Source organism: Perissodus microlepis, chromosome 7 (genome assembly GCF_051167445.1).
Source record: "Perissodus microlepis isolate ML-2025 ecotype Zambia chromosome 7, ASM5116744v1, whole genome shotgun sequence".
Classification (NCBI taxonomy): Eukaryota; Metazoa; Chordata; class Actinopteri; order Cichliformes; family Cichlidae; genus Perissodus; species Perissodus microlepis.
The window spans coordinates 7,097,418-7,336,580 of NC_140467.1; the positions used below are offsets into that span (position 1 = coordinate 7,097,418).

Consider the following 239,163-nt stretch of genomic DNA (forward strand, 5'->3'; position numbering starts at 1 on the left):
GGAGAGATGAGATTGTCTGGAAAGGGAATGTGTGTTTAGAGAGGAGGAGAGGAGTGACAGGCAGAGAGCAGGCATGTATCTTTCCCTTCTTTCTCAGCAGCTCTGTGTTCACCTGCAGAGACAGTGGGTCTGCTGGCATCTGCAAGTGCCAGCTTCTGCTCTTTGTCTACGTCATCCACAGGCAGGCGTCCCTTAGGATGTTCAGCGATGAGTGAAGATCATATTTGGATCAAAAATTTCTAAACCCTGTGTGTTAATGACAAATGCAGATGTAAATCTGTCTCACATTCACTCTACTCCAAAAGGTCACAGGTAAGAAACATCTCAGTCCTTTGAATTGGTTTCTGTTACGCATGAACAGAGAAAAAATATTTTTATAGATGAAATTGTGGGGATTCTGGGTGGATGTATCACTGTGTTGGACCAGAGTCAGGAGCATGGCTGCTGTTATATGCATCATAAAACAGCACGGGCTGCTAAATGTCAGTTTTTATTGGTTGAAGGTCTAAAAATTGAAGCTTTAGTCATTATTTAAACAGACAATATAAAAAGAGAAGTTGCTAATAAGAGCTGTTTGACATGCTTGCAGTAGGTATTATCCGCAATATATCGTAATATAAAAGAAAGGGATCCACATACACTCACTGCCGTTTTATAAGTTGCAGGTTTCTAGTGCTGGGTTTTATTCCCCTTTTACCTTCAGGACGGTCTTAATTCTTTGTTGCACATATTTAACAAGGTGGTGAATAAATGGTCATAAATGGATGAACATGATCAGCAATAATATTTAGGTACATTGTGGTGCTTAAACAGTGCTTAGATGGTACTAAAACATCCAAAGCCTGCTAACCACTACACTATTACACCACCAGCAGCAGCCTGAGCCACTGAGGATAGATCCATACTTTCATGTTTTTACACCAACTTCTAAATACCACATCTGAATGTTACGGCAGAAATTAAGACTCATCAGACCAGGCTATATTTTTTTTTTAAATCTTCTGTTGTTTAATTTTGTGTGGGAAAATTTCAGTAGTCAGCAATTTCTGGAATGCTCCGACCAGACCATCTGACACCAAACACCATGAGATGGTCAACATCACTTTTTTCATTTTTTAAAATCTCCACTCTGTTGCTTAGCTTGAACTTAAGCAGATCATCTCGCTCATGTCTACAAGCATAAATGCATTGTTCTGTTGCATTCGTTTAGAATATGTAAACAGTATACAGAAAGTAATTTAGAAACAAATACACAAAAATAAAGCAAAAATACACAACAATATAGCTTCACATTTGCTGCTTTAGTTTACATATACAAAGTGGGAAGAAGTGCAAACTTATCAGTTATTATTTATCCAGCTTTCTTATTGATATAAACCTCAATAACAACAACATAAATATTTATTAGTGCAAAGAATTTAGACACTATGTGAAATACAAAATACAGTTGTGTATAGTTTTTACAATTCCATAATTTTACATCCATACATCAAAGACAAATACCTCCAATTTTGGAATGCTGATTGCAAAATCTGAGCAAACACAGAATAACAACTAAATAAACCTTGTGAAGTGACAGCAATGCTAACCAACTATATAGTCACCCTATATCTCCTCAAGGCACCCTCTGACTTCTACATTGTGTCTGTTCCTCATGTGTATCATATATGATCAGTCCTACATGCTATTTTACTATTTCACTCTCTCGAGACCCCCTATGATCATTCAAAGACCAGTATGTAGAGTTTGAGACACCAGAACTTCCAAAAGTCTGACTTCTGTCAGCACGTACAGTTTCACACTTTCAAGATTGCACAAAACCACAATTTTCCTTGATTTAAGTAACCCACACAGGTGCGTCTAAAATTAATATTAATGGGTCACTCAAGAACAATCAATCAAATTTCAGGCACCAGACTGACATTTTTGATGTTGTCAAAAGCCAAAAAGAGTCAAATCTGACCAGAACAGTTTGTAAGGGTTAAAATGGCCACGAGAAGTTCAGGTGCCGTTGGTAAATCACAGAGAGAGAGCGAAAAGAAAAGAAAAAAGCCCGCAAGGATTAAGAACCATGTAAAGATTGTTCAGTTTCAAAGACTGGATGGTATTTTATTGAGACAGCATAGGGAACTCCCTGAATCGTGAAAAATAGTCAAACCTTTGAGGAGAAGTGGGTGCCGCAGAGTCCAGCCGAAGCTGCCTGAATGGGAGGTCCTCCTTTAGTTTGGGGACCAGATGTGTGAGAGAGGAGGGGTACAGAGGCAACCAGACAACAGCTACAAAATACTTCCTAGTTTCTCTAAACAAACTGCATAAGTTGGCAGCTCAGACCTTCGGCTGAACGCACGCATCTGATATCAGCTTCAGAGGTAAGTTAGATAATTCCACGGCCGTTTGTATTGATTACTGAAATGCGCTTTACGTCGTTGCCCTGAAGGTGAACCGAGGACGTGATGACGTGAGGGGGTAACTGCTTTTGACAGACCCAGGGTGTATGATGTCTGAGCTGCTTTTCTGCTGTTCTCTTTATGGTAGTTGCTTCTACTTGACCGCCTACATTCATTTAAAAGCAGTAATTCCAAAAACGAGCGCAAATGTTGTGGCGCGTCATAGCACTTTGGCACAGTGTGCAGTCATCAGATACTGTTAACGTCTAGGAGTGCGCAGCAGGTGCGCCATGTCACCTAAAAATAGACAAACAAAGCTGTAATGAGCTTTAACAGCAGTGATTTAAAAGCGTTAAAGTGGAGGCAGTTTCGTTGTACTGTCAGTAATCAACTACATATACACAACTGACAAGTTGGTTTTTTTTTTTTTTAAGTTTTATAAAAAAAAAAATACTCGCATAAAAGAGATCACATTTAATGTGATATTAGCATTGTTTTATGTGTGTTTTTGTGCTGTTAGTATGGGTGAGCTGGTTGCAAGAAATCATCAGAGTTGACTCAGAAGCTTTGCCTGTTTTATGAGCTACAGTGCCATAACCATCAAACCTTTCTTGCATATATTAAACGTCTCAGCCGGATTAATTTATTCTGTAAGGTCTGTGGTTCGTTTGAGCAAGTTACTTTAACATTTTTATTAGCACTGAATGCCATCATAGTAAAATTTCATTATGTTAGTTATGGAGGGCCTACTGTTTAACTTAAGCTGCAGGGAACTTAATAAGATCAACATTGCCTCATTCCACGTAACAAGATTTATGGAAAGACTTTCATTCAGCAAACTATTTTTTATGGATTAATATGAATAGCCTAGGCTGTTCTATTATATTTGCATCCAGTACAGTGAAAAATCTGGAATGTTGAATCTAATGCTGTGACTCTGGCACTCTTGTGGATCAGGATAAGAAAATTTACACTTTGTGAGTTTTAACATGCCAGAATAATCATCTGTTTCCAGAGACATTAGGGACTGAGAGAGGTTGTCTAGTTTGGAAAAAGCCCAACTCTAATCCCATGGGAGAACGACTGCTTGTTTGTTAACACCAGAAAGCCCTCTCATGTGATGAAAGGGAAAACTGAATGTACGCTTTTCATTTAACACAAATGTAAGTACTCGTTTGATTTCCCTTCTCTTATCTTTGTTATGGTTACAAATATGATTATGCCAGAGATGGCATGCAGTACATGGAATTGGCTGATGTCTCAGAGCATGATTTTCTTGGGTTCGACTGATTCAAAAGGTCAGGCCAGGAAAACATGGACTCAGAGGTTTCGGGCACAGTTGAACACCCATCTCTGATCCTTCATCCCACCATCTCTGGTTAAAATCACCCATCAACCCACCACGAGTCCTATAATGTCACTCTGTATGTGTGAGTGTATGTGGCTGGCTCGCATGAATTTCCAGTGTGTTAGTGTGTATCCAGGGGTGAGAGTGTTTATGAGGCTTAATAAATTGAGCTAGTTGCCTCCTATCCGAGCATTAATGTCGACCAGAAACGTTCCTTTTGTTATTCTGGGGATGTGCTACAAGCTTCGATCCCAAGGCCGAGTCATTTGTTAGCTTACTTGATCCCAGTTTGCACAAAACAGCTTGCCACCAAAGTCACTAAAAGTTGAGATAAAGGAAAGCCTTGTTCAGTATTTGAACATATTCCAGGCTAGAATGAGCATAGAGATTTCACATTCAAAGATAATGCAGAAACGGAGCGATCAACAGAATCTGCATGTGCAATTCAGCATGTGTTACTTAAGTGTGAGGGGGAGACGAGACAGAGAGGATCTTGGGATAAAAGATTAAGACAGATATGAGTTTTGGGAAAGAGACAGGGAAAAGGAAGAGAACAGCTACACTACAGCATGTTTTCTATATAAGAAAAATAGTACAATAAGACATCTTACCATAACAAAGCCTACATGTTTACAAGTAATGGCAGATGTTTTCAAAACAGCTGGCAGATGTTTAGTATCGAAATCATCTTGTAATAACTAATGAGCATTACAATTTACAAAGTTCTTACAAGAAGTTATGGTCAGCTACTTAATAGGGGGAGAAAGGGGGAGTAAGAGTTTTAACTTAGACGTAATTATATTTTTCAGATTGGGCTCACCGTAAAAATGTGTCTGTGTTTTAGGGTGGAAATAGAGTGTCTGTGTGGGTTCTCGAGACCATCCAGGTCACGTTAGTCTAGAGCTTGAAGAGAGGACAACTGGATTTATTTAGGAGATTATTTGAGAGTGTTCTAGGGAGTGGGATATTTATTAACGGAGAGAGGCCTGGCCCTCATTTTACAAGTGATCGTGTTTCTTTAAAAGGCTGTTGCATCATGGGCTGTTACTGCATCATGTGTCCATGATGTAAGTGACCCAACAGGCACAATACCAGGGCCCTTGAATTACTTCACTTAGGTGGAATGCATGTTATTATTAACAAGACACTAAATTTAATGAAAAATAAATATTTTTGACAATATCTAGTTAATATACCATTACAGCTGTGGACAATATTCAAAAATATTCAGTATTCAAAATATTCTGTCTTGGCAAGAAAAACTTTGAAGTTTGGTTAATTTCCATGAGAATTATATTAGCTATCCTACTATTATAAAGTAGCCAAATGTTGTGTATTCACTGACAGAGACTTGGGAGTTCTGCGGTATCTTAACTGTTCCTAGGACTGCACTCTTTGCGACATAGACCTCAGATGTTATTTCTGGAATCTGCTGGAGCCATTCTCTCAACTCTTATTATCACTGGGAACAGTCTAGACTTCACTTTTCACATATTTTCCAGTTGTTCTTTCATCCTCTTGTACTTGTCAGTCATCTTGTGCTGCTTCTTTTTGATGGTACTATGAGGTACAATTGTCATATATTCTGCTTCTTGCCAACCACCACTATATTTAGATGGCTAGCCAACAGCTGTTTTTTTCCACAGGCTCTTAGCTCTGCTGCTCTTGGTCACTTCTGCATGGGTTTGTTTCCCAGTGGGACTTTGAAGATCCTTATCCATTCATGGCAAGGATGTTTCTGTACTCTATCTGTTATGGTCCGTCTAAGGGTGGCCAGACCACAACATGATCCATCCTCGTCAGACCTCAAGCAGCCACATCACACAACTGGTACGATTCTACAATGATTTATTTACAATATGTTATTTCGTTAGCTGGTTATAACTTCAGGGTGCCAAAACAACAAACAAAATGAGCCTATCTCAAGGATTTACCAAACTTACCTAATCAAAATACACAAACAAAAGAAAGCTATAATGAAAATAAAAAGCAGTCCACCAATACAAATTCTTTGTTGGGATGAGCCGAGGATGAATGAATGGCAGTCCATGGCAGCTTCAACATATGTCATCTCCAGCTAGATAACCAATCCATTTTCTGGATCCACCAATCACGGAGAGGCACCTGCACACTGAGATTTACATGCTAAACAACAACCCTATGACATCAGTCGTGGCACCTTCTTTCACAAGAATTAACATTCCTCTAAATGTTTAATTCAAAGAGCAAGTTCCAAAGATCTAGACGAGGCATCAGCCAACACATTATCCTTACTATTTTTGTAGTTGAGATGAGATGAGATAGCCTTTATTTGTCAGTTGCAGGTCTTTTGCCCAGTTGATCTGCAAGTCATCCCCTATCCACAGCCCAAATGACTAATTGCCTGACTTTAACCTAAACCTAACTTTACTCCAAGTTTGTCTACCATAATTTAATGATTATTGGGACTAGCTAGACTCTCATGAGAAAAACACAATTGCACATTCTCACAGGTTATGTGTTTTTTTCCCCCCTGACCTTTCTAACTTCCAGTAAGGGTTCATCTAAGATAATTAGTCATCAATATGTAGGTCCTCTAAGCTAATCTTCATATGCTAAACCAGTATTAAAATCACACAGCAATAAAGACCAGTGCCTAAGTCTTTGGTTTGAGTTGCGCATTTGGAAAAGAAACACTATTGGATTCTGATCGGTAAATGCTCGTACAGGCAGCACACTCAATCCAACGTAAACTTCAAAGTTCTGTGAAGCAAATAACAAGGCAAGAGCCTTGTGATCTATACCTTGTTTATTTTCTTGCAAGAGAACAGCTCCTGCACCAAACGAACTGGCATCAACTTCCAGTTCAAAGAGGCGCTAAACGTTTCTCACGGAGAGGCACCTGCACACTGAAATTTGCATACTGAACAATAACCCTACAACTTCAGTCATAACACAGGCATACTCATGCATCTCAGAATGTTTTCTCACATTACTTTGGTCCATATCCCTTGATAAGTTTGTAAACTTGTAGCTTTTCACAAAGTATGATTTGTTTACCACCAAAGATCTAAAACGCATCCCTAGAAATCATGTGAGAATGTTCAGTTTGCCTATTGGCCAAAGTTTTATGTTCTGGATTAGTGGACAACACTGGAGAATTTACTTCCAATATTCGTATTTATCTGGGCAATTTTGTTCTTTTTATGTCTAATTGCTACAGTTTGTGTACTCCTCCTGTAATCCTGCACGCCAAAGCATACCTGGCTTGCAAACTTGCAAACCTCTTTCGATTGGAGCTGGATTGAGACTGCCTTCTCCAAAGGGTTCCAAAGGGTGTTTTTACAGTGTTTTACATCTCTATAAATGAACTGCATCAAGTGGGAAATTGAAGCAGAGTTTAATTTAAATGTACTAAACAACTCAGGTGTGAAAACACCCTCAGTGTTCATGGCTTTGGTTGGTCTACAGTTGGGAACCTTTTCACACCAAGTGACTGTTCCTCAGAAAGACCTACTAAATTTGATGTTTTTTCAGCTTTTATTTATTTTTTCTCAAGATTTATTCGTATAACATTGTTTATTGGGAACATTTTTTAACTCTAAGTCATTCCCCAAATCTGGTTTTCTTCACTTATTGGTCATGATTAGTACACACTGTTCATCTCTAATCATCCTCTGCTCTGCTTCCTGTCACATCACGTTGCTCTATTAATTTTCCCTAACAACCCCCAGAAGGTGTGTGGCAAAATTGAAAAGAAAACTAGAAACAGATCCTCATTAAATCACTCACAGTCAATAATAATAATAATAATAATGGATTGGATTTATATAGCGCTTTTCAAGGCACCCAAAGTGCTTTACAATGCCACTATTCATTCACTCTCACATTCACACACTGGTGGAGGCAGCTACGGTTGTAGCCACAGCTGCCCTGGGGCAGACTGACAGAAGCGAGGCTGCCATATCGCACCATCGGCCCCTCTGGCCATCACCTGTAGGCGGAAGGGTAAAGTGTCTTGCCCAAGGACACAACGACCAGGACAGAGAGCCCGGGGATCGAACGGGCGACCTTCCGGTTACAGATGTGCTTCCCAACCCCCTGAGCCACGGTCGCCCCAAAGTCAAGTATATCACATGCTTGGTTTTATTTAGGAACAGAGGAAAGCGGATGTGATGTGAACTTCTTTGCTCAGACTGTTTATTGGCTAAAGTGCTGGTGTTCAGGTCCAATCGGGGGTTTTGTGCATTCTTGATGATTATGATGGAAGTGGAGGGGCAGGGCGGAGGGGGGTAACTTTCCAACTCTGACAGTTATGTATGCAATCAGTGCTGAACAAGAACCTTTTCATTTTAGGGATGCGCCCTGCCTGAATAGCTCAGCACAGCCGAAGAGAATTAGGTGAATGCTGTTGCACCCAGCTGTGCCTTGGATCAGCAATAGTTTAGTGCAATTACAAAGTAAGAGACAAGATCAGGAAACACCCAAAGGCTGTGCTGTCACTGCTGAGCAACGTGATGAAGTGAGTGTGGATGGTAGTGGACCCCAGAAGACCGAGGGATGAATCAAATGTTAACAAGGAGGAATAAAAAAAATGAAAACCAAAAACTTCTGATCTTGCTTTAAAGAACACTTCACATGACATCAGTCATTTCTTGCAAGGAAAAAAGGTGGCAAGAGGTCATTGCACAATGACATGCATAATAATGTTTAATCGTCACTCATAATGTTATGATTATCAAATATTAATGTAGTAACAGTAACATTTTGCAGTGTATGATACAATTAGCACTGAAGTTGTTGGTTTGTGTGTTGGATGGTCATTTGTTATGAAAGTGATTCTCCAGCATCTGGTTCAGCTCTTCATGATCATGTGATCTGTGGGTAAAATAGTTTGGTGCAAGCACACGCACCGACACATCTGTTTTATTCATGTTGCGGGACATTACATTGACTTATATTCATTTCCTGGCATCTTCCCCTATCCACAGCCCAAATGACTAGTTGCCTGACTTAAAACCTAAACCTAATTTTACTCCAAGTTTGTCTACCATAATTTAATGATTATTGGGACTAGCTAGACTCTCATGAGAAAAACACAATTGCACATTCTCACAGGTTATGTGTTCCCCCCCCCTAACCTTTCTAACTTCCAGTAAGGGTTCATCTAAGATAATCAGTCATCAATATGTAGGTCCTCTAAGCTAATCTTCATATGCTAAACCAGTATTAAATTAACCAAATTGAATGCACCACATAGAGCCTAGTGTATTTGTCGATCCTTATCCTGCCTTCTTCATCTCTACTTCCCAATAATGCTTTGCACACATGCACAAAAACCTCAGTGATTAACAGCTTGCTGTTAAAGTTATGATAGATACACCCTGCAGTGAAGTCAGGAGGGGATTAATTACACTTTCAGGATGTAATTGCTGAAATCATTCATTACAATTAGGTCACAAAGCGGTTATTGATGTTGTGTTGAGATCAATTTGCCGTCAGAGATAGCAGATGTGAATTAGAGGAATGAATGAGAAGTGAGCGTTAGTGAACTGGCTCTCTCTTTGTCTTTGAAACATTCCTAGCGACAATGCAGCGAGTGCGACCTGAAGAAATATTGACAGAAACATGACAGTGGATTCCTGAGAATGTGTGCTAGCTGTACTGTCTGTGTATGAGTGCCTGACAGGGGTGCCAGTTTATATTACTCTCCTGTGTCTTTTTACATTATGTTTATATTTTAATATAAAATTATGGCATTATTTGTGAGCTATGTCTTTTGGCTTTCTGTTAGTCAAGTGTGGGATATTGATCTTGGCGGGAGGGAGTTGTTAATCAGTTTCAGCTGCTTTGGTGTTATTGAAATTAACAAAAGGTACACTTCAGGGACAACAATGAGACAATTGTCAGTGCAGGCTTTCAGTTTCAACGAAACTGTTGAAATAAATATTTTGGAATTACAGTTATTTTTCTGCACAACCTCCCAATGTTAGAGGCTCAAAAGTAATAATATAATATAATATAATTTAAAATAAATAAACCTGAAGCCTAAAAAACCACCTGCATTTGAGGATTATGCTTTTCTAGCGCTTTACTGCATTCAACTTCAGTTGCTGCTCATTTGTGGATCTCTTTGTCTTCAGTTCTGTCTTCAGTACCTGAAAAGCTCTGTTCTTCTGAGATGAGGTGACTGACTTGGGCATTGAAGAACATCTAGTTTCTTTCACTTGAGAAGCTAGTATGCTTTAGGTCATTATTCATTTGCATTCTTTTAACAGCATTTGTTTAAATCTGACTAAAGAGTATAGCCTGATCTTGATGCTTCTATTAGCAGTCACATCATCAAAGGACATTACTGCCCAATCCCCACTGGTATCCCTGCGCCCACCATGTTTGACAGAAAATGTGATATGCGTTGGATCATGAGCTCTTTCTTTCCTTCTCTGTACATTCTACATACAAGTTAATTTTCAGTCCAAATACATTTGGTTTGTTTTGCACATTTTTGTAAATCCTCTGTGTTTGTATTCATGAATGCTTCTCTTAGTTGTACAATTTGACAGTGATATGCCTACCTTCTTAAATGTCTTCTTGGCTTAGTTAGATTGTGATGTTAATTTTCTTAACCAAGGAAAGAATTCAGTGGCTTCTGTGGAGTCCCAGGCATTTTGGTGTTGCTGAGCTGGCCAGTGCAGTCCTTCATTTTCAATATCTCTATGGACCACATATTGAGATTTCCAGAGAACAGCTACCGGATACAAGTTAAGTGCCTGAATCAAATCCAAATCTTTTCCGTGGTGAATTTCTCCTGAAATGCCTTGAAACTGACAGTTCATTGTCCAGTTAATTTTGAGCCTCTTGAAAATTTGATACTATGTAAAATAATTTCTGTAATGAAAACATTTGCCCTTGAATCAAAGGTGAAAATCTGCACTTCCACCACTTCTTTATTATTGATTATTGAAACACCCAAAACACATCTGTTTTTTTGTACAGAGGAAAATTTGAAAACTTTGTGTCATTGCTCAGCAAATTATGGACCTAGCTGTAATTATGTAATATGAATGAAGTAAATTGAACGGAGACTCAGTGACTGTTTTTCTAAACTCTTTCACTGTGTCCTGCACCCAAATTTAATATGCTGTTTTGCATACTCGCTTCTAAAACTGTGGGCTTAAGAATTTCTGATGATTGTTTCTATTTTATTGTTTATTATCTAAAGTTGGCAGGTTTGGTTTGGTTGGTTTGGAAACACATGCATTATGTATTTTATTAGACATTTTGCAGTTTTGCGGAAAATGCAGTAACCGACAGTAATATCAAACAGATTATAGTGCAAACAATGGTGTCATTCTAAAACGAAATCAAAAAATGGGTCTGCTGGATTCTTCATATAAACTCAGAGCAGTCCATGTGATCGTAATGGTTTATTAGATTCTAAAAAGCAGCATTTTATCTTTGTTCGTCTTATTCATTGATCTATGTTTTGTTTATAAATTAGCCACATTACATCATTGTAGAACTAAATTACTGTGTAAACAGTAGTTCTGGATTATATTTAATATTACCGTACAACAGAGGTATTTACATTTATATGTTATGATGAGACATCTGATCTAGGTCATTATTGACTAGGACCTCCACTCTGGGGCTTAAAACCAGAAGTCACTGCTTGTGCTGAGTGATTGCATTTTGATTAGACAGATCTCGGGCATTATGGTTTCAGTTCTGACAGAACTATTGCTGCGTGTATGTGTGTGTGTGTGTGTGTGTATTAGTTCAATATATCAATTCTGCTCTCTCTGCTATGCATGCTTTCACATTTTAGGCCCACACAGGGCTATAGCATCTGCTGTTGTGTTAGGGGCTCAGATGTCTCGAGGAGCTTAAATGGCCTTAGAGTTCCCTGGAATCAGATGAAGATGATGAGGAAGATGATGAGGGGGTTGGGACTGTGAAGGGGGAATAGAGGAACATGCTGGGCAGATTTAGGAGATTTTCGGAGACACATCCATGGGCTTGTTCAGTACTGCTGACAGAAATTTGGACCATGTATGTATAGATCTACTGTAAAAACTGAAACTGAACAAAGAAAAAAAAAAACATACATGAAAAGCCAACCAGCTGCAGAGGATTTTTTAAACTAAGGGATGTTTTGTGTCAACTTAGGTTAGCAACATTAAGTTTGTCCAATTTGGTACTCAGATCTGCTCATGTTCTCATACGAGTGAGTTTGGATCTGGTGATCCCAGGGTGCATAACTGACCATCATTACTACATGTAAGGACAGTGGATCCATATTTTAACACACAAATGCAAAATATTACTTTTTAAAATTAGTGCAGTGCAATGGCTGACCATCGTTTCTGACATAAAATAGGTGAATTTTACACTTGCCATGAGTATAAGTGAGCAAATACATTTAGTTCCCTCACTAAAATGTGATTTGTTCCTAATTACTCCAAGCACCATGGTGCAGGGCCATGTCAGCTTACATTCTTTACACCGAATTGTTTCTTTAATTTCTTGGATCATTTCATCAACATCTTGGCAAGACTGGTGCACTTGGCAGTTCTCAGAGTTGGAATGATTACTTCCAATCCTTGAGAACTAACACCTACGCATACACAGTGGCCTTAGTTACCTTGGATAATTTAAGGATGGTTATCTGAAGTGTTTTCAACTTAAAAGTTTTGGTTGATTGCACTACATTTTCATAAATGTTGTTTGGAAATATTTCAAATGTAAAACGACTGTTAGAATAACATGTTTGATGTTATGGCGCTTCCAGCCAAAGTACATACATCTCTATGCACGCATTTCCTATGTTCTCTGAAGGCATTGCAGGTCTCTACTTTCTTCTGCATTTCTGTTTAGCTTCTGGGAAGAATGGATTATTCATTGGTTAGGATCTATTTAATGGCAAGAAGCTCAGGGTCAATTCAGAATAGCGATTCATTGATAATTCTTTAAGACAGGACGTGCTTCATATCCATAATAAACACGAGAGGTTTGGCTGTTCCCAACCAAACTCCCAGGTGGAATGTACATCTGCCTAAATGATCTGTGTCAGGAAAAGCACAGAAGAAGTGGCAAAAACAGCTGTGGGTGTTCTCGAACACACGAAAACCACAATTTTCCACTGAAAAAGGGGTTGCAGTGTGATACAGTTTATTTAGCTCATCTTTCTGGCTAGCTCTCGTGATGATGGTGGGAAGCCAGAGGCATCAGCGGTGAAGGAAATCCGTAACTTTAGAGAGAAAAAGGAAGATGAGACCTCAGCCTGCCTAAGCCAACTGGGCATTTGACTTTATCTTTTCGTAGTTATTTCTTCTCTGAGTGATAGTAAACAACAAAAAAAGTTAGTATTTTGGCAGGTTAAATAGTTAATCCTGGGAAAATCCTACGTTTCTGACTGGGATCTTGAAGGAGCTGCTGAGCGAATGACTCCATTCCCAGATAACAATGCTTAGCAACCATCTAGCCAGCTAAAATGAGCATGTGAACACTATCACCAAAGTATGAAGCCAATATCTGATTTCTAGAGCGTGAAACAAACACGCTAGAGCGCTGTCTTTCTGCCTCTATGATTCATTGTAACCTGAGAGACATGTTTGCAATGATTTGATAAGAACAGATTACATCCTCATGTGCAGCCAGTGTTTGTGACAGTCATTTCTGTCTGTTACTGATACATCTCAGTGTTTGGCCTAGAAAAGGTACACTGTGTACTTCGTGGTCCTTGAAAAAAAACTGGGCTTATAGTTAACAGCTTTCCAATATTACACACTAAGCACAGTCAGCCCACCTTGATTCAATTATTGTGCATAAAACAGGATAATCCTCCCCCCCCCCAGTGTAATATCAAAACTATACTGTGGCAGTACAGTTGTCTTGTCATTTCTGTCTGTCACACACTATTCCCAGTAAATTTTATTAGCAGCCATTGTTCTTTGGTATTGGTTGTAAGGTCAGTAAACTGCTAAAACAACAAACACTCTGTTTAGCATGCCTTTGTTGTTTCCTCTTCATCACCTGTTAGTGATCTGCTTTATGTATCTCACGTGTCTCTGAGGCTAATCAGCCCTGGCTATTAGCCCAGAGAACCATATGGTGCTCTAACCCATGTTTGCTAGCCTGCATACAAACCCCTTGTACATTAGACCTAGATGCACACTTTGGCTTTTTTCTGTGTACATATTGCATAGTTTGTATAAGTGTCTCAACTACTGTACTCTAATTGCTCTCAATGACTTCCACATGCGGCTGTGCTCTACAAGTCTAACTTTCGCCACAGGGTTGAGAAACGGATATACCCGTGACTTCTGTCATGAAAAAGAGAATCACAACTGGGTAGTGTTGTTTTTACTTAGTGCCTAGTCCACAGAGAGGATCGATCTCCATAACTAGCACGTGATATTGCTTAGGAGGAAATTATATAGACTTCTAGCTTTATCCTTGACTTTTCAACCATAAAATTTGTCATATTTATTTCTGAAAAAAAGTGCAGGTCATGCTCGTGTTGCACTTTAACAAAACAGTGCTTAATATAGTTTAAGTCCCTCTCGAAAGTGGGGTACAGTAATCATAGTTCCAGTCTGGCAACAAGCTTTGAAAATCAAGTTTTGAAAGTAAAAGTTTTTGGGGTGTTTTTTTTCTCGTTCTTGTTTTGCATCTTTTTTCAAACACCACCAGATATAAATTACAGATTGTCATTATCCAGCTGGGCTGAGTTCAGCTGGAAATAGGACCGCGTGCCAAGCTGTTCTCTAAAATGACTCATTGTCAGCATTTCCACTTTGTGCCGGAGGCTACCAGGAAAACATACTTTCAATGTTCCTCAACCCTAAGCTGATTTTAAAGGACCTAGCATGTTCTCACAAGCAACTGTCTGTGCTGTTCTGGCAGGCCTCTATATCTCAGACTCGTGTTTTATTTAGTTAAGTTTTGCCGAATATTTATTTATTTATTTATTTTATTTAAAGCAAGCTGTAAAATGCTGACATCCATTGTCATACATATTTTTATTGCTCTGCTGGGTATGTTATTGTCCTGAAGTAAATTTGTGAATAAATGAAAACAGTAATTGGAGACGTTTATAAAAACACATGTTCCTGTGGGCACAGACTCGGGATAAACAGTAAAGCCGTTGTGTTTTCACTGAGTATCATTGTTACCATTGTTTTATGCGCCATTCCAAAATCATTCCTATCTTTTGCTTTTATGTTGCTGTTGAACCTGGAGAAATCATATTCCATTAGCTGTTGCTGTGCATGCAGCACACATGAACCTCTTTTGTGTCTTACCAAAAAATATGTGATCCCAGTGTTTGACATTCCGTTTTTACCGCTGCAGTGTTTGGGCTGGGCCGCTCTGTTGTCATTCTTCTGATTGATTAGTATTGTTTGCACTGTTTAGTTTGCCAGGGCTGTTTTTTTCCTTTTCAACAGCTGAAGCAATCCTACTGTTTCATTGTTGGCTTTCTGAGAGAGTTGGAAAACAATGCTGTGACTCTGAAGAGTCACTTTTATTTGGCTCCAGTAAGCATGAGGCTGGCAGGTCAAACATATGGCCCGTGGACAAAAGCTGGCCTGCCAAGTGTCCAATTAGGGCTGCTGGATAGCTTTGAAATCTTTTCTTGTATTTTGAATTGAAAGACATTGTGTTGCAAATTAAGAATGGATCGCAACATGAGAATGGTTGTTCAGATTGGTAACTTCAACTTTGCCAGAGGTTTGAATCATTGTCGGTTTTATAGCGGTGTTACTGACTAAGACATTAGCCATGGCCCGTCTTAGCAAACTCAAGGAAGGTGGCTATGCCAACAGGCTATGCCAACACATTTCTTTGATTTATGACTGCTGTATTTCTTTGTAATGTCAGTCGACTGATTGAATGTGGAAAAAGTGAGACACATTGTTGAAAACGCACTAATTCCTCTTCAGCATATGTTCTGTAAATGTTTGGCTCATCAAAAGCGAATGTCTTAAACATTTACTTTTACTTTTGTATGTTGAAAGACAGAGTGGGAAATTTGCAGGTGTTTTTTTATTTGTTTGCTTGTTTGTTTGTTTCTTAATTGCTTTTTTTAATGGCTTTTCTTATGTAGCCCACATGTGCTCGGAGAGTTTACATGTACTAAAAGGAGCCTGACTTCTGTGCACTAAGCATTTATTTTTCCTGATTTTGTTGGCAACATCCTGTTGTGCGTATTTGTCTTTCATCAAGATCGATGTGTGCCTTTGCTCTTCTGCATGTTCTTTGTGATATATCAGACTTTTTTGGTTCTGATCTGAATCTTATTTTACATAACTCTGTGTAGGTAACACACTGTTCCTCTGGTCTCTCACAGGAGGGTGGGACCAAGCAACAGAGAGCTCAAAGAGGTACATCTCCAACAGGAACTCAAACAGTTAAGTGAGAAATTACTTTAGCTGCTGCACGGTGGAACGGTGGTTAGCACTGTTACTACACAGCAAAAATTAGTTTAATTCCCCATCAGGCAGGGGCCTTTCTGTGTGGAGTTTGCATGTTCTCCCCGTGTTTGCGTGGATTCTACCCGGGTACTCCGGCTTCCTCCCACAGTCCAAAGACATGCAGTTAGTGAGGATAGGTTAATTGATCAGTCTAAATTGGCCATAGGTGTGAATGTGAGCGTGAATGGTTGTCTGTCTCTGTGTGTTAGCCCTGCGACAGACTGGCGACCTGTCCAGGGTGTACCCCGCCTCTCGCCCTATGGCAGCTGGGATAGGCTCCAGCAACCCTGAAAAGGATAAGCGGAAGTGAATGGATGGATGAATTAATAGCCAATTATTGTTTTGTAATGCATGTATACCAACTGTATGTGATTGTATGTATCTTTAGTGCCAAATGCCATGTATGTGACCTTCTAATGTTACACAGTATAACATACAGATTCAATTAATGTAAGTATTGTATAATGTATTCAATTTGTCTGTCTTTCATGACCATCTGTGGTAAAAAACAAACAAACAAACAAACACATTAACATCCTTCTGTAAAGGTAAACATTTAATTGCAAAATGTTTTAGGCCTTTTACCAGAAATACAAGGTCACAATTTTCAGTGTAGTAGATTTATTTTATAAATGCGGGAAAAAAGCATTCACATAGCACAATATTAAAGGGTGACAAATTTTGCAAATGTTTGTTCTACTTTGTGGAAGATTGTGGCTGTCTTTGACTTGTATTAACAGTAACCCCACTGGATTCCTTCATTGTCAGGCTAAAAATGCCTGATCAAAACTGCTGGATGTACTGTAAGAACTGTCAGTGCTAGCAACACAGTGTTGACAACTGCATGAAACAGGATTATTTTTAAAGCTTAGTTTTGCATAACACGACCCAGAACGTTCCAGCTGCTTCAAAATGCAACATACATCTACAATGGGAAGGTGTTAAGACTATTATCAGCACTTTCCCTGAAGTGTCAGTGAGTTCAAACATTGTATATCTTAAGGTTCAGTAGTTAAAAGTCCAGATTTAAGCTACAGTTGTGCTATATATAAGTTCTTTGAGTTGAGGGGTATTAGAAGAGTTAGTACATGCTAAAAAATACTGTGTTCTGCATTTTTTGGTTGCGCTCTTGTCTTGAATGCAAGTCTACTTTTCCAGTGTCACTGGAAAATTATTCGGTTTTGTCAGCAGGAAGCTTCACACAGTGTCAGCGCACATGTTCTCCAGCTCTCCTGAGCACTCTGTGGAGCAGAGAGTGGTAAAATGTGGAACCACTGGAGCAGAGCATTCCTGGTCATGCAATGGCCTGTGAATCCAGCTCCAGCCACTAGGAGGCAGTGATATAATAGTGATGATTGCTGAAGTTGTTTATATATATATTGTCATGTAAATTTCTAGGTTCTTAGCTCTCAAATATCATGACATACTGATGGTATATTGCTTATTTTGGTAAGTATCTGAAATGTGGGCATGGGTGACTGATCTTTTGTTGAACTTACCTTTGAATATGATTACCCCAATCAGTCTAATCACCCCAAGCAATCTGATTCTATACTGTAAATTTCTAGTAAGGAGCAGTTGGGTAATCCAGAGGATGTACCACTGAATGCATAACCGATCTAATTAAAATGGAAGAAATCCAACAAAGAGGAACATTTGGTGTGAGATGTGCTTTGACATTAACCACCTCTGGGCCTCAACACAGTTTATAGAACACATTATTAACAACAGTCCCCAGCTCAGTATAAAGCATCTTTAGAAAATATTTTCCTCACAAGTTATCAAGATTTAGAAAAAAAGATGTGTGTGCAAAAGCATGAACTGTTCTTCCCTGAAGCGAATTAAGGAATTGCTTAATGTCTGTAATTCAGTGCAGAAATCTTTTTAACAGTGATGCAAAAACACAGAAAATACCTTCCATTATGTATTGTACTTTCCCCCCAGTCAACAGGGCAGCTTTTTAAGACAAGAAAAACCCCACAGATGCTTATTTGAATAACTCAACCATACCTTCAATAAAAAAAAAGACTTTATTCCTCTCTTAAAAATTAAAGGGAATGGTGATAAATAGGAGCAGTCTGAAGGTGTTTTAATAAATACACAATTTTTTTAAATGTAATTTATTTTGCTGTGTTCATCACGTGTCTGTGTTCCAAGCTTTTTGCAGTACCTTTGTAGCCCCGAGCCAACAGAATTGCATCTAATTTAGGGCATTACTCTATAAAACATAGTGAATCATAAAAAGCTGCAGGTTGGGTGCAGGATGAAGTTCAGCTGCATTCAGAAAACCCCACAATATGGCACTAAAACACTACTCATGTGAAACAATAAGAAAGTAACGTTTCACTTTTTTGACTTGTGTCTTTGCTTTTTGCTAATGCACACCCTGACCCATTTACTCTACCTCACCTGATCACAACTGCTCACAAAGCCTCTGATGTTACAACTTTTGTCCAGTAAATTTTTACTTTGATTCTGTGTGATGAGGTTTGGTTAAAGCTGTGCACATTGCTAAGCATGTTAGTGACAGCATTATCAGCCAGGAGATGGACCTTTTAAAGGCTGCAGGGTGGCATCTGAAGGGACTTTGGAGGTGAGTTTCACCTCTTTTTCAGTGGATCAAAATCATGATTTAAACACCATATTACAAATGGAGCACTTGACATCCACTGACTGATTGTCTCTATTTGTCTGAGTGTACGTGTAATTTTTGTGTGTTAGGTGAGCATGACAGAGCTGTTGCAAAGGTTTGTTAAAGCCGACATGAGCATATCTTTTTGAGTCTGTCTGAAGGTGGCTGTTTGACCTGCACCCTGCCAGGTCTCAGGCTTCTTTCCTGGTAAGAGGATACAGTAATGTTTCACTCTGCTGGGTGCTGATGAAATGTATTTAAACAGATTGATGTGACCTCTAAATCCAAACAGGTTCAAATGTTCATCAGAAGAAAAGCACACCGCGCACACGTTACCTTACGTTAGGCTGTTAGTGGACCTAATTTGAGATCCACTGTGCGAAAAGAAAATAACTAACCAACGGATGAGTAAAGCCCTGCTTGGCATAACACCTTGGTATTTTCTCGGATTTGTCGTGCTAATGCGTTCAGCATCGTGTCTTTTGTGTGGAGATTAGCTCTCTCCTGCTTATTTTGGGCGAGGCTGAACATGTTGATTGGACAGGTCTGCGTTGTACTTTAGCCACGATGAACCTCTGCCAGTATCAGCTCTCATTCACTGACAGACTGTGGAAACTATATTACGCTGTGACTGATGCATATCTCGTTCCATGTGCGCGTCTGTGCATTTGTTTATAGCTTTATTGTTAAGTTCAAATACTGTTTGGAATATTATGATTCATCACTGGATGAGCTTGTCTGTGCAGATGTGTTATTGGAAACAGTTTGCATTAGTTACACAGAAAAATATCCTTCCAGAGATTAAATACCATCTGTGGTGAATGCACTGCATGCCCTTGTAGGTCAGTGGAACGGTGCACAGAAATGGCAGGTGTTTGGAGAGCTTGTATCAAAATATTTCCCCATAGCTGTGTTTGCGTGTGCCTGCTGTCTGTTGTCTTTCTCTGGTTGTCTCTTTGTGCGTGTGTGGACCACCCAAAGCCTTTGAGGTCATAACAATAACAGGTCCACTTCCTTTCAATGATATTGCGGGGCTCGTACAAGGGCTAGACACTATCAGTTCACATCGCAGCACCAGCAGCCCGACTGTTTGGTGGTCTTGTCAAAGCTGTGCATAAGTTATTCCCACTCTCAGTGTTTTTTTATCTACATTTGCAGATTCCTAAATATACAGTCACAGACTTGTATTTAGTTCGAGGAAGTCTGGGGATCTTGAAAAGCACCAACATAGCTCAGTGTGCTAATTGCCTCAGTGTGAGATGTGTCAGCCTGATGTTGCAATTAGCTTCTTTTAAAAAAAAAGCCTCTTCTGCAAGTCTTCTCTTACTGTTTACGAATGTTTCTCTACTTTTCTTTTTTTGCCAGTTGACTTCCGTGTAAACAAATTCCTCTGGTTAGACAGCACTTTCATTTTTGCGATTCTTCATTCTGTCATTCTTTCACTTCCCGGTGAGCGAAAATACGCTGTGGTAATTAATATGATAATGTGAGCAGCGGTTTAATTTTTTCCAGCCATCACTGCAAGCCATGTTAAATTGAGGGCTATGTGAGGTTTCAGCTGGAAACACTGAGGAGAGGCCTAGTACAGTATGTCTCTGTCAGTCTTTGGCCAGTTAAAGAGGGGAAATAATATTTGTTTTTTGGCAAGAAGAAAACTTTGCCCAGGGTCCCAGCTATTCTTATTTGCCCAGATAACTGTGTGAAATTTTAGACTTGCACACCTCAGTGCGGTGTTGCTTACTGTGCATGCATTTCAAACAGTGTTTCAGTTCAGTCTCAAAGACAATTGTGCTTTGTCTCACTTTTTCCCACCGAGCTGCAAAATCAACCCAGACACGTGCGGTGCACATTGTTTTGGAACCTCAGAATCTATATGGTAGCTTTACTGTGATTTATTATACCGCTGTGTTTAGTGTCATAATCAAGTCTGCTAATGTGTTTAATCAAAAGGAAATTCCTTCACTGAGCTTTTAAAAGTATAAAACACTTATAGGCTGTTTATATGCAAGAAGTTGATTTATGGTGTTAAATGACAGTGGAGCAATCATTGTGGTTAAACAAGGGTGCAGCGTACTGCTCAGATGCCCAGGGCTGCCAGTCCCCCAGTCTGTCTAGACGGTTTAAACACTAGGCTTTATAGACCTGCTGCCTGGCAATCACTGATGATTCTTTTTGTGGGATATGAGAGACTGGGTCAGTTAAAATGATTGACAGCTAGTGGCTTTCTTTGTGTGTATTTGATGGGAGAATGCTGTGCATGATCTGAAGCAGTGGCTTCATCATTTGGTGGGTGTCATAAAGCCTTTAAGGAGAATAGGAGGGCTCCACCTGCACGAGCTGTTATGAAATGATCAACACAAATACTCCTCATAAATGTCATGTGGATGCCATTTATCCCTGCTGAGAAGAAGTACCTTTCCCACAGCCAACAATAATATCCATAATACAGCTGGGGAGTCACGTTGGTTTCAAGGCAGATGGCAAATGCCCTGCCACTCTCTCTGTGCTGTAAACTGTGGATGGTGATGGTAATTATTCTTGTTGTTATCAATGCATTTGGAGTCGCTGTAACCTCAGATTGGGGCCAGTTTCCCTAGAGTGTATTAAAACCCCTTCACAACACTGGCGCTGGATGACATGTATCTATATTATTACACAGCCTGAATTACTCACACAAATGCTGATTTCACTATCAGTGTTAATTTCCCTCAAAGGTTCTGAACAAACCTGTAGTTTGTGAATACAGTTGTATTGTACTTGGAATCTCGTTTTTATGTGGCTCAAGTTGATATTAATTATCGTTAAAATGATCTTTTATCCCACGCAAGATCATATTTTCTGTGTGCTTGTGCATTTTTTGACTGTTGTACATTGGCTTGTTGCATACGGGGAAGATAATCATTGACAAAAAATTGCTTTAGACAGACTTAGGAAGTGAAATACAAAAAGAGTTTGCCCAGTTTGTGATGAATGGCACTATTTGTATCTGTCTTGAGAGAGGGTTTTAATTGCCAGTGAATGGAATCTGTCTGTGTCTGATTAAAGCAAGATGCTGAAGCACAAGATGGCTGTTTGCAATGTGGTGTCTATTTTGAATTATCTTTATGCACAGCTACTTCTGTTGAATACTCAAACTGCTCTTTGTCCCAGCTGTTGTTATATGCCAAGAAAATTCTTTGATTAATCGACAGCACAAAGCCAAGACTGTGCCATATCGAATGACTGTCTGAGCAATAGTTCTGAGATCAGTGCCAGAGATTAGCCATGCTGCCAGAAGGCACCCAAAACAGTTCTGCAACTGCTGGGATGTAAACTACCTATGTCTCTCTGCAGTCGTGCCTCCAAGAAACCGAGTCATTCACCGTCTGTGCGGAAAGACCTATCAGAGTTCAGGATCAGTTTCAGAAAAATCTCCTTTCCTGTATCCTTTTCCCGGGTGCTTTGAGTGCCAACCTCACTCTCACTAGACAGATGGGAAGAGGAAGTGAGAGCTGAATGAGCAATGCAGTGTGTGTAAAGAGGATGTGGGCCATTGCTATATTTTGGTTTATTAGTGTAAAGCTGGAACAGATGAGACAATAGTGTGATTTTTCATCAGCTTGCAGGTTAATTGCACACTGCTTTGCTTTCATTAAAAGCCTGTAGGGCTCAGAGTTGGCAGCCTCTACAGGTTTTCGACGTTGCTTGGCATAAATAGTAAAACCACATGTTTGTCTCCAGTTAATGGAGATTAACCTGACAGTTGTATTCACAAGGACAGTGAGCACTTGAGGATTCACATACCTCCACAATAACAGCTGTGCTAATCCAACTGCACCCAGTCTGCCAGTTTTTATTTGTGTGGGGTTTTAATATATTTTTTCTTATGTTAGATTGTCCTGCATGAAACTCGAAGAAAAAAAAGACTGAGTAATATGTCTTGCGTCCACAAGGGGGTAGACATTCGGCACACATGGTGTTTTCTTCCGTGCCACAGACTTGCTTGGATCAATTTTAACCAAGTGACCGGGGACACACAAAATCTTATCTGAGGGTAATTTAGCTGGCTCTTGTTGTGTTCTGCTTTCATTCCCGCCTCAGCTCTGACAGAAAAGCAAGATTCACACACAAAATGTACCCATTTTCATTCCTAAACTGCACTTCATCTTAACACAGTGTGAAAGAAAAGACTTAAAACTCATGAGGATCCAGCAGTTAACTGTGAGGACCTTGTTATTACCTCATCACCGCCAAGTTGTTGTTTGTTATTTCCTCAGTAGCTTCACTTCTAAGCTGTTATGTTATGGACAGACAGGCTGTGATTCATATATTTGGAAAAAGGAAAGAGAGTGACAAATGTGCCAGAATAACATTGGAAAATTAAATTCCAGTGAAAAAAGGTCAAGCTTGCAGCACCACAATCAACAGAAGAAAGTGCAGTTAGGATTATGCTGGAATTTCACAATGTCATACATCAAGAGTTGTGACTTTTTTTTCCTTGATCTAATTACTTTTGTCTGTGCATGCAGCAGCCATCATGGCCATCATCAAGAACTTTAATGTCTTTTTTGTTCATTTAAACCCATAAATTGTGTTCTGCTTCGGCTGGTTACCGCATTATATGAGCACAAACTGTGGAGTGATTTGGTGATACTGATAAATAATGTGAAGTAAACATCCTAAGCTGATGAATGAGCTTTAATAGCGGGAGATATTTATGTAATTTTGCAATAAGATTTATGCTTGTATACTGCCAGGATGCATTTTCTAATCAGTTTGTGTTTAATATCCCACTTAATGGAAACACGTGCACACAGATGCATGCACACAAAAGCAGAAAAGATTTAATGGGCCCATTTATAAACTGTTGCAAAAGCTGAGAACAGATGTTAGAAAATCTTGGATTATCTTGTCTGACTCGCTGTTTTCACATTAGCATGGTGGTGCATTTTCCAAGAAATTAGCAAAACAAACTGTGGTTCACACACCTTCACGTGTTATATTTAATGTCACATATCATCTGCTTTGCTCAAGGCAGCATTGTGTCAAACACCATTTAGTTAAAGGTATTTGGTAGTTCTGATTGGTGACAAAATATACTGAAAAGTCACCATATTTGTAGTCAGGAGCCCTTTTTTCCCCCTGGAATGCCGTTAAGGGGGTGTCAGCTGTTGCTAAATTTAGTGACAGTGTTGCTAAGTTAATAACAATGAGGTGAAGTGAAAGAGGAATGGCCTATAAAAATACTTAAGGCTGGGATTTTGACTCCATCTCAGGCCACACTATTCACGTAAACCACCAGACTGCCAATTTTGTAACCGTATTTGTTAGTATGTGGCAGACTAGTTATAAATTTGGCCCCTGTGTTCATCTGGAAGGGAAGTTATCCAGATCCTGATCCCTTACTTGTGTCTCTTGGGTTTTTCGCAACATTTAGCAAAGGGCATTTAAATTTTTCATTCTTTCCCACACTCCACCTTTCCTTTATTTTCAGAACATTAATTTTTCTGAATGATGAATAGAGAAGATTGCTGTGGACACCAAAGAAATACACACATAGGTATGGGAGATTGGACATGGGAATCAGATTACTACTCTGAGCAGGAAAGATGTTGAGAGTCTGAGTTGAGATTTAAGCATTTGAAAAGAACAATATTAAAATAATTGAATATTCAGGTTCAGCTCTGATCAGTGCAATCAAACATTCATATATCCTATTAATTTCTCTCCTGCCAACCAGTGTCACTCAAAAAAGAGGTGATCTTCTTTGACCTGTTCCTCATGACATCATTAGGGTTTAGGTTTCAAATGAATCAGGTGCTCACTTTTAAATACAGACTGTGGACTTTTTGGCACCAGACCCCTAGATTTGGTGATTTCATATTCTCAAGGAAAATGTTGTAGCTGTTGAAAGATACATACCAGTGCATCATACTTGCCTGAGTTTGCATTATCACAGAAAAGACATGCTGGTATGTTTGTAATAGGCCCAATCCATCTTCATCTGTGTTTGAACTTGCTGAACTCCATTTTCAGATTCAAGCTCCACTGATTCACACGTCAGAAACCCTGGACGTGTGCCATTTCTAATTCAGTCAGGTTTTCCATTCATGGTCCCCATTATAGGCTGCTTTTATAACGAGATCTCAGTTAGGTAGAAAAACAATCATTTTTCGTGTTCTTCCTTGGACCTCCTACGACCTGTTAAAAACCAGGAGTCGTGGGATGTATATTTTTAGAGATTGAGGCTGTGACGCACTCATTTGTCCATCACTATCTTTTGTTTCTCTGTCTGTCCCAGATAAACACAAATTATTTGACATGTTGATTTCTATGCATAAGCGTGTATATATATATAAACAATGTGTATATGTATTTGTTTTTCAGCGATAGCTGAGCACATTTGCAACAGCTGCGAAGGTTACCAGTGAATGGTGGGTGTTGGTTGACCTTGACCGGGTGTGTAAAACTCTGATGTTATTTGAGAGCCAAAGGCAAGCAGAGATATGAGGGAGTGGAGTTTAAAAGAAGACAGAAAGAGGCTGACAGGGCAGACGAAAGAAAAAATAAGAGTAGGGAAAAAGTAAACCTGCTGGCTTTGTTGAGAATAATTAAATAGAGTGACCATTGGTGATCACTGACCATCTGCAGACAAAATCTTGCAGAGAATGCAAGTTACCTACTGTGTTTGATTTGGAGTGGTAAAGGAACAATCACTTCTCTATTCTCCTACAGATGGAATTTGGAGTCAGGCTGGTGGCTCAGGAAGATCCAGTCATTCCATTGTTATCTAGAAGAAGGTTGGTGATTTAGTTGTCCTTGAAGACACAAGGGGGACTGAGTGCACCTGGACAAAAGTGAGTGAGTCCTTAGCTACAGTAGTTCAGTGGCCGGCTGCCTTTTTCAAATATTCCTGGACCGATATGACAGTGAGTTACGTAAGAGGTAGAGTTAGCCACAAGGGATCAATATCTACCAATGTGAAAATATTCATGCCATAATGCTGAGGCTGGTTGGGTGAGTGAGTGCAGTATGTTTGTCATCTGTCAGAATTTGGAATAATAATCGACTTCACTGGAGCAAATATGTGGAGCACTTTCATGCCAAAAGGGCTTTTTTTTTTTACATTGAGCAGAGTTAGGAGAGTGGAAAGAAGGGGATGGGGACCAAAACAGATGGAGGACATTCACGTGTTTTCGTGTGTAACCGTTTAGAATTAGGAGTGGAGTTTAAAGGAGTGGAGTCTAAAGACTTGGGCAGCCTCTCCTGTCTCTGCTGCAGTCCCGTTGAGTGAGTTCGGGGTAAATATCTCCGCGCACGGGTGTAAAGTAATGAAGCAATGGAAAATGTCATTTAACTCGGCATCGCTTGCCTTCATTGTCCAGCTGGCGTAAATGCTGATGCATATAAATGTCCGTGTATGCAATTAAACTGAAATGCCATTTCACTTTGATTTATCCGTTTTGTCCTTTCCTTTAGTCTGGGGCACGACTTGTGCTCAGACTGACTGTCAGTTTGACTGCAGTGCGACAGGGTTGGTAAGGAAAGTGTGTTTTGGGGAAAACAGAGGAGGGGAGTGATGAGGGAAACGTCTAAAATGGAAGTGGGTCCCTTATTCTGTCACAGATGTGGGTTTGGATAGACAGTGAAATCTAGTCTTACACTCTGACATCATCTGTTCAGGAAAATAAATGACAACAACCACAGAATGTCTTTTTATTCTAATTGAATCAGATACACAGACCATCAATAATTTTGACTTACTCTCTATTGATCACAGTGTTGTGTCAGTAATGTCATTATTCCCCCACCCCCTTTTTTTGTACATGGATGAGGAGATTTAACATATGTGTACATTAGTGGGGTAATATGTAATGTCCACCTGTAAGAGGAAGTAGTGAACACAACTCAAGAACTCCACTGAGAAACCTTTATATATATGTGACTGAGCCAATGTGATCTGGATTACTGTCAGCATAGGCTTTGTCATTGTGGTCTGGTGAAATTCAGGCTTCTTGGCTATTTCAAGTGTGAATAAATCATACTGAACAGAGGGGTGTTCTTAGGGCCCATTCACTGAGAAAGCAGTGATTTTTGTTAAAGCCCACATACAAGTACATATTTATAGTTGTTTTCTTGCCCTCTTGAAGTGATTGTGACCAGTGATCCAAAGTTGCAAGCCCGAGCTAGTTCAATTTCATCTAATTTCTCATTGGTGAATCTTTTTCTCTCTATATTTACACAGCTGCTACCCCATGGATACAATTACTGTATCCATATGTTCATGAAAGTCTGCTTTATCTCTGGTATCCATAGTTGGTTAAGCTGACATCTACTACACTAACAGCCTGTGGCAAAATCATTGGTTGAGTGGAAAATAAGGACTTGTAGTATCAAAGTAATGGTGTGTTTTCATTTATTTTGGATGCTTTTCAATTCCATCTGTCACAAATTAAACACGTATCTGTTAGAGAGCTGCTGCATCCATTCCAGCTTTTATTAAGAAGTAGTGTTTTGACACAGAGGGAAGAAAATCAGTCCAAAATTCAAATAGGGATGATATTAGTAATGTGGTAATAGAAAAAAGAGATTAATTAATTAGTTATTTTGCACAACTGTGCAAAATCTTGAATTGGTCTCATTTCTTTATATTTTGCTTGGTAAATAGGGAATAGGTGTAGTGATTTATTGAAACATGTGCAATGGAAATGGGTTTTGGGGGAGTTTTGTTTTGCCTTATATACTGATATAAGGCAAAACAAAACTCCCCCAAAACCCCAGAGCTCAAACAGTTCTAACACGCTTGATATTCCACATTTAGTATGACCACCGTATTCTTCAACGCAGCCTGAACTCTCTCGGGCAGTTTTCTTGTAATTCCTTAAAGTAGTCTTCATAATGCTGATGTCCGAGCTTTGGGGAGGCCAATCCATGACTGATAGTGCTCCACTTGTGTGTTTTTCTTTCCAGGCAGGCTTAAATGGCATTGGTTGTGGGCTTGGGATCATTGTTGCACCAAAAATGAAGCCGTTGTCAGTCAGATGCTTTCCTGATAGTGGATTGATATCTTTTTCTGTGTTCATAAATCATCCATTTTGATAAGACCCCCTCCCCTAACACCATTGGCTGAAATGTGCCCCAAACCATGACAGAGCCTCTGCCATGTTTTACAGATGGCTGTAGACTTGCAGTGTTGTGCTGCTCCTCTGATCTCCTAACATCTTAATGACAACTTGAACTGAAAATCATTTCACTCCATAAGACATAGTTTGCATGACACATCGAGTTCACTGCAGCGAGCGTGGAAAGAACGTCGCACCGTATCACGTATAATTTGATTCACATATACGTTTTTGTGAACTCCATTGTACACGAAGCGATCTTCACGGGTGGGGGGCAAAACGATCTGGTCGATATACCCCCGAAGGCCGTTAAGGCGCTACCGGCAGAGGATGACAGCTATGTCAGTGTTAGCACGCTGAACGCTATGCTGGAACAGCAATGGGAGTTTTACAAAGATCTGATTCACCAACAGCAAGATAACTTTAAGACATTTGTCCAATTAATCATGGATGGAACTAACAAAAGGTTGGACAGCATTCTAAGGGATGTACAGGATGTTAAATCCAGCCTGCAATTCACGGATGGGGTTGTCACCGAGCTGCAAACTGAAGAGAGGTGCATTAAAAGCAAACTAAAAGAGTTTGAATCGGCGGTCAGCAGCATACGCGAGGAACACAGAGAATTAACAACCAAGATGGATTATTTAGAAAATCAACCGAGAAGGAACAACATTGTGGTGGATGGATTAATAGATGAAAAAGCAGAAACGTGGGAAGGATCAGAGAAGAAAGTCCGACACATGCTGAAGAACAAGCTGGGCCTGGATAGTGACAGCATTCAAATTGAACGCGCTCACAGAGTCGGTCCATACAAGGAAAATGGACGAGCCAGGCAGATTGTTGTCAGACTACAAAGATTTAAAGATAAACAATTAATTTTCTCATCTGCCAAAAAACTGAAAGGTACCAATCTTTACATCAATGAGGATTTTGAGTCCATCAGGAAGAGGCGGAAAGAACTGTTACCACAGCTGAGAGCGGCCAGAGACAGAGGTGATATTGCCGTCCTGAAATATGACAAATTAATTGTTAAACCCGAGGTCACAGAACTCCGGAATTAATATTTAGACTTCAGCAATGTCGTCATCTGTAGCTGTTGAGATCGATCGGTCTGCAAATGTCTGACCATATACTTATTCCTGGATTCTCCGGTAAAGATTTTTCAGTAGCTCATGTCAATATTTGTAGCCTTAAATATAAGATTCAGGAAATTCAGTCACTGTTGTCAACAAATACGATAAGTGTGCTGGCTATTTCCGAGACTCATTTAGACGATGCCTTTAAGAATAATGCATTTGAAATAAAAGGTTATAAATTGTATAGGAAGGACAGAAACAGATTTGGAGGGGGCCCTATACATTAATGATAATATGGCAAGCAAACTACGTATGGACTTAACGCTTGACGATCTGGAAATTGTGTGGGTTCAGTTACACCCGCTCTATGGCAGGCCTGTATTAGTAGGTTGCTGCTATAGACCCCCAAGTAGTAATATGTAGAACGAATCTGTGAAATGCTGGAAAGAGTAACTGAGGAAAACAAAGACATGTTCTTATTAGGAGACTTTAATATCAATTGGTCAGCTCCTTCTTGTCCTTTAAGGAAAAAGATAAGTTCATCAGTGTCGGCTTGTTGCCTGTCTCAGATGATCACCATTCCCACCCGGGTCACGGTCAACGCAGAAGGTCATAGGTCATCATCATGTATTGATCACATATATACAAATGTTCCTGAGCATTGCTCTAATATTGTTTCTATTCCAGTTGGTTATAGTGACCATAATCTTGTAGGTTTGACCAAGAAAATGAAACCACTGAAAACTGCACAAAAGATTATTTTTCATTGATCATACAAAAATTTCAATGCAGACAAGTATATTAATGACGTAAAAGAAATTCATTGGATTGACATCTGCCTCGAGCGTGACCCTGATATGGCATTATCTATGTTTATTGAAAACTTTTGCTACCTAGCTGACAAACATGCCCCCTTAAAACGATTTACTGTTAAAAAGAACTACGCACCTTGGCTAGATAATGAACTTAAGGCTGCAATGTCAGAAAGGGATATAGCAAAAGCAAAAGCACATAAGTCTGTCAGTCCACAAGAGTGGGCAAGATATTGTGAGTTAAGAAATCAAGTAACTAAATTGAATAGACGCAAGAAGAAAGAATATTGTCTGGACTTCTTTAAGTTGCTTGAAGACATTTCACATCTCATCCGAGAAGCTTCTTCAGTTCTAAGGTCAAATGGTGGGGAGTCCCAGATTTAAACCTAGTGGGAGTATCCCCCCACAGAGGGACAAAAGGACCCCCTGATGATCCTCTAATCGCCTGAGCCAAGGTGTGAAACTGAAAACTCCAAAACACAGACTTAACAATGTGGTGTATGCTGTACAGTGCAGCGAGGAATGCCCAGACCTCTACATTGGAGAGACCAAACAGCCACTTCACAAGCGCATGGCACAACATAGAAGAGCCACCTCCACAGGACAAGACTCAGCAGTCCATCTGCATCTTAAGGATAAAGGACACTCTTTCGAGGATGCCAATGTTCACATTTTGGACAGAGAGGACAGATGGTTTGAAAGAGGAGTGAAAGAAGCCATCTATGTCCACTGTGAGCGACCATCTTTGAACAGAGGCGGTGGTTTACGACACCAACTGACCCACACCCAGTTTCACACCTTGGCTCAGGCGATTAGAGGATCATCAGGGGGTCCTTTTGTCCCTCTGTGGGGGGATACTCCCACTAGGTTTAAATCTGGGACTCCCTACCATTTGACCTTAGAACTGAAGAAGCTTCTTGGATGAGAGGTGAAACGTCTTCAAGCAGCTTAAAGAAGTCCAGACACTTTTCTTTGCAAGCTACTTTGACTACGATGACCTGGATGACTGAGAACCTTCACAGACAAGAAAGAATATTATCAACTCAAGCTCAAGGAGGCCAATAAGGACAGCAAGAAGGTGTGGAAAGTTTTAAATAATATAATGGGTAGAGATCTTGCTCCGGTGGTGTCTCACATGGACACGGGTGGTACGTTTATAAGTAAAGCTAAGGACATAGCCAATTATTTTGTGAATTACTACAGCAATAAAATAACAAATTTAAAATCTAATATGAGCAGAGGCGATCCCACCTTATCACATCGTCTTATACAGGATGTTATCATGAATAATAAGCAATGCCAATTTAAGTTTGAGGCAGTGAGTGTTGAGATGGTAGAGCGCTTATTGATCACTTCCTGACGATACATCCTCCGGCTCTGATAACATAGACAGTAAACTGCTCAAAGTTGCAGCCAAGTTTGTGTCCCTTCCTATATGTCACATATTTAATAGATCTTTGGCATGCAGCTTATTTCCATTGCAGTGGAAAGAATCGAAAATAATTCCCATTCCTAAAAACAAGAATGACGTTTTTAATGGTGTCAATAGCAGACCTATTAGTCTACTCCCCGTTCTAAGTAAAATTATGGAGAGGATTGTCTATGAACAAATTCAAATTTACCTAACAGAAAATCAGTTACTCACTCAGTTTCAACATGCTTACAAACCTGGTTATTCCACCAGTTCAGCTCTCATTCACATGACAGATAACTGGTATAAATATCTAGATAATGGGAATTTGGCCGGGGTGGTATTTTTGGATTTTAGTGCTGCATTTGATTTGATAAATCATGATCTTTTGATAGATAAACTAAATTGTTATGGATTTTCACCAGCTGCTTTGTGCTGGATGGAAAGTTATTTATCTGGAAGAAGGCAAAAGGTTTATTATAATGGTTATTTCTCAGAGGGCTGTGAAATGAACTGTGCTCTACCCCAAGGCAGCTGCCTCGTCCACTTCTCTATTCAGTCTTCACAAATGATTTGCCGTACGTCCTGGATAAATCTCATCTTGTAATGTATGCTGATGATTCCACCATGTTTTATTCAGCCAGTAGCTACTCTGAATTGACAAGCGTATTACAACTAGGTTTGCTGAACGTGTTTGACTGGATAAGTAAAAACAACATGATTTTAAACGTGTCTAAATCCAAAGCCATGTTAATAGGAAGTAGAGGGCGCTTAGTCAACAGCCCACAGCTAAATCTTTCCATAGCTGGATCAGTATTAGAACAGGTCACCCAGATTAAATTACTTGGTGTTACCATAAACCACCACCTTTCATGGTCTCAGCACATCAACTCTGTTATTAAGAAAATGGGACAGGGCATAGCTATAGCTATTATGAAAGATGTCATTAATGCACTAGTATTATCTCATCTAGACTACTGCTCAATCATTTGGTCAGCAGCTAATAAGACAGACCTGAACAGACTTCAGTTAGTCCAAAATAGGGCGGCCAGATTAGTGTTAAGGTGTTCATATTATACAAATATTGATAAAATGCACAATAAACTTTCTTGGCTTTCTGTACAAGCTAAATTATACTATGGCTTACTTGTATTTTTAAAGAAAGCAATACTGGTAAACACACCACACTTTTTTTTATGCTCAGTTGCAGTATCCAGATGAAATACATAATCATGCTACACGATTCTCAACTAACCACAATTTAGTAACTCCTCGAGTTAAAAGTAACTTTTTGAAAAACTCTGTTATATTTAGAGCATCTTTTCAGTGGAATACGTTGCCTTATGCAATTAGAGAATTGGCTTCTATTCATAATTTTAAAAATCACCTAAAAGCCTATTTAGGCAGTTTTTAATTTATTTGTAAAAATTGTAAGAGGGTAATCTCACTTGTAATGGAAATTGTGTATTTTGTTTGAGTGTTTTTTATATATTTTTTTTATATTTACATGCTTATATTTTCAGAATTGTAAAACCCTATTGTGGATGTAAGAGCCAAATTATGTGGATATTTTGCATCCACTTCATTGTGTAACATTTTATTCGATGGTATTTGAGGGTTTGGGCCCCAGGAAGACTAGCAACCACTGTTGTGGAAGCTAATGGGGTTCCTTATAAATAAACAAATAAACAAATAAACATATGTCCAGTTCTTGAGTAATCTGGTGTATATCAGCCTTTTCTCTCCATTTCCCTTTGTCTTAAAAGTGGCTCCTTGACCTTCCACTGAGACCATTTCTGCTGAGGCTTCAACTGAATTTAAAGGATCAAGGGCCAAATGCGTCTCTCAGGTCCTGTGTCAGGTCTTTGCTAGACTTTTTCCCCCTCTATTTCTTAAGGACACAACTTTCCCATACTGTTTATCTGCTGTAAAGAGTTCTTAGGCCTGACACTTCTTTTGTCCACTGCACATCATGCCAAGATATGTTTCCAGCTAATGACTCTGGGAATCATCTTGTTGATTCAGAAATACCTTTTTATGCAAGTAAAGAAAAGTCTCTTTGGCTTTTTGTGTATTGATCTCAATAACTGGGATCAAATTTTGTGTCTATATGGCAGACATAAAGATACAATTTATTATTGATTCTGTTTGTTAAATGCAAGTGAAAAAAACATTCTCCTGAAAATGGTCAGATACAAGAACTGGATCAGAAACGGGTGGAAAAATATGCCCAAAGAAAAAAGTTGAAAAATCTTTAGAAAAGTTGGGGACCTAGTCAACAAGAGCAGTTTAAAAAATTACAAGAAAGTCTAGATTAGACAGTGTTGGGAAGGTTACTTTTAAAATGTATTCCATTACAGAATACAGAATACATGCCCCAAAATGTATTCTGTAACGTATTCCGTTACGTTACTCAATGACAGTAACGTATTCTGAATACTTTGGAATACTTAATATATTATCATGCTTTTTACAACAACGTGAATGTACTATTGCTGTGTGATTTATTACTATTACTGAAGGTCCGCGACTCCGAACTGTAGTAAAGGGACCTCTGACTAATACGGCGGGGTCCCTGTCGGCTCGTAGCCGAAAAATAGCTTTACTTTGTTGTGTGGGTCAACTTTTCTTGCGAGAGACAGAGAGAGGCATTGAAAGACTGCTGCAACGGAACTTATTGTTTTCGGAGGAAAACACGAACACAGTGTACAGTCGAGTCTTAATAGCTTACTTACAGCTGGGCTCGTCAGGCTCTCTTCTTGGCTACAGTGGTTATTATTATATTTACATGCTTCCAGCTCCCGTTTTTGCTCGATGAGAACTCGTACCTTTCCACTCCCCTTTTTCTCCCTCCTCGCGCTCACAGACCCATAACGTGTATGGCAGTCCATTCTCCCTGCAACACAGACTACACTGCCCATGATGCTACATTCTTTAGAGCTATGCTTGTAGCATTCTGCCTGTTAGCTTAGCACAACAACAACAACAACGAAAAGGCGCTCTCTCACCCAGGAAACACACAGTCGCAGAGAGAGAGAGAGAGCGTCGCCCTGTAACCATGGCAACCGTAACGCTGCCGCCTGGAACAACAGAACGTAGCTGTCAAACAAAACCCAAACAGTCCTGACCCGCGACAAAATGAAACAGGAAAGTACCGCAGTGTAATCCATTTATTTCAACAAAGTAACTGTATTCTGAATACCACCTTTTTAAACGGTAACTGTAACGGAATACAGTTACTCATATTTTGTATTTTAAATACGTAACGGCGGTACATGTATTCCGTTACTCCCCAACACTGAGATTAGATTAGATTAGATGAAACTGGCTCTGGCTCCCAGGAAGAAAAATATAAAGAAATGAGCGGCTCGAGACGTTTGCATAGTGTTTTATTTTTACTGAAGTTATTTGATTCTGCAAATCTGCAAAAAGACACATTATAGTTGGACAGAACAGTAGCCTGTTAATGCCATAAGCAACACTCTTAGAAAGGTTTGAAGTGTCTCCTCCTTTTGTTTGAAATGGTCACTGAAACTGTTTCTGTAACCTGTCTCTAATCCTCTGGATCAAATGCAGTGTATTGATGTGTATTGGATATACTTTATCATACATGCTGGTAAAATGTTTTCATAGCTTCATATATACTATACATCCTCTTTGGAGTGTATTACTCATAAGTGTGTGAGACATATGTGCTTATGTGTATGTAGTTAGGTGTCTGCACACGAGAGTGATGATGGGCTTTCGCTGACATATCTAACCAGGCCTTACATTATGGCCTCAGCTGTCATCAGAGGTACATCTTTCAGTCAAACTGAAGTGTCATTCTTTGAAGACTATGACAAGCAGTGCAGTAACGTAGATCTTTTTCCGTGTTGTTATTACAGTTTTGTTTGGAGTATAGGGGCTCAGCACATGGAAGCTATTACCCTGAGGGCTTAGGAGTGCTTTTCCATAGAGAAAAGCGGGGGGATGGAGACCATCTATGCATTATGCCCAGGGCTCATTTTTCCCCGAAGCCCCCCATCTTCTCCATAGCAGAGGGGAAGGCCTAGTTTCCTTTCGAGACTTACCATAATCAGTGTCAAACCTGCCCACAAGAAATTCTCTTAAAAGAAAATGACACTATAGGATCTATGACAAGCTGTGGTGTAGCATTATTTTACAAATGCCGTGTATCAGAAGGGAGTCCGTTGTATTATTACCACTAAAGTAATTTCATTCCTAAGAGTGAAGTCAGTTGGTGTCTGTCACTTCCTGTTCACACCACCTTTCCATCCCTTGAAGGACATAGCAGTTAAATCAATTTCCAGCTTTGCCATGATAAAACATCAGCCATCTCTTGCCTCCCAATTAAGAACCAGCTGTCCTGCTGGAATTGCTGGTCCAGAATGAGCAAGACTGTGAAGGAGCGGCGAGTAATAGGAAGCCCATCTGGACTCCATCAGCACTAGGTAAACAGAGCCAGATCCAACATGGAGCAATAGAGCCAGGCCTTGGCTCCCACCCACTATCACAAAAGACTCGAGCAATGCCTCAAGATACAAATGATACACACATTGTCATTAACTCAAACCGTGTGCAAAAATGCAGATGTGTTCAAAACTGATTGCACACACTCTTGGACTTGTGACATGTTGGTGTTGGTCCTTTACTTCTGTGGTGGAGAGCAGAGACTTCATAAATCTTTTCCAAGGCTGCGTCTAGCGTTCTTTTGTGTTCCATTAAAATACCTTTGCTACCCCCCATACGGTAGCAGGTGCATTTTCTAGTCTACCCAAGTCCAAAAAAAGTCGTTTTAAGTACTTAAAACAGGAGAAATAGACACAAATTGAAGGATAGAGCTTATATTTCATTCAAAGTTTATTTTCATAAACTTACTAAAGTTTATAAAAAAAAATTATAAGGCTTAAGTAAGGAAGGGATTTATTATTTGGATTTTTTAAACTCTGGGCTATCATAAAAGAGAAGGATTCTCTCACATGAACTCTGAATACCCTGTGCATACGTACATTTTGACAGGTGATTTAATGCCGCTATCTTGGAATTTCTGTGTTGGGTGTCTCCACCTGGAACTGTATGCAGCTTGCATTAAGCTGCCCGCTTATGTAAAAAAGGACGCTGCAGAAGAATGAAGTAAAACAGCAAGTTTCCACATGTGTTTGGATCTTAGCTCTCTTTTTCTTCAAGACTGTCGTCACAAAAACAACAGTGTTTTAACTCCAGTACTCCTCACTCATCTCCCAGCAGCCAGTAAGCACTCTGTATTTTTATTTCTGCATGTATATATTAAGAGTCATCCAGGGTTACTTCATGCTCCAGCATCAACATTATGACTGTTGTGGGCCTAACCTGGCCTTGTTGTCACACACTGTTAGTGCAGATTGTTCCACTTGCAGTCTGTGAACTCTACACTTCAGTCCTTTACTATTTTATGGACTTGAGATGTGTTTCTGTCTTTCAAATAGAGAGATTAACTGTCCCGTCCTTGCGCTTGCTGCACATTTGATCTTTAGTTTCTATGTGTTGATCAGCCTTGGAAAGAGGATTTGTGGCCATAAAGAAACGAACTGCTCTGTGTCCTTTTTTCTGGAGAGATTTATTGTAATAATCAGATTGTATGCGGTCATGGCCGGGGCAGCTACATATGGAAGTGCACAATGGTAATAATGATAATAGGCCTCCTTTATAAACACTGACATTTGGCATGGTCTCCCATCAAAATGAATAGGAACCCCAGTGGCCCATATTGCAGACATCATCAGCACCCCACAGTTGGAGAAGGAGGATGGTTTTTGAGATGTAGACTTTTTTTGGGGGGGGGGGTTTCCATTGAGAGTCTACTTCAGCAATTGGAAACAGTTTGTTCTTAGTGGCAGCCTGAAGCCTGGCTGCCCTCTGTTTGTTCTTCTGCTATATATAAACCTTGGTTAGCCTGTTACTCCTTCATATTAATATGTACCTACATAGCTCAACACCAGCTTTATACTGCTTGGCTGTATTGTACTGCACAACTGTCTTTGTGTTTGTTTCTGTCTGGGTTCGGTGTTTACACTACACAATTCTGCTAAACTCCAGCTAATGTTCAGTGACAACTGTTTGTGTTTTCTCATTTTTGTTTGTTTTGTTTTTTGTTTGTTTTTTACATACAACTTGGTTTTAAGACTTATTCTCTGACCTACACCCTTTCACCCTTTCTCCCCACTATGTAAAGGGTTCACACTGTTGTATAAGTGATTTATAAGATTTGTAGGGTTGCTGATTGTCCCTGCTTGTTTTGTCTTAACCACAGAAGGAGAGATGGACAGTGTGCTAAGTAAAAACTATATTCCAGACTTCTTTAATTTGAATACAGGTTTTCAGATTATGGATGGAATTCCAAAAGCTGACAATTTAGATTAGGACAAGATGAAAGGTGAAAAGTGGAACAGACAAGGAAACGGAGACGATGAGTGTGAGAGAGATGCTCTTTATATGTGTATGTGTGCATTTATCCTTTGGTGTGTTTTTAATTTTTCACCGCTGAGAGGATTTCATTACATTTTAGCAGGGAGAGCATTATGTCCCTTATGAACACCATGTGTCTGTCTTCCCTGTGTACATGGGAAACTTTTATTAGATCTTGCCTGTAGAAAACGAAGACTACATAACACGTAGACCTAGCTTTGCTTGAAATTGACCTGAACAGACTTCACCGCTATAACTGCTCACAAGCATGTGAAATGTCTCTCCTGCGGTGGGCCAGTCTATAGAAGCCTATACCTGCTGCAAACTATACATGGACTGCTTGATGTTTTTGGTTTGGTGGGGTTGATTATTGTTTTTTATTAAGAGCAGATGCATTGGCTGAGATTTGGTTTGGCTGAGCTTAAAGGGAGCTTCAGAAGGAAGCATTTTGGACACAGCCCAGTATGTTTCACATGAGGTTTGCACCTTCATTTAACCCTACCTTAAAATGAGTAATTTTATGCTCCTTTAGTCCAACAGTACCTAAAAGATGTCAGAGCAAAAAAACACACGGAAAAAGGATAATGTTTTGCTGATGATTTCACCAGTTTTAAAAGAATTAATCTTAGAAGCAGGTTCCTCCTTGTGTATGTGTAATGCGATAAGCATTTGAATCCCAGCCCATAATTTGAGCATGTTAGTAATCTTAAATGCCACACAAGTCTCCGTCCCTCACCACATTCCTGTGCCACCCAGACTCCAAATTACTGTAAACTAAACCAGAGCCACACCATGGCAACAGAAGGGTGTCAATTTGGACAGGAAAGAATTTATTTTAACGTGACTAGAGTTTCTCTGGCTCGGCTTCCTGGTGGGGATGTGGAGAGGGTCTGTCTCTGGTTACTCTGTCCCTTGACATAAATGCCACATGCTCCCTAAACAATAGTCAATTCATCCATCTCACTGTCTGTCTGTGAATACAGCCAGACCACGCTGCCAGGAATGAAAAACACCTCAACTCTCCCCTAAGTGAGAATAATTTTGGATAATCATAGTTGTCTTGTCATGACAAATACTTTATAAAATATACTGACGTCCAGTAAGTTGCATGCATAAACCAAAAACAGTGGTACTGGATTGCTAATAAGTATTGGTTAATATCCCGAGTTGAGGTACTGGAACTGAGGTGAAAAAAAAAGTTCTGTTTCTGTGTACGCGGTGTGACCTTGGTGGACTGATTCTTATCAGTCTCACGTTTCTGTGTAGCAGAAATATCTATGAAGCCAAGCAATGGAGCTCTGGCGCGAAATGTCATGGCCTTCAAACGGGAAAAGAAGCGATGTTTGCTGTTTCTTTTCCACAGTCCACCAGCATGAAACACGTAAGCAGACTGTGAAGTTGTTTTTTTCTTTGGTAGTATAGAGAAGTAATTGATTCACAGCATCTTGCTTGCACACATACTGTAGGACCTGTAGATTCTGGGGCAGCTGGCTCAGGTCACACTCTAGAATAATAAACCTACAGTGGTTTGATGTGCGTGTGCGTGTGGACCCTACTGGACAGTTACCCTTTTTCTCCGTTCTTGCCTCCCCCACTTTCTTCTACTTAGCACAGGCCAAAGAGTGGAGGTGATGATGGGCCCCCAAGTTACTCAGTAGGCCTCTCTTATTGGTCCCACTCTCAATGCGTGTCTGTTCCCTGACATCTTCATCTTTCATCACCACCCCATCAATCCTGTGCCTATGTGACCATCCCCGCAGAGACAGGGCTACACTTTGTCCCAAAATCCACCCCATTTCCCCTCTAGTCCCCCTGCCCCATAGCCCCTCCTGCTGTGCATGGGGCGTGACAGCTACCTGACAGTAGAGGCCCCTAAATGACAGAAATTGCAGTCACAGCCCCCTTCTATACCCCAGTGCATCAAAACAGCAGTGCTAGAAACATCAGCATGCCGATATACCCAAATACCACATGTGTGTCCAAGAGTGAGAGACCAGCCCCCACTCTGTGTATTCATAAAGGAGTCCTTCTGTCTTGCTTTTATCCACATGTTAATGTTCCCCTGAGCCAGTAAACGCCTACAGGATCAAGGCTCCCTCAGGGAATAGAGGTGGATGTTATCATAGCATTCCAGCCCATGTGAAAGTATGCCAATTAGCAGAGCTGGAGAATGTTATTCTGCTAACCTATTGCAGTATCCCCCTTTCCAAACAGCAGGTGGGGCCTAAATAAGTTCCTATCTATCACTGAAATTGCCCACTGATGCTGAAAATTGATATTTTATGTTTCAGTTTCTCCTAGATTTATGAGACACTAAGAAAAAGCACAAGTTCTTCAGTAGGTGGCCTGTAACCAATCCTGTTGGAGTCGTATAACAAGTATAACTCAACAACATTTCCAGTCCTGCCGTAACTTTTGCCAGTGTTCCTCAGTGATGTTGGTTCTTGCAATGAAATGATGCCAGTCAGCAGATACTATGCTCTGATATAGTTATATAGTATGTAGTATATAGATATAGTTAGAATAGTTAATTTCTCTAGTCAGCAACGCTGCTCTCATTTTCAGCCTATAGTGTATGCGTGCTAACTTTATCTATTGTCCAGCACTCTCACGTACATTGCAACACATTTCTTTGGCGTTTGCACCAAAGAGTAAACTCTTCTATGATAACAGCACATTCATAAGTCTTAAATACTTGAAGGCAGCTCCGATGAGAGGTTAAACGAGAACTTAAAACAAATAATCTTGAAAAAAAAAATCGTACTTGCTAAAGAAACCCATTTGTCTTCAGCGGAAGTGATTAAGACGAGATCTGGATGGCTGAGAATCTGCACATCCCTAGTAACTTTCACCAAATGGCCTAAAAGGCTGACAATCATCCAGGAAAATACAGTAAAACAAATGCTACATCAGCGCTAGTTGATTTTTATATTTTCCATACTATTTCATGCAATCATATCGATATTTTATACCCACATATCCTTTTCCGGTGGTCAGGATTCTCTGAAGCATATGCTAGTTAACTTGAGTTGATTGGTGAGGTTCTGAAGTTAACCCTTACATGCATGTCTACATCTTTGGTGTGTGCATGAGAGGAAATCATGATAGACATGGTAAAAACACACAAGTGCACATCATCACCAGAAGACACAAGGTAAAGCCCATTCAATGCTTGTCTTCAAAAAAACTATGTGTTTTTTTTTCCTCCACAGACAGTTCAGTTCAGTATGTGCTCTGGACCAATCCTCAACCACATGTCCTAACCTCAAACACTGTGCTGTAACTCAAAAGCATTGTTTGAGACACCAGGCACACTCTTAAGATTGGCTCGTGATCCAGCCTGACCACTACACCGAGTGCCTTAAACTCCCTCGGAGATACAGAACACGAATCTGTCCAATTCCAGCACACACTCTTGCTACAGTAAATAACCACTTGAGTACTTTTGCAGTGTACTTTGACTCTTACCGGAGCTATTCCCCTCCTCCAGTTTCCATTGAAAACTCCTACTGTAGGCAGAATAAAAACATGCACCCTCTCATAGGGTTTTAATGTGTTATTGTGGACAAACCTTCTAATAAATTTAACTTCTTGGCAGAACCAATTGCATCTAAAAATGAACCTCCACTTTTAGTGTGCTTGTTTTTCATTTTTTAGTGCCTGACAAACAGTCCTGACTTGGTGGGGGTTAGTCATTATGTCCAGTAGCCATGGGAAGGCTGGAAAGTGTTAGAGGTAGATGATGGGTGCTTGCACCTTTGGGTTTAAGTAGTGATCAGTGATGATAGAAAGTGCTGTTGACAAACATGAATATGATGCTGCTTTGCTCTAGCAGTTTGGACTGCAAAAGGACTCATTTTGTGAGATCAAATATTAATTATTTTAATAATGATTAAATATTAGAATGATCTCATACACTTTTATGTCTACAACTTAGTCAAAACACATCCAGTAGTACTGATTTTACATATGTGTGCTTCAGTCTTATGTAGGCAAACAGTAGTGTTAGACGTGTCTGGTTTTTCATTCATTCTGCCCCCAGATCCTATGGGACCCGTGGTTTAGTGTAGGTTCCTGGACGTGCTAGTTCTGCTAGTGGAGGGATATATGATAGGATGGGTTGTGGTGTCGCTGTTGATGGTGTTTGTGTTTCCAAGCTGACTGCTGTGATGTTTTTGTTCCTGCATAAGTGTGACTTGACCTCAGGCTGTCAAGGCTAGTGGTTTCAAGTGGCATGTCGGTTTGGATTATAGTACGGTTTTGATTTAAGACATTGATGTATCCTGCACGTTCACTGTAAACATAAACAGTACAACATCAAACTGGATTTCACTACCCTTGCACCCTGTAGGAGTGAAGCTGCTATTTATTAACTGTAGATTAGATTAGTAATTTGTTCTGACTCACGTCTTTGACTTATCATCTGGATTGCAGTTGAATGATGGAAGCTTGAATAATTGAATCTAGAAGCATGCTGTTGGAAAAACACAGTTAAAAACATGTCAGAAACTTACTTGTTGCTTGTATCCTTATGTGAACTTCATGGCATAAATCCACAGTCATGATCATCATCCAGAGACAGATGCTGATCTCATTTTCCCATAAACCTTCTGTCAAGATTGTAGTCTGTAGAGAGATTGTTTAATGAGCTATGTCAAAGGCAAAATAACATTTGTAAAAAAAAACTTCTTTTAGCCTGAGAGTGAATAATAAGCTCTTTATCGTGATTAACATGAATTACTTGGTGAAACAACTAAAATGTGGTCTTTCTACAAAACACGTAGTTTTTATAAAGGTTTTCTTATCTACCAGAAACTTTTTTTCAATGTGTTTGCAATTATATTTCTATGCTTTAAAGAAATACTTGAACTTGAAGCAGTGTTAAACATTTGCGGGTCACCACTAGGTCTTGGAACGGTGTTTTTAATGCAGGTGGAACTGCAGGATCTGATGAATAATAACAATAAAAAGCTGGAGTCTAACCTAATTAGAAACAGGAATAACAGTAATTCATACTGGTTTAGTCATTATTGCAGCAAGTTGCAGAACTGGAATTATCCAGTTGTATTTTTTTTTCCGACTTAGAGCTAACTTAAAGAGCATGTGGTTGTTACCTTGGCTTTTTTCCCCTTCAGGCTGATACGCATTACAGGTATTTGTGACAATGATCTAAAAGGGACAATATTTATGCCGTGAGCTATAAAGTCTTGGTAATATTTCAGGCTATGCGCACATAGTAATACCTTAAGTAAAACCTTAGCTTATTGAGTTAACATTGATGGCATTACTCCTGCTTTTGTTGTTACTTTTGTAACACAAAGTCCTAAAACTGTTGCTAGGATGACACTTGTTCTGGGCTTTGAGTGTAAAGACTGTGTTTGTGTGCTTTTGTGTGTACATGAGAGAATAGATGGATAGCATTAAAAGCAAAGAGCATCTGGGTGTGCCAGAAAAAAATGTGGAGTTAATTAAAAAACTTTCTCAGTGAACTACAGTCTGCTTTTCATTTTCAGTTTAAATCCACTATCTGTCACCTTACTGTCTTGATATAAACCTGTGAGTAAAACCAACTGTCACAGTTGTGCCCTGGAAGTACAGACAGCTACCACTCATTACCTTTGGATCCTAAGCAAGAACCATTTGCTTCTCTCCATAAAAGCTGGTAAACACCGCCATCATTTCCTTCCCTGTAAATATTAATTCTCTACATGTGTGGTCTAAGGCTGGGAAACACATCAATAATCTTTTGTTTGCAGCTATGTCTAAGTAGCAGAAGGCTCGTGTCACGTGACTCGCGGCTGCAAAGACAGTTGATAAGAAAATGAACATGATGTGAGATCTGCTAACTTGTTGATATGAATTTTTGTGAAAATGCATTTGTCTCCGTTCTGCAGCTTAGAGACAGAAATTCTCTCATTGTTTAGAAAAGTCATCAACCAACTCTTGTGTTTCTGCTCTGTAGTCGTATAGAGAGCACAGACATCTGAAAAGATCCTTGATACTGAGATTTTCACCACATGCAGAAATGTGGTATACTCATTCAACGCCAGAAGAGTTGGAATTTGAGATAGACTGGAAACCTCCTTCCATATAAACAGCACATGGCTCCACTAGATGTGTGAAAACATTCAATTGACCATCCAAGGCAGTATTTGATCTATAAAAAGCCTGGCAATAACTACAGACAAATGAGAGAAGAAAGGCAGTGATTGAGTAGAAAGATTGCAAAAGGGTCTGAAAATACCAGAATTAGAATTTACAAAGAAGCACGCAGCCAAGAAACCAAGAACTACTATTACCTTCTCAACACTCGTGAGTTCGGGTCTCATGTCAGCACTGCAAAATTGGTCTACACCAACAACCAAATCGAAGAAATGCGCCTTGGTGTTTGTGGTTCTCAGTGTTTGTAATGGAAAATGACATCACAGAAAATGTAACCTTATGTAACCTTGATTCTTGTTTTTTGTTAACCCCGGTCCCCACTTGAAACATTTTCTGCCATTATCGTTCTGGTAAAGATTAACATTAACCAAGATAGTGAATCTATGTTGACTGAAATAACATTAATGCAGCTTTTGTTGGCATATTACATACTTTTGACAGAGAACTGAATGACAAGATGTAAAAAGATGCCATGTGTGTATTTCAGTTACGATATTACAGTCCATGTACACATAACATTAATATTACTTGTCTTTGCACTTCTTAGTCAATGTTTCTGTGTGATGTGATTACCCTGATATTGACTCATATGCACCCACAATTTTCATCTTCAGTCTGACATTGTGCCAACTCTATTTCCACTAAGGAGCGGATTCACTTTTTCTTATGAATCACTGAAGACCAGACTGCATTACATTCATGTAAACATACTGATTGTGCTGGGGTTTTAAAAGTACAGCAGAGTGAAGGGAAACCAGCCCAGCATTTAGTGAATCTTCAGTGAATCAAAAACAAACAAGCACCTTGGACTGTTTTGAGGCCTCAGCATTAGTGTTTTGGCCACCACAGTGTTGGTGTCTTTGGAGCCAGAGGTCACCATATTTAGATGGGAGGTATAAAAGCAAGTAGGAGTGTCGTGAGCCAAAGTTGGTGAGTAAGGTTTTGGACTCTAAAGCACAATCCAACAGCTGACAGTGTACCTTTCAACCTATCCACAGTAGTCTCAAAGTAAGCACCAATGGCTGGGGAAATAACTAGAATTTTTCTAGGCTCAGTTCAAGAAGCTATTTTGTTGGGAGCGTAGAGGTCAGTAGAAACCAGAGCTATTGTGAGGTTGCATGGCAGGAGGGGAATTGACTGAGCAGGCTTCCCCGGAGAGATCGGACTGGTGGAGGGTTTTACAGCAGATAAAAGCTTCCTCATATTCCTTCACAGAGAGTGTAGAACAGTTTGGAATCCTGGGGAAGACTTTCATAGGAGGCAGGTAGGATTCCAGTTTAGAAGAAACTTCAAAGACAGAAAAGAAGAAGTATTATGCATATTTATTAGCATAAATAGTTAAACACACTGTGAGCTGATTACCACACTCAGTGAAGACAATCTGGCATAGAGTTGTGGCTCATCATGGTCCTGGGAAGGCTCCACTACCAGGCAGAGCTGCCCAAACCAGTTGGAAGGCAACAGTTATCAGCCAAGTTATCAGCCATGAAAGGCAACTTTGGTTAACATATACTATACATTTGCTAACTATGTAGAACTATGTTATTAGTATAAAATACTAGAATTTCTCTCACCAAAACTGAAGCACAGATGACTTGGCTGGTCAGAAAATCCCACGGCAGTTTTAATGGGAGTCTGTGGGGTGTGAATTGGAGCCAGAAGCATGTGGATGATGCACTTTCTGGCAGTGGCCACATGATTCACCACTCATTTTCATCCCTTCGAGGCTGTTTCTGTTTGTCGGAAACGAAATGTTAGTATATGGTGTGTGTTTTAAATCTTCTCACATTATGACGCCTCTGAAACTGTCTAGGGAATTTCATGATCATACTATACATGCCATGTAAGTTAGAGGGAAGTTTTCTCCTTCATGTTACATCAGGCCCACACAAATGAAGATTGTATTGGAAAATTATTATTTGTTTCACAAAAACTAAGCCACAGTGCAAAAGCAGTCTGTGAAAAAGTCAATCCTTACTGTTTCCATAGGAATCAAGAACATAAACTGATAATCAAGCGTACTTGATTAACTGATCATCAGCACATTTGACCACCTCTATAAAAGCACACGTTTTGCAATTCAGGTGCCTGTTAACTCAATGCCAAGGACGAAAGACATTGTCAGTGAACATAAAAAAGCAGTTGTCTTCTCCTCATCTGTTTGGGAAAGGGTTTAAGGTCATTTCCAAACAATTTGATATCCATCATCATGCAGAGAGAAAGATTATTCACAAGTGGAATATATTCAAGTCAACCATGAACTCCAAAATATTTTAGAGTCCAATGTAAGGCCATCTGTCTGACAGCTAAAGCTTGGCTGAAACTGGGTCATAAAACAGGATAATGATCACAGCAGCAAATCTGCAACGGAATTGCTGAAAGAAAAGAATCTAAAGGTGATTCTGCGAGCTAATGGGACCGAGGTGTGCTTAGTTTTTAATAGGACTACTTTTTGTTAAAGAAATAATGGTGCTCAGTAATATGTCATGTATTTGTCAGTGATCCTCTTTGGTTTCATTTACATAATTTTAAGACTAGATCATTCTTACCCCGTCAGCCATAAAAGGCTGATTTTGACATTTTGGTCACCCCACTGTGGGGGTGGGTGGGCAGGTGGCGTGGATACCCAAGTTTGTGAACTTGATAAGTCAAGAAAGATATCGCCTATGATTTTCAAACTAATACCATAAGTATATCAATTAAAAATCTCAGAGTTTGAATTTCAGTGACCTTAACCTCAAGGTAAAGGTCAGAGGTCAAGTTTTATGAAAATTTTATGACTTAGAAGAATTCAAGAAGGAAGTTACATAGGATTTTCACATTTATATGATAGGTGCATCTACTAGGAGGCTGAGGGGTAGCACTGGTTGCCCCCAGTATTTTTTAATCACATCCTAAAAACATGAGAATTAACAGAGGGTGTCCTTTATTTTTACCATAATATAGGCCATTATTTTGGTTCCTTTCAGAGATCTTTAAAACCTTCCCAGAGTGCCAGTGAAATGAGAAATGTGCTGTTGATGGTGGCAGCCAGTTGCATGTAGAGCTAAAAGCTTGTTGACACATATGGTTTATTTCTCTGTGGCGATGGATTGTAAATCAATTTGCCCGTGTCATGCTTGTGTGGTATGCTCATTATCATTTATTTTTGTTTGGATCCAACTGCTGCACATATCATGGGGATTCTCATCAGTGTGACACTGACTCATTCCTCTTAGCAACCTGTGGTTTATGTTAGTGAGAATGGCAGCACTGGTGTCAGGGTGTGGGTTGAGAAGCCAAGCAGAGAAGACTGGCTTGTGTGTGGATGTATGGTTGTGATAAAATTCTGAAACCAGGAGCACAACACTTGTCCATTTTGGCAGGAGAAATGTGACACTGGAGAGGGAGAGTAGCAACAGCAGCGCAACAGCCAACCATTCTGCCAATCCCGATGTCTCACTCACTCCTGGAAACAAGTCTTTTCCATTCTTTATTAGATTTGATTTATACTTTTTGCAACGTATTGAACAACACAGGTTCATGATATTGTGCATGCTTTGGCACCGGGAGGAAAGAGACAGAGCACTTAAGGGGGCTAACCAAATAAAAGTGCTGCAAACAGAATGAAGGCAGCAAAAAGGCTGTACCGACCTCATGCTTTTATTACTGTGCCAGAAAACTGTCTCGATCCAACGAGAGACCATTTCTCATTCAATTACGTGTTCCATGTGTGCGTTCCAAAGCTTCATCCACAGCGGGCTGTGAGCAAGCCCAGTCTTTCACACACATCCTCATCTCCAACACTCAGTCCTGTTGCCTGTCAAAACAGGATTGCAAAGGGTTTGTCCGGCACGTGTGTGCATCCATGTTCTGCTGCATCTGTACAATGTACATGTGATCAGTGTATTGAAAGTGTGTTTCTCAAAACATACAGTTAAGCATGTGCCCGTTCTTTGGCCTCTCTACATCTGACTGCTCTGACTATTAACTACAGATTTCCCGACGCCGTAAATCAGTGGAATGTGTGCAGGTGTTTGTGGCACATATCCCAATGCAATTGTAAAAAGTATAAAGTTTGTCTGGAATAAGCAAAAATCAAGCACAGAAGTTCATTAACAGCTAGCTTTAAAGTTCAGAATCATAGTAAATCTGGAATAAAAGGGTTTCACAGGTTTTGTGGCTCTAATTTACTTTATTTTTCTTAAGGGTATATGTAAGTGCAGGTAAACACATGTACCGTTGTGATCTGGAAAGCCAATTTGATTGTCATGGCATGCCTGCACCAAACAGCAATGTGTTTAGATACAGATGTCTGCCTGTAGACAGATTTACTATTGCAGTGGTGGAAATATATTCAGCCTTCTTTAGGCAATTTAATAACTAAGAATCGTGGTAGTATCAAACACAACTGTGAGGTTATAACACTTCTGACATTTGTTTTCCAAATAGTAAAAATCAGCTCAAGTCCATTTAGGTCTGTAGCACACACCCAGGATCATCCAAGATAAGAGTCCTGGAGCAGAGGGACATCTCTGACATCTATATTACACAATCATTCTTGGATTAAATAAAGAGTAAACAGTAACTGAGACAGCCTGAATTCACAGGAGAACTGTAGCAAGTTCTCCAGGATGGTTGGAATGACCTACTTGCTAACGATACTGTGCAAGTGCACTTAGGGAAACTAGTGATGATGCAAAGCAGTCGCATCAAATATTACTTTAATTTTGCATTGTTTTTTTTCTGTTCACTACAATTTGTTAGCCATTAATCGCTAAATCAGAGCTAAAATTGTTTTCGACTGCATCACTTTACTAACGGGCCATAAATCTCTTGCACTGGAGGAGTCAAAACTTGCTCTGAGGTGTCTGAAATTGTCGATGCTGCTGATTTACTTGTTTGTTTACATCGTGTCTACGGCTACTGACTGTAAAGTAGATTGGCTCAAAGGAGCAAAAGAGATTTACCCCGCTGATGCTTTTATTGCCAGACATCTGCAGAATCTCTAAAATTTACACATTAATATTGCACTTGGAAAATAAAACATATGAATCTTTGTTGCAAAGTACTTTCTATGCACTTTGCACAGGTTAACACCTTTTGTCCGCATGCACATGAAACTCTTTTTGAGATAAGAGATATGACATAGTTTGATCTGGGCAGGAAAATGAGCCCAGGAGGACTGAAGCTTTTTCACTCTTATTAAAAGGAAAAAAATGATACCACTGATTTTAACAATCTTGTGTGTAGACTAGTATTCACAGTATTCTTCACAGTAAATCTCAGCTCATTGTGCATGTGTATCAGTAATGGATGAGGTTAATCGCACTTTATAGCTGCTGAAATCACTGCAGAGTTCTGTGAATGGCCCGAGGTTGACCTACTGTATTTTATTGGTAGTCGATGTCTACATCTGCTTAACATATTTTCTTTTTGTGTTCCCCAGGTTGCAGTTTTGATCTTTGCTGAAGACTCAAGACCACACAGGTAAATGAAATAAAGCAGATATAGGCTTATACATCTATATTCAACCTCTGTCGTGATGTAGTTATCATTTCTTCAATCTCCTCCTGTCCACTAACACAATGTGTTCATTCAAACCTGTGATTTCAAGCTCTTATTTATTATTTACTTACATACATGCAAGGTGGCTTCACTTTGTTAGCTCTGACACGTTTTGCTTTCAAGAGCTAGCACTATATATTTATGCATGGATATAAGCTTTTCTTGTCTGTGTGGTGCACAAATGATAAGTGAGCAGTCAGTGGTCTGGTTTTAGTGCAGCTCAATCAGGCCTGTAAACAGAGCAGGGCGTGCTGCAGTAGGCTAATAAAACAGAGACTGTCCCACTTTCTGCCACTTTGATCCACATTGCAGGCCCTGCTGGACTTCAGCTTGCTTCAGTGTCTCAGACGTCTTCACTGACCGCACCTATCCACTTCACCCTCAAAGATAATTATGGTTATGCTCTATAAACTTTATTCCTGTTTTCTGCAAGACAGAGCGAGACATTAACCAGAATTGATGTTATTGATGTTTAATCTACTACTCATGGCTTGTGTGTTTTGATATGTGGCTGTTTGTGAGCATGCATACACAGTGTGACTCAGGGCAGGCGTGCTTGCCTAAGCGAGCGTGTATAGTGAAAGGGTCTTGTTTAGAAAAGTGAGTGAGCCCTGGAGGCTTGTCAGTTCCCATGTCTTTGTATTAGAGCAGTTCATAAGGCCTTTCTGCCTTCCTAGAAAACGGGCATGTGTGCAGGCAGGCCAGGTGAGGTGAGGTGCAGGCAGCTGGTACTTCTGGACCTCTCTGTCTTGTAATGAGTCAGAATCTGCAGAATAGGATAAATCAAAATGAGAAGTTGTTTTTGGTTTGGTCTCCACTTTAACTGTGTGCAGTGTGATATCTTCTCAAAGACAAATTACATCTAGCAGAGAATATCAGGCGCAGCCATGGTATAATGTAATGATGGGAAGTAGAGAAGGAGAAACGGAGAAAAGAGGAAGAGACAACAGAACAGACAGATAGAGAGAGGCTTAAGCACCTACTGATATGGAAGTTGCACTAAATCTGGCATGAAAGTTTTTGGCATTTGGACTGAGCCTGAGGAGAAGGATGTGAGGAGGGAGGGTAGGTGTGGGAGCAAGAGAGATGAGAAAGAGGTGTGGAGACAAGTCTGGGTCTGAGTGGAAACTTGAATGGAGGGGAAACTGGGCTGGAGGCCACTCAGCAGATCCACCTGAATCCTGCCAGAGCAATCAGCTATCAGAAGTTTAGAGAGGGAACCATTTACCCCCTTAAGTAAATTCACTAGGGGTTTGTAGGGATTTGGCTTGCTTTTTGGGCTCTAATGCAGGGATATTTTGGTAAGTGAAGTCCTCTTGTTTTGAAGAGATGGTTCCAGAGCCTGTCTGCTTTTTAACGGGATCACAGCAGACACTCCAGGAACCACCGCCAGGTGAAGCGGTTCTGCTATCTACTTCCAGCTGTGTAAACACACACACACAAACATACACACAGACAGACACACACGCAAACTCTCCCACCCAGGCACAGTCAGAGACATGTCCTGTCAGTTCTAATAAAATGCTTGCTGGCTCCCATAGAGGGAAACGCTCATAATCCCATTTTCTTTCAATGAAAAACAAAGCAGATTCTTTTGCTTTTGAGAAAGTGTTTGGCCTTGTTAAAAACAATGAGTTGCTTGAAAGATGCAAACAAATTTAACAAGAGCTAGTGGTGTCTGTTCTCAAGCTGCGAATGTTCAAGGGAGCGTGACATTGTCCTTCCCCTCTCTCTTTTTCTCTCTTTCTTCGATATTTAATGTTATTTAGTGTTTCCTGCAAACGTTAATTTGTTTTCTGGGCTGTTTTCCTTCCCTCTAGGCTTTCAACCTTGTTTGCGGTTGATGAGGTGATGTAGAAAACTCGCATCTTTCTTGTTTTTTTTTTTTCTTTCTTGAAATAATGGCACCAATGTGTATCCCTGGGAAGTGCATGCATCTGTTTGGGATGTTCGCTCTCGGTGATTGTAGGATTCTGTTTTACTTGGTCAGTATGACCTTTTGCACAGGTTAGTGCAATGAGGGAATGAGGAAGCAGTGGCCAGGCAGTAGCTTTGCTGTTAAAGGCATTTAGACTTTGGAGCTCCATTGTTTATGTAACTAAGAGAAAGTCAAGACTCCCTTATGGCCCTTTTGAAAAGCAGATGCCGGAGATTTTTGCTGCTACATTTTATGGCTTATTTGCTACCAAGGAGATTCTGAGATATCTTAGGGGAGCACGTCTTTTCTCACATTTCTTCTGTCAGGCAAGAGTTGTGGAAGTCCTGAGTCTAAGGAGGGGTTTTAGCTGTTAGTCTGGCAATACTTATGCACACTTTATTTTGTTATATTCTTTTAATATCTTATTCTGTCCAACAACTCCACCTTTTGTGAAATGTTTTTACCCTTTATCACCCTCACCTCTAAGATGGCTGATGCATAAAGGCCCTTTCGTCCGATTCAAACCTCCAACCGATTAAACACTAAAACATTCTCCAAACAGATTTTCCAGGACTGATGGTGATTGCTTCAATAAGTCATTTAGTTTCCTATTCAGCCTTGAGGATTTATTTTTCATTAAACAAGGAAAATATTCTTCTTGGTTGAGATAGTTCCATGGGCTAGAACCAATCACCACTCTAATATTAGTGGTACACCTACAAACATACACACACGCACAATCCATCACTGACAGCACTCTTGGTCTCTAAGCTGCCATGTTGATCCTCTGGAGCACAGCAGAAATGGTCATAAGCTCAGAGGAGCCATTGTATTGACAGAACTTTCATAACCACATAGTGTTACATAAGGCCCATGTCACAGATCTTGCACAGTGTGTGAGCATATTTTGTGTGTTATGTGCTCAGCCATGTGTTACATTTTAGCTGGAAGGTGCGATGTTTTAAATTATGACTAATCCACCATGCCTTGGAGCTACAAAAAGAAGGTCCAACTGAAGATGTCTGTCTAACAGAATCCTATGCCAGAAAAGGCAAACTAGTCTGAATAAGACCACAGTTATCCACTTGTGTGTTTTTCCTGATGTGTGCCTAAAGTGTGACTAACCCTGTGGTGTTAAGGTTTGTTTTCTGCAGCCTGGGTAAGCTTTCATTAATAAGGAGACAGACATTTTTGCATTTGTGGAGAATTTATTCCTAAGAGAAACTGGTTTGCACAATGGCATAATCTTTGGAAAACAAAGCAATTTTCTTGAATACCATCACGTCTAAATGCACAAACAATTACAAACGCTCTGCACTGGAGAGGTCACGGGAACACATTTGTCTCCTCAACATGGTCTAAAAGAATTTGATTTAGTTTTCCCTCTAGATGCTGTGTAGAAAACTTCATCGCTATTCAGTGTTGATGAATTCTGACTTCAGTGTTATTGTGGTACCCACAATCCTTTGTCAGGAGTGTGCATTTTGGACTGCAAAAGTCCACGTGTTTGCTGAGAGCCCAGCGTTATTGAAACTCCTGCCTCATCTGTTTGCTCAGCTGGATGACTCAGAGGTCTGCTGGGGTTCAGTCAGCTGCTGCCCCTCTGGATGTGCCACCAAGCTTTCAAACTTTCACTACTGTTGTGGCGTCTGCTCAGTCCACATATGTGAATCACTGTTGAGGTTTGTGTGAATATAAACGGGTTACGTCATACATAGATCACTTTCATCTGTTTTATGTATGGCAGCAGAGAGACCTAATATGCTGCACAGCACATGATATAGCTTAGTGTTAATGTGGTGTTGATACGTATGTGCATATTTATAGACTAGTGTTCTGACTTGTAGGGTTTTATGTTGGGCAGGGTACGTATTGGTGTTGAGCCAAATGTTTCTGTAACACTACTGAAAGCTGGCATTTGTCCGATGTTTTCCTTGTATAGTTTGAGTCTGTGCTCCAGATTTATATAAAAAGTTTGAGAGTATTCTGTTGGATTCAACATTCAATCAAAGTCAAATATTAAAATAAACAGCTGATGCTGATACGTTACAAAAGTAGTTCAACAAATCAAATGGCTGACAGATACATGATTTGTTAACCAGACTTAATGAGAATAAATAATTTCTTCAAATCCCTTCAAAGACTAACTGTTAATTCCAAATATTCTGGGAAATGTCAAAGAATACTAATCCATAGTTTTATGAACTTAGTTGTGCACTGTATGCATAAGGCACAGGTGTTTCTGTTTAAATATGCAGCACACACAATGTATGCACATGATTTTAAAAGTGAACAAGTTACGTGTGATTTTTCCCTATTGTCATCCAAAAGTCTGTTTGATCTGACTGCTTACACCTCCTCCGGTGGCATTCAGGACTTCCGCAGTGATCGATTGGCTAAGTGGCCCACTAGCTTAGCATTGTGAGAGGCAGCTGAGTGATATATTGTGTGTATAAAAGTAAAGGGCATTAAGTGGAACACAAGCCAACAGCAGTAAAGGCCGCAGTATATCTGGCAAGACGTGTCTTTTCTGCAGCATATCCATCCTTAGTCTAAGTTGAAGTATGTGTGTGTTTGCATGAGTGTGCATAGTCCCAATTCCCCAAGCGGGGTCTTACCTTACAGGGTAACCCCATGACCTGATTTATGTTTAGATTTTATTCCTTCTGTTATGCTGGATGCTTTTAACAGGAACTGTAAACCATTAAATCACCCAGTGAAATGCATGTCATATGAAACTTTCATTATAGGTCATACATTGAAAGCTATACATTATTGGCTATTCAAAGTCCCCATACTTTGAATGGCTTAAGGAGTGATTCTCAAAGAGAGAACCAAGCATGAACCGATGCATGTGCATATTTATTTAAGTTTGTTTGTTTTAGAGCACACATATCCAACTATAAGAGTGTGAAAGAGGGAAAAAGTGGTAGCTTAATTTGGAGAGATAATCTGTTGCCTCGGTAATAGAGACTAATGTGGAATTAGGCAAGCATGCATTCATCTGGAATGCTTCAGCAGCAGCAATCAGCATGGAAAACACAATGATATGGAATTTCCCTGTCAAGCTTTCATTCATGTTCTTTTACACTGATTCTAATGTGGAAAAATGTGGAAGGGAAGCTTACTTGGGGAATATGAGGATTTAGACCTGGAAAATTATCTAACTTATCAAATATGAATGTTCTATAATGAGTTCACATTAACCTTAATATCCTCAGCAGTTTTAGGGCATGCTAAATGCTTTCCATTGAAAGTTCACGAAAAGAAACCTTGTTATGGCATTCACTTCCTCTAGTTCAGTGGTTCTCAAAGTAGGATCCAGGTACACCTATGGATTTCTCAGTTCTTGCTTGTAGTTCTTGTGTTCCTTAACCTGCACAGCTACTGCAGCTTTCTTTAGCATTAAGATATAAAACTGTAGCCAGAGTTCCCTAAACGCAACCATAGCCTCAGTCATGATGGCCTGCTGCTAGCTAAACTGGAAATCAAATCACACACGAACAAAAGTTAAGTACTAAGACAACATAAGACTATAAAATTAACACTTTATACTTTAATATGAAGAGCCCCATGAGGCTTTGCTCTTGCCGCCCCCTGCTTTTTTTGCTACATTATCTCTGTGACATGAATTGTGGCACAATAATCGTTTCATGTTGAGTTTCCAGTATTGACTAGAGCCAAACTTTTTGTTGGAAAATAAAATTTGATTAATTGACCAGCCCTGTGCTGTTTAGTCAAATGAGTATGTGTACAAGATGGGGATTGCCTCTGCTTTCACTTAAACAGCAGTCACTGATCATTTCCTTGGCTAAGTGAGTGAAGGCTGAAGCATTGGGAGAAGAAGAAAAATGAAAGGTCTATTCGTGTTTTTCTAAGAATCAGAGTTCTGGAGGGAACTTGTACACGTCCATTTACCCCTCCTGGACTGACCCTTCTGACTCTGAACTGTACCCCCCTTCATTGGGGCACTTTCACTGGTCAGCCACTATGTGGCCCCATGCTGGAACTTACTGGACGGCTTTATAAATGGACATCTCTTCTCCAGCTTTCCATAACTTTCATGATTTTCATATCTGCTTCCTCTTCTTACTACCCATTGCTTCATCACCCTCTTCTCCACCCTCTGCCTCTTTGTGGGAAATACTCATACAGGATTGGGCCATCTGTCAAACAGGCCATTAAAAAGAAATACAGAGACAGAGTGCACCTCTAACAGTAAAGCAATGCATCACTTAGTTTCTCATTACCGTGGATTATTGTCAATAGAACTGTGGAAAAAGAAAATGTTATATGGACAACAGTCCAATGCTGTGAACGATCTCTTTATGCATACATTATTAAAGCAGCTCATAAATGCCTATGTGTTTTATTACTTTATTTTCCTAGGGTGTTTTCAATTTAGTTTGATCAAACTGCAACATGTCTGATTGATATTTGGATGTAGATTATACTTTTAGACAGCAAAAATGCACATGCAGTAAAACATTTAACATGTAAATCATACACCTTGAGCAATAAAAAAGGCCCATGTACTATAGTAAAAATTACCATTATATTATTTGGTTTTACACAACTTACATAAAACAGCTACACCACCCAAAAGCCTTTGACAGCTGAGCAGAACTCAGGCACAAGCCATTTATAAATCTATAGTGATGAATCTTTGATTGATAAATTTGGGAAACACCTTTGCCACAGCTATATTATTATTATTATTGTTATTATTATTATTATTATTAGTAGTAGTAGTAGTAGTAGTATTATTAATATTATTATTATTATTATTATTATTAGTAGTAGTAGTAGTAGTAGTAGTAGTACTACAGAAGACCACAGGTTCGAATTCCCTATCTGGCCACCTTTAGAGTTTGCATGTTCTCTCCAGGTACTCCAGTTTTCCCCGAATGGATGTTTAAATTAGCAACCTGTCCAGTGTGTACCCTGCTTCTTGGCTCATGACAGCTCGAGATGGATAACAGTTTGTTCAATGACCTCTCCACCACAGCTTCAGATGTGTCCACTTTGCAGCCAATCAGAGACCCAGAGTTCCTGATAAATGTATTCATTCTGTTGGTGTCATCAGCTATGCTGCTTTCCCAGGAGACCACAACAAAGGTCACTGCACTTGCACAACAGAGTGATAAAACAGATCTCCAAAACACAAAACACAGCCTGCTCAACTCCATGTGTTCCAATTCAGCCTATTGTTGATGGGGATGCCCAGGTACTTGCATTCCTCCATCATATCAACATACCCTGTCCCAAGAAAGACTTAGTCCATGCAGCTATCCTCAGTGGACATCAACCATCTCACTGCTCTTATTCATATACAGAAGCAGATGATTTTTCCCAGACCACTGCACAAATCATCCAATAAGACAGAGTCGTAGCAAATCTCACATACTCTGGACAGACAGACAGACTGATAAAAACAGAATATAAAACACAATAAACAGTAGGCAATCAAAAGAAAAAGGGGCAAACAAAACAAGATCCATTCACAGTGCAAGAGTTGTTACTACTATTGACTAAACTGAAATAAGCTGTTAATAAAAACTAGGTTAAGGAGAAGAAAGTAAATGTAGATGTGCATGTGCATTGAGCTAATAAAGACTGTATCAAGAGTCTTGATTGTGGTTTGCAGAGAGTTATGCTTAAAACTCAGTGTCTCTCCTGCTTTCTGTGATGCATTGAAGGGCCTTATAGCCTAGGGTACAATAGAGTTCCTCAGTCAGTGGTCCAGGACAATGACAGTAGTCTGTTGCTAAACATGCTCTTCTGCCTCAGGAATACTTTGTGCAGAGGGTTCCTGTTGTTATCCATGATTGAAAGCATTTTATTGAGGGTTCTTTTCTCTGCCACTGATGTAAGGGGCTCCAGCTCCATGCCAACAACAGAGCATGCTCTCTTAACCAGTCAGTCCATCCCTATTCTTAATGCTGCCTCACCAGCAAACCACTGTGTAGAAGAGAACACTGGCAGCTACTGACTGGTAGAACATCAGCAGGCATTTACTGCAGATTTAAATGAACTCTTGTGAAGTACATCCTGCTCTGTCTCTTCCTATAAAGTACACCTGTATTAGCTGACCGGTCCAGTTTGTTTTTCCCGACATTTCTCCTTCAACAGCAGTGGCTGAATTACCTTAAACACACTAAAGAAATCAAAGAAGGTGCACATCACCATGCAGCCTACTGTCTACATGGGAATAGACAGATATAATCATCTACATGCTGTCTGCAGCATGTAGATGATTATATCACCTGCTCCCAGTTTTTGTTGATATGTGGATTCCAGGAGTTCAAGATATTTTTTTTTAACCTACGGCCTCTGATGGGCCAAGATTCAGTTCTTTAGCAACCTTATCATAAGTAATATGAAGGCAACTAGTCATTAGCTGTTAAGCTCTGATGGTGTCAACTTCTTTGATACAGGAAACCGACAGGATGTTTTCCTCAATGCCGGTATCTCCTCAACGCCAAGTTGTAGATGTGACACAAGCATAGACACAGACAGTCTGTGTCTAGCACAATTTCCATACAGCAGGCCAAGACAATTAGAATACTGTTCAAAAGGTGGTAATGTTCTGTAAAATCACCAGTCATAACCTTAAAAGCACTAAAATGTTGGATTAGCAGGCAGGCTACAGTGGACTGCGTGATGTCACGCAGTCCCTCTGCATCAGCTGATGGTCGAATGCAAACAGTAACAACAATAACAGAGCAGAATTCTACAACGTACTTTCCCATTGAAGTGTACATTTCAGTGTTTTTTCTGTAATGCAACCGTTCTCTGACTTGTATCCCCATGTGATGTCTGTGTTGTGTGTGTAAGGTCGGGGGGCGGGTTCATTCCACTGCAGGGCAACCTGCCACTGCATGTGGCGAATAAAATTTGAACTCGAACTCGAACTTGAACTTGAACTCAGTGCTCTAAGCCTGTACATCATAATGTTCTAAAATCTTGTGTTCTACGTCCTGGTAGCTGGAATGGACAGTTTATATTTCCTCCTTTTAGCTCTTTCCCTCGCTCCAGCTCTGCAGCTCCATCAGCTCCATAGGTTTAGCAGCATCAGTTGGTCCTGTGCGTAAACAGTGCCTTGGCAAAAAGAAAAGGGTGTATAAAGTAAAAAAGTTATTAGTGATTTACAATTTTTGAGTATTGTAAGTGATGAGGACAGGAGTAAAAAACAATAAATCACTGCCAGTTTTATCCCTATCCATTTCCTGCACTAGATCTTGCTTATGACATTGATATGACTTGAACTGTTATGCCAATATAATAATACACCAAAAGAGATTTATTTTTGAAGCTATTTTCTACCTTCCTTTCACTTTTTACTCATCTCTTCTGCCATGTTGACTGAAATTGAATAGCAATGGAAAACAAACAGTGCTGGTGCAGGTGGGAATCTGTTTTTGGGGATTAAAGTGTTACATTTTTGCTCCAAGTGTCACTACACTGACTGCTTCAGTGCATAATGCCTTTATTTATTTCATTTCATTAAATTTTTTATGTATCCTATATTTAAAGTGACAATAATTTCTTTATAACCCCATACTGGACTCATAACTGTTTGCACCCATACTCATCTGTGTCATAACTGAATGCACATGGTTTTAAGATTTGTAGCTTGGACTTCCCAATATAATTATCTCTGATGTTCCTTACAAAAACCTTTCTGAATTTGATTAGAAATAATAGAAAAAGAAACACGGTCCACTGGTGTTTGCTTACATTTCCATGGGTACATTTCTAATTTGGAATTATTTCAGACAAATAGAAGTTTAAACAAACAGGGCTTGAATTTTTGCCACAGCTAACTAACATCATACTTTTATACTCAGAATTACAGAAAGTTGAAAAAAACAAAACAAAAGAAAGAATAATTTCTGCAACAAGTGCAATCACCTTTAACCATTCCTGACATTTTAGCTAGTCTCATATGCTTGTGCTTTACTTGAAACTGGGTGACCTGCAGCACTGCTCCGCTTGTGGATCACTGTAGATTATGCTTTTTGCTTCGAGATGTAAACACAAGCCCCAGCCAATCAAATGGAATTTACACAACTGTTCCACGGCAGTTACTAGCCAATCAGATTGCATGAAAACTGCTGTGATCCTAACTAGTGAAATTGGTTAGCCGTTGGTTAGTGTTGCTATGGCGATAACCCCTATGAATGATGAAATGAATGAACTTCCTCAGAATATCAATCAGTCAATATTAGTGATGTTTGTCGCCACGTGTTTGATATCACATCACATGATTTGTGCTTTATGCTTTAACTGTAAATATTACATACATACTTTTCTGGGTGCCACCACTGGAAGTTGTGTAGCGCTTTGTTTTTGTTCTCACTAATGTTTGGATTCACAGACCTAATGAATGAAGTGCAAGTTTTTTTTACATGATATTTAATTGTATCAAGCTACTAGAAATTGTGGCTACTACCGTGTTTGCCAAGGTTAGAGCAATAAGGATTATGACATTATGTCTGATGTTGTTCTTAATGTAATGACGTCATTACTCAGTGGTCACAAGGGATCTGTCTTCTTGGAATACTAAGGTGGGTGGAACACTTTGTAAATAGTACATCACTGCCCTGTTTCATTGCAGTACTGTTTGGGGAAAGTCCAACTATTGAGCTGATAAGAAGTGGTCAATGTTCCCTCTAATTTTTCATGTGTCTGAGCGAACACACAAACTCCCTGAGCGGTCCCTTGGACCACTGTGAGCAACAGCAGACGTGTGCACTGTGGTCACGCCAGCATCGAATCCATCCAAGTTACATGGTTTATTAAAATAATCAAATTACAGCATTTACATTTATGATAGACTACTTGTAATTAACTGCTTTAGCCCACTTACAATGAAAATTTAAAAAAATCTTGTTCATGGCCTGTGTAGTATGTTAACACTATTGGAAGCAAAAATAACTTGAACTCCAATTTTGAAAACACAACTTTCTTTTCTTTTTTTTTTTACAAGCTCTGACTTGTATTATGAGTCTGTGGTCTGGGAGAGAGTCCTGTAACTCTCTGTCTGCAAAATACAGTATATAATGACCAATGTTGGGCAATTAATTATATAGTTACTTCTTCAAAAAAGTAACTGAATTATGCAAACAGCAAAGTTCTTTGCAGCTGTTTACCTAAAAATGCAGCCAAGGCATTTTTTTAAATAAATATTTCAAACTATTTACAGAACAATCAGCTGTTCTGCATCAAATCTGATGCCGCACAAATTATTTGTGCCACTCCAAAAAAGAATTTCTGTCCACTACGAGATAAAGGAGAACAACAGCCTGATACCTGCAGGCCTGACAACAGGAGCTGTATCACTCCTGTAACACCTGTAACATTCAGCAGTCGCCTCATTGTTCTGACACACACAACAAAACTATTGACTACATTACACACTAACTACACAAGATTTGCGCTAAACGTCGCAAATCTCTCACATCTCAAAACACTGCCGTTACTCGTAAAACTTCCCCCTTTCCTGAACAACTAAATGCCATGTTGCCATACCATTTTTTGATTGGTCGACATGGTACTTTTTTCAACGAATAGGAAAGGGTGGGTTTTTTTGGTTTTGTTTTTGCTCACAGGCGGAGAGTGCTTTCGAGCGTTTTCCTTATAAAATGCAGTTTTTACCGTTTCTTCCTGCAGTAAATATAGAATAGAATAGAATAGAATAGAATAATCCTTTAATTGTCCCACAAGGGGGAAATTTGGTTGTAACAGCAGCCAAAAAGACACATATACAAACAAACAGTACACAGGACACGGAACAGAAACATACACAATTTTTCTTACATATTTACATTAAGGACAGTGGTTACTATATACAGAGAGTACTGTACAGTTATTAAATTAAATAAAAATAACTACAGATAAGAGGCAAACCAGGTTGTAGTGCAGTTACAGCGCAGATGTAAACATCTATGTTTGTTGGGAGCAGTTCTGATTGTACAGTCTGACAGCTGCAGGGAGGAAGGACCTGCGGAAACGCTCCTTCATGCATCTAGGCAGTAGCAGTCTGTCACTGAAGGAGTTCTACCAATGTTAGAGTTAGAGTTCTAACAACGATAGTATTCAGGAAGAAAACCAAACATTGCATATATTTTTATCATAACTCTGGTTTTACGTGGCCTATCAACACAATTTAAAGACTGGTATAAAGTCCACACTTTTCCCGTCAATTGTTCCGTCTGTCCTGCTCACATCTCCAATGGTTGTATGCGTTGTCATTAACGTGGCTTCACTCCACATCAGCCACGCCGCTTTGCTAGCTAAAACACCGGTGTCGGTACATAAGGACGCTGTCATAGCCTGTCAACGTTGATTAGCTGCGTATATACGAATGTGAATCGCATTATTGGCTGGACTATGGGATAAAGTGGCATCGTTCTAATCCCATATGGGAGCAGCCAGTCACTTACTGACTAACACTGCAAAACAGAATCAGAGCTTAATAGAATTAAAGTTTTAATTTTAATTTTAATTCAGGTTGGATTTTTTTTGTGCGCAACACAGATTTTCTGTGCGCAGAGACCGTGCCAGCAGTGTGCAATTGCGCACGTGCGTAGCTTAGAGGGGACATTGGAAGTGGTATATCTTTGATTGTATTATCTTGTTTGGGCTCTTGCGTGGGACCTGAAGTCTTCGTTAACTTGAGCTGTTTTTAAGTTTCCACTTCCATGCTTTGTTGGCCAGTTATTCTTTTGCATGCGCATTGTCAAAAACAGACGTCTAGATGTTTATGTCACATTTTGTCTGGATCCCATTGGCACATTTCAGCGTTTTCGATTTCTCTGCCACAGCAAATCCACCCAGTGGCCTTCGACAGCTCTTCCTCTACTGTAGGTATGGAAGGACTGATGTTAGTAATTTAATTGCTGGATCCTGTCCTATAAGCACATATGGTTTCACTGAGATGGATGATGACTATTAATCGTGCTCTGTTGCCTGTGAAAAATGAATGTGAAACTATTGTGTTACAACAGGGTCTGCTGGGCAAAATGTCTTAAACACTTTGTTTGAATGACAGTGTCAACAGGTGATATTCTGGATGTTTTTGTGGAGAAATACTAACAGAATTTCTTCACAGTCCTAGCAAAGCAAAGCTTGAATTGCACTTGTTTTACTTGCAAACAGCCAAATTAACAGATGAATTAACTATTTAAAGTAAGCGTGGTCACCATTTTAATCGCAACTAACATCATCTGTGCCTGATTCCAGTATGCCTCTCAGCATTTCTGTGAACAAAACTGGAATTCTGTTATAGATCCTTGGTTCTGGCGCTATGGTATTTCATTGGCTTAGATGACCCATTTGCTTTACTGTGATTGGTCCACAGTCTGAGAAGCATGACTTAAAGCTTCCTAAGAGCCATTAACCGTTCCTCTGCTTGGTTGTCAGGGCCCTGTGCATGTTCTGTGTGACTGTATTAGTTTAAAGACATGCCATCAACCTCACCCCTTTCCTTCACATGTGAATTTTGTTACTGCTTCTGCTTCCTGACTAAAAGCATTGGCTTTTGGCACTTTTGGGAACAACTGGCAAATCAGTTTCAGGATTTAAGTCGCCCATTTGAGACTATCTCATCTATTTCGTGACCAAAGAAGTTTGTAATAAGCCAAAGTAAAGCCACATCAGTGATGTCTTGTTACCTCATTTCTCCTCAACAGCTCTTTACGTCCAACCTTATTGTGGGGTTGACCTGATACATTTTCCTCCCAACATTGTGTGTTTAGATAACTTGACAGTTTTTTTTGTGCTTCTCTTTAGTAGTTTCACAGGACAAACACGTGATTAAAAACAGTAAGTACATAATCGAAGGCTTAATCACTCACCCGTACAGACTACCTGTTTTCCTTTCAATGCTCACAAGTGTTTCACTTTTAACACTTTTTCTGCTCATCGTTTGCATCCTGCAGACGTTCTTATTGCAGGGCTTGCTGACTACTGTATAGAGGTTGGAAAGGTCTTTAAAGTCTCTTTCCCCTGAGGTCATGCTTTTAGGTTGTGAGAAGTAGCAGTCCCTCTTCCCAGCAGAGCCGTAGTACACGCTAACTGTAGTGAGGTCACCACAGTAAAACAACACAGAAAGTTTCCTAAGGTCATAAAGGCTGGCTGCTGAGTGTTTGGAGCTGTAGGGGAATACGTCCTGGATAATTGGTGGGATAATTTCCATAGCGGCAGCTGAGGTCAGGCATGGGCCTCCTTCCCCGCTGTCCACAAAGCGCACATACAGTCAGAGCCCCTCATTTGTCCTTCCTCCCATCACCATAAAATTCTCTTTAATATAGTTTTTTCTTTGCTTTCTCGGTTTGCCTCAACTTTTGGCCATACGTACTGTCCTCTGTCCCCTTGTCCTAAAAAGACTCTTAACCATAACCTAATGACCGCTATATACACAGAAGGTAAACATACCAATGCAGAAAGCAATTTCAATTTTCTAAATGCAGGAAGCCTGGAAGACAGATGCAGAGATGATGTGATAATGTACTATAAATCATTGTTGTACCTTTAAGTATGCCTAAACACTGATCAGAAAGAATAGCCAATGATTGGATAGTCAAAATTTGCAAAAGAAGCTTTGATGTTATCATGTGGTTACACAACTAATGGCGTTATGCTTTTCTCTGAGGCTGCACAATGCACTTTCCAGGATGACAAGTTTCTTTAAGTAGAGAAGAAGAGTCATTTGTGCTGAGTAACAGTAATCATCGCTATTGTTCTTAATATCAGTCGGGTAAAGGGAATCAGTGATTGTTTTCTCAGTTAGAAATAACTGATGTAATCACACTAGGCTTAATATTCACTTGATTTTTTGTTTCTTTTTTCTTTTTCCATCAGTGTCTGAGGGAAATACTTGGCGCTCTGTTGTTTTTGTCATTTATCTTTATTTCCTCTTAATAGAAACTTTTCCCTGGCATTTTCCTGTCTTCTTCACCTTCCTTTGTTCTTAAATCAGCAGCCCCGATCTCTGCTGTCCACCTGTGTTATGCACTGCAGAGTGGGTCTCTGTTATCATCATTTCTTTTTATTTATCACCTTTCTAGTTGTGCTAGTCATTCAGTGTGCGCTCCAACTTTCTCCGTCTGGGCCAGCCAGCACAGCGTGTTGGAGACTTGCTCAGTGGGTGGGAGGCAGTTGCATGCGAGGCACACTCTGGGCCGCGTGCTGTGGGCTTTGCCCCCCTTTAAACCTCTGTAGCGTCTCTCTTCACTCACTCCATTTTTCTTTTTTCCTCCCTTTTTCTCCGAGTTCCTGCAGTGAGGGAAAATCTTACGGTGTGGTTTATTTATTCTGGTTTGGTGTTGGTTCTCACATGTCCTTGGCAGGATTTCATACCTCCATGACAGTAGCCTGGATTGTGAGAGATTATCATGTGCACATGGGTGTCCCTCTAGCTGTTTGCATTAATGCCTCTGCAATAGTACTTGCCTAGAGGATAGAAAACTTATGGGTATTCATTTATGTGTGCAATACAACCTTTCATTGTTAATGTTGGAGCCAAGTGTTTGACTGCCAGTGCATTTCCTTGCCACGGTGCTTTGGTCTCCAGCATCTAGAGACTCATCTTTCCTCCCTCTCCCTCATGTGTCTGTCTGTCTTGTTTATGTTCCTCCTCACAGAGAAACCACGATGACCTTGTAGGAACGAGTGCAAGGTCTACAATTCAACTGGTTATTTGAGGGAATGAATGAGGGGGTTTAAAATAAGGGGAGGGCTTGGGGAAAGGAGGTGGTTAAGTGAAAGGCGGATTGGGAGCTAAGCTCTTTCCATTTGACTCTTTCCACTAATCCCAAATTGCAGCCACTGGAAGATGGTGACCTCTTCCTAACATATGTTTACAATTAATCTAGCTGTGGTGAGAGCCTGTTTTCACCAGGAGAGAATGATAAGACTAAGGAGCAACTGGTCCTTATTTGCGTAACCAATTAGCTGGAAACGCATCATCTGATTTTTCAATCACGCTTTTTTTCTGGTGAGCAACACATCATTTGAGACTATTATTTAATATAGAATATTTATTGTCGTGATTGTAGATGTACTGGAGGCCTCTGAGGACAAACCAAGATGAAGAACAGTTTTCAGTTGAGATAAACTTAAATGTATTACTGCTAAATAGAAGTGGTTGAGTCTTTACTCTTCTTTCCAGCCACAGCTGCAGATTAGATATCCAATTTCATGTCCACAAATATGCACTGTTTTTAATTAAAGGCCAAGCAATTTGTTGCTAGGGTCAGCAAAAGCTTTGGCATGTTGGGCCCGTTCTGAAGCTGATGACGTTATCGTTGCCCTTTGCTCCTATTGTTGCTAACAAGGAATAAATCTGAGGATTTCTGTTTCTGCTTCTTTGCTGCCTCTTTGAGCTCTGTGACTTTTGCTGCGAGCAGGAGAAAGTTGCAGGGGACCCAGGGCGCGTTGACATCCAGCTTCCATTGTGATGTATGAGATGGATAGAGAAGGGGAGAGAGATGCGAACTCCCTTCCAGTGTTTGGGAGGCACATAAAACATACTACAGAAGGGCCATAAAAAGAGCCAACATTAGTGTCCAAATTTAAAACATGTCCCAGGTCTCAGCTGTCGCTCGCAATAGGATTTCTTGCCCCCCCTACCCAACACCCCTTCTCTTCTCCAGAGCTTTGGCAGGGACAAAGAATAGCACAACAAAGGAGAGGGGAACTGGCAGGCTGCATGTTCCCAACATACAGACTTTATTAGTGTGAAACATCAGCGTTGTTTTTTTCCCCACGACGGTTAAAGATTGAACAGCATAATGAATAAGTGCAGAGAATATAAGATTCAGGGGGGTGACAGACAATGAAAAAGCAAAGAGGGGAATGTGATTACTTTATTACATAAATCTGGTATCTTATAAAGGGTTGGCTTTTGCAAATTACAAATACACAAATGCTGCATTGAAACTCAGCTCAGCTATTATGTATTCATGCTGATGTTTTTGGTTAAACCAATTGGGTTTTTGAGGCATCTATCTCTGAGATTTCAGCTGCCCCCAAGCACCACTGAATTTGAATTTCATTTGTGGTTCTCAGACTTTTAAAAAATGACTTTGAAAACTTAAACAGCAACTCTCATTTCACTTCTCTTCTTTCTGAAACAAAACCACATTTGTTTTTATCTAATTTAGCGTGATCGATCGCAGATGTTCTAAACGGCGGACAAAGATCAACATTATTCGTTCGTCTTTTAATTTGACTTTCGACATGGTAAACCTGCATTAGGTGTTCCCCGGGACACACAGGCATGAAGATTAGTGAAAGTAGGCCTCTGTACACCTAGAGGCCTATATTATCCATTAAAGGTAAAGCTATGTTAATAATTGACAAGTCTTATCAAAAATAGTCTTTTACAATGTGTATGATTGTCGCAGATTAAAAAAAACACTTGCTAGCTTTAGTGTATATGGCCAGAGACTGGGTGAACTGGCCTTTTATTGGCCAGTTCACCCATGGCTAAAACTATACTGTAGGCATGACACAAGTAAGGTGACACTCTTATTTTCACATGCTTTTAATCTGTGGTGGTTTCCTGCATGCCCAGGTATATATATGTTGTGTGTTCCTGTAAATGAAAGCACGTGTTAATAGAGGACCTTTGTAGCATTGCCACCATTAACATTAATGATGCATAATGATGTTGAGAACATATTAAAGCTATATTTTCACAAGCTCAACATTCAACACCTCAAGCGTGGTACATTTAAATCGCATTCCTGATCATCAAACCCCACATTCAGTCTTGCTCTATGCTGTGAAAGAGCCATATAGACACTCAAAGGCCAGCAGTGCAGGGAGCTTCAAGTAGCAATCCAAATACACAGTAGTATTCTCAAACACCAAGGGACTGCCAAATACAACACTCGTATTTATTTATGTATTTATCTGGATTTCCTGTATACTTGTGGAGATGCTGGACGTAGTGGGATTTGCTATCTGAAGCCCATTTGACAAACTTTGGCAAACACTGGCCAGGCTCTGCCATGTTGCATAATAGCACTGGGTTATTTTTCCTTGGGCCTCATATAATGATGCTGCTGTCCCCGTCCCTGAGACATCTATATCCTTACACTTCTACAAGGTTGCTATGTCTGACAGGTTCCCTCTGCTGCTTCCACCAGAAATGTTGGATAAAATGTGTGAATATATACTTACAACTGTCTAGTAACCCTACATGTATTCTAATTCTTGCTTCATAACTTTTGCACTGTCCACTTCCTGCTGTGACAAAACAAATTTCCCACGTGTGGGACTAATAAAGGTTATCTTATCTTATCTTATCTTATCTTATCTTATCTTATCTTATCTTATCTTATCTTATCTTATCTTATGGTGTGGAGTGGTTAGTTTTCCTTCATGGTATTCCTCTTCACAGAGGAAATATAATTGGGTAATCAATTTGTTTACTGTAGTTCATCAAACCGAGAACTTTAAAGACACAGTTCTTGACTGGAGGACAAAACAATATTAGCAGTGTAATGATGTAAAACTGCAACACAGATTTTGATTATAATTAAAAAAAACTTAGGCGCCACGTTCTTGGCAAGGCTCCGGTTCAGCATTTTCTGTGTCTGAGTTCTTCTATCACAAGTACTCCAGTACTCAGTAATCTTAACAACTGTTGCATGTGTGCCATAGTCACTACAGATTTGATTGAAGTAGCATGAGAATTATTAAGAAGATGAATGAAATTTAAAATAGTCATGTCAGTGATTGATGCTTGCTTTCAGGATCCTCTGCCAGAAAGGTTCCTTTTATATATATTTTTTTCAGTTTTCGTTTGTACTCGTTTGGTCAGGGTTAGGCAACAGATTTAGGAAAATATCATGGATTGTCTGGCATAAAGCCTTGCAGCCAGACTTCTCCCATGTCCTTCGGTGAACTCTAGGTGAACTCTAATCTCATTGGTGATCGAAAGTAATAGGATAACTCATCTTTTTAAACTTGCTTTTGGTTGATTTTTGTTTTTATGTTTTTAGCTTCTGTGAAACACTGTGATTTTATCTTGAAAGGTGCTATATAAATAAAATTTTACTTTTAATTTTTAGCATTTCTTTGAGGTCTGTTTGGCTGATTAGGAAATCTTTGCAATGCACATATATAAGATGCGCATTGTAGATATTGTAACTGCAAAATTTTCATTTTCAGCATATTAGTTTGCTAAAGTTACCGTTTATGTCAAAGCACTATTGCACCAAAGTACAGTATCGCAATGTTAGCACTCGCTGGCTTTGCTGTATCCGTGGATACAACGCAGCAAACTTTCTGAGTAATCACAACTGTGAAACCAAACACATTAATGATTCCTCCATCTAGTACCGGTAAGCTATGCCAAATAACAAAGCACAATAATACAGCCCTGAAACTGGCACAGCTGAATAGACAGACTCCCAGTACAAATATTATTCTCACCTGTGCTTTTTCTGCGATGAGATGTAAAAATGTTTCCTGTCAGAAAAACCTCAAAATAAACACGGAGCAGCGATACTAATATGCAAATTCTTCTTGACAGACTTAATATTTATTGGGATCTACTGCAGATTTAAACTGGGATGTCTAAATGAAGAAGGTCTGGTGACTGTCATCTAGCATAGGAAGCCAAAAGTATTTGTTAGTAGTACTATGTTAATATGTTTTCTTTCCTTGTGTGCATTGAAGATGATGAGAATAGAGTACAATTTCACTTAAATTAGCTATATTTGTAACATTCAGACCTTTAAATACTGTTATTCTGACAGTGCTTTCTCAGTGACCTTGCGACAGCTTTTGTCAGTACAGACCCATGCTGTCTTTCTGGATCTTTGTCTTGCATATCTCATCCAAATATTGTCTCACTGATGCTGGCAGAATGCTCTGGGGTGTTGGACAGATGCTTGGAGGGTAAAAAAATACCATTTTATTTTCATAGAAATGAAAATCGGATTTTTATAACATTAACAAAAGTCAGATTTTGTCAAAAAGCTCTTTCAAACCAGCATTTTTCAAAACTGGAAAGTAAACACTGACCAACTAAAAAGCTGGAACTGGAAGTGCATTTGCCCATGGTTGCAGCTTCTGTGCCAGGTGTGTTTTACTACAGCAAATATGCTGCTGGAGTAATTTTGACATCATTAGCTGAGTAACCTTCTGCACAGCCAAAACAGACAGCAAGATGGAATGCACAAGGCAACAGTGTGGTAGCAAAACCTTGTGCCGAGAATCCTCCTAAGCCTGCAGTTGCTTTCAGGTATTTAACACAGCTGAGTCTAAATATCTAAATAAACATTTTGACACATCCAAGATTCTGCTGTGGCTTAAATAGAGTCATTATTATAGATTCATAAAGTCCTTATGCCAAAAATCCACTTCATACCATGCTGCTTTTTTGTTTTCAGTTCATCCAGTTGAGGATTCTGGGAGAGCAAGAAGCTATCCCAGCTGTGAGTCCCTTGCTAAGAGACAGGTTACTGGTTTGATTCTAGCCGAAAACGCAAATCCCCTTCGGGGTTCGATGAGCAAGAGCATCCAGTGTAATACTCAAGCAAATCGAACATGCACAGTTACGTGCTGTGACAACTCCTTATGAAAAGGGAGCAGCTGAAAGTAGCTTTCACTAGTACTGTAACTCAAAGTGTGAATCCTGTGTGAACAGATTTAGAAACATTACAAACTGCACAGTATATTTAGCCTTCAGCAGCTTTCTTGGAATTTTTTATTTTTCCTGTTAATTAAATCTGATTCTGCAACTGGACAAACTGTAGGCTCCTTACTCAAACAGTTTCTGAGACACTGCTCCTTGGCAAAATTTAGTCTGCATTTAATGTAACTACACAATCATTCTCACTCTTCATACACTATTTGTCAGTAGCAAACATAACTAACTGTAACTCTTTCTCCACTCACAATTAATGATCGGTCACGGCTCGGTTTATTTTTTTTCCTCTGGATGGTGCCTTCATGCAGTGATTTGTGTTGTTTTTACACAGCTTTAGCTGAAACACTGTTTAGGACGTTTATACACTACTACCACATCATAGCAATGCATCTAATAAATAGCACAAAATTTGAATTGAATTTGGACCGCTGCCTCTTCGCTCTTCTGGGGACTCTTGATGTGATTCGAGCATGCGTCAAGTTTCTAAAATGTTCATTTTCAGGTCTTTGCTGTGAAGAAACTGCTTTTTCTTTTTCAGTTGGTGTCTGTGTATCTCTTTAAAGTTGATGTAAAATGTTACTGTTTTTGTTTTGTTAGCTTTATCGGTTATTCTGATAAAATTTGCCCAAACTACTCTTTGTAAGCCTTGTATATCTACATTGTACAGTAACATTTAGCCAAACTGCCTATTGCTTTCAATGGCTTTACAGCACAATCGTTTGGCATTACTTATGCCAGCAAGTAGAAAGAAATAAAGAGGTTTTAAATGTTGGAAATCCTCTGATCCACTGCTTATATAGACATAAGCATTACATATTTACAGTGTTACCTTTTTTTCTCTTTGTTCACAGGACATTTCCCCTCCACATTTCTTTGTACTCTAAGAATCTGGCCAGTGTGCTTCACGTGTGCACACATGGCTGAACAGTAGCTTGTTTGTGTTGCTGAATAATCCTTAATCAACAATCCAAACCAAACCATAGTCTCTCATTATCCCAGGGAGCATGCCAGCTTGGCATACTGTGAGCCCTGCTTGTCTGTTTTTAACAGGAACCTAGTGAGACAGTAGAGGCCCTGACGGCAACTGTACAGTACATGTGTGTGTGTGCCTATACTGACACAAACATGCAGTGTGCACATGGACAAACACAAAGATAAATCTGCATGAACAGGATGCACGTGGGTTGAACTACACAACAGCGCAGGCCAGAACATGTGCATGTGCTTGTGCTGTCATAGCAAGTAAAAGTCTTCAAGAGCAAACAAATACTACAGTGCACATGGACATACATATGTACGTGTATGCATATGTACGCATACACACATGCGTACATATGCACTCCATGGACCATTTGAATATAATAGTGGGGTATTGTGACAGAGATGAATAATGTACAGAGGGATTATTAGCCGCAGACTTAATACTGCAAAAAGCCATCTTTCTTTCATTAGGCAGTAAAGGAGCTGCAACATGGCCCCTAAAGGCATTAATTAGACTGAAAGCAGGGTCTGTGTGGGCCCTACAGTAGGCACCACACATGGCATTGAGTACCACACGGCTGCATGTCCTCATTATCGGGGCTTTCCTCTTCAGAGCTTTCATCACTCCCCATCATTCAATCTAAAGACGTAATCATCAGCTTGGTTAAGCCACTAACCAATAAAAATTTGTTTTTATAAAGTAGTCTCAGTTAAAGATGTCTCAGTTTTTCTGTGGGTCTTTTCTCATGTCTCTCCTTGTCATTCTTGCTGCGATGCCCTGGACATTTTCTTCTATTATACACACACACACACACACAAACACCCACCACCCACACAGACAAATTACTTGAGTGACACGCTTCACAGCTCTGACTTCCTGCCACCCAGTGGGAGGAGCTGTCCATTACTGTGACAGACTTGACTTTTTAAAAATATTATTTCATATCAGGCCAGAGAGGTTAGAGAGAGACAGATGCTGTCAGGGAGTGATGGATGAGCCTCTTTTAAAAGGCCATCAGGGAAATAATAGACAACCCAGTGAGCCTTGAAAGCAGCGAGCTAAGCCAGAACAATCTACACTCCCCCTCTCATCTCTGCAACTGTCAGATTGAAAAATGTCAGCAATTAGAAAGTATGGTAATGTAAAGGTAGTTTCACGTTAGATCTGCTGCATACTGAAGTAGCTGTGGCAGTTGAAGTGGTCAGAGAGAGCAGCAGCAGGAGGAAGAAGGTTAGAATATGGACAGATGGCCTCAGGGTTGAGTCCAAATGGGAGAAGACGGATTATGTAAACTGCCTTCCCCGTGTCACGGAAAGGTTAAGCAAGCTGTTAGCTTTTGTTTATATCCTTAATATTAATATATCTCTTTGTCGAGTATTGGGAAAGTAAGAATTCTGCCAGTATTGTTTTTACAGCCGGCACGAAGACGATTGTTGATAACAGATTAAGAGTGTCTGCTTCCAATGCAATATTTATAATTTGTGTTTTTCTCTCTGGCATCTTCCCAAAGGAAGAGGGAACGGCTTTGGATGGGTAATACGATGTCATGGTTCAGTCCATGATGTCATTATGGATATATCTCCTGATTGTGTGTTTGTGCACTCTAATTGACTCTATGCTTCTTCATTTGGTTTTTCATAAACAATGAATTTAACACACATGCTCTTTTCTTATTTATACAAAACTGAGATAATGCCCCCCCCCCCACCGTAAGATTAAAACCATGTATGCATAAACATAACAATACTGTGCACAACCCACATTGTTAAAGACTTGTATTCCAGTGGTTAACTTTCCAGTGGAGGCAACCATGGTGAAAGTCCAACAGAATAGGAGACCACGGAGACTAAGAGGCAGGACTTTAAATTACTTATTTGATTAAGGAACTTTGACTTGGTGTTTCGTCTGACGCCAGACCTGGGACTTGTAATGGAGAATGAGTCAGAGCTGAAGAGAAAGAACACGAAGAAGAAATGGATGGAGTGAGACTGAGGGAGAGATCACGGGTTTCTTAGTCAACACAAACCCTGTCAGACAGGCAGGCCATATAGTTCTGCTTTTTATGTACTCATAGTTCATAGTTTTAGGTCTGAGGCTGTAATTTCTTTTAGTTCATTTTCATGAATAAAAATGGCTGAGTGTGCATGTGTCTGGTTGAGGTTAGTGTTTCTCAACACAAACACTGTGACAGAAAAACCATAGACCAACCATACATCTCTGGTTTGTATTTACTCATTACCCACAATCGAAGTTCTGGCCCACAAGTTAATTTCGATAAATGGCCTGTTGATTGTGTAGAAAGCAGAAGGCCAGCGAGGAACAGCAAGTACGATCTGTCCTCATTTTTGGTTTTGATGAGATGATTCAAGCACTTAAGGAAAGTCCAGAATTCAGCACAACCATTGCTATTAAACAGTGACATCAGTGTGGTAAAACCATAACTCAATGGTTTCGAAAACATCGAGCTGAATCTGCGGGTGCTTTTCTAGTGGTTATAAAAAAGAGACAAATAGCAGAGCTCCGTCATCCACACACTCTCAGAGGAAAGCACCATTACAGAGGTTCGGTAGCACTCGATGTTTATTTTCAATCTTTCTGAAAGTTGCTCCAAAGTGGAAACTGTGCTGCTCAAACAGCGTACAGAAAATATACTGCACTAGTAAAGATGCAGAAATGCCAGAGGACACAGATCCTTGTCTGTAAAGATAATCATTAATGGATCTGCATTAACTGTGTACGCGGGGACGGGGTATAATTTAGCATGTGCTCTCTTGCCAAGGATGTGTCGCAGACTGTGTTAGTGGTTGGGATTGTGTCTGTTTGTGGGCGTAAGAGTGTTTTTTTAACAGCAGTGTGATCTTTGATCTAAATGCTGGCAGATTTGATTTAAAGTGCCCATAAGCCACACTTTTCTCACTTCTAAAGGTTTTCAACACTCTAACTTAAAACCTCGTTATCATAGGTTTTGGGGCAGCATAGTAGGCAAATTTGTGATGACGTTTAAACATAAATTGCTGTAAAAGCAGTTCTATTTCTCACCGTGGGCATTTATGGCATATATAGCTCAAGGGATAGCAGTGTTTATGTCCACTGGCAGCAGTAGAAAGTAATCAGATCTCTTCTCTGGGTTTAGAAGGAGAAACAGAAGGAAAGGTTTCAGATGGATGCTGTGGTGTCTCGTGCCTTGCCAGTTGCCTCGACCACTGGCATGTCTGTCTTTGTCCCTTTGCCCGGAACAACCATGTTAGTTTTATTCATCTCTCCAAATGAACAGTTGGCACCACTGATTCGGGGGAATTAGAAGGGGAAAACATAGGGGCGCCTGGTGTGGGGTGCTGGGTTTTTTCCCCTTCATCTTAATTTTCCTCCAGGACCACAGCTGATTGCACTCTCCCTGATGATGGTTAGTAAGAGGGAAAGAACTATATCCTCTAGAGCCTGTTGGCCAGGTTGGATTCCTTCCCTGTGGCATCAAGACTCACTGAGCTCTGTCCTTTAGCATCCCATATTCATCTTACATCCTTTCTTGGGTCCTAATCCATGTCTCCACAAGGAAAAGACTTCAGTACTTTTTATTGATCTGCAATTGTGTTTTCAACTGTCCACAAAGCCAGTAGTTGACAGTTAAGGAATGCAACTAATATTCTTTTGGAAAGATTTATAGAGGCTCTTTTGTTACGTATGCGAATGAGCCAAATCAGTTGTTTTCTTTTTTCTATCCCCAAATCCCTCCTCTTCCCCCAAGGCTGTCTTTTTATTCTTGCTTGTCTCATCTCCTTGTATAATATGAACTGCTTGATATCGACTTTCAGCAATAACTTTGACTCGTCTTCCAAGTTTCTCAACTGTGTGCGTCTGTGTTTTATAAGAGCACCAACATCAAACTTTTGTCTCCTGCAATTTAATCCAGAAATTAGAACCTGTTCAATTTTGGTACTGGGGTCCAGCTTCACAATGGAACTAATTTTAAAAGTGTGCAGTAAACCAAACCAGATTCAGCATTGCCCTTTTTTTTATCCCCTTTATGCTTATACTTGTCTGGCTTTTTTTCCTCTCACGAAAACTACTTTTGGTATATGTAAACTCTGTGACAACAGTACAACGCTCACTCGACAGTTTCACACAACTGAAACAGCCACGTGGAAGTCTAAACATGGCCACAAGTGGCTGGCCTACATCTGTATTTGCGTTCATATTTTATTCTGTTCTAACACACATGGCCTCTCGATGTGTTTTGTCCCCAGCCTCCTACAGTTGCACATCAAGAGCTGTAATAAACGTGACTGTTTCATATAGAAAGAAAATTCAGGACTTGCCCACTGAGGGTTTCTGCTTGCCACTTTGAGGTGTTGTACTTGTGTATGCAGATATATACCATTCTGCTGTGTGGCATTTATGAGAAAGTTTACTACAATAACAATCAAGGAATGTTGTTAGCACCCAATTAGTTTGGTAAAAGCACTTGGACCTGCTCTTTTTCCTCTCAGCACTTCCAAAGATCTTTTTATGAAAGAAGGAAGGGCTTTTATTGCCTTTTTTCAAATAAACTTTCATCATACACAAGCACATGGAATAATTTCTTATACCGTTGTGGTAAAAAGAAAGTACAACCTATTTAAATTAAGGTTTTCTGTATCAGCAAGTAATAAAAGTAACCTGGTCCTCAGCAGGCCTTAAAATGAGGTCTATAGAGCCTGACATGAACAATACCTGCAAGGACCAGATTATTTTTATTATGTCTGGATATGTAAAACCTTAGAAATTAAGGACGTTGTGCTTTCTTTTTGTCGTAATTGTATGCAATGTAGTGCTGCAGTAATCGATAACTTGCCAGGTGGATTTATATTTTTGCAAGAATATTTAGTGCCTAACACATTTTTATAGACCACGTGACAAGAAAACAGAAATATTTTAGAAATCTGTTAAGAACTTGTGGCAAAAACAAACTAAATTCCTGTTTTTACAAAGTGGATTTCTCTGAGAAGTCAGAAATGAATTAAGCATAGCATTCAACCAGTAAAACTAGTTTTTTATTCAGGAATGCAAGTAAACAACTGTTGGCATCTTAATCAGAAAATACTAATGTGCTTTATTATTTTTTCTGCTTCTGATTCATGCACTGTCAATCAATAAATATTATATGTTAATATTAAAAATATCATTTTATGCATACTAGAGGATTACCCTTGACCAATACAAACCTTGTAACCTTGTACTAGTTATATATGTAAACGTATATATAGTGGAATATTTTAGTAACCCTTTGACCATGTCTGTCAGAGATGCCAAACGTCTGCTAAAAACTGCTTTTCCTGTCGGAAATGAAAACACAGGAAAATGTTTATGGGTCTCGGTTGAAGAACAGAATAATGGATTTTGGCTCGAGAGCACCATACTGCCAGCGACCGCGCTCTCCCAGCCTACGCGTTCGCGTCTCTTTAGTCATAGTTCACTTATATTAAAAACAATCGTGGCGATGAGTAGTGTAAAGAGAATAGTGATGAAATCAGTCAATGTATTATAAACATAAATGTTTGCCAGGACTTGATGTAATACAGAGTGCTTGTTTGAAGAGGAGAATTTCAAGTTTAATCGGGAGAGCTACCATAAATCTAGCCAACCCTGAAGTAATATATCTATGTCTGTGAAGGTTCTCAGTCATCCAGGTCATCGTAGTCAAAGGAGCTTGCAAAGAAAAGCGTCTGGACTTCTTTAAGTTGCTTGAAGACGTTTCACCTCTCATCCGAGAAGCTTCTTCAGTTCTAAGGTCAAATGGTGGGGAGTCCCAGATTTAAACCTAGTGGGAGTATCCCCCCACAGAGGGACAAAAGGACCCCCTGATGATCCTCTAATCGCCTGAGCCAAGGTGTGAAACTGGGTGTGGGTCCCAATCAGCCGGGGTTTCGGGTGAGCTCATTGTGAAACCTGGCCCCACCTTATCTATCTTATCTATCACCTTATCACCTTATCTAAGGTGGGGCCAGGTTTCACAATGAGCTCACCCGAAACCCTGGCTAATATATCTATGATAAACCAGCTTGGCTTACAATATATTTTGTCGCGGTTATGAATGTAAAGCTTCTCCTAAGTTTCTGGGAGGTCATCCAGCTCATGCTGAGAAGCTGTAGCACTAAACAGGGCACTGTGGTGGAGGCTGTAAAGTATAATAGAGGGTGGCTCGCTACTTCAGCTGCTACATTTGTTCTCTTTAACCAGAGAACCGAAGTAATGGACAATATTTATCTTTGCTCTTGGCCTCATAGTCAGAGTTATTATTAAAAGTGAGGAACTCCGGTTACTAGTTCTTCTGGGACATTGAAGGAAGGAAATTATGATGAAAGTGGTCCAGAGCTGGCCGCAGATTGTACACTTTAATAAGTGGACAAGTCCAGTGGATGTATCAAAATGAATTGCTGTAAGGAGGTATTTCCTTGAAACGGACAGACTGGTTAGCATGAGTGATGTGGGGGCTTTAAAGGGCCCAACAAGCTTCTCCACTCTGCTGTATCTTAGGATTGTTAAATCCTGCAGTTATCTTGCTTTTTTTCCATGTACTCAACAGGCTCAGTTGGCTGCAAGTTGAAACCACAGCTGTACAGTCCTCATTAAGAAGCAGGGGTTTATTCCCACATTAATATTTTGAAATCCCCTCTAGCTCTTTCCTGTTTTCTCTTTCAGCTCTTTTACGAAAAGGCTGAAAATAGAGATTATTATCAAATTCAGCAAAACTGTTACTTAAACTATGCCAAAAATAGGCAACAGAGCTCTGCAGTTTTCTTCTTGTGTTCATATAGACGGATAAATAATATATGACCTTAACAATAAACACTAAGCTGTCTTTTACTTTGTCCTCCTCCATTTCCTCCTTTTTCTTTTTCTTTTTTTTGCTAAGTATGTATTGCTGCCAGTCTGTCTGTCCTCAAACCTCTTCTTCTTCAAGCCTTGGTAGAAAGTGATTAGACAGCGTCAGGCATCACTGGTTATTTTTGTCTCTAAGGCTCCTTATTTCTCAGCAGATGACTGTGCATGCCACTCTAGAGCCTGCAGCACAAAGGAAAAGCTTTATCACTGTTTTTGTTTAAACCCATTTGGCTTGACTGATTAAAGCATGTTGCCTCACAGATGTGTGCACGGGTTCGTGTGCGTGTGTATGTCTGTGCGTGTATGAGAAAAAAAGGTGGGTAAGGGTGATATAGAGAATGGCTGAATCTACAGTGCTTCTAAATGAGTATTTGTGCCCTTGAGTATATACATATGTCTCAGTGGATGCTTGTGTGTGTAGCTGTATCCGCATACTGGCCCCTGGGCAGCCTGAGTGCGGACATGATTGATGACTTGTGCGCTGTAGTGAAAGTCTTTTCAATGAAAGCAAAATGGGGTTTGGACTTTATGACTTCATCAGATCTGCTCAGTTCAATGTGAGGTTAATGAAATGTGGCAAGCTCTTCTCTTACAGCTTAGACCATGCATTTTATTCCACAATGAGGCCTCTGCTCAACCGTGTCAGTGCACTTAGCTGCCATCATTGTGACTGAACAGACACTGGGTGATCTGCTGTAAATCAGCTCATTGTAGTGACATTAGGAGTGTGTGCTCATGAATGATGTACATGCAGAACATTTTGGAGCTGTCAGCTTTGTGTTAGATCTGTTTGCACTGAATACCACAGTGCTTCCAGATAGTGATGGAATAGGTATGTAGTAATTTTACTATTAAATGAGTCATTGGGAGTTTTAAAAATATTTTTTTGAAAGAAACTTTTTAAAACTTTTTAAAGTTTGTCTGCAGTGAAACTGTATCTCTTGGACACACCTTCTCATTTGATGTTTTTTCTTTATTTTTACTACTTTCTACATTGCAGATACATACTGAAGACATCAAATATATGAAGCAAGATATATGGAATTATGTAGAAAGAAAAAATGATAAATAACTCTAAATATGTTTAATATTTTAGCTGCTCTTTGCTTTGTTGAGAGTGCTGCAAACCCTTGGCCTTATCTCAATGATTTTCATGATGTAGTCACCTAAAATGGTTTTCACTTCACAGGTGTGCCTTGTCAGGGCTCATTTGTGGAATTTCTTGCCTTCTTAATGGAGTTAATGTCCATTCCTTGGAAAACCAAGGAATGGACATTAGACCAGTGGAAATCTGTGCTTTGGTCTGATGGGTCCAAATTTGAGATCTTTGTGCGACACAGAAAAGGTGAACGGATGGTCTCTACATGCATGGTTCCCGCCGTTAGGCATGGAGGAGGAGGTGTGGGGGTGATTTGCTGGTGACACCGTTGGAGATTCATTCAAAATTGAAGGCACACTGAAACAGCATGGCTACCACAGCATCCTGCAGTGACACGCCATCCCATCAAATACACCTCTAGGGTGTGCAAGGGCCAAGAAGGAGAGTGATGGAATGCTGAGCCAGATAGCCTGGCTGCCACAGTCACCTGACGTAAACCCAGCAGGGAGGAAGGACCCAAAATGCAGGATTCGGTGAGGCAAAGTTGAACTCAAAGTAAACAGCTTTATTTACAGGTTGCAGATTGAACAGGGGACAAACTATACTGGGAAAATATAAACTGGCAGGCAGATAATCAGGGACCAAAACACAGAGTATAGGCTGAGGGTGAGTAGACATTAACGACACGACACTGACACAAGGACACACTGGACTTAAATACACTGAGGGAGTCATCAAGGAATGAGAAACAGGAGGGAGACACAGCTGAGAGGGTTTGGGCTAACGAGACACAGGGAGCAAAGCTAGACACACTGACACGAGGCACAACCTTTCACAATAAAACAGGAAACAAGAAACAGACACAGACTTGACACTGAAGTGAACCTATACTAAACACGACACACAACCCAGGAACTAACCCCTCACAAAGAACATAGAATAATACTAATAAACAAAGCATAACAAAAGGATCAGAATACTAAACCATAATACAAAGGAATGTAAGAACTGAAAATGCTGGGTCAAAATGACCCAGGACCGTGACACGCAGATTGAAGGCAAAAGGGCCAACAAGTGCTCAGCATCTGTGGGAACCATTTCAGGTGACTACCTCATGAAGCTCAGTGAGAAAATACCAGGAGTGTGCAAAGCAGTAATCAAAGCAAGGGGTGGCTGTTTTGAAGAATCTAAAATATAAAACATGTTTTGTGTGTTTTTTCACACGTTTTTGTTTACTACACAATTCCATATGTGTTCATTTATAGTTTTGATCCCTTCCCTACAATGTAAACAGTCATGAAGAGAGAGAGAGAGAGAGAGAGAGTGTGTGTGTGTGTGTGTGTGTGTGTGTGTGTGTGTGCATCAGCGCAGCGTAAATGTGTTGTTTAACTTTAGTAGCATTGGCTTTCTTTATACAAAAAATGTAAGTAAATCCTCACATTTGGTAAACATGCTGCATTTCATTATTTTTCCATTAAAATAACTACAACCCCAATTCCAAAAAATGTTGGGATGTGTATAAAATGTGGGTAAAAACAAAGTGCAATAATTTGCTCATGATCTCATAAGCCCTTATTCACAACAAAAAACATATCAAGTGCGTAAAATGAGACATTTGTGTATTTCATGAAAAATTCTAGCTCATTTTGAATTTGAGGAAATTAAAAAAAAAATGGGATGGGGCAACAAAAGCCTGGAAAAGTAAGTGGTATTAAAAAGAATTTTTCAATTCAATTTTATTTATATAGCGCCAAATCACAACAAACGTCGCCTCAAGGCGCTTTAATATTGTACAGTAGATCGCACAATAATAGATACAGAGAAAACCCAACAATCATATGACCCCCTATGAGCAAGCACCTTTGCGACAGTGGGAAAGAAAAACTCCCTTTTAACAGGACGAAACCTCCGGCAGAACCAGGCTCAGGGAGGGGCGGGGCCATCTGCTGCGACCGGTTGGGGTGAGAGAAGGAAGACAGGATAAAGACATGCTGTGGAAGAGAGACAGAGATTAATAACAGATATGATTCGATGCACATAGTGAGTGAGAAAGGTGACTGGAAAGGAAAAACTCAATGCATCATGGGAATCCCCGGCAGCCTACGTCTATTGCAGCAAAACTAAGGGAGGATTCAGGGTCACCTGGTCCAGCCCTAACTATATGCTTTAGCAAAAAGGAAAGTTTGAAGCCTAATCTTAAAAGTAGAGATAGTGTCTGTCTCCCGAATCCAAACTGGAAGCTGGTTCCACAGAAGAGGGGCCTGAAAACTGAAGGCTCTGCCTCCCATTCTACTTTTAAATACTCTAGGAACAACAAGTAGGCCTGCAGAGCGAGAGCAAAGTGCTCTAATAGGGTGATATGGTACTACAAGGTCATTAAGATAAGATGGGGCCTGATTATTTAAGACCTTGTATGTGAGGAGCAGGATTTTGAATTCAATTCTGGATTTAACAGGAAGCCAATGAAGGGAAGCCAAAACAGGAGAAATATGCTCTCTCCTTCTAGTCCCTGTCAGGACTCTTGCTGCAGCATTTTGGATTAGCTGAAGACTTTTCAGCGAGTTTTTAGGACATCCTGATAATAATGAATTACAGTAGTCCAGCCTGGAAGTAATGAATGCATGAACTCGTTTTTCAGCATCATTCTGAGACAGGATATTTCTAATTTTAGAGATGTTGCGCAAATGGAAGAAAGCAGTCTTACATATTTGTTTAATATGTGCGTTGAAGAAACAACCGGAGGAACATTTAGCAGCTAATTAGATAACATGATTTGGCACAGTTCATGGTGTTTTGAAAAACATGGACATTGGATCCCCCACACTGAAGAGGAGCGGGAACCTTTGGCTTGCTATCAGCTTTTTGATCAGAAGCCTGAATCTCTGATGGTATGGGGTAAGTGCCTATGGAATTAGCAGCATGCACATCTGTCCAATTGTTTCTGTTATCGAGACTTGATGGATAGGGCTTGCTCTGGGGCATCCTGTGGATAAATGGTAAATGGCCTGCGCTTTACTTAGTCCCTAAGGACCCCAAAGCGCTTTACACTTAGTCATTCACACACACATTCACACACTGGTGATGGCAAGCTACATTGTAGCCGCAGCTGCTCTGGGGCGCACTGACAGAGGCGAGGCTGCCGGACACTGGCACCACCGGGCCCTCTGACCACCACCAGTAGGCAAACATGGGGTTAGTATCTTGCCCAGGGATATTTGGCATGCAGCCAGGAGGCAGCCTGGGATCGAACTGCTCTGCCACCTGAGCTACAGCCACCCCAATGGAGCAGATTTGGATTTGGGAAGCTTAGATGACTTTGTGCCTTATTTATTATGTTTACTGAGTCATTTCTGAGCATGATCTGTAGTGTGCCAATGTGCATTGCTTGTTCGAGGCCATAGGCAAGTACTTGGTCAACAGCATTGTTTAGGCAGGTGGTAAATGTTAAAGTAACAGCCTCACATCAGTAAGGTTTCTCTACAGAACAGTGCACTCCAATGAAATGGTCAGTGTTATTTACTCTTAATGATTTTAATGTTGTGACCAAATTACGTAAGCCAAATATTGTTTCTTTTGATTTTAGTAATAGCATCTGTATCGAGCACTGACATTTTTAACTTAGTTTGAAAACCCTGCAAAGCTATAACAGAGACATGTGTTTCTCAGTGTTTCTTGGAGAGAAACACAAGGGCACACTGCTGTCTTGTTATTCTATCAGCTTGTTGGTTCTAGTCATTGTCAGTACTGCCACATGTAAATTAAATCCTTATTTGTTATACGTCAGAATAGGAGCTGGCGTAGTATGTCCTGAGGACAACCTGGAAACCAAACCTTCACTGGTCTGTAACCTCCAGTATTTCTCTGCTCTAACTTTTTCTTGCATATAATTAATCAGCCAATCATGTGCTACCTTTTAGCTTTTTATCTAATACAATTCTTTCCAGCATTTTTTCTACCATTCATGTGTATAAACTTTGTTCTCACATGGCAACTAACACTTTCCCATCCGTTTTTTCTCATGTAAAAAAGGTTAATAATAACCTGTTTGTCTCCTTTTATCTTGTAATTTTATGTGATGGAAACAATTATTATCACACGTTAACAGAACCTTTTTAATCTTTAGATGTTGGTTACCAGCTATTAAACACTATATTTTCATAAATTGTGTTTACAGTGAGGTTTCAGTTGTGTGCATTCATAAAATGTTAGCATGCATGCACATTTGCATGCTCTCTCAGGTGTCTTAATATGTGGTAATGCTTTGTTCACCTACAGTGGATCTTGATTTTTTCACTTGATTTTTTTTCACTTAATACAAGATATTTTTGCTTGAAATAAGAGGAAAAATCTGCCAATGGAACAGTGAAATTTTTCTTGTTTCAAGATCCACGGTCTAAAAACAAGTTAATATATCTTACTGGGATGTTACTCTTTAGTTCATTTTGTCTTGTTTTAAGTGTGATAAGATTATTTTGACTAGAAACAAGACAAATATACTTGCTAGGATTCTGAGTTTTTGCAGTGTATCAGGATAAGAGTAAAAAAAAGCCAGTCAGGTGTGAATAACATCACCCTCCCACCTGCTCTAAACCTGTTGGGACATGGGCTGGTGGAACGCACAGGAAGCCAGGTGAACCCCAGGGGTCTTCATTGCATATTTAGATCTTCCTGAATGCTCAGGTGAGCACAGTGCTCTGTTTGATCACTGTTGGCCTCATCTCAAACGGTTTCAGTTACTGAGCTTTTGGATTAGCACGATGTTGTATTTGCATTTTTGGGCAAGTCAGTGTACTTAATCAAATGCTAATGCTGGAAGAGTGAAGAAAAGGAAGCTTAATATTCTTAGACGGAGTCCAAGAAAAAAAGAAATTGGCAGGTAGCAGCTTCTCGCTTCACTGTTGAATGTACATAGTGGTATTGTGAAACTGTGGTTTTGAACGGTGTCTGTGTATTACACAGCATACATCTGTGTATGTGTGATACTAGAGCCTGGGCTTGACAGGGGATGTAGACGAAGGCTGGTCTGTGTTATTCCAAGAATTATCAATGGCTGCCGCTGTGCCAGCCTGTGCTATTCATCACAGCTGTAAGAAACATACAGCCTCAAAATGTTTGAGATGGATGTAGCCACCGCAGTGTCACTCATTGCTTTGTGGACTATGTGTTAAAACCTTCAGCGGTGCATTGCGGCCATTGCCAGTTTGTGTGGATTTTTTTTAAAGGTGCATGCTTGTTATTTATTGAAATTAAAAATTAATTGGTTTCTGGTCAGCAGTGCCCTAAAGCACCACACAGTATAGCTAAGAAGACACTGAACATGTTTAGATGTGAGAGTAAAGCTTGGAAGTTATCAGCTAACACCAGAGATGGGCAGATAAGTTTGTTACCAAGGTGCACCTGCAGTTCACTGTGATATTAAGTCTGATGTTATTTTTGGCTACAACAGCTAAAACAGGCTTAGTGGACAAACATTTGACTCTTTTGTATGAACATTGACAAAAGAGGTGCAGTTGCTTTGAAGGGGGAAATTAGCTGTAGAGACCAAAACAGTTTTTTGAACACATGTTTATGTCTGCTGTAAACTTGGACAGTTTAACAAGGGAGTCTGTGGAGTCAATCCATTCAGGGAACTGTAGTTTCTGGCACTTTGCTCTAAAACAGTACATCACCATATTTCATATGCTTATGTGTTGCAGTATGTGGGTGTTTGCACTTGCCCAAAGATCTTTTAGGCTCACAAAGAGAAATAAAAAGTCAGGAATGACTCCAGTGATGGAGAAGAGGGATTACAAGCTGATCTAAAACAGAGCAAAGAAGAATTCAAGATAAGTCCCTCCAGGAGACTGAGAGAAAATCACAGCCAGGCCAGCAGGCGTATCCTCTGTCACTGTCTGCAGTGGGTGACCGTGCTTCATTTACGTTTAACTGTATGTGCGTTGGCCCCAAAATAGGTTCTTGATTGACCACAATGAGGAAGACTGTATGTGTCTAAAGGGTGTGAAAACATTCCTGTTATCACTATGGAAAACTCTCCCTGCTGTCATCAGATGGGGGAAATATTATGAGTCTGTCTGCTGGCGAGCGTGTGTTACTCTGGGACAATCCTGTTATGTTTATTTTCTGAAACAGTAGACGTTTAGCTTCCACATCACACAGCCCCAGGATCCCTTAGCCATAGCATCGGCCTCACTACTGTTTCCGCGTGTGGATTATTTTGGGGAAAGTGAAGGGCGTGTGTGTGTGTTTTTTAAGGGTGTGTATGACACGCAGGAGAAGGACTTTCAAGATCAAGTGACGATCAGAAAATTATGAATATATTTAAAATAACATGGAAACCACAATGTTAAAATTGACAAGTTTGACGCTATTTGTTTAGTCTTAACCAAGCAACGAATCTATCACTATAAAGACTTTATACTCTTTTCTTTGCAGGAGCCACATTAATTTTATAAAGAAGTCGTTAGTAAGTCAGCTGTGTTTATCTTTTACAGCTTATAATAGACAGACAACTTTTCATTTTCCAGTATGTACCTCTAGACTTTTAGCCAAAATTTCCTTTTCAGAAAACTAGGTTTTAAACTAAGCAATCAACAAGCAATTCCATAGCATACATATGGGGGATCTTTACACATGATGTTGTAATACTGATCTGGAAACATAGTGTACTGATTTTAAAGATTAGGTCTTTGATTTTAGGTAATTTATTTGCTTATCTGCTGCCTCAAAATATACCTTCCTTCAGTTAGGCTCAATTTGCAAGATCAAAGCAACAGTTTTTGGAGTTTGTCCAGCCTCCAGTATTTAGAAGATTAATCGTAGACAGAAGGGGAATATACTTTGCAAGCATTTTCCTGAAAAAAAGGAAAGATAGTGGAAAATCAAATGTCAAAAACACAACTTCTTTTGGTTACTGTCCCTGCTTTGTTGATGTTGGGCTTTGTGGGAAGGGATGGCGTCATCACCAGGCAGTTGTGCTGCTCTCTGGTCCTAACATATGGGTGATCTATCTGGTCCCATCAAAACAAAATGACAGTTGCCTTTCCTGTGCACACATGGAAAACATTGGGTCACACTCAAAGGCAACATGCACACACTTGCAGGAACGTGCACGTAGAACAGAGAGAAAAAGGTAAACGGAGCTTCCAGATGACTATCCACCTCGGGCTCTCAGGTTACAGCACAGGAACAAATTTTCCAAAGCAGTATTTTCATCTTAGTCTTTCCTCTTTATGACTTCTTTGCTATTTGGCGAAATATCACGTGTTTCCATTAGGCTACAGAGTTACTATAGGTCAGTTTTCTTTTCTAAGAAGAGAGGCTTTCAAACTTTGAGTGGAGCTTTTGCGCCTCAGATATTACTGAGACCTTTAAAAGGCCTTAAGCACATATACCCAACCCCTTTAGACTCTAGGTTTACCATAGTGTACAACACGTTTTTTTTATAAGCATGCATCACAGTTCATATATGGAAATTAAAATAGTTTCACACTTGATACTTTTCTGTACTTTGAGAAAAATGCAGATGGATATGAAAGTCCAATGTCGTACCTCACAAGATTCTTAGGAGACATGAGCTTTATTAAACAGTCACATTTACCCTAAAAGTACTTTCTATTTCTCTCTCTGTCATGTGGGCTCTGATGCAGACTTTGCAGTGTGCACAGCTATTGTAAGCAAAGTCAAAACAACTAATGATTTGAGAATTTATCAACATGTTTCTGAATATTTAGTTAAATTTAAGAAAAAAACAGGTCAGAGAGGGTTACGTTTGATTGGATGTGGAGACCTTTGTCTTTCGTGGTGTTGGTGCTGTAGATCCTGAACCTTTATGACTGTGCTGAAAGGTCTGCTGGTGAGAGGGTGTGCAGATGGATGGTGGTCAACAGAGGCTACTGGGCAGATGACAGCAGGCCCTCCTGTGGGAAGCAAAGACTAATAATAAGCGCTACAGATCAGAAGGCCTTTGAAGAGATGGGGCATGACCCAGCTATGTAAGCTGTTGGCAGTGGGTGACAAATCCCACGAGAAGCACTATAGGCAGTGGTGGTAATGGAGAACAGTATATATGCTCATATTTAATTTAAATTCCATTTTCCTTCTATTATACAGCATATTTAAGGGATTTTTTTTTTGTCTTGGTATGGTCGAACTTTGCTTCCACTTGCAGACATTCTGTTCATCTGAGCTTTTCTTTCCTGCTATGACTTGCTGTATGAAGCTATGTGTGTGTGTAGCACTCATAATTTCTCAAGCATGCACTCACCATAACCCCGACAAATAAACACACATATCATCCCTGTTACCTCAAGCCTCAAGCCATGGTTTCATCACACTCAAATTCACCTGGACTGTCCTTTGAAGCAGAAACTTTTGCTTTTTCTGCTCTTAATGTGACACCCTGGGGACAAAGAATTGAATCACTGTCTTGATAAATTTCTGGAAGGTGCAGGTAGCCAAAGAGTGGGTGTGGTAGGTTATTATTTCAGTCCAAACTCCAGTTGTCATTTCTCTTCGCCCTTTGTTAAGCTTTCTGTTCTTTATTTTATTTAAATATAAGTCTTGCAAAACACCTGATTGCAAAGAAATTCAGAATTTTAGTAGCCAGGAGTCTGGCAATGCATCCAACCCCATCTGCATGTAATTGTTCCACTATCCAGAGTTGGTTCAGTTGCCTGTCTCCAAACCTCCAAGCACCCATCCATGCGATCACAGCCAGCGTCTTAACAGTAGCCATGTGTCCTTAAGTGCACTCTGTGGTTGTCCAATTGCACTCAAACTGTATATGCACACTCTATGAGTCATTATTCTAGATTCATCAGAAGTCGTTAACAAGCTGGCCATTGGCCATAAAAATGCTAAGGGTGCTCAAGAGGACCACTTGTATTAAAATACATTTGCAGTGCAACCTTTTTGCCTTGTTTACACTGGTGCAACAAATCCATAATGGATTTATATCAACTTTTAATATTTCTCTTTTATTATCAGGGAGGTTTTACTCCTAAGATGATCTTTTTGTTATTTTGCTTATTATTGTGTAGTTGCCTTACAGCAGTAGTAGGACATAAAGAATGTTATCTTTGTGAAAATGTTTCAGTCTTACAATCTAGTTGATGCACGGATCTCTCAATTGAAGGTTTTTTTGATACTGGGGTCCACAAAAAAGGAAGACTTTAGTTCTAATTGTCTCTGGCAGTCGTTATGTACAGATGTAACAGATTAGAAGGTTGACACCAGATGATCATTTCCCTGACTTTTAACAGCCTCCTTTACATGCCTGCCTTAAGAAATTGTTTGTTTATCTATTGTAATTGGCTTTAACATTTGCTGCCAAATGTGAGAAAAGACTCTGTAAGTTGGAAACTTATAGCTTCGTCTGTCAAACTGCGACTCGTGCTTTAGAGTTTTCTGGATGTTTTGCCTGTGGCTGAACTATTTAAAAGGTCCAGTTCCTTTTAGAGGGGAAACAATGAAGCTATAAAATTCTGCAAACGCAAAGTATTGAAAAAAACCCTCCCCAGCAAAAATAAACCTTGAGGTGGAATGAATATTAAAGCAAATATGCTTTTCACCAAATGCTTTTGCTTTATTTTTTTCAGAATCATTGTAATCATTTGAAGCGATTTCCATATCTAATTTGTGTTTGAAAACAAAATTCCAAGTGTTCCTGAAACAAGAGTTAAGAAATTTTAAATAAAAGTGTAAATAGGCTGGGAAAATGATAATAATAATAATAAGGTTAAAGGTACCAGAATCTGAAAGCCATCTTTCTCTAAGATGGGAAAACTGCCCATGCCACCAGCTCACAAAGCGTGCTTCATTTCTGCTAAATGGTTCCTGACTTTTTGCCTTGCACTCTGAGGTAAACGTCCTCTCTTTAACACCAAACAACCTACTGAGTACCCAAGCCTTTTCTCTGTTTAAAAATGCTCTATGAATCTGACCTGTGATTGGCCAAAGCCTCTCGTCACAGGGCCCAGATAAGGTGTAGGAGCCTCGTTTTCTCCCACACAAAAAAGCAGATTTGCACAAAGCAACCTTTAGATATGTAAGATATATTTATTTTTCCAACTGATCCCTGTTCAAGAACCTTCACATTCTTCTTTTTCATACTGTGCATGTACTATGTAGTGTGCTATACTCTCTCTGTACATGCACGCACGCACACACACTTTCTGCTGTGTAGATATTCATGTTCATTCCCGTAAATTCACATGTTATTTATGCTTTCTCTTTCCATTAATTTCACTTCAAGTTCTGGCAATTAGCACCTTGTAATGTCAATGTGATTTTATCACCTAGTAGAAAATATCCAGGGCTCAGAATTCAGAACCATATAGGAGCCCAACCAATTGGAAAATAACCATGCCAAAAAAGAAAAGAAAAGAAAGAAAGCACTGGATATCAAATGGAAATACAGACTGTCTTGTTTTCCCTTTTCGTGGCTCTCTTTTCTTGTATTTCTCTTTTACTCCATTGGTTTTAAGCTATTTCATTTTTGAACATGCTTCTGGCAGTGGCTTGCTTTCTGTCTGGAACAGATGTTGGGCTTGGATTGGAGAGACATTGCGGCAGTATGAATATTTTCACTGGTTGTACCTCAGCTGACTCTTCATCCAGTGGTTTCCCATTATGTGATATGGGCTAAAAGGACAAAAGTGTTTTTAAGTGTTTTGGATAGAACTGTGTGTAAATCCGGTCTAAATCACAGTGCATAGTATGGTCAGAAGGCAATGGTCAGTTGATTCCAGATAATCATTGCATTATTTGGAGAGCAGATGTTCCTTTTCTAACAAGTAACTCTCATCTGTTCCCTTAAAACAACACATATGCAAAATATAAAAAACTCTTAAACTAGCAATTACATAAATTTGTTCAAAATCACTGCACAATCAAGAAATGACAATTTGAACTCTTCCTTAACTGGTAAGAGTTTGAGTTTTTGCACACAGCCAAAAATTAGTCTAGGGAGGTTTCGTACATGTTATAACTTAACAAGTCCTTTAAATATTTTTGTTTATGTATGGATTATGGAATGAACACATCTATAAGCTGCACATGGGCACAGCTTTATGCCAGTTTATCTCTGCAGCACTATTTTTTTGAAAATCCATTTAACTCTACACTGGCAACAGTTAAATCAGTCAGACAACTTGCATGAAACACACGACATGGAAGCTCCTTTGCATTATGCCCTAATGAGACTGTTACCCATAACACCCATCTCTGAAAATGTCTGTGAAGGCATCTCCACGCTTTCAGACAATAAACATGTGAATTTACTTGAAGAGCAACATTGTTTCCTTATAATAAAACAGGCTAAAGAATATACATAACATATATCATATAGTTAAAACTTGTGGATGCTGACATGTGATTTATTGAGCTCCATCAATCTTCTGAACTAATGCCAAGCATATTAAACGCTCTCTAAAACTATAACAGTAAAATGACTGTAGACTATATGATCGACCGTTCTCTATTTTTGTCTTTGTAATTTTTCTATACACACTATACCGTTTTGTATAAATTATCAAGCAGCATCCACCACATTTTGACTGCACTCAGAAAGACCACAGACTATACAGTGTACTATATGTGGTTTACAGAGTTTTGATTGTTGCCTTTTTACTGTAAACTGCAGACTGAAAATCAAAACTTCTGAGGCCCCTCTTGACAAGATGAGCATTAGAGAGCACGCTAATCAGCTTTGATCTTAATGAAAAATACCAGTCTTCGTAGGAGAAAACTGGGTAGTCTGGGTTGCTGGGGGAGTGGTTAATGTGCTGAGTGATGGATAGATGGTTAGGCACTGAATTTAGTCTAGCTATAAGAGCCTTGAACTTCCTTTTGGAGATTAATAAGCACCAGATAAGGCTGATAGTCATCTGCAGCCACGCTCACATCACTTAGCCAGGCAGGCCTGATCAGCTGCCAAAGCATACAGAGTGATACATTCCTTAATCTGAATGCAGATTAAGGAAAGAATGAGAGCAAGAGAGAGAGAAAGAGACATTTGCAGGGGACACATTATTGTTTTGCTTTTTTTTGAACAACAACTCTTTTCTTCCTCCTCCACATCCCTTTTTTTTTTAGACTAAAAGGTTTAAAAGTAGAGACATATACTGTTATATATTGACTGTGTGTTTGTTTTTTTCCACATACAGATAAATAAACCAAATAATTATCCCGGAAACCTGAAACGTGTGTGGGAGGAAAGATTGGATTTTAATCACAGGTATTAGTGGGGCTATTAATGAAACTGAATTGATCAAAGTTACGCTCTGAGATCACAAGCATGCCGTACATTCTGCACTAATCAATAATCCAATTATGTGACAAGTAAACACCTGTCAGTATGTGTACACACTCTGCACAACTTACATTCGTTTTATTGCTCCAAGCCTAACTGCTACCAGTTGCACAGCCTTGACCTGTACTATTTAAACTAAACCAGACCTTACCTCACCCTCATCAAACAAAAATTCTTCACCATATCACCGTGAAGAGATTTAGGTCCCCACAATATGAGAAATTCTTGTACCTCACACACAGACACACAATGCTGAAATAGTTAGGGATGGTCTGTGGTGCTGCCCGTGATGTGGCTCGCAGTGAGTCTGCTCTCTGCTGGACAGATCTGCTATGAAGGTAGTGGCTCTCTCTGCTGTCTCCCTCTTTTTTTTCCTGTCTAAGAGACTGGAAAAAGTCAAATAAAGAAACAGTCGAGGCTTTTCCTTCCAAGTTTCACTGGGGATCTCTGAGTCCAAAGCACTTTTTGTTCATGGAGAACATGTGATGTGGGGTGCTGTTGATATCAAACAGCAGAATGAACTTTTTGCCTCGGTACATTTTATTCTGAACGCAGAGTGTATATTTACATTTTTTCCAACATCTGTGTTGCATGTTGTCTTATCAGTTCTAAAAATTACATTGCAGTTAATTTCATGTGTTATTAAGTCGTACAGCAGCTACAAGAACTCATTGTGTACTTAATCCCCTCTATCTTGGATGTCTTTTTTTGCTGACAGTTGAAGCAGTATATGTAACTTAATACTGGAATAGGTCACTATGCCTCGGACTATTTTTTATGCCGAACTGATCTTCCTTATTTTGATGCATGCTCAATCATCCAGGTAAATAAATCCGAAAAGGTTGATCCCGTTCATCTGAACGTAGCGTTTTCAGTGGGAAAACGTTTCGTCGCTCATCCAAGTGACTTCTTCAGTCTCCAATCTAAATGATCTTCCTTGTTCCAGCTTTGGATTAAGTACTTATTTTAAAAATGCTCACCTAAGCTGTATTTTTAGGGCAGGCAAGCACACATGGTAATGAGAATATTGCACTTTACGTAGCTGGCTTTTGCAAACCTACAAATAAAGTATAAATAAGTAGTTGGTTTATAAACTGTGTTTCAATTTTATTGCTTTTGACCTACATCTGCTAACTCTGTCTTCAACTTTAACTCCTCACAGGGCCATGACCACACAAAGTGTCTGTCTGTCTAAAGTGTGTCTCAAAGACTTAAACAACAAGGAGAATGGTGGGAAAGTGGATTATCACTGATTGGAATAAACCGCCACTTTCATCTGTCGTTCTTTCAGTCTGGGCCATAATAAAGTTTCCAACCACACAAGTTTTTGATGCTTTGTTCACGGTGAACTTGGAAGCTGGGGACCATATAAGCTTAACATTGGGTATTAGATTCACATAAAACAATACACGTTGGAACCCTAGAAGCTTTTTTTTCTCTCTAGTGGATACGGTTGGCAGGGGGACAGTACACAGCCAGGAGGGCTTTAAAAGCGTGCGTTTAACAATACAGCCTTAGACACTCTCCAGAAAGGTTTTCATTAGTCTGCTTTGGAAAAATGTGGCAAATCGTTTTCAGCAAATTTGCTGGGGAAGAATGTCAGTGATTATGTTAAGTGCATTGGAAACTATCACATTATTACAGTCATAGATGTGCTACTATCTGTTTTTCTTTAAAATATATTTCATGGTTTTGGAAACTGGAAAGGGAAAATCAAGGAACATTGCAGGTCTTTGTTACTATACCACCGTTGCTTTTCTTTGTGTTGCTAAATTTAGCAAAAATTACCAGTGTCATCTTAGAGATTTAAATCCTGCATCTGCAAGTAGTTTAAGTAAAATAAACACAATGGTTCCTGCTTGATGAGCAACCAATAAACATACAGCACATTTACATTAGAGTACTTTTCTCCTGGAGTGTAAAAATAATGGCAAAGTGTCTCAATCTCACACAGCAGGGGACTGAGTTTACAAGGGCAAATTGGCCTTGCTAATGGCCACATTGTATATTTTACTATTAATGTTGAGGATGTGGGCTTCTCAGGCAGAGATAAGACCACCTCAGAGGATGACACTGCTATGAATTTCTGTGAGAGAAATTTCATTCTAAGCATGCTGAATGAATGAACTTATTGCTGTAGATTACAAGCTCCAGTTTGGGTATCTTTATGCACTAAAGAGTTTTGAGACATTCAGAGCAGATAAGACTGCAATAAAGTTCTTATATGTGACCAAATCTGACCAAAAGAATGAGGAAATTGATTAAAACTGATGACAAACTTTGATTAATCTTTTTTGTCTCACTTCCAAAGTCATTTCAAGACACTATTGCAAAACTCAGGTTTATGATGCAAGTTAACGAGCAACAACAACGAGTGTTGTTGCTCGTTAACTCAAATAATGGTGTGGAGAAGCCTTGCTTGGGTGTAGGCGCAAAAACGGTGAAAGTGAAAGGGTTGTGTCTGGAACCCTGGATTTCAAAAACTGTAACACGTTCTACTTCGTTACCTATTCGCTGTTAAAACTGCAGTAACATGGGCAGCTGTAAAAACAAAGAAGAATTTAAGTAGGTATAGCAGGGAGGGTAGATTTTTCCCAGTTTAAACTTTACCTTCTGATGATTCATTTAAATGTTTTCCTCTTCTGGCATGGCTGCTTCCTTGGTACTAACATGGAGGAAAAGCCTGTGTGGCTACAGATTAAGCACATTTCCTATAGGCACACATCTTTCCATGCAATAAGGAATATCCCAGTGAGGAGTAAAAAAGACTTACACAGGAATAATGATATACTTCAAGACTCCTTAAAGTCTGAAAAGTCTGATCTAGTGTGTTCTCTACACTCACCATCCATTTCATTAGGTACACCCGTTCAACTGCCTGTTAGCTCTGCACTCACGTGACAGCAACCCAGTGCATTTAGACATAGTTAAGATGATCTGCAGAAGTTCAAACTGAGAATCAGAACGGGGAAGAAAGGTAATTCAAGTTACTTTGAACATGGCTGGTCTGGGTATTTCAGAAATTGTGTCTTTATCTCTCTGATGCATTCATCAGAGTGTGGATATGTGAAGCAATCAAGCATTGAAAAGCGAATGGGTGAATGACCCATGTTGTATGTAGTGTGCTATATAAGGATCAGGCCTTTTACCATCTACTACCAGTCCAGACTGCTTCAAGCTGACAGGAAGGTATCAGTAACTCAAATAACCACTTATTGCAACCAAGGTATGCATCTCTGAATGCACATGTCAACAGATGGGCTACAGCAGAAGAAGAAGACCGCACCAAGTGTTTACTACGGGCAGTTAAGCTTTAGAAACTGAGGCTGAAGAAAAAACTAGGTTCAATCCAGTATTTGCAAGGTGTACCTAATAAACTGTCTACTGAGTGTATGCAAAAAGAAATTTGAAATTAGATTCACCTTGCAGGATATTTGATTAACAATCCCAGTCTGATTGAAACATTGACGAGAACCTCTAACTGTCTAACAAATCAACAACATAATCTATTCTGAGCATTTGTAATGTATTTAATAATGTCATTTCTTCTGTTTGTGAACTTCTGCCATTGTTCTTTTATTCTTAATAATAAACAGATGTTTAACAAACAAAAACTGATAAGGAAAACTACAAAGGAGATAGCTGCTGTTTAATCTTTGATGAGAAAAACATTAAATATAAAACTGCATAGGACAGAAATGCATACAAGCTGCACTTTTATGGGGAAATATGGGGAAGCTCCTTTGTATCATACTCAGGAAGACTTTGAACCATTAATGTCACATTCACATCATTCATCATTTATGTCTGTGGTGCTGTGTACATTCTTCATGTAACACAGGCTGGGATCCAGACATGTGGGGGGCTCAGTGGGTTCAGTGATGGGTTGGGAACAGACAAAAGATAATGAGTTTGCATCACAGTAGCAAACTATAACTTTGTTTTGGCTTGTAGATACCTCAGAAAGAATCCCCCACATTTTATTTATTATCATTATGATATCTTAAAGAAAGGAATTTTGTGTACTGGGACTGGGATAACTGGGAAAGGAGTGTTTGGAGAAAAAAGGAACAAGACTTAATAAGATAAGGCAGGAAAAACAGGGCCTAAAACTTCATGGAAAAAAGAGAGAGTGAAAGAGAGAAAACAAAGAAAAAAAAATGTTAATTAAAGTCAATATCCACATAATGAGACACTTAATGTAGACATTCAGCAGGAGTTGTAGAAAAAAAATGGCTAAAACCTCAATTATAATGACGCACGCACGGACAGCTGCAGCACCACAAACACACAGTTCTGCTTATTATCCGTTTGGAGTCTGCTTGGAGAACACGTTCCATACATGCGCAGTGTCTCAGAAAGAGCAGAGTGCAAGTAACAAAAGTCCTCTTCAGATTCATTTACAGATTAACCTTTCTTTGGATGGGTGAGAATCCTTTACATTACCAATGCAGACTAGTTGATTTGCACATTTATGTGACTTGGAAGCTGCTTCCCTTGTTGAGTAAATGGCATGGTAAATGGCCTGCATTTGTATAGCGCTTTTCTAGTCCATAGGACCCCAAAGCGCTTTACACCACATTCAGTCATTCACCCACACATTCACGATAGCAAGCTACATTGTAGCCACAGCCACCCTGGGGCGCACTGACAGAGGCGAGGCTGCCGGAGGCAAATGCTAACTAACTACTAACTACTAACCCCATGTTTGCCTAGGGCAAACATGGGGTTAGTATCTTGCCCAAGGATATTTGGCATGCAGCCAGGAGGCAGCCTGGGATCGAACCACCGACCTTCTGATTAGTGGCTGACCTGCTCTGCCACCTGAGCTACAGCCACCAACGAGAGCCTGTGATTCATGTGAGGGTGGGCTGGAAGTGATTTAGCTAGAAAATAAATGAGTGTATATGCCTAAAACAAACAAACAAGGGATTAATGAAGCACACCAGAGCTCAGTGACCCTCAGTGATTAGTGAGTGAATGACTTGGTGAATAAGGAATTCAGATAGGCTAGTTTAGCTTAGAGAAAAGGATTGTGTGACCCACTGGCCATGACATGACTGAAACCGCCATGTCTGAAGGACATCATTGGCTGTCCTGGGAGGTTTCATGAAAGATCATTTCAGTCTTGCAAACATATTTTCTCCGCTAAGGTTTGTGCATGTGTAAGAATGTGGAGGCATTAGTATCGAGTGGAACAGAGTGGGCAGAAGCTTGGGAGGGGCAGAGAGGAATTCAGGACTGCAGGACAGAGCTTAGGTGCTCCACTTTGTAGACAGGTGGACAGGTGGAAACAGAGCCCTTATTGTTTATGGCTTAATCAGGCATGCAGGTGTACTGCCCAGCGTTCGGCTCACCACAGCAGCACAGCTGCTTCTTGACTTCTTGCCTTCTTTCCCAGCCATCTTTCCCCTCATGCAGCCTTATTTCTGCAGTTTAGAGTGCCTGCAGTCATGGCTAGCAATATTAAGTGTACTTTAATATTGGTGGATTACAAAATAAAAGTCAGTGTTATTGGAAAATATGCTCCAGCATGAGGTATCAATTGAGTATGAGGTGTAGCATTGACTCATACTGTCATGGAAATTAATGGACTGGTGCTGAGTGCATAACCGTTCTCAATTTTGCACATGTTAATATGTAGTGAACTTTTTTGCATTGAAATAGAACAGTCACAAAGAGAAGGAAATGAGCACAGTCTACTTTGCTTCAAAAAGGTAAAACGTCTGGGAGAAATAAGTTTAAAAAACACTAAACCAAAGCAGTTAATGCAGAGAGAAGGCCAAGATGAGGGTGTCGTGTGCGAGTTAGATGTAGTTGTAGATATGTTTCAGTTTATGCAGCCTGGCAAGTCAGGTCCAGGTTGATAAATCTGTCAGCAGTGCGGTCTGGTTGCACAGATCCAGGTTACTGTAGGACTTGACTCTGCTGCTCTACAGCTGTCTTGGATTTAATCCAGAACCTCATACTATATCCTGGATAAGCTCCAAGCCTCTGGTCCCCCATTATCCAGCCACAGCGCACACCCCTGCCACCAGCCGGACATCCTTTTGGCACTGAGCCTCCCAGCTATAGTCTCACTCTGTGGATAGTTTGGCTTCAACGCAGTCCAGTAATCCTCCTGTCTTTGCCATTTGATGATGTTAAAGTAACATTTCCATAGAATTCAAAGTAATAATAATAAAGTTCACTGAGCTTCAGGAGCTATATCCCCCCTATTAGAAAATTTTACTAAACCTAAACCTGCTTCTGCACAATAGAGATTTTAATAAGGATGACCAAAGGAAGCCCCGTGAGTGTGAGTAGAAAAGACAATGTAATTGTAATATAATTCATCTCCCCTTCTTTTGTGGTTTTCTCAAAAACATTTTGCTGTAGTCTTTTCCATGGCCTTGACACCATCTTTAGAGCCAAGGCAAGATCGTGTCTTGGGGACTTTGGCTCTGAGTTTTGGGATCTGTCTGTTAGAGTCTGATCACATTCTTATTTAACCTGTGGTGAGATTCTGGACCTATTACTATCCAAATGGCCACGAGGTCACTCTGTGGTCCAATTCATTGTGTTTTGGTGGTTTGCCGACCTTGGTCCTCGCGTGGAGATTTGAAGGCAGTGCTGTTGTTTGTCTGGCTTTTGCTCCGTGCTTGCTTTCAATCTGTAGACTGTGTTTTGGAACAGTTAATGCTTTGTGGCAATTTGCATTTTATTTTGTTCCTGAGCCCAAACAACTGTGATGCAATGGAGGTTTAATGCTCACAGCCCATCAGTTTTGAGCTGTGTCTAAGTAGATGTTAGAGAGACAGGCCATGGCTCATTAACAGTGTAAAAAAGACCTCGTGTTTAGAGTATTATCTCAGCGTAGAGACAGCTCTGTAAGAGGGTGTGAAACGTAGGGCGACAGGGAATGCTTAACATGTTCAACCTAATTTAACACCAACCATTCCATCTCTCTCAACCCTGCTACACCTCACTTATTAAAGCTTTCACTGAACGTCAAACAGTATTCTCAGAATTGTTTATAATAATTCATTGTCCTCTGTTTCTTTACTAATACAGTTCTAAACAGTATTATATCCTCAGTCTCCTCTTCAGTCTCAAACAGTTGATGGTATTTGTCTTTACCAGCAGTTTTGTTTTTAAATGTGATGTAAAATATTACATAAATAAAATCTGTTACCTGACTAGCAAGCAAACCTACTTTGTCTACCTCAAATGCTGAAAGGAGGATATCCAGATTTAATTAACTGTATGAATTATGTTGGCATATTTCATATTTGTTTAGCATTATATGTTGTGCATTTGTAATGAGATGACATGTTTTTATATGTAGTCCAGTTGCTTTCTTGTAATCTGCGACCAAAGGTTTATTTGTATGACTGATATTGTGGTTAAAAAGTATCCAGTGACACAACTTACAATAACTGTGTTTTCCTTTTTATTTTTTCTCTTCAATCACTACCTGATCATGTGTTTTCTCTCAGCCTTTGTATTTAGTTTCACAAAAATCTTTGTTAAGTGATTAAGAGATGCAGAATTCTTGGTAGTTAGTGTAGTGTTGTCAGCTACTCTGTATATATATGTGCGTGTGTGTCTGTGTATGAGTGACAGGCCAGACAGAATTATAGTGTTGTAAAATCGGTGGATTGCTTAGTCAGAACAAATCTTGTCAGAAACATCTAATCCTCTCGGTAACACCAGTTCTGTCATATGAAAGAAACCACTGTAATAAATCTTTGAAAATCAAACACACTGTTGACGTACGCATAAGACATATGAAGCCACACAGGGAATATTATCTGAGCACGCTTTTCTTGGAATATCATTTGCTGTGGACAAATTGTTTGTTATTTTAAGGATTAGCCTGCCTCAATCACAAAAACGCCATCGCCAGTAGAATAACACTTAAACATCCCACATCCCTAATTAGTAAATATAAACTAATACTCTGGGATTATCTCTGAACTCTTTCACAAACCAATACCTACGGGGCTTTTCAGAGAGACTTGTTGGGTCACACTGGAATTGAATGAAATCAGTAAATAAACCTTTCTAAGGCACATTGCTTGTTTATTTATTTCTGTAAAGTATTAAGTTGTCAGCATGAGATGCAGGGCAGCGGTGTAGTATTGTAGAATGTGCCTAATCATTTGTGAACGGCTGTTTGTATTAATTCACTGATTGTGAGCAATATTTAAATAACACCGCTATGCTGCCTTTAACTTGTTTTGTACATTAACTACTCTTCCAGTGCCATTAACTTCAAAACAGCGGTGGCTAAGGCGAAGAGTGATGAGAGGCAGTAATTCAACGGGCGACTGAAAATGGGTTAGGAAAAGACAGAGCTGGTGAGCAAGAGAAACAAAGGCACTGGTGAGGGAAAGTAAGTGAATGTCAGCACAACCAAATCAGATGCTGGGCCCTCACCCATGACCTTGGCACAGTTAGAGTCACAGTTCTGAAAACAGTAGTGGAGAAATGAGAGATGGTCTGTCCTAAAACCACCACAATGATATGAGTATGATTTACCTTGTTTCTCTTTCTATTCTGCGTAAATATTCCAGAAACTGTTTAACACCCTGTTAACTGTCCTCCAGTTTAATCGGGACATAACACAAATGCACACTTTACACTTTTGTTTATCTTGCAGAAAATCAGTTTTATGTATATTTAAATGGGTAAAGCTACATGTAGCATATTTTAACACTAGCCTTTTTCTGTTAAGTAACAGTACTTATTTTGGCTCTGTACTCACCCTGAGTTGGGTTATTTTTATGTGTGAGCTTTGTTGTTGCTCCCTATTTATCTCCCCTGTGGTTTGGGTTGAAGTATTTATTGATGTGGTGTGTTTTCAGATTTAAACCTGTCAGACAGTAATATGTTTCTGTTGATATTTCTAGAAAGCCTTTGTTGTTCTTTATGCGTAGCTATCCAACTTGGTAAGCTTTTGTGACCATTTTAAATGTCCACCTTGTGGCTGTCAACTTGTCAACAGTGAAATATACATGTCTCCTAATTTTATATTCTAATGTCATTATGTTCTCAAATTTTGTAGGTGAGTCACTACAGTAGCAGATTTTGCTGACAAGCATTGTTCAAAGCAGCAGAACCTTTTCCTCACTTGTGTACATTAGGAACAAGTTACACTCAGGCCAATTACATGACAAGTCAAAGAATTTAGGCATGTAGGCATGGTCAAGATGACCTGCAGAAGATCAAATAGCAGAATAGGGAAGAAAGGGGATTTAAGTGACTTTAAACATGGTATGGTGGTGGGTGCCAGCACAATCCTGCACAAACATCTCTTGGATTTATAGAGAATGGCTTGAAGCAAATAAAATATCCTCAGAGGAGAAGTAGTTCAGTTGTTCTCTCAGTGAAGATGCCTCGTTGTCATGAGCAGTCAGACTGTTGAGATGATAGGAAGGTATCGATAACTCAAATAACTGTTGTTGCAACCAAGATATGCAGAAGAGCATCTCTAAATGCTCAACACATTGATACTTGAAGCTGGTGAGCTACACCAGGAGAAGCGAGAAGCTCTCACCAGCTGCCACTCCTGTCAGCTAAGAACAGGAAACCAAGGCTGCAATTTTCACAGGTCACCAACATTGTACTATAGAACACTGGAAAAACGTTGTCTGGTCTGGTGAGTCTTGATTTTTGCCGAAACAGCCAGATAGTAGAGTCAGAATTGGTTGTCAACGGCATGAAAGTTTGGACACATCCTGATAATACTCAACAGTGCAGGCTGCTGCTGCTGCTGCTGGTGTCATGGTGTTGGGGGATATTTTCTTCCCATATTTAAGCATCATTTAAACACCAAAGTCTGCCTGACTATGTCCATCTCTTCATATCCACAGTCTACCCATCTTTTGATGGCTGCTTCAAGTATGATAATTTGTCACTTTGCAAGGCTCATTTTTCTTTGAATATGACAATGAATTCACTGTGTACTCAGATGTCATCCAAATCAAGCTCCCGTCTTAATGCTCTTTAAAACTAGACCGTTTATTCTTACAATCCACTACAAGAGCAGCTATAGTTTAAAAATACTAACAGTAAAATGTCTTGTGTAAATCTCTTGGATGCCAGTTAAAAACTGTATCATAAGATTTCACGATATTTCTTGCAACAGCCAACAGACAGTGTTGCCAGTGGTGGCGATGTTGGGCATTAAAAATCTAGACAGTGCCAGATTTTTGGCACCTTCATGCTTGAAATCAGCATCTGTATAAAATAGGTATTTATTTTTAACCCTAACCCTTTGTGCTGAGCTAAACAGATATGACTTTGCTATAATATTTCTCAGTCTCAACTATTACTTTAAGTCCATGTTGAGTTCTGACTGCTGTCATTGATGCTGCTTACAGCTGAAAAAGATCCTCATGCCGTCTGTTATACGTTTGTCTCCTCAGTTACTTTAAATTCTAAATGGAAATAGCTTAATTTCAGCCTCTGGGACTTTGTGGCAATTCTTCCAATTGTTCAAGCAATAACCATCTGTGCATCAATGCTTGAATGCATTTCCACCTGGATTTTAATGCTGTTACATGCTGTCTGATTCTATTCCGTCAAACAATGTGACAGTACCAATTGCAAATTGTGTAAACATCTATTTTATGCATACAGTAAATATTGTAAATAACAGTAAATTGTTCAGATTAACAATTTTTTTCTCCAGATTTTAATCGTAAAGGCCATTTTGCATCTTTCTAAATGTTTTGATGCTCTCCCACGTAATGTTTAAGTAAATAAAGGAATTGTTTTCACAGTGATTATTGTGATGGTATCATTCACACTAATGCAAGAAATTCATTAACAGACAAGGAGTCCTTTGAGAAACTTTGAAATGGCTTTTTTTGGTACTGCAAAGCTGAAATAAACAGTTAAATTAAAGCACCCATACTTATTTGTTGCTTTGTCTACTTCCAAGTGCATCTCTAAAACAGAACTTTCAAAAGTCTGTTTTTAGTTGAAACTTATCACTTGTTTTCAATATTACGTACTTGAAGAAGGGTCTAGTGTTTCTAAAAATTGCTATTTTCCTTTATGCGCCACACAGAGTTCTTGATTGGAACCCTGGGGTCCAGAAACTCTTTTGAGGCTCGGGGGCAATTTTACTTGTAAATGTGCTGTTTTGGCATATTGAATGGACAGAAAAACATATTTTCCCAAAAAAGACGCTAAAACGTTTACAGGCATAACCCTGTAGCGCTGTGCATTTTTTCAGGAGATTTAGGGCTCAATAGTATTGTGGCTGTAATAAAAAGTACAATTCCATGCGGGGAAAAACAATGGGGGAAAATATTTTTGGTATCCATGACACTTCCCACTTACAATTATTTCAAAGCAAGGTTAATAAAATAAGATTGTCGCTGCAAAATTAGTTGAGATTGCTTAATTACAGATTCTTTCAGCCATGACATTATATTTCTTTTTTCTTTTGTTGTTGTTGTTGTTAATATAACAGATAAGTTATGCTGCCGTTATAGATTTATTTTTCGCTTGAAAATATAGTACTATTAAATTATAGATGTGTGTCGAGCTTTAAAGGTTCTTAAAATTGCTTTCAGATGTTTTACATCTGCATATCATCTCCAGCCTTCATAAAGCTTTTACTTGCATGCTTGCTATAATCTATTTCTCAGCTCTTTGGACACTAAAGGTCATCTGTCACTCCTGGTCTTCCACACTCACTGAGCAAAAACTTCCAATTTATGGCTTGAATTTTAACTCCTTATTGGAGCCCTTGGAGAGGTATATTCTAAGTTGTGTGTAAAGGTCAGGTTACAGGCTTTATTGCCTAGGTAAAGAAAACACACTGAAGAATGTTTTAGTCCTGAATGATTGTCAGCTCTTACAGCACAGTGAAGACAAAACAGGAAGGCCCCTGGTGGCTTTTTATTAGCAGGAATCACTAACAGTGCTAGAAACCATCTCTTATAAAACATACTGCATAACCCTGTTTGAGCCTCTGTTCTGATTGGCTGGCGTCTTGTCATCACCATTGTGGTTTAACACTCTTATGAATAGGGCCCCATGCTTCTGTTAATCACATGGCAGCAAGATAGCTTCTGATTATCAGGGTTGTGAGAGTCTGAGGTGATCTACTGTATGCTGTTATCCATTTTCTATGCAAAGCATTGCAGTGCATCAGTTGTGGCATCACTTCATGGTGTGTTGCAGTTGTTTGTTTTGGCAGAGATTTTGGCAGGTTAATTCCTCTGTGCAGGATCCGGCCTGTTTCTGATTGTTTGGCATTAAAATCCATTCAGGCAAAAAAAAAAAGCCAGTAAGCCTTGTTTCTGGGTGCATATGACACATGAAAATCCTAAACAAGGCAGAATGTGGGCAGCTGTCCCATACCACTGTTGTATAGACGTGATCTATGGCACATCTTGCCACTGATGAGGAGGTAATGACAACATTACCACATACTCAGACTCAACAATGGGATATTAGCAGATGGTTGTGTTCAAGTTGCCACTATGTCTTTGCTTTTTCTCCATGTCATCATGGTTGAGACATCCAACCATTTATTTTCTTAACTTCTCATCCAACTCTGGGTTCTGGGGGGTTGTTACTGAGTGAGACGCATGGGGCACACTGGTGCACGCTGGACAGTTTGTAAGTCTATCGTGGCCCATGGTCAAGACAATTGAGGCAAAGATAATTATTAGACTAGAAGCAATGTTTAAATGATTCTCTGCTGCGACTTCAGCTACGTTTTCATTAACTTGTGTTAATAAGTATGGTAACATCTGTTGAACACTGGTAGACCTTGTTAAATGGAAACATGGAATTAATTATGAAATATCAATCACATGATATATTTTTGTATTAATTACTGTCAGATGTTTAAATTCGTCAGTGAGCTATAGCGCTTTTACTGCTCAGCTGAGCAGTGACATGAAGATCATCATATCTGAATAGAGAGAGATTTAAATGGCATTAGCTGCATTTAATCTAATTTGCAGTTATTTGTTGAAGTTAAACTCTGGGTATGTGGAAAGAAAATATTTGAAGTGATAACAGGTAGCCTGCTGTCTCTGCTCATTTTTCATCTCGATTTCACTGCAGGTAGAGCCAAGACACACACATGAGCCCATGTGACAAACTGAATAATAAATCCACCCAGAGCTGAGTGCACCACCAGAGTTCTTGCACTCCTGGAAAACTATGAAAAATAACCAAATTCATTTCCATTCTGTTTGGATGCAATTTTGAACAAACTTTTTTTTTAAAAAAAAATAGTCCACGCCTCTAAGATGAAAGTATTGTTTGCAGGTTTTTTTTTTTTTATCTTGATTTCTTGTAAACAGCGGTAAAATATCACATACAACCAACACATCATCAAGGCCCTCCTACTAATGCAAACTTGCCAGAGGGCCATGCGTAGGTGGTGAAACTCCGTGTCACGATGGAAGAGGTCGTGCTTGTTATTTTTGAGAGCAGTGGCCACAGTGGGACTGAGACTGATGTCTTTTGTAAAGACAGGGTCTTTCTACGTTTACAATCCCAAACACCAAGAGTGCAGTTGTCAGCTCAAATTTTCCTGAGCTGAAGCTCTCTGAGGCTTTGCGAGGAAGGCCTCACAAGCTGCACAAGTTTAAAATGAGGGGATGGTTTGCTTATTCAGAAAATTACAATTATTTATCTCTCTGCATGAGGTTGTGGTGCAGGTATAATTGTGTGCAGATGCACTATTAAACAAAGAGCTCTTGTAAAAAAAACAAAAACAAACCCTCCCTCCCCCCCCCAAAAAAAATCAAAGTCAGACAAATAGACAAAAGTGGAAGCAATCTAAAATCATTAACATAATGATAAAGTACAAAGCATCACAACCTCTCTGCAGGAGAAGGTGGTGTTTGTCTCCGTTTGAGTAGAGTTGCAATTGATTCCTTAGGCAATGCTCGAATGCAGAAAATCTTTTAACTGTGTGCAGAGATGCACTTTTTCATATTTTAGGAAACTCTGTATGTCATTACAGAGCAACAAAGTCGTGCGTCTTGCAAGTCAGTCAGCTGTTTAACTGCTGAGTGTCATATGATTTGGAGATAAAGAAATGTAAATCTTCCATCCATCACCCAACCACAGGGCGAGAGGCAAGTTACATCTTAGATGGGTTGCCAGTTTATCAAAGGGCTTGCACAGAGAGACAGACAACCATCCATGCTGAGCTTCATAGCTACGGCCAATTAATGACAACCAATATTTGCAATATGTATGTCTTTGAAGGCATAGTGCCCAGGAAATTTCACACAGGGAGACTACAGCTGACAAGTAACATTCAAAATGTGAAGAAACTGTGATACAGTGTTACCACTGCATCTAAATTAAAATTTTAAATGTTTTTTTTTTGTTTTGTTTTATAGGGTTTTATTTGTATGTAACCATTATCACACCAACATACTGACTTGCTGTTGATTAAAAAGCAAAAATGTTATTAGTAGTTACCATTCACTTTTTCCTATGTGAAGGTTTAAGCCATGAAAGTGTTATAGCCTATTTGTGATTGTTTGGCATTAAAATCCATTCACTTGCTTGACAGGCCAAAAGAAAAGCCAGTAAGCCTTGTTTCTGTGTGCACATGTCACATGAAAATCCTAAACAAGGCAGAATGTGGGCAGCTGTCCAACACCACTGTTGTACAGACACGATCCATAGCACAGCTTGTCACTGATGTGGAGGTAATGGCAACATTACCATGCACTCAGCGTCAACAGTGGGATGTTAGCACATGAAACCATGTGTTATAGTGTTATAGTGAATCATCATGCACAGTAATAGGACCTGAAGCCCTGAAGTAGATAAATGTCAAAAATGACCTTGATACAGCAACCATTACAACCTACTTCTATCCTACTTCTGGTGTTTTTGCAGCAGAAAATTACATCTTGCACAAAGTATTTTGCAGCTGCAGAAATCAAATTGATAGGGCACGTCTCATCTAGTACTATCATAAAAATGTCTAAAGGTGTGACAGCTAGCAACTTGAATTGCAGATTATGTTACATTAATGTTGCACTTTGTTTTTGTTTTTTTATCAGTGGTGAAATGTAAAACCTCAATCTATTGAATCAAAAGAAGCAGGTGCTTTACTGAAACAGTCAGACAAAGTAAGTAAAGCTGTAACGCTTTTTACTTTCAGTTGCAGGAGGAAATTTGAGTCTATCATTGTTAGTTAGTTTCCACATTACAGCCAATCAACTGTCAAGCTGTCTTCTTAAGTTTGATGTACATTGTACATTGATGACAATGGTCCAATCGCTTATAACAACAGTTAAGATACCACGGGAAATTAATCTCACCAGATTCACTATCAAAAAGACTGGCTTATCTTGTCACATGCTGGCACGGTGCTCAGTGAGAATGAATGTATTTAACAACCTATAAATCATCTTAATTATGACTTGGCATGATGCACAGTAGCAGTACACCATAAACAGCATAAAGTCTGCCCTTATTTGCTTAAACACACTGATTGATGAGCTGATTCAATGATCTTTGAGTATTTTCTTGATCTGTTTCCTTTCTTGATTTCTTACCACACATACTTACATCAGTGCTTCAAATTTGGCAGACCCTAACAACACAGATATGATCGTGTAGCTTCTGCCACAGCTCCTAAGGGAGCTTGATAGTGTAACCAGAGGCAGTGATGCTATCAGGTGCTGCGGTTAAAAAGACTCTATGCTATGCTTTGGCAGAGGTTGACAGGATATGTGGTGCGCCTTCATGTAGCATGTCCGGTATCTCTTTTACACTCACACCTGCTCATGATCTATTTTAACACTCTTGGTTTGATAAATGAACAGACGCACCTGCGTATGCACTCTCAGCCTTATCTGAACACACACACACACACACTCAATAATTCCCAGAGACCTGGTTGATTACAGTGCGCTGAATGTGGCAGAGATAGTAGTTGTTGGTCTATGTCCTGCTTTGAGGTAGCAGCTTCACTGGAATTGTGGGTGGGCTTGCAAGATTGTCATGCTTGGCAGATGGTAATTTTGGGTTGAGTCTGCGGTTAGTATTGGGGTAAGGATATAAGTTATGGCTGGTGCTGGTTTGACTAGGCGGAGTCAGCAGCAGGGAACAGTAGCTTTGTCCCTCTCTCTGACTGTAATGCCGATAAGCTTTGCCATTTCCTCCACTTGTCTTTCTTTCTGTCTCCATGTTTTAGTTTGTCTTCTGATTTTCTGTGGAGGAAAAGGGGAAATGAGGAGGAAGTAGAGAAAAAAAAAAAAGAAGAATATACTAAAAACAGAGAGTGAGACAGGGGGATAGACAGGAGGAAACAGGACAGGGCAGGAAAGAGGGAGGCACTGTTTGAAGTCAAACAAAAATCGTCCGTATCCTCAGGAAGTCACTGCTGCCAAAGACGGATAAACACGGGACTGTTTCTTGTGGTTATGATTACATGTGTATTGTGTGTGTGTGCGTGTGTGTGTGTTCACATACTGTCTTTCTCTTTGATAATGCCACTATTTCTTGAAACAAAGCCCATATTTTAGCATGCAGCCGTGGTTCAATTTGGCTTCTCCTTCTTTTCAAAGTCACATCGTGCCCTCTGCTTAGCCCTTCCCTTAACCCCCGGGGTAATGAATTAAGCTGTCTAAAGGTCTGCATTCACTGCTTGTCTGCTCAAGGCCCAGAGGGATGTTTTTTTCCCCTTTTCCCTGGGTCCTATGAGGACTTGATTGAGTGCTAACAAGGAACACTTTTATGGATTTCAGATAACATCACAGTGCCTTACTAATAGTGGTTCGCGGTTTCCGGGGTCATATTAGCTTGAATCATTTGAGATGTGGTCTGAGGTCTTTGTGAATGTGACGGTGAGACTAGGTTAGAATAAAGGTAGTATTAATTTAAGGCCAAGGGTAAATGCCAGGTGTATAGTTTCAGGTTAGGATTTAGAGCTACAGAGTGTGAAGAGTGTCCTCAAAAGTATAGAAATGTGTGTTGTGTGCGCTAAATGGTAAAATGGGATCAGAAAGTTCAAATCTTTCCTGTTCTGTGCATCGTAACAAGACAGATGAGCTTAAATGAAAATGAATGCTTGTGGTTTGAGATGTGATTGCATCTGTGTATATATAAATTCTTTTGGTGGGACACCGAGGGCATGCAAAGTGGTATTAGCTCTGCTGTAATGACACAGAGTGATGGAAATACCACAGCCACCTTGACAAAACTCGCCCGGCATAACGGCTCGGGGCACAGTGCGCTCAGAGATTACACATTAGTGCGAGTGTGGTTGCGGGGTGTGTATGTACTCCCACCTTAGTCTACAATCGTCTAGACTCTCTAACAGCCCTGTTGTGGAACAGCTAATCAACGCAGCTGATGAAGCAGTGCGAGTAAGAGAGAGCAGTGAGGATAAAGATCACACGGCATATTTAAAAGAGACAAAAAGAAAATTACTGAAAGAGAGAGACGTAGAATAGTTCTTGAAATGATCTTCAACTTTCGTGCAGATATTCAAATAGGGGTTTGTGTGGTTTGGGTTTGATGTTAGTGGTGAGACCAGCAGGATGGCTGGCCAACAGGATGTGACTTTTAAACAACCAGCAAAAATATTTTCCAACTTAATTAAAGGGCTCTGGCCCTCTCAGAAGATAGCAAAATGATTATGCCCCATAGGCCAACTGCCACTCAATAGAGACTCTCCTCCCTCTTGTTCTGAAAAGTCCTTTGTTTTCTGGGAGCTGTCACTCGTACTTTATGCAGGTTTCTGAGGGATTTCCAACCTTGGACCTCATGCCTGAGAGGCTTAATAAGAGAAAAATAATTTCTGAAACCACATCTGATATATGAAAGCACATCTGTTTAATAGCACAAGTACGGATACTATATCTTTAATTTTATTTTATTTATTTGTCTCTCTGTGTCTCTGTTTGGACTATAAAAGCTATCAGTGGCTCGACCTTTCCCTGCACATACCGTTCCAGCACTGCCCATTGTGACTCAAACCCTTGGAGTGGACGGCCGATCGTGTCCTGTGTTTTGTAATTATGCAGTCCAGCCAAATGCTCATTCATAGAAAAGGACCTTTTGTGACCCACTTGTTGGTTAGCATTTTTTAAACTTCTATTTATGGGCAGACATTTTCTTTGGCACTGGAGGGCGATAATGTTTTTGGTGTGTATATTTTTTTCTCAGGAAAGAGGTTTTCATTCTCAAGTGCCCTTTGAGATCCATCTGTTTTGTTAGTCGTCTGACAGACAGAAGATCTCTGCCTGATTCTCAGCTTAGGATAGTTCAGCTGTATTGGAGTCTGAAGCAGTCACACACATCTGTTTAGATACATGGATGTCTGCTTTTGTCTTGGGGAATGGTTAGTACAGAGATAGATGGTTAATAACATCGAGGGACTGACCAGTGAAGAAAAGACAAGATTAGTATTTCTGTTCTGGTCTGTGCCTGGCTGGAGTTGCTGTGCAGTCTGGCTTTTACTCTCTGTTTATGATTTTGGCTGTGTGGGTTGTGTGTTTGTGTCTGGATAACAGCAGGACCCAGAGGCTTGAGCGTGATAGAGAGGTTAACCAAAGTATAGCCAGAGGGATAGAGTCTGGGTTTGTGGAGAAAAGTGTTATGATGGTTTGTGTTATCTGGACTGACAACCCAAAAGCTCATGAGATGCAACCAGTGCCCTTGGGGGGCTGAGAGATGTGTGTGCCGAGAGGCCTGTTTGCCTTATGTATATGACATGGGGAAGTGTCAGGGACAGTTAAAAGGTGTTGGGGGAACATGAAAACACAGCAAACCTTAGTCAAGCACCCTCCTGGAACTTCTTAGACCCCCATCTGTTTTTGTTCTGCACACCAGCAAACAGAAACAGACATGCAGTGGCGTAAAAATGCGTAAAAGGCAACTGCATTAAATTGTCTGTGAGATGAAGCTTTCCAGAGAGAGTAATGAAAGAAATTGAAAATGGCACCAATAGCCCATGCAAATGATTCTAGCGGTCTATAGTGGGTGCTAATGCAACCTACAGGTCATCATTAGGCCGCTGTGATGGTAAACCTGAAGACAATTAAAAGTCTACAGTTCTCCAGACAGTGGTGAGTCACTGGTGATTGAGTTGAAGCTTAACAGTAACCAGTCCTTGTGACTCAAACAAATTTGGCTTCGAGTGAGATTTTGTTAATAATGTGATAGGGTTGTTTGGAAGGTCTGCACAGTTTGTGGTACTTTCTTCCTTTTGATACGTCCCTTTGTGGCATTTTTTGTGATTCAGCATTGCTCACGGTGATGACAAGTGGACATTTGTTTTTTATGCTGATTTGACTGGGAAAGGCACTGACTACACTGGGTTTGCTTTCTGCTCACAATAACGAACCAAGCTGGCATGGTAAATATGAAGCAGGGACATCTGTTGTGGTTGTTTATTTACATTGCAAGGAAGTGACAAACTACTTTATCCTTTCCTCTGTTGACTTTACTAGTTTATTTTGTTCAATCAATACTTTTATACCATCCCTGCTTCTTTGAACCACTATTAGCTTTTTATTTTTTCCACTCTCATTTGCCATTTTATTGCCAGATGGAACTTGAATGCTGAGCATATACTATATGGAAACAGTGCAGAGTCAGACCGTCTGTCGAGAGATTACAACAGCTGTATCACGCTATTAATAAAAATAGCATAAGGTTTAATGAATCAGTTCTCATCAGAGATGAGTCAAACGCCTGATATCTTTTAATTAGATGAAAGCCATGTAATGTCTGAATCAGCAGCAGGTTGACTGTACAAGACTGAGGTGAAGGTGTTTGAAGGTGTAGTGTTCACATTGGGTGGTGTGTCTGTCTGCATCCTTTATGACTCTTATTCATTACCAAATCATAACAGAAAGTGAGTGAAGATTTTCCACAGGCAGTCATTACTGTGGGTACCATTATATGTTTGAGTTAAAATCTACTGGAAAATACACATCACCTTTCTTTATAAGTTATATTAGCACACTGATACTCATGAGTACACCGTGCTAGTACTTGGTTGGACCCTGTTTTGTTTTCAGGACAAAACAGACGAGTTCTTCATTTCATAGATTCAACAAAGTGTTGGATATACTTTTGCACATTTGCACATCCATCATGCAAGCTAAATCCCTAAGGAGCTCAATTTGATTGAGATCTGGTGTCTGTGGAGGCCATTTGACTACTGAGAAATTACTTCATATTCAAGAAATCTGTTTGAGATGATTTAAGCTTTGTGACATGCAACAAATGCGCTTTTGCAAAAGAGGTTTGGACATAGTAAGCAAGAATATTCAAGCAGGCTATGGCATTTTAAAAAGCTCAGTTGCTACAAAGCAGCCTAAATTGTGCCTAGAAATGATACCCCACACCTGGCAGATGTCCTGTTGGTCACGGCAGATGGCGCCCCTCCCTGAGCCTGATTCTGCGGTAGTTTTCTTCCTGTTAAAAAGGAGTTTTTCCTTCCCTCTGTCACCAAAGTGCTTGCTCATAAGGGATTGTATGATTGTTGGGTTTTTCTCTGTATGTATTATTGTAGGATCTACCTCTGAAATGTTCTCAGTTTTTGTTTAACAGTAATGCAAGAAATATGGTTCCCGTCAGCTTGGCTTTATGGGCCTTTGGGCTGCCTGAACTGCAGTTGTAGTCATATGAAAAGGTATTTCTTTCCTTCATCTGAGGGCCGCACCTGTGCTTCCCTGACTTGGGTGGCATTGTTTGGTGTTGGGAGAAAATCTGTTACGGCCTCTCTCTTTCTCCTTTCCTTCTCTTTCCCTTGGGGTAACCTTTTGCTCTGTCCTGGGATGGTGAGGGGACAGGTCTACGGCGTTATTTTTGCGCCACTATTCTGAGCGCACGTAAAAAAAAAAATTGCAGGTGCAAGTGTTGCATTTTGAGAAGAAATTTATTTTGAGCGAAGAAAAGCTAAATTTGAGTGAACAAAATTCATTGCTGCGTTCAAAAAATGTATTTCAGTGTTTGCTATTATCCATACACACACACAATAGGGCTTTGGAGTTGACGTCACGCCGCAATGTATTGTGGGAGCGCGGCGCCATTTTCCGAGTCCATAAATCAAAACAAACACACTGTGTTGGAACGACAACGACAAGAAACATGCTTAAAAGCAGCTCAAAAGAAAACGGATGGTATAGAGACCAATTGTGTCCAGAGGCGAAGCAGCGGTACTTGAAAAAAATAGAGTGCATCGCAAATGTGGACCCATATGAAATACGGCAGTGGAGTAAAGACCCCGACGACTTACCGCCACTGTCCTACCCCGATATCTTCACATATCTTGTTTGTGGAGTAAGCGCTTACACTGCAAACCAGTTTCGTAATTACAAGTCACTGGAGGCGCACATCCAATTTACAAACGGCTGGGTGCAAGATTTGGCTATTTTCAAGCCGCCAAACTGTGAGTACGTCGTCATTCAAACCAAGGTAAGTCAGCTGGAGTGCATCGAGTGTAATAGCCATGGTTCATCCCCTACCACAGTTGATGTTATACATTTATCAATGAACTGCTAAAATCTCGTTGTCATATTATGTGCCCATAATTGTAAAGTTGATGCAAACTACCACATTGATAATCGGGCAAGATACATTTCATAGGCAGGCTTCCCTACAGTTGTGCAAAAGAATTAGCGAATCGTTACATAGCACGTATGTCTGCAAAGTCACTCCATTCGATGTTTGTTCGCAATTTCTATAACCTCCGAGACCACCAACGATAATATTATTAAGCTATAAAGAGTGATATGAACATATATAGAACTTACCGGAATGAAAATGTCCGGTAAGTTAAGTGATATCTGGAGATGGAAGCGAACTGGATATCAGCTCGTCTCACAGCTGCTATTCAGGCTAGACGCCTTCGTTTGGTAAGGTCCGCCATATGAGCTCCCTCATGTTGCTTCCAGGTTGGGAAAGAATAAAAAGACAAACCTTTTTTAAGCTTGTTCCTGTGCTGGTTGTGCGATCGAACATTGCAGCTGACCACACAGCAAGTATGAACCATGGCTGTTGTGTGTGCTTTCGCTCCTTTGTCGCTTGCGCTTTGTTTGGACCCGGAAAATGGCGCATCAGGCCAAAATCCTTTCCACGCCCACCCCCGTGACATCACGCTCCAAAGCCCTATAGCAGCCCCTCTCGCTCAGTTTTTGCATTTGCGCTTGCTTGCAATGTGTTGCTTGCGCTCTCAACTGTGCCACAAAACCAGCCAATCACAGACTTGGATGCAAAAAAAATCTGATTGGCTGTTTTGGTCTCCAATCAGCTTGAAATGACGAAATGCAACATCCCAGAATGCATTTCGTTCAAAGCTCAAACGAGGCAGTGGCGGGGGAACGCAGAGTGGTGATTTATTTATCGCCCACTTTGCGCCAGAAAGAACATCAGCTGATATTAAATAAATTCTAACAACAGCTGATCAAGCTTAAACGTGCTGCTGCTGTTGTTTAGCGCAACATCCGCTGGTTTCTTCTTTCTGGCGCAAAGTGGGTGATAAACAAACAAGAGAGACGATCAGCTGATCATTGATCAGTTTCATGATTGAAGTGGCAACAGGAGAGGGAGGGGGACAGAATGAGAGAAGAACAGGCAGACACAGAATAAATCCAGCTTTGTGTCTTTTTTTCATTCTAGCTGAAGTACAGGACGAATCGCGTTCCTTTTCCCCTCAATACGGATGTATTGTAATTGGTCCAGCCCAGAATTGATCGTGACCAAGTGGCTAATCCACCACCTTTCATTGTTTATACCGTTACAAAAACAAACAAACATAAAAATGAAAAATCACCATCGGCTCACCGGGTAAATGACCGGTATGCCCAATGGCCAGTCCAGCTATGCGGTCAGCTGCTGGGTAACAAGCATCTCCGAAAACGTTAGAGCACTTTTGCAAATATGTGAAGTCTTGATGAATCGAGCAGACATTTGAAATTTATACAGCATCATTCTTGCCTGAAAATATCTTTAAAAGTTTATTTTGTGACCCAGAGGGAGTAATATTTCAAACTCCACCACTCTGCGTTCCTCCGCCACTGCCTCGTTTGAGTTTTGGACGAAATGCATTCTGGGATATTGCATTTCGTCATTTCGAGTTGATTGGAGACCAAAACAGCCAATCAGATTTTTTTTGCGTCCAAGTCTGTGATTGGCTGGTTTTGTGGCACAAATATAACGGTGTACAGAAAGAGTTTAACGCAGAAAAGTTGAGAGCGCAAGCAACATATTGCGAGCAAGCGCAAATGCAAAAACTGAGCGAGAGGGGCTGCTATTGTGTGTGTGTATGGGTAATAGCAAACACTGAAATACATTTTTTGCACGCAGCAATGATTTTTGTTCACTCAAATTTAGCTTTTCTTCGCTCAAAATAAATTTCTTCTCAAAATGCAACACTTGCACCTGCAAATTATTTTTACGTGCGCTCAGAATAGTGGCACAAAAATAACACCATACAGGTCTGGGTGATCTTGTGCCACTGAGCGTGTGTCCCAGCACCCTGGTTATGCTGGCTAGTGTCCTTCCTGTGCTTTGGATCTGTTTCTTGGCTTGTGCAGTGCTGTGGCCTCCTCTTGTTGGGTGTCTGTGCTGCCTGGATACGACTGGGATGTGCTGTCTGTGTCTTTGGTTCTGGTGCAGACCTTCCTACTTGAAAAAAATGACAAACGAAATATAAGAAATATGTGGATTATTCAATTCAATTCAATTCAATTTTATTTATATAGCGCCAAATCACAACAAAAGTCGCCTCAAGGCGCTTCATATTATTATTATATATATGGATTCCTTAATTTTATTTTTAGTTACCTTAAACAGTTGTTCTTACCCTGGATGTTAGAAGTCCTAAAGAAATAGAAAAAGAAAACCTGGGGAATGAAGGATTAAAGCAAACATCAATCACAGACATGCAGTATGGTGTCACAAGTTCATAAGGAGGTCATAAACCAGTAAGGTTAGCACTCCAGTTTTTAAAGACCCTGATACACTCAGAAACAGTCATGGATGTGGACACACATGCGGTTCTGTTTATGCTACATTGTGTGCCTCCGCAGTGCACTTGTGCAGTCATAAATCGTTGGCTGCACATGGACATCTGTGCCTAACTAACATGAACATGAAATTTAGTATAATTTTACATTTACCCTGGCCCTCTTATTACAGTTGCTTTACCTACTGTAAGCAAAGCTTGCTTCCAAACCTCAGATTTTCTGCCCACATACCACATATTTTCAGAAAATTCACATTACTTGATTTGACCCCGGCTAGAAAATCAGTCAACCAGTCGGTGCTTGGTTTGTGAGCATTATTGTCATTCATAACAAATACCAACAAGGAAATGGGAACAAGCCAGAGTGTGACTGGGATATATATTTGGGATATAGCCTACGTGACAAATTATGGTATGTGCAGATAATTTTGAGTTATCACAGAGGAGAAAAACATGGGTGGACAAATAACACAATGGATCCATTCTGGTGTCTCAGTTATTTATGATAGTTTGCTGGCTTACAGAGATTCAGAATCCTGACACTCCTAAATCAAGTGTGGCCATTATTAATATATTTTCTACACCTGTACTTTTCTTGCTGTGACATGCCAGAATGTCTGATGCATTAAGTCACATAATCCTGTTGTGGCGGAAAAACATGTTTGCATAGTGTCTCTCTAAAACTTTATGTTTGAGTTTCATATATCATGCTCTTTTATGATGTGATTGTGTTTCCTCACAGAGTAAAAGGCAAATAGTGTGTTTCAACTCTACTTGAGAACTTAAAGTGCTTTATACAGCATGTCTCATTCACACAAGCACGTTCTACAGCAAAGTGCTTTTTATCTAACAATCACACTAGACGCGTGGATATATGCAAATTATCTTTGTGTGATATAAACTAGGTCAAAATGAAATATGTGCAGTTGTTAAAAATACAGATTTGTTTTTTAACATCTCTTTTTTTAAACCATGGCCTCTAAGTCCCCTGACTCTCACATTGACTGTTTGGATTGAATATAGCAGTATTTGGCCTTCATAATACAGCAACACTCCAGTAGAGCTTCCCCCTCCTGAATTCACTGGTAAATGTTTACCTTCACACTCCAACATGCTGGGGTGGTCCCAGAGCGCAAGGTTAATGGGCATAAATTGCAAGCGCCCAGCTGTGTGTATATTCAGATGTAAACACAAAAACACAGAAGTGCAGGGATGTGGTAGCACATTCATATGTCCAGCACTGGTAATGTACAGAAAACAATAATGACAATAGTAATGTGGCAGAAATCCAAAATTATATTTAAAATAGCTGAGTGCTGTGTTACCTTCTACAGTGAAGATCGTCATAATTCAAATAGAACTGCTGTTTTGTGATGCAGTATGTGGCACAGATGTTCATGAACTCCCACTAGACGTGTTCAAATCCATTTATTATGGCTCACTGTGTATGAATGTTTGGATAGTATTTCTGAGAATGTGCCTGAGCCTAATTCTCAGAATAAATCTTTTTTTTTTTATTCACTCTTTTATTGTACTTGTAAATTTATTTATTTTTACAAACTGCTCTCTTTTTTATATGATATAGTCAAGCACTTGGAAAAAGGGGTACCTTTTAAGTTTGATCACTCACTACAAGCCTTTTTAGGGCCTGCTTGGGTCGTCTTACCCAAAGACAGTTAACTGGGTCACACCTTCAATTAGTCTATGATCCTTAGTCTATATGTGGTATTTATCTAATTCAAAAAACAGCATTAATAAACTTCTGAATGTTATTACAACAGAAGAGAAACTCTAGCCTCAAATATTCCACATTGTGATCTTGCTAAGCATGCATTTTTGACACGTTTTAATAGGCAATTGATTATGAGGATCATTTCATATGTACTTTAAGCTCATCTTGCATTTATTGAATGACCAGCGAGAGCTGGTTGACCTGTTTAATTTTCAACATAAAGTAAAGGTAATTAAGTAAGTAAAATTTTATTTATAAAATATGCTAGCCACTGTTGCAAAACCTTTAGTCTCCTTTCGTTCTTTTCTTGTATGCTAAGGACCCTTGACAAGGTAATATGCAACTGAATTAGCAACAGTGTTGCAGTCACGATTAAAAGTTTAAGACCACTTGAAAAATGGCAAAAAAAACCCAGCTTTAACGTGCAACAAGAAAAAATGGGAGTGAGACAAAACATTTTTTTGAGCATGCAATTTATTGAAAACAACAGGCTGCTTTACAGCTTATCAAAAGTTCAGGACCACACCTCCAAAAAAACCTGTTCCATGAACTCAGTAATGAGTAGCTCCACTGTTATTGTTCATCACTTCAAAAATTCGTTGTGGCATGCTTTTTTTTTTTTTTTTTGCCTGTCCCATTTGGTTCTTTAGCCGTCAGAATTGTTGTCAAGGATACCCAATGGATTTACTTTGCCAAATGGATCATCACGGCCTTGCCGTATTGGTCCATTTGATCGACCTTTGTTGTTATTATTTATTTTATTTTATTTTCAGTTGTTACAGACGGGACAGACATGACTGAGGGATAGGAAAGGGAGAAAGAAAGATGAAGGAAAAGAAAAACAGAAGGGAAGAGGGACAGTGAGAAAGGGCACTTAAAAAGAGAAAGAAGAGGAAAAAAAATCTCCTGAATCACCTGTTGAGAGAAAAAGAAGAGAAAACAAGCAAGAAAAACTGAGCAACATACTAAGCACAACACCATCACGTTAATGTAGCTAAGTGTAAACAGCAGTAAATACTAAATATTGAATGTTGTTGTGTAGCAAGCAGGACCGACAGCGCACAATGTGCTTGGAAATAGCAGCCAATAGAGGTGTAGTTTATGTCTATGAACAGTGAACACCCATGTGCACACCTGTGTGGATCAGCGCGCTTGTATTCAAAAGGTTTCCCCATGTAATGGTCTGCTAGAGGATGTAGAGAGCCATAGCCCTTTCCCCCAGGGCATGAAGCAGGCATGGAGGAGATCCAGGCCCCAGACATCCAGAGGCCCCAGAGTGCGAGAGCCCAAGGAGGACCATCGGAGGGGCATCCGTGCCACCCTCCTGGGAAGAGCTGAGAAGAGCCCCAGATGTGGCATGCTTGATGCAAGTGTTTCCATGAGATAAGGGGAAATGTTTCTCCAAATGGTGAACAGGGCCACACGAAGGGCAACTTCCCTTGTTATCCATCCCCAAAGGTTCTCAATTGGATTTAGATCAGGGGAACATACAGGATGGTCCAAGAGAGTGATGCTATTCTCCTGGAAGAAGTCCCTTGTCCTTGTGTATTGTGCATTGTATTGTCCTGTTGAAAAACCTAGTCATTACCACACAGACGGGCCCCTCAGTCATGATGGATGCTCTCTGCAACACCTGGACATAGCCAGCGACCGTTTGATGCACCTGCACCTCCTGGAGCTCCATTGTTCCACTGAAGGAAAAAGCCCCCCAGACCATTATGGCGCCCCCCTCCACTGTAGAGCATTGAAAACATCTCAGGTGGGATATTCTTGTCATCCCAGTAACATTGGAAACCATCAGGACCATCAAGGTTACAATTTTTTTTTCATCAGAGAATGAAACTTTCTTCTACCTTTCAAATTCCTGTGTTTGGTGCTCTCTTGCAAAATCCAAACAGTCAGTTCTGTGTCAGATGAGGCCTTTGAAGACGTTTTTTGTTTTTAAAGCCCTTTAGGCTCAGATGCTGTCTGATGGTTATGCAGGTGGCACCAGTTACGACCTTAATTTGAGTTGAGGATCGCCCAGTGTCTTGACAGACAGCCAATTGGATCATCTGGCTCAGTGCTGGTGAATTTTTTGGGGATCTTCCACTTGACTGTTTTGTTCCGTAACCCTGAAGATCATTTAAGAAATTCCAAATGACTGTCTTACTGCGTCCCACCTCAGCAGCGATAGCACTGCAAGAGTCCCCGCTTATGCAATAACCCGACCACGTTCAAAAACGGAAAGTTTTTTTGCCTTTGCCATCAGAACATCATGACAGTCTGGCTACCTGACAGAAAATGACAATGAATTCACATTTTTGTACAGATTTGGCCTTTTAAAGACATGTGGTCCTAAACTTTTGATCAGCTGTAAAACAGCCTGTTTCAGTTTAAGCGTTGTTTTCAGTAAATTGCATGCTAAAAAAAAATGTTTTGTCTCACTCCCATTTCTTTTTGTTGCATCTTGAAGCTCTACTTGGAACCTTCGTAAGATCCAACCATGAAAAATGGTTGAAAAATGGTTGAATAATGCATGAAAAATAAGATTTTTTGGCCATTTTACAAGTGGTCTTAAACTTTTGATTTGGACTGTATGTGACTACTTAGAAGACTTAATCAGGAGCCATACAGCAGCATTCTGAACAACCTGTAGAGGTCCAGCATAATCTTTGGTAAGATGAGTAAATAATGGTAAATGGCCTGTATTTGTATAGCGCTTTTCTAGTCCCTAAGGACCCCAAAGCGCTTTACACATCCAGTCATCCACCCATTCACACACTGGTGATGGCAAGCTACATTGTAGCCACAGCCACCCTGGGGCGCACTGACAGTAATGATTTAAATTTATCCAGGTGTTATGAAATAAAGGCATGAATAATAATTTCCATTTAACAGTGTGGAACTCAACTTGCAATAAAGTGATAAAAGCAAGAGCGAAGCAGAGCGCAGTTGCAGAAGAGCAAAGTGGGAGTTGAGTAAAAAATTACTTCAAGGTTAATAGAATCTACATACCTATACAAGGACTTAGAAACATCTTGGGGCTTAAAAAAGATATACAATTTAATGTCATCTGCATAGCAGTGATAACAAATGTCTTTAAACTGTCTCAAAATGTGCTGAACATGGAGAAAATGTACCAGAAACAGAAATGGCAGACAGACTGAAAGACATTTTTCAATAAAGATGCAGGTAACATGTCAAGAAGGCATGTGGATACGTTCATTGAGTCAACTAATTTGATCAGTTCATGTAAAGAAACAGGTTTAACTCCCCTTTAGTATGCTTGCTGGGCAACTTGGATGAGGTCACTGCAGAAATAAACACAGCCCACGTTGTTTTTACGGCCCTATGCATTGCCAAGAAAATGGTCCTCATTAACTGGAAAAATAAAAATAATCTTAATTCTAACCAATATAAAAACCATCTAATAGATCACATTAGTCTTGATACAACCTCTGCCATCACATTTGATCAATCCCTTTGGGCTCCTTTGATCGGCTTCATCACCTAGTGGGGGTGGGGGGTCATGGTTTGGTCCTGCCTTCGCTATTGTGGTTGATGTGGGGGTAGGGACGGCCTTAGGGCGTCTGGGGAGTCCCTAGGGACGTTTCCCTGGAGGGCCTAACCTGGGGGCTGTGGCCATGACCTGGTTAGAAGCTCTGGGGCTCTTGGATGGTGTTTTCCTTGTGGCTGCGTACAGCGGAGATGGGGGAGGGTCTGTGCTGGCGGACGTTGGTTACTGGCCTGGTAGCCTGGCTGCCCCTGGGAGGGTCCGGGACGGGCGTGGAGGCTTGGGGGTCTGGGGGTGCTCCGCCCCCCGGTCTGGGGTGCTGGCCGGGCCTTGGGGGCTTGGGTCCTGGCTGTTGTGTCGCCGGAGCAGTGGGCGGGTGGGTGCAGGGGGGCTCAGCCCCAGTGCAGGGGACCTCTGGTGCATCGGCCCAACTAGGGGGCTCTCTAACTGGTGGGGAGGTTGTTACATCTTTGCAGGTGGTCTCCTCACTACAGGAGCTCACTCTGCAGGTGGGGGGAGAGATATAGGAGAGGGGGAGAATGAACTCAACCTGGGTGTCTATTGTCTTGTGTAGTTTGGGAGATGATTGGATGATGGGGTGGGTGCAGTTTTCTCTGGGGTGGAGTCGGGTGGGCTGCCCCGGACTCTGTGGGGCTGGGCAGTGCTGCTGCTGCGGGCCCCGGTCCGGATAGGCCTGGGCCTCCTTGCCCTGGTGGGTTCCAGAGCGTGGGGGTGCCTACTGGGGTCAGCAGGGGAGCTGGCCCCAGGGAGGGGCCGCTTGCCCCTCCCTTTCTTCCCTCCCCATCCTCAGCTGCCTCCCTATTCCCACTCTACCACACCCACCCACATACGCAGGGCTTGGGGTGCAGGTATGTCACCAGGGTGCAGGGGAGGCACTCCCCCTCTGTCCCCTTCTGGCCGCCTGTGCCTCAATTTTATTCTGCAACCTAGACATCCACATTACTCACACTCTCACATAACACATACATATAGGGCCTTGGGGGTGGGCACGTTTTACAGCATCCAGAGGATGGTCGTTGTACTCCAACCCACCTCTGGCGCTGGTGCCCTACCCTCAATTTTAAATGCATTTAGACACTGAGGGTTTTCGGGAGGAGCCGTGCTGCTCTCTGAGAGGAAGCTAGTACCATGCTCTCCTGAGTTTTAAATGCACTTTAGAACAGCACACAACAACATTACATATGAGCGGGCGTAGGGAGGTTTGAGGTCTTCACTCACCCCGGTTCTGTTAGCCGCCAGGGCTGGGGGGCTGGGAGGAGGTGCTGGCCGTCAGACTGGGGTCTGGGATGCGGGGCCTCCCTGCTACTGCAGATAAGGAGGTGGTCCGCTTGCCTCCACCCCAGAGAGAAGGGTTACATCTCCTGGGTCTAGGTGCGGCTTGCCCCTCTGGGGGTGGGGGTACCTGGACCTGGGATATAGAGTATGTTTGGGGAGTGCGACTGTCTGTGCAGTGTCTATTTGTGTCTGTCTACACGTTGGGTGAGTGCCGAGTATTTGGTTGTGCATATGGGGGTGGGAATGCACGTCTGTGTCCGCGTGTGCCTGTTTGTCTGTGTCTATATGTCAGGTTGGGTCTTAGACTCAACCTCTCTGGGTACATCTCAGGCCCTCTAAAGTACGGAGGCCTATCTCCCCTCACCACACTCCCTGCCGGTGGCTGATGCCCTTAGACGTTGGTGTGTTGGTGGTCCTTGTCATCTGGGGCTGGGCGCTCATGCATGTACCGGCTCACTCCTGGTGGCCGATTGGCGGGGCCGGGCGCCTGTGGCCCGGCTGGGCTCCTTCCGGGGGGTGGGATGCCCTCAGGCCTCTGGCCTCTGGGCCTGAAGCTCGGTCCTCTCTGGCACAGCTGGCTGCCGGCGGAGCCCGCGGGCACGCCACTGCAACCCCCTCTGGCGTCTGCTCCGTAGCTGCGGGGTGACCTCTCGTTTGGGGCTCTACTCAGCTCTTCCCAGGAGGGTGGCACGGTTCCCCCCCCCCTTTGGTGGTCCTCCTCGGGTCCTTGTACTCTGGGGCCTCTGGATATCTGGGGCCTGGATCTCCTCCATACCTGCTTCATACCCTGGTGGACGGGGCTATGGCTCCCCACACTCCCTAGCAGATCGTTACATGGAGAAACCTTTGGAATACAAGCATGCTGATCCACACAGGTATGCACACAGGTGTACACACGGGTGTTCACAGACGTGGACTACACCTTTCTTGGCTGCTGCCTCAAAGCACATTGTACGCTGTCTATCTTGCGTGCTGCACAATATCGTTTATTATTTAGTATCTACTGTTATCTACTGCTAGCTAGTTTATTGTGATGGTGCTGTTTTTATTATGTTGCTCTTTGTTGTTTGCTTTCTCTTCTGTTTTTTTTCTCCATACAGGTGATCCAGGCGTTTTGTTTGTTTGTTTGTTTTTTCCTTTCTTCCCCCCTTCTCACCGTCTCTTCTCCCCTTTGGTTTTCTTTCTCTCCCTCTCTTTCTTTCATCCTTTCTCCCCGTCCTATCCCCCAGTCACGTCTGTCCCGTTTGTATCAACCGAAAATAAAATAAATACATAATTATAATAAAGGTCAATCAAATGGACCAATATGGCAAGGCCATGATGATCCACTTGGTAAAATAAATCCGCTTGGCATCTTTCTTGGCCTTAAGACAACAATTCTGATGGCTAAAGATCCAAACGGGACACAAAAAAAAAAAAGAAAAAAAAAAAAAAGAAACAGGTTTAAAAAAAAAGAAGAAGAATTACCTTTTAAAATAACAGGCTAACTGAAGGACACTTTTTTTCTACACAGGAAATTTGCAACATTTTCTGAATCTTCTTTTGAAAAAAAAATGGCACAGCAGGTGAATGGTGTTAAATTACACCTTAGGATTATCTGTGCTCTTTGAAACCAGTTTTGAAAAATAGTTACTCATCTCATCTTTGGCTGAAATGGTAAAAGAAACTAAAAGGTCCTTTAAATGAAGGAGACAAACGTGTAAACGTGTTGAGCTCCACGCACACTGAACAAAATGCTTTAAACAACCAACACTTTTTATTTATCTAAGGGAAGGAATGTTTATGTGTCATCATATTCATGTCTGCTTTTTCTCAATATGTGAGCGCCTGCTCTTTGAATGTTTGGTCTTAGTAAGCACCCTGCATTGTTGGATGATCAACTCTGTGTTTCATGGGGTGGGGGATACAGCTTTGTGAGTCATCTTTACAAAAAAAAAGCATGGTTTCCCAAACTTAGTCAGCAATCACAGACAAGAAAAAGAACATATTATTCTCTGTGGGGTTGCTGAGAGAACCCACACCCACCAATGAAATGTGAATTATATTATCTGTATAAATAGACACATACGCGCACACATAGCTGGGAAAAACAGACGTGAGTACATTACTCACAGTTGTCTCTTTGTTCTTTGAGTCTTTTTCTTTTATTCTTGTCAGGTTGATGCCACATGTGGCGTAGCTTTGAACCTGTGTAGGATTAAGCGTGTCTGTCTGGCTGGAGTCATCTGAAAGCAGGGCATAGCACTGCTGGGGCATCTGACTTTTTCTGCTTTTCAGTCAGAACACGGTTTTTCCATATATTAATGTAATGAACACAGTATTATCAGCTTTTCAGTAACATTTCCACATCATGAACATTTTTGTGTAAATATGTGATAACTGGTAAAGAAAATTCAAAAATTCAACTGTGGAGTTGAGTAGATTATTGCCTATGAAGTAACCATTATTGTTAAAATATTTAGTATGCTGGATATGGATGAAAAAGGTATTTCGGTTTCATTCAGGCTTCTATATCTTATAATCTTATAAAAATATAGCTCCCTCTAAGCATCTTTGTTTAATTCTTTCCAGAAGGTGAAAGAAGGCCTTTCTTGGTAAATCTTTCATGATTTTAGAAGAAATAAACAGTAAACACTGTGAAGAAGTAAACAAAACTGTAATAAAAGTGCTGTAGAGGAAGCTTTAATTAAGCACTGGTTGTTATTTTTTTTATTTCCAAATGAAAGCGGAAAGCTGCTCTGATATCAAAGGCAATCACAATGGAAAACAAAAAAATGAATAAAAATAGAAATACCCTCATTCTTTTCCAAGACCACAGATTGGCATTTTATGAACTGTATTTACACTCGACTCTCTCTTTTGTTTATAGGTAGTGGTGTCTCTTGAAGCCTGACAGCATATGATGCCAGTAAGTGCTACCACATACCTTGTTTGATGACTCAAGAAGAAAATGTGTGCTCTGGATATGCTCAGTGGTAGTAGTGTGACACAAACCCCATTTTTTTTCACGAGATTCTGCAGCGTTTGATATAAAAATTTCTCCCATGGGTAAATTTTGACTTTTCGTCTTTTCGTCTACCTCTCCCACATGTTAACGCCCATCTTTGACCACAGCCAATAGGGGATAATGCATGGTTGATGCTTTGCCCCTCCCTGCGAGATGTAAATCTTGTTTTTCTCTGCTGACCACCACGATCCCAGGAAAAGACAACAGTCTTCCAAATGACACGGTTGTAGACTTCCGATTACAGCCCTGGCACTTACTCTACCAATGTGTAAACACATGATGGAGAGACACAGAGCGAAAGAGACAGAGAGAGGGACACAGGGAGACAGAAAAGAGATGTGCTGCTGCACGTGGACTGCTTTTTGTTTGAATGTAGATGGTTAGAAGAGCTGGATGCCTTTACTTAAGCTGTCTCACTGCACGAGACTGGTTTCTCAGAGCTTGAGTGGATTATTAAACAATAGGCATAGCTCATTCATTTTAGCCAGATGCCATCAAATTTTCTTTTCATTTGTCCCCTTGGTAAAAGCAGGAACACTTCAGTCTGCACATTTTCATCCATGCAACGTTAGTTTTATGTGATAGATATATATTTCTGAATCATATCCATACAAATTTTTATTACAGTAGTTTCAGCCACAAATCGTCTTTGTGATCCTGTGGCCTGTGAGAAGACAGTCCTAGCTTTGGCTTCATCTTGGCCTTCTGACCAAAAGTGTGATAATTTTAGACTCTAGTCTCTCACATGGTCTGGAGCAAGGACGGCATTTTGGAAATAAACTTGGAATTTAGCTTAATTGCAGTTTACAGATTTAGGAGGGGCAGCGTTCTCTTCTTTATTTTCTTGCATAAATAGAGAGTGACTGCAGGCCAAAGACATGAGGTTTCAAAGCCACAAAAAGAGGTTAAAGAACGTCAGAGGCAGTGAGGACAGCCTGGCTTCCAAACGCTCCCTATAGCCATGCTCTCCTTGTAATGTGAGATCCTTCTCACCAGTCACCAAATGCATCAGATTTAATATTCCACCCAGGCTATTATGTCCCTCTAGTAAAACTCAAATGTTAGTTTTAAAGCTCTTCATGGACAGCCAAGTTACAGTGTTTGCTTTTTTCAGATGTTAATTTTTATTGTAGGAGGTTTTAGAAGGTAGAGCAGGGACCCATTTTTGCTCCATTTCATTTCCATACAGCAAATGACTCATCCGCTGAGCTCCTCAAACTTTGACAGCTTCTCTGCAAATACTGTTTGCACGTAGAGGTCTATATGTTTATCAAAGCCTCGTTACTCACATATGATATCGCTCATTATGAATTGAGTTGTTTCTTAAGTCTCTTTTTTATCTGCTTCTTTCCATTTCGCAATATTAACTCCCTTTACCAAGACATATATTTTTTGTGTTTGGTCATGTCTGTGTAATGCAGTAAAAATAAACATAATTAAACCTTTAACCCTATGCTGAATAGCATTACAGCGTGCTAGAAGTTGTAAATTAAAACATAATTTATTTATTTTTTCATATTACCTGAAAAAACAGTATCAGTCTGGTATGAGTCTATTGTGCTTTGGCTTGTTTATATGAAAAGTACTAGATACACATTAATCTAACACTAAAAATGCACAGTGCAGTTATAGGTGTTTACAACATTGCATCATTGCAGAGCAATAGCAGTCAGTTCAGAGAGATGCTAGATCACCCTCAAGAACACAGAAACTGACATGGGAGATGCGTCAGTGGAGAAAAGTGGGTGTAGATGGACATGTGGATAATGAAGAGGCTCACTGGGAAGAGTTTGTCAGAATCAACTTCTTGAAATAGGATAAGTGTGAACTTTTGAATACTCCCTAAAGTATATACTCGTGACGGTATCTGATTTTGAGGCTGAGTAATTCAGGCAGTGAGTGTGGGCTAACAAAGGAAAATGTGTTTAGTTTAGAGGAGCTGTAGAAAAGGGTGGAAGGCTGGAAGCAGCCATTCAATAGGAATGAAAAATTATATTTCAGTATAGTCTTAGGAGCTTGGAAAGAAAAGCGTCCGGACTTCTTTAATTTTCTTGAAGATGTTTCACCTCTCATCCGAGAAGCTTCTTCAGTTCTAAGAGCAACTGGTGAAGAGTCTCAGATTTTAAGCCCTACCTAATCATACGAGCCAAGGTGTGAAAATGGGTGTGGGTCATGTATAGGAATTTCTTTCATTTATGTATTAATCACATTTTTTTGTATAATGCCTTGGTGCCACTGGATTTTAACATGTCTGACACCGATACTGAAGACAAATGGTGGGGGTGTAGTAAGGAAGTTGGGGGAAGCAGACCAGAGTCTTTTGTCTCTTCGAGGACTCTGGGAGTGTGAACCTTACGGTGTGAAACAGCTGTGTACTGCCTTTTGTTCCTGGAGAAGGTATTTAACTGAGAGCCATGCTAGGCTCAGTGAGACTCTGCTGACCCTGCCCCGTGGTTATGTAGGCGCTCCATCAAGCTTGGTTGTCTGTTGTCTTTGTGTGTTTGGATTAAAGAATGTTAGCTACCGCTCACCGCTCGTCTGCAGGCTTTATTTAAATAGAAAACTTCCACAACAAAATGGCGACCCAGATGGGACGGTCCGTGTGGTCGCTGAACAACGGTTCCGTGGACGGGCTGATCACCCCTGAAGGAAAAGGTACCTTTGTCCTACCGGCTGTTGAAGCAAAGGAAATGGAGGAGTCACGGAGCCGTGTGTTTCAGTCACCACCGAGACCATTTTGAGGGGACCCCTGCAGATGGGTGAGTTGTAGCTAACTTTGTATACAGTTATGAGGAGTTTTTTGTCTGGCCGAGCGGTGAAGTGCTTGCTGCTCCGGAGTTCGAGTCTCCGGAAGGAAAATCCTGGGGTTCGAGTCCCCAGGCTTGTGTTCGGTTCCGGTGTTGTGCAAAAGAAAAGCAGTCGTCTGCCAGAGTAATTGCAAAAACACCGGTCCATCACAGGGAACGGTGGTTCGAGTCCACCGTTGATAATCACGTCTGCACAATACAGTGTGTGGAGTGACGGTATTTTAGCACTTTTCTGCCAGTAAGGGAAGAAGGCCATTGCAGGGGATGCTCTGAATGTAAATATGGGATCTAGATCCAGTAGCAGCGCTCCACCGGGCAGCCAGAGACAAAACTCAATGCGTGACTGTATGGTAAGAATTGAGTAAATGTGTGGTGTGTAAGATTGCAGAGAATGGTTGTGTGGGAAAAGTTGATGTGTGTGTAAAAACAGTGAGAAATGGGGTTACAAAACTTTGAAAATGGGGAACAAAAACAAAAAAAAAAGGGAGGAGTGTAGAAATGTGTGTAAAAGTTGTTTCCAACTAGAGGGAGAAGGTGGTACTGCAGGCCACCAGCTCCTCTAGGGTGGACACATGAAAAATTTCTTTTTAGCAGAATTGTTTATAAAAATAAGCAATAAAAATAGGAAGAGGGTTTGGTGTTTTTCAATGTAGAACAACTAAAATCTCTCTGGGATTTTAAGAAAGGGGAGTTCAGAACCAGAGAGGGGAGATGTGTTGTTTCAAGCAGTGAGAAGAATGATCAAAATGTCTCAGTGTGTCACTTGCAGGTGAAGAGCAGACCCGGATCAATTTTCCACGTGCAGCAGTCGGAAGAAAATTATAGGTTAACATGATTAGAAACACTCAAGCCAAGTTTTGGCTGAATTATTTTACAGCTTAACTTCCATGTGTTTGTCACCCTGAGAACACAAGCTCCAAGAATCTCTCCCTGAAGACAAGAAATGCAGTTCCAGACCAACGAGATGGATCTCAAGAGCTCACAGCAGTGAAGAAAAGGTCCAGCAGCAGCAGCTGTGCAAGACAGCGACAGCAAGGAGAAAAATGGCATCATCATGACTGGATGGATGGATGTGCATTTCCAACGAGCTGCACGTTCACTGTGTGTGAATGGACCTTTGAAAAGACTGCTTGAGTTGGACATTTGCCACTTTCGGTGCAAAAATGGCAAGATGAGAGTGTTAAAGACACAGGACAAAGCTGAAAGACAACTGACTCTCACTGGACTGCTGCAAGGGGGGGAGATGAGATGAGACCACAGTGGAAAGAGCAGGGGAGAACATGGAGGAAGGCTGGTTTTAGTGTGGGAATGAAATTTGGGTTTAGGAAACTGGGAGTAAAAACGACTGCCTTGCATGGAGAATTGAAAAGTGTCTGGAGCACCGCAAAGAGGAGAGGTACACAAAAATTACACAAACAGAAAAATGCATTAATCCTACTAACACAAACACACATGCAATGAAGCTCATGAAGACCAAATAGCATTTTAAGCATGCATTTCCGTTACCATCATCTTGTCTGGTTCACTTAGTAGGTTAAGAAGTGATACATAGACTAGTGAACTAGTATTATTTTTGGGGAGGGATGATTGAATCATTGCAGGGGTGAACAGAATGCTGCAGGGGGGTCAGATGAGTGGAGACCAAATAGATTGAGTTTCTTGTTTCTGATGTGTGAGGGAGGTCTTATCATGACACACATCTGGGTACATGGGGGAAAACAAACACTCATTATCTAATAGAATATTGCTGTTGTGTGAGGTGTGACTGGTGGATGAAAGTTTTGGAGATTTACTGATGCATTTTCCTTTGGTACCACTTTGAACCTGCCAGTTTTGATCTATTATTCTAAAAGAGTATGCTTAGACAACTTCTAAAAAGAGGCCTTCATATTTTTTGATTTTAACAGTGCACTGAGATTTTTTGTTTGGCAATTTTCTCTTTTTCAAGCAGGCCTGCAAGATCGGAATCGAAAGCGCTACACAACATGTTGAACAATCGCAAGTGAGCTTCTCCAAAATTAAAATGGGCTCGGGAGAAAGCCACTTATTTGGGACAATCAGAAAACAAGTCCCCGCCAAACGGATTCAGCGAGATAATCCAGTCTAAATTCTTTTTTCTTTTTTTTGAAATGACGTCATTGCTGGCAGTAGAAACTTAATGCGTCACGAGAGGTTCTACTGTCAGCAAATAAAAAATGGGGACTGACTGTTGACTGACTGGACACCAGTATGCAAGATTGCACCTCCACCTAGACAGTGACAAAAGGGTGGATGTATGTATGTTTCTTTTTACAGGAGCAGAAAGGTGACAGCAACAGGTTGCATGAGCTTTTGGGCCATGCTGATTTAACCTTTTAATTGCCACTTTCTGTGTCTGTGAATTTACCAGCGGTGTGTTATTCATGACCTTGTATGGTTTACAGTGCAGAGGTCACTGTGAGAAAGTGTGCATACAGATGCGCTGCGCTAACATCTACATCACTTTTTCCACAGCAAAGGGTTAATCGTGGGATCTGGCTAATGTTTTTTCTTACAACAGGGCCTGGAGTGAAACTACTCCAGGGGAGAAGCCCTGGGAATTTTTAAGAGACAATGCACAACTTCATTGTGCATGTCCAATTGTGATAAGCTGACAGAGGGCAAAAGAGGGTTTTCCGGGGAAGTTTTCATTTTAAAATTGCAGAGACCGTGACATGAGAGATATGGAAAGATTGACTGAGGTGCAGATGCAGACCATGACCATGAGAGAAGGCTTCAAGAGGACCATTGAGAAGCAGGAACCATCTGCAGGACAGCAGACAAACGACAGTGGCCAAGGTTTCGGGTGAACCCACTGTGAAACCGCCCCTCCCCTTGGGCAGCACTCCCATAGGCCTTAAACGACATGTCAGCTGATTATGGTGTCTCGTTGTCAAAGTTCATTGGACTTGTGATTTGAGCTTAAATTAGGGACTCTGAAGTCATATTGCAAAAGTGCATTTCTAAATTAGTTCTTTCAGCTGTGCTGGAAGTACAGTACAATTTCTTACTTGTTGATGTTGGCATTTAAAAGTATCTTCAGTTTGTCTTTGTCCTCTAGTTATTTTATGGATGATCTATAACTAACAAAAAAACAGAGATACATGGCATCATGGTGCAATGGTTAACACTTTCACATAACAGTAAGAGGGTCCTTGTTTGAATCTCCTGCTCTCCGGGCCTGTCGCTGTGCAGTTTGCATGTTTTCCCTGTGCTTATATAGGTTTTTCCTGGGCACTTTGGCTTCTTCCTGTAATGCACATTGTATAGTAAAGTGCTTTTGAAAGTACAGTAAAATTAAGAAATCATAAATAGCACTCAGTTCCATTTATTCTGAAGTGAATAAACTGACTTTATTCCAAAACTCAAAGAGAAACAATAGACTTAACAGAAAGAAATGTGCAAATACTACATCAACACTTTGTTCCGCCATGTAATCGGAAGATAACACAACCACTTGTGGTTAGAAATATATTTACATTAAGGTAAATTACTGATGTTATAATTTGTGTCAGTGCATGTATTTTGAGTAATGAAGGATGGTGGAATAGAAATCAGTTTTAGCGTGGAAGCAGAGATTCACTTCCTCTCTAATATCTCAAGTAGATTTTAAACAAAGCGTTGATGAAATGGTCGAAATTTGAGCATAGTAAACTTCTGTAAGCTAAATCAGTGCCTAATTACAACAATAAAAAGTGTTAACCCAGTGAGGTCGTATTTTGCAAGTGTAATTCAGCCTTTACATATGCTATTGCTCTCACAATGGCAGTGGAAACAGGCTGATGTTTTCCAGGTCCTAAATGAGCCTGTTAGTGTTCCAGCATTTGTCAATTGGCACTAAATACAAAGTAGAGCTGAAGTTGATGTCTTTTGTTATGTGGGTGTTTGGTCAAAGAATGCTTGTACATGACAGTTCATTTAGTAGCTATTTGTTGGTAGCAGGCCAGTGGAGAGACATTGCCTTCCTGACAGTTTTACAGCTATTGTGGCTAAAAATAATGTCATTAATTGACAAGGATATATGTTATAGTGTTAAAGGTGTTAACAGGGACCATTGCTGGCTCATTTAATTTGGACATTTTTCGATTGCACTCAGTGTAAATATTTTGTCAGTCTTGTGTTAAAAGTAGCTCTTAATTAAGCAGCAATCCATTCAGATTCATGTGTTTGGATCACTGAAATCTACCACGACGAAAATCATTTGCTTCTCTCAATTATTATGCCTTTGTGCCACAATTTGCTTGCAAACTAATCCTCAGCTCTTCTTATTTCTGACATATGTACCTAAACTCTTAGCATGAGAAGCTGTCAATCAACTGTTTCACCTACAGTAGTGCCATGCAGAGGGAGGCTTTTCGTGATTGGAGAACACTTTGCAGGGATTGATGTAAGCAGGTTTTGATATCTGGTCTCTTTAATCTCTAACCCTCCCCTTCTTTAAACCATGTTTGATGATTGGCAGATGAGAGGGATTTGTGGGGTCACCTGGCGTACAGACCTGAGGCATAAAACCCAGTCTCATGTGCAGGCATGTGTGCTGATTCTCCAATCTAGTGTTCGCTGGTGACAGACAAGCGGTTTGTTAATGTAGAAAGGGTGAGGTTTTTGACTCTGGAGAACGTAAGAATTCATCAGTAATCAATGGGTTTTCCCTCAACCATGGCACCGATATGAATAATATGAATACTTAATAAAACCCTTAATCTTAGGCGTTTTTAAAGACTTATTTCTTTGTTTTGTTTAGTTTAGTTTAAAAGAAGATTTCTGCTTTAAACCCTTGAAATTCAACACAGACCGATCACAAAGACCTAACTAAGTACTGACTTCACTTTGCTAACTCTGAATGTAGTGGTTTATGGTCTTGGAAATGGTGGATGAATGTAGGTCTTTCTTAAAGGTGTCTGCTATCTAAATATTATAAACCTGACACACATGTTCCACTCCACAAATATATTACTTTGCATTTTTAAGATTTGACAATCCGCTGACAAATGCAGGTTTCAACAGAGCAGAAGTGTGTTATGCATCCCAGCTGATCTTCTTTAAGCCCTGCTTAGGTGGATAACAGACAAAAAATGTTACTTCTACTTTTGCTGAGATGCAGCCTAAATGCAAACATGCAAGCTCATTACTGAGGTTTTCTGGGTGAAAAAAAACAAAGCAAAAAGCAAAAACCTTTTAAAAAGCATCAAAAATAAACTCTCTGAATGTAAATATTTTAAAATCTCAAAAAGCAAAACTAATAAATCAGTTTTTGTAATTGTGTTTAAACCCAGCTATAGGCCTGCTGAAGAATTTTTATGCCTCTCCAAACCAAAGTGTTTGAAATGTTTCCACTGCATTTCTCAAGTTAACTCATGCATAGTCTTACACGAAGCGCTTAACCTTTAGCTGTAAATTTAAATATGAAAATTATGTCTGCAAAATTACAACCTTTATGCAGCTTTGATTTTATGAACTGCAAGATGACCACGGTGAGTAGTGCAACAATGAGAGTTCTCATGAGCTGAATGTAGCTTTGAATTCAAAGTCTAGTATATTTGGAAAGGGGACATAATGACTACCTAGAAAAATGCGGCATTTTGTATAAATATTTGAGTCAAAGTCACACATCCTATGCTATATAAAGTTCTCAAGATGAAAGACCTGCTTAAAGTCACTATACATTGGAAACCGACTGTAGCTTTCTAACTATGCTCAAAGGAATTGTCACTGTAGTGAGTTTGTACAAAAATTAAATTTTGGTTTTTTTTGTTGTTTCCACCATACAAAGCATATTAGCTCCACAATGAAAGTAAATAACTTGATTAGTTGAAATGCCTAGATAAACACTTTTTTCTGATCCCTGTAAAAAGTGACATGTGAGTTTGACCTAGTGTAACAGTGTTCATTCAAAGATGAAACCAACACATTGCTGAAGTTTAAAGGTCAGCATTTCAAAACATCATGAGTCCCTATACATATATTACTTGGGAGACTACACCAGGCTTGGCTGCATTGAGTTTCAGCTCCAACGAGGTTCCCAGAGTTCATCGAACTAAAAAAAACATAAAATCTTAGTCTTGTAACTTACTTTTCTTAAAATTTACTGTGTAAATTGACCTGAAACGCATTTTCAAATAATCACCAGCTGACTATTTCAACTGAGGCAACAGGTCACAACAACACAAGTCACTGTCCTAATGAGAACGCACATGCAATCTTTCATTTAGTTTTTACATATGAACACAAAAGTGACAAAACAAAGCAAAAATGAAAACCTGATGGGAGAGACTTCAAACTGATCACCACAATGATTCTACTGTAGAAACATGTACAGGTAGGGCTATAATGCTTCAAGCCTGACAGTTTACTTTTCTACTTACTGCTTTGCTTTTGTTACTCATTGAAGTTCAGAGTATGGCTGCAGGCCTGGAGTCTGCATGCACTCAACATTCTTTGTTAGCTTTGTTTTACTATATGTTTCTGTCCTGGACACGGTTTGGCATTTTACCACTGGGTTCATGTCAGTTTGTGCATTAAAAATATAATTAATGTCCATATCCACTCCTCAAAAGCTGTAGACCACTACACTGTTCTCCTCCTCACAGCACAAGAATAGATATCAGCTGACTGCTGGATGAAGCACACAGGAAAAAAAACATGTTTACTATTTCTATCTGTGCAGAGAGATGAAGAATTTTGTAGCCCAAGTAACGACATAGTTGTAACTTTAATTTAAATACTGTATTTAGTACAGTATTGTGCTACTTTGTAATGTGGTCGGCTCTGTTGTAGACTATCGACCTGTCCAGACTACACCTTGCTTTTCACCCAGTGACAGCTGGGATAGGTGTCAGCCCTCCTCCCCAACCTGAATTGGGCAAACACAAGAAAATGGTCTGATGGATGGATGGTTGTTTTAGTTCTGTGGCTTCACACATTATATATGCATTCATAGCAGTGTCTAAAATAGATTTATTATCTTTAGCCCTCAAGCCTAGAAGACTTTTACTGGCTTCAAGTTTAAGAATTAATTTATGTTTTGTCTTTGAGAGTCAACCAAGTGACACTTTACTTGTGAGTCAGTAAGGTTTTGAGATTTTGTCATCTTAAAAATATCAGTTTTTTTCATAACCAATGCATGATGATTACATTTCTCTTGTTTCCTATGTAAACTCCATATATACCACTTGCAGTGTCAGTTTTCATCTGGGGTTTTTTTTCTGTCATCCATCTTCTTGTATGACAAGATATCAGCAATACTATCAGTGTCAAGCTAGGACTTGTTGAGGTCTTCCCTAAACTACACTTTGTCACTCCATATTCCTTAGAGAAGTGAGCTCATAACCCATTTATACATTCTCAGTAAGAGAGATCAATTGTACTATCGACACAGTAGAATTTTAATATAGCAGAGTTTAAATTTTAATAAAGGACTCATCAGGGTCTAAACAAATAATCAGATATCATGTTCCTCCTGTGAATGTGGACAAACTTTTCAGTTTTGTGAGCCTGTGTAACTTGTAGTATCAGATTCTGGTTCTCTGACAGCAGGAACACCTGATGTGGTCTTTTGCTGCTGTAGCCCATCTGCTTCAAGTTTTGTTGTATTGTCTGTTCAGAGATGCTCTTCTGTAAATCTTAATTGTAGCGAGAGATTATTTGAGTTATTATTTCAGCTGGAAGTAGTCTGATCATTTGCTTTAGACTTCAGGCAAAGCATTTCAGCAAGGCATAGTTATTTAGAGAACTGCAGATATTTTCTTGTTTTTAGGTGGTTTAAACTTCATCAGGTCATCGTGCCTAAAGGCATTAAATTTGTGATTGGCTAATTATATATTTGTGTTGGCAAGCAATTAAACAGGTGTGCTTAAGTGGCTGGTTTAGGTACAGTATAAACACTTGAAAAAAATTGTTTTTTTCTAATAAAAGGCTATACAAATGGGGAAAAAAAACATGATAAACTAAAATGACTGAACAATACTACAATGTGGTGTTTATGAGAATTTCTGTTGCTTCAATCTAAGGCGATTTAAGGAATTTTTTCTTAATCTTAAACCAGTAATCTAAGTCCAACTGAAGAAAAACGTCCTTTTGGTTTTATGATGCATCAAAAAAATTATAAAAAAGATTATTCACTAAAAAAAAAAGTACTTTTCATCTCCTATTATTATGGGACTAAAACACTGTGATGGCAGTAGGTTATGCATATTTTCTGACACCTTGTCAGTAATGTGTAGGTTTTTCAGTCATCCAGGTCGAGGTCATCTAAGTGGCATGGAAAAAAAGCAACTGGACTTTTTGAAGTTTCGTGAAGACATTTCTTCTTGGATGTTTCGTCTTCATCAAACTTCAAAAGGTCCAGTTGCTTTCTTTCCATGCCACTTAGTCCTTATATTTATATGAATGATTAAAATGACCCGTAAAAAAAAAGAGCTGCTTCACACAAATAAACCCAAATTTCAATCATTTCTGTATCGTCATATGTTCACTGAATTGTGCCTTCACCAGAGCTCTTATTATATAATCCTAAATGGTTCTGCGGAACCTCTGCTCATCTGTAATATGTTCACAGTGCATGCCGATGGGCCTTTGATCTGCCTCCCCTTCTGGGCCTCCTCTAAAGGAGGACCCTTCTTAAGCTCATGCAGCCTGGATATATCTAGTTGGATATCCTCCAGGTGTGATGAAGAGTGGCCTTCATTATGTTACTGCATCTGTATGTCAGTATGTTACTTCAGGTAAGCTGTGGCACTCGTATGGCCTTCTTTTGTTCAGCTGAAAGCATCCATGAGCACTGGTGCACTGCAGGTCCAGTACTATCTACCTCTGTAGGCCCCCAGTCCTAAGGAATGCCAATGACTGCCAGCTCCAGACAGCTTTTAAGATTTTAACTGATGTATTTCACTACAAAGGCAGATATCTGTGCCATATGCTAAACTGTGGAAAGTGCATGCTCAGACATCTAAGACTACTATTATCAGGGTTTGGATATTTGCCTAAAGCATATCTTAATGACGATGACATGTGTAAGATGTATTTAGCTGTGTTGATAGATGGTTGCACAAAGTATCTGTCAAGTGATATAAGGAAGAAGATGTTTATATGGTGAGAGTTTTTTGCACTGTAGCACAGATTTTAAAAATATGCAGTGACTTATCTCACATATTGCCATTTCACTATATATATGTGTGAAAATTTCTTTGGAGTGTGTGATCCAGGGGGTAAAGGACAGTAAAATATTGTGTTGACTTTACTCTGTTATGCTCTTGTCGTGCGTCTCAGTGAGAGGAGGTTGGCTTGACTCTCTTGTTTTGGATAATTGTACGCTGCCGAGGTCTGTGGTCCCCTTCTCTGTCTCCCTGTGGCCTAGGCTGCAAGAGCCATATTTAGGTTGCATGTCCTCTTCATCCTATCCTGTCTCATCCCCATCCTGTCTTACACACCCCCAGAGTGCAGCAGGGGGCAGATAAGAGACAGCAAGTCATCCAAAGGCGAAACTGTAGGTACATTAGGAAACTCTCCTGGGTTACTACAAGATTTGTGCTGACATCACAGGAGTGTTCAGAATTTTTATTTTGAATGGTTTTTTTTTTTTTTGTGAACGTCAGGTTGTTTGGCTGCATAAATGTTTTTAGGGAATTTATGTAACCAAAAATATTTCAAACCATGCTTTACTTGTACTAGTGGTATTTTATTTTTGCAGGTGGTGCTTGGCCTTTCTTCTTTTAGATTGTGCAATTTGAGTGCAACGTACGGCCTCTTCTCATATTTGCTTAAAATTACCATTAATTACACCCCTTCTTAAAGAGTTAATGTAGGTCTCACATGTCCCCAGAAAGTCTGTCAAGTTTCACTTCAAAATATAGCACAAATTTTTCATTCTAGCATGCCTGTATATCCCTGGTTTTAGCCCTTTTCCAAATGGGCTGTTTCATTTTCTGTACCTTTAAATAAAATTAGCTGCTGCTGCCAGTGTGCTTTGCCGGAAGAGCAGTGTTCCTTTTATGTTGTTGCCATGAATACGCCAGCAAAAACAAGGGGAAAAAATGACCCCAGATTATAGTATAGGAATAACCCTTAAAGAGCTGTTGGCTAGCAACAAAACCTTTTTAAGTGTAATAGTTTATGTTTATTATATTTATATTTATTTTTCACAAGCATACCGTGAGGAAATACTAAAAAAAAGTATAGCTCAGGATAGCACTACAGGAGACATATAAACTCAGAAACCTAGTTTTGGTATGAAATTTGTCTTAGTTTCCACAATGTGGTAGTGACTGTTTGACATTACAGATTTATGGATGTCCTGAAGGTTCATTTAATGGCAGGTTTTCAAAATACAGGCTGTGTGAATAAACTTACTACATCAGTATCAGTGTCTACAATGTTGTAACTTTAGTGGTGATTATAAACTTTCGTGGATGTCCACAAAAGACAACAGTGGTGGATGATCGCAGAATCATTTCCATGGGGAAGAGAAACCCCTTCACAACAGCCAATCATGTTAACAAAACTCTCCAGGAGGCAGGCATATCGATATCCAAGTTTACCATAAAGAGATGACTTCTTGAAAGGAAATACAACTGGTTCACTGCAAGCTACTCATAGGCCTCAAGAATTGAAAGGCTAGATTGGACTTTGCTAAAAAAACAAAAAAATGAAAAAAAATGAAAAAGCCAGCAGAGTTTAGGAAAAAAACATTCTTTGGCCATCGTTCTACTGGAACGATGGAATGAAAAAATATGGAGAAGGAATGGAACAATTCATAATCTAAAGCATACCACACCATCTGTCAAACATAGCCGAGGCAGTGTGATGGGCGTGCATGGCTGCCAGTAGCACTGGGACAGTAGTGTTTATTGACGTTGTGACAAAGGACTGAAGCAGGTGAATGAATTCGGAGGTGCTCAGAGACACACTGTCTGCTCAAATCCAGCTAATTAGAATATATAAGAGTATTCTTGAATATTCTTGAATGGCCAAGTGAGTCACCTGATCTTCCCGATTAAGCATGTGTTTCGCTTGTTGAAGACTAAACTTTGGACAGAAAGGCTCACAAATGAACAGCAACTGAAAGCCATTGCAGTAAAAGGCCTGGCAGATAAAAAGGAGGTAAACCAGCATCTGGTGATGTCCATGAATATAAGACTTCAGGCTGTCATTGCCAGCAAAGGGTTTTCAACCAAGTATTAGAAATGAACATCTTATTTTCATTTATTTAATCACTTTTGAGACCTTGAAATGAAGGGACTGTGTTAAAAAATCCTTAACTTCCTCAAATTTTGATGCAATTCTTTTGTTCAACCAACTGAATTAAAGCTAAAAGTCTGAGCTTTCAGCTTTAATTCAGTCAACTGCATCTGAGTTGTGGTAATGTAGAAATTTAGATAATTTAGAAAAAAAAGTAGTCTCTCTCCAAATATTGATGCACTTAACTGTATGAATTATACATTGTTTTACTAATTGTGTCAAAGACAATAAGAATTAACTACAGAGTCCACAGGAGAGAGTAATGATGCGCTGATTCACTCTGAGCATCCATTGATACCAAGTGTCAGTACCAAGTATGTGATATCAGAGCACTTGGTATTGACAATAACTGCTAATCATTGAGTGTTCTATGCAATCAAAACATGCAATTATTGTTTTTATTAAATGGTCCTCCTTAGTCTTTGCAATCAGAGAACAAAGAAAATAATCATTCTAACTGACAATTATCAAGCATGTTTTACATAAAACAGTCAGTGCTCCCTTTTTAAAATAAAGGTTAGGAAGGGGGTTGGAGTTTGGGTTATTACCTGTTAGAGTGTTAAATTTATGAGCTTTGTTACTCATTTTGAGAAGGAGGCTTATAATTGTGATAATCTCCTTATATATGTTCACTAGTCTCCTTCTCAGTGCTAGAGTCATTCGGTTAATTTATTCTTTCTCTGTTTTCAGTCTCAATGTGCTCTTCACACTCATACATGTAAATGTGAGGCATGTGCAGTGAAACTAACAAGACAAGTAAAGTGAAACAGCATTAATGTAACTGAAGGAAACATGCAATAAAAGCTTACAAGTGTAGAAAGTAAAGTAGCTTTTACACCAATCACAGCGAGAGTGATAGCTGAGAAGAGAGGGAAACACCATCAGCTGATTTCAGCCATGTCAGCTCACTTGGATTCTTGCCACAGATACCTTATCATTTTTGTAGGCATAATAAAGATTCATTATCAGAAACATTGTCGTATATATCCCAAATTTAAATAGTGAACATGATTAATGTATTTTCTTTCATCCGGTTGTCTCTTATTTAGCAGTGTGCGCTGAAGATTCACTGAAGCTGGATCTGTCTGTGCCTTTGATGAAAAGCTTGAGGATATGTAGTATATCTTTCCAGAAGAACAACATTTTAGCCTAAGGGGAGTGACTGCTTGGAGAAGGAGCTCGTAATATTTATTATTACAATTAAACATTTATTGGTAGTATGACTGAAATCAATATCTATCTATCTATCTATCTATCTCTCTCTATCTCTCTCTCTCTCCCTCTAGATATATATATGTGTGTGTGTGTGTGTGTGTGTGTGTGTGTGTGTGTGTGTGTGTGTGTGTGTGTGTGTGTGTGTGTGTGTGTGTGTACCCTAGTGGGGTCATGTATTTCTCTCAATCCTATACCTGCATCAGCTCGCATACCTGTCTCCTGCGGCAAATAAAAGTAGGAGCAGGTGTTATAGCACACAAAGCCACATGGAAGAACTTTTGATTTCTCTGGCTCAGTCTCTCCTTTTTCTTTTCGTTCACTCACACATATGCACCCCTACGCAAACACTTCTTCACCTTCTCTTTGCCTTTCAGTTTAATCATCCAGTGAAGAATTTATGACTGCTGGGCTTGGATTCCAGTCATTATCAACTGAAGTCACCCATGTAGTCAGATGCATTTTTTATTTTTTTATTTTTTTTGCTAGACAGCTACTTTTCACTGTGCTCTACCTATAGACAACCTACAGGGACTTGTTGTAATTCATCATTCTGTCCAGTTCTTCTTTTCCTTTCTCTGAGCTAGACATCGACCTGGTTTTATAGAGTTTTACTGGAATATGCTTATCTGATAGTGCTATAGCTTTAAGAAACTTTTATCAGTAAAAGTACCTGTCTGTCATTTTTGATAATAATAAGACTTAGAAGAATAACAAAACAGGTGTTTTTAAAAATAATGGGAGAGATCTTACCAAATAAGTACACAATCTATATACAGTGAAAAATTGAAGAGCCTGATATTATGTAGGGTTTTGGTGAAAATTCCTCTGCAAATGATCCAGAAATGTTATAAAAAAAAATTAAATCTCTTTCTCAAACTTGGCTTTTTCATTTTTTGTATTGATTTCACTTCACTTACACATTTACAGGAATCTGTTGGCTTCCCGTGCTGTTATACGGTAAACCGTCACTGATGATGACTAACCATTTCTGGTCAATGTGAAGTTTTCCAAACCTCAAGTCTGTGAAATAAAAACCCTCTGTTTTCCTTGTGTTCCAATCATCCGCTATATTCCATTTTTGCCTCCTGTAGATGACCGTAAGCTCTTGTCTTAACTGGAATTGTAATGGTGAATTTCCAGTATTTGTCTTTGTGAACAGATTTTGTCATACTATTGCTTAAATCTGGGATTCCAGTACGCAGTAAATCATAATTAAGATATTGCGATAATGCAAAATCTCAGGTTAGGGCTCAATCCTAATCTAGGATAATGTTTTTGATAGCTATAACATTACCTCATACATGTGTTTCTCAAGATACTGATACTTTCAGGGTCAATCAAATTTTGAAAATTTGGTGAAGAGACGCATGAGAATACAAGTTGAACAGCAGCCACCCCAGGAAGTTTACTTGGCTCAATGGATAGAAATGTAAGTTTATCTATTGGTCTAATATTTCTAATATCTTACAAAATTGATAATAGACCACTAAATTTGGAAAAGGGTAAAATGTTCATACTTATGGTTTCCTGAACAAGTGTTCTAGTAATGACATTGACATTATCAGTTATTATCAAATTTGAACAGACATTAATGATTCTCCTAACTTCCTGGTAATTCCCTGACATTTAGTCAAGAGCCACCTAGAAGATGGTAATTGTGGATAACAATGTACCAGTAATTTATTTTAAACATTTAGAAACCGTGATGACCTCTGTGCTGAATACACTAGCAGATGTTAAGATCCCAGTAACATGGCTAAACAGTGATGAAAACACTAATACTAAATAATCCCTTAATTATCACATTTAGGTTAGACCCTGGAGAGCTGTCCAGGGTGTAACCTGGCTCTCGCCTTACGATAGCTGGGCTAGGCTCCAGCCCGCCCCTGACCCTGACAAGGATAAGCGGAAGATGATGGATGGATGGATGGATTCATGGATGGATGGATGGATGGATGGATGGATTTGGAGCACGTTGGCCAGAGAATCAGGAATATCACTGACGACACATACCATCTGCCCTATTATTAGGTACACTTGTTTTACTGATGTTCTGGGATTTTTCCGCATAACCATCTCTAGTTTATATAGAATGGTATGAAAAAGAGAAACTATGCAGTGAGCGGCAGTTTACTTAACTAAATCTTGTTGATGCAGGAGATCAGAGGAGAATGGGCAGACTGCTGAGAGTTGATATGGAGGCAACAGAAAGTCAAATAACCAATTGTTAGAATCAAAGATATGCAGAAGAGATTCTCCAAATGAACAATACAGTATGTCAGCTGAGAAAAGGAAACTGAGTTTATAATTCCCACATGCTCACCAAAACTGGACAAAAAAAAAGATCAGAAAAATATTTCCTGGTTGGATGAGAGTCCATTTCTGCTCTAACTTTTGGATGGTACAGTCCGAATTTGGTGAAAACCCAACATGAAAGCATGTTTCCATCATGGCTTGTAGGTTGCTGCTGGTGGTGTAATGATGTGGGGGGTATTTTATGGGCATACTTTGGGCCCTTCATACCAATTTACCATTGTTTAAACATCTTTACAAATAAGACATAATGATTAAAGTAGTGTACATGGTAAAAACTAGACAAAAGCAATCCTGCAGAGGTGAATGTTAAGCTTCATTTAAAATGTATCAACAATGTCCACGGATCTCAAGTGCATTAGAAGCCTGTTCCACAGCTTGGAAGCCACAGTCTCAAAACCACAATCCTCTGAGATACCGCCAGCAAACACTGATCAGCTGATGACCTATGAACTGATGACCTGTAAACATATAAACCAAATATAACAAAAACAGATATTTATTTGTCAATTAAAAATATTGCCCTGTGAATAAAATCTCTGCAGATTTTGTATCAGTTGCAAAGACATTTAAAACAAGACATGCTGGTTTAACATCTGTATACAGATACAGAACAGAAACCTGTGTGTAAAAATCAGCACACAAAGTTCCCACGCTCAGTTTGATGACAGTTAAACAATCACACAAAACCACAGAGACTGCCAAATGCAGGCACAAGCTGTAGATGCAGGCATTTGGGATAGTGACCTAAATATGTGAACAGTTGTTAGGTCTTAACACATTATGGGCCACTGGCATAATTTGACCCTTCTGCTGAAATCGTCCAATGAGAGAAAGAGAAATGGGAATGTGTAAACCAGACAAACAGGAACTGGGGGAGTGAGGGATGACCAGCAGAGAAGGAAGCTGTTCCAGATTCTCAACGATTACATAGTGACTCATAGGTCAAGGCTTGTAAATAGGATTTTTTTCATGATTGGAGAGCTGACTCACACGCTACTTTGATTTTAAGTAGTGCTCCCTGGGAGTGGGGGGGAAGAGTGAAGCATGGGATCGTAAAGCAGTTATCTTTGGAGTCAGGGGAGGTTTGTGGGGATGTGGCTGATGATCATTGTGGTGTATCCCAATTGAGCAGCTGAAGCTGGAGCCAAGCTGGTATTTGGGATCATGATGATGACTCAGAATCGTAATGCGGTTGTTGAAAATCTCTCATCTGCTGTACGGCTGGGTTATATTGTGAAAGCTGTTGTCAGCACTGCTCTGGCTTATCTCTTGATCAGGTTACAAGATGACTGGAGAGCTGGAGTGAATACCCTTTTGACCCTTTCACTTTTTCCTCTACAAGTCTAAGTTACATGCAGTAATAAAGATTGTTATGGTTACATCACAGACCACAACAAAGAGAAGAGATGGACTGCCACCGTTATAATAATTAACAAACAATATCATGAGAATAGGCTAAAATGAATGAAAAGAAGCAAAATGAGGTATGAGTGTTCGTGCATATATGTGGCACATGTTTTAGATGAAAAACTGAACGATAATACAGAGAGTAAGATGGTGCTGAGTGCATGGTGAGGAGCATGTATAGGCTCGCTGGTCCACGTGTAGACAGACAGAGGTTAACCGGTAGATAATAACCTTGTTGGACACCAGCCAGGTGCTCTGGATTACAGCCAATCATACTTGGCTCCACCTAGAGGAAACCCTGCAGCACATACAAAACACACAGCCCCGGGTCAAAAAGGTTCTCGTGAATTTGAGACAGCCCACTAACGGATTCTTGCTGAAGTGTGTCAGTCAATTTCGATTTTAGCTACATCTCCCTTCTTTCTCCCAGTAGGTCCCAGTAATTCTGTTATTAAACTTGCATGCCTGCCTCTCAAAAAGCACTATGCATTCCTCAAATTTTGGAAAGATGATGTTAGGGTCATTAAAGCTGTAAAGTGCATCTGTGCGAGTGTCTTGCAGGTATGGAAGCCATATTATTCACTGTCACATGCAGTCACCAACCAACCATAAACATTTAAACATTTCCTATTAAATGCCTTCAGCCAAGCATAGATTTATAGATTCAGTTTAACAGTTCTGAAACCAGATGACAGTTGAAACAGTATGGAAAGCAAACTCCAACTGGATTCCATCTTTTGGCTTAGAGTAAGCTCTGTACTGCACACATATATGTACACACACACTTCAGTAAAAGCAGGTGTGTTTCCTTCATCACACAGCTGCACACCAGGGTAAGTGCGAGGTAAAGCACACGCTGTGAGTGTAGTGCATGAGTGTGAGAGCAGGAGGCAGATGGAGAAAGAATTCAGACAAATTTAGATAAACAGTGACAGGCAACAGCAGGGAGAAGAAGAACTTGTGAGTGGCAGAAGTAGAAAGAGAAAGGAAGCAGGATTTTTTTTTTTTTGGAAAGAGCAAGCGATTTGCTGATTGGCAGGACTTTAAGAGGGAAAAGTAGTTTTTAGGAAAACCTTTAAAAACTGCTAGGAAAAAGGAACGGAACAAAAAGGAGCTCAGTAAAAAGAAATCGGTGGAAACAGTGCAGTGGTGAGAAAGTTTAAAACATTTTGGTGGAGTAAAGTGTTCTGATCTTTTCTCTCCTGAGGGCGTTTTTTTTGGAAGCCTTTCTCATCAGTCTGGGCAGGACTCATTTGTCCCTCTAACCTTCCCATCCCTCCTCTTTTTTCCCTCTGCCTTAGTTCACCGTGACTAGCGCCACGCGATGACTGCAGGTTGAGGAGTAAGTGAGGGAAAGGGAGAGCAAGATCAAGATCAAGGAGAGGAGAGACTGACACACACCTCACACATTGGAGTTTGGAGTCACTGTGCAGCCCAGAAAGGTGAGCGGAGGAGAGAATGTCTTACCTAATGTTGAGCTTTCCCAGTGTGTGTCTGCATGTGTGTGCATGTGTTTTCGTGTGTCTATATGTAAACACAGGTATCATTATGGTAGAACTGGGACTGTGAAAGCCATGTCATGCAGTGGACTGGGTGGAATTTTCTTTGAATCCACCTTAGCCTCAGAGAAGACACTTATTTATATTTGAGTATGTAAACCACTCTTGTGTTAGTCATCAGACTTTGAAGTGGCTGTGACACCTTTTTTCCTCCCCTAGATTAGAGTTTGGTGTGTGTGTGAATCACCAGGTGAAGCAGGTCAAAAGACAATTGAGGAAAGTCGCTGCAGCGGGGTGCACGTGTGCTGCGAGTGCCTTTGTTTTGTTTTGATTCAGTATGAACTTTGGTTTATGAAAGATCAAACAAAAACTTGTTCTGCTTCAGCAGTGGACAGCTAGTAAAAGAGTCAAGACCTCATCTGGTCATAATATAGTTTGCATGAACATTTTGCTGTCACATAATAAAAAAGAAAAAGAAATTAACTTTTTTTAAAGTTTTGTATGTTTACAGGACATCAGCTGTTATGTTAGCAATGAGAAGCAGAAAACAGCTGCAACAGACTAATATTACAAGAGTCTGTGTAGACTTTGTAAGTGTGCGTTATCTTTTTTGAACACCAAAAAGTAGCAGAGAAGAAGCTACAGCGGTGATCCTGCCTATACCTGTTTGCTGTAATACTGTTTACACATTGCTTCTACATGCTCCACATTTAGACTTAAGTATTTCTTTTTTCTTCTGCCTCTCATTCACCTTCCGATTGATTCATCTCTGTGTTGTGGTTATCTTGATTTGCTTTCAGCCCACCGGTGACAGCTCAGAGCTAAGAGCTTCCAGGGTGTGGCGAGGAACCTAATGGTGGGGTTAAGGTAGAGCAGAGAGAGAGAGGTCACAGGAATGTTTGGGATTTTTTTTTTTTTCGCTCACTACTTCCACAGTGAATATACCCAGCCCCCAACTTACATGCCTCCAACCAACCTGTGTTTCCTTGGCTTGCACTGAGCCCTCCACTTCCCCTCCCTTTCATCCCCACACCCACTTTATCCTCCCCTGCTTCGCAAGTGGAACCTGCTCAGTCATGCCAGTCTACCTCCCTGTGCCAGCCTGACTACCACACTCATTTGAAAGGTGGAAAACTCATCCTCACTGCTGCCAGGTGTGGCATTCCCCCTGTAAGTGTAATGCTGTATTTTGCCAGGTGTGCCATCATGATGTCTGAGTTAAGGAGACAGTTATACTTTGGGTCCTGGTCGGCGAACGCTTTGTTTCAGCGGTGAACAACATAACTCCAAAAATGCTGATCCAATATTTTGTTGCGATATGTGTACTTATTACATATTTGCTGTCCACTGCTGTCAGCGCTGTCAATTATTGCCTTAGGTTACTTTGCTCCACTTCCAAGGGAAATTGTGTGTCTATGTGTGTGTTCTGTGAGACAGACTGAGCAGCAGCAAGGCTATAAACTTTGCAATTATGAGTTCATAAAATGTGCTATGTGTTCTGTGCATGCAAGTGTGTTTTCTAATGCTTCTGAAGTCTATTTATTTCTTGCTGCTACCTTACTCCAAAGCATCCATAAGATTTTATATACCACACAGATTTTATATACCTTTAACAGTGACTCGAAAAGAAGGTACAAATGCAGTGATCAGTAGACAAGGTACCAGATTTGTCCATCAGCAATCAGAGTCATGTTCACGATATAGAGGGACAAAGCAGGTATTCCTTTAAAAGCTTTATAAGAAGATTGATTGATTTATGAGGTCGTAGGCGGGAGTGAGGTCAGGAATCCAGGTGTACGGGGATGCACATGCATAATCTGATGAGAACAACAGAATGGACGAGTGATGTTTGACATGAAGTTGGTGTGCCCTGAAAATGTTGGCTGAGTGAAACAAGAAGATAAAGGTGTCATTGATAGTCAAGGGAATAAAACCCCAGGCAGTTAGCAAAAGGAGTGGTGCAGATGGAAGGAGAAGGGTGTGTCAGAGGTGGGAGACAGCACTGAAGTCCAGCTGTATGACAGGTCTGCTGCCTTGAGCTCTTGAAACACCCAGAAAATGCTGCAAGAATAGAAACCATATCAGTACTGTGGACCTTTTACCTCAGATTACTTCTCCCCCTTTTTTCCCTCCCCTTAAGATACCCTTTCCATCCTCTGTCCTCTAGCATTGTTATGTTTTTCATTAGCCATTTTCAACCTCTGAAGCTGGGCACGTTTCTGGGGCAGTCTAATGTCCTTGTTTCAGATCTTTGCTGGGGTCTCTTTGACCTCTGCATATAGCACTGCCTTCTTTTTTACTTTCTTTTATCTTGTAAATTTGGCTTAGTATCAAAGCTAATCCAGTGACCGCATAATGCAGTGTGTTATTAAATCACATATAGCAGTCTCTGGAGCAGTCTTTTTTTCAAACTGCCAGTCTAAATCGGATTTGTTTTTCATTTGAAAGGCAGCTCAATTTAAAGAAAATATTTGGCATGTACCAGCCTCTTGCATTTGTATGTACATGTACAGATGTATGCACAGAGCAAGACACACAGTGCATTCTCACTAGCTGGAAAAGCTAACACATGCAAGCCCTCACTTGCTCCCTTGCATTTATTAATTCAGGCAAGGATATCTCAATATGCCCTTAGAGATGAATTAAATAAAACCTCAACCAAAAAAAAAACAAGTAAAACACTGTTTTGTATTGTCACAGTATTTTAACGTTATGCATGCAAGGCAAGCTGATGCATTGTCATACACTACTTTGAAATATGAGCAGCCAAAATCTTAGAAATATTGTATTTTTTATGACTAAATCATTCCGAATTGAACTAACATTATGTATATAGACCTATATAAGTGCGGGCTTATAAAAATACTTCTGTTATACAGTATAAATTGCTGCGTTTTAGCTTCCATTATATGATGCTGCCATTGAATGTTCGTATATTCGTCTCTGACAGGCAGCACTGCAACAAGCCCTGGTGGACCAGTAAACCTCAGAGAAAAGAGAAACAAATGGGTTTAAAGCACACAGACATAGCTGTCATACTGCCAAATCATCAGTAAACACCACAAAGTCTCATGTAGGCAGTGCCTTAGCATTTCCTTCCAGATAAGTGTCTCATCTGCTCAGCTAGAGCAAAATACCTGGAGCTGTTTCCATTGGTCCATTCAACAAGCATTTATATAAACTGTTTACTACCTTCATTTTTTACTTGCTGTTAATGGCAACCCCAGCTTTTATCAGTTAACATTTAGTCTTAAATGAGCTATAGTTTACCAAAGTGACTGAGGAATGTTGTTTTTTTTCTACCCAGCATGACTTTCTTTCCATTTTCTCTCATGTGCTTTTTATCACGTTGTCGTAAATCTCCCCCGGTAATCTTCGTTTGAAGGTGTTTAATGTGTATTTGCTTACATTTAGAGTATATTTCACTGGAACTATAACGATACGCAGTTTTATTTAGTCATTTTATGTGCTGGTTACTTTGCATGGAATGATTTAAGAGAGAAAGCTTTCTTTTTTCATATATTATTTTCAGTTTTTAGCACACTTTGGTTAGATGGTTACATTTAGGCAAAAAAAAAAAAGTAGCTGGGTAGGTTTAGGAAAAGATCATGGTTTGGGTTAAAATGCATCCTAAAATACACACTGCCTGCCTGGCAGAAAGTTGTGGGAGCAAACCTCTCCCGTTTGCTTTGCAGGATTGGTTTATGTGTTCAGCCCATGTCCATTTGAGTTTCAATCATAAATATGTGTATTTTTTTTCCAGATGCTTAGATTGTGAATGATAGCACAGTTTCAACGCCACTGAATAATTCCATTTTTAACAAATACAGAAAAATGTGTCTTTAACTAAAGTGTGCTGTTATGGAAACATTTTCAGGTATGCAGGCACCTCAGCCTTTAGGCCTGAGGCACTGACATATCAGCTGTACCCTGCAACCCAGGACTTTCTCAGAACTTTAGCAAAGAACCAAAAGCGTTGGTGTGGAGATAATAATCCCCTGACAGCTGCCCTGATTTTAGCTCTGTTTCCAGACACGTAACTTAATGAACCAAATTCCTGCCTAATGCCTCATCATTACAATTCCTACAGTATAGCTTTTTTGTTGTTGTGTTGTTTGTTTGAAAAAGTACAGCTCTCACCCAGTTCACTGGGAACAACAGAGTAAGATATACCATGGGATCCAGATTGTATATGTCACCTCACCTGATTGGTAAGCAAATATGCTGAGATGATAAAAAGAGGGCTGGCAAGGATGCTAACGGTGTAAATACAGAGGGAAAGGAAAGGACACACACACACATATTTATATATATATATATATATATATAGAGAGAGAGAGAGAGATACACACACACACACACACACACACACACACACACACACACACACACATTTACGCAGAACAGATTCAACATCACGTGTTATCACACTGACAGGCACATGTCCATACGTCAGAGAATGACCCCGTGTGGGAAAAATTGTTCACCACATTTGACAGGCTCAAAATTCACATGAAAAAAATCTTCCTTTCTGAGCACTTTTCATTTACATTTTTAAAAATGCTTCTACATGTGTAAGGTTTCTTCTTAGTACTGTGGTCACACTTGGAGTATGATTACCAAGCAGAAACACAGCATGAGAGGAAAAATCAACAAATGTTAAATCCTGGACGTCACTTTCTCTTTGGAGTTATCAAAGACACACGATGATCCACAGGAACACTTTGTTCTCCTCTTATGCTCCATTTCAAAAAAATGACGCAGAAGACTGGGACCGAAAAAGGCCACAGAGTGGAATGACATTGGTGTCCTCGAGGATTAATATGACTCGCATTTCCTTCCATGTTTATATGAGTACATGTGTAACTGTGTGGGTGTGTGGATTTGTGGTTGCACATTTGTGGCTGCATCTGTGTCTCAATAGTAAAAGTCTTTAACTCCTTGTGGTTGCAGCTCTGTGCTGTCATAGAATAGATGAAGACACAAACACCAACAGATGACTCAGAACACCTTGAGGTGATTCCCAATGGCAGGGAATCGAATGTGTCAAGAAAACCACACAGCTGACATTCTCAGACTCTGAGAGTGGGATGTAGATTAACCGAGTGGAATACTTGAATCTGTAGACGGGGGCTGTGCGCTTGTCTGATTACTTTTGTGTGTTTATCTGTGTCTGCGCATGGATATGGGTCACCCAACTCATACTGCCTCAAGGTGTGTGGGAAGGAAGACTCATTTTGGCTACACTGTTAAAAGTCCATGTAAATATTTTCTGGAAAGCCTCCATGGTTTAGCACTTTAAGGCTGCGTAAGTGGCTCTGTTTCCTACATGCCTTTATGACTGATTGTGCTACATGTGAAAATCCACAGTATACTGTATGTCACTTGATATTTACTTCCCAGTCTGTACATGGGGCATGTGCTGTGCTTCATGGTAGCACTGCCATGGATATGTGTGTATGTAAAGGTGATTTGATTGACAGAATACGATTTGAATCTCCAAAAGTTGATTCTGTTCATCTGGATGTGGCGTTTTGTGGGAGAAATACTATTTCTTTTTATACTATTACTACTATTTCTTCTATTATACTATCAAAATACTATTTGAACACACTCACAAAGACAGCAGTGTTGTGTAGCTCCCCTTCCACAGATCTAGCTGCCTGGAAACCCTTCGGCAACTCCTCAGTGGTTAAAACATCCGTTTGGGGTTCTCAAAGTTTTGGTTTTGATAGTAGTGATTTCTTCATTTAAGATTGCACTGGGCCAAAAATGCATTGCTTACACCTGTACAGTGTTAGAATAGTGTTCTGTCTCTTTTACCGTAAGATATGCATGTGTGCCTGATTTCTGTGTTTGGCATTCAGTGTGACAGCTAAAGAGCTGATGTGATGGGTTAGATAAGGGAGCAAAATAGGCAGTGTCATCACAGGCTGAGTGGGGTTTTTTTTTAGGTGTGCTGTCACTGCTTGGTATCAATTTGTCTCCTAAAGTGAATGTCAAACATGGTCGGCGGTTGCTGAATACATGCTGTAAATTTAGGAATTACACCACAGTTGCACTATTACTGTGATTTTGTCTGGTATTCTAATGAGAGTTAGTATCTCCCACAGCTTAAGGCAGCTTTAGAGCAACAAGGTCCACAGTGGCCACAAAATAACTTAAAAATACAAAAGAAAAAAGAAAAAGAAAAAGAAATACTGCCTCCCAAAAAGAAGAAAGAAAAAGGGTCACAGGAATTTATGGACAAATTAGCACAAGTTAAAGGTAAAATCCTTTGGACTTTACCTTTAACAATGCATTTTGGCATGATTTGTTAAATGGACTGGTACTGATGCAGTGCTTTTGCTTTTCTAGTTTTAATGAGCACTCAAAGCACTCAAATCATAAATGCATTTACCTGTAATACTCTTGCACATTTAATGTTTAACTGTCCAAGGACAGTGAAACAGGCAGGCCTTGCTCAGGGATTGAACTGATGTTCAGATCAGTAGATGATCTATTTCACCTCCTGAGCCACAGTGATATGGGTCTCTCTATTAAAATATTTCTAACTTGGTGGGAATTATCTGTTACAAGATGACGATGGTCCATCCATAGGACAAAGTGGTCACTGATGGAAATAAGAGTTTGACACAGGAAATCCGAATTAAAAGGACTGATAGACGTATTGTATGTATTGAATTCAAAAGCTAATGTTATTTTTAAAATATACTGGCTGATGGTAAGAGGAGGCTAAAATAAGTTCTGCAGTCTGGAGCTGATTAATGGATATTTAGTTGAGGTATTTGAAGAGACCAGTTCTTTGTCTTAATAGAGGATAAGATAGAATAGCTTAGCATTTTAGCATCTTGGCAATTTCATTTCTAAGATACTAAAATGGAAATGATATTTCTAAAAACACAACTGCACAAGCTTTCTTGATGTACTGCTCAAAACTTTGTATCAGACCAAAAGGGAAAAAGCAGATAGGGATGGGCTGGGGGACCGACTAAGCGGTGATGTGCTGAGGGAGGAAAGAGGAGCAGGATGCCACCATCTGTTAGCCACATGCACGCCCCACAGCAGTAACATAAATCTCAACCACACTCAGCAATGCAAAGCTACATTCTGCCAGGCTAAACTTGCGCTCGCTAGCTGCATCAAGAGAAGTGTGCAACTCAGGCGTCATATAGATCGAGGATGTATATTCATTATATTGTAATAAAAGTTAAGCTGAAACACCATGGGTGGACTAAGACACTAAATTGGTCTGGAAAAAGGTTTAGAAATATACTGGAAACCCTATCTCCAGTTGGGAACTAAAATATTGATGGGATGCTGTAAACCTGCTCAACGAGTTGCCAGCTTTGTAGAGAATTAAGTAAGACTTAGTAGAGCAGTTGCACATTCTTTTTGAATATGCTACTGCCGTAGTGGACCCATAAATTACAGCTCCTAACTATTGGCTAGAAATTCGTAGGAAAAATACTGTGGCTAAGAAATGGTTGATTTAAAAGTTGTTTATAAAGGAAACGTTCTTCTGTTCTTCTCGTGTGGTCCCTTGGCCCTCCACTACACTAGGAATAGTAGATGTGCAAATACACAGGGCACTCTCACACAAACACACAGTTACAGGTCACCGGGGTTAATGGCAAGCCCAAGCAGGGCAATGTGTGGATGAGTTGGGCGTTACTTTGTATTTCAAATGAGCTGGAACTCACAAAGTTGATTCTTCCCACCATCCTCGTTTATGACAGTGTGTCCTCTACTACAGTGGCAGTTTCATCTTCAGTGACACAGTTAGATCTCTGCATCAGCCATATAACAGTCTACATGTGTTGGTGTATGAAATTTGAAAGAGGTTGGAGGCTGATGTCTTAGTTACAGGTGAAATAGCTAGGGTAAAAAATGGAAATAGAGGGTAAAAACACTTCACATCTGTCTACTAGTTTCTATTTTTTGATAATTGGTAGTTGTTTTTTTTCTAAATCACTTTTTAACCAGGAAGGAAAAGCGATGGGTTTTTGTTTTGTGATTTCCCAGAGAAAACCTGCTCAACTCTAGGACAACATATAAGCTGTACACAGAAGGTCTGAACACGGGGACAAATTTGCAGCCAAGGCTAGAGTAAAAAGTAGAAGGAGTAAAAAACTCTTCTCTGTTATTCCACTCTCTTGTCTTCTACCTCATCAATTTTACTTTAAGATAATAGGGGCCAAATAATGTGCCCATAGTGTATCTATAACTATAAAGATCTCTTGTCATGTCTCAAATGACATTTAAGTACTACAATCACATGTCACTCAAATGAAGTTTATGGAAAAAATGGTTTCTAATTTTAAGTGGAATTTTATTCTATAAAATATCTCATACATGTGTGTGTATTTAAGGTTTTGTACTATGTTAAATGAACTATATGAAGCGAAGGAAAACTGCTCTTAAAAACAAATAATTTCCGTCTTTCGCATAGAGACACATTCTTTTGGCTTTTTTGGTCTGATTTCATGGAACTTTAGATCGATTGAAATCATCACTGGTGAAGAAATGATATAATAACATAGTGGCCAGAGATGAGTCACCACTAATTTCACGTTCCCTTTCAAACCCACTGTTCAATTGTACTGTTCAAGAGCTGCGGGCGAGCTGAGCCCAGCCAATATGAGGGCCCAGTCCTGACATCACACTCATGTAGTGTGACAGATGGATGGGGGAGAACGCTCCAGAAAAAACATTTAAAAAACAGCAGCAGAAGCAGAAGTTTGACTCTTCTTATATCATTCGCTGAGCCGTGATCAGCAGAATTGGTAAGAAGGTGGCATCCTGTCAAGAGATCTTGCTTACTAGGCAGTAACACAGTGACACGCTACAGTTACTTTAGGATAAGAAAACCATAACATAATCACAGTCCTACAGAGCATCATTGCTGTATGTCCTTCATCTGTCCTTCATCGGCATGCGTCTTCTATTAGGCTACAGAAGCCACAGCCAAAGTGGCAGCTTGCCTTATCCTGTGCATATGAAGCAAATGAGGCAATGTCATTCAGAAAATAATTGAAAACTATGGGGAACGCTGCTCAGGGACTGTTGGTCTGATGTTTTGTTCCAGTAACTTGGGGAGACTGTTGATTAATTCCCAGTATTCCAACTACATTAACAAAATAGCCAGCTGATGAAAGCATAGCAATGCAAAGCTTCTCATCATTCAGCTGGCTATGCTCCAGCAGCAAAGTCAGTCAGCTGCCCGGTGGCCAATTAATCCATGTTTTAGCTCTTTGCTGCTTACTTTAATCATCTTTTCTAGATGTTGCACAAAAGTTCTAAATAGAATTCTTTATAAATTGTGGAGAGATAAATGGTTTTCTTTGGCATCAGGATGGGCTGATGTAGCCCGTCACATGCTCAGTCAGTTGATGCAGGACAGTGACAGCTGTGACTTCCTGAATCTCAACTACTGACTCTGTTGCCAAGCCAGACTAATGGCATCTGGAGCAGTGTGCTTCCAAAGCAGTGTGACGCTGATAACATTAGGTTCTTTTTAAACCAAGAGTCATTAGGTGTATTATGTTGAAAACGCTGTTTGAAGTTGTATGGAGCATCGTTAAACATGTACTGTCCAACCAGTTTAATCTGCTCCAGAGTTCCTGCCTAGTAGCATCGGATTGCTACTGAAGGATTTCTTTGTTATTTAACATCACTTGGTAACATAAAAAAGATAAATAGAGTGTGTAAATGCAAAAGTGTGTAAATCTATTTGGTCTGTACATAAAATGAAACTAACCACGGGAGAATGAAAGGAACAACACAAAGCAAACTTTTCTCTCTGCCATATCAAATAAGCTGTTCATTAGGCATTTCAAGAAATGATCAAAAGAAAGTTAATGAAAGACATACAAATGTCACAGTAGAACTGGCTATGCCTTGTGTCTGTCTCACAAAACGCATAAAACTTGTTCATCTTCCTTCACGCTGTCTTTTTTTTTTTTTTTTGCTCTTCTACTTCTTCCTTTCATCTTCAGCCAGACGCTTTTGGACATGTAAGATGTAAAAAAAAATGCAGGAAGGAGAAGAAGAAAGAAAGGACAGTTCTAAAGGAATATGGCTCGTATTAATCTGGAAATATTGCTTTACCTCATCTGAACTAAATTACCGGTCTGAACTCGCTGTCCTCAGAGAGTAGGCAGATTTCCACCGGCAGCCCAGATGGGCAAGGAGTGGTCGACAGATCTGTCACCATGACCACAGTGAGCACATGAACCCCTGGTCTGTCAAGCTCTGTTGCTGTCCTTTTATACAGCGGATCAAAAGTGTTTCTTTGTTATTGTTGGGCTTGGATTTTATACTCAGGGGCAGCATCTCTGGAGGAGAATCCAGAAGTTTTTAGACTCTTTCTCTCTCTCTTTCTTTGTCCTGTTTCCTGCTATCTTTGTGGCTTTGTGAATGTGTATTCTTAAGAAACCAAAATTCCTATAAGTAAGGACATGAAGGTCCTGAGTCATGATCTATTATTCTAAAACTATTAAAGACACAATGAAAGTATGGTGTTGTTCAAGCTTACCAAGGCTTATGGTTTCTACTGGTAAGGAACAATGCCAGGTTGGAATGACCAGCAGCCTCTCTCACTGCCATTAAGAGGGATATAAAGCTGTGTTTTGACACACTAGGAGTGAGTACTAGGCCTGCTCTTACCCATAACCGAGCATAAATTGGAGATAGAGAGGACCCTTGGAAGGGTGACGGTCAAGTGATACCTGTATGACACATCAAAGACCAGTGGCAGTCAAGCAGCACTTGTTCCTACAATTGCACTGTGGTAAGAGAGCACTCTGTTTTTAGTGGAATGGTTTAGAATTGTGAAAAGGGGCTGAAATGATGCCCTCAAATGACAGATATTGTTGCATCACTCCACTGTTCTCACCTGTGTAAGAATACTCAAGAGAGACTTTCCTTTCATGTGTAGCTGTCCAACAGACGGGGCAGCAAAGGAGGAAAATCGACCTGTTTTTGCTCCTACACCGACAATTTTTACAAGACAGAAGTATGCTGTGATTTATCTCCAACGATAATTTTTCGTGAAAGAAATCATAAATTACCTTGCAGATGCCCCAGACAGCAGTTTCTGATAGAAACCAGCAGGAATGTTGCTGTCTGTGTGTGACATGCAAAAAAAAGCTTTTAGCGTTTTGGTTACAGCTGCACAAACATAATGAGCATGATGGGGCGGCTTAATGATGAACTGATGCAGCTGATCAATTATAAAAGTGAATAATATCATTGAAATGGGTAATAGAACTGTAATACTTATATTAATTATTACTGAAGTTATTATTTCTATGTCGGTTATTAGGTCTAGGTCTATGTTTCGTATTCAAAAATAAATATGAATATAGCAAATTACATTTGTTATTATTAATGTCTTCATCAAGAGTCATTAGCTCTGATTCCAACGGTGATGATGATATTTTCCCACATAAAACATGTTTTACACTACATGCATAGCCAGAGTTAAACAGAATCAAGTGTTTGAAAGCTGTAAAGATTCTCATTATTCATTATGTTTTCTATGATCTCCAGATGTGATATGGAAATAGGAGTGTTGTTGTAGATCTGTTGAGGACGGAATGTTTGGACAGGTTTTTGACATAATCTTCCAAATACTAAAGTTGAAATGTGATTTCAGACAAAAAGCAGGGCTTGCGTGACGCATGAGAATTATTGCTGTTAGTGTGGTAAAACTGTTTTCAAAATCCAAATACATGTTAGGTGTACAGGAAGAGCGAAAAAATCCAGCTTTCACAGTTCATAGACGCAGTAACCATTTATGGATGTGGTTCATTCAGAGGGACCAGATCACAACATCGATTCATGCCTTTTAGTACAAGACTTTCACAATTATGATACATATCAGTTAATAGAACATATAAATGGAGGAGTGGTATAGAAGCTAGGTTGTGACTGTCTGAAGTACTGCATTTGATGTGAGCTGATCAGAACATGGACAGTAGGACTATGAAACCCATCTGACAGTAGTTCTGTCCTCAGATGAAGTTGATAGATTTATTCGTCTCTTTGTTGAGAGGTCCCTCCACTCATCTTAGTGAAAAAACAACAACACATACTGCTAACACATGTCATTGCAGTTTGATGTGTCAAAATATATCATAGGTCAAATTTACCATTGCTGCTGTTTGTCAGCTGATCTGAGAGCTTTATTTTTATTTTTTCTCATCAAATTTGCTCCTGCCACACAGAGAACAAAGATTTTTGCACACCCCTTCTTCATCTAAGTCATTGGTTCCAATCAGTAGCTCCTATGTTTGTATATTTACCTGGTTTGCCTACAGGTGACCTCTGACCTCAGGAAACACAACTCCGTGGGAGAGAGAAATGTTCCGGTGACAGGCCCACTCGTGGGCGGCAGAGCGGTTTTATACTCAGACTGGCATTATCTGCATCTCCTGCTCTGCTCAAAAGGACAGGGCCACTAAATATACCCTGTAAGGCCTTCCCAGGCTCCTCTGGGCTGGGGAGATGCAGCCACCGCTTGGGCCGAAGGCCAATGACATGGCTGCCGACCTCCACTGAAAGTATTTTTAAGGTCAATTACAGGGTACAGTGCCTTTAGATGGCCGACTGGTGCTGAGGAGGCCTCATATTAAAGGTTTATGTGGAGAAGGACCAGAGAACTTTGCCTTTGCTCACCCCAGCTCCCATTGTTACCACACACCCACTGAGACAGTGCACCCAGAAAGATTCCTATGGTGATATATGTCATATATGCAAGTGTTTCGAGTATGTTTATGTGAGTGTTTTCTCTTGCAAAGTGTTTCAAAGACGGATCGTTATTAAGTATATATTATGATGAGTCTGTCAGTGGCTCATCGTTCTGGAATGGGTTTTTACTGATAATGTATTTTTGTAAAAATGATTATTTATGCATCTGTCAGTGTTATCTGGAAATTCTTGTAAATCCCATTGTCATTTAAGGTTATGTTGTGGTTATTGGAATTTTAACTGAAAAGAAGAAACTCTAGCCTTCTAAACTGTAATCACTTTTCTTGCATTAAAAGCTTCCTCCATGCTAGTGTTCCTAGGTAAATGTAAAAGTATTTTTTTTAAGTCTGCATTGGCAACAACAGTCACATGTCCAAATAGCAACTAATTAAGTTATTCCACAAAGTGAAAAAAAAATTCTGGATTAACTGAACGCTTCAGTCAAACAAAACAGAGTTTTGTTTCTCTCCTAATGGCCAGTATAAAAAAAGGATGAACTATTACAACAACCATCAGTATTTAAGTATTGTTTTAACTCAGACTTGCAGCTTTTCTTTATGACCAGAGTACTGATTATGATAGCTTATAGTGGCAATTAGAAAATCATTTGAGACAACCTTTATAATGCACATTGACAGATACAGACAGATAAACAGAGCTTGGTCCTCATTAGGCTTATCTTAATATTTCCTCACACATACACTCACACAAGCCCCATTCTCTTTACATAGGCCACACACGCAGACCGCCACAGCTGACCGACACTTGATATAAATGAGCATCCAGCAAGATGCATTTGGTTTTTTTCATGATTCATTCCAACACGACTACACTATGCCATAAATACAGGCCTGTCAAAATGTGTTCTACCCCACAGAGAGGGGAGTGGTGTGAGGTACAGTAGACACCATTCACTCTGTGTTTGGAAGGGGCAGAAAGTTGGAGTTGGTGGCTTTGGTCTCCCTGAAGAGTAAGGTATTGATGGGACAAAAGTGAGGAGAAGGATTGAAAGGCCCATTTGTGAGGGTCAGTCATCTCTGTGTTTGCTATGCTGTGGCTCTGGTGCAATTCAATGGACGCTCTATCCACCCGACCTATTTCAATCCAGACTCTTAAGTCAAAAAAAAAAAAAAAATAAAGACACTGCAACTCAAAAAGGTCACACTTATATTCATTTTATCATAAAACATAATCACTTAATAATTTTAAATCAGTTGCCTTTCAATTAAGTTCAATAAATTCTGTCTAGAAAGTCCAAGTATAGTTTATATCTTTGTGAACATGATCATAAAATTGTTTGGGTTTTGTTCTGAAATTTAAAAAAAAACTGCTTTAATTACAATTAATAAAAGACCTTTTCAAATTAAAAAAAAAGCAGTTATGTTTTTGTGCAGAACTGGACTGTAGTTCACGTGCGGTCACAGTCCCACAGTTATGCTTATAGATTTATGAAATGCAATCAAGGCGGGTCAGCCCACTGTTTTAGTGGTCTTATCGTAAACATACCATGGGCTGTGTGAGAAGTGCTAAAATTGTCACAGCATACCACCATATCGGTTTAAATTTCCACAGCAATCAAGGCTCTAAGAGCCTGAATAAACACTATTCCATTCCAAGCTGGGGTGTACAGATACACAGATTTTTAATTTTGGAAAAATGGTGCTTTAACTGAGTCGTTCTTATTATTAGCAAGCTTCTGGATTTGAATTACCCATATAAAACAGAAAAGTAAATCAGTATATTGTATAGGTTGTATAATCCTTACCATTTCTTACAGTGCTGTGCAGAGACTTCAGTCACATTTCAAATCTGAATATTTTGCTTTTATTGAAACATCTGCAAAAATACATGAAAATACAGTATATAAGGCAAAACAGAGTTTGCACAATTCTAACAAACTTGAAAGTCAGTATTTGGTATGACCACCTTTATTCTTTGACACAGCCTGAAGACTCTCAGGCAAGTTGTATTGCTTCTTCTTTTGATGTCGGCAGCCTTTTTTCAGTTCTCTGTCAAGATGATCCCATACTGCTTCAATAATGTTGAAGTCTGGGCTCTGAGGAGGCCAATCCATGATTGAGAGTGTTCAATTATGTGTTTTTGTATCCAGGTTTGTTTTTACTGAACTGGTAGTGTGTTTGGGATCATTGTTGTGATAGAAAATAAAGCCATCACCAGTCAGATGTTTTCCAGATGGTACTAAATGGTAGATCAATCAAGAAAAACAGATATTTTTGCATTCATAAATTCATTTTTCACAAAACCTCCAATACTACTGGCTGAAATGAACCATGACAAAGCCTCCACTCTGTTTTACAGACAGATACATAAATACATACATTTAATGTTGTACCTCTCTCCTGAACTCCTCTGTGCATATTGACAGTGATATAAACTACAAATGTAAAATTTGGATTCATTATCCTTGTAAAATCCGTTGCCATTGATTTTCAGTTTTTGTGTAATTTGGCATACAGCCACTCAGCCTTTTCTCTCTGTTTCCCTTCCTGAAGAATGGCTTCTTTACAGTCACTCTTCAACTGAGACCATTTCTGACAAGGCTTCAATGAATAGTTGTTAGATCTGTTGAAGGGCCTGATCCTTTGTTGGATTTTTTCCTGTTTCTTAAGGACATGACTTTCAAATACATTCATCTTCTGTTGATAGTTTTAAGCCTACCACTTCTTCTTTGTTTTCTGCTTGGCCAGTTTCCTCATTTTTAAGGTCACATTGCACAGCATGCCAAGATATGCCAGGTTTTCTGCTAACAGCTCTTCGGGAATTACCTTGTTGGTGTGAAATACTATTTTATGCCTGTAAAACTATGTTTTCTTTGGCATTTTTCATAGATTAAGCGAAAGACATGGGAACTATTAACTGTTTCTCAAGAGCACTTTAAAACAATTACCAGAAAGTCTGGCTTTTTGGAAACAAAGTATCAAGAAATGAAGGGTGACACAAGGCTTTTGCACAGTACCGTACACTGAGAGTATTTTCCATCCATTCATCTTCTTCCGCTGAGTATTAAGCGGAAGAAGAAGCAGAGTATTTTCCATGTGGTACATAAATTGAAATTGTTTTAGTTAAAAATAAATATGATTATAATTTTCAGAATCTTCTGGTAACTAAGTTTTGAAGTAGATTTGAAATTATTCTGTGCTGCTTCTTTCAAGGACGTATTTGACTTAGAATTAAGTTCATAAATAGTGATTATGTCTACCTTTGCTCTTTCAAGAACACACTTTCTTCAGCTTTCCCTCTTTTACCTGCGGTGCACCTCATGACGTTGTCTTCCTGGGAACATCTTCACTCCTGATCGACATGATGGGGCGAGTACACATCGCCAAACTGCTAAGTCTACACTGGCTGGGGTGCCCCATGTTTGCCCTGGGGGAGAGCATCTGCTCTTGTCTGCTGGGCTCTCTCGGTCAGAAATGGCACACCATGGTGTGATGGACTCTACCGGTCACTGTTCATCGGCATTGTAGGTGTGAAATTCCCAGGAATCCCCAGTACGGCTGCTTCAGAGTCCAGTAGTTGAATCAGAGAGAGGATGGGAATGGATGTGTTAGACCTTTTGGTCAGACATCATCACCGTGTCTAACTTGAAACCCACAGTCTAATATTTCTGGGGCCCATTCTTGCCTCAGGACATAAACTTACAAAGCACTCATTGAACTAATCTTGGGTTTGTAAAATATTTTCTTTCCTGGTTGTTAAGTTTTAATGTAATTGATTTTATAGGACATTTCAGGTGTCTGACAGTCAGTGACTCATGGAATATACTCACCACATGTAGTCAGCGCCTACACTCAGTGCCCTTAATTGACAGTTACAGGAGCGTTGTTGGTGGTGGTGATGGGGAGGCCTTTCATTGGGCCTCTGGGTGTGTCACCAACATGACCTGGAATAACCCAGTTACTTTAAAACCTTACTGCAACTGTGGCAAAATCGGGTTGCAGAAATAATTTAAAAACTTGGAACCAAAGCAGTGTTCTTGCTATTACTTCACTGAGATGCTGGAGTCCAGTGACGCTGTCTTAGCTTTTACAGTATACAAAGCACTCAAGGGTTCATCTCTTCTTTAGCTGTTAAGGTACTTCGATGTCAAGTTACCACATGTTAATTGAGTACACCAAAACAGTGGCACACAGCCAGGGAGTAAGATCTCATTCAACATTAATCTTGCCATGGTTAAACCACTCTATCCTCTAAAAGGCAGAAAAGAAAAGCTACACTGTATATTTAGGGGAGGTGAATTTACACATTTTCCCCCAATCTATGTTTAGTTTTAGGGAACTATTTTTAGTAACTTTATTACAGTCAGTCAATAAATCTGTGCATGCAGAATTACTGCTAAACGGTCAAAAGTTTTATTAGTTTTTTGACCCAGGTGTTGCTCCATTCAGGAAAGCTAGAATTTTTTGTGGTCACTGTTAAAAAACTCTAATAAGCATCAGCATTGTTTTCTCTGGGTTTTTTTTTTAGTGACACACAGAAAGAAAGACCATTTAGAGACCCCAGACGGTTGGCAGGAAGAGGATTTGTGAACTAGCGGAGAGTTTAAATTGAATTCCCCGTGTGGGCAGCTGGTGGTCTGATATGCACAGACTACAGGGCTAGGTTTGAGCAGGCTCCACTCTTTTATATACATTCATCTTACAAAGCGGTTCTCATTGAAGTGACGTTCAATTTGGCATGGCTGTTGGTACCAGGTGGCTGATCTGAACATTTCAGGAATTGCTGATCTACTGGGATTTTCCTGCACAGCCATCTCCAAAAATGCCTCACTGATGTCACTGGACAATGCCAAACAGGGGCGTAATTTCCAGGGGGGTTATGACCCCCCCAATAATCAGACCCAGCCAATATAACCCCCCTCCCCCCCAATAAAATTATGAATAATATCTTGCATAAATAGGCTGTTGATTTTCTTTACTCATTTCAGTTATTACCAGCAAAATAGTTGCGTGTTTAATCATCTGGGAATTTACAACATATTTATTTATTTATCTAGACAGAGATCTTGACCCCCCCAATGTTCAGCACAAAGTTACGCCCATGATGCCAAGACTTCTATGAGCCAACAGGATGGAACAACAACTCAAATAATTACTTGTTAGAATCATTGTATGCAGAAGAGCAGCTCTTAATACAATTACAAGTCTCTTAATACATGCTATAGATGGACTACAGCAGCAGAAGACAACACCAAGTGCCACTCCTGTCAGCTGGGAACAGGAAACTGATGTAACAATAGCCTTCAGATCAGGCTTATCATTGTCTAATCTGACGAGTCTTGATTTTAACATTTTGCTGGTAGCATTGCAATTTGTCAATTGCACTTTTTGGGCTCCTTAGTACCAATTGAGAATCATTTTAACTCCAGAGTCTAACTTAACATTGTTGGCGACCATGTCCTTACTGTTTCCATCTTCTGATGGCTGCTTCCAGCAGGATAATGCACCATGTCACAAAGCTCAAATCATCTCAGTGAGTTCACTGTACTCACAGAGTTTCCACACTCACTCAATCCAAGAGAGCACCTTTGGGATGTAGTGGAACGCAAGATTCACATCATGGATGTGCAGCTGACAAATGTGCAGCAGCTATGTGATGCTATCATGTCAATATAGACCAAAATCTCTGAAGAAATGAGACAGTTCCAAAAGCAAAAGAGAGTCCAGCCCAGTACTAGCAAAGTATACCTAATAAACTGGCAGGTGAACATTATCATTCATTTAATTTGCACAATCCTTTTTTCTTAAATTGGGTAAAAAGCAACAGAAATTATGTTGTTTATTTTTAGTCTAATGAGTTGTAGGCCATGTCTGACCTGTACTAGATTAATAAGTGATTTAAATCGGTGAGATGGGATTTACAATTTGTTGTACCAGTCATGAAAACAAAGGGCACAGAGGTTTGTCCTCTCTGAAACAAAAAGAGGGAAGAATGTGAGAGTTGTTGTTACTGCTAAACTTTGCTGCACTGCAGTGTACTGTATTTACACCACAGCTCTGTAGAGCCCCTAGTGCCTAGGTAGGATGTTGGGTGTATTCACATTCCTAAATACCAATTTTAGATCAATCATATCTCTTTTTTTTTTTACTTTCTCCCTCTTTCTTTCTATTTCTATTTCTATTTCTCTATATCTTTCATTTTATTGTATGGGTTTTTGTTTTTTTGTTTTCTTTTGGCTGCAAAGTCTGATGGCAGCCTGTCATGACACATCTAATTTTCCTTATCGCATGACCACTTTGTGCTATTTTTATCAATTTACCATCTTTAGGGTAATGACCATACCTGATTATATTGCAGACAGTAAACAAACAGCAGCTTTCAGATGTTGGATTAGTCCTTTCTTTATCACCAAAGCCTCCGATTAAAGACATAAAACACCACAGAAAGGCTGTCCATGTCACTGGTTTTGGAGGATTAGTGTTTCTTAGCAATGAAGTACACAGAAATGACTTTGTCTCTTCTTTCTCTGTCATTGCTCTACCAAACCATTTTCAGCTGTCTCAATCCCCAGTCTCGTGTCTGAGTTTTCACAGCCTACAATGAAGGCAGCCCATAACTTTAAGTACTGTTTTGTGGACCTGTGTAAATTTGACACCATTATGCCACTGAGAGGGTCTGTGTAGGTGTTAATGTTAGCATGGGAGATTGCCAGAGATCTGTATAATGCCTGCTTACCTCATCATGTGCTGCCAAAAAGTTCTCCTTTACTCTTACATTATGCTGACATTTTGGTCCTTCTGCTCTGCTCCAAGATCTCTGGCTGTCTTTTTTGTTGTTGTTGTTGCGGTATTCATATATGTCCCAACTGCTCTTTTGCTTATCCCTCTTCCTGTTCCTGTTCAAGGAGCTAGCACTGTATCCTAGAGCGCTGTCCTCTTATTTAAACTTAATGCCTTCTTTTTCTGCAAAGGTAAATCAAACTGAGGCCAACAGATTTGCCAGTAGTGGTGGATGTAGAGATGTCCTGTGATGATGTCTTTTTTTTTTTAAATAATTTTTAGCATCAATGTTTAACTTTCATGCTATGATCTTGAAGTTGGCATGCAGCAGCTGAACTTCCACAGAAACCTAACTAGAAGTGATTTAAAGTATAATGTGTTTTTTTGTTTCTGAAGTCTCTATTACCAGTTGACTTGAACCTTAATTTTAACCTTAATTTGTTTTAGTGTACTTTTCTTTCACTTTACAGCCCCCTTTTTCTGCCACTGCCCAGTTTAAACTGGCAGACTTGGCAGAGCAAGGTTTGTGTGTGGTGGCACTGGGGGCAGGGTGCAGAGCTTGCCTGGGCTGACTGTACCCAGCCCCTCATAATTACGGACAGTAAACAGCTAGTGCTTTTAGGTCTGATTTTCCCTGTCTCATGGGGAGAGAGTTCACTTTGGCATGAGAAAAAAAGGCAAAGAGGATGAGAAAAGGGGAAAAGACATTCTGAAGGTGGACAAAAAACGTCATCCTTATTCTTGGTGATGAATATGGAAGCAGTTTGCAAAGAGTTATAAACACACAGACAGTCATTGTGCCCACCCCCAGAACTTAACACACACACACAGTCATAGTCCTTCCTGAGCAGCAGTCGTTTGATGTGATCTTATAGTAAGTCTTAATTAAAACTTCCAACACCCCCTGGTTAAGTATGTGTTTGGTCTTTTTCCTTCACTCCCTGAAACTGTCAAACTGATCACCTATTTTATGTCTCTCTCTGTGTCTGTGTTTTTCTTTCCGTCTGCCTGCCTGTCTATGTCCTTCCCCTGTCTCTTTCCACTATTTCTAAAGCAAAGCCCTTCTGTCCTACACCCAATACTTGGTCTAAATTTACTTTTGGTCTTCCTTCTTTTCTTTCTTCATTTTAATTTCCTAGACATTTAACACGATCACTGGCAAACTCTCACACTTTATCTCTCCCTATTGCATTTTGAGGTTTCACTGGCAGAAGTTGAACCGATTTTGCGACATTATATTTCATTCATAAGGTCCAAACTAAGCAAATAACTCTCTGTGTATTCAAATGATTTGCTGTATGACATCTCTGTTTCTCCATCTTCTTCCTCATTGCTCTTTTTCTCTGTCCGTGCACTGCACGGCACTAGCAGGCGGTGGGACTGGAGGTTTTCTTTGGCAGGCTGCTCCCCCTCTCTTGGCTGAGACAGGGCCTGTGCTACTGGCTGGGAGTGTGGAAGGGAAGCAGGGAGGTAGTGAAGGCAGAGGGGAGGGAGAGAACGGGCTTGGGAGGAGAGAGGCTGGAGGGGTAGAGGCGTGGTCTCAGCTGGTAATGAAGTCTTCTCTTTTCATCCTCAGAAGGCAGAGTGGGAGCGAACGGGCCCGGGGTCTGCGCAGCTCCACAGCCTTCTCTGCCTCTAAAGTGTGCTGAGCGCTGCTCCGCTCTGCGCTGCCTGTGCCTGTCTCAGTTCCCGTCTGCCACAGCTGAGAGATACAAAGATACCAAGACTGAAAGAGACCGCTACAAACATGAAGCTTTTCCTGGCATCGGCTCCACAGCGCTACTCTTGAGGTAAGACTTCCTTCTTTATGTGCTGCTCTTGACCGTGCCTCGCTATGTGCTCTGCTTTGCTGTCCGTCAGTCTCTGTTGATTGTTGTGGTGGGGGCTGGGAGGTGGGGGTGTAAGGGGGCCTGTCCAGGTTAAGTCACTCCCACTTTCATTATGCATGTGTACGTGTGTGCACGTGTTTGCCCATACAGTGTGACCAGTTGTAGGTAGCTGTGTTTTGGCTCATGTGAGAATGCACCTCTGAATATGCAGCATGTGTGTGTTTGTGACTTTGCACAAATGAATGCAGTCAGCGTCAGCAGTGAAAGGTTTATGTTAATGGTAACAAATGGGTTGTAGCCATGCAAAGAATGTGGCTGAAGCACACATGAAGGAAACAGGATGAAGTGGCAGGTATTATTAGAAAAAAAAAAACTTTGGAAAAGTAAGGTGAAAGTGACTATTCTGTAAGAATGTTTTGGTTTTTTAAAAATTGCTTTGTTTGTCAGATGAACTTAATATCACTCTTTTTACTGCCCTTCTGGGCTAGTGTTAATGTAATATAGAGCCATAAAGTCATTTTAAATGAGCTGCTAAATAGTGTGGTGTTACTGCACCTGAGTGTTTGGCCACATGTGGATATTTATTTATTTGCACTGTTTATTGCTGTTGAATGCAAAAGGCTAGTGGGGCCCATCTCTGTAAATAAAAAGGACAGCAGGCACTCATCTGCAGCCCAGTGACACCAGGCTTTGAAGTGATTTCAGTGGATCTGTCCTCCTCCCCGCTGGGCATTTCAGATCCGGCCTGCAACTCTCTTACTTTCATCCGCATTCCCTTGGAAATCCATCCATCTGTATTCTTTCACACACCTCTTTCCTGATCCCATTCACCCCATGAGTTCTTGCACCCTGAAACCCCTCTGCGAGGCCTTCACCTCCTATCAACACCTCCTGTATTTTCATAGACAGTATTCCTACAGTTTTTATTCTCCATCTCATCTGACGTGCTTCCAGGGAACGGGTCTTTCCGATACCTCTCCCAGAAAAAAAAAAAAACTAAGTGACTTTCCATTAGTTTTTGCTAGGCCATGAGAATTATGGTTTCCCAAATGAATGGTGTACAGGAGCCTAGCTTAATTGAAAAAACACAAGCATGGTCTGCCATGAGGAGACGGTCCTTGTGTCACTGTTGAACTGTGCGAATGTACTTTCCAGAGCTGGCGAGGGGGAGAGAAGGAGAGAGAAAATACAAAAAAGAGCATGAGAAGGAGTACAGACAGAAGGCTGGGGCAAACAGATTTATTAAATAATAGTGTGGAGAATGAAAAGAACTGATTGAAAACATTGGTGGTGTTACACAATGCCGATCGAGCACCAAATAAAGATGAATCAGCAGAGGGCATCAAATTATATAAAAATTCTTCTAAAGAGAGGCAGAAGAGGAAAAAACAGTTCAGTGTGAGTGAACTTCCAGTTTGGCTTCAGAAAGGATAGTTTGGATAAAGTGAGATTTTAGTGGCAAAAAATGACATAAGACTCCCATGTTGAGGCAGTTTGCTAGCACTTTAGCCCCAAGGACAACAATAGAACACAATAGAACTGCACAGTTCTGCAAGTTTGACTTGTAAAGCACTCCAACACACACTATCAATATCTGCCTTGCCTCCTGCATTCTCTCCATCGTATTTCTCTTCTTCCCTCCCACTCCCCCACTCCCTTCACTGTGTTTGTGTGAGATACTTGTGAGGCAGCCCCATATTGTGATGATTGAGGCCCTGTCATTGGTTCAGATGGCACATTTGTCAGACACATGTTTGCCAGCAACTGCTGTTGCTAGGGTGCGCGGCGCTGCTGTGGAAAGCATCTCTTGTTGACTTCCTCACTGGGTGGTTCATGTGTTTGTCAGGTCACCGTAACCCCTGACACCATCACCACCTCCTGCTTTTCGTACTGCCTGTTAATGTAACTCTAGACTCCCAAAGAGATTACCGCCACACTCATGCATCACTGCTGACATAAGGAAACATAAAAGATCAACATTTGCAACTGCAAGAGGATAACAAAAAGTATTTGTTGTAAGAATCGTCCACAAGAATCTGATGAAAACACATGCAGGCAGCCTTCACTGGAGAATGTGTAAAAAAAAAAAAAAAAAGATAACCCCAGGACTTACTACTGATTTACTACTCCAGAGGTGGCACACACATATTATTTGTGATAAGTGCACTTTTTTTCAATTTATCCTCACTGACAATTATTAATCAGAATCCATCAACCAGATACAGATGACTTATTGACATACCCAGTCTAAGGATTACATGTAGTTCTGTGTCTAAGGGGCATGACAATGGTTTAAAGGTTGGGTTATTATCAGCTCAGTAGGTACGTAATACAGTGGAGAATATTCCAATATTCCATTAATTTTTATGTTGAGTGATGTCATCATGACTTTCTGACTTCTCTGGCTCAGTGCTGGCAGGACTGAGATGACTTTCATTATAATTTGGTAGTGAAAGGTGAACGGTGACTTCAGTGCTCATGTCTGCTCTGTCCTTCCTCCGTGGGATTAGAATAGAAATATAGAATAGAAATATCCTGTATTGTCAGTAACTGGGGAAATTCAAGTGTTCCCGCAGCAAAGTGACAGGCAGATGGAGCATGGAGATAAAAAAAAAAAAAAAACAATTTACAGCATAATAAAAAAAATAATGTGCAGTTATTAAGTTATTAAAAATGTAAAAGATTATTAAAAACAGAAAATGGAAAAACTGTGCAAATAACAGTGGTGTTATTTTTGCCAAAGTTCTTCTGTTTCCTTCCACCTGCACTGGGTCGAGAGGGCATCCTAAAACAGCGCTGGCCTTCATGATGAGCTTCTCTAAACGCTTTCTCTCAGCTGTAGATAAGCTACTGTTCCAACAGACAACATCATAGAAGATAGCTGACATCACCACAGAGTGAAAAAAGGTCTTCAGAAGCACCCCCCTCCAAAAGATCTCCTCAGCAGTCTGCTCTGACCCTTCCTGTAAAGAGCATCAGTGTTGTGACTCCATTTATTGTTCAGGTGAACATCTGTGTACTTATAAGAGTCTGCTCTCTTAATGTCAGTTCCCTGGATGTTCACTGGTGTCGGTGTGGTGGGTCTGCACCTGCGGAAATCCTACACCAGAAGATGGTGTAGGATTGATCAGAAGATGGTCCCACTGGCACCAGTCCACACAGTCCTGAATTCACTATCTGTATTCTGAGTCATCCTCACCTGTTATGAGGCCAGCTATGCCAGAGCTATCAGTGAAGTAGTCCACTAACCACTGGGACAGCTCCAGCTTCTACCTCAGAAGTCCAGGCTGGATGGTGTTCAAAGCACTGGAGATCCTTACAGTGCTTCCAGGCTTCTCCAGCTGGGTCAGAGTTTGGTGCAGGACGTAGATGGTGGCATCATCCACCCCGATTCTAGGCTGGTAAGCAAACTACACCAGATCTAATGAAGACTGAAGGAGGAGGCAAATATGTTTGAGGACCAGTCTCTTGAGGGTCTTAATCAGATGTGAGGTCAGTGCTACCAGCCTGTGGCTGCTGAGGTCCTCCGGATGCGTGGTCTTTGGTACTGGTACCATATAGGATGTCTTTCACAGCTGTGGTACTTTCCCCAGCTTCAGGCTCATGTTGAACATGATGCCAAACAGTTGGTCAGCGCGGCACCTCAGGAGCCTGGAGCTGATTCCACTTGGACCTTCAGCTTTTTGCATCTTGATCTCTCGCAGCTCGTTTCTCACCTGAAGTGTTGAAAGGGACAGGATGGTGTTGGAGGAAGGGGGGCATGGGATGGAGTCTTTTGAAGCAGAGGTGGTGGATGATGGCTGAGGGCTAAGAAGTCATGGGAAGAAAAGCTGGCTCTGGTTGAAGATAGGGTGTTTGCAGCAGAGATGATGGGGCTGGGGGAGGGCCGAGTGTTTGGTCAAACTTGTTAAAGAACTGCTTCAGGTCATTCACCCACCCTAAATCTCCTACAGCCTGAGAGTTTGGTTTGTGACCTGAAAAAAACAACTGCTGATTCTGTTCTGCTGAAGTTGGTCCTCCATCTTTTTCCTATAGATGTTTTTTCCACCCCTGATCTTCCTTCTCCGTTTCTTCTGCACCGCTCTCAGCTCCTCTGTATTTCCTGATCTAAAGTATCTCTTCTTCTACTTGAGGAGAGCCTTTATTTCAGGGTTGATCCAGGGCTTGTTGTTGGAGAAACACTGTACCTTCAAAAGGGGCAGAGTGTCATCCACACAGAAGTTAATGTAGTCAGTGATTATGGATTATGGTGCAAATCCTCTTGTTGAGGATTATCACTGGCGATGAAAGCTGAATCTCACGCTATGACCCTTAAGACCAAACAACACTCTTGACCTCGTGGAGTCCAGTTCTTCAGAAAGCACATCATGTCAGGAATGTGAACAAGACCATGGTTATCGTTGTTTTGTTTGTGTTTCTTTCTCTTTTTTTTATTTTGAGATTGTCAGGGTTGTGCACCGCAGATGAACACAGTGTCAGACTGCCAGACTTATGCACTAACGTCCTACAGGGTAAAGGAACATTTAGCACAGTGAAAATGTTGGTAAAAATCGCAACGTTTTTTGGGCCTACCACCACAATCTTTGCTTATCTCCTATCTTTTTTGTTTTTTTTACCAAATTTGAGTTTGGGCGAGTTCGTCAGGTCTTGACACAGTGGAGATTCAGCATGAATCACAAACAAACACAAAGTGGTCAGAACAGTATCAGCAGGATGACTGGAAGCAGTGTATGACTGCACAAGGAGACAACCTTGAAGGGTGTAGATTTGATTGGAATTGTTTGTAAATAATGTATTTTGAGGACATAATGAGTTTATTTTGTGACCATAATCTGTGCGTTATTTACTGTTGTCAAGGAAAAAAATCCAGATTTTTCTCAGCACTAATTTTTAGATGTTGACTAGTTTCTACTTGCTTAAATATTCCATTTACCTTTATCTTATTCTCACTGGTGAATGATCAAAGAAACACAGTCTTAGTAAAAGAGTATTTCTTTAATTATTACTGACTACACCCATAATAATTTTCAACCATAACTGGAATTACCATACTGTTATATTTTGAATTCCCTCCCTCCATCTTTTACTGGACACTATTGCCTCCTGAGTGTGAGCAGAAACCATCTACAGTTGGTGAAAACATAAGAAGAGAAATGATGCGCTCGCGCTTGGTAATACCTTAAAGGAAAGAGCTTTGAATTCATGATAAATTATTGCTTTCATCACAGACTTCTCATGGTGCTCCCAGTCATTAAAACTCAAAAAACCTCAAAGTTAGATGAGAGTATTTTTAAATTTCTAGGCCCATATAATTTTCAGCTAAATTTGAATATATAATTGAAGAGATGGCCTCATGATTAAAAATTGTTATGTGTTTGTCGGCTGATCGCTAACATCAATAGAGACCAGTGTGATTTAAGACACTGGCACTATAAACAGCAGACTTCATATTACAAAAATATTGTGCAGTAATTTTTACTTTTATTGTTCCTTTTCCAGCATCCTTTGTACCGCTCTCGGTTTATTTATTCCATTGTGTAAGTTGTGTAGTAAGTGACATGAATAGTATCAGGACACTCTTAGAATTGAACTTCTTGACCTCATTCACCTCATATCCTTTCCTCAGCTTGCTTGCTTTCACTGTAACTCTCAAACTTTTCAGTCAGGCATTACTGGCTTTCCTTTAAAGAGTCTTTATAATGAAGTACTTCATTTAGTAATTAGCTCATTTATGCAACCCTCTGTCAGGTGCCTTCTCCAGCTGGTGGCGCTCTTACTGGCGAACTAGTCTGTCCGTGCCTAGAATCAGGCCTGTAAATAGGATTTGGAGGCAGATGCTTTATAAATTGCAGTGCAGATGTAAAACACATGACTTTGGGGAGCAGCGAGTCCCTCGGGTTCTATCATTTTGTCTCTTTCTCCTACCTACTTCTACTCCTCTTATTCTTTGATTTCTCTGTCCTCTTATTCAACTACTGCACATCCGCCATATTTTCCATCTTATTGTATGTCTGTATTTATCAGATCACACCTTCATTCTGAAGGTCTCCTTAACCTCCTACACAAATCCAAGTTAATATATAGATATGCTATGTGTTCTAAAGTGTGCATGTGTCTGTGTGTTACGGTGCGCATTTTATGCATTCTTGACTGTAAGTCCAAATTTCTGTGTCAGACTGTAGGTGGTGTACTGTGTGTCTGCTGACAAATAACCTCTGGATCAGCCGTCATGTGTTTATTAGACACTCTATCCAACAGGCAGAAAATTGGCCTGAATTTTTGCCTTGCACCTCTGCTCCTTCTGCTGCGTGAAGGCAGACCCAGCAGCTCTGATTGCTTCTGACACTGACAACAAGACTTAGCTTCCTGAGAAGACTTTCTGCAGAGCTCCTCTTGTATCTGCACAGAAAAGTCAAAGGTGATCAAATCAAATAAGATGTTTTTTCTCTAACGCTTGCCGGAACTTAGAGGTCAGACAGCAAGTTACGTATGGATTGGCAGGTTTATGTTTACTTTCAGTGTGCTGAAATATGTCTTTATCCCATTTTTTAACCCTGACATTTGAACCTGCTGCATCATTCCTTTGGAGTGAAGGGCAGATGCATCATTTGTAAATTATGCTATAGCTACCTTGGCCTGCAGCTTGATAACGTCAGGATCACGTTCCCTTTTCAATCCCCTCTCCGCTACATTCCTGCTGGTCTCTGCTTACTTCTACGTTTCGCTCCAGATGTGGCATTGTTTGGACACATTTGTTTTGGGCTGGGGCCGGTAGACCTGCTCACAGTCTGATGTCATGCTCTATTTAAAGGGAAAGCCATGAGAACTGGGTGGAAAGGCGCACGCTGTGGTTTCACTTCAAAGCTTCTTTCTTGGACTACTGATGACTGTCATCCGTGGCACAGCAATCTGTGTCATGGACAGATGACCACATTCATTTTAACTGTTGACAGATATGTGATTTTAAAAAGGTTTATAGAGGAGGCAGGATTTTGCACCAAAATCAGGAAGTTTAACTTTTACCTCATGGCCTATGAGTTTTACTGAAGTTTTCTCAGTTTCACAGTTCTTTAAAATAACCTGCCACTCCTACGAAGAAACAATACAGGGTCTTATTTAAAGATTAGGCTCAGGCTGTTTATGGTATAACTGAGAGAAACCTGATACTATAGTTGGATGAGATGAAAGGATGATGCCCTCAATTGAACCAACAAACATGACAGGTTTTTATGGGTCAGGGGAGTCACATGCTGCTTAAACTTTCATGCCTCTCTAATTAGCTCTGTCAGTCAATGAACCTGGCACCTCATGCCATTAAAGAATGGGATAATGAATCCTGTCTGTCTCTCAGTGTGTGTGTGTGTGTGTGTGTGTGTATGTGTGTGTATAGGGTATTCTGTACCACATTAAATATGAAATATCTCTGTTCCAGCTATATGGGGGTTAGGATAAGGGCATCTTTTCCTCGATGACTGAGCTTATTGTGTCTCTTATTTAAACTGTGAGCATAGTGGAAAGCCGCTTTACTGTCAGATTCCCCATGGGAGCTCTGCCTTCAGCACTATTTGGCCTTCAAACACATATATATTTGCCAGGTCCTCTCTAGTGTTTCTGCTTCAAAGAGCCAAAAGTTCTAACCCTGCTAAATATTTCCGGTTCAAACGGGCATGTTTGCTAGATGTTCATCCCTCTCTGTCCCTTCTCCTTTCTCTGTGGTATTTGCTAAAGGAGTTCACAGTGGCCTTACAGGAGTTGAAATCTGAAATGACTGAGGTGAAGTGCTATTAGGCAATTTAGTAATGCTCACACACATACTTCCAGAATAAGGGAAAGTAGCACTGAGATAATATTGTCATCACACAGGCTCTCTTTGAATTTGCATCAGTTTGGCATGGCCACATCCTGACAATGCTTAAGTGTTGTATTCACACACTCAGGCACAAATATTTAAAAGGTTAGGTTAGAAGGTGACACAGCCTGCTGAATGTTTTTAAATGCATTATTGCCCATTTGTGCATTGTGTTTTATTCCCAGATTGTTTAAAGGGAAAGATGCCGGCAACGGAAAGTGAGTTTTCCCACTGAGCAGCGTACATATAATTCAACAGTTGTATTTTCAGAGTAGTTATATATAAATGCAGATGTTTTTGACACCGAAATGTGTTTCTCTGTGGGTCTCGCTCCTTTTCGGCTTAAAGTTCACTACAGTGCATTGCCACTGTGGTCAGCATCAAAGGCCTGGATATAGACATGTTTACACACTTTCATGCACAGACACGCAAACAGACCTTTGGATCATTTATATTTACTTACATATGAGAACATAAACAATAAAGATGAAATCAGGAAAACTCTTCAGCTCATGCATCCTTTCCAAAAGCACACTCGCAAAGTCACACGCTCACACACACACAAACAGTCTGCCTGGCTGCGGTCCAGTGCTGCGCCCAGTGTTTCCTCCAAACACAGAGGCCAGATATTACACATAATGAATGGATAACAGTTCAACCCTGGGGTCATGAGGTCAAGCATCTAAATGATCAGTGCTTCCGCTCCAGATTCTGTTTATGACTATGTGTATACACACCATACAGCCTGTCAGACAATTATATACACCCCACACCCAGTGTCAAGCTCAGACAGCTGGCACAGCCAAACATTCACCGTCTGTTTTAGGGAGGGGGAGGGTGGTGAGTGGTTGGTGAGTCAGACTGGTTGAAACATAGTTTCATTTTCATCCTTCTTTTTTTTTTATTTACTTGTGTTTCTATCCCAGATTCCCACAGTCCTTTTTACATTTGAAAAAGTTGGACATCTAAAGAGAACAAATTAGCTCATTGATGTAACTGGATTACTCTTCGCCTGCGGACAGTGTTATTTCATAAATAAATGTTTCACTGATCTTTGAAACAGGAAATTATCCAGTGGGAAAAGTCCAGTCCATGAAAGCAGCTTTGCATCCTTTCACAGCGGTTTTATTTCATGTAGCATCTTTTGCTCTGTACCCGTTTGGAAGTAGGAACAAAATCTTCATCATCACCGCTCATTGACTCAGCCCATGTGTATGTACATATCCATTTGTTTGGATTTGTTTATCTTCTTCCGTCTGTGTTGTATATATGCAGCCATCTATACGTACACCTACACATGTTTTTGTTCAAATGCCCTTTTGTGGTATGTCATGCCTATCTGCGGGTTATACCTCTGCATTAGAAAGTTGATGCCTGACTCTTCAGCCTCAGCACCATAGTGTATATCTCATTTCCGTGTTTGCATGCAGCCTTAAACTGCCGAGGAGAAAAAAGGGGTTTGTTATGTGAACCATGTGTGGCTACCGATGCACATCTAAAAGGTTAAAGCAGCAGGGAACTCAAAAATTGTGCCTACATCTGCCAACTTATTTTACTCTGTATCTGATGTCAGACATGAGACTGTCAGTCTGTGAGATGCTATCAGCTCCGAGGCATCCAGCGAGGCCTAAAATGACCATTGATACCAGAGATAGGTATGATTTTGGTCTGTGTAAATCCTCTAGGCCCTTTTGGCTGAAACAAAAACTGTGATGTACATAATTTCTTACTACAAAGTCACATTTTGCTCCATGGGGTTTTGAGGAATAACTTTCAAAAGCTTCCATCTTTATCCAGATTTAGCGAGTGGGAACAACTGCTTCCTGTAAGACACGGTGGGATTATGAGTAAATGCAACAGACACACAAAGTGTCCTGTGGAGGAAAATGTATTAACAGACTTAATGGTGAGATTGCAATGTCAAGTTTGAGTTTGTTGTGTCAGTAGTTAAAGGGAGGCTTTGTTGATATCATATGTAAGATGTGGAGCAGATCATCAGCTTTCTTCTTTACCTTGCATACCTTATGCCTCTCAGCTTAAATCTCAGTGATGTTAGAATGAGCGTTGCTTGTATTTCCAGAGCTTAAACACATCTAAGGATCTGTCTGTGTGTGCACCTTGGAGAGGGGCTAAGGTATCCCCTGTACTGTCTTACAGCACTACTACTATCTTCTTCACTGTCCCTACTTTTGAACTAATCTCTCTCTGGCTTCTTTCACCCCTGCCACTCTATGTGTCTTGGTTCTAGACACAAACTAAGACCTACAGTCTCTGGTCCTCCAGAGAAAGTTACAGATGTTGTTGGGAAAACCACCTCAGTCCACCTCTTCTAAATCCTCATGGCTCTGTTAGATGCTACAGTGCCACTGTTGTCTAAGCCCCTCCTACAACTTGAATGACAGACTCATAGGCGAGCAGAGCAGAGGTATTACTATCAGGTTTCCCTCTAACTACAGCAAAGACTGAGTCTGAGCCTGCTCTGCCACAGGGATCTTATATTCCCAGAGGCACTCACGTGCCTTCTGCTTATGAAATTACACGCTTGGCCTTAGCTATTCTATTTCACAGAAGAAATTCACTTTTATTGCTGACATTTTGTTTTCCATTACTTTACTAGAGAATGAAAGAGATGAAAAGAAGGATAAGAAGAAGTGGGGGTGGTAGTGTTTAAGAAAAGCCAACAACTATTTCCGTTGGGGAGCTGCTTTGCTTAGTTGAACCGCATGGTTTGGATAAGAGTAGATATTCCGCATAAATATTTTTACGTGTGATTGACAATTAGCCCAAATGTGCTCGTAGTTCAGCTCACGATGCTTGAGAAGAAGCCATTTGAAGTACTTTGATGTAGCTCAACGCTCTGTGATCATTTTCTCTTTTGGTTCGTCTTTATTACTTTCCCTCCTCATTTCCAATCTTCCTTTGCATCAGGTAGATAACACCCTTTGCTCTTTTTTAAGCTCTGTTGTGAGAATATCAGAAAAGTTCAGAAAGTTTCAGGTGGAGAAAGCACGTGCACAAAAAGAGCTCCAAACACAGCGTTCAGTTAGAAACTTTTAATCTCTGTTTATCTAGGCTGTTGATTTATAACTGAGTTCCCAGGACTTATTGGTCAAGCTGTGATGCAGAGGATTATAAACCCTTCAACAGAACTGCTCTCTGTTAGTTATTATTCAATATCTAACACAGAGCTTCAAGTCATGATGGACCTTGAGTGAATTTTAATGAAAGATTTCCTGCTTGGTCCCTGCCAGGCCGACTAACACGCAATATCACCCGCTCCTTAAGAACTCACTTCTTCAAATTAAGGGTGAGGGAAAGGCTGCACTTCTAAAAACAGAATATTTTCAAAGGAATGAGGCCACTTTCAGGAAAGTTACAGGAGCTGTATCCGACTTTAGACCTCGGTATGGGTCAGTGAGTGTAGGAGCAGTAAAACCCAGAAGGCCGTGTCTCCCCCTTTTACTTCACCAGCTCAGGCCAGAGATGAGGTGATCCACACGGTTGGTATGTGTGTGTATGTGTTTGCTCGCAGCGACAGGAGGAAAAAGTCAGACTCTGGTCTCGGTCCAAGACAGGAAAACGCTGAAGTAAGCTTGCCCGTCACCTCCCAAACTCCACTGGCCTAATTATTCCTAATGCAGTTGTGTGATTTATTCTTTTAGCACCCTTTTAACAGGGTGTAGATGTGTGTGTGTCTAATGTGGTAGTCTCGCTGAAAAAAGGTCATGTGAGGAGAACTGCTCTAAGGATGCAATGATGTATCAGATGTGTGTTTTTTTGACAGATTTTTTTTCCTGCCATTGCTTGATTTGTGTCAGGAGCTGAGACTCACTCATTTTATGCTGTACAGAGTGTTCAGAACAGCCCCCACAGAGAGCAGAGGAAAGAGTTCAGTCTGACGAATGATGTCAGTGTTTGGAGAGGATGAGTGTGATGGTGGTGGTGGTGGGGGGGTTACATGGGTCTGGGAAAATAAGAGTTTGTGTGGGGGAGGTAACATGAGATCCCCCACAGAGATGCTAAACTCCTTTACAGACTGAAAGAGAGAGAAGAGGACTCTTTACAAGGATGAAGAAAAACGTTCCCCTTTTAATCTGTTTGCAATCTAAAAATAACCTCCCCTCTCTGTCTACTGCCCACTGGGGCAGGCTTGTTAAAGTGTCTGTCTCCGAAGGGAAAGAGTCAAGTGCTACAGAGGACCAAACAAAAAAGAAGCTAGTAAAAGGGATGAGAAAAGAGGGAGGGGATAAAATGGAAAATGGAGCAAAAGTAGAATTAGAATTCAAAAGTAGGAGGGCAGAGGCAAGGTAACAGCAAAAATATGCAAAGAAGGAAGAGTGCTGGGAAAGATTTAGGACAGATGGATCATCGAGAGAGTGAGAAAAGGTTCATGAAGCTTTAAAGACTGCTAAGTGGATCATCAGATTTCTACCTTGTCAACTGTTCCTTCTCACCACGCCAGTCAGCTAGCCAGACTGAGTGTAAAGCAGTTACACACCAACAGTATGTGGCCCCAAGGTTTTTCTGACTGTTGGTGCAGCAGTAAAAGCACCTAATGCTTGGAAATGTGAAATAACAGAAAAACTTTTCCTTGGCCCAATGGCATGGCACTTCTCTGAGGGGTTCACTGCACATGCGCTGAATCGCACATTCCAGATAGTCACCCATTCTTCAAATGCTTCCCTAGTTTTCAGTCTGACTCACAACTTACTACTGTACCAGTGTGGCCAGCCACCCAGCCTGATGTGTCATCCCCATCTGTTACTGTTCTTTTTCCCCTGACTTCCAGGAAAACGAATGGAACAGGACAGTATTTATTTTCAGTGGGATTTGGTAATTTGTACCAACAACGTATTAGAAGAAACGAACAAAGAGGGAAAGAAGTTCTAAAAATGCAAGACACTGTCTCCAGGACATGCTGAGCTTCTCTCGGAAACTAAAACAATCTCTGAAAGTTGGAAAAGAGACTCAAAGAATGTGGAGAAAAGTCTACTTGGTGGATTCTTCAAATTGTGACTCTGCTATACTCAGAGGCTCCTTCTTTCTGACCTGCACTACAGAGCTAGCTCTCAACTTGCTCACCTCTAACATTCCACCTTAAACAGCGGCAGATAAAAGCATCTCGTCATCTCTTCTCTGACCTCAGTTCCCTTTCATTTTATAATCACACTCACACTGTGGTTAGCAGAAATATTATTCAGATACTCTCAGATGACATAAAGAGCAGACTGTTGCCTGCCAAGTACACAACTGATATGCTACAATTACTCAGCGTAGCTGATAAACAACATATGGACGCTTCACTTTCAGACAAGATCACACAAAAATACTAAAGCTACATACCTTATCAGTGGTGCCTTTTTTACCACTGTGATGTCATTTTCCCATTTAAATCAGGGGGAACTAACCTCCCTGCCACCATTACTTTTTCCTTTTTTAACAATGGAACATCAGCTGGGCGTCTGTGGAGAGATTGCAACACTGAGGTTATTCTAGTCTGCTGGAGCTGCAGCAGTCTGGGGGAAAGAAATAGCACAGAAATATCTGAGCCCCTGACCAAACCAGCTAAACACCATTCATAAATTCCTCCAAGATTGCAGCCAAGAGCCTAAGACCTGACGATGTTTGGACTGCCTGACCTGCTATTTGCTCTCTCTGCCGGTTTGAAGCAGACTACCTTGCCATAGAAAGAAAGGTATTCTAATGTTAGCTAAGAGCATGTCCTCAGACACATTTTCTGTCTACTGCTAGTTTTCCCTATCCTTCAAAACATAACAGCAGAGATTTGCGTATTTGTTTTTTGAGGTCAGTCGAAGCTTTTAACATTTCAAATCCTCTCAAAACTTTACGAGCCTATATTTCATTTTAATTTCCCTGTCTTCGGTCTGCATGCGCGATAGCAAGGTGGATAAGAGATGCTGGGAACCTACTCTCTAGAGAAAAATCACCAACCACATGAGACTATCTTCATTTGTTATTCTTTCCTGGAAGTGTTGCAAATGGTACTCCTCCACATAGTTTTCAGTACATGAACTCTGAAAGTGTCTTTCTGTAAAAACAAAAAAGAAGTTAAGGTACGCATTTTGCAGTAGATAAAAAAAGGACATGAAAGGGGCTTCCTTGTATTTATGTTATGTTTGAGATGGTTGTGAATCACAGTTAAGCAGATCATTTTTAATGTAACTCTCTATCCTCAGTAAGTGGATAATAAGAAAGCAGGATCAAAGTCATCTTCTGTAATCACATTTTACATTTGAACAACTCTTATTTATTTAGCATTTGTAGATATTTTAATATTTATACTTGCTAAATTATTGCTCCTATTTTTGACTAAATCTTTGACCAAAATCTGGGTGTGTTGTAGTGGCGAAAGGTCCTCACATGGCCCCTAAAGACCCAGTAGCCCTAGATTAATGGCTTTCCTGCTACCCAAGAGATGAAGACTGTGCCAAAACAAATGGTTGGGCACGCGATGTTGGCATGACAAATTGAAGTGAGGTCAAAAGGGCAAAAGACAGACCACAGCCCAGACCGACGGTTTTTCTAGTGGGGCTGCAATGAGACCATAATGCTAAGCTGAGAGGTCACCAGCGCAGGGTTACAGGTTGTAGCTTGTCCCTGTCTCAGCCTTTTAATGGACTGTGACAGGGCTTCCGATCCCAGCAGCCTGGCCAAATGTTATATTCATCAGAGCAGCTCCTGGGTGCAGCACTAGCACTTTTCGTGGATACGGAGTTTGACACATAAATTAGAGCGTGCTATCCTTACCTCAGCTTGTGCAATCAGAAAGGTATTCATCTGATGTGCATCATTCTGGAAGCGAAGACAAAAAGAAGTTGGCAAACTGTGCTGTAATGCTCACAGTAGTCATTTCACTTGAGTTATTTATTGTAAGTTTATAAGATGTCAGAAATGTGAAATGCTGTTGTAGTATGCAGTCAACCATATAAACAGCAAAAGAAATAAACACCAGTTCTGAGTTAAAACAAACGTCATCACTCACTTTAAGGTATGTTACCTCCTTAAGTGAGCTCATTTCAGATTTTGGAGACCATTCTTAGCACCGGCGCAGGCGTTTGTCCACGATTGTTCAGTGTTTACTTCATGTTTTCCAAGTGTTGATTTGGTGACAGTCTGATATGGGATTGTGGTTTCAACTCTTGCGTTTTGAAGTAAATTGGCTAAATCAAAGTAGAAAAACATAGGCTGTAAATCATTACCCGTTCACTGATAAAAATGTTTTTTTGAAATGCACGGAGCATTATGTTCACACATAACTCAGGATGTGAATGCTCACATATGGTTGAAGGTCAAGAGGGGATTGTTGGTGTTTGGGTGACTGTGAGAACCTTAGTCTTGAATACTCTGGGTTTCTTATATTTCTTTGTGACCAAGGAGTAAAGCATTCAAGCAGATCTAGTTGTGCAGCAGCTGTAAAAATAGGAAGGAGAGGCAAAGTATAATTCATGAGATAGCGGGCACAACTACTGCGGCTTGCATATACTATTTTGCACAGTGTTCAGATTTACGTTTTTTTCCTTTATTCATCTAGATTGTTACAGCAACTAAATTGCTCTTGCCGTTTGGTACAGAAAAGTTCAAAAATGTATTTAAAAAACTGAGTGGAAACGTCTCTTTCAGAAAATCATTACTGAGATACTGAAAAAAAGCTCAAACCTTGTTTTGAGTGGCGCTATTTTCTCTCTTTCAGACCTTATCCATCAACCACTGCTGCTATGCAGAAAGACATTTTTACTTGTGCCCCTGACAGCAAGACCTGTAACAATGCGTCTGTAGATAAGCTCTTAGGTTTTCAAGCTTCTGGTAGAAGAAAAATTACCCACAGCAATTTTTGTAGATGAACTAATTCAATATTATTCATTATGTCCAAAGCCCAGATAAAATAGCACTACTGGCCAGAGGATGACATTTGTGTACTTCTGTTTAGAGTGAACCTTCCCTTAAGCTGTGTGTCTGGAAATAAAATGTTTTCATCATGAATAATCCCCTTTTAGAAATTTTGATAGTGGCATTGTGTACAAGAGTAAGTATATTCTCCATGGTACCCAAGGGTATTGTAAGTCTCACTTTCACTTTTAGCCATTTGAGGCCCCATAATCTGTCAGATTTAGAATAAGTCACACTCACTATACTCACCTATATTAAAACCTGAGAACATATAACAACGATTTTATGTAAGCCCTCTATTAATTGCTAAGACATGGGCTGAGAAAAATATTCTTAGGTACACAGAATATTCTCTGGTTTGCTCTTTGGCTTGCTCGGCCGCCAGCGTTCCACACAGGTATGTCAGACAGGTGGGGTATGGTTGATGCACAGAAGCTGCTTTCTCTATCTCAGCCTCCTGCACTGGTCTCCAGTGAGCCTGAGCACATTTGATGGGAACAAAGTGAGTGCTGCCAGGCGCTTTGGCCTCCTTTTCAGCTGTGGAAACACATTGGGGAGTATACAAAAACATTTAGTGTGGTTTCAGTTGATTAAGTTTGTTGATCAGCAGGAGATTAATTGTGTAAAAACTGGTTTATTTCTTCATCATACACTCCTATGCTTCAGTGAGAGCTCAGCCAGAAATACCAATGTTTTTAATAGGCTCTAAGCGTACTATCTCATCTGTAAAGATGTTGAGCAATTGAGCACAATCTTCGAGTCAGTGGTGATGTTGTGCAGGATCTCTGCAGAGACCCTGCAGTGATCTTGCTGAATCAGTGGGCATATAGCCTTAGGATCACTGTGGCATCCAGCACAGAAAGATCAATACTGATGTTGTGTGGTGTAGAGACAGCAGGGACTGGATCAGTGCTGGTTCTGTTCCAGCCAGCATGGGTCAGTGCTGCACACTCTCTGTGGTGGAGTTGTGGATGTATGAATGGCTTCTTGCAGTGGCTGTACAGAACGTCATTCTTCTCACCCTCATCTGAGGCTGACATCTGAGGGGGAAGCCCAGGAAGCCGGCAAGTTAAATGTTTTTCTGTCCCCCTGGTAGGAATGGACGTATCGGGTGCTGTTTTAATGTGTGTAAAGTATAAACACACGGCAGTGTCCAACGACCCAAGGTAAAAACGACAAGGACATTAGAGAAAACAGACTGTGTCTCAGCAATATGCAGGGGGGGAACCAAAAACATTAATGCTGGGTTTGTTTGTCCTAAGAGTTACTTGCCCACTTTGCCATTTCCCCAAGAATCTTAAATAGCCTTACCTTATTGGCCCTCATAGGGTTGTGTAAATATTCCAACTCAGGTGAAGACTACTATTCCCAAGTTCCTGTTCTCTCCACTGCTGCCAGGTCTAGATGGGACAAAGTACGCATTCCTGGAATAGCAGCACAACTCCAGTAACCAAACTGATTTGCTCCCCCTAGCATCAGACAGAGATTTATTTATTTATGTATTTGTTTATTTTACCCTCCACCTTTAACTGTGACTGCCGGGATTCCCTTGCAGTGACTCAATTACAAGGCTCATTAACCATTAAACCATTATATAACCTTTTTTCTATGTTCAAATACATCATTTTATCAATGAACCTTGCTGCTTACTTTACCTTCTGACGTAACTGGATGCATGTCAGAGAGACAGACACCATACAAAGGCTTAACACCAGCGTGTTTCACCTCACCAGTCTCGGGGCAGCACTGGCACAGCTTGTCTGTCAAGCCCCAGTGAAAAAAGGGAATGAGCAGTTGGTTTATCTCAATGCCTCTGAGAGGGGAATATTTGTGAATTTTAAAATAAAGCTATCATAAGGTTGGTTGGGGAGAGAGGGGAGGAGTCTTGGGGAGAGGATGAATAGGGTCCTGTGCTCAGCCCCTGGGTGGACTGAACCCCTCTGTTTGAGCTTTTTTCGGCCTTGGCACACAGGATTCCCTGTGAGGAGTTGGTCGGAAGCAGGAAGTGGTCGTGTAAGTCGATCTGCAGATGCAGCACAGAGCTCCTTTTCAACAGCAGACCCCTTGGTCCTATTCTACACAGCGACGCATCAGGTAGTCCTCCTGCTGCACCCGCAGCAAGACACATGCCACACAGGACCACTGGACAGAGAAAGTGCAAAAGATAAGAGGAAAAGCTAGGAAAGAGGACAGAGAGACAAGGAACAAAATTGGGAATGATGCCGAAACAGTGCAGACTTCCTCTATTTAAGTCATTGATCAGATAGGAAAAGCTGTTTACCAGCTGTGGTTTAGCACTGCTGAAGTCTCTGCCAAAATCTGACACGGCTGGACAACAGTCCAAACTGTTATCCATGAAATCTTCTTTTGACAGGCAAGGAAGGGTAAAGTAGCCAGTGCTGATACTAAAGTCAGGAAAGAAAGAGTAAGCTACAGGTGCACTGCAGCTTAACATTTCCACAGCATATTGTGGTCGAACTGTTTGTTGCAGATAAGTGACTTTATTATTTTAACGGCTCTGAATTAGATTCTGAGTGCAGTTTGCAGTCCTCTCTACTTGAGATCCCTTCGTCCTCCACATATCTCTTCTCCATCCTTTTTGTGACTTTTCTGATTTCCAAGAAAGAACAACTGCTCCAATTGTGAATTTGAGAACTATGCTACTTCTTATTTCAGATCCTGTAAATGCCCCCCAGGTCCCTCCCCCCACCCCAATCCATGTGGACTTTGTTTATAGATAGTTTTATCAGCAACATATAAAAAAGGTCTCACTCACAAAGGTGGCACATTGACAAGTTAATTAGAAAGGAATGTGGGGCACTCCAACAAGTGTGTCACGTTCTCCTTCATTTTGCCTTAATTGTCTTGGCTTTTCCAAACCATTACTATAAAGTGGTTTTGAGCAGGATGTATACCACCTTGTCTCTCAGCACTAAACAAGCAGTGCTGAGGCACAAGCAGTAAAAGGATAAAGTTAGAATCCTGCTAAAATTTCACTAAATGACAGCTCAAACTGAGCTTCTGTTGCTATGAATGAGGCTATTGTTTAAATAGGATTCGTTGTTATTGTTTCCAAGTGCTACTTTAGGTGCAGCTGAACTGTTGAAGTGGACCAAAGTGTTGAGTCTCCAAAATAGAAACAAATTTTTAAAGATGTTTGTTCGGGCAAGAGAGCTTTTGTGTGTGTGTGTGTGTGTGTGTGTGTGTGTGTGTGTGTGTGTGTGTGTGTGTGTGTGTGTGTGTGAGGCTGCCACAGTTCAGTAGTAGTTTGACTGCATTTTAGTGATGTAAAATGCATTACTGAAACAGAGTTTCCAGTTTGCACTATTGTGACATAGAGTAAAGGGTGATGAATTGGTCCAGTCATGTCTCTGGCAGATCGTTTAACTTCAGTAAGCCTTTGAAGAACTGCCGTGACCAAGGAAATCCTTGACATCTGAGACACAACACAAAGAAACATAGACACAAACACAATCCAGCTTATGGTCCTAACATACGTCTAATAAAACCAAACAGAAGGGAAGCAAACTTTATCACCATCAAGATCCTGCTGTTTTGTCATTGTATATTTTTGAATACCATGTCATGCATTAACACAGGCTACTTAGGAAAGTCATAATTAGGTCATTTGGACATTTCCTTGGGCTATTTAAAGAGACACAGGCAGAGTGAATTTGGAAAATGCTGGTACTGACTCACGCACACTAGACCTGGAATTCCCTCTTTGCCATTTGCCAGGGGCCTACTGATTTTGGCATTGGTGCAAATTGGACGGAAGAATAAAAAAGGGAGAGAAAAATATTAAGCTGTGTTTTTGCTTTGCTACCCTTTCCACTCATCTCCTCACATAAATGCTAGAATTCTGCTGGAGACACAAAATACTTATTGTCACCCTAATACACTCAACTCCAAACAACCTAAGCTCATGATCTTATTCTCTGAGTTAGCTGTGTTGCTTTTAGCATTAAGGTCTAAGGAGCTTGGAAAGAAAAGCGTCTGGACTTCTTTAAGTTGCTTGAAGACGTTTCACTTATCATCCGAGAAGCTTCTTCACAGACATTTTAGCATTAAGCTGTGACTGTCAGTCATGCAGCCACTCCAGTAACCTTCGTCCTAAATCTTCCACAAATGTTTTTGTTTCCTCTCAGGACCAACCCCCACCTGTCCCTCAGTTCCTGTAGCCTAATGCTAAACTGAAGAGATTTTCTTTCATGTGGGTGTGGGATGGAGACAGAAAGAAAGTGTTAAGACAGACAGCACAAGATAGAATGAAGGAAAGAAGAGGCACAATAGTTCATCTGGGAATGATGTTTGAAGCAAGAAAACAGAAGTTTACTGGTCATGTTTTTTTTTTTTTTCTCTGTTCTTGTCTCTGTCCCAACCTAATGGTAGAATACTGAGCTCTTTCTCTCAGCATATGGCACATCAGATGCTGCCAAATCTAAAAGGAGTGAATTACTATAAAATTACAAACCCGCTCTCCTTTTGATTTAAATCTCTGTGACAAGATCAAGTCAGAATTAAATCTGACTTTGATTCAGCCGCTGGTGCCGTAAAGTAATATTACATCTACTACTCTATAAAAACCCAAACATTGTGCATGTCAGTCATACAACTTATACTCACGTTATACATAAACAGACTTGTCTGGATAAATACAGCACACATATACAATTTTACTCCTCTGAATGTGTGAATGCACTTTCGTGCACTCACGTAAAACCTGAACCATTTTCCTAACTGCTATCATGAAGTGAGACCAAATGTTCACAAAAAGAGTTTTTGTATATCTGCCAGCTGTGAAGTCTCACAGAAAAACTGTATTTCATGAAAATGTGCTTGTTTTATGTGGCACTGACATGTACTGCATTTAAATGGCCCCCTTTCCCAAAGTTTCACAGTCACAGGCCGGGACTCGACTGTCCCCTTGTCTGGAGATACGTGCACACTAACTCCTGTCTAAACCTTACTAAGCAAAAGTTGTACCTGAAGGTGAAAGGTCATGAGTATAGCCTGCAGGTAAACAGGAGTCTAAAAGACTTTCGCCTCATTGTCTTTAATGGATTTCTGCCACTCCCAACTTCTTCTAATGAAAGCATCTGTCCACAAAAGGCTGTAGTATGCGGGCTTATCTGGCTGTCTGAAAGAGAAACAAATCTAACTAGAATCTCAAAATTATTTAATATTGCCTGTTCTTCCATACTTAGTTCAACACACAACATGCTTTAAATACCCAGTGATGTTAGGTTTGCTTTTACTCTTTTTGCAGGGGGATATAGAATTTCTTCACTGCTTAAAACATTAGTGTGAGGCACAAACTTTATTCCAGTTGTAAAAATCATTTTAGAGCTTTTGTTACCGTGTAGAAATAGCAGCATGTGCATGGCTGAATAAGTATTTTGCCATTTAGGCCTGGCGTATGACGACAAGGAAGCTTGTGTCAAAATTTTGTGGCTACTGCTCGGCTTGTTTCTGCACGCTTGTGTTAGGTGAGGTTGTTCATTTGCTCATGGGAGGTAGGGTGATGGGTCACTAACAAAGGGCTGATTCCCCAGAGGCCAAAGAGGTTGTTACGCCTCTTTTGCAGGCCCAGTCTCATCTCTGGACTTTCACCTATGTGCTACTGGCCCCAGAGTCTCACTGCCTCTGGCTTCTTTAAGGCACAGGATATGCAAATAGTAATAAATGGACACTTTTATTGTAACACGGTATCATGGATTTATGGGAATCTAATAACTAATGGCTGCAGAAATTATTTAATGAAAGAGAAACTGCAGACAAAGTTTACATAAATACCGAGTATGTACCGTATAAACCTTTCAGTCCTTGAGTATGTGTGTACAATAATTTACCTCAAGGTTTGTAAAGATCAAAGTTTATTTTCATGTAGAGGATGAAAAAGACATGTATCTAATTATTAAATAAAACCTGTTTCAATTATTTAAAAAAAAAAAACTTCACATACTTTAACATCAAAATAAAGATTAACAGATGGTCTTTTTTTATCTGGCACATCTGAATTTGTCAGGATTGTTATGATTTCTTTGTAATGTGTGACTGAAACAGCTAAAGCCAAAGCTTCTATGTTTCACCCTTCACCTTTTGCATCTACTGTATCCATATTCAGTAATTGTTCTACCATGACCTCTTTATAACGGGACTTTCCTCAGATACCTTTCAGCCGGTGTTTAATGAGTTTAGGTTGTCTTTTGTGGTATGTGGCTTGGTGAAGAAAGCATGAAGTGTCTTTTACCTTATAAATACCTAGATATGTGCAGCAATTAATAGTTAGTTATTTTACTGGAGCTCTTGGTGTGTCTTATAGTATTAACTGTCATCTGGTTAAATTTCCCCCGAGTACAGCCCTGGACCTAATTGAAACAATTACCAATGAGGCTAAATGAGAATGTGAACTGATGATTTTTTTAGAGGCAACCAAATACTTTTGCCCAGGCAGAAGAAAGGACAAGCAAATATTGATTCGGTAAAGAAGGAAGACTTTCTCCATTAAAAACAAGAAGGAGCCAGGAAATTTTACCTCCATCGCCCTTTTCATTAATATCCTCTTCTACTCACTCATGTTTTACATGTCTGTCTGTCACACACACCTTTTTCTGTCACAGCCACACAAGTAATATTCCACAGACAAGCAGAAATACTGGAAACTGTGTCAAAAAGAAGAAATAATAACCTTGAAATGCTCTAAAACAAAGATTCCATCATGTTGATGGAATGCTGTGGTTAGCAATATGGAAACAGACTGACTGCAGAATTCAGTGGTTAGCAAAAAAATAAATAAAAGAAAAAACTCGTCTGTGAAAGAGGAAAAACTTGGGAGGGGGTAAGGACAGCCTCTGGAATTACACACCAAAACCTCTGAGACGCGCACACTCATGCACACTAACAGATTCACATACACACCTTCTATCTTACCCACTGAGCAGTTAACCACAGTGGGTGAAGGGTGGGGTTAGGGTGGTGGCGAGCAGGGAGGCACACATTTAACAAACCTCCTTTAGTGCTTTGCTCGCTGCTTCATTTGAAGTGCTCAGATGTGCTCCTCTTTCAGACACTCTGAACTGACGTCTCGCAAAATGTCACCAGTATGGCAGAAGACAGATGACTCATTAATTATCCTCTGTAAATCGTACACTGAGAAACTAAGGTTATGAACTACTGACAGGCCACTGCTGTTCGCACACCCACATCCATTGCTTCTGTTTTAATAACTGCGGTGGCAGAATTGAGAAAGCGCATCACTGTCATATCTCTCCTCCTAGCCTGCCGTTAAATAGACATAAGTGCAGAGATCTTAAAGGCAAATTGCTTGCATAATGGATGTCTCCAGAATTACAGGGGAGGAGGCAGGCACGCTGACAGAGGTTTTGGCGGAGAGCCCCAACAAGGGCCTGGGGCCAGCCGCTCTCACCATGCATTCTCTTCACTGGACTGGTCATGCTGGGAAAGGTGTGAGGAGAGCAGTCAGACACCCCCCCCCAGCATCCCTCTCATTACACAGCCTACTGGGCTACGCAACACACTGAACAACCCATCCCTTTTGCACACTTTTCCTTCTACTTAATGGAATTCCCCGTTACCCCATAAATGCCTCTCCATTCCATCACCTCTTACCTCTCATCATCTCTCGTCTTCATCTGTCTTCTCTCCCTCAGTGATCTTCTAGACCACTGCATGTCGATGTTTCAGTGCACACGCATCTGGAAAAGACGAACAAGCAGCTGATGGCAGTTATTGATTTCCATTATTATAAAGGAAGCCATTCTTTGTAGGAGTGGATTACTCACCCTGCTGTTCCTTTTCTCTTGGCATTAAGGATTTTTTGTTTCTCTGGAGAGTCATTGTCTTCCCGAGCCACCTTTTTTTTGTGGTGTCTTAAACAAATGTTGAATTGCTGCATTGTTAAGATCACCCATTTTAGTAGCTCTGGTCTGCTTTTACCATTTCTGTGAGCCACCTTTGGGTACTCTCCTATTACAGAACGCACATCAACAGAGGTGTTGAGTGGCTCATAAAAAAAAGAGATGCTGAGCCTGTAGTCTTTTATGTTAACTGATTTTGAGAGATATGGTGCTTAGAGGTTTTGGCCTCTAAATGGCAAAAGCAGCTATGTGAGACTGATGTGATGAGTCGACAAAGATTTTGACAGCGCTACTAGCAAATATTCTCTTAAACCAACACCACATACATCCTGTACTAAAATGACAGGAAAGGGGCTTCCAGGAAATTGAGCTTTCATTCAAGCACCTTTTAACCATCCCTTCCTTCATTCCTGTAAGAAACCAGTACAGACCCTTGTGAAAGTAATGGGGGAAAACAGTGTAGCCACTTTTGTTACAGTTATGTGCACGCACACACACAAACACGCATGGACTTATACCAAAAGCACACCAGTTCTTAGGCACTCAGCAGTCTCAAGCTGAGAGTCAGGGTGGTGTTGTGGTGAAGCCATATGGGGCGCCACTGCCTGAAAGACTTGGTGATTTGACAGGAGGCCTGAAGAACACACACTCACATGGACACATACACACACAGCCTTAATTGACTTATAAAACTGCACTAAAATGCACTTTTATGGAATAAATTTTAGACCAGTCACACAGGATTTGATATGAACTTGTGCCCAGCTTGCAATTCTGTCACCACCACATTGTCTTTATACACAGTCCAACAGCAATTCATGCTATTTCATGAAAAAACTGAGTAAGCAGTGCAAAAACACCACCAATTTGCCAGATTAATATGCAAGCAGTCTCTGTATGAAATAATTCTTGTTTATGAGAAGGGAAAGAAATACTGTGCAGCCCAGGGCTGTAGGGGAAGTGTCCAAGGCATTTTTAGACTATAATTGACCCTTTACTCTTTGTAAACTGACAGCTCAGGCTTTGGTGCTACTTCTGTAAGGTTCCTGTGATCCTCATACTGCTCTTTTTGTTGTTGGAGGCGTTCATTCACAGCCACAAACCGCAACAGCCAGTCTAGGCAAATACAATTGGGGCTATGATGTATGATCGTGACTGTTGACTCAGCAGTGCTGGATCAAGCGCTGCCTGATGGAGACGCGGGCAAGACCGTTCACCCCAGTTTCCCCAACCGGTGGCAGAGATACCTGCAGACACTTTGGCTTTCAGATTCTGTGGAGCTGTAAAGGGGATGTGATTTTTCACAACCAGGTCAAAACCTAGCCAGGTCTCAGCTTCAGGTCTCCCTTCCAACCTGTTAAATACCTCTGGGAGGTTTACCACAGGATGAGACAAGGAAACAAGCAGCACAGGGAGATCTTGTCAGAAAAAATTGAGGATCATATCTCACTGTGTGTCATGTGGTATCTGAAAGCATTGACTGCTGCTTTGTGGATGGAAACATAATGGCCTTCAAGGCTCAAAGCTGTAGGCCAACACATCTTATCTCATATCAGCTCATCTCCTCGTCTCTGTGGCTTTGAGAGGGCTTGAATTTATACAGTGAAAAAAAATTGTCCACTTTTAGGGACCTATCTGGCTGTGACCTCACTTACACTACAATACAGTCAGCATACCATGCACTTGCTAACTTATTACCATTAATAAGGCCACAAGACATACTCCTACAGAAACAGGATTGTATTTATGTTTCATCGTGATTAGATGTGGTTTGGTTCTTTTGCCAGGGTGCACAAAGAATTCATTTGTGAGCCGTCTGTCATCGTCTTCCAGATAGTCAGCACTAATGTTGTGCTGTCAAACAGTCTTATCATAGGCTCGGTGCTCAGGTGATCAGATACGATCTCTACGAAAGGAATTTGGACGTTTTGCAAAAAAAAACTAAAGTAGGGTTTTTTTCTTTTAAATCTGCCTGAATTATACCTCTAACTGAATATGGCTATAAATAAAAGAGTACATAAATCATAATTACCATACCAACCTGCTAAAGGATGTTTTAGTAAAAATATTGATTCCACAGGATGGATTCAAGATGGAAACAAAATCAGGTGCTGATGACAAAATGACCCAGAGAGTTCCAAAAAAAATAATCTCCTGAGAGACTGATGAGGGTGCACATACTTACTGTCTGTTTGTCTTTCACATCTCACAGTGTTATATACAGTTTTCTGGCTCCATTATAGTCACTGCCTAAAAGAGAGACTCGATTCAGTGGTACTTAGTTTTTCATTTTAGTATGCAGTTTTCACTCATTCCTCACAGGCTAAAACTTTCCTCAGTAAACCACAAGTGCTTTGCTCAAGGACACTTCAGCACAGTGGATGGTAGCCAAAACAGATGCTTTAACCAGAATGGTAGTCTCGGCAAACACAGGCTACCTCCAGCACCGGTATAGTCAGTGGAGGCAGACGGTGTGTTGGAAGTTTGGTTACCGGGCCTAGAAATTACATTTTGGTGCTAACTGCAAGTTTCATTTGGTCTGACCTCAATCAACCAGGAGCATTGCCGGGCCAAAGTAAACCAGGACCCGAGAGCACTGTCTGGGATGCCTGGGGAAAGGCAACAAACGTCAGTGTGCCCTCACTTCTCTCTGTCTAAGGGCTGGCTGACTAATCCTCGATATTCCTCCATGATCTAAACCTGAAGCCCTCTGTAGCAAAAGAACACTGTAGCATTGTGTCCCTTCTCTCAAGGAGTCTGTGATTCATTTACTGGCAATGCACTTTGGATACATGTACTGAATTTTTCTCATCCTCAGAACTACGTTCAACTTCATCATTCCAAGACGAAACTGCTTTCTTTGTATGACTGTTGAATATGACACAACTATTTACTGCTGTCAAGCGAGAATCAAGCACTCAAAAAAACTCTATGTGGTTGTTTGAAATGTGTCTGTTGTTGAAAAAAGGAACTTAGACTAAGTAATATCTCAAGGACTAGTATGAAAAGACAGAATTTTGGAATTCCCTATTGATCACACAGTGTATATTGACAGTACTGTTGTTTGATGCTGCAATACTGCTCTCTGCTGGCAGAAACAGGGAACAAGTATATGATATGAAGTAGCTTTGTGTGAAACTGTAGGGTTTTTTGTTTTGTTTTTTTTACCTTATTTGTTTCATTTGGAAGTTCCTGACATTTCTATTTTCAATACTAACACCTAGGCCAAAAAGTATTTTTTGGATACACAAGTTTTTCTGAATGCTGTTCAATGTTTCGCTTGCATGTTTAATTAGTATTGTTTGCTTTTATCTAACAAAAACCATTTAATTTCTAAGAGTTTTTAATTGTTTTCATCAGATAGTTTAAGGTTGCCATCTGATCCTCTTTGCTTTTTATTCCTTCCAGGTCTGATTTGCTTTGGTGCCAGATCTGCAATTGACAATGAGGGTGAAGAGATGAGCTTGCAGCGAGAAGCCCGGTCCCTGCAGTTCCTGCCACTGGACATTTAGTGATTATTACTACACACAAGACGATGTCCCTGTCTCCCAGATAGCGCTTCTGAGGACCAGGCCTTCACAGCACACATTGTGCACCATGGCAGGAGAGACTCAGCGAATGCATGCAGTCAAAGAGCTGGACACTGAGTCCAAACTGCAGGATGAGGGCACCACGCTGGAGCAGACGAGTGAAAAAACCTCAAAGGAATCTTCACAGCACTTTTCAAGCACAGGCACTGAGGCCAGAGCCAGTAGCAGAGGGCCCAAAGCTGAAAAAATAGAGAAGAAAAGGGACTGTCCTCAGCAGCGTGAGGCTGTCATACGACCACAGCAAGCAGGGAAGATTGACTTCAGATCACTGCAGAACAGATCAAAGTTCGCCACTGACAGGACTTGGTCGAGTGGCAAAGGCAGTCCCCAGTCTCCAAGTGGAAAGAGCCGCAGCCGAGAGAAAGGGAAGCGGTCAGTAAAGACAGAGCGAGGCAACCCACAGCAGCTGTACAGACCAGGCATTACAAATCCACGCACTGTTGGTATTGCATATCCACAGCAGAAGGTTTTGCCACCCAAGAAGTTGGAAACCAGTCGAGGCCCAGTTTCGGGCAGCTACAGATTCCACGTTCCCAGTATACCAGAGAGAGAGGCCGAACTACAACAAGAAGAGCTTAGCTACAGCCGCTGTTTCCAAGAGGCTTCCTCTAACCTCACCTCCCAAAGCTTTACCTCACAGACACTGGGCTCCTCAAGTGGAACATCATCTCACCCACACCCACCCCTGTCACAACAGCAGCAGCCAGCATCCATGGAGAGCAACAGTGCACAGCCTGGCGGCCAACTGATTCTGACTGACTTTCATCTGAGTGGCTCTAATGCATGGGCATCTCCTGAAAGGACTTTCAATGGTGCTAACTTTGGGGTTTCATCGCAGAAATCCACTGCCCTATCAGAAGCAAATAAGGCAAACACATTTGTGCCTGGCCCATTTCAGTATGGATATAATTTAATGGAAGAATCAACCTCTGACTCTTTTCCCTGTGAACAAGACCCACAATCCCAAGACTTCACAAACGCCTCTTTAGGTTCTGTTCATGTGACCCATAACTCGTTTTCTTTCGCACCTGCAGAAGGGCAAAATATTGCTCAGAATAACACTCAGTTCAATAATGAACAGCAACCAGAGGATCGAAGCACTTATCCTCACAATCCGCAGTCACAGTTTATGCAAGGGGTGGCATCATCCATCCAGTGTCCAAGGAACCTGAGTGAGGACTCAGCCAGCAGCGACAGCTCTGGCTCCAGCTCACAGCAGTCGGAGCAAGGAAAGACTGGGCTGGCCGAGAGCACAGATGCAATTGGACAGGGAGACAGTAGGGATGCAGCCATCACCTTGGGGAGTAAGAGAAACTGTCACCCCAAAGACACAGCTGCCAACCAAAGAACGCTCATTCAAGGAAGTATGCATGCAAGAAATATTTCACAAGTCCCAGGCTCACCAATGCACTTTCCCACCAAAACATATAACAGCATTCCAGTCAATAACATTCGCTCGAGCACAATGGCTTTTGATAAAAACATCAACAGTAATGTTCTAAGTAGGATACCACACTCATGGGAGGGGCCTAATAAGGCATATTCACAAGAAGATCCAAACACAATTCAGTACACTGATATAAATGACAAGTTTCAGTTTCAGAACCAGCCAGCGATTGACCAAAGGCCAAATTCATCTAAAAATAACAGAATGCCCTGGCAGCAGATACGACCCACCCCTGCCATGCCAAACCAAAGTAGAATTGAGTTATCTAGACAAATAAGCAATCAAAAATTGGCTTACATAGTTTCCCCCTCTGACTGGCAGGATGACATAAAATCACATAAACCCAGCTCGTTGAAAACTCCTGGCTCATTTCAGAACAGCAGAACTGGTGATGGCTTTTCAAACCAAAGACAGGAGATTGTTAAAAAAAACAGTAACACACTCTCAACTTTTAAAGTAGAAACAAGCCACTCACAAGTATGTGAGTCGAAAAATAAGGTAGTATTCTTTGGACTCAATCATTCTCTTCCAGCAGCACCGTCAAGAAACTACAGCTTTCCACCATTACAGGTGCCGCCTATGGGACTGATGATGGTATCGCCTTATGAATCCCCTTTGCCATCCCCAGTTCATAATCCTGCATCTAGCAGTACCTGCTCCTCCCACTCCCCGGCATCCACGAGCCCTGTTAACATCAGCTCAGAGGACACGCAGATATCTAAGCCAGCACCCTCTCACCCATTCTATCACCAACCACAAGGCAAAACCCAGTTACCCTCAGATCACCTGAGCACTCACTCCCACCAGTTTCATTCCGACGCTCCGCGGAACCTTCCTTTTGTACCAGACAGACCCAAAGACGACATGATGAGCTACCTGCAAAGCAGTAGTCATGTAAAGACAACTATGGATGGAAGCAAAGCGTATGTGGATAGTTTTGGCGTGGAGCACCAGCAGCCTCCCCCACCATACTCTGCACATCAGCTGTTAGCCAGCTCATTAGCCACAGCAAATCTTGACCAGTTGGATGTGCTCCTGACATGCAAACAGTGTGATCAAAATTTCAACAACCTGGCCTCATTTTTAGGCCATAAGCAATACTGTGCTCATCACACGTTTGCACAAAATGACCTCAAAGAAACGGCAAAGATTGAGGACAGTAGAAAATACCATTCAGATCCAGCAAAAGCAGTGTCATCCGTGTCAAACGTTTCACTCTCAAGGTGTCCGTCTGATCTTCACTTGTCTTTGTTGGGCCTCAATAAAAATGGCGACCTGATATGTGACAGTGAAATGAAAGGAGACAATAAAGACGATTCAATGAAACTGTTCTCCAGTTCAGTCAACCTCCCCGAGCTGGAAATGGATGCCAAGTTAGACAGTCTAATCACAGAAGCTTTGAACGGACTGGGATATCAGTCAGACAATGCTGAAATAGACAGCAGCTTTATTGATGCATTTGCTGATGATGACCTCACCACAGTCAAAACATCGTCAAACAAACAATCTCTGAAAATGAAAGAATCCCTGGTCTTTGAGAGCAAAAATAAACAAGCAGTTGATGATGTGTCTTTCACACAGGAAAAGTATTTTTATGACTCTGATGTAGAGAGCCCTGAGAAAATCTCTCTGAATCTGGAACAAGATGAGAAAATTAACATAAAAAAAGAAGTCTCTCATAAAAATTCAAGAATTGCCTCCAGGGAGAAGACGTGGGAACAAGGCAGCAAAGTGAAAGAGGCAAAAACTCTGTGCAAGAGCGAGGGCGAAAACACGGGGACACAGAGGTTACTCTTATCCAGCAAGTTTTCGGAACGCTGCGGCGTTAAGAGCTTTCAGGACAACTCCGCACTTCGAGGGTCGGCACCCTCACAGGCCTCCACCTCTCCGACTTCAAGAACTGCAGTGAAAGAGAGCAAGAGGAAAAACACTGGAGGGGGCACCTGGAGCAAAGAACTTATTCACAAAATAGTTCAACAGAAAAATAAGCTCCATAAACTCCACGTCAAAGGTACTAAAAACCTTCAGTTTTCCTTGGTGATGGAGAGACTAACTCCTACGGTGCAGAACACCACCTTTGGAGAATACGACTATGTCTCAGACTCAGATGATGAATGTGAGCCCGTAAAGATAGCAAGCCAAGGCCGACTGAATCAGAGTAGTCGCTGTAAATATACATACACTAAAGAGTGCAAGTGGCGAGCGAAGAGCGAGAGGGACCAGGCAGCATGGAGGCATGAGTCGAAGGAGTGTTTTGAGATGAAAAAAAGCGAAGAGGTTTCTCTCTCGCCCGACAAGCACGGCTCTCACCAGAGGCTCAGGAGGCGGGGTAGCAGATCGTCCACAAGCAGTGAACTCAGCACATCTGTGAGTGTTTCAAGTGATAGTATCAACAGCCCCAAAAGCACTGATCGCACTGACTCAGACTGTGAGAAGAAGACAGACAAAAACAAAGAGTCTCCAGAGCAGAAAACCCATGAAAGGTCTTCCCCTCAGAAGTTATTTAAAGAGTCCAGCACACTTGCACTGACTTTCACGAAATCTGTCAAGAAGTATAACAACAACAAAGCCATTCATTCTGATATCAAAGACAATACAGAGGATCCAAAGAAATGTCACTCAAATCCTGAAGCTGCTGATCTAGTGGCATCCTCACAAAAAGCAAAAGACACAGTAAAGCACTTGGAAAAAAGCAAAACGTCTCATGCAAAATCAAGAGAGAAACCCGTGTCTCACAAAAAAGAACCCAGTACAACGGTTACTTCAGACAGAAATTCCCTACAGAGAGCAGACAATCTTTGCCCTAAAGACAAACCAACACAATGTGGCGGCACAGATAACAAGACGCTACCATTTAATTCACAGTCCCCCGCTACCAAAGAAACTGATTTCAATATTGACAGAAAAACAAAGGGCAAAAGAAGAGAGGGCTCCCTGGCTGCACAGCCAGAGTTATCAGACACTCCCACGTTTGAAAAACAGAGCGACAGTGTCTGTGCGGTGAAAGAGGCTATCACTTTAGCCAATGACCTAGTCACGCACAAACCTGGGTCTCTTTGCAGCTCTTTGATGGATGAAGTGTGCCTGTCTCCAACTGAAAGCCAAAGCCCGCTGATACAAAAAGACACACTCCACCTCATGCCTTACCCCCTGGACCAGGAGCAAGGACTCATTAAATCTCCGCTTTCATTTGACACCTCATCAATGTTTGGGGACCTCACAGGCTTTGACGGTGGCCTTTACTCGGAGATGCCGATACAAAAAGAGGGTTTCCATTCAATAGAAAACACATCGGAGAAAAAGGACGAGTTTGTGTCATCTTTCTCTCCTTTTCTGGAGCAAAGAGACTGGAATCTCATTGTTAGCCCCGTTCTACCAGATGAGATATCCCAGTACAAAAGCAACTCGGAGAAATCAAATGAAAAGAAGCCAGATTATAATCACGTTCCTTTGTCTCTGCCAGAAAAAATAACTGACTACAGTGCAAATCTCAACAGCTGTGCATCAGAGGATGAGCTGGAGATAAAGAGAATAGTGAACGAGCTCGAGAACCAGCTGCAGACAACAAAGTTGGAAAGGCCACCGATACTAGATCAGCACGTCCCCAAACAGCTGCAAATGAGCAAATTTTCACCTTTACGTCTGTGTGACGAGTCAGAGAGTGAGTGCCCCACTTTGGATGCTAAATGCTCTGTACCGACGATAGATGTACCTGTTTCGATGCCTTCAGAGCCTTTCACTGAACAGGGACTCTCATGGCACGGCACATTCCAATTTGAGCTAATGGGTGAACATCACAGTCCCCACACTGCAATTCACAATGAATCAGGGGCTCTTGAAATATTTTCAGACAAAGAGGGCCATGCACCAAATTTAATCTCTGCATCCTCACGTATTGAACACCCACAGCTCCACCTTGATCAAAAAACGGAGGAAAGAAGTGCTGAAGAAGACACTCCTGTGGAAACAAAGGAAGAGATTTTGGAGCAGAAGAGATATACAGAAAATCTCATGAAAAGTCTGGAGGTGATTTCACACTCTATATTCAAGAAAGAACCCCTTATATCAGTAGACAAAACGCCAAATGTCAACTCTCCCCAAAGTCAACAACATGTAGAAACTGAATGTCAGGCAACAGATGCAGTTGAAAGAGAAGATCATGAGGAAAAGGAAGCAATTATGAAAAAGGAGAATATATTATCACCTCCAAATATCAGTGAGAGGAAGGATGAAATTGAATTCATTCTGGATGAGTCAGAGTCATCTCTCTCCAGCAAGGCTGACCCCAGAGTCAATGGCAGCCAGCCAAATTCATCGCAGCCAAGTGAGGCCACAGAAAACAAGGATTACAAGGCACAGAGTAAAGTCGCATCAGAGCAGGATATCTCCAAGAGTAGCACTTTAACCGAGACTGCTCACTGCTCAAGTGTGGTGACACATGAGCCACGTGTGGATGAGGAATCTTGCGGGAACTGTAATGCAGAGGACAATGTCGATCAGCTGTTTAAAAACAGTAGTGTCAGCCGAGAGTATTCACCCACGGGTGAGGAAGCGGAGGCGGTGAAGGGAATTACGGGTCACTCTGGTGTTCATCTGTTATCACCAGCTCAGGCTGAGCCCAGTTCAGATATTAGTGAGAAAATGGCAGATGTGGCGAAGGCAGCAGCGGAGCGACAGTCAGCTGGTAGCCATGGTAATCGTGACGACAACAGTTCATCGCATGCTGACAAATTAAAAGTGGAGCACTCAGAAAGTAAAACTGTTAAAATAACTGTTGAAACATCAAGCCGAGATCATTTAATAGGCCTTTCGACACAGACGTACGGTGAAACTGATATGTCCGTAGAGATTGTCACCACAGACAAGCCCTGCAGTCCGTTACTGGTGGAAACCAAAACAGAAAGCTCTAGATGCTGCTCGCCCTTCCATGACACCCAATCCATAGAGGGACAAAGCAATCTGTTGATCATTTCACAGTCTGATGGCATCATTAATAGTGATTCCTGCAAAATGACTCCATTTAATGACTCATTAAAAACTGAGACAGGTCTCATCTTTGAGTCTGCTCAGAAACGAGAAGAGATTTTAAATGTTCAGGACATCAAAGAGCAGCTTCCCATTGATTTCATGGCAAGTCAGCATAACTCACCGTGCAGAGATGAAGTGGAAGAAAGTCACTGCGTCTATTTAACGACTGCTCCATCAGTCAGTCCTCTATTATCAAGCTCTAATCAAATGCCTATGCGGAAATGTAACACAGAAGAGGATTCGTGTAAGTCAAACAATACATGTGACAATAAATTTATTGATCAAGACTCCATACAAAATACAAAATCCCCAAGAAGCAAAGGCAAAAACAAAAATTCAAACAGTGAGGAGCTAAACACAACCGTGGAGTACTCTTTAATAAGTCCGCCTCACCTGCACTTGGGAATGATAGAGTGTAAAATCCCCAGATGTGAAACCACCGTCTCCTCTCCACTTCCAGCAACCGCTATGGCAGAACCACCAGTGGTATCAGAGAGCCTTGGAAAAAGAGATTTAATGTACGACTTCAAGCTCAGCCCACTCAACTATAACAGCATCTCAGATGAACCTCCACAACTAAACCAGTACGATTACATACCAGTCTCACCAGCCAGTCAGCCTAAAGAGAATGCAGATACCATGCTGAGACCCAGTGATGACTCTGAATCATGTGATCTGAGTATAAACCCTGCACTGATTTTTAGCAAAACTGAAGCAGACACAGGAGCATCACTGAATTCCAACCCTGCAGCTAAGCTATATTCATCCGATGAACCACTGGTGCTACAGCAGAGTATGAAATTCACATGTTTTTCACTGGGGCTCCCAGCTCAAAGTGAGAGAACAGACTCTACAGCTGGTAATGTAAAGACAAACCTGGAGGTTTGCCATGAGGTGCTCAAACCTGTTGAGAATTTGCATATGCATGCAGACCTTCTGAGCAAGGCTGAAACAGAGACTTTAGATTCTCACAAAGCTTCTGTTGAGGACAGTAAACTTCTCAAAAAAACTTTTTCAGATGGTCCGCCCACTCCTAAGCCACTCATCATCTGTGAAAGTGAACAAATGCTGATTCCATCAGACCCTTCAGAGAAGCGACCAACAATAGACACTGGCCAGTGTTCAACAACGCAAATACAAAAAGATGCAACGCAAAAAAAGACACAGAGCAGCGCTCAGCAGGGCAAAGTGCTCTGCGAAATTTGCTTCATGTGTTTCAGGACTGTGCCAGGGTTAAAGAGGCATAAAGCAATGAAGCATTTGGTCAAAGCTGAAAAACACACTGGCCCACAGAGTGCAGCATCAAGCCATCAGGGGAGTGCGCTTATTTATGAAGCATCACAAACTACAGAGAAAAAACATAAAGATGATTCACAGACCTGTTACCCAACAAAAATAGATGGCCTGCCTGAGATAAGTAGTGCTCTCATATCTAAAGCAGCAGAGGCCGAATCCATCCTGGAGGAAATGGCAAGTGAGACAAGTGCAGTGGCAGTAGATGAAATAGGCTATCAAAGCCCAATGCTGTCAGTAAAAGCAAAGAAGAACAACAAAGCTAGAAAGAACAAGAACAGTGAGGTAAACAGAAAGCCTAACCATCTCTCTGATGAGCTTCTGAATATATTAAAAACAGATATACTTCAAGCTATAACTCCCGAATTCAAAAGCAGTGCAGAGCGCAGCCAATCTTCTGAGGAACAGGAGAAAACCAGTGAAAGAACTGAGGAATTCCCTCACTGTGCTGCTTCAGAGCCTGCTTTTGACAACACAGCCCGATCTCCAACAAAAGAGACAAATGTACTTAATGAAACTGTGGAGATCAATCAAATTGCTGATGCAGAAGAAACAAAATGTACGAGTATCACAGAGATGGCAAATTTGGAAGTGTGTACGGATAATAATGTGGAAAGTACTATCACTGTAGAAAAGGAGGTTATCAGAGAATGTGATGAAACCAGAAGGACTCTGCTCCCTGTGGAAGACATGTGTGAACTGAAAGGTTCAGAAGATAGCCTTGCCCAGGAGATTCTTAGAAACGTGGCAGACGAAATAAAATGTGAGAAAAACAGTAGCCCTGCAGACAAAGTACATCCTCTCTCCTGTTTGAACTCCACAGCTCTCAGCCCTCCAAGTATAAGTCCTGATCTGAAGGCCCTATTTGACGATGACACCACATTCTCACAGCTCTTCCCCAGAGATGATGAGGCAAAAAGGAAGAAGTGCCCAAGGGTGTACAGCAAAAGAAACAAAAGGCAGAAGCTGTCGCCCTGTTCAAATGTGACTGCTGACTTCCTTCCTCCTGAAACATTCATGCAAAGTAAAGATCAATTCGCGGAAAACCAGGCTGAACAGACTTTTAATGACAATCACGCAAAGCACTGTGAATATGAGACAATTTCTCTTGATGATGCCATCATGTTGAATATGTGCCACAACAGCACAATAAAGGCAGATGTCACACCGCTGGCAGATGTTAAACAGCGGGATCAAGGGGATGCTGTTCATGACAATATTAAAGAGCTCTGCAGCACCCTCTTGAAACCACTCAAAAGCACAATTGATAAATCTTCAATTGAATGGAGCGGCCCCGCTGCCTTCACCAGCTTTGATACCAGCTCATCTGTGACCTCTGACCCCAAATCTTGTAAACCAGAAGTAGCATCCACCCCGTACACTGTGGAGCCAGAGGGCGTTCAAACCTTCCACAGCATTGACATCCAAAACATGAACACCACGTTTCAGCTTCCAGAAATCCAGTTCTTTGATTCTAATAAAGATATCTCAGTAGCTCCTCCAGCAATCGCAACTGTTGATGTGGAGAATAGAGATGATGAAAAGTCCAACAAAGTGGCAGAGCGGCGAGGCAGGAAACGGCAAGATGGCGGAATGAAAGTCAAAGATAAACAATACAAGTGCAAAGTGTGTTTCACTTGGTTCCTTACCCTGGGCGAGCTGAACTTTCACAAACTCTCCCACAACCCCTCTCCACCTCCAACCTGCTACATGTGTGTCCAGCGTAAATTCAGCTCCAGGGAACAACTGAGAGACCATCTAAGGGAGAAGCATGCAAAGAACAAGACAGGTATCTGGACCTGTGGAATGTGTTTGAAGGAGATATCAGATGTGTGGATGTACAATGAACACTTACGGGAGCATGCCACACAGTTTGCCAGGAGGGGTCAGACTCAAGGATCCATGCTAGGCATTTCAGGCAGCTTCATGCAAGAGACAGCAGTGAAGAACTTCATCTCCTCAATAATGCAGCATCGCCCCAGCAAGGTGAGCAGAGAGGCCAGCAAAGTTAATAAAGAACAGGAAAAAGCTGTTTCTGCAGACAGCACAATGGGAGAGGGTGCTGAGGCAAAGCTTCACAAATGTAAAAGCGCCAGCGGAGCTGGTGGGAAGAACGCCTTAACCCCACTTGAAGTCCTCCACAAAACAGAGACACCTAAAAGCGTGGAGATGCATCCCAACTGCAAAGATCCCTCAAGAGACTGCCACCACTGCGGAAAACAATTCCCCAAACCATTCAAACTCCAGAGACATTTAGTGGTTCACAATTTGGAAAGGATTTTCCTGTGCCACAAATGCCCCGTCTCTTATCAGGAGGCCCAGGAGCTTAAAGATCATCTGAAGAGAGCTCACGAGGAGGTGGATGAGCTGGATTCGAAGCACACCACCCTCTACACCTGTGAGCTCTGCGCTGATGTCATGCACGTGATTAAGAAATCCTTCATCTGCAGCACCTGTAACTACACCTTCTCCAAGAAAGAGCAGTTTGATCGTCACATGGAAAAGCACCTGTCAGGGGGAAACAAAATTTTCAAATTCCGAGGCGTCTTCAGACCCGTCAGAGTGTCTGCATCCAAAGAAGATGAATGTGTTTCGCCTACAAGTAAAAAGAGGAGAATTCTCCCTGACAGTCTGCAAGAAAACAGCTCAGACAGTGGCATTGCTAGTGTAAGCTCACTGCACTTAAATCAAAACTCTGACACACAGTCTTCCAAACCCCCTGTGTCCATGGCAGACGACTCCACACAGACCATCACAAATGAATACCACAGTGACACAAACAATACAAGTGTGAAGACTGAGGACATTGCTGAGGACTACTCTGAACTGCTTGTAGAGTTGGAAAAATGCATTCATATGGATTCTTCTGAGTCTGCTACACCCAAGAAGGAGGAAATTGACCCGACTCCCTCGCCTCATCTTGATAAAGAGGATAATGAAATATCAATTCCTGAAGCATGCGACGTGAAAGAGGAGAATGAGTCGGTCCACATTAGAGCAGAAACAACCTGTTGGTCAGCATCTAAAGAGAGAAGTGGTGCGGGGGAGGAGATTGTTAAAGCTAAGGAAGGTTCTGTTCAAGGTGACGCTACAGAAACGGAAGAAAAAACTGATTCACCTCCTCCTAGTGACAACTCTGTAGTCAGCTTAATAGAAAATCAAATCAGTTTAAAGACACCTGAGTCTGCAAAGGATGAATCAGCTGTCGATGTCATGGACCAGCAGGGGGATGAGGAGCAGTGGCATCAGATGTCCAACTCTTCTAGTAATAGCAGCAAACAACAGATCTTATCTCATGGTGCTGAGCAGGAAGATGACAGTCAGAATAAAGAGAAGGCTGCCCTTGAGAAGTCAATTGACAACACCAAAAGTAGTCTAAAGACCACAGAGTCAACACCAGGCCTTCACTCCAAGGTTTCCCCCAATGCCTCAGCTTCAAATGAGGATAAGGAACCGCTGAGACGACAGAAGAAGAGAAAGGACACGAAATCCCCCCATAGCCTGCAAAGGGTTTCCTCTCCAGTCACACAAGAAAATTTTGGCGTTGATTCTAGACCCAAGAAGAAATTTTGCCCCAGCAAGTGTGCAAATCCGTCTCTGCAGAGAAAGTCAGATGGACTGAATGAGTACCCTGTGCTGTCCTCAGTACGGGATGACGTCGTTAGCAACAAAATCATTTCCAAGTGCAAGACTGTAAGTTTGGGCTTGCAGTCGAAACGAAGTCTGCTTGATAGCTGTACGCAAAAGAAGGCTGAGTTTGTGAGCCCGCAGAACGGGGACTATAAAACCAAAAAGGGAACTCTGGGGAGAGCTTTGCATTCTCAGATATCGAAAGTTTCTTCAGTTCCCATGAACAATTCTTTGAAATCTCGACCAAAGATAGGGGTAAGGTCGATGGAGACCCATTCCTACCGGACAGCAGAGTCACAGAACCACCTCCTCAGCCAGCTGTTTGGCCAAAAACTCACTAGCTTTAAGATTCCTTTAAGGAAGGACACATCAGAATCTATTAACTAAGGGTTGGGGAGGGGGGGGCGATCTGTGAATAATAGACTGTAAATGTTCACAGGTATAAATGTTTAAGACAATTCATTATGGTGAATGAGATTGCACAGCTATTTTCTGTGAAATGCTTTAAATCTTTAAATACTTACATAGTCACTTTATTTCTTCTTTGTACATGTGTTTTTATTACATAAATGTGAGGATGAATGGCAGATATGAATATTGGGTCAGAAATTAAATATGCTAGTTGGAGAAATCATTGAACTTTTTTTAAGAGAATATATTTCATTTACCTAAAGGAGAGAAAAAAGAATACTTGAAAATACAGTAAAATATTTTGTTTTTAGAAATGCATGTTCATGTTGCATTCATAAAATAATTTTTTAATGTTTTCTACTAAAGGACCAAATGACATCAGAACTGACATGGACTATTGTCTGTGCACCTTTCATAAATACTTCCTACATAGTCATTTTGTATTTTTTTTTACATTACTGTACTGCATTGACATTCATCGTATTAGCCTTTGTATAAACATTACGTGGTGCTACATTGTGTTTTTTTATTGTAATGTGAATGCCAATGTCCTCAGAAGGGAACATGAGATCTGTAGCAGTTGCAGTTACAAACGTACATCAGACTGTTTTTACTGGCTCTCTGTATTTTATTAATACTGTGTAAACCATCCAAGTAAATCACATGTAGGCTGACAGAAAACAAAATTAGGAAAAGCTTCCATTGTATAAACTCAGGTGCATACAAGGACATCAAAGTCCCAAGACCTGTATTTGGAGTTCTTCCCATGCACTGAAAATACCACACACAAATTGCAAACTCAATCATCTGTGTCTGTAACTCCAAGTGTTTAATTCTTAATAGTATTTACTAGGACAACAAAGGTGCTTTATCTTGTTTATACTGTATGTATCTTACATTGTATTATATTGTAGGTAGATGAATGTGTGGTGTAAAAGTTTTATTTTAAAAATGTGCAAAATGAATACGAATGAGAAGAAAGGGAAATGCAGTGTCTCTTGCAAGTTGTAAAGTGGCTCACCAAGTGCCTGTTTTATAGTTGGTTATTAAAGATCTGTACAGGTCTCTCCTTGCTCTTTTCTTCTTTTGTTCATGACATGTTTTGCAAATGTTCCTACTTCCATCCCTGCGGACTGCAGCTGTCACCGCATGCTTCAAACACTGGAAGCAGTGGAAGGTGCGTGTGCCTGGAGGCAAAAACAGGTGCACACACAACAAACTCTGACGCCATATTTTTGTCTTCAAATCAGCACTTCGCTGAGCTCACTTTTCATCAGAGAGACGAGCATAAATGTATCTTTACTACAGGGAAATATTTAGCAAGAAGACAGTTGCATTTATCCAACCATATGTTGTTGGTCTCCGTGAGCACTGGCAAGCAGGCAGCGAGGAGCTCCCGCTTGTTTCATGCTTCCGTCATGCTGCTCTACCACCACGTGTAAAATGGCTTCTGTTCCTACATGAACACTTTTCATCATCACATAGGAATAAAAAGCCATATTACACAGTGGCATACACACAGAGAATACAAGGAGGGGGGGTCCTCGCATTTTTCCCCGTATTACCTGAGGGGAAAAAGCAAGAAGAAAAGAGGATAGTCAGAAAAATCAAGTCTTTCTTTGGTTGAAGCTCAGGATTTGGTTCTTGAGGAAAAAAATAAATAAAAAATTAAAAAACAGTATTCAATAATAACAGTTGGCTGACTGAAGTGGATGTCTGCATTACAAGATGACATTTAACAGCAATCATCAGCACACTGTAAAGGACGGTTTAAACTATTAGTCTGTGTTGAGGATATAAGCAGATTTCTACATATGTGGCTCCTTTTTCTTCAAAATCAAAGATCTCACTTGTGGTACGAACACACTGGTGTTTTCTGTAAACACTGTAAGCAGCCATCGGCCCATGTGTTGATTCAGAGGGAGTGTGGAGGAAACAGAGCCACCGTGTTGTTGAAATAACTTCTCCAATTATATTTGTGTGAATGCTGGTTTGGCAGCAGACGCAAACACCATATTTTTGGACTCACTGATGACAACTGAAAATAAAGCAGGCATAACTGGGAGGGAATTATAGGCCTCGGTCCCTGTTAGCCTCTCTCAAGGAGAAGCAGCGATTCAGACTGCATGAACGTGTGCCGGCACGTGTGCTATATCCTGACCTTTGTTACAGTACCCAAAATAAGCACTTTAAAGATAGAAAATCAAGATTGTTTCCTTGAAGCAGTCGAGGAGATGTCATGAAGGCTGAGTGCTGAAATGAAAACTCTTACAAAAATCAAGCAGTGTTCAGAAGCATCCCAGTTATATCATCCTGCGTATAGACCCTAGAGTCTAATGCTTGTGAGGCTTTTCCAATACTCCTAAACATTTTAGATACACATTGCATAATCAGAAATGGTCTAACGTTACCAGTGATGTAAAATGAAGGATTTGGCATTTAAATTATTTTTGGACCAAGGTATTAGCAGGTTTTGGTTATGAAGTAATGAAACCCATCATAAATGTCACTGCATCAGTGGATAGTCATTTTTAATCCTTCAGTCAATAATTAATAAGACTCGTTTGCCTTTTCAAAAAGTGTCAAAAAGTGAAGACTGTCTCCCCTGATCCTCAGCTGTCTATCTACGTATTTAAAACACAATCGTCAGTCTTTCGCTCAGCATTTGTTAAATACTTCCAGATAACCCACAGAATAACTTGCTGTTTATTATTTAATGATGTATAGCAATGACTCGGTTGGATTATTAAAGCAGCTCACTGAAGCATAAAATATTTTGTGGTTTTTGTAGGGCTGCTTTTTTCTTATTCTAAACAATAATTAAATTCCCACCCATTAGTAGATCCACAGCAAAAAATAAATGAAAAACCTTCGTGGGAGGATGGATGACCATCTGTTGATGCGTGTGTGTGTGTGTGTGTGTGTGTGTAGTAAAAGAATGCCACTGACTCACTGGCAGACGCATCAAGATTAATTAAAAAAGAAAAGAGTTGCTGAGGATCACAATGTGCTTTGGTTTAGCCTCAAAGATTAATCATTTAAAATGCTTAAATATTGAAAGACCTTGATTGTCACAGTAAATATAGGGTGCGTGGTTCATGAAGATTTTAACAGTATTCAAAAACAACACAGTTCTCAGTGTTATGAAGTGAAATCTAGTTACAGATCTAATTAATGCATGATCTGGACTGGGAGTAAATTTATTGCACTGCAGGAATCCTTGCAACTCAGGGACTCAGGCATGAGTGTGGTGCCTGAAGGCTGCATCACTGATGACTTCAGTGACGTCTAAGCCATCAAATTGTGTCAGTGAAATGCCTGTGCGGTGATTAACATGTCAAACAGAGCAATTATAATAGAAGCAAAATTACAGTTACATGTTGCTTTGTACGTATATTACAAAGTTTGCCATTTAACCGTCTCAGGCTCAAATTAAAATTTTTGTTGCTAATGCACAACCAAGTCCTGCAGTGGTACTTCTGAGTAAAAAAAACTCATAAAATATGTATGTGGGGTAATCAGGTTGTTAGTTTTTAACTGTTGCAAATCGGCAACGCCTGCCTCGAGAGGGTTAAGTGTTTACATTTCAGATTTATTATCCTTCTGAGCTCCACTGGTAATTTATACGCTAATTAGTGGTTGATGTTTTGTCCTTGACTGCATCTGGATTTTACCTGAATGTCATGCTGAGCTTGGTTCCCCCCCCCAGTCTTGTTGTTGTTGATTAAGACAGAATTAGACCTCAGCAGATTGTGTCACAGTTTAGCCCACAAAGTGTCACACATAGTATGAGCCCCACACACCCTACTGCCATGCATCCTTTTATCATCTGATCTATAAGGAAATTCTCCAGAGGCACAGTCATGCAGGAGCATGACAGGAACGCTTTGCACTTTGAAGTAGAGTGACATTATCAGTAAGTACGGTCTTGAAATAGCATCTCCTCTCACTCCATATCTGAGTCTCCCACCCCTGCCTCATCTGATCTCCGACTTTCTTTCCTCCATTTTTTTCTCTGCTGCCACCCTCATTTTCCTGCTCTTCCTTTTCTCTCGCTTTTCTGCTCTCTTCATCATCAATTTCCAATTCAGTGTCTCACCCCCCCTCTCCCCTTCCTCATTTTTGCCTCTGCCTCTCCCCATTTTCTCCTTTCACCCTTTATCTTAGTCATCCACCTGATTTTTCATACATTCCTCTGTTTTTTACATTTCACCCCATCTCTTTGCAGCTTCCACATTTTTTTCCATCTATCCCGGCTGCCTGCACACCTTTCCACCCACTCTTCTTCCTTGTTTTTTCCTTCCTTTCTATCTCCCTCTCATTCTATCCCACTATCTCGCCTCACCCTTTGCTCCCTCCTCCCTTAGGTTAGTGTTGGCAGCCTCGCAGGGAGGTCATGAGATCAGGGGCAGATAGAGATGGGCTACTGGTCAGCAGTAATGACACACAGGCTGAGGGGCCACTCAGGTCGCCTGTGTTGGGAATTTTCACTTTCAGCCATCATGGAGAGATAAATGGATAGGCGGGAATTCGCTGCATGAAAGGGAGGGAATGACTGAGCATCCCTCCCGGCACACATAGGAGGGAGATCGTGATGAATTTCCATGGGGATTGTATCTGAAATCATTTTTGTTCAGCAGGAAGAAGATGTACAAATAACTCAATGCAGGCACTTTGCCTTGATGTAAACAAAAAGGGAAGAGAAATCTTTGAAGTCAAATGATCAGTCAGATTTTTCCTGACAGACATCAAAACAATCTCTATCCCCTTTCTTTTTTTTAAACAGGAGCGAGAAATCTATGCAAGGAATCTCCCACAACACTGGAACCTGAAATAGAAGTCAAATGAACTAGGGCAGCAACAACATCAACATGAATTATGGAGTAAATGAGCAGATAAAAATATATCTCAGCGGGTAAAAGGTAATATAGGAAAATGAAACATTAAAGTGATGCCAGGCACACTTCAGATTTCCTAATTAATGGCCTCTCACCATGAAGTCCTGGCCGCTTACTGCCAACAGAGGCTTTATCAACTCAAACATTTGTCATTGCAGTCAGAGCCAGAGAGGAAACAGGCTGCACACAATAGCTAAAAGTACCTGTTTGATGTTCCAGGTTTACAGAAATAAATGGGGTTGCACTGTAGGGGCTATGCAAACAAAAGCCTGTCGATGTGTGTCTGCAGCCACTGGAAAGCTGCAGCCAACAGCAGGTGTCTCCAGAGCAGCTGGCCTCAGCAAACAAACACACAGCTCATGTTAAAGAAAGTTTAATGCAGACAGACATCATAATGAGTTTAGTTGAATTTTGTATAATTTTCTCATTTCTATTTATACCTCTTTTATACTGATTCATTCTTTAAGCTGTTGACAGACTTGAGAAAAATCCAGCAGATAATTGGTGCTGGGTCAGAGTTAAACAACAAGAAATAAATACCTGCGTCGTGATATATACATTTCAAAATTGGCTTACAGTAAGAGCGACTCATTGTTGCATACAAGGCTGGACCTGACGGCCAGTAGGGTTTCCTCACGTACCTCCAAGACATTCTTCACCCTCGTTCCCTTTCTCCTGTGCTAAAGCCTTCATCTCTTCCCCCCTCCTCTACCTCCACAGCGTGCTCTCCCAGCTTTGCCCCTGCTGTTTCTGTGGATATCACAGAGAATCTGAAGGATCTATTCTGACATTTGATGTGGCACAAAATTGGATTTCCACTGTGATTCTCTCCCCAAGCGCCTCGTGGAGTGTTATCCACGCTGTGACTAATTGAGTGACATGCCAACAGCCTGAGAGTGTAAATGGATGGTTGCTGGTGATATGTGTCTGTGACCTGTTCTTTTTTTTATTATTTTTTTCCAAATGCCGGTGAGTTAATTAGACAGAAAACAGAAATAACACACACAACCTCTAGTGGTGCTGAATTCTCCAACACAAAGACACATTTTGTGCTTTGTCAGTGTCAACTTGTGTCGTTGCCTATTGAATGTGACCCTGCATTGTTGTCTGGCTGCCTGTGACATTTATAACTAATATCTGCCACAAAAAAATCCAATTTCCTTGTATAATAAACAACATACTCTATAAACTGGCTTAATTTGTGTGATGGGTAGCAATGACATTCGCCTTGTGAATCAGAGAAGCTGTAATCTAAAGTGGGAGACAGAGGTGTCAGTGACAGATGTTACAGGATGACTCACCACTGCTATGTCACCTGTATGACCACCAGCATCCCAGAAGGCATTGCTTTAACCTGGCAAATCCCTGATGCAGACAGAGGAAGAGCTCTATAACAATGACGCAACAGACAAAAGAGCATTCCCCCCCGCCCCGTGTAGATAAGTTATCTTTGCACAAAATCCCTACACTCTAATCTCAAATCTCTGTCATGCCCTCTGCTCTGGGGATCCTGCATCTGATTTGGATTTGAATAATTGAAGCCGCTTTTCTCCTCCGAAGACTGGATACAGCAGTTTCCTCTTCATTAAAAACTTTCCACTAATGCGCGCGGGTGCGTGTGTGTGTGAGTGCACCCCTTACACGAGCACTCTCCTTTCACATCCCCGCTAAAATATACACACCCACACAAATTCACACGGGATTAGACCGGGATGGAGAAGTGTACACTGAGTGCACACACTCGTTCGCTGTGATACGTTGTGAAAACATGATAATTACTTTGAACAAGTGAGTTGCTGGCAGCAATCTAAAGCATAATGGCAGGCAGCACACAACAAAAGACACTAATGAATGAACTCATAGATGGATGCTAATGTGGCATACGTACCTGAATGAGGATCATCCACCAGACTCTCCCTGCTTTTCTTCTCAGTTCTAACCCCCTTCCTCCCTCTTTGTGGATGTTGTTATGGCTGGTAGTCTTGTACTGGAGAACAGAGTCTTCACCCTTTCGAGTCGGGGACCGGGGCTCAGCTGCAGAGACTGACATCATCCCTTTCAGAGAGGAGGTTTTCCCCTCCCGCTATCTGCACCCTCTGTGTGTGTGTGTGTATGTGTGTGTGTGTGTGTGTGTATGTGTGTTTCATGGCTCTCCCTATCCCTCTCTTTCTCTCTCTCTCTCTCACACACACACACACCCTAACTCAGCCGCTCACTCTGTACAGTAGTATACTCCTCCTATCTCTCCCTCCCCATGCTTCTCTTTTTTATCTTTTCTCATCTATTTTTTACTTCCTAAAATTGCTGCTATTTTTCAAAGCCACCACAGGTGAGTAACACAAAACTGTACAGTAACATGTGCTCAAGTAAGACCATACCAGTAACAACACCTTGGACTTGTGCTGCATATTGCTCCTCGTAGGTGTGTGAATCTGCCGTCACAGAAGGAACCCATCCACAAGGAGTTTTACATTAGAGATTTTATTAATAGATGTGATTGCCTGCAGGTTTTTCACAGTTAGCTTCACCTCTTCTTCTATCACCCCCTGCATCTGCTTTCCATTCCCGTTATAGACCGAGGGCTGAAGGTGTACATCAAGGCTGAAGCTTAATGGGCAGCCCACTTTCACCTATCCAATTCTTTCACATCAGCAGAAAATGAAAATGGAAAGGAGCTAAGCACAGGAAGCCTTTTTGAGTCTATTGAGATGGATGCCTGCTGTGGTGCCTGTGATGGTGGAGATCGGTGTTGCTGTCCATGGTGCTGATTACTCCTGAAGGAGACATCACTAAGGACAGCAGTGACCCTGCAGACCCACAGAAAATAGCCTTCAACGGAGCAAGGAGGAAAAACCTCTTTCAGCCACTGCAGAAACCTTAATAAATGCACATGCACGGACTCACACACGCAGACACACACAGATAAGAGTGCATGTGTACACAGCAACAAACACACACACACACACACACATAGAGACTTAAATCTACCTCCCAGCCTCCTCCTCTGTCTCCCGCGGGCATTTCTCTGCGTCTCAACTCATTTAGGCTTACATTCATCATTGTAAGGTAACTGTGGCAGGTGGGATTAAAATGGATTAGCCCTATTAAAGAAATGTGTGGTGCATATTACACCCCAAGCCACACACACATATTGTCCTCAGAGCCACATGCATTTAACTGCAGGCACAGCGCTGGGCTCAGACATGCAGAAGAGTATACTGAAAATACATGAACGTGTGAGTATACGAACCTGCACAGTCTGGTAAAGGTAAAAAAAAAAAAAAACCCAGAGGGATAAAGACAAAAGGGCTGGCAAAGCAACTTGATGAGGACATTCACAGGAAGGAGAGGTATAGCTGCTGTGTATATTGTTGCTTTTCTGCCACTCACACAGTGGACTCCTTTTTGTTGTCTTAACTCTCGTCTCAAGAGGTAGCTTTTAGAATCTCGCCTCCTTGTTTCCATAGTGACACTTTCCCTCCTTTGTGCGAGAGAGTATGTGTGTGTATTTCAGAGACACACAGAGAGGAGAAAGACAGGCGTAGGGAGGGAGAGAGGCGGGGGATGACAGCAAGATAACTTGGTTCACTTACATTTATTCACAACAACAAAAAAAAGTCCACACAGCCAGTTTTGTACATCAGGGAGAGTTTCCTTTGTTGATGTTTTATCGGCCAACTTTTGACTAGTTGCTTTGCAACGGCTCAACCAAAATATAACTGTTGTTACTTTACGTGTGATACCAACAACAGCACATGCTGATTCCTCAGAATCTTTCTATGGGGATTTTTAAGGCATTACTTACTGTGCTAAATGCTCCATGTGGAGGGCTGCCAGTTCTTTTAAAAATACACCAAAAAAACTACTAAAATGAAACCAGTCTCTCTCCTATTTTCTTGCTGAAATAGGAGAGAGACTGAAAAAGTGTGTCTTTTATTTTCTACTCATAGTGCCATTTAGTTATATCAAAGGCAGGTTACTGAAAAGCTTCATTGAAATTAACTTAGAAAGAATAATGACAAACATTCAGAATGACCTTGAAGGATACAACTATTACCTGGATAAAATACTACCTAATCTAAATCTGTGGCACGTTGCGTATAATAAATTATTAATTATGGATATTAAATGGCTAAATTTATCACTTTCAAAACAACCTGGGTTGGTGTGGGAGATTGATGGCAGGAAAACAGATGTGTGGATGTGTATGTGTAGATATATAGATATATAAATTTAAATCTCCTCTTGTGACTCCAGAAATCTGCACAAAAAAAGACTTAGCCAAGGAGCAAATCCCTTCTCCCCATGCCCTCCAGTATCTCAGCCAACTGCGTTCCACATCAGTGAATGTGATTCAGGAGCGAGGACACTGGAGGCTCGGCTGAGACGCAGGGTTGACTACACATAAGGGGATTGTCTAAACTGAGACGTCTGCCATCTTGAGCTGTCATAACTCTTGTGTATAAACAAGGATACATGTGACAAACTTAATGCAATGATGGAAGAGGTAAATGGATCATATAAGCAAGGCTCAACTACTCATCAGCTTCTTAGCCATTTCCCATTCTGAGATTGCAGCACGAGGTTTGAAAGTGTGGCTGCAAACTTTTCGAGAACTGGCATTGACACAATATCTCCACAATTTTAACCACCCTAGCTGCTCTCTAAAGTTTCTGAATGCTCAATGATTACTAACATAGCAGTAGAGCATCATATAAGTGCAATGGCAGGGTGGTATTACATAAACTGAAGCTGTTCCCCATGAGTGGCTGGAGGTAAGTGGTGGTTCTTGACATCCATTCTGGTTTTGTATGAGAGAGAAGGGAAAAACCAAAAGAGCGGAAAGGAAAATGCAGAAAGTGGGGCGATGACAGCGGTGTTGACTGATGCCTGAGTGGCTCTGAACTGATCCCAGCAGCAGGTTGAAGTCGTCATAAGCCCAGTATTGCTCAGCTGCTCCATCAACCCGCAGTTATCTCCATAAAAAGAAGGTCTATCACACTGACAGCGAGGCTGAGGCGAAGGTGCACCACTCGATCCTTCACCATTTCAAATTACTGTAACCTACCTGCCAGCCACTTTCCACAGTAGGCAGAAGTGGGGCCGCGTTACCTTGTAAGGATTTGTTATCACTGAGATATTGAAGCTGTTCGTCCATGTGATTTTTAATCTGTGTGCGCAAGCAAAAGAGTGCGTGTGTGTGTGTGACTCTCAGCAAGTGGCGCATGGCCGCAGATGACTGTGTAGTCTTCTCTTCACTTTTCTATTTTGTCTTGAATCAATCCCCAGAGTGTAACAATACCTATTTCTCTCTGTATAATTGGACTGGATGACAGGCACATCTGAAGTCAGCGGATGAAAGCCTCTCCTGACAATGAGAGAGTGTCTGGCCTGTGACATGACTTGAATGAGAAAGAGATAACACTGCCACACACACACACACGCGCGCGCACGCACACACACACATTGTAGCTGATAAGCAAAGCAGGTCAAAAACTTTTACTCATTTGTCACACGAACGTGATCACTGGACAGCTAGTGATCACAAAGAAAAGGCAGATAAGGGATGAAACGATATCATTTGTGTCATGATCTCTAATTTGCCTTGCAATAAATCTCTCCCTGCATAAGCAAAAGATAAGTTGCAGATTGAATTTATTGCAGTGCTCTCCAAATATTTGCTAGCATTCTGCTTGCTCTGCATAACGCTACTTTGACAGACTGTAAGTGTGAATAGCTGCCAGTGAAACAAATTATTATTCACTTCCCCCTGTATTCTGGCTTGCCTATTTATATCTGCGTGTGAGGGTGTGAATGTAATATCCTGCATCCTGATGCATACAAACCCACACGCGTGCACACAAGGATCTCTCACACACGCACACACACACACACAGATAGACACACACACATGCTAACAGAGTGTGAACAAAACACCGAATGCATCTCAATAAAGCACTCAAGGAGGTATTTGTAAAACCAGATCATGCCCCTAAAAAGCACAAAATGTCTCTTTCTTAGTCTATTTGCTGTTCGCTTTGTCACCACGGAAACCACCATTGCCCAAACATCCCTACGCTGATGGACACTTACATTAAATGTCTTCCCATCTCTCCCTCTGTTAGGCCCCTTCCTTTCCTCCCCTCTCTCCCCTGCCATCACTTACCACCATGTGGTCAAGCAAGTAAACAGCTCTGAAAAACTTTGTTACCCCCCAAAACCAGTTTCTTGCTCAAGTACTGGATCGTATATTAAATGAAGGGGGGGAAAAACCCTCCATCTCAAAAAGCCAAGGAAAAAAAAACATTTTTTCTCCCACATAAATTAAAGGCACCAAGGTACAGATCAATAGCCTTAGAAGCAGGGAAATATTTCCCTGGACAAGAAATTTATGTATCTCGCACAGGCTGGCTATTATACTCTCTAATGATGCCATCTGTGCCACATCATATACTATTTCAACCATCTATGTATATAGATATATACGGAATAGGCACTGGAGTGTATAATAGCGGCCATAAATCAATATGTCACAGTGTACAAAAGTGATTGGTTTTCTTTGTGTCCTTTAAATCCCCTTCACAAACTGAAAACACAGTCTCATGGACTGAGCATTCCTCTCTGCAACACTAATTCAGCAATGATTTATTCTCATGAGAATGTTTTCCAGCAAAAGTGCAAACTGCAAACAAAACAAATTCCTAATCATGGGACATTTTAACAACATAAAGAGAGAGGAAATCTTTCTTTTTCAAGCCTAATCTTGTGCATTATCATTTTGCCAATTTGCCAATTTGCGAAGAAGCAGTGACACATCTCTCGCGCCGCATGTAGCAGACTGGCACATTTCCATGAGCACGTGGACAATTTGATTCAACTAAAGCTTATTACGTTAAATTTATGTTGAGCCTGACTGTCACGGAAGAGTTGGTTAAACTCTTTGGAAAGTTTTGGGGCTCCAGTTTGTTTTGAACCACATTCAAGTGAACCATAGCAAAATAATATGTGCTTTTAAAAATAATTGTGTGTGTGTTAAATGCATTTATCTTAAAAAGTACATATAAATCCATTTAATTGACTTAATTGTGCACCAATCAATAACAATAACATTTGGTCAGAAACCTTGGTAAAAAGGAACTCAACTGTCTTAGGAAATTATAAAATACCTACAATCAACAGTTTACAAAAAATAAGAAGAGCTGCATAGCTCAGATTGCTCTCAACAATCTAAGCTAGTTGCCTCTTCAACGAGGCAACTTGAAGTCCAAAAAATACTTTTGGGGGGCTTATATGCTTACTATATAACATCTAGCAAGATTTCTCAGATTTTGCTTTTTTTGTTTGTTTGTTTGTGTCTATAATCCATATTTTTACCATTTTTTTTTTTTAGATGATTGTGGAATAGGAGACAAATTCCTGGCTGTGATGAATCTCAAGGAATTAGAACCTGCTCAAAAGTTCTCTTCACATTTTATTTGTCTTTCTGCATATTTTTAAATGTAATTTATTTTTGTTTGCTTTTCTAGGCTGCAGTGTTAATGTTCTGATTCAGTCTCACAACATTCACCGCTTTCATTAAGACTCAGCTAGAAGCTGTATTCAGCAATTCGAAAATCCCACAGTATGAGTCAAATGAAAGAGAGACAAAGTTGGTGAACATAATAGAGCATTTACCAGCTAAAAGAAGACGGATTGTTGGAGACCAGAATAAAACTGCAATGATAATCAATGGTGAACTTTCACTCATTGAATAGATACAAGCATGATTAGAGTGATGCAAGTGTAGCCATATGAATACAGCTTAATTACTTCTCACCACATGTTAATCAATTTTCTGGCCACCTGTTTTGCTGTCAACAAGTTGCCAGAGACAGTTAATACCTCCTTTAAGTCTTCAGGGTGGATGGTACTGAGATACAGGCATTGTTGATTTAGACTTTTGACTTTTGACTTTTAAAAGTATTTAGTCTGTGTTTTATACTGCATATATGAGAAGGTTTGTACATTTTCCTTAATGGTGGGAGCAGTGGGAATGATTTAACGATTCTCCCACTGTGTAGTACATCCATTATGATATGCCTCTCTGACACTCTGGTCAGCAGCAGCAGCAGCAGGTGGCATGATGTGGCTGAAGTGTAAGTGGCTTTCACAGTGCAAGATAGCCTGTCAGTCAGAGGCCCTAAGGGAAACAGCTTCACACCATGCAGAATGGCCTTTCCAAACTCTCTGTCTTTCTGTCTAGCTCTGTGTGTGTGTGTGTGTGTGTGTGTGTGTGTGTGTGTGTGTGTGTGTGTGTGTGTGTGTGTGTGTGCGTGTGTGTGTGTGTGTGTGTGTGTGTGAGAGAGAGAGAGAGAGACTGAAGTTGACATAGAAGCTCATCTCTTTTGTTTTGTGTGTCTGTGTTAAAGTCAGAGGCAGAGGATGTTAGTGGGTGGGTGTAAATCTCTGTCCAGCAGCATGTTGGGATGGGTGTTTGGGGACTAGTTGGAGAGCTGGCTCACAGGAGCTTAGATTGATGAAGTGATGGTGATGGATGGTAGTAATAAAGGCCTGGATGTCCTGTCTGTTGCCAGTGATGAAGCTGGTATGAATCACCCGTCTGGGGCTGTTGAACATGACGCTGCTCAATCCCCACGCCCTCCACCCTGCCACCCTTCTCGCCTCTGTCCTTCTATCCCTTTATCTTTCTGCCTTGTGCCTTTGCCGTCATTACATGGAGAATATGCTTTGTGCACTTCTAGCAGCAAGCATTCAACATCGTGCCATTATAGCATCAATTGGTACTGATGCATACTCTAAGATATTATGAGGCTTGTTTATCCATCTTGAAACACAGCATGCCCACAGTTCAAAGCATTGTACGCTGTTCATTAATTTTGTGTCCAAACATCACTTGTTGACTGATTGCGATGCATGCAAGAAAAAAATCCAATCAACTCAGTCAGCCACTCCTCATGAATAGGGTCATTTGAATATAGAGGGGCATCTGAAATTGCAGTGTTTGTGTCAACATAACAAGTTAATGATCTCAGATGATAATTGGTAGTTGGATGCTGAAGCGCTGTGCTGTGGCCCATGAGGTTTAGTGCCAAGGACCTTCTGTGATAAAAGAAGCAGCATGAGGGCTTTCAAAGTGGCACGATGCTGTAGGCAACACAATTCATCACCGCTCCATGAATATTCATCCAGCTCTCCGCTTCCTCCTGAGCTGCTGAAAACACGTCTGTATTAAGTCTCTTCTATGTGCTGTAGTGTGAAGACACCTAAACCTTCTGGCCTCTCATTACCAGACTGTGCTCTTGCAGCCCCGCATTCAGCTGCCTACCAGGGAGGGAAGCCACGCTTCATTAAAATCAAAAAGAAAATTCTCTTACTCGCCGCACTAACAAGGCAGAGGGTTGGACGGTCAGATGATTGTGAATTCACCCTTCTTCGCACACGCTCGCGGGGGTCAGGAGTAGTGATTGCCACCCAGCTTTCTCCTGCACATGGCAAGCGGGTAGATGAAATTGCCAGCTTTGGGCTGTGTGGTTTGCGCGTGGACCCAGTCTGAAGCTTGATGTTAGCAATTTAAGAACATTTGCTGTGTCTTTTTCCAGCCCAACCTTCTCGCTGACGAGAGCCGAGAGAATCGTGGATTGGTTTCTGGGGCATCTTTTCGGCGCTTTATCGGACCTGCAGGCTTCTCAGTGCTGTCCCCAGATTACAGTTTAGGAAGACGGTGCTTGACTGACAGGCCTTGGCCTTGACAGTCCCTGGGGGGAAGGGGAGGGGGATTTGTGATGGCTGAACTGACTCGTACTTCTCTTACAATTTTCTCCAGGCTGGTTTCAGACTGTCAGGCTGAGAGAAAGCTCTCTCTGCATAATTCATTAGATCTCCTCTCTTTTTCACTCTTGGCTGGTATGTGGCAGGCACCGTAGCCCCATTGTTTAGGAAGACAGAGTAATGGAGCTTGTCACAATATGGTAACATAGTTTATTGTTCACAGCAACAGTTTGAAAACAACTTAACTTCCTTTGAAACAAGCTATTTGGCATATCCAATGCAGAATAATTACAAAGGAAAACCGAGCAATCAAATAGGCTATTCAAACAAAAACAGCTTAAGCCGCTCGTTTATTTTTCATTTATAATTGGTTAAGAGCATAAAAAGAATTCATAAATGATAATTACAACTTTAGTGTCACAAACAGTTTTGGCTAATAGACTGTAATACAGAGCAGGATATATCTATACAGGTTGCCTCGAAACCAACCATTGTTTTGCAGCCAATTACCCCAGCATTGTCGGCATATGACACATACACAGGCCTGTCCTTTTGAAGCTTGTATACTGTCTCTGGGCATGATCTAGCTGGCATTTATTTCTTGAAAATCTGCAAGGGAAAATATCTCATCTTTGATGCTACATGACATCTCCCTTCACAGAATATGACTAAACAAGCTCGTTTTCCAACACACAGTCCTGCGTGTTGAAGCCAGAGGACAACTTCTGTCACTGTAGCAGTAAATAAGGGCTGGTAGGAAGGGACTTTCTATAAAACTATGCAAATGCAGCAGCATGCTGACGTCTAAAACTCCTTGCATGGATGCAATATGTCAAAATCAAAAGGCATACACTGCCAATGACAGAAATGTTTAAACAGGGCCGTGGCTAATTTGGAAATTATGATTACAGCATTTAAGGTGGGGGTAAATAAAGCTGAATTTATCTGTACTTGATTTGAATCATTAATTTTTAAACACGTGCTCAAAACTTTACCCAGCCAATTAGATTTAAAAACAGCCTTCTGCACTGTTTTCTACATGGAGTTAAAACCAATAGTAAGGGCAAATATGAAAGGAGAGTGTCGGTCTCTGCTACAATAAGGAGGGATCATCTTTCACAATAACTAGAGCAGGAAATTCTGTAACTGTCGCAGGTACATTCCATAAATCCCAGAGAAGACCAGCCCATCTGGTGCCAACAGTTATGCCACGTTTAGTCACTTAATTCACCTTTGTTCCCCATTCTGATGCTGAGTTTGAACTTCAGCAGGTCGTCTTGGCAATGTCCTCATGCCTTTGAGTTGCTGCCGTGTGTAGATTAGATATTTGCATTAACGAGCAGGTGAACAGGTGTGCCTAACAAAGCAGCCAGTGAGTGATTATTACTTTCAAAGTACTGTAGTTGTCTTTCAAAGTGGACTTGAGTGCTATATAGTGCAATGGAGGATCCTCATCTTGAATAAGGTCAGCAAGTACAAGGAATTCCTGTGAGTCCCAGACCAGGTTTCAGACTTCTCTAAACAGTCTGTTTCGGATCATTTTTCTCTACTTTTGGGTCTTTGTGATGTCACTGAGACAGCCAATCAGAAGATAGCTGGCTTAAAAGGAGATAAAATAGACTGCACTAAGGTACAGTAATGAAACTACTCTAGAGTTAAAGAGAAAGACTGTAGAGTACAAAATGACCATAACAGCCATGTTTTCTACATTATTATCCATTAGTCTTTGTATGTATATATTTCAATAACCCTGAGTGTTGCTTTGATTGAAAGAAAGGTCAGAATGTAACTGAAAGATGTTCAGCATTTTGCTTTTGAGAGAAAAACACACGAATTGAACAAAAACATGCCACGGGCGAAGCTCCAAAGACATGCAAAAAGTGAAAGCCAAAAATTTGCACATTAATATAAAAGAGAACAGTTTCTTTCAAGTTTAAAGCCTGGTATTAGTATTCTGATGCTACACTGAAAAACACCCTTGGTTTCTCATTCAAAGTTAAGGATTACCTCTGGAGCGGTTTTCTGTGTCAGTACTGAACAGCTGTAAATAAGATTTGGATGCTTTTAAAAAATACATTTAAATCTAGTCAGAGTTAGAGGGGTGGAGCATAAAAGTACAAATGAAAAAGAATAAATGAAACGCTAATGTTGACTGAAAGAAACATCTGATGTAAGGTCACATGTGGACACAGGACAGGAACAGATATTAAAATATTTTTAAAGTCTCTTCGATTAATAGCTCTGCATGTTTTAACATCACTATAATCACAGTTCATCACAACTCAGCTTTTCAATGGATGTTGTCCCATTCAGAAAAATAGCAAATGTATTCACCATTCAATGCTAATTCTTAATACTTAGATTTAGCAAATTTAATGAGCTAAAATTGGTTTTAACCAACTGTTTGGACTTTGCAAACATAATTACAGTTAAAGTTAGATTCCTGCCAAGGTGCCTGCACTGAACCGGTTTCATTCAGATGAAATAACATTAAGAGGTCATTATGTTACACCTGGAGAATAAGATCAAGCTATTTCAAAGAAAGGATACAAGACAAATGTGATCGTGTGTATATTTAAAGCTGAGCTTTCTTATCAAATCAGGACTCTGGACTGACTCCCAAATAAAACCTCAAGTGTGGAGCTTTTGCTTTGTTAGAACACGTTTTTGTTTTTTTGTTTATACATATTAAAATATATCAACTTACTTCATGCACGCAATGAACCTGATGACAGTACATGAGGTTAATTCTTGTCATAAATGCCTGTCCATGCTTTTCAAAATGAATAAAAGTAAACATTTGTGCTGTGACTTGAGTATATTTAGTGCTTTTATATTCTTTAAAATGTACCAGGTAAAACACGGCTGACTCTACAGCGAGCAGATGGAGAAATGCGCCTTCACAGAGCTGCTCCTTGTCGTCTGTAATACTTTTCAAACTGAGTGAACAGTGCCATCTACTGGGAAGACTGGCGAAGTCTTCAAATATCAGAAGAACAAAATGAGAATGAACGTGCATCCTATTTTTAATCACTGCAAATTTGTGTCAATACTGCAGTTACGTTCTCCTATTCTCCAGCCGCTCGTTGTGCTGTGATGGAAAACAAACTAATGTTATGAAGGAAACAGGGAAAAAAAAAAAAAATAGTTGGGTTCCTCTTTACTTTGTTCTTTATTACACATTAAATAGGAGTGGTGAGATTTATGGCAAAATAGACTCATTTGAGATTAGATCACCACTCTACATTGCCCACCACAGGTATGATGTAAAGTGGTCATTCATTCACTTCCCTAAACCTGGACCCCAGTCACACTCGCTGTTCACATACAGAGAGCGGAGCGAAACTCCATTAAAGCAACATTCATGTAGACACAAATGAAATGAAGCACAATTTACAAAATATGCACCTCTCATTATCACAACTATACAAAGGTTGTTAAAATACGATCCAGGTATAAATGATACATTTCAGAAATCAGCTGTTGGCACCCATTAAAAGGAAGAGGAACATTTCAAACATTACAGTAAAACTACTTGTGAAACAGTATTGTGGACAGGAGGGTTCCATAATTAAAAAAAATTGCATCAACAGTTATCATCTACTTCATGAAAGAAAAAGAAAGAAAAAAAAAAGAGGTAATAATAAACTGGGTCAAAATCCATTAATCCTGAAAGCAAAACATCACTTTTTGTGGGAATAACAACGTTCCCCTAGAAGAGCATTTTGTGTATCTCTAGAGTACACGGGGGAAAAAATAAATGATGTTTCGGCTCTTCCAACATCTATATGTAGCACCTAATGCAAAGATAAAAGGCAAATTTAAAAAACCCAGATGAGCAGTTTGTAAATACAATGGAAAATGGTGAAATTGGGGCTGACCCCAGAAGGAAACTGGACTTTTTTATTATTTTTGTAATAAAGTCAGACGATTTAATCTAAGAACCAATTTTATGGCAATTATTGCCTCATTTACAAACATCCGTTCCAGTTGCATCGCCACGCTAAACACATTTTATGAGAGAAAAAAAAGAAATTATTTTGCTGGACAATCATTTTTGTTGAAAGGCAGGCCAACAAACAATTTCAACACTCAAGCAAAATAATCCAAGGAGTAGGAGAGAGAAGGGAAGAAAGAAAAAAACAAAACCCTCTTCGAAAAGCTAAACAAAATCTGAAAATTTATTTGGACAACATTTTGAACAACCTCTGTGACTCCACACCAAGACAAATATTCTTGACAGCTGCGTAAAGGATTCGTTCTGCTTTCTAGCTGCTCACAAGCAAAGAAGTTAGTGCGCAAGACACCTCCGTGGCCGCTTATGTTCTGCTGCTGGACAAACCTTAAATTATGCAGTGGACCTAAACATTACGGTCAAATACGAAGTCCACAAGGAGAAGGACAGCTGTTAACAGCTGTTTTGAGCATATATTGATGAAATGATTATTGTCAGGATGAATCAAAACAATCCTACAGTCAAATCTTAGCCTAAAGAAAAGCAGGAAACTTTTAACCGAAGTCAAAAAAGGCAACACAAAATGACCCACATAATGTGGCTGCTAGTCCCATCTTATTAAGACAAAAATGGGTTTAAAAATATATATCTTGCTTAGAATTTCTGCTTTTTTTTTTTCTTCTTTTCTTTTTTTAAAAAAAAAAAAAAAGAAAAAAAAAGAAAAAAAATGGCAGATTTATTTCTCACAAAACCAAACAAAAGCAAAAAACTACTTTCAAAAAACCTGAAAAACTAGACTATGTCCAACTGAGTCAGAGTTCTTTATCGCTGGCTTCGTTTAATCCATCGACCAGAGGCAGTTTACCCATGTCTTCTAGGACATAATTCATGCAAAAAGGAAAAAAACAAAACAAAAATCTCTCTCACCTCATGGCAAGAACACACAGTACTAAGAAAAGACAAATTACAAATTAATTAATAACTAATGAAGGTGTTAAAACATTCAGAGATGAGTAGGAGTTTGCATGCATACTTATCAGTGACATAGCTATGTCATACCTAGAGGTCGTTAGAGACGGGGACAAAACACAGGGGCTGGGATTGGATCTCATTGGATCTCATCTGGCTGACTGTTGGTCCTTTCTTCATATCCATTTTGTCTACGTGAGCGGGATGAAAATTCATTCTTTGGCATCCCATATTTTTAAAAAGGTCATTAGAGAACATGACCTTTCAAGCAAAGAGAAAATTAACTCAAGGTTTAATGAATAATTTGTTAAACATAATTTGCAATGCAATTCGCTCCCAGCTCTGTAAAATGCTCCAAATCAGCATTATCATTTAAAAAATAAAAATTCTAAATTCATCAGGCTCTTGAACCCATATTGTGGGCAACTGGCACTAAACTGAAAATGAAGCTTATTGGTGTCCAAAGAAGCAAATAAGGAAAGAAAAAAAAAAAGAAGAAAAAAAAGGAAAAAGAAAAGGCAGAAAATTCAGTTCAGGTTTAGTATTGTGTAGGTATGGAGAAATAGGCTAATAATTTAGTGTAATGTACAAAATGTATTACTTGAACTGTTCAACATAGTTGCATTTTTTTTTTTTTGTCTTAAAAGGGAATCATTATTCACATAATTGTACACTTTGTCTTGGACTTCTTTTTCTTCTTTTTGCCCTCCTTGCTCATCTTCTCCTTATGCTTCCGGATTTCTCGCACTAACGTGTAAAAGGCATCGTCAACGCCCTGGAAAACAAGCAGAGAGTGTGCACCGTTAGAGTTAAGAAGCTTTGTTCATGACTGCACTGTGTAAACTTGTCTACTAAAAGTGAATCAAAATCTCCAAATAAAAAGTCTGTTTTCTGATTAAGCGTACATTCTTTAAATGAGACAATTCGGGGGATCAATCCGATTCGAACCATTCAGGACATGCTGAATAAAAAGTGTGTTTCAGAATAAAAGTCAGTGGTGCTTCCACTGACATCAAAGACAGTGGCTGCAGTTACATGGGCTTCGTTTCTCAATGTCATCAGCACAGTCTGGCACCAGTACAGGATTTAAAATGTATGTACCTGAAGTATTCATAAAATATAGTTCCAGTGGAAAAGATGCACCGCTGGGAAAAGTGCTCTCACAAGCAATGAATAAACAAATTTAAATTAGCCCTTTAAAAAAAAAAAAAAAAAAGAGTTTTAAAGGGGTAATAAAACTTTGTTTTGTTTTTTTTATATAAATACGCCAATTTATTCTGACAGAGGTGTTTAAATTAGGCTTTTATTCTCTCACAAAGATCCTATTCAGATTCTTGGTGAGTAACAGGCTCCATGGAAATGCAGCAAGTGTCGTTTTAATGGCACACTGACGTAAATGTGTGATGAACATTTTGAACGGTGTGTAAATGTGACAATAATCTGTAAGGAGCAGTAGAGTAAAGAGCCTGAGGCCAATTTAAGGTTTTGACAAAGACAGCAGGAAAACAAAACAAAGAGTAAAGGAGGAGGGATTTGTATCAGCAGGAAAAATTGCCTTAAAACCACACGCACACAATTTGTTGACGACACATCTCTGCCATTTTCTCAAAGCGCATCCTTCGCAGAAACACATTCCAGCAAATGATTCAGTCCAATGTTTGCAGTAACATCCTCTAATCACACATGATGGCTAAACCAGCCCAAAAACCCCATTGTTCATGCTGATTTCAGCCCATTAGGACACTTTCACACTGGTAGTCTGAATCTAGGAACGGTTAGCCTGGAAATCTGACTGTGTGAACACAAGTGCAGACCCCTTTCCAGGTTGACTAAAAGGAAAAGGTCTGGCTGCCAAAGTGCAGAAAGAAGGTTTCTTTCATTATAGGAAAATGTATTTCAGTAGTCGTGTTTGGATTAAAACAGGACAGAAAACAGACTCCCAGCTTTACAGTCGGAAAACAAACCCAAACCTGGTGCCGTGTTAGTTTTTATGCTCGAGTTGAGCAATAAGGTAGGCACTGTTTGGTTTTTTTTGTAACATTTCTCACTCTATGCAGACTGTTACTTCAGTCGTGCTTTTTCTACTTACAGAGTTACATTTTTCTGACATCTCTCAATGAGCAGTCATCATTCATAACGGAAATAAGGGGAGAAAAAAAATCCCCACCCCTATATGAGGAAGGCATAATGCAAATGTCCACCAGTGTGAAAGTAGACTAGATTGCATAGATCAAAGTTCTTTAGGCTCATAAACCAATCCAGTGTGAAAACAAACTCAATAAAATCAACCATGATACACAGAAACACTGAAAGGACAGGAATCATCAGCTGCCTCAGCCTCATGTTAGACTCACACCACAGCCCCAATAGAAACCAGCAGGTTAGCTTTGAGAACATGTGAAGCACCAGCTCCTCACTGAGTGTCTTCTTCCATTTCCTTCACCACAATTCCCACTAACAACACACACGCAGAGCTGGTGGGTGTGCGGCTGCATACACTTACCCCTTCACATCACAACACACTTTTTAAGCTTGACACAGCGCGGAGTCTTTTCTTCCTTGCTGATCTTATTGACCCGGTACAGCCTGATCTCCCGTACCAGAGTGTAAAAGGCATCTTCCACTCTCTGCAGTATGAAACACAACTTTCCTCAATGTTGAGGAATACACAGGAGGAGGGGGGAGGACATACTATTTGGATGCATTTGTTACAAACTACAAATACGAAGGAGTAAAGCAAACTGGCGGTGCAGGTCTACTTGCAAAGTTTGCCCTGCCTAATCCTCTGCATAACACTTGATTTCAAAATCTTGGGATATGGATGAGTATAAATGTTGATTTTTTTTCCCCCCTCCACATCTTTAAAAAGATAATTTGAGTGTTTTTAAGGAGAGGAAATAAATATTAAGTCATTCAGAAAACAAATATTTGGATTCAGTATGTTGCCTGACCTGACTACTATTAAGCCATGATGCACAGTAGTCTCCTTACTTTTCCCACCCACATTGAAACTGACAAAAGCAGTGTATTCAGCTACATCAGTCCAAAACAAGTGCAACGCATTGAGTATATGTATACAGTTGTAGTCAGAAGTTTTAATTCACTTATCGTGGGCATGAATGTCCTGATAATTTTGGGCCATTAATTTTTTCTTTCAACTGATTGTACAGCATATTTCTTTAAGCTTGAGCTTGGAGTTCATTTTAGTTTTCTCTAATCCACACTGGCTCAAATACAAAGACACGCCCCCACTAATATTTGGCTAAATGTCCCTTAGTGAGTTGCACCTCAACCAGACACCAGCCATCAACACGCTTCTGGCATAGTTCTGGCTGGATTGCTGACCACCCTTCTTGGCAGAATTTGTTGAGCTTGTGTAAATTTCTGACCACAACTGTAAACAGACAGTGGAGAGGTGTAATATGGTGCAGGAGTGGTTCAGAATTTTGATTACCAGTGTGGCTGCTCTTATTTTCACCTTCTGAGTACATGTATGCAAGTGTTCTGTGATGGTAAATAAGATCCCTGAGACATCTACTGTAGTGAGGACTAAGACAAGGTGGCTCTCTTTGCTTTAGCTTGTGGTTTTATATCTGCTTGTGGACAGATTGTTATGAATATGATACCTTTACAACTATGTAAGACGCAGTTAAACTTTACAGGTGTGACCTGAACATCAAACATAGGGGTGCAGTACAAAAGGGAGGTGTGGTCAGGGAATGCATTGCTAGATGGAGGCCAGTTGAGTTTTGTCATAATAAAAATGTCACAATATGAATATATTTGCAATACCAAAAAAAAAAAAAAAAAAAAAGCAAAAAAAAAAAAAAAAAAAAGCAAAGCTTAAGCCACCAGATTTTAATTTAGCCAATTATCCCCTTTGGCCTCTGCACCACAGCCAATTTTAGATGATTCAGTGAAAGTCTCATTCTTAGCAGATGCATTTGGGAATCTGAAATGGAGTTACCATTACTTCCAGCAGAACAAGCTTAAATGCTTCTCCAGAACTTTATTTTTTAAGATGAAAGGGGGGGGCAAATGCGGCAAGCAGGGTAGGTCGTGAGCGAGGACTGTGTTGGTGTGTCCAAAACCTCCTTCGTTATTCATGTAACGTGTGCAAGTTCCAAAACTGTATGATGTTTTAAAAACAGACACCTTCCAAGCTTGCAGTGGGCGAGTGATAACAGTATTTGTTTGATATCATTTTAAAATTGTATATAGTGCCCATTTTGCATTTCCAGAGAAGATTAAATTATTTAAGAGTTGAGTAGCCATGAGTGGCTTCAAATAAATGTAATAGTTCCAGTTCTAATAGAAGCAGCACTGTGTGGACACTGAACTTCCCTGCACCAAAAGGAACTATGATTCACCCCAGATCAGAGAACACTAAAATGCGCTTACAGATCACTCCAATAGCCAGTCTGCTACCTAAAGCCATGCCCACAACACACACCACTGATATCACAGCAAATCTTCCAAAACCCCAGACACAGCAACCAGTAAGCAGAATCATTAACCCTCTGATTAATTTCCGACACTTTGCCCTTTCATGCAGAGTCCCTGACACCGATTTGCTGATTATTTATAAAGCAGGATCCTTTGCAGGTGGGCTAATAATGATTTAATTCACATATCCGTGACAAAGCAGCATGCAATAATTACATTGTCACCCATTAAATTTAAATTAACCAAAAAAGATTTAATGATGCACAGCGTGTTACCTGAGACAATTTCAAGCAAGATCATCATTTTAAAAAAAAAAAAAAAAGACCAGAGATAGCAACACAAATCAATAATCCCTCATGATTCAATCACATTCTTGTGATCCATTTCCCAAAATCATCCAGCTGTGTTACCAAAATTACCATTAGCTTACCTTTTCTGAAAAAACAATTTGATACGAAAGGAACATTTATGGAAATGACAAAACGACCAATAACCCTGAGACCACATGCACCTCCACACCATTTAACATGCTCTCCATACCTCCAGTGCAACCCCACAACAGTTTAGTGACAGAGTTGACAAATGAGCCACTTTGAGTCTTGAGGACAACACCCAGTCTGTTGTTGGGAGTCTCACCTGTCTGGTTTTGGCTGAGGTCTCAATAAAGGGAATGCCGTAGCTACGTGCTAAGTCCTGAGCCTGCTTTGTGTCCACTGTCCGGGACGGGAGGTCACACTTGTTCCCCACCAGCACCATGGGGACGTCCTCAGAGTCCTTCACCCGCTTAATCTGTTCTCTACAGTCACAGCCAGAACAGAATTGCAGTTTTAGTTTCATTTTACTTGTGTAGTACTCCATTGGCTACGTAATACAATGTTAGAAAACACTGTACAAACAAACCACACTGAACACACAAAACACTTGTAGTGTACAGAATGACTTCCTATAAACTACAAGTGTTGCTGTAGTTTTCAGAAACAAGAACATTAATGACTTAAGCTCAGGCCCTTACAGAACACTGATACACATATTCTGCTGTAGTTGTAATTCCTACAGTGTTTTTGTTTTTTTACATTTTAATAGAAGATCCCATATATTTACAATATTTTAGTATATCAATAAGTTGGGGGCAGGGGGGGGTTACTGTATACATATATACACACACACACATATACATGGGGTGCAACGATACTCGTATCGATATTGAACCGTTCGATACAGTGCTTTCGGTTCGGTACGCATGTATCGAACAATACAACATTTTTTTATTTATTTTATCAACTTTTCTTCTGACGATGCTGTCTGTGTTGAGCGCTCAGTGGATCTGCGTTCGACTACTCCGCCTAGGCTGCACTGTTGAGTGCAGATCCACTGAGCGCAGCGCAAGCTAGCAAGACAGAAGCTAAGCTCCTTGCAACATGGCAACTGCCTCAACGCTACCCGAAACTGAACCTCCCCCAACCTCATTCAGATCTGGCGTTTGGAACTATCTTGGTTTTCATGTGAAGCATGACCCCGATGGTAAGCGCGTCATGGACAAAAGTAAAACAGTATGTCGGATGTGCCACGCAATGCTCAATTTGTGGGAACTAGTGTGTTAGCGCAGTTAGCGCAGTTAGCTTGTTAACGTGTTGACGCCATCCAGCCCCACGCACGGGGCGATCCACGGTAACTTGTTAACGGAGATTTGCCGCGTTACGGTGTTAATGTCATTTTAACGAGATTAACGCTGACGGCACTAGAGGGAACACAACGAATATGACTGCACATTTACACCGACATCATCCTAGTGCAAAGGCAAGTGGAAGCAGACGAAAACAACAAGCACGCATGCTACAAACTTTACCCGAGTCATTTAGACAGCCGTTAGCACATGATTCTCCTTATGGGGACCTGATATGTTTAATATGCTGCTGAGAATATAGCCCAGAAGAAGCGTATAGTATAGCTTTTATTTTGGAAAGAGCCATTTCTCTGTAATAAACTCTCTTTTCCAAAGATGAGTGATTTCTCGATCAGATAGATTTTTTTTTTTTTTTATTCTGTTGTTTCAGCAACATTAAATTTAAAAACTGTACTTTTGAGTTAAAATATATATTTATAATTTTAATAAGTGATAAATTACAAAGGCATGAACACTTTTTTGTATCGAAAAAATATCGAACCGTGACACCAAAGTATCAAACCGAACCGTCAATTTTGTGTATCGTTGCACCCCATATATATAAAAATATACATTTTTATATATATACACTTTAGCGACTTCAAAATACAGCATGTTATTTCTTAGTTTTAAGTAAACTACTACATACTGGTTACAAAGACATGAGGCAATTTCTCCCCTAGCTCACCTATAGTGGTGAATGTCTTCAAAGGACTTGGTGTTGTTGATGGCAAAGACACAGAGGAAACCCTCCCCTGTCCTCATGTATTGATCCCTCATGGCGCTGTACTCCTCCTGACCTGCTGTGTCCAGGATGTCCAGTAGACATGTCTCTCCGTCAATGACTACCTGCTTTCTGTAAGAGTCCTGGAAGCAAAACACATGAGAATCCTGGAATTTAGTGGTTTTAAGAGATGTAATACAAAAGTAATACAATGAGATGATAGCTTATTTAATAATTTTTAAATAGATTTTAAGTTACTCTAAATGTGTTGGCTGAGTGTGATTTACCGATGATATCGCATTTTTAATCTAATAATTGCGATACTTAAAGTTATGAGATGATTTCAATGAAAGATACCACAGGGCATCTTCTGTTCATTACACTAGCAGGGCACTTCATTTTTCAGCAGACCTCATATTACAATGAGCTCATTTCTACCGTGTCGACGTACTCCAGCTTTTTATTACACTGATAACTACACTCAATCCCATCTAACACAAATAATTACTCTTTGCTCCAGTGAACAGCCATACCTTTGGATGCTATCTTCTATTTAATCTATATCAAGGGTCTAACTTCCAGCAACAAATCAATAATTGATTGAAATCATGATGGGACTTAGTTTGATCACTGGCCTTTTGAGAGCTCGGGCAGGAAGACATCCATTGAAAGTTCTAGAAAACCAGTTTGGAGTCTCTCTTTAAAGCTTAAACCAGTAAAACCTGTTGCAACTCATTTTTGTGAATACACACACACACACATATACATACATATATACATATATATATATATATATATATATATATATATATATATATATAAAAAACAGGACTTACAACTTGTGCTGCCCCCTTTCATATGTCGACACATACACAAAGACACAGGAACAGAAACATTCTATATTTTTCCTTTACCTCAATGGTGGGGTCATATTCATCTACGAAGTGATTCTGGATGAGCTGAATGGTAAGTGCGCTTTTGCCAACGCCACCAGCTCCCACCACAACCAGTTTATATTCTGTCATGATTCACCTGTAAGTTAAAAAAAACAAAAATACAATCTCATTATATGATTATCTTCAGTGAAAGTCAAATGGAAAGTATTAGTTTATTTGGTGCATAATCAATGCCTCGTGCATTTTCCACTTAAAACAATTTTACAATCTAATCGCATTCACACCTTGTCATTTCTCTACAACAACCCGTTTGTTTACTGGAAATCTGCACACTCAGGACTGGCAGAATGAGAAGATATTAATATATGAACACCACTTCCAGTGAGTAACTCAACTCGCCCTCAGCTATTCTTTTAATAACACACCTGAATCACTGGGAAATTAGATTTCACACCAAGTTTAGTTTGCTTTTCACAGAGAAAATGCCCATTTTAGTATTAACCAAGAGGCTTGTAGAAGAAGCTTGCCACAAACACAATAGATGGTTAATCTGCATGTGTTTGTATGCAAATGGAGGGTATAAACAGAAAAAACCCAATTGTCAGAAACATCAAACGTGAAATAAAATGCATAAAGATGAGATTATGCGTATATATAATTAAATGTCTAAATTCAGTAGTGTTTTCTGAGTGACAGCTCCACAACAGACGCCAACCCCAGGCAGAAATCCATGACATTACATTAAGGCTCCAAAATTGACAGGCAACTGGGAGGGTCTCTGCTGTCTGTCTGCTGTGTGGAGCGGAACACATCAATAGTAGTTGCTGGTCTTTTCAGAGGCTACAGCACAGACAGCTCGGCTGAGCCTGCAGTCAGGGAGGAGTGCCACTAAATATTATTGCTATGTCTAGAATGCTATGCATTTGCCCAACTACTAATAAACTGGTTTGTGCTCACAACACTTTTCTTTACAAAATTGTCCCCTATTATTTCATCTACACACTAAGTGATTTACACATGTCATTGATGAGGACGCTATCTGTTAGGGCTGCACGATTAATCGTTAGAAAATCGCGATCTCGATTCATACTTATGTGCGATCTCATTTCCAAATGACAACGATTAAAAAAAAATAATAATAAAAAGACGACGACGACGATTGTACCGCATTTTGATCCGGGACGTAATCTGCATGAAAACAAGCGCTCACTCTTCCTGCTCAACAAATGACAAGGGCGGAGCCTTATACCACGTGATACAGAAGCTGTGCCGTGTGATGCTAAAATTAGCAGGGAAAAAACAACGGAGAGCACGTCAGGGATGACGAGAAAGTGACAGGAGAAAATCCGTCCCGGTCAACCACCCAAACATCAATAACGGGAACCTTATACAGCGCTTCCCTGTACACGTCGAACTCCCGCAGGCACAAAGAAATTACGGAGGCTATTACTTATCACCTGACCAAAGATATGGCTCCCATCAACACTGTGCAAAACGAGGGATTTAGGAAAATGATCAACACCCTAGACAAACGCTACACAGTGCCGTCCCGCAACTATTTTTCTATTGTTGCACTACCTGCTCTATACACGCAGTGTCGAGCAATGGTGGAGACGGAATTTCAAGCAGTACAACATTTTGCGGCAACAAAACGTGAGACATTTGTTGTTTTTATGTTTATTTATTGTTTTTATGTTCAGTCTCAACTGTTACGAAGTTGATGTGCAGTTAATAAGTGCAATAAATATTTATACTGGAAAAGAAAATCGTGAGAGAATCGTGATCTCAATTCTAAGCCAAAAAATCGTGATTCTCATTTTATGCAAGATCGTGCAGCCCTACTATCTGTAAAGAAACAACCTCATCTTTAACCTGAACAGATAAGACCAATTCCAGTGTCAATAGCGATTCCTCTGTGTGTGCCACATGGCTTTCACGTCTCTATGTCTATGCTGTCACTTTGCAGCATACTAGTCAGTGGAAGTGGAAAATGAATGAATACAGCAAGCTGTCAAGCAACAAACCATTTAAAAATAAGGAATGTACTCCAGTAAGAAAATATAATTTGCGTTTTAAGGACTGAGATTTTTTATTTTATTTATTTTTTAATACAGTGAAAGATATCTGCTTCAAACTGTGGAAAAGTTTTGAAGCTGTGGAAGGTCGATGGAAACCTTATTTCCTTAAGATAGGAGTGTGCCACTCGTGGCTGTAGCTTGCCTTAAACTGAACCCATTAATGGCATGCAGTGCATCCACCTTTATGTTGACATTCCTGAAATCAAGGACATTCCCAATAGAGGAAGAAAAAAACCCACTGAACTGAATATCACTGCGGGAGAAAAAAAAATCACCTATTACACAAGAAGACTTGTCGATATTTATTAGCAAACATATCGTTATGCTAGTTTGGAACGGTTAGCCGGCTACGTGATTTAGCTTTTCAATGAAAGACCACCTATCATGCTTCAACAGGTAGAAACATCAGTAGCATACTTAAAAGTCAACAGGGATTTGGATTTAAATTCACCGCTTTGCGGCTACAGGGTTACCAGAAAGGCTGTGTGAAACCGTCTGAGCACCAGGCTGCTGTGCTGCTAGCAAGCTTAGCATTGGAGCTCGCCAACAGCCTCGAAAGTAAACTCACCATGAGACCACATCAGCTAACTTAACGTATTATAAAAATGTAATTCATTAAAAGGAGCACTGGCTGCACCGCCTACCCCGACACACTCGTTATCATTCATTCAAAGGGGAAGGGTGCCAGATTTTGAAGCCGCCATTGATAAGCTAGCTCACAGGTCTGCGTTGCAGGGCCAGACGGTAGGTTAACAATTGGGCGTAGTTAAGTTCAAAAAACCGAAAATGAATAATACCACTATAGCGGTGTTGCTTAGTGTTTAGATAGCGGGCACGGTGACCGACTAACTACATTAGTGAAAACAATGTTTCGACAAGCACTACAAAAAAAAGGAAAGGGGGCCCAACATGTAATAATCTCCTCCATTTGTTTTACCTTTTACTGAGTGGAGTTCCGCGTCCGAAGTAGCGACCGAGTCAAGCTGATATTCCTCTCGTTTCACACGATCTCTGCATTTCCTATTTCTCACCAAAACTCCCGCATTTAAGTTGATCTGTCGTCGGTTCACAAGCAAGAGAGAACATGCGAAAAAGTGAGCAAATTAATCGATTGAACTTTCCATTTGATCCAGCGCCCCGGCCTAGCTGCTCCGTCTGGCCTGCTTTACGCGTATATGGGCGGATACCAGGCGTACTTTTACCCATAAACCATAGCAGGATTTCAACCGGTCTGGGGCATTTATCTCTCGATGTGTGTATGTGTCGCAATATGAGTTGTAATACACTGTACTTTGTCATTTGTGTGCGCATTGCAGCTCTTTTACACAGCTTTCATTTATGACTAGATTTATATAAGCACTGATTATTCTACTAGTAGTGGAAATGTTACCTGTCTTTTTTAATTCACATATGTATGTTTTTAAAATTATTATTATTTTTTAACCAGAGTGAGAGGTTCATATCAACACTTTAATGATTGAAATGATTTCATTGACATACCCACAAAGGTCACAATTTGTAGGACTTGTGCTCTGACTGCTGCTGCCTGCAGTCAACAAAGCCTAGGGGGCACTCCACGAGCCTATTTATAGGCTCTAAATATAACTGGAATGTGCAGGAGGGACGTCATTCCCAGGCAGGAAAATGATTTGGCAATCCCTTGTCAGTTTTCCTACGTGTTCACAAGGGTTCCTCCTGCGCACTGTATGTGCAGGCGTTCGTAACAAAAGACGGACACAAAACCCAAACTTATGTTAAGGATAAAAGGAAAGAACAGCATATAGCATGTTTTTGTTTGTTTCTTGTTTTGTTTTGTTTTCTCTTTTAGTCATGAGGATTATTGCCCATTGTATCAGAAAAGTTGTTTTAGTGGATTCTGTCTGGGACCTTATACTAAAAACATTAAATAAATAACATGCAGCAAACATAATACGTTCTTGTACCGTAAAATAATATGACGTTGTTTTTAAAACCCAATGCATTGCTTTCACATTGTACAACAGACACGCTAGAGGGCACTATTGAGCTCTCAATTCCATGTGCTGCTGGATTTAGAGATCATCTGTGAAACAAATGTGTAAATTGAGAATATCTGAATCACTTTTTCAATTTTGAATCACTTTTTCATTACTTTAAAAGATGCCAGGTCAGAGAGGTACAGGTAAGAGGTAACTTTACAGCTGAAAAAGACTATAATCAAATGCTCAAACGTATTAAGGTCGCATCATTCATTATACTGTGAGCAAATAACAGTAATTATCATAATCTGTGCCTGGAATTTTACATTAGTGTCAGAGAAAATGCTGCATTGTATCTACATCTCAAAAAATATATACAGTGTGTAAAACTAAGGAAGTAGTTAAAAGAGGGAACTCTTAAGTTCCCTCTTTTCAAAGTCATACACGGTTCAAATGTTAATTGAACAAAAAAAAAAACCCCAAACCCTCCTATCTACCAACGAAACTCTAACTATAGTTAACCGTCGTATCACCATTGAACTACACATATCAAAGGCAGACATAAAAGCAAATTTTGGACAAAAAGTAATTTCCACAGTGACAGGCGTGTTCCAGCCACATGTTCATCAGTAAAATCACGTCCATAAGTTTTTGGACAAAGATACACATTTTTTAATTTTGGTGGACAATTGTCATATTACCTCTAAGCCTCAGAAAATGAAATGCTTTAACCCTCTCAGGCTCAAATTCAAGTTTTTGTTGCTAATGCACAACCAAGTCCTGCAGTGGTACTTTTGAGTAAAAAAAACTCATAAAATATGTATGTGGGGTAATCAGGTTGTTAGTTTTCAACTGTTGCAAATCGGCAATGCCTGCCTTGAGAGGGTTAATTCTTCAATAGTTAATGTCTTTTTTTTTTCTTTTTCTTTTTTTTTTGCTAAGCTAAAAATCTGTACTCAAGTCACATCTGGATTGTTTGATTTAGATTCTACAGTGGTGTCACACAGGGGCAAAACTACAAAAACCAATGTGTCACTCTCCAAGTATTTAACTGCACATTAAAGAAGCTTCTGTGCTATGACACATTTTACTCATTGTTTGAACATTTTGAGGAAAACTCAATTTGAGCACTCAAAGCACTTTTTACTTAAGTCTCGTTCACACCTCACTTTTATATATGACTAAGGAGTTCTTGTCTAACAGTCACACACACACAGTCCAACTGATACAAGGATATCTCAACACATGGACTAGAAGAGCCGGGGATCAACCAAGCGACCTTCTGATTGGTAGATGGTCTGCTCTACCACCTGAACTACCGCTTACCCCCACATGTAGTGTCTCATTTCTGAGAACAAAATCATCAACCCTTCCAAAGCTGGATTAAAAAAAAATAACAACAACAAAAAGTGTTCCATAACTTTTTAGATCAGTATCCTATATGTTGGTCCTACAGTCAAAGTACCCTAGTACCCAAGTGCATATCAGAATTTTAGCACCTAGCCATTGATCATAGGGTTGCCTTGTGCAGCTCATCCAATGAAGAGACACCTAATGTAGAATAAAAAGCTTGTGTACAATAATCCAAGAATATAAGGTGACTAAATATATATTTTAAAGATCACAATATATGTTGAAAATGATCTAACAGACCTTTATATATATATATATATATATATATATATATATATATATATATATATATATATCAGACATTATAGGATGTGTTAACAGGAAGCCACAAGTGTAACCAGTAACACTAATGAAACTGTATTTGATTTAGGTATAACTTACTGACACACTCCACTCCGCTGTGCTTTAGTTTTGAAAGCAATTTGGCAAAGATCAAATTGGTTATTACAAAAGCGATTATGCACATCAGTAAAATAAAAATGTATAGATTTATACCAAACCTCTGATGAAGTAATGTAAACCTCACCAGACGTGTTGGTTAAGAGCACTTAAACCACTGATTGCACCACTTCTCTGTCCTTAGAGTTAAGAATTTAAGAGGAAAGTCTGTTTTGTCACAAGAGGGCACTAAGCCTCCGTTTATACGTGGCCTCACTGCTGTAGGCTCATCTTCATCATTTGCATCAGTTTGAATGCATCTACATGCTGTGTATTTGCAAGAAACTGAGGGAATGTAAATGCAGCCTACAAATTAATTCACGTGATTTCTAATATGAATATTTGACAGTGTAAATGATGTTGTTTGAAAAAAAAA

The 239,163-nt window shown here is 40.5% G+C and overlaps 2 protein-coding genes and 1 long non-coding RNA gene across 8 annotated transcripts; 1 reads left to right on the forward strand and 2 right to left on the reverse strand.

Annotated features, from left to right (window-relative positions):
- Positions 1-1,595: 1,595 nt before the first annotated feature.
- On the forward strand, positions 1,596-206,646 carry znf469 (zinc finger protein 469). 4 transcript variants are annotated; one of them, XM_084933053.1, is made up of 7 exons: positions 1,596-2,369; positions 16,067-16,126; positions 49,260-49,300; positions 124,589-124,627; positions 145,026-145,166; positions 166,293-166,506; positions 193,591-206,646. In XM_084933053.1, the coding sequence occupies exon 7, from the start codon at positions 193,780-193,782 to the stop codon at positions 205,555-205,557; it is 11,778 nt and encodes a 3,925-aa protein (XP_084789179.1). In that variant the 5' UTR covers positions 1,596-2,369; positions 16,067-16,126; positions 49,260-49,300; positions 124,589-124,627; positions 145,026-145,166; positions 166,293-166,506; positions 193,591-193,779; the 3' UTR covers positions 205,558-206,646. The 4 variants fall into 4 exon arrangements, with proteins under 4 accessions (XP_084789179.1, XP_084789180.1, XP_084789181.1 ...); XM_084933054.1 differs by lacking the exon at positions 124,589-124,627; XM_084933055.1 differs by lacking the exon at positions 16,067-16,126.
- A 6,298-nt stretch (positions 206,647-212,944) lies between these two features.
- LOC146382424 (uncharacterized) lies at positions 212,945-213,923 on the reverse strand. The gene is made up of 3 exons (XR_014800606.1): positions 213,730-213,923; positions 213,468-213,549; positions 212,945-213,286 (listed from the first exon to the last, which is right to left on the reverse strand). It is a non-coding gene; the product is annotated as an uncharacterized LOC146382424 (long non-coding RNA).
- Positions 213,924-223,400: 9,477 nt separating this feature from the next.
- Positions 223,401-236,196, reverse strand: kras (v-Ki-ras2 Kirsten rat sarcoma viral oncogene homolog). Of its 3 annotated transcripts, none has more exons than XM_084933065.1 (6): positions 235,916-236,196; positions 232,919-233,036; positions 231,969-232,147; positions 230,254-230,413; positions 227,683-227,798; positions 223,401-225,947 (listed from the first exon to the last, which is right to left on the reverse strand). In XM_084933065.1, exons 2-6 carry the CDS (start codon positions 233,027-233,029, stop codon positions 225,830-225,832), a joined length of 684 nt encoding a protein of 227 aa, XP_084789191.1. In that variant the 5' UTR covers positions 233,030-233,036; positions 235,916-236,196; the 3' UTR covers positions 223,401-225,829. The 3 variants fall into 3 exon arrangements, with proteins under 3 accessions (XP_084789191.1, XP_084789190.1, XP_084789189.1); XM_084933063.1 differs by having other exon boundaries at positions 225,835-225,946; positions 227,675-227,798; positions 235,916-236,191; XM_084933064.1 differs by lacking the exon at positions 227,683-227,798 and having other exon boundaries at positions 223,401-225,946; positions 235,916-236,185.
- Positions 236,197-239,163: the final 2,967 nt, after the last annotated feature.

Excerpts from the sequence above, each read along its gene's own strand:
- znf469 (XM_084933053.1), top strand. The coding sequence starts at position 193,780 with ATGGCAGGAGAGACTCAGCGAATGCATGCAGTCAAAGAGCTGGACACT.
- kras (XM_084933065.1), bottom strand. The coding sequence starts at position 233,029 with ATGACAGAATATAAACTGGTTGTGGTGGGAGCTGGTGGCGTTGGCAAA. Across the intron at positions 232,148-232,918 it reads AATATGACCCCACCATTGAG|GACTCTTACAGAAAGCAGGT; the intron begins GTAAAGGAAAAA and ends TTTTGCTTCCAG. Across the intron at positions 230,414-231,968 it reads GAAGACATTCACCACTATAG|AGAACAGATTAAGCGGGTGA; the intron begins GTGAGCTAGGGG and ends CTGTGACTGTAG.